General features: G+C 43.2%; 2 protein-coding genes across 9 annotated transcripts; one reads left to right on the forward strand and one right to left on the reverse strand.

The window, feature by feature from the left end:
• Positions 1 to 217: 217 nt before the first annotated feature.
• On the forward strand, positions 218 to 85,149 carry LOC138757180 (stabilizer of axonemal microtubules 2-like). 8 transcript variants are annotated; one of them, XM_069924096.1, is made up of 6 exons: positions 237 to 278; positions 1,349 to 1,391; positions 2,840 to 3,075; positions 73,176 to 73,355; positions 79,814 to 80,007; positions 83,869 to 85,149. In XM_069924096.1, the coding sequence occupies exons 3-6, from the start codon at positions 3,017 to 3,019 to the stop codon at positions 84,876 to 84,878; spliced, it is 1,443 nt and encodes a 480-aa protein (XP_069780197.1). In that variant the 5' UTR covers positions 237 to 278; positions 1,349 to 1,391; positions 2,840 to 3,016; the 3' UTR covers positions 84,879 to 85,149. The 8 variants fall into 8 exon arrangements, with proteins under 8 accessions (XP_069780230.1, XP_069780197.1, XP_069780209.1 ...); XM_069924108.1 differs by having other exon boundaries at positions 261 to 278; positions 2,819 to 3,075; XM_069924100.1 differs by lacking the exon at positions 237 to 278 and adding an exon at positions 306 to 452.
• An 8,517-nt stretch (positions 85,150 to 93,666) lies between these two features.
• LOC138757501 (ADAMTS-like protein 1) lies at positions 93,667 to 226,900 on the reverse strand. The gene is made up of 16 exons (XM_069925344.1): positions 226,609 to 226,900; positions 213,614 to 213,743; positions 194,541 to 194,751; positions 186,919 to 187,098; positions 184,116 to 184,269; positions 182,798 to 183,929; positions 144,038 to 144,165; positions 143,573 to 143,701; positions 135,156 to 135,338; positions 133,503 to 133,637; positions 111,204 to 111,413; positions 109,961 to 110,144; positions 104,264 to 104,471; positions 102,699 to 102,808; positions 99,416 to 99,636; positions 93,667 to 96,686 (listed from the first exon to the last, which is right to left on the reverse strand). The coding sequence occupies exons 1-16, from the start codon at positions 226,898 to 226,900 to the stop codon at positions 96,580 to 96,582; spliced, it is 3,714 nt and encodes a 1,237-aa protein (XP_069781445.1). The 3' UTR covers positions 93,667 to 96,579.
• Positions 226,901 to 239,247: the final 12,347 nt, after the last annotated feature.

Raw genomic sequence — 239,247 nt, forward strand, 5'->3', positions numbered from 1 at the left:
TTTAGCCGCGTGGTCTATTTAACACGGCTAAATGGGGGTCGCTTGAGTTTTAATATTAATTGGATTCATGAACTGCAGATGTCACATTTAGAAAGGATAAATTAAATGCCTGAAAATGTAAATATAAAGCCAAAGCAAATCATATAAAACATGTTAATGATGTACGGTGAGCAGTGAAACTGTGATGTAACGGGACATATAGAACATAAACCGTAACCATAGAAACATTTGCCTATCTGCTACTATTTTTGTGTTTCAAGTACAGCGACTGACACAGGGTAAGTATTCAAACGTCATGAAATTGATCAAAATCAGATCCAGGATATCTTAGCCCCTGCTGGTATAAAACCACCACACACAAAAAAATAAAGCAAACTCTTACCTGGGAACTGGCAGCCCCATCAGAACAGTTTACAATTTGATAACAGGCACCCCTTCCCCCTGGATTAAAGGTACTTTGAGAAAATGTATGTTATGTCAATCTTTGACCTGTCATGATGTTAGCTGTAAATCCATATATATGGTACAATAGATTTAATCTGAGGAGAGAGGGGGTGGCATTGATTACAGGCAGATCATTATGAAATGATTTGAAAGGGCGAATCAAAGGTGAACAGAGTGGTTGAAACTGCTTTTGGAAAAGGACAGCAATATTTGCAGTGAGACTAATATAAGGAGGGTTTTTTTGAAAATGACCTTCGAAAATGGTAACGTTTGTCGCCCTGTGCCTCTACGATTGGCTGCCAGCAGCGGGAAGACAGTAGCACCAACAATCACCATGTGCCTGTTTGAGACATTTTCTGTCTTTGAAACTTGCTAATTTTGGTACAACTTTTTTTTATTTTAAAACGTCACAAAAGGATTAACTGACTAAAACATCTCAGACTAGAGTTTTGCACAAATTTATTTTTTTTAAAGGATTGAGGTTTTTGTGTCAGCACGTCAAACTGAAATGACATTGAACTGGTGTATAATGGCTTCACAAAATAGAATTACAAGGAGAAAAAAGTAATTGAGCTCATTTTTCTATGCTGTCTCTTTGAACTATCCATTATTCCCAATTCTGAGCTCAGTTATCCCTTAAAATATTTTTTTCTGCTCCCATCTTCCCTTCAGGCATTTATTCGAGATCTTCATGTTATTTTTACTGATCATTCTTCATTTAGAGACCTTTGCTCATGCACACTTCAGACACAAATATTTTACTTAATTACTTTATCAAAGCCTCTATCAAACCTCCATTATCTCTGTACTGCAGAGAGTAACTGTAATTAATTCAGTCTCAGGAGGAATCTAGCCCTTCTACTGACAATTCTGCTTATAATTTTATATACCATCGCCCCCACAGCCTCCATTGCTCCAGGGAAAACTGTCAGCAGTTGACTTTTGAGGTGGGTGTTCAATATAAAAGTATTCTTCAGCACAAATATCAAGGCAACTCTTCAGTGAGAGACAGAAATGAGATGCACTTTGGGGAGGGAGAGGGGGGTCAGAGGGGGAGGGGGAATGGGAGAGAGGGGAGGAGGGAAGGGGAGTTAGAGGAGAGAGTGGTGAGGGTAAGGGAAGAGAGTGGTGAGGGTAAGGGAAGAGAGTGGAGGGTAAGGGAAGAGAGGGGAGGGTAAGGGAAGAGAGGGGAGGGTAAGGGAAGAGAGGGGAGGGTAAGGGAAGAGAGGGGAGGGTAAGGGAAGAGAGGGGAGGGTAAGGGAAGAGAGGGGAGGGTAAGGGAAGAGAGGGGAGGGTAAGGGAAGAGAGGGGAGGGTAAGGGAAGAGAGGGGAGGGTAAGGGAAGAGAGGGGAGGGTAAGGGAAGAGAGGGGAGGGTAAGGGAAGAGAGGGGAGGGTAAGGGAAGAGAGGGGAGGGTAAGGGAAGAGAGGGGAGGGTAAGGGAAGAGAGGGGAGGGTAAGGGAAGAGAGGGGAGGGTAAGGGAAGAGAGGGGAGGGTAAGGGAAGAGAGGGGAGGGTAAGGGAAGAGAGGGGAGGGTAAGGGAAGAGAGGGGAGGGTAAGGGAAGAGAGGGGAGGGTAAGGGAAGAGAGGGGAGGGTAAGGGAAGAGAGGGGAGGGTAAGGGAAGAGAGGGGAGGGTAAGGGAAGAGAGGGGAGGGTAAGGGAAGAGAGGGGAGGGTAAGGGAAGAGAGGGGAGGGTAAGGGAAGAGAGGGGAGGGTAAGGGAAGAGAGGGGAGGGTAAGGGAAGAGAGGGGAGGGTAAGGGAAGAGAGGGGAGGGTAAGGGAAGAGAGGGGAGGTTAAGGGAAGAGAGGGGAGGGTAAGGGAAGAGAGGGGAGGGTAAGGGAAGAGAGGGGAGGGTAAGGGAAGAGAGGGGAGGGTAAGGGAAGAGAGGGGAGGGTAAGGGAAGAGAGGGGAGGGTAAGGGAAGAGAGGGGAGGGTAAGGGAAGAGAGGGGAGGGTAAGGGAAGAGAGGGGAGGGTAAGGGAAGAGAGGGGAGGGTAAGGGAAGAGAGGGGAGGGTAAGGGAAGAGAGGGGAGGGTAAGGGAAGAGAGGGGAGGGTAAGGGAAGAGAGGGGAGGGTAAGGGAAGAGAGGGGAGGGTAAGGGAAGAGAGGGGAGGGTAAGGGAAGAGAGGGGAGGGTAAGGGAAGAGAGGGGAGGGTAAGGGAAGAGAGGGGAGGGTAAGGGAAGAGAGGGGAGGGTAAGGGAAGAGAGGGGAGGGTAAGGGAAGAGAGGGGAGGGTAAGGGAAGAGAGGGGAGGGTAAGGGAAGAGAGGGGAGGGTAAGGGAAGAGAGGGGAGGGTAAGGGAAGAGAGGGGAGGGTAAGGGAAGAGAGGGGGAGAGAGAGAGAGAGAGAGTCAATGCTGACTGAAGGAATGAAGATTTCCTCACTGAAAATTCAGACCTGGAGATGAGCTCACTTCACCACACAGCAGAGTTGGGAAGGTAATTTCTCACCGAAAAGAAGGACAAGACCAAAGGAACAGATGGTATTGCTGCCAAAGTGTTAAAACTCGGCTGAGAGAGCTTCAGTCACAACTTCATATCCTCATTATCAAAATCGAGGAGGAGAAATACGTATGAGGAAGCTTCATAAATGTTGTAATCAAGGCCATCTTCAAGAAAATGGAAAGTCCAGGTACAGTAACCACAGAAATATCACTCTAATGTCTACCATAGGAGCTTCCTCAACTGTCTCCATCCATTGGGCAAAGAACAGCTGTTTGAGTCACTGTGTGAATTCCATCCATTCAGAGCAACTGGGAAATGGTCTTTGTCACATGACAACTTGATAAAACATCCAGGGAGCAGCACCAGCAACCATACACAATCCTTTTTGACCTCACCAAAGGTTTTATCTCCAAAAATCTGGAGCACTTTATGCTCCATGTTACTTGTCCGGTGATCGCTCTGCTGGCGTAGACCTGAGGAGAGGACATACAGAGCTCCTCCACAGGGTTCTACTGACCAATCCAACAACTGACAGCTATGTACAGGCTTTCAACGGCCTGTTAAAGGAGCTGACAGTGGTTTATTTTAAAATATTGCGTCTGCAGAGTCTAAACCCAAGATGGCGGCACCTGTGTTTGGCAGCATCCTTGATGGGCTGTAGACTCTGGGTAGCAGAGATATAGCGTAGGCAGGTCTGTGAAAAGTTGGTAATACATCCAGGTCAGATGGGAAATGTTTATTAAGTATTTTTGTAATTAGTGCTAAATATATATGATTTGTCTAAGGGGTATGTAGAGGTAGTGTGTGACGTGTTGTGATGTGTGTGCATGGCGAGTGTTGTGGCAGCATTGAGAAGAGTGGGAAAAGATGTATTTTTATTTGTGTGTGTGTGGACACCACAAGATACATATAATAAATTTGGGACATAAGTTGGTTTTAGTTATCTGCCTTTATCTATATTTTATCTGTATTAATCTTTTATGAATATTAATATTCTTTAAAATATTAATATTTTGTGCTAAAGGATTCCCCTGTTACGAGCCTAGAGAACCCCAAAACTGAGCAGCAATAAATATTCACCAAGACAAATGGTTACTTAAGCAAAAGTTGCTTTTAATTATCTTTAAACGTGAAAAAAGAATCTTACTTTAACTTATCACTATTGACTTAACTAACCTAACTTAACCCCCTTCTAATACAAAGCACACGTGTATTTAATGAGTGTGTGTTAGTTTAGAAAAGTTCTTTGATTCACAGTCCAATCTCACTTCTCATTCCTCCAAGTTCATTGGTTGCAGGCAATTCTTATACTGTGCACAGAATTTAACATTTATAAAATTCACAGGCTTTAGTGCTTGAAAGGTAAATAGTTACCACTCAGGATGGTTCTTGTTGGTTTTCAGAGAGAGATTTGTTGTTTGCTGGACACCCACAACTGATTCCTTTTTAATCAACCACTTCAGTGTCTTGCCAAAGGAACTTGCCCACTCAGGACTCTCCAGATGATAATCTCTTTCTTTCAGGTAACCACAGAGTTCCTTCTTGTTTCTCTTATTCCAAGTGAAACATTAGACAGCCAGTCCTCTTCTCTTGCATGAACTACAGGGGTTTTGACCAGGCTGTCTTCCAAAAGGAGACTTTCCATAAGCTTGCTAGCTTGTCCTGTTCCAGTCCCAGCTACTGCTGCTGACTGTAAAACTGCAGAACTGATCTCTCTCTCTCTCTCTCTCTCTCTCTCTCTCTCTCTCTCTCTCTCTCTCTCTCTCTCTCTCTCTCTCTCTCTCTCTCTCTCTCTGAGAGAAAGCCTATTTGACTCTCTCTGCTTGCAAAACCACATGACTCTTAGAATAGCAAGTTCCACTCCAGACAGGCTGTGGCTCCGACAAGTTCTTTCATCTGTTGCCTTTTTATGAACAACAATCCATTAGTGAAGTCTCTTGGGAACTCTCCAAAGCTTTTGCAAAAGTTCTTGTCATCGACATGTCTAGCATGAGCAGAGGTCCAGTATTTTGAATAAGATCTATTTTAAAGTGTTTGTATATGACCCACTCTAAAAACCTGCCCCAAATGATCTCTCAAAAACATATCTATATACAATACAAACACAACATAATCTGTCACACCTCTCTGACACTCTTTACAATATCAATATACTTTACCAATGCAAAGGGTCCCCCCCCCTTGCCTTTAACAGGGGGAGTAGGTCCCCTTGAAATTGTAGGCCCATGTGAACTGCCCCCCCCCCCCATCCCCTCTGTTCTTGCCAAAGAGGGCGCCCATTTGAGAAGGAGAATCAGAGGAGATGACCCTATGGGATGGTGACCAAAGTGGTGGACTAGTAAGAGGCTCTGTGACTGAAGAACACACAGGTGAAGGGCTGTTAGTGACTCAAGGAGAGGAACCCATGTAGGTCGAGGGCTGCTGGCATCTTTGGTCAAAGGACTCGAACAGGCTGTGGACTGCTAATACTGGCTCAAGACTGGCTGAAGGGGTACTAGATATCAGAACCAGGATGCAAGAGCGTGCTGAGGGCTTCCTGATCATGTCAGTAGTTTGGATCTGGAGCTCAGGTTGCTAATGGTTTAGACTGAAGTCTGTGTGGTTGTGGAGGCTGCGAGAGCGCGAGAGGTGATCAACGGATACTCAATGACACTGGGAGTGCTCTGTCTTGCATCTCTTTCTCTGACTGTAAGGGGCTCTGGGAATTTTCTGCTGATGGCTAATCTTTTTCTGCATTATGGTAGACTGATGCAAATTTGGTGTAATATTACATCTGTTTTATTACATTGCGGTGGCCCACCATTGCGGAGATCGGACTGGCACATGGCGCGGCATTAGACGCGGACAGAGATCGCTAAAGCGTCTCCCAGGACAATGAACCGGTGGGGGTAGAAGCTGGGGCAGCATCAGACCAATTGCCCTAAAATGGCGTTGGTCAAGCTGCGTAGCTAACTCAGCAGAAACAGGTTGGGGAAGAAGGGCATTCATACGCATGGATGTTCCCACCCGCTATTGTTCTTCATATGGATGAACTTAGGTCAATCAGCAAAAACTGCGGGAACCTGAAAAGTATAAAAGCAGCAGCCTTTCCAGCCCTACTAAAGTTGTGGTGTGTGTGTGTGTGTGTGTGTGTGTGTGTGTGTGTGTGTGTGTGCGCGCGCGCACGCGTCCGTTTCTTTGTAGTGGTCAGCTACAACATGGCAATAAAGGAATCTTTAAATCACTCTGCTGGACTTGGCAACCCTGCGATCGTACATTGTTTCCAATTCAGCTCCTCAAAATTTCTTCCACCCTTATTCCCAAAATGTTTTTGGTTTAAAATTAGAGATTAAGTATATAAACTCTCAAGATGGTTCAGAAATATGAACAAATATGGTTGAATTTGTTACGATTTTGTGGTCCACTTAGTCCTTCCATATTGTGAAGGCTCCGTTTGTTTAAACTCACCAGGTGCACTGGTGTAATAATATTTCCATTGTCATTGACCTGCACCAGCAATGACATATGATGTTGCCCTAAGCCATTTCAGGCACTACATCTTTATAATGACTTTACTGACTGCAGCAATGGTAATGATCCTTTTAGAATCAGCAATATCAGGCTGGTTTGGATGGGAGACTGTCCTTTTGCACCAGACATATTATATGAGTGTATTGGCTATGTGTTGGTGGTAAGGACATTGGTGTGGGTGCATATCACACAAAAAAATTAAATCTATGTAAAGCTCACCCTGTTACACCAGTCTTGAGCAATAATTTTTCTTCATCTTAGGTTGGGAATGAATTCCACCTGCGATCTTTGATCACGACAGCAACAGATTATGAACCCAATATAGGAACTGCAGGCTCCTAAGCAGATGGGAAAGGAGGTTGCTGATGGAGCAGGTTATGTCAAGGTGTCGTGTGCTTTTTAATTTTTTTTAAATGTAGGCAGATGGCACAGTAACAGGCCCTCTGGCCTAGGAACCCATGCTGCCTTATTAACCTTAACCCCTGTATGTTTTGAAGGGGGAAGGAAAGTGGAGAACCCGGAGGAAATCCATGCAGACACGGGGAGAACGTACAAACTCCTTATGGACAGCAGTAGATTCGAACCCAGGTTGCTGGCACTGTGATAGCGTTGCTCTAACCACTACATTAACCATGCTCCTGTTGCATGAAATTGAGGATCCCAGTTCTGTCCAGAATGCTGCTTTGCTGCTTTTCCCAGGAATCAGTGGAGCTGTTGCATTTCTTCAAGCAGGCTTTGGAATTTGTCCTCTGTTTATCTGATAATTTTTATGACAGAGCTAAGAATTGTGTGCCTGTTTAATGGATTTCATATCACCTGTTTGAATGAATTGACCTGACCAACTTAATTGAGTGTAACAAAGGCCTTGGTGGTTTGGATGGTGGACGTGGATGTTGTGTTTGGAGGAGTATCGGGTTCAGTGGGTTCACAGGGAGATGAGTCTGGACACAAGTGTTACATTCACTGGAAACTTCAATAAACAGGGAGAATATCAAACGATACTCAGTTACTATATACTAAACAACTAAATAGACATTTACATCAGACCCAGGATGGACTCCGACACTAGTGGTCAACTATACATGCTTACATATATACGTACACACCCTACAGACAGGGAGTTTCACACACACTCCTGAAAAGGACGGGTGGCTTTGATGACGTGGGTGTTCTCCGGACGGAAGAAGTGAGGCTTGCAGTCAGCGCACACCGGGGAGGCTCGGGTCATGGAGCGAATCTCCTTGACCATGGAGGGCTGGTTGCGAGCTTTGACAAAGTGCGCGAACCTAGTGACCCCTAGACAACAGAGCTCCTCGTGGAGTTGTATGTTGGTGCAAGTTCCCCTGGAGAGCGCATCTGGCAGGTCGTTGAGTTTACCAGGCTGAGACAGTATGTCATAATTAAAGTTGGAGAGCTCGATTCTCCACCTGGCAATTTTGTCATTCTTGATCTTACCTTGCTGGGTATTGCTAAACATGAAGGAGACTGCACGTTGGTCGGTCAGCAGCGTAAAGCGCCTGCCAGTGAGGTAGTGTCCCAACGACGTACTGCTTCAACTATGGCCTGGGCCTCCTTCTCGACAGAGGTGTTTCAGCTCTCAGGACCCTGGAGGGTTCTGGAGAAGAAGGCTACTGGCCGGCCGGCCTGGTTCAAAGAGGCAGCCAGTGCAAAGTCAGACGCATCGCTCTTGACTTGGAACGGAATGGACTCATCGATGGTGTGCAGCGTTGCAGCAGGGATGTCCAATTTGATGTGGTCGAAGGCTGCTATGGCTTCGGTTGACAGGGGGAAGGACGTGGTCTTGATGAGTGGCCGTCCCTTGTTGGCATAGTAAGAGAAAAAACCCAGGCAGCGTCTGGGTGTGGTGGGGGGGGGGCAAGTCCATGAGGGGACACATGCAGTCAGGGTCCGGCATGACCACCCCGTTCTCCACCATACAACCTAGAATTGTGAACCGAGTGGTCCGGAAGACACACTTGTCAAAATTGTAGGTCAAGTGCAGCCGAAAAAAATTCTCAAGGTTGGCATCTTGATCCTCCGTGTCATGGCCACAGATGGTGACATTGTTGAGATACGGGAAAGTAGCAGTCAGCCCGTTCTGGTCCCACTGGAAGACCGCGACGCCATTTGTGACCCCAAAGGGTACCCTGAGGAATTGATACAGCTGCCCATTCGCTTCGAAGGCCGTGAAAGGTCGGTCTTCTAAGCGGATCGGGAGCTGATGATAGGCCGAACACAAGTCAATGGTGGAAAATACACGGTATTGGGCGATCTGATTCACCAAATCCGTGATTTGTGGAAGGGGGTACACATCCAGAAGCGTGAACCGGTTGATTGTCTGGCTGTAGACAACCACCATCCGCGGCTTCTCCCTGTTTTTAACAACCACCACCTGGGCCCTCCAGGTTCGATAATGTCCTTGTCCAGCAGTCTGCGCACCTCGCTTGTGATAAATTTCCAGTGTTCATAACAATATTGCCGGCTTTTGGTGGCCACAGGCTTCCAGTCAGGGGTGAGGTTTGCGAAAAGCGCTGGCAGAGCAAAAACTCGGAGGGTGGAGAGACTACAGGTGAGGGCGCGGGGGCGGGTGGCTCGGGCTGCCGCTGGGAGGAGGCTTCCGGGGTGGAGTGGTTACAGACAGAGAGTGGAGCGTGAGGCCCCCCAAAGTGCAGGGAAACAGTTTGAAACTGGCACTGAAAATCCAATCCCAGCTATGCAGGAGCACACATTTGGGGAAGAACTAATAGTTTGAAGTCTATGAACGTGATGCCCTGGACTTTCAGGGTTGCCACGCAGTACCCCTTTACCCCAGTCGAGTGCGATCTGGTCACCAATGAAATTCTCTGTGCAGTGGGAAGAATAGCCAGTCCGCAACGGTGGGCCAGGTCTGGGCGGATAAAACTGTCAGTTGACCCCAAGTCAAATAAGCAATTGGTATAGTGTCCATGCACTTTAATCAGATCCATTGCTTTTGTGAGGGGATGGGGGAAATCCTGGTCGAGGGTTATTGATGCAGAGACTTGTAATGGGGACAGTGGAGTCCTGCGTGATGACATCACACAACCTGTGGATGATGATGTCCCGCAAACAGTTGGGCCTGAAGAGACAGCGTCGAGGGGTTGGTGTTGCTGCCTGCAGCCTGCTGGGGATGTCGGCCAGCCAACGGTAAGTGTTGGAGGTCGCTGCTTGCTGTCGGTGGTGGGGCAGTCAGCAGCAGCGGGTCCCTGGTCGGCAGTGTCGGTTCCCCTTTTGGTAGTGTCATTAGGTACCGGGTCAGCAGCGTCAGTCGCGGCGGTGTGTCCAGCATCGTTGGGTAGCAGGTCGGTAGCGTTGGTCGCAGTTGTGGGTACCTGGACAGCTGCCTCGGTGGTGGCGGGTCCCCAGTCGGCAGTGGCAGTGGGTCCCTGATCGGCAGCAGCGGTGGCCGTTGAGGTCGGGGCTGGGGTCTGGTCAGACTTTGCTTCATGAGGTAGGGTGAATGTCATTGCGGCAAGGGTGGGTTGTACCTTCTGCGCTCGGTGTCTGCTGCATGACATCAGGCGTTGCCGCGTAGTGAAGCCCTCGCTCTCATTGGACGAGAGCTCTGAGGAAGGTGTTTGAAATGGAGGGTGGCGATTGGGCTTCACACGAGGCACTGTGTTTGGCAGTGGCCATTTTGGCGCGACAGACTACAGCAAAGTGGCTGTTTTTAAGGCACTTCTGGCACCCAGCTTTTCTCGCCGGGCACTGGGACCTGCTGTGCTTGTTCCTCCCACTGAAATAACACTTTAGGGTTGCATCGGACAGCGAAGCGGCAGTGGTAGGGTAGAGGGAGGGCATCCTACTCACATCCGAGTGTGGGGTGCAGCCCCAAGAGTATATGTCCATACTTAAGACCGCAGCCTCCATCGTCTCTGCGATCCAAATCATGTCTTCTAAGTTTTTTCCCCCGTGCTCTAGCAGGCGCTGCCTCACCTCATTGAATTGAACTCTGGCCACATAAGCATCCTAAATGAGATCATCTGTGGTCTCCACAGCAGTTCTGTCTATTTAGGCACAGTCCCTGCCCATTGCCCTTAGTGCCTGAATATAAGCTCTACAGGACTCACCGGGCTGTTGCCTCCTTATAGCAAGTTTGTACCGAGCATAGACCCTGTTCACTGGTCACTCGTAGAGCCCTTTCAGCACCTTCATGGCTGCGGCATAAGTGGTCATGTCCTAGACACTCTGGTAGACTCTCGGGGACACCATGGTCATCAATATTAGTAGTTGACGGCTGTCCTCTATCACGGCAGTGTCAAAGAGTTGTAAGTATGTTTCGAAGCATCTCACCCAATGCTTAAAGTCATTTGAGGCTGTAGCTGACTGTGGGTCAATGTTGAGGCATTTCAGCTGTAGCATAGGCTCCATCCCTTCAAAACTTTTTAGTTAATAAAATTGTAGAGCGCATCAAAAGAACCAAAGACTTGTTGATCCAAACCAAGGCTTTTATTAACTAAAAGACTGGAGCATATCGCAAGTAAGTCGACCAGTCCAGAATGACCTGGTCTGGCTGGGAGCAATCCTTTAAGACCTGCCAGTAGGTGTGACTACACTCTCAGACAATCACAGTCATCCTACACTACAATCTGTACATATACACATTGGTGATAGAATCTGTACTATCACAGGTTATAAATTAAAAATTACATCATTTAAATACTTATCAGTCCTCTTAGGAAATGTACATAATTAACATCGTAAAAAATCTCTAATCTGCAGATAATGAAAAAAATAAATATTTGGTACACTGTATTTAACTGAAAGTTGTTCAAAGGAAGTGAGACTCCCCTGTTACAAGCCCAGAGGACCCCCAAACCCAACAATAGATATTCACCAAGACAAATGATTACTTAAACAAAAATTGCTTTTAATTATCTTTAAACATGAAAAAAAAACACTTTAAATTTACTTAACTAACCTAACAACCCCCTTCTAATTCTAAGCGCACGTGTATGTAATGTGTGTGTAAGTTCAGAAAAATTATTTGGTTTACAGTCCAATCAGACTTTTCATTCCTTTACGTTCACTGAATGAAGGTAATTCTTATTCTGTGCACAGAATGTAACATTTATAAGGTTCACCAGGCTTTGGTGCTTGAAAGGTAAATCGTTACCACTCAGGAAGGTTCTTGTTGGTTTTCAGAGAGAGATTTGTTGTTCCAGGGCATCCACAACTGATGTACTTTCATCAAACACTTCAGTGCCTTACTGACAGACTTATCCCTTTAGCTTTCTCCAGATGATAACCTTTTTCTTTCAGATCACCATGGAGTTCCTTTTTGTGTTTCTAATTCCAAGTGAAACATTAGACAGCCAGTCCTCTCCTCTTGCGTGAACCACAAGGGCTTTGACCAGGCTGACTTCCAAATGGGGTTTTCACAAGCTTGCCAGCTTGTCCTGTTCTAGTCCCAGCTGCTTCTGCTGGCTGTAACACTGTAGAAGAGATCTCTGTGTGTGTGTGTCTCTCTCACACACACATGCAGAGAAAACCTGTTTGATTCTCTCTGCTTGCAAAACTACATGATCTCTTAGAACAGCAAACTGCCCTCAGAAAGGCAGTGGCTTTGAACCTAATCTTCCAAGTTCTTTCATTTGTTGCTTTTAGAAATAAGAATCCATGAGTGAAGTCTCTATAGACGCTCCCCAAAGCTTTTGCAAAGACACTTGGAGCAGGCCTGTCTTGCTTGAGTAGAGCTCCAGTATTTTAAATGAGATCTGTTTTGAAGCGTTTGTATGTGACCTACACTTTTTTAAAAAAAAACCTGCCACAATTTATCTCCTTTAAAACATATATATATATACCATATAAAATACAACATAATCTTTCACTAAGGCATATAATCAAATTCAATGACACCTCACCAACTTCTTCTTTGGCTTGGCTTCACGGACGAAGATTTATGGAGGGGGTAAAAGTCCACGTAGCTGCAGGCTCGTTTGTGGCTGACAAGTCCGATACGGGACAGGCAGACACGGTTGCAGCGGTTGCAGGGGAAAATTGGTTGGGTGTTGGGTTTTTCCTCCTTTGCCTTTTGTCAGTGAGGTGGGCTCTGTAGTCTTCTTCAAAGGAGGTTGCTGCCCACCGAACTGTGAGGCGCCAAGATGCACGGTTTGAGGCAATATCAGCCCACTGGCGGTGGTCAATGTGGCAGGCACCAAGAGATTTCTTTAGGCAATCCTTGTACCTCTTCTTTGGTGCACCTCTGTCACGGTGGCCAGTGGAGAGCTCGCCATATAACACAATCTTGGGAAGGTGAATGTCCTCCATTCTGGAGACGTGACCCACCCAGCGCAGCTGGATCTTCAGCAGCGTGGACTCGATGCTGTCGACCTCTGCCATCTCGAGTACTTCGACGTTAGGGATGAAAGCACTCCAATGAATGTTAAGGATGGAGCGGAGACAACGCTGGTGGAAGCGTTCTAGGAGCCGTAGGTGATGCCGGTAGAGGACCCATGATTCAGAGCCGAACAGGAGTGTGGGTATGACAATGGCTCTGTATACGCTTATCTTTGTGAGGTTTTTCAGTTGGTTGTTTTTCCAGACTCTTGTGTAGTCTTCCAAAGGTGCTATTTGCCTTGGCGAGTCTGTTGTCTATCTCGTTGTCGATCCTTGCATCTGATGAAATGGTGCAGCCGAGATAGGTAAACTGGTTGACCGTTTTGAGTTTTGTGTGCCCGATGGAGATGTGGGGGGGCTGGTAGTCATGGTGGGGAGCTGGCTGATGGAGGACCTCAGTTTTCTTCAGGCTGACTTCCAGGCCAAACATTTTGGCAGTTTCCCCAAAACAGGAAGTCAAGCGCTGAAGAGCTGGCTCTGAATGGGCAACTAAAGCGGCATCGTCTGTAAAGAGTAGTTCACAGACAAGTTTCTCTTGTGTCTTGGTGTGAGCTTGCAGGCGCCTCAGATTGAAGAGACTGCCATCCGTGCGGTACCGGATGTAAACAGCGTCTTCATTGTTGAGGTCTTTCATGGCTTGGTTCAGCATCATGCTGAAGAAGATTGAAAAGAGAGTTGGTGTGAGGAACACAGCCTTGCTTCACGCCATTGTTAATGGAGAAGGGTTCAGAGTGCTCATTGCTGTATCTGACCCGACCTTGTTGGTTTTCGTGCAGTTAGATAACCATGTTGAGGAACTTTGGGGGGCATCTGATGCGCTCTAGTATTTGCCAAAGCCCTTTCCTGCTCACGGAGTCGAAGGCTTTGGTGAGGTCAACAAAGGTGATGTAGAGTCCTTTGTTTTGTTCTCTGCACTTTTCTTGGAGCTATCTGAGGGCAAAGACCATGTCAGTAGTTCCTCTGTTTGCGTGAAAGCCGCACTGTGATTCTATCCCCTGACCAAATAGGGTTGTTGTGTTCCTGATGGAGCTGGTTCCTGTGGGAGCAGATTCCCAGTGTCAGAGTGGAGTGAAGAGAAAGAAAAGTGTCTGGTCACTGACTCACATGCCAGGTTTCTCTGATTCAGCTGGCAAATATGTGCACCTTTACCACCAACATCTATGAGAAGGCAGTGAAAAGTTATCCATGAGGTGCCAAACCCCTCTCTTGGCTTGCGCATCCCGCTCCTTGGCTTCACATTTGGGTGCCCACTAAGCACAGAGCCCAAATGCCCATTACCGTGCTATTCCTTGGTGAGGCACGGGACAGGCTGGAAGACATGCATCCAGGGTGTACCTGTATCTCCTGGGAATACCCTGTTTTTTCTGGGATGTCAACTGACACCAGGATGCCATCCCTACTCGCGTTCCCATTAAAAGGGTGCCACAAGTGACAGGAGGAGTCAAGACTGAAAGTCAGCCATATCAGTCAATTCAAATAAAAGCTCCTGAAGAGTTCACCCCATGAGTTATTTGTTTCTATTAACAAGAGGGCTAATGGGGACCCTGTCATTGTTGAGTGGAAACAAAATATAAACAATATTTCTTTGGAATTTGATCTGTAACACTGTATTTATAAACTGTAACAACGTAATAGTGATCTGTAACTTCAATTTCCTGAGTGTGCTGAGAGACATTATAACCAAAGCTGGGGGTGAGGGAGCAAAAGGTCCATTACAAAAGCTGCACTGAATGTGCATGACAAAAGATATGGTTTTTGTTGAGCTTGTGTGTCCAATCATGATGTTTCCATGGCAACAGCTGTATGCCTACTTGAAAGTACTGTGCATAATAAGTGACAACCGAACAGTGCGATGGCAGGAAAGCTTTGAAGGCCAGTGTGTGGAAGTGGACATAACGTTGAGTAGTCTTTGCCTTGCAGGGTGTGTGGGTGCAATGTCTTCACTCCCTCTTGGAGAGTTTGTTAGTGTGGTAACATTTTAATGCAGTTTCTCCCAGTCATGCAACCCGCTGAGTGCTTCCCGGTCCCCGAGCAACTACCTTCCCTTTCTGGGCGGCCCTGGGGCTGCTGCACCCATACCCTAATGGACTTCTCAGGGTCCTCAAGGTCAACCTCATCTAGCTTTTGCGGTGCTGATGTGACCAAATGTCTAGAAAGCGGGAGAGAGCCCCCTTTGTAGTGGGGTGTGAATTAAGATGGTCTACCGCTTCTTGCAGCATTCTGAGCCACCCCTTGAGCATGTAATTGGGTGTGGTCAGTGTGTGTATATTTTGTTTGAGGCGATCGTTCATTCGTTCTACTAATCCTGATGCTTGTGGGTGGTAGGGGATGTGCAACCGCTGCGAGATACAAGCCTCTGTTGCTCAGTTCTGTGTCTTAGCCCCTCTCCCCCAGTAAAATGAGAGCCCATATTGGACTGTACCTCCCGTGGTGTCCCATAAATGGAAGAGTGGTATTTCAGCCTCTGAATAGTGTTGTCTTGGTTGGCCCCTCTCACAGGGCACCACCACCAGGACACCAGAGTAGGTATTCACCATCGTCACTATGTAGGCTTTTTTGTTTTGGCATAAAGAGGCTAACAGTCTACTTGCCCGTTTTGGCCCACTCCTGTGCCATGGTGAATGCATCTCAGTGAGCCTGTCGGCCAGCCCTGCAGTTTAATATGCTGGCATGTGGGCAATTATCATCCGTGCCTGATCCTGGGTTAATGCCACCCCTAAACCCTCTGCCCACTGTTGTGATCTGCTCCTCCTATGGGCCCATGCTGCCAGGGCAACAGAATCTACCTCATTGCAGTGGGTGGAGGCTGTGCAGTTTTGAGCTGCGTGGTCCACAGCGGCATTGTGAATGGCCTCTGCTTCAGATAGGGGATTGTGACTCTCGGGGTGGGGGGGGGAACATGACTTTTTTGTGCATCCTGCTGACTCCTCCTGGTTCTGCCTCTGCCCGGTCTGCAATATACCACTGCCACTTCGCAATGGAGGAATGCTGCATGCATCCCTCCTTGTGAGTGGCATCAGAGGATTGGATCCACTGCATAATGGGTAGGTGAGGCCAGAGAATAATGGTCTGATTGGCTGTTTGGTGCTCCTTGCTGGGGAAAGCCAAATAGCCCACCAGGAACTGATGTTCGAAGGGGGAGGTGGGCTCGTGTAGGGTTTTCGTCCAGAAACCCAGTGGAACTCTGTGGCCATTGATTTTCTCTTGAGGCTCCTCTTGACTCTTTAGTTGGTGGCTGAGACCTGGAGTTCGAAAGGGAGGGGAGTGGCAACACCTATTCCACAGCTTGTTTTGCCATATTGAATGCTAGCTGCTGTTCAGGGCCCAAGTAAAATGTGGTCTTTTTCCTGGAGATGGTATTACAATGGGTGGAGCAGCATGGTGAGGTGGGGAATATGCTGCCACCAGTAGCTTAAAAGGCCGTTGAAAGTTTGTGTTTCAGCCTTGTTGGTGGGCTCTGCTGTATTCAAAATTTTATTTTTATGCTGCCTCTGGGATATCCCTCTGGCCTGAGTGCTTCTGGATTCCCAAGAAGAGGACTGATTGGTTGGGACCCTGTATTTTCTCCCGGTTGATAGCAAAGCCATGAACGTGGAGCGCAGAGATGAGGGAGTCCAGTGCCTGTGTTACTGTCTCCTCTGTGGGACCGTAGATGAGGATGTCATCAATGTAATGGCTTACATCGATGTCGGGGGGTGGGGAGGACAATATTTTCTAAATCAAGGGCTATTAACCCATAGCAGAGGGTGGGACTGTGGACGTACCCCTGGGGTAGGTGGCAAAAGGTCATTGCTTGCCACCCAGATGAAAGCAAATTGATCCTGGGAGTCAGGACTTAAGGGGTTAGAAAAGAATCCATTGGCGAGGTCCACCATGCATGCCAGGGTTTGTTGTCCCTGCCTGCAATATCCTCGACCGATGTGACTATGTGGGGAATAGCCCCAGCAAGGGAGGGGGTTTGGGGGGTGGGGAGGGAGTTTGTTCAATTTACGATAGTCAGTGGTCATGCACCACGTGCAGCTTTTCTTGTGGATGGGCCAGACTGGTGAGTTTGGCCCTACCACCCCCCCCCCATCCCGTGGAACACTACGAGTCTTATCACCCCCTCAAGGAAGAGGGCATCGATCGCTTCTTCAATCTCCTCATTGGCCCCAGCACCTGATATTGGTGGGTGAAGACTACCGGGGTGGGGGGAATAACAAGGGCTTTCCCGACGACAATGATTGCTCGAGTGACTCCAAATGTAAATTTTCCCTTCCTGGTTCACAGTGACTGCCAATTAAGTACATTCATTCCAAGAATACACTCGGGGGAGGCTGCTACTGGGATGAGGTGGGTGGCTCATCGGCGATGAAGATGTGGAGAGTGACGTCTCTGGTAGAAAGGATAGAGCCCCTTAACCCCTCGACTAACCTCGGGGCTCGGGCCCCCTCCACCCCTTTGTATTCCCAGGGAAAATTGTGTGCTCTGCCATGGTGTTGACCAATGCTGGGTGTTTCCCTTTTCCCAGTGGATAGCCATTGGGTTAAATGGCCTCAGGTCACCTGGGTGGGACAGAACCGCTGAATGGATCCGCCGAGGTCCCTGGTCTCCATTCTATGGGACAGGAACTGCATTGTTTCATGCAGCCGGGGGGGGGGGGGGGGGGTGGGTGGTGGGTGGTGGTGCGACAGGTGCCTTTGTTGGCTATTTCCTGTCACATGGAAATGATCTCAGCAGGGGCCATTTCAGGAGAGCAGGAGCAGAAGGATGTGAAGTGGGAGGTATGCTGGGCAGTGTGCTGGACAGTGCGGCCTTTTCCCTTAATAGTCCTGCCTCATGACAAACATGGTGGGGGTGGAGATGTCATGCAGGCACGGTCAACACCAGCAAATGTTAGGACGTAAAGGGAATGCGACCTTGCCATTCCTACCTTCACTATGCTTTGTCTCCACATGGCAAACCTGTGTGGGTACCCTCTTTGTATTCCAAATACTCTAGGCCCTTCAGAAGGGTAATGGCTTCCCAGACGGTTTTCCTGGTCCTATCAAGGACAAAACCACCCCTCTGAGGTCAGTTATAGTATTTAAATTGGACTCAGTAGGGATATCACTAGCCATGGGACTCCTCTACTACTCCCCCCCGGTCCTGGGAAAGCCCAATTATTCCATGAGGGAGACCATGCCATGCCTAATTTTCTCTCCTTTGGGGTCTAACCTGTTAACCCAGCTGACTGGCATGGCACCTGGGGATTTTGTATTCTGACCATAGGGTTCCTTCCTATTTATGGGTCAACTTCTGCTGCCCCCATTGGTGTGCAATTTTTCACACTCACACTCACACTCACTCCCACACAGTTAGTACTCCATGTATGTCTAGCCAAAACTTTTTGAACCCTGCTCATAGCGCCAATTGTGTGTTTTTGAAGCTATCCAGTGGGGCGGGAACAATCACAGGTAACTCTATAAATATGTAGATACAAATAGGGGAGAATGTCAAACAATATTCAATTACTATACACTAAACAACTAAATAGACATTCACATCGGACCAAGGTTGGACTCTGATACCAGAGGCCAACTATACATGCTCACGTGTGTGTACAGATAGAGTTTCACACACACTCCTGGTTCCCTGTACCAATGGAGGGTGGGGTTCTCTGCAAGCACTGATCTATTGCAGTGCTATGGCTCAGCTTAAGTGTAGTGCACCCCTTACCTGCATCACTCCCAGTGATGTTAACAGTAGCAACCTGGCATGGAGTGATGTCCTGAGCTTGGACCATGAGGCAGAGGGCAAGAATGTGTTGTGCTTTGATGTTGTAAACAGTTCTGATCTGGGCACCTAGCCAATATGACCCTAGGTAATTTAAATGAGCCAACAATAAGGTGTGCACTATTGAGTGGCTGGAGGTCATGTGGCCACCTGCAATCCACAATATTCCAGACAGGACACGGTGGGGGGGGGGGGCATGTGTTTCTCCACAATCCACATAAAACATTGGAAAACTATTCAGACATAGCTATTGGTTAATACCTTTAAACCCCATCCCTCGTTTCTCTTATGAAGATGGTGAGGTTCTGCCTCTTGAACTGCTCCAGTCCTTGTGTAGGATTGAGGATTTTGATGCTTGAAACTTTCTTTTATTTCCCATGTTCTTCAAATTTTTGCTGTGTGGATGTTGGGAAGATTTGTAGAATTTTGACCCTGTGGTGATATGAGAACAGATATACATGTTCATGTCAGGCAGGGTAAAATGTGGGGGAGGTGGTGTTCTTGTGCTGCTGTTGCCATTGTCTTTCTTGGCCGGCAAGGAGGTGGGTTTAGGAAATGCTATGAAAGAACCCTTGGCACATTGTTGCTGTGCACTTACTTAATAGGTAGTCCAATTACTTAATAAAGGGTCGCAACCTGAAATTTTGTCTGATCATTTCTATCCACGGATGCTGCCTGTTTGTTTGCTCAAGGTTTCAGCAACTTCCTGAAATCTTTTGACATTGAGGGTGAGGTTGTCCTGACAACATGCTATATATTTTCTGTGTCCTTCCTGTATCATCATGGCCTGCAATAGTGGAGTCTATCTGTAAGCTTGTAGATGGACATGAGTAGCTTGCTTCACTCCTCATCTTGTGATTTTAGCTATGTCTAAACTGCAGAACTCTACACTAAACATGAAAAAAATAAGCATTTAAGATTGTAGGTGTGAGATCCCAGTATTTCAGCACATTTATACCAATATATGCTATGTTTCAAAAAAAATATTCAGGGCTTGTAAGAAAATCCAACAAACATTTTGTAATCCAGGTTTAACCTCACTTTTTTCTGGGTTAAACTCCATCTGCCATCTTTCTGCCCATATCTATGATGTGTAATAGTAAAATAATGTTTGACAAGTGGCCTTGGGCACACTACTGTGAAGGCAGTTGAGTTGTCCTTGGAATTACAAGGCTAGTCTTTGTCTGAAGATTTGGCTGGTTTTCAGAAATAATTTGTTGTACTACCTGATGGGTCCAAATGCTGGCCTGATTAGACTTCAAGATTTTCTTTCGCAAAACCTGGGGAAATTCCAATGGTTTAATTTGATGGCCCAGCTTATTGACACTTATTGATGTTTTACCCACCTTGTATTCATTGTCAAGTTCTTGGAAACAGGGGAATCCTTTGGGAAAACAGAACAGAAATTATCAGATTTCCCAAGGATATTCATGGACATGCTTGAAGTTCAAAAGCATGTCTCTATACTTCTGATTGATTTAAAATGTCCTCCAACAACTTGATCTTAATCTGCTGGATCCTCATTCCCATATTTTCCTCAGTCAAAGATAAGACAGAGAAATGACAGATGGCATTTAATCCAGACAAAGTGTGAGGTGTGGCACTTTGAGAGATCAAATGCAAGGGTGTCTTTTAAAAGTATTGATGTGCAAGGGATCTAGTGGTCCAGGTCCACAGCTCATTGAAAGTGGCCACACGTCTATAGGACGATAAAGAGGGAGTACAGTATAGGTGTCTCCATTGGGCAGGGCATTAAATATAAAAGTAAGTAAGTCATGTTGCAGCTATATAAAAAAAATACTTTGGTTAGTCCACACTTGGAGTATTGATCACAATTCTTGTTGCCTCATTACAGGAAGAATATGGTGGATTTGGAAAGGATGCAGGAGGCTTACCAAAATATTACCTGGTTTAGAGGGGTTGAGTTCTGATTGGACAAACTTGGGTTATTTTCTCTGGAGCATAGGAGCCTGAGGGGGATCGAAGAGGCAAATTAAATCCTAGAGGTATTGATCAGAATATTTTCTGAGGGTAAAAACGTCACCTTTTATGTTTAAGGTGAAATGGAGGAATTTTAAGGGAGATGCACTGGGCAAATAATTTACACAGAGTGGTAGGTGCCTGGAACATGCTCCCAGGAGTGAAGCAGATACAATAATAACATTTAAGAGGCAGACACATGAATATGAAGTGGATGGAAGGATATCTATTAGGTGCAAGCTGCTGAGTTATAGTTTGATTTGGACATCATGTTTAGCACAGTGATCTAGGCTGAAGGGCCTGTTCCTGTGTTGTACTGTTCTCTGATTTATAATGGTAGTGGAAGAAGTAATGTAGCAATGAGATTCAGGGGAAGGATTTGGGAGTGAGCAAATTGGACCTGAGGGCATTAATGTTGGTGGTAGAAATATGGAGCAAACTACTGACAAAGACAATGTTCAAGAAAGGCATAATGCTATTTTGGACAAGGCTTGGCAGAAATTTGGAGATGATATTATGGAATTTTAATTTCAGCATGTAGTTATTTACTAAAAATTCCAATTTGGATGATAGTTGAATAAGAACTTGGTTGTTTTGTATAATATCAGTATGGGATTATCTTGCTCTCAACTAATTTCTCCCAACTTGGGCACCTGGACTGAACACATTGATCCTCTAGTACAGTGGTTATCAACATTTTTCTTTCCACTCACATATCACTTTAAGTAATTTCTATGCCTTCGGTGCTCTGTGATTAGTAATGGATTGCTTAAGGTGGTATGTGGGTGGGAAGGGAAGATTGAGAATCACTGCTTTAGACCAAATTGTTACTGAAGTATTTTGCTAGAGAAAAATTGTCATTGGCCCATTTCCTTTGGAGTTATGAAACCGTGCACATAATGAGTCAATTAGGTACTATTAAAACAGTGGTTTTCAAATTTTTCTTTCCATCCACATATCTCCTTAAGCAATCCCTTACTAATCACAGGGCATCTATGGCATAGGGAATACTTCAAGTGTTATGTGAGTGGAAAAAAAAAAGGTTGAGAACCACTGTTCTAGTAGATCAATGTGCTTTAGGGAAAATATTTATCCCAGAATCCCCTGTTGATACAAGAGGGCACGATTTCCTGTAGAATAGCAGGCATTGCAATTTTTCTGATGATCTCCATGCTAATGGAAACTTGAATTGGAGTGAAGCTTTCAGCAGGTATTTCTGGGAATTGTTGAATCCCTCTCATCGAAGACCACAATATGTATCTCTAACAATAAGCCCTGACACACCGAGCCCCACTCACACCTCCATTCTTATTTACCAAGTACAGTGTGAGCAGGTTAATTCAGTAGGTTGAATGTTGAGAGTTGCAAAGGGAACTAAGACATTAGTATTAAATTGATGAGGTTGCTGCAGGGAATTCTTTGTAAATTATTTGGTTTAATTTTGTTTCAACTTCTTGGCACACCAAAAATAAAATAACTGAGTGGAGGGAAAGAGGGTGAGAGTTTTGAATGTCCTGCATCAATAAAACAAATCAAATTCATCAAGCTACCCAGATGACAATTATGTGACATCCCAATCTCCACGATTACCTTTGGGAAATCTGATCATTTCTGTTCTCTTTTTCAATTTGGACGCAAACATTTTCCCATAACATAGAAGGAAACCATTTGACCCATTGAGTCTCTGCCATCTCTGCTATCAGTTCCATTCCCCCTATTTAATTTTTTGTAATCTATTCTCTCCCTTATTCTCAGCAATTGCCACTCTCCTGTATGCAGTGGCCAATTAGCCTATCAACCAGCATATATTTGGGGTGTGGCAGGAAACCTGAAAAACCCAAACAGACACATGGAAAACAAACTCAAGGTGAACTACATTGGAGGTCAGGATTGAACCTGAGTTGCTGGAGCTCTAGTTGCACCACTTTGACACCCACAATACTGTAATATTTTGGTTTCTGTGTTAAAATCCAAATTGTTCATTAATGGAACACAGATGCTTTAACTGGATTTCAATACCCGCAGAATAATACAAAATCATGCTGAATTACATACTACCACTAGGTGGTAGGATATATTTTCAAATGGTGCCAGCCACAGCAATATTGTTCAACATCTGGTTTCACATATTATGTGCATTGATTTACCTTTGGTGAAAATTCAGGACTTTTTTCTGCTGTTTGGATTCTGTTGACAGATGAATGAGTTCATTTATTGATGTACAAAATTTGCATGGAAGCAATCCAAGTTTGTACCCCACAAATGGTGAATGATTGGTCAGAACTCTGAGCTGTGATTGAAATGGTCTTTAAATCCCATGACCATTGTTGGCCAGTCACTGATCAGAGGGGGAAAGCCCCAGAAAGAGGAAATGTGAAGGATAGGGGTAAAACAGTTGTGATGATGTTATTCCATCTGAGAAAACATCTTAGCACCTACCTTTCAATGTGACCCCATTTAGCTCTCCAGCAGATGAAAGTGTCTCCAATTCAAAACATTTTTAACTTGAGCTCCCAGTGCACACTGGAAAATTCCGTAGAGGCTGGAGACCCATTAATCTTCAAGGCATTAAAACAGTGTTGTTGGTTTCTCGGCTCATTTTAAAAGCCCCCATCCAGTGATCATTGGGGAATCAGTGGAGAGGGTGAGCAAATTTAGGTTCTTGAGAGTCACTATCTTGAAGGATCTTTTCTGGATCCAATACAACAGTGAAATTGTGAAAAAAGCACGTCAAACCTCTACTTCCTCAAGAATTTGCGGAGGTTTGGTATGACACCAGAAACGCTGGTAAATTTCTACATATGTGTGGTGGAAAGTGTGCTGACTGGCTGCATCACAGTCTGGTATGGGGATACCAATGCCCCTGAGCATAAAGCCCTCCAAAAGGTAGTGGAAACAGCCCAGCATCACAGGCAAAACTCTCCCCACTGTTGAGTACATCTACAGGGAATGCTGCCATCAGAGAACAGCAGAAATCATCAAAGACCCACACCACCTAGCATGTGCTCTGTTCTCACTGCTTCCATCAGAAAAGGGGTATAGATGCCACAAAACTTGCACCACTAGGTTCAGGAACAGCTGCTACCCCTCCACCATTAGACTCCTCAACAACAATTTAATCAGATACTCATTTAAGGACTCTACTCGTGCACTTTATTGATTTTCCTATGTTGTCTCTGTATTGCACAGTCAGTTTGTTTACATTCATTATTTTATTTCATGTTCATGCTGTACGCAGTTTATTTTTTTCACTACCAGTTAGTGGTAATTCTGCCTTGCCTGCTGTACTCTGACAATAAACCTGAAATCTGGAAACCTTAATGTTATTTTGTGGACTTCATCATTTATCAGGTTTCCCTGTGTAATGTCACACTGTTGTCAGTTTCAGCATTGTGTTATTCTGTTAATAAAAGGGCAAGATTTTGGAAGATAGCATTAATTTTTAAAATTTGGTCATATAGCACGGTAACAGGCCATTTTGACCCATAAGTCTGTGCCGCCCAATTACACCCAATTAACTTACACTCCCGGTATGTTTTAAATGGTGGGAGGAAACCAGAGCTCCCAGGGAAGACCCACGCAGATACGAGGAGAACGTATAAACTCCTTACAGACAGCGTGGAATTCAAACTCTGGTCTCAATCGCTGATGCTGTAAAGGTATTGCGCTAACCGTGCCACCCGTTCCAAAATACCAAGAAGCCCTCTTTCAACCACTCTTTCAGTGTGGTTACTGAAAGAATAGATGGTACAGTGACTGAGAGAGGGATGAAAGCAGGGAGAATGTTCACAAGGTGCCTGGACAGGGTGGCAAAAATCTCTTTGTATGGAATAATACTGCACGAAAGCAGTCCATGAATTTCTGTATTTTGAGGAAACCTGTGTCCATCCAGGTAGAATTCCAGCATAAGCTATTAAGTGGCAAGTAACTATGAGTGGCAAGCAGGGCAGCATGGTTAGAATAGCAGTTAGCTCAACATTGTAACAGTGCCAGAGATTGGGCCCAAATCCGTCGAGGTCTGTAAGGAGTTTGTATGTTCTTCCTGTGTCTGAGTGGGTTTTCTCCAGTTTCCTCCCACCATTAAAAATGTACTGGGGGGAGGTATAAGTCAGTTAGGTGCAATTGCATCCAGAAGGGCCTGTTGTTATCGTGTTGTATGTCTAAATATATTTTTTAAAATTATGCCACTAAAGTGTTGTTTGTGATGGCAACAGTGGAGCGGGGATGGGGGGAAGGGGTGGCATTTAGGAGAATCCCATTGCAGCAGTAGCCACCCCCCCCATTCGCAGCAGCAGCAGTAGCCCCCCCCTCCCGTTCGCAGCAGTAGCCCCCCTCCCGTTCGCAGCAGTAGCCCCCCTCCCGTTCGCAGCAGTAGCCCCCCTCCCGTTCGCAGCAGTAGCCCCCCTCCCGTTCGCAGCAGTAGCCCCCCTCCCGTTCGCAGCAGTAGCCCCCCTCCCGTTCGCAGCAGTAGCCCCCCTCCCGTTCGCAGCAGTAGCCCCCCTCCCGTTCGCAGCAGTAGCCCCCCTCCCGTTCGCAGCAGTAGCCCCCCTCCCGTTCGCAGCAGTAGCCCCCCTCCCGTTCGCAGCAGTAGCCCCCCTCCCGTTCGCAGCAGTAGCCCCCCTCCCGTTCGCAGCAGTAGCCCCCCTCCCGTTCGCAGCAGTAGCCCCCCTCCCGTTCGCAGCAGTAGCCCCCCTCCCGTTCGCAGCAGTAGCCCCCCTCCCGTTCGCAGCAGTAGCCCCCCTCCCGTTCGCAGCAGTAGCCCCCCTCCCGTTCGCAGCAGTAGCCCCCCTCCCGTTCGCAGCAGTAGCCCCCCTCCCGTTCGCAGCAGTAGCCCCCCTCCCGTTCGCAGCAGTAGCCCCCCTCCCGTTCGCAGCAGTAGCCCCCCTCCCGTTCGCAGCAGTAGCCCCCCTCCCGTTCGCAGCAGTAGCCCCCCTCCCGTTCGCAGCAGTAGCCCCCCTCCCGTTCGCAGCAGTAGCCCCCCTCCCGTTCGCAGCAGTAGCCCCCCTCCCGTTCGCAGCAGTAGCCCCCCTCCCGTTCGCAGCAGTAGCCCCCCTCCCGTTCGCAGCAGTAGCCCCCCTCCCGTTCGCAGCAGTAGCCCCCCTCCCGTTCGCAGCATCAGCCACCTCTCCCCGCCCCCCTCACATTCACAGAATCAGCATGTCATGGCAGCACTGCGACAGCATCCAACATTGAGCCAGCCAGGGGTTCCCCTGTAACGCATTGACATCACCAGTGTAAATGGGTCGGCCATTTCCCCTTTCAAATGAGCAGAGCATAAAGTCTGGGTTAATTTGTATTGGGTTCCCTGACCACCTCTGAGGTAGGTCTGGGACCCAGTTGGGTTTTGATTGGGTTGACCCGATTGGACCCTTTCAAATTGCCATGCACCTGGGTTGTCAACTGAGCAAATTCCCCTGAACCCCATTTTACTGGCAATTTGAAAGGGCCTACTGAGAGCAAACAATGCTTCGGAGTACTGACGCTTTGAAAGGCACAGTTTAATAAAGCCTGCTTGTTCTGTGAATAAGTAACAACTGTTATTTTTCAGACCAGTGGGATTGACACACTTAAGGCTTTGCACCACTGTTACTGTCATTAGGGGGAGATTTATGCTGGATAGCAAACTGCTGTCAGAAACCAGAGGTGGAGTTTCCTGATAGGCACCAAGACATTCAGAAACAGGGACAATTTTGCTTTATCGCTGGTTCAACTAGTTTTCAGCTGCATAGACTTGTGTTCTTTGGAACCTAGAAGAGAGTCTACAAAACCAGCTCCTTAATTTCCTTTGGGTTCATCTCTTCCTGCCCCTGGAGAATTAGACCAGTATAAAAAGAATGTAGAGGATATTGAACATGCACCGTCAAGTTGTATTTTCACTTGATATTTATTTAATTTTCTAGTGATCCATAATGTATATATTAAAAAAACCTCACAAAATTGCTGGAAATGCTCGGCAGCATATTTGGAGAGGGTAATAGTCAACATCAGTGACCTTCATTGAAACTGGGAGCAGATCTTGGAAAGAAGGGGAACTTTGCTTATAGTCTGGAATTCTGAGGAGATTAAATAACATCATGAATAATATTATTGATGTGAAACAAGGTGATAAGAAGGTCCTAGCAGAGGTATAAATGATGAGAAATTATCTGAAATTACGAAATAAATTTGAAGTACCTCTTGGGCATCTGAAATAAAAATGGAGGAATGAAGACAATCTTAAAATGTTGAATTGTGTTGAATCCCAAAAGCTGTCATTTGTACAGTCAATTGTGAGATTTTGTTCCATGCACTTAGCTGAGCTTTATTGAGACAGTGTGGAAGTTCAAACCAGGCTTGTTTGCTGTAACACTTGCTATACAATTCAACAATTCCAATCATAATTTTAATTAACAACTATTTCATTCTTGCATTTAGAGAACACATGGATGAAGGAAAAGATTCTTTTGAGTTGTTGTAAACTGCACCATGAGGCATACCATGAGGCTGCAAGCCTCCATTACAGATCTTGCATTCTGTCTCTTGCTCTGTGCCAGCACCCTGCAGCCAGTCAAGTCTAATCAAACAGGAACTATAATCCAGGCCCTACAAACATGATCACTATTATTACATTCCCTTTCTTAAAACAAAAGTAGCTTACTTTTAACTATTTTTTTTGTATAACTGCAATTTTAACTTTAAAATCAGGAACTTACATTTTCATAATTATCAACATTTTTGTTAACATTTTTTCAACTAGTTTTGTGTGTTCATATTTACATAAACTAAAACTTGAAGAGCGAATAAGATAGTACTATATTCTATAACAGACATCTTTAAATGTGCTCAGTGAGTCTCTTAGGAGGATTCCTGTGTCTTGATCTCCTGATCAATTGGCCTTGAATCTGAGTTGTTGCCTCAAACAATGTCTTCTCAGCTGTGTATTCAGGTTGTTCAACAGTATTTGTCTTTCCATCTACTGTGGCTGGTCTCATTTGAAGATCTTGATGATTTATTCATAGAACAGGACCTTAATCTGTCTGAATGGTGTATGATCTTGGTTGGACTTTACCAAGGACAGTTCCCTTCTGAGTATAAGTTTGTTTTGTCTTTTAGCCTTACTTGGTCACCAGTGTGAAGTTCCGGTAGGTTTTTTGTTACTCTGTCAAAGTAATACTTCTGCTTTTCTTTCTGTTGTTCTTTGAACTTCCTCACTTTCTCCCCCTCTTTTGTTTTTAGGAGATTCTCCTGAATGGGTAGGTTTGATCTTAGCCTACATCCCATAAGGAGTTGTGCTGGTGAAATACCACACTCGAGAGGTGTTGTGCAGTATACTAGCATGCTCTGGTAGAAGACCGTTCCACTGTCTTTTGCCCTGTTCATTAGTCTTTTCACTGTCTGTACTGATTTTTCCACTAGACCATTGGACAGTGGAAAATGAGGACTCGATGTGGTGTGTACAAAGTTCCTTTCTTTGGCAAACTGTCAGAACTTTAAATTGCAAAACTGGAGTCCACTGTCTGTGAAGACTTTGCTTGGCACACTGTGTTTGGAGAATATGGCTTTCATACCTGTTATTACATCATCTGCAGTGGTGGTCAGTCTACACACCTCTGGATACAGGGAGTAATAGTCTGTGACTAGAAGATAGTCCTTCCCTTGACATTTGAATAGCTCAGCGCCTACCTTCTAGTAAGGTCTATGTGGTGCTGGATGTGGCTTTAGTGGTTCTGCAGGATTGCTTGCTTGATATTTCTGGCATATTGTACAGTTTGACACTTCATTTGTTATATCATTGTTGATTCTTGGCCAGTACATCACCTCTCGTGCTCTTACACTTTTCGATTCCGAGATATCCTCCATGGATCCTTTTTAGCATCTCTTTTCTCAGACTCTTTTGGATAAGGATTTTGCTTCCTTTGTAGATAATGTCTTCAACCGCTGATGGTTCCACCCTGCAGTTCCAGTACTCTGAAACATCAGGTGAGCAGTCCTGCTTCATGTTGGGCCATCTATCCAAGATGTTTTTTCTCAGACATCTCAGTGTTTCATTTTTGTTTGTCTCTGACTTTGAGCTCCATTTTTGCATCTGATATGGGCAGTGCACTTGTGATCATGTCCACTATGGCGTTCATGTCTTCAGCCATTTTGGTGTTTGTGGGCTCTCTCACATCAACAGCTGTAGACAACGTGTCTGCTGTGTACATTAGCTTACCCGGAGTGTATACCATATTCAGTATATAGCAGCCTAATCATCATTCTTTGTATTCTAAGTGGACATTTATTTAATGGTTTTTGGAACAATGCAATCAAGGGATTATGGTCAGTCTCTACACTGATTGCTTGTCCTGACACAAACTGATGAAATCTTTCACAGGCATATGTGATGCTGAGTAGCTCCTTTTCAATTTGAATATATCACATTTCCACATCTATCATTGAGTGTGATGCATATGCAATGAGTTGCCAGTCGTCATATTTTTGCAGAACAACTGCACCGAGCCCACTATGTGATGCAACTGATGATATCTTGATGGGTCTCGCTGAGTTGTAAAACCTCAGGACTGGTTCCTCTGTGAGCAATTTCTTTAGTTCTCTCCATGACTTCATGTTCATGATTCCACTCCCATTCAATGTTCTTTTCTGTTAGTCTTCTCAATGGAGCCGTCTTTTCTGAGAGGTTGGATGTGAATTTACCCATATAGTTGACCATTCCATTAAAGCTCTGTATGTCCATTTTGCATTGTGGCCTTGGCATGTTCCCAATGGTGGACACCTTTATGCAATCTGGTCTGATGCCCACACTGCCAATATCATCTCCTACATATGTTAGTTCTGTCACCCTGAGCTGGCATTTCACTCTATTCTGCTTCAGGTTTGCTTTCCTTGTTGCTTCCAGCACTTTCCTTAGTCTCTCATCATGCTCCATTCTCATGATTCCCCATACTATGATGTCATCCATTGACGTATCAACTCCATCCAGGTGTTCATAGACCATATGGATAGTTTTGTGATACAATTCAGGAACTGAGGCAATTCTGAATGGTGACCTTAGGAATCTGTATCTGCCAAATGCACTATTGAACTGTGCAGTCTTGAACTTGCTTCATCCAATTTCAACTGCCAAAATCCTGATGATGCATCTAATTTGCTGAAAAACTTTGCATTTGCAAACTGTGACATGATTTCTTCATGCATCAGAAGCTTAAAGTGCTCTCTTTTTATTGCTCTGTTTCGATCTCTTGGATCCAGGCAAATTTTAAGCTTTCCATTCTTTTTGTCCAAAACAACAAGTGAACTTACACACTCCGTTGGCTCATCTATCTTCTGAATCACATTCAGGCTTTCCATCCTATCCAATTCTACTTTTAGTTGCTTTTGAAGCACAAGTGGAACTTTTCTTCATGGATGTGTTATCAGTGGCACATGCTTATCTACTCTGATCCTGTGTTCTCCTGGAAGGAAGCCTAGACACTGAAATAGGTCATTGTACTCTTTCATGAGTTCATCATATACTGTCTCTCCTTCACTTTCCACAACGAGAACTCTTTTTACCAGGTTCAGTTTTTCACAGGCTGTTAAAGCTAGTATGGCCTCTACATCCTTTGGTACCATGATGAATGCTAGCATGTGCTCTTTGCCCCTGTGTTTCATTTTGACCATACATTCTCCTTGCACTGTTATATCGGTACCTGAATATCCTGTCAGCTTCACTTTTGTTCCATCTTTGGTCTCTGTCTAATCTTCTTAAAATCAGTCTCTGTTATTACATTAATTTGAGCTCGAGTATCCAATTTAATTGAAATGTATATGTCATTCACTTTCATTCTCACCATTCAGTCTCTGTTTTCTTTCTTGTTTTCAATTACAACATCTACATAGAATTCCTCTATCTCCCTTTCATCTGCTGCATGAACCTTGCTTTGCTGCACTTGGTTCCTACAGCAACAGACATAATGGTTGCTTTTGTTGCACATATAGCATGCTTCACCATATGCTGGACACTTTTTTAGTAGGTGTTGTGTACCGCATTGATGTCATGGCTTTCGATTGACCCTTTCATTTTTGTTCACTGGCCATGCCTCTCTTTGGCTCACTTTTTGTTAAATGGTTTATGTCTGTTCTTGCTCACTCCATCCACGTTGCAGCTAGTTTTACTGAACAGCTCTTTTGCCTGCGATTTTATAGTTTCTATAGCTCAACAGAGTGCTATGACTTTTTCCAGGTCTAGATTTTGCTCCCTTAGCAGTATTTTCCTTAGACTATTATTTGGAATACCACACACAAGTCTGTCTTTTATCAGTGAGTTGGTCAGTCCACCAAATTCACTCGTTTTGCTTCTGTTTCTCAATTCAGTCACATACTGATCAATACTTTCTTCCGTTTTCTGTACACATGTGAAAAATCTGTGCCTCTCAAATGTGACGTTACGTTTAGGTATGCAGTGTGCCTCAAACTGTTCCTATTTTTTCCCCAAATTTATCTCCTTCAGCAGCAAATGTGAAGTTATTATACACCTCCAGGGTTTCATCACCCACAACATGTAAAGAAAACTGACACTTCCACTTTATCACTTTTCTCGTCATGTCCGACTGCCACTAAATACAATCCAAAATGCTGTTTAAATCTGTTCCAATTTTCAGCCACATTACCTGTCAGCTGAAGTTTCGCTGGTGGGTGTAATACTTCAATTTTTTACTTTTTTTAGCTTCTCTTCACTGATCAGTTGCTGACTTTAGATTTTACCTTTTAAAGTATTTTGTTTTAATTTCCTTCATCCTACTTCTGACACCATGTTTCATCTTGTATTCATATGTGTGAGTTCTTACACAATACATGGATGAAGGAAAAGGTTCTTTAAAGTCGATGTAAACAAGACCATGAGGCACGCCATGAGGCTGCAAGCCACCATTACAGATCTTGCATACTGTCTCTTGCTCTGTGTCAGTCTCCTGCTGGCATCCAAATCTAATCAAACAGGAACTACAATCAAGGTCTTACTCGTGGCCATGCAAACATGATCACAATCATTACAGCAACTATTGGCAATGATTGTGTTTTGTGCAAGTGCAAGGCTTCATTTCCTCCAGTTTAATTGTATCACTTGGTATCTCACATTACTCAAAGTAATTGACACAGGTCAATATTCTAAGTTACAATTGGTATAAAATTTTCAGTTTTATAAAGCCAAGCTATTGGAGGAATTCAAGGGGCCAGCCTAGCATCCATGGAGGAGAATGGGCAGTCAGCATAGGATTTTGACATAAAAGCATTGACTGGTCATCTTCCTCCATGGATGCCACTTGACTATACTAGTGAGATCATGGCTGCCACGGTGGCACTGCCGGGCTATTTGGAGGACACATTGCATACCAATGAAGGCCGGACACCCCCCAAGCCATCAAGGTGACCCCCATGATTGGCCTGTTCAAATGACCAGGTACTGGGCTCCAGGCAACCTGCCTGGAGTTAGCCTTGACCTTCACCTAATTGGCCCAGGTAAATCACCTGACTGACCCCTGCTGAGCCTCTGCACTTGGCTTTGAGCCATTGGTCACAGCAGCAAATGAGGCCCAGCCTGCCCCCAAGTGATTGGCCTCCCAATACTTGCTGCAGGATTATAAAGGACCATGCTTTCCTTTGCTCTCTTCCATGATTCCTTGTGGCCTGTGAGTATCACCTTCGGTATTGGGTTGGGGTGAGTCCTTAGGCCAGTTAGTTCGAGCTGTGTCCGTACAGGTCAAGGGGTGGGGGCATGTAGCATTACCTTGATCTGATTGTTTACTATATGTGCATTTGTGCCATTCAAAGCTTTGTTGGTTTTCCTTCATTACCTGCAGTGCATATTCATCCCCTTGTGAACTGTGTGTTTAATTTAGTGTTTTGATTCCATTGTTTCCTCTGCATCTCTTGAGAATAAACTTGTGCTTTGTACCTCGACATCGGTCTGGTTCTTAAATTGTGGGACCCACACAAACCTTCACTGATAACACCTACTGAGTTCTGCTGGCCTTGTATTATTTTTTCACTCTGCAGTCTCTTGTTTCTCCAATTATTTGTTGTTATTTCTCTTCTATGTATTATTATTAAAATGGCCTTTAAATTTGTCCAATTTTAGAGAAAAGGCAAATGTATAGCTGTGAGCTTCCAGTGATCTTTCATTAATCCAGTGCCATAGTGTTGGGAGAGGAATTGTGTAAAAATAATATGGTAAGGACCGAGTATAACCATATAACCACTTACAGCACAGAACAGGCAGTTTGGCCCTACTAGTCCATGCCGTAACAAATCCCCACCCTCCTAGTCCCACTGACCAGCACCCGGTCCATACCCCTCCAGTCCTCTCCTCTCCATGTAACTATCCAGTCTATCCTTAAATGTAACCAATGATCCCGCCTCAATCATGTCTTCCGGAAGCTCATTCCACATCCCTACCACCCTTTGCGTAAAGAAATTTCCCCTCATGTTCCTCTTATAATTTTCCCCCTTTAATCTTAAACCATGCCCTCGAGTTTGAATCTCCCCCACTCTTAATTGAAAAAGCCTATCCACATATACTCTGTCTGTCCCTTTTAAAATCTTAAACACCTCTATCAAGTCCCCCCTTAATCTTCTACGCTCCAGAGAAAAAAGCCCTAGTCTCCACAACCTTTCCCTGTAACTCAAACCTTGAAATCCTGTCAACATTCTCGTGAACCTTCTCTGCACTCTCTCTATTTTGTTTATATCTTTCCTATAATTTGGTGACCAAAACTGTACTCCAAATTTGACCTCACCTATGCCTTGTACAATTTCATCATAACTTCCCTACTCTTGAATTCAATACTCCGATTTATGAAGGCCAACATTCCAAATGCCTTCTTCACCACACCATCTACCTGAGTATCAGCCTTGAGCGTACTATTTACCATCACTCCTAAATCCCTTTGTTGCTCTGCACATCTCAATAGCCTACCATTTAATGCATATGACCTATTTAGATATGCCTTTCCAAAATGTAACACCTCACACTTATCTGTATTAAATTCCATCAGCCATTTCTCAGCCCACAACCCCAGCCTTCCTAAATCAGCTTTTAATCTACGGTAATCTTCCTCACTGTCAACAACACCACCAATCTTTGTATCATCCACAGACTTGCTTATCCAATTCACCACCCCCACTTCCAGATCGTTAATATATATAACAAACAATAGTGGACCGAGGACCAATCCCTGAGGAACTCCACTAGTCACCGGCCTCCAATTGGACAAACAATTTTCTGCCACTACTCTCTGACACCTCCCATCCAACCATTGCTGAATCCATTTCACTACCTCCTTATTTATACCTAATGCCTCCACCTTTTTTCCTAACCTCCTGTGGGGAACTTTGTCAAAAGCTTTACTAAAGTCTAAATAGACAACATCCACAGCTTTCCCTTCATCAACCTTTTTTGTAAACCCCTCGAAAAACTCAATCAGGTTTGTCAAGCATGATCTACCCCTGACAAAACCATGCTGATTACTCCCTATCAATCCCTGTACCTTCAAATATTTGTAAATACCATCCCTCAGAACACTTTCCATCAACTTGCCCACCACAAACGACAGACTCACGGGCCTATAATTCCCAGGTTTACATTTGGACCCTTTCTTAAACAGCAGAACCACATGCGCAACCCTCCAATCCTTTGGCACTACCCCCATGGCCAGTGACATCCTAAATATCTCTGTTAATGGCCCCACTATCTGTCCACAAGCCTCCCTGAGTGTCCTTGGGAATATTTTGTCCGGTCCCGGAGATTTATCCACCTTTATCATTTTCAATACAGCCATCACTTCCTCCTTGGTTATCCTTATTTGCTTCATGACCTCCCCACTATTCTTCTTTACATCAACTGGTTCAATATTTTTTTCCCTAGTGAATACCGAGGCAAAGAAATCATTCAAAATTTCCCCCATTTCCTCTGACTTCTCACTCAGCCTACCCTCGCTATCTACAAGGGGTCCAATTTTATCCCTTACTAATCTTTTACTTTTAATGTACCTATAGAAACCCTTTGGATTTATTTTTACTCTGTCTGCCTTTTTTTGGCCTTTCTAATTTCTTTCTTAAGATTCCTTCTACACTCCTTGTAGTCCTCCTTCAAATTCTCAGCTCCTTGCTCTTTATACCTCTTGTACACCTCCCTTTTTCTCCTAACCATATTTCCAATATTCCTCGAAAACCAAGCCTCCCTATGACTTCCAGCCTTTTTTGATCCTCACTGGAACATATCTACTCTGTACCCTCAAAATTTCTTTTTTGCATATCTTCCATTTTTCATTTACATCCTTACCTGAAAATATCCTGTCCCACTCAATACTCCCCAAATCCCATCTTATTCCTTCGAAATATGCTCTTCTCCAATCCAGAACCTCAACTTTAGGCCCCTCCTTGCTCTTCCCTAAAATTACCCTAAAACTAACAGAGTTATGATCACTAGACGCAATTTGTTCTCCAACAATAATGTCCGATACCTGACCTAGCTCATTCCCTAACATGAGATCTAGTATTACACCGTCCCGAGTCGGTTCTTCTACTAATTGATTTAGAAAACAATCTTGAACACATTTAACGAACTCTAGCCCATCCAGCCCTCTAACTGTATGGGTATCCCAATCAATGAGAGGGAAGTTAAAATCTCCCATGATCGCTACCTTATGATTCTCACACATATACGTTATCTCCCTACAAATTTGTTCCTCTAATTTTCTTGGCCCATTTGGTGGTCTGTTTCAGAGAAGAATGTAACAAACCTTCCTTTTTTTTAAGTCTTGTATTTAGGAGTTGTAATTTATAACAGTTTTGCACCTGTAATGTACATTACTGCTGCAGCAAAACAAATTTTGTGACACATGTTCATGACAATAAACCATATATTGATTTAGACCTTTTCAACCAATGTGCAAAATCTGTTCAATAAATAATTCTGATCTTTTATTTACTGGTCAATAGGCCAATGTTTTTCAGTGTACCTTTAGAAAATCTTTTCATTGGTCTGGACTTCATGTGAAATGAAACCCCAGAGATCCTTCTCCTGGTTGTGAAACAGGCCTTTACTGAAATGGGTAAAGAATGAGCCTTTATCTCTGGGTCAATGTGGCATTTGTTACATTGGCCAAAGGCAGTATTTTGATCTTGTTACAACAACCTGAGAAAACAAAACCCACACAAAGAAATGGAAAATTAATCTTGTTATCATTATTGAGTAACACTGGTTCTGATAGCCAATTACTGTATTTGTTATCTGTTACATGAGGGGATTTAAACTGTGGGTGGTAGACTTGTTCATTACTAGCATCCCATACCACCACTATCTCTGTTCCCTCATTTTCAACTCCACTCCACCACTGTGACAGATAATGTTTTCTTTTCTGACTCCACTTACAAATGATGAACCTGCATTGCACAGATCAGGAGGCCGTTTGGTTCATTCCCAAATCCAAACTTGATGTTTCCTATTGTTCCCTCATTTTCAACTCCACTCCACCACTGTGACAGATAATGTTTTCTTTTCTGACTCCACTTACAAATGATGAACCTGCATTGCACAGATCAGGAGGCCGTTTGGTTCATTTCTAAATCCAAACCTGATGTTTCCTAAATCAGCAAAATCATCAGCTTTGGAAAGGACCACTGCTGAACACTTAACAGCACAGCTTAAGCTCCTGTACAGGACCACCCCAGGATACAGTACAGCCAAAGCACTAGAGACCCACTTTGAACAATGGGAGGAAACCGGAGCCCCTGGGGAAAACTTCACACATTAATGCAAAGAACATACAAACTCCTTATAGACAATGTGGGATTCAAACCCCATCCTGATTGCTTGCACAATAAAGGCTTTGCGCTAAACACAGCGCCAACCGCGCTGACCTTGGTTTGTGTTCTTCTGGTTTCCCTTCGTGAAGTTCACGATAAATTTGTTAGTGTTACTGATGTTGAGTGCAAGGTTGTTGTTGTGACACCATTCACAAGCTAAAATGTCTCATTCCTGTACTCTTCTTCATTGCTTTCTGTGATTCTGCTAACACCAGTGTTGTCATTGGTGTATTAGTAGATGGTATTTGATGACTCCACAAAATGCAGCATGTGCCTGGAGTCATAGAATCATGAAATTTGTTGTTTTGTGGCAGCATCTAGTCAAACATTTCTATAAACCACATTTCAAAATAAATAAAATAGTGCAAAAATAAAAGTAAGGCAGTGTCTTTGGCTCATTGATCATTCAAAGATCTGATGGCAGTGTGGAAGAAGAAGTCCTTGTGCTGTTGAGTGCTTGTCTTTAGGCTCCTATACCTTTTTTCCTAGTGGTAGGAGAGTGAAGATGGCATAGCCTGGATGGTCGTGATCCTTGAGGATAGAGGCTGCTTTTTTAAGACATCGCCTCTTGTAGATGTCATCAATGGAGTGAAGTCTGGTGCCTCTGATGTCGAAGGCTGACAACTCTCCAGGACAGACCATCGGAGATGTTGACACGAGGAATTGAAGATCTTGAGCCTCTCCCCTGCTGATCCCTTAATGAGGACTGATTCATGATCTCATGATTTCCTCCTGAAGTCTTCAATCAACTTCTTGGTTTTGCTAATGTTGAGTCCAAAGTTGTTGTGACACCACTCAACTAGCTGATCTATCTCCCTTCTGTACGCTACCTCATTGCTGTCTTTGATTCTGCTGAAGACTGTAGTGTCATCGGCATATTTGTAAATGGCATTTGAATTGTGCCTGGCCACACAATCATAGGTGTAGAGTAAGTAAAGTAGTCGACAAAGCACACATCCTTGAGATCTTATGTTTCTTGATTATGTTGGACTCTGGCTTTAATTTATTTACTCTTAATTTAGTCTATGTGTGAGCTGAGTCCAGCGCGTTCGTTGAATGAAGTGATAGGAGAAGGTATTCGGTTCAGCAGTCAGTTTATTACACCACACAGCAGAGCACAGCACAAGAATAAAACTTATCAGAGCTCTGGGTCAGTCTGTTAGTTCATAGGTCACCTGCCAGTGAGCTACTCCCCGAGACTGACCCCTATTGTCCAGTTGGCACAGTTTATATAGGTCAATCTTATCACACAGAACAAAAGTTGTTTTCCCTGCTAGATCTTTTTGCATAAGGGTTATCACAAGTCATCTCCTGTTTTGCAGATTTCTGGGGTGTAGCCTTCCCATGTTAATCCTCCAGGCCAGACTATCCTGTTGTTTAGATCTGAAATTAATTCATCCCCAGATATTTCTAATCACCATTTGGTCCCTGTCTGGCCAATTTCTGCTGTTCTCTTTAACACCTCCTCGTGCCTTAATCTTCCTCCTAGACTGGTTTTCCATTCCCTTTGATTCTTGCGGGCCATTCTTTGTTCTGATCTGGCCTGTGTCTCCTGTGCTACTTCCCACCTCCTTCATTTGAGCATTCCTCCTAAATCGTTTTATGCATATCCTCTCCCTGTATCTTGGGAGCGGCCAATTTCTGTTCAGCCAACTTTGCTCCATGCTGTGACAGCCACTTAGCCACATTCCTCTTTCCCTGACTCATGCAGTACAAATAAACTTATTAATTAATCATTTATTTCATAATGTTTTAACCCCTAGATTCCAACAGTCCCCCTTTTGGTCTCATGAAAATGAGACCAACCACCAGTTAACTTATTTAGATAGAGAAATCCGGGTTACATGCCAGGGTTGGCATTTCTGATCCCTTGTAATCATTACACTCTTGAGAGGGCAGTAGGGACAAATACATGCCTTGGGGTCTGGGGATGTCTCTATGTGACAGCGCTCGTTGAATGAGGCACTGGAGGCAGGGAAGGATGCATGGGATCAGAATCAACGCCAAAACCACAAATCCAGCAACTAGCACTATAGTATGTATCCATCCCCAGTCTCCAGAGAACAAATTTCCCAGCCATGCGCTGCCCAAGGGTCGCCAGGTCTGAACCGGGACGTGAGCTAATTTGCGAATACCTGAAGAAATCTCCTTTACTGCTTGCCCATTGTCATCGATTTTTAAACAACAATTAGTGAGATTTAATTTCCCACACACTCCCCCTTCAGTGGCTAACAAGTAGTCTAAGGCTAAACGGTTTTGAAACACAGTGGCTCTAATCTGTTGCTGCTCTTCTGCCAACAGATCAAGGGCAGTGGCAGTGTTATTGGTGATAATTTCCAAAATAGCTTGTAAGCGAATCAGACGGTTTAACATGTAAATTGGGGTTCGATATCCCCAGGACCCATCCTGGGCCCAAGTGGCAGGTCCATAATAAGAAATAATACGCTCTGGGGGCCAGTCCTCTCCCCACTCACCGATCTTTAACTCCCTTTTCTGGTGTAGCCCCTGATATACCTGTGTGGCTAACTGATGTGAGTCGTTCTGTGGTAACAGCACAAATTGTGATTGAATGATACCTATACAGCACGTTCCCCTCCAGTCTGGCTCCAAAAAAGTGTATGCCATATTCCCACACTTCCAGTGGCTCCCCGCTCCATGGCCATGACCCATCTCTTGTGGGTCCCCCACATACCCAACAGTTTTTTACCCCCAAGAGTTCTGCCGTAGTTTGGCAAAGGTCTACCCATCTATTGTCCCCTGCTCTGTGGGTGGCTGCCTGGCGTTTAGCGTTGGCATAGATATCCCCCTTATCTCTGTCCCATACATATGGTTGTTTCCCCGTTTGCCACATGGGTTCCCACTGTATCCTCTGAATGGGAATTGAGCCCCCTTTCTCCTTATCTTGGTCTCCCTCCGGGGCACAAAACCATGTTACTCCTTGGGGACAGCGGTCTCGATTTGATGTGAACTGTAAAGAGCCCTTATTGAATTTAACATCATACACTTGTCCATTATGCACACACTTACGCCCTGTGTGAGTCCCCACACAGTGTTCAGGAAAGTTAGTCCAATCAGTAAAGTACTGTTCTTTTTCGTTGTGCGACCCCCAGGCCGAGTGCACACACTTTGTACAGTGGTTTTCTACTCCAGCCCCTTCAAGGGCTCGGAATACCAGTACCCATAGTCCCCACATAGTATTCATCCCAGCTTCTTTCGTTGTTTTGATGCCAATAACTTGATTATGCCGTCAACCACTGATACACAGTCACTGTAGTCCAATAGTCTCTTTAAAAAAGGACTTTAAGTGTTCTTAGTCCGTGGTTGCTTCACAGGTTCTCAGTCACCTCCGTTCGAATCTGTTCCAGTGTCCGTGTCGGTGGGTCCGTTGCTGCACACTGACTCCAATGATACCACGTCTCGCCTTTTCCTTGTAGTCGAACCGCGTGGGACGTCCTCTCCACCACTCTGTAGGGTCCTGTCCACCTGGGCTCCGACCACTTTCTTTTGATGACCTTTAGCAGAACCCACTCCGCGACTGAAGGTATCGGTGTTTCCCCTTCTCTGTTGGGACTTGTGACCTGTTGTGAAAAATCTGACACCAGAGCCGTTAGTTTTTCATAATAAAGCTTGCATCCCATAGAGCTTACCTCATTCTTCGTTGTCTGAATTCCGGCTCCCGGTCCTGGAAACTGGTGCCCTGTTCGTAGTTCATATGGAGTAAATCCTGTCACAGAACTTACCGAACTCCTTACTGACATTAATGCCAGGGGCAACGCATCCATCCAATTTAGTTTGGTCCGTGCCTGTACTTTCCCGATCTTACTTTTTATTGTTTGGTTCATCCTCTCCACTTTCCCTTGGGATTGCGGATGGTACACCGTTCCAAAGGCATGTTTCAATCCCAACATTGCTTCTACCTCCTGTAGATTATTATTCTTAAAATGACTTCCATTGTCAGACCTGATTTTTCTAGGGAATCCGTGTCTCGGAATATACTGGTTGATCAGGAATTTACATACCGTCCTTGCATCTTCTCTTTTGGCAGGGATTGCCTCCGGCCACCCTGTGAACACATCTACTGCTACTAAGAGGTATCGATAGCCACTTACCCTCTCAATCATGTCCGTATAATCCAGTACGATTTCCTGCCCTGGTAACTTAGGTAGAGGGAACTGACCTTCATGTGGCTTTACAGTCGCCTTTACATTGAAAGCTATACATACATCACACTCTCTAATATGGTTCTCCATCATCGCCGGCAGGAAGGGGTGCCACCAATGTATCAAGTACCTTATCATCTGCTTCTTTCCACAGTGTGTTAGCCCATGCGCCTCCTCGAGGAGGGGTTTCATGAGTCCAGATGGTAAAACTGGCCTCCCGTCTATCGATCTCCATAGTCCTTGATCCTTGGTTGCCCCCCTTTCCTCCCATACCATCCTTTCCTGAGGTGATGCCTTTGCTTGTTCCTGTACTATTACTTCTACCCTACACGGTGGTAATAAGTCATGTGCTGTTCTGTCTGCCTGTATCATAATAAACTGAGGGCCGTATCCTGCTGCCCTTTTAGCGGCCATGTCCGCTTCCTGATTTCCCCGAGCCACCATCGTATCTGTTCTATCATGTCCTTTACATTTAAGAACTGCTAATGCCCTTGGTTTCAGGAGGGCCTCAGCCAGTTTCCTAACATCCTTCTCGTGTTTAATTGGGGTCCTTGCTGCTGTTAAAAACCCACTTCTAATCCATTGACTAAGTTCGACCTGAATTGTCCCTACCACATATGCCGAGTCTGTATATATATTGACCTCCTTCCCTTCTGCCCATTCTAATGCTGCTATCATTCCCTGTAGTTCTGCGAGTTGTGCTGACTCCTTTCCTCTCACTGTCCCTGTAATGATTTCTTCAAATCCTCCTGTAGTTTTTCGTACCACCGCATATGCAGCTTTCAATCCATCTGTGGGGTGTCTGTAACAGCACCCATCTGTAAACAAGGTTTCATCTGGTTCTCTTAAGGGTGTAGCCTGTAGGTCAGGTCTTATTTTAATATCCTTCACTACCCTCTTCTCACAACAGTGTGGTTCTCCCTCTCCCATATTGTCTGCCATGTTAATGCCTTCATGGGTAAATGTAACATTTGGAGCATTCAGGATCTTTTCTAGTCTCGTCTGCCTTAGTGAAGTCATTGTAAATGCTGTCGAGCTCACAAATGCTACAATGCTATGTGTTGTTAATACCGTCAGGCCATGTCCCATTACTATGTGTGCCACCTTTTGTAGAATCTTTGCTACTCCTGCTGCATGTCTTGTACATGGTGGGTGTCTGTCTTCCGTTGGGTCTAGTGTGATACTCACATACATGAGCACACATCCTCCACCCCCTTTTTTCTGAAAAAGAACACCATCAATTGTGTGTGCTTTTTCAGAAACATCCAAAAAGAAAGGTAGTTTATAATTTGGAATCGCCAAATCTATAGCTGTTGTAAGAGCTTGCTTCAATAGAATAAAACTCATCTCAGCCTGTGCAGTCCAATCCAGTGTAGCTCCCAGGTTCCTCATCCCCTGCTCATTCACCAAAGTTCGCAGTGGATGTGTCAATTCACCATACGATGGGATAAACTGCCTACTATAACCTGACAAACCCAAAAACGAAAGCATCTCTTTAACTGTCTTTGGTTTTGTATGATGTAGTATCGCTGTTTGATGTGCAGGGGAAATCCCTGTGCCTTTCGCTGAGACCATTCTCCCTAAAAAGGTGACCACCTGCCTGCAGCATTGCAGCTTTGAGCGAGAGACTTTAAAGCCTGCCTTAAACAGCTGCACTAGCAGGAGACAGGTGGCCTCCAAACAGGAAGCATGATCAGGTGCTGCTAATAGGATGTCATCTACATACTGGATCAGAACTACCCCACCTGGCAGTGCTAGCCCCCCCAGCTGTTCTTTCAACACCTGATTGAAAATCCCTGGAGATAAAATAAAGCCCTGTGGAAGCCTAGTATACCGCAACTTTCTACCTCTATACGTGAACGAAAACACATCTCTTAATGGTTCTGCCAGCGGCAAGCAGAAGAAAGCATTCGCTAAATCTATGCAAGAGAACCACTTGTGGTTGGGGGTTAAAGCAGTCATGGCAGTATATGGGTTAGGTACTGGAACTGTGGGTGTACTCACAATACCATTGATGCGCCTTAAGTCATGGGCCATCCGATATTTGCCCGTGTCTTGTTTAGGAACCGGTAAAATGGGTGTATTCCAACTAGAACGCGAATGTTCCAACACCCCTGAATACATAAGGCCATCAATGGTCTTTGCCAAACCTTCCTCAGCTTCAGGTTTGTGGGGATACTGCATCTGCCAAATAGGGGTGTAATCTGACAGTTCGAAGGTTATGGGATCAACCTGCTGACAAAAACCCACATCTGCTGGTCCCACTGACCACAGGTTCTCAGGGAGAGAATCTAGCATAGGGGCCGAGTCGGGGTGATCCATCTTCTCTCTACCATGAAAGCGTTCAATCTGTCTATGCTCAAGGAGGACTTGATCATGTGTCGGAGACAAAATTCTGTATGCCTGGCCAGATGAGGAGAACTGCACTGTCGGTATTTGGGTGTCAGACCAGTCCCTTAGGGACTTCAAGTTCCGACACATCGGTCCCAAATCTTTTGCCTGATGAGTAGTGCCAATTGCAAGGGTGACATGAGGAATGGCCTCACCTGCCATCTCATACCATTCCAGCTGCTCAGATGTCAGTGCCACCGCAGCGGCCACTCCCTCCTTTCCTATCACTATGTAGTCCGAATTAATTTCCCATTGCCTGCCCTCTACCTCTTCATAAAAGGCATGCTGATACATTTCATCCCCATCCCTATCGTAAAAGAGGGTCATATGGGGAGGGTCCGAGGGAGGGGTATACGGGTGTAACGTCTGAATCCACGGCTTCCATTGATTATACAACTTTAGCAGCCCTACCTTCTGTGGGTCCTCTGTTTCCAGCAGCCCCCAGTAAATGTCAGCCCATTGTCCCTCAGACACGGATCCTCCAGCTGCTGCCAACAACATTTGAGAACCGGAATGAAGTGTAGTTACTGAACAGTTCATAGAAAATCCATTTGGAAAGGTGACCTCTATTCCTTCGGGTCCACAAAGGATGGATGCTCCGCACTTGAACAACAAGTCTCTGCCCAAAAGATTGGTAGGGCACCTGGCTGACAAAATGTACTGATGTGTAAAAGTCTGTCCTGCCACAGAAGTGACTAGTGGTGTAGAAAACGGCAGATTTTCTGGTGTACCCGAGAACCCTATCAGCTGGACGCTAGAGGATGATGTTTTATCTTGAAACTCAGCGCCAGTGAGTGTTGAAAACCTGGCTCCTGTATCCACTAAAAACGATACTTTCATGTCCATGACTTTCATCTGCAGGAAAGGGTCTGCCAACCTAGCCTGCTCGTGGGTACTCGGGCTCCGTCACTGTGGGCAATATTGCTCCTCCTCTGTCAGCAAAGGGAATTGTCTCCTCGGAGCTAGAGCCGCATAGGGTGCCTGATGTACCGGGGGTGGCACTGACGATCTCTGGGGCTGGACCCAAGGCTCCTGTTGTGGTGGTCCATAGCCCCTTGCCCCCGGGTCCCGAGGCTCCCAAACTAGGGGACAGTCTCTCTTCAAGTGTCCTGGCTGACCGCATCCAAAACATACGGCTGGCTGCCTTCGTGGAGCACTCCGAACTCTCCCTCTTACTCGGAATCCCCCCATTGGACCTCCCATTCTGCCCCCATCGGTGGGACCCGGTGCCCAATATGGGGCCGGGTGCCAATTTGTATCATTCCCTTGTGGTGGCTGCGGTGGCTGCTGAATCATCTGGTTCGCACCCTTTGAGGAAATCTTTTTTTCCTCATTCGCCTTTTGCCTAGCCTCTGCTAATTGAAGCTTAAGGAGTTGCACTTGTGCCGACTCCGTAGTTTGTTTGTCCTCCTTTTGCTTAGCCCTGTAACGTTTCAGGTGATGGGTCAAATGTTTTTCCCATTGCTCATTCGAGCAGCCAGGAATATCAGGGTTATTATCTAACGTCTCCCTCACAACAGCTGGCAGTCCGCTTGTTACTGCCGCCCTAAAGAGAGTAGTCTGCAAGGGATCTGCGGCCGGGTGTACTCCTGCTTTATTGGTCCAATACTCCTTACACTGACTCAAAAAAGTAGAGATCTCCTCATCCTCCTTTATGGAAAAGGTCAGGGACTGCATGACACCGGGGGGAACGGGAAACGTATCCCGCATTGCCGTAGCATGGTTGGCAAATGGCTCAGCATCGAGGCACCTAGTGATTCCTGCGATCATTTCTACCTGCTGAATCTCCCACAGCCCAAGCTGTTTCCCCAATAATGCTCTCCAATCCCCTATGGCTATCTTATGTCCCATCGTAAGTTGGCAGAACTTTCCCATCCACGCTCCCCCTCCCTCAGTCGGAGGTGGCATTTTGTCCAAAATACAATTCATGTCAGTGAATGAGAAGGGTTGATACCTTTCCCAAATTTGCGGACCCTCATAAATTAGCGGCATCTGTCTATATCTTTCTGGAAGCCGTACTTCCCCCCTTTCCCGCAACGCATATCCCAAAGGGGAGCAAGGGTTCTCCTGACCCTGTCTTCTGTGTGTGATCATGCTTCCCCTGATCGTGACTGGCTGTTCCTCCTCTTCACTCTCAACACTCACACTAGCTATTTCAGTTTCCTCGTTCTGCTCTCTCTCCCGCTCCCATCTGACACTCGCTGGGTCATATCCCTTCCTATTCTCCTCTTCTTGTCCCAGCTCTCTCCCCGCTGTGTTTCCTAAGCACCTACTACATTCCCTTACTGCAGCTATCTCATTCTGTCCTTCGTGTACTTGCTCTCTCTCATTTGTTTTTTCCCATCGCATACTAGTCTCCCTTACTTTACATACATCATTCTGTATTTCCTTTGTTAACTCCTTCATGTCCTCCACCCTTTCCTGCATATCTCTTTTAAGTCTCTCCTTCGCCTCCTGGAGTTCGTGACATGCTAATTCAGTGACCTCCACTATTCCCTCATTTATCTGCATCACGGGCATTTGGGAAATAGGATAAGGTGGTGGCCATATCTCTGGTAACTTTGGATATAGCGGGGCTGACGGCTTAACCTCCCCCGTATTCTCCTTAGTGATATGGGATCCTTTTTTAATATCATGTAGAAGGTTCAGTTCCACAGCCATGCAAGCCAATGTCATATTGTGTAAATCTGCCCTTCTCTGTTCCTTCACTCCTTTCTGTTGTTTGAGCCTTCTTTTATTCCATAAAGACCCTTGTCTCTTTGCCTCATGTTCCTGTACCTCCTTGGCTGCTTCCCTCTCTGCTTCTCCTAAGTACAGTAACAGCCGGATTTTTTCAAACCCTCATGGTACCTTCCCCTGACTCTGCAGCTCTTTCCAAATCTGTTCGTACCGTGCCATAGCCTGTACCTCCTCTCCCTTCGGTAATCCTCCCAGTAATTGATTCCTTGTATTTTCCCACTGTCTGTCTACAGATGGGGGAACTCCTCTGTCTTCCCCGAACTTTTGCCCTACCTCCCTTATTACTCCTTCCATCTCTGTTCCGATTTTTTATCCCTTTAGACCTCGTACTCCCTGGCTCTCTCTCCTGGTAGGATTTTGACACCCTGCACTCTACTTCGCTCCTTTCCACGTTATATAACCACCAGATGACCAGCAGCTCCCTGAAAACAGGTGTTCCCCTTCAGGGATGATCAGAGAGAGAGAGCCAGCTGGGGGATTATGTGTCTCGTGGTTGTGTGAAGTGTCTATTGTTTGTTTTGCGGTTAGCTTGTTAGTTTCCCCCTTTGTGTGAAATGTACATTGTTTGTTTTGCGGTTAGTCTGTGTACACTGATGCCTCACTGTGTGACTGCCTATCCCCACTGTGTTTCCCTGATCCGTATTCTAAATACCTTGCCTCTATGCCCTCTCTACCCTGTAAAACAGTACAATCTGTAACCTCTGCTACCCCTTTTTCAGAAGTACTTAAAACATCGAGAGTAATACAGTGATATACACAGCAACAATACCAGCGTGCATGAGAAAACAGTTAAATGCCGAACACCTTATACAGATACTTATTACTATTATGGTACACGATTCTTAAACAAATACTTATTATACACTACTATGGTACACGATTCTTAAACAAATACTTATTACACACTATAGAAACAAATAACTATAACACAATACACCTTATACAGATACTTATTATACACTACTATGGTACCCGATTCTTAAACAAATACTTATTACACACTATAGAAACAAATAACTATAACACAATACACCTTATACAGATACTTATTATACACTACTATGGTACCCGATTCTTAAACAAATACTTATTACACACTATAGAAACAAATAACTATAACACAATACACCTTATACTACTTGGCCAAGTGTCTAAATCTACCTCTCGAGATTGCTACAAGGGGCTCCAACCCCGTTCTACTAGAGGGACCTCAACCTCCTTAGAGGGATTCCAACCGGACCTCAACCTCCTTAGAGGGATTCCAACCTTTTCCTAGAGGGACCTCAACCTCCGTAGAGGGATTCCAACCTCCTTTTCCTAGAGGGACCTCAACCTCCGTAGAGGGATTCCAACCGGACCTCAACCTCCTTAGAGGGATTCCAACCTTTTCCTAGAGGGACCTCAACCTCCGTAGAGGGATTCCAACCTCCTTTTCCTAGAGGGACCTCAACCTCCGTAGAGGGATTCCAACCTCCTTTTCCTAGAGGGACCTCAACCTCCGTAGAGGGATTCCAACCTCCTTTTCCTAGAGGGACCTCAACCTCCGTAGAGGGATTCCAACCTCCTTTTCCTAGAGGGACCTCAACCTCCGTAGAGGGATTCCAACCTCCTTTTCCTAGAGGGACCTCAACCTCCGTAGAGGGATTCCAACCTCCTTTTCCTAGAGGGACCTCAACCTCCGTAGAGGGATTCCAACCTCCTTTTGTTTTATTCTTGTCTTTAACTAGGTCTTTTGCAGAGTAGTGACAACACACAATTTTATCTTTGCCAATCGCAGAACTTCGTTTGAACAGGCGTCTGCTTACCTCACTCTGTTGAATGGTCACTTGTTGTTATCATCACCCCACAATCGACCGGTGTTTCGTATCTTTTCTTCCGTCACTTCTCCATCTTCATCACGTCGGGGTCACCAAATTGTTGGACTCTGGCTTTAATTTATTTACTCTTAATTTAGTCTATGTGTGAGCTGAGTCCAGCGCGTTCGTTGAATGAAGTGATAGGAGAAGGTATTCGGTTCAACAGTCAGTTTATTACACCACACAGCACAGCACAGCACAAGAATAAAACTTATCAGAGCTCTGGGTCAGTCTCGGGGAGTAGCTCACTGGCAGGTGACCTATGAACTAACAGACTGACCCAGAGCTCTGATAAGTTTTATTCTTGTGCTGTGCTGTGCTGTGTGGTGTAATAAACTGACTGTTGAACCGAATACCTTCTATCACTTCATTCAACGAACGCGCTGGACTCAGCTCACACATAGACTAAATTAAGAGTAAATAAATTAAAGCCAGAGTCCAACAATTAACATATTCACTTGCTTGCGGTGAAATGAGTGTTTCAGGAGGCTTATCAATTATTGGCTTTCACTGCATTGTTTTTCAGTACTTTGCAAATATAATGATTCAACACACATTTGGCACATCATTCCCATGCAACAAAGATGAAATACAATGCATTCCCACTTACGAAAATATTTGTCCAGTCATTTTGCAGACATGTAAGCACACTGCAATGAAAGGGAGACTCATTGGAGAATGTAACATCGGATGATATTATAAAGTATCTAGGAGGACTCCATTCCAGGGGACAAATTGTAACAACACAGAAGGAGGCCATTTGGCCCATTGCATTCTGGTGGCTTTATGCAAGAGCAATGCAGCCAGTCCCACCCACTCTCTGCTTCTACCCTGTTCTTTTCCTGCAACTTTGCAAAGACAAAACAAACTGAATGACTCAGAAGGGAACTGTCCTTAGTGAAGCCCAACTAAGATCAAACACTATTCAGACAGATGAAGGTGCTGTTCTGCGAAGAAATTGTTGAGACCTTCAAACTGGACCAGTCACAGTAGGTGGAAAGACGGGTATTGTTAAACAAACTGAATACACAGCTGAGAAGACATCGTCTGAGGCAACAACTTAGATTCAAGGACAATCAATCTGGAGATTGTCAAGACACATGAATCCTCCTAAAAGATTAATTGAAGAAATTGAAAGATTCTTGTTATAGAATGAAGTAGTGCTATCTTATTCGCTCTTCAAGTTTTAGTGTATGTAAATGTGAACACACAAAACAAGTTTAAAAAATGTTAACAATGTTGATAATAAGGAAATGTAAGTTCTTGGTGTTAAAGTTAAAATTGCAGAGTTACACAAAGAAATAAGTTACTTTTGTTTGAAGAAAGGGAGATGAAATGATTGTGATCATGGTTGCAATGCAACTATCAATACCTTACTGTTTGATTATACTTGGCTGCCAACAGGAGCTCACACAGTCATGGCATGCCTCATAGTGCTGTTTACAACAACATTTAAGTAAAGAACCTTTTCCTTCATCCATGTGTTGTCTTAAGAACTCACACATACGAATACAAGATGAAAAATCTTCCCTACCCATAATCCCCCATGCAGCTGGAACTGTGGGGGAAATGTGTTCTGGGAAACAGAGTGGTTCCAGCTGCATGGGGAATTATAGGTAGGGAAGACACCCATTGCTCTGCCCTGTATTTATGACAGGTGGTGCTAAGGCACCAGTTGCCCTGCCTACATCGGCTCCAGAGGGCGCTACAAGGCGTCGTTCAACATGAATGTGGCGCAGGAACAGCTTTTTAGGGCTGCTCTATGAAAGGTAAGTTTTATGTTTCCCCTCCGCACTTGTATCCGGCCTCCAGGTGGAGGCTTGGCATGAAAGGGCCTATTGACTCAGTTTCTGAGGCCTGATGGCTTTGTTACTGCTGCCTTTGAGGCTAGACCAAGGCTAATGGTACATGCATAATAATGTGATGTGTGAGAATTTGTTGTTCATTTGTGTTTCTGTGGGAAGTAACAATTAAATGGGTCTTGTGTTGCTGTTGGTGAACAATAAATAACAGGATGGCACCTTAAAGTAACCTTGAGTTCTTGTAAACCTAGTAATATTAGCTCTTATTTTATGGATTCACAATGTAGTTCATGCTATTAACGTACCTGTTAATTAATGAATATAGAGGTGTAACTAACATATGGAATTTTCCACTGTAATCTAACTGTGGAACCTTTCCCAAGTGATTTAATAGTTATGAATGTCTGTAATGTAACCGATATTCTGTCTGGCCAGAGAAATGCCAATCACAGCCTTGTCAACCACAAAACTGCAAGCACTGAAAAACCTTTTTGACTGTATGATTATATAGGTCACGTTTTATGCTAATCTTGAAAACCCCTTGGTATTCTTTTTAAGGATGTCTAGAATATTTGGAATGAACCAGGATTAAACCAGTCAACTTGGTATTTTTTTCCTGTAAGAGGTTTATGAACTGGGGAAGATCACCAACTTTCCTTAAGTGAGGATTCCAATGAGATTTGTGCACTGCTGCCTTGTCAAAACAAACACTTTAAGTCTGGAGCTTTAAACCAATCCACAGGGAGTGGTGCATTTCCCAGCAAACCAACAAGCAGAATTTACCCTCATAAAGTCCACCAGTTTGTCTCCAAATTGTGTACTTTCTCAGTGACCGGATAGTGGGATAAAAGAGAAAGGTTTTTTTTGGGGGGGGGGGAGGGAAATTACTGGAGCAACTTAAAAAGTAGTTTTTAGTGTAGTTTTATTCAGAGCGGTTGATTATCCCAATGTTAAATAGGGCAGTAATTACACTAAGAGCAGGGAGAGATGGAGAGGGTTAACTTGGCTGCAGGATAAATAGTCAGAGGGACAGACTGAAGGTTTTTGATCCTTTTTTTTAAAAAGTGGTTTGGGATGATTTTTAGGAATTGGGGTTCAGGTCTGAATTATTTATTTTAATGCAACCTAAAATTAACTAAATTTATTTTGATTAAAAAGAAAGAAATATGTAACCTTTGAGAAGATTATGATTTTAAATGGTGATTATTACTTCATGTTGGCAAATTAAAGGCTCTGGAATGTCAAGTTCAGGGATGCAGTAATTGAGGGCTCAGAGGCACTGAGCCTCCTGATTGAGGCTGCTGGTTTGCACAGATCTGCAAGAAACTGTTCACTTTCTAATCTGTTTGAAAGCATTTCACATTGGAATATATTCAGATTACATAATACTTTCAAATTAGATGATCCTTTGTTCTCGTGCAGGGGCATCGAGGTATATCTGTATTTGATTGGACCAAATTCCAGTATTCTGTACCAATTAGTGTTATAAATTAAGTGTAAGAGCCAACATTGGTTTACTTACCTTGTTAGGTTGGCATCCTGTTGGTCCCCGTGGGTGTCCAAAGTGTCCTGAGTGCATTTTGGCTGGGTGTGGCCATCTTTGTAGTTGTGAGCAGGGTCGGTCCTTGGAGCATGCACAGTGCGTTTGGTTGGAGCATGTATGGTAATGTATGACGTGCTAGGGCAGCTTCAGATAGAATATTATAAACATAGCAACGGAAAAGGGTGAGTGAAACGCTCATAACTTTCGTTAACTGTTAGCACTAATGTTACTTTGAAGTCATGGAATATCAGTGTAGATGTTATTTATGAATATTTAACATGTCAAGTTTCAAGTTAAATAAAAAATTAAAATACATCTGGACTTGTATTGAAACAAATTGAAAACGCATTATTAATAAGTGTCTTACTTAGCCTTCAAGTGACTACTTATTGGATCAAAGTGGCTATATTTAGTCAACTAAAGTTTATTGTTTGGAACAGAAAATTGAAGGTTAGGAGATAGAAAAGAAACTCTGTGCTTTGGATTGGTATTGAAAGTTATATGTCGGCCATCTTGGAAATGTCTCAAATTGGGGCAGTTTGTAATCACATCCATCCACTATGAGTATCAGCCAGAGAGGGATGTAAAGTCTTTAATCTAATAGCAAAGTGCTTTATAATCACGTTGGTGAAGCTTTTCTTGAAATTCAGCAATATTACTGAAAGATACTGCAGTGGAAACCCATTTGTTAAAAGCAGCACGTTATTGCCATTAGAAGCGGTAGTCTTAAGTCTGTGGACGCCTTCTGTGTATCTGTGGAAAGTTTGAAACCAGTTTGGATTTTGTCGCTGATTTTGGGAACTGTTGATTTGGTGTGTGCTTAAATGACGGTGGAACAAGACGAGTAAAAATGGATGCAGCAGCTGGTGACTTTGCTATTAAGGAGCAATGTATTAAAGACATGAACCGAGCCAACAGAAACTAAATACAAGTGGAAATAAAGGTGTTCTCATTGAAAGACTGAAGCTGGCAAGGGAAGAAGCCAAGGCTTTGGTTGTGGGGAATGAAGAAATTGCAAAATCACTACAGAAGACAACGATTGAATATGAAAACAGCAACATGGAATTGGCTGAAGATGTATCACCAAAAGGTGATAATCAAGAGGCTGAACATGCAACAGATCTACAATTCAAATTGGAGAAAAAGGTAAGTAAGAAGACAACATATGACCTGCAGGAAGAAATACAAGCAGGTGACAATGCATCAAATATTGAAAGCAAGAGAAGCAAATAAAGTTGTTCTAGTTCAAGCTCCCAAGGTTTCCAGTACAACATCTACATGCTCAAAGAATTTAAAACTGAAATGGCAGCTCTTCTTACACAACAAAAATTGCTTAAGGGTAAACATGACTTAAAAGAACAGGAGAAGCAGCTAAGGAAGAGAAAGGAGCAGAATGAGTTGGAAGCAAACATTGCTATTACTAGGGCTAGAATTGAGATCTGAATGCTCAATGATATCTAGTGGGCGAAGTAAATTATCTAAAGTGTATGATGGTATAGAATTATATTTTAAGAAAGATCCACCAAAAAAAAAATTAAGACAGATATCTTAGTACCACGAGTACAAGACATGATATACAAGAACAAATCCTTCCAGAGCATAATGTAGCCAAGCCACATGTACCAGTGGTAACATCCACTGACAGAGCTGTGGCTTGGATTCAGTCAGATGCTGCAGCTTCTTTGGCATTTGAGTAAAGCATCAGAAATATGGGCGAATCTACTCCAGTGAGGTTTTCAGATACAATATGCGCTACAAGAGGCGGCGAACAGGACCACAAACTATCATTCATGAGAAGAAACAATTAAATAGCTACATCATTTTTTTTTTTTTTTTTTAAATTTTTTTTTATTTTTCACACCATAAATCACATTAGCCATGATATACACAATTTCTTTTTCACACATATACAGTGACTTTTTCTCCCCCCCCCCCTTTCCTCCCAAACCACCCCCCCACCCCCCCTCTCATCCATTTTAGGTATACAATCTAGGTTGCATTAATCCAGTCAGACAATGTTGTCATTCAACAAAATTACACCAGAAATTCTACTGAGTCCATTCTTTTCTTTCCTTCTCCTTCCATCAACTTAGGTAATGTTTGTCCCCGGTAGGTTTTCGCTATTGTATTTAATGTAAGGCTCCTATACTTGTTCGAATATTTCAATATTATTTCTTAACCAATATGTTATTTTTTCTAATGGAATACATTTATTCATTTAAATTTGGTAGTTTATTCCTTTTAATTTGGTTATGTATTCCATTAATATTTAAAGACATATAGTTCAGCGTAGCCCTTTTATATTTTGTTTATCTTCTCTTTCCGTTTTTCCATCATTACCTTTCCTCCTTTTCCATTTCTGTTTTCTTATTTTCAACTCTTTATAAGACAACATTCCTACAACATCCAACATTTTCCTTATTCTCCTATTTCTATCTTATTTATTCCCAATCTCCCCTTCACCTCCTGAGTTGTCCTTTATCCCTTGTCGGACAACCACATCTCCCCTCTCCATTTGGATTTGCGAATCCACTCGCAAGCGTCAACTGATTTTGCCGTGACCGCTATTTCCCCCCACCCCGCCTCCCCAGAAAAGATTTCACTTTTCATATGTCACAAAGGTCACTCTTTTAATTCCCTCCTTATTCTCTCTATTCCATTACCTTCCCTTATTAATTCTTGTCTATACTATCTATATTTTCCTCTAAGTACAGATACATTCACGTATGCTCCTTGTCTCTATTCACTCTTTTACCTCTTTACCCGCATACATATCAATCGTGATCATTTTTACTCTCATTACCCGTCTTAATAGCTACATCATTGATCCAGTTACCATCTCTGTCTTCTTTGCCCAAGAAGGAGATTCAAACTTTTGATTGAAACCTATTTCAATACCAAGCATTTATGAGATCTTTTAGATGCAATATTGAAAACAAGTGTCAAGACCCTGAAGATTTGTCTTTATTATTTGGAAATGTACACAAAAGGACAGCCAAAGGAACTTGTAAAGAGTTGTCAACATATGTCTTCAGATAAAGGATTCGACAGAGCTAAGTATTTACGAGAGAAGAATTTTGGTAACAAGTATCGAATTGCTTTAGTTGATGTGGATAAAGCTCTTAAATGGTCATCAATAAAACTGAATGATTCAAAGGCTCTACAAGAGTACACCCTTCTTAAGAGAAACTTTGCAATGCCATGGAAGATGTCAATAACATTTGTGATCTTGAAGTGCTTGGTAATATGTGAATCATCTTAGATAATTTACCCTACCAGATATGGGATAGATGGAGAAGAATGGCTTGTGATTTCCAGGAAAAATATGATCAAAGACCTATTGGTGGATTACCTAGAAGGGCAGGTATTCCTTGAAATGGACCTAATATATGGAAATACTAGAGACACATCAATGGGGAACAAAAATGTAAGGAGGTCTAATTTGCAGTCTAATCTGAAATTGAAAAGGAATATTTTGCTACTACTGTCAGCTATAAATAAAGAAAAAGATAAAGTAACTAAGGAAAAGAGAGATTACCTACTGAAAAGAGTTGTTTGTTTATAAAGGTGGACATGCTTTAGAAATGTGTTTTTACAGATGGAAAAGAAGGACCAAAGAAAATGCTTTTTAAAAGGAAAATGGAATATGTTTTGGCTGTCTGTGTAAAGGGCACGTCAGAGAAAACTGCAAGAAGTGACTTAGTTGTAACATATGCAATTTTAAGCATCCTAAAATACTACATATTCATCGAAAGAACAGGAAAAGGAGCAAACAAGAAAAAGGAAACATCAGAAAACCGTATTATAGCCTCGCTTCAGACAAGTGGTCTTACTGGGGCCAGTGTGGATAACTGCCAACTCTCAGTAGTGCTTGTACAAGTCAAGAGCAAGAATGGGAATTCAACCATATGTACTTATGAATTTCTAGACCCAGACAGTACTGCATCTTTTTGCACAGTGAGACTGATAAACAAACTTAATCTTCAAGAAAGTTGAAGATTATGTTCAAAACCATGGGACAAGAAAAGGTCATTGAAACCAGCATTGTTTCAGGCTTAGAGGTTGCTGGATTACATGACAAAGATTTTTATGATCTTCCAACTTTATACCCTCAGAAGACTATCCCTGTGCATCAAAGAAATATTCCCCATATTGACGATATCCATCAGTTGTTTTATCTGTAGAAGTTTTATCTACTTGAAGTTAATTCTGAAGTAGAGATGCTGATTGGTTCAGATGTACCAAAGGCTTTGGAACCATTAGATGTAATACGAAGTAGGGGAGATGGACCTTGTACAGTTAAAACTAGGCTTGGATGAACAATTAATGGACCTTTAGGAGGAAATAATAATATTGTTCAGGAACAGTTAAAGTGTCAACAGGATTTTGGTTGTGCAAGTTGATGAGTTATGGGAACAGCAAAAGACAGTAAATAAGAAATTCACTTCTGAAGAAAAGAAAATAGATCAATGTGAAAATAAAGGTATCTAAAACAATATTGAAGGAATTATTTTCATCAGGAAAGGATGAAAATTAAGTACAGGTAATCTTCACCCACACATATGACCTAAAAAAAATTGCTTTCCAGACGGTGGCATTCTCCCTTTCAACCTGCCCATTGCCTCGCGGGTTGTAGCTACTGGCCACCGTACATGCCGTAGTCGAATCGATACCCTTCCAGGTAGAGAGTGATGCTTCCGATTTTGCACTGGCAGCCACTTTAAACAAGGCCGGCAGGTCTGTCGCCTTCTTTTCCAGGACTCTCCAGGGCCCAGAAAGCCAACACTCCTCTGTCGAGAAGGAGGCCCAGGCCTTTATGGAAGCCGTACGTCGTTGGAGACACTACCTTGCTGGCAGACGCTTTACACTGCTGACCAACCAATGCATGGTCTCATTCTTGTTTAGCAACAACCGGAGGGATAAGATCAAAAAGGACAAAATTGCCAGGTGGAGAATCGAACTTTCTACTTTTAACTATGACATCCTGTTCCGGCCTGGCAAACCTAATGACCCACCCGATGCCCTTCCCTGTGGGACATGCACCAGTGTACAACTGGACAGGCTGCAGAGATTCTATGAGGAACTCTGTCACCTGGGAGTCATCAGGTTCGCACATTTCGTAAAGGCCCACAACATGCCATAGACGGTCAAGGAGATCCGCTCCATGACCCGAGCCTGCCCCGTCTGCGCTGAGAGCAAGCCCAATTTCTTCCGGCCTGAGAAGACCCATGTCATAAAAGCCACCCGGCCCTTCGAACATCTCAGTGTGAACTTCAGTGGGCCCCTACCTTTGACAAACTGTAACGCCTATATTCTCACGGTAGTCGATGAGTTCTCCTGCTTCCCGTTTGCTATTCCCTGCCCAGACATAACCGCCTCCACAGTCATAAATGCACTGCACAGCATCTTCACCATTTTTGGGTACCCCAGTTATATCCACAGTGACTGGGGGTCCTCGTTTATGAGTGGTGAGCTGAGGCAGTATCTTCTGGAGTGCAGTATTACTTCAAGCAGGACCATTAGCTAAACCCATGTGGTAATGGGCAGGTCGAAAGGGAGAATACCACTGTCTGGAAAGTGATCATGCTTTCCCTCTGGTCTAAAGGCTTTCCCACCACTCGCTGGCAGGACGTACTCCCAAATGCCCCACACTCCATCAGGTCTCTGTTATTACTGCCACCAATGCTACCCTCCTTGGAAGTCGGAATTGGGGACGATCACACCGGCTTGGCTGACAGTTCCTGGACCTGTCCTGCTGAGACGTCATGTCCGGTACTCAAAAAATGACCCTTTAGTGGACCGGGTAATGCTGCTACACATGAACCTGCACTATGTTTATATCTAGTACCCAGATGGATGGGAGGACACGGTCTTGGTAAGGGACCTGGCCCAAGCTGGATCTATCATTCTCCAACCTTCTTCCAACCCTCCCCCAGGTAACATGCCGGGAGAACAGGAGCAGCAGCAGTATGCAGATGATAACGGCAGTAGATAGGACCAGCAGCAGCACACAGATAATGATGACTGTGGACTTGGGATCCCTGCATTGACCCTCAGAGTCTGCACCGCCCTCGTCAGCTACTCCAATTCCAGCGCCATGGCGATCATGTCGGATGATCAGGCCACCCGACTGTTACAGCCTGTAGCCCCTACATGCTATCCTCCCCATGTTTTGGAGTCCAAATAAAAGATGTACCATTGCTGTTCCCCTCCATACAGACTACGGACTATTAAGAACTCAGAAAAACCACCACTTGGTAATGAATCCCCCCCCCCTTTTTTTTAGCCACCCTGGGGTCAGTTCTCAAAGAAGGGGTGAATGTGATAGTATGGGATCCTATCACCTCTGAATATATTTGTATATAGTACTAATGATTGGCTGAGAGCCATAGCCACACCTACTGGCCAGGTCATAAGGTGCTGCGCCTAACCAGATCCAAGCCAGTCTGGACTGGTTGACCTCAATGTACATTGCTCCAGTCTTTTGGTAATAAAAGCCTTGGTTTGAATCTACAAGTCTTTGAGTAATTCAACACGCTACACCGATACAAATATTCTGCTGATGCTACTGGTCTGCTTAAAGCCATTATTCAGTTATCTGAAAAATCCAGTTAACTGAAAAATGTCTAGTCCCAAGCTTTTTGAATAACTGGAAATGTACTGTATATCATTTATTGTTTACCAGCAAATATTTTTGCCCAAAGGTTGTGTTAGTACCTGAATAAAAATCCCATAACAGCAATTTCTATCATTCTATTGTGTAAAGAAAAAGGCTGTACATGAACTCAGTTAAGTCTAAGACATATTTATTTGTCAGAGTTTCTCATGGGATGTAAAATGTAAGGAGACGTGATTGGCCATTTGGCAGCATTCCCTGAACAATTTATTGCTTGAGCATGTTGAGAGTTTGCTCCTGAAGTGATGGTAATGCCCCTCATAACATTTGTTCAGACGTTGTGCACGGGGAATAAAGGGCCTCCTTTTGGAATTTAAAACATAATTTCTGTTTAACTGATTTGAAACCATTGACATAGGCTTTAACAATGAAGTAGACCGTTCATATCTGCCAGCACAAGGTCCAAACCATATTTTCTCATCTTTTCTTATGACATAGAAGAAGGCCATTTGGGGCATTGAGTCTATGTCCTTTGTCGGCACAATCTTATCAATGCCAGAAGGGCTCGGGCCTGGAACATCAACCGCCTTTTGCTTTCCATGGGTGTTGCGTGACCTGCTGAGTTTCTCCAGCACTTTTGTGTGCTCCCCCATCAACTTCCCAAACTCCACTCTCACAAACTCCACTCTGATTTTCATAACATCCAGTTATGGTAGTTGATTTACGGTGGTCAATGTGGTCTACCGGCACAATATTGGGAGAAAACTGGAGCACCTGGAGAAAACCCAGTTGTTCCCAGAGAGAACTCGTAAGCTTCACACAGGTAGCACCCAGGGTGGCCCAGGTTCAATTCCCACCTGAGCTCTGTTGCAGCAGTACCAATTACTGAGACGCGATATTGGAATTGGATGACAAGAACCCTGGAGCAGCGCTTTGACTTTTACTTGAGGCTCACTGTTTAAACAGCATTCACCAGCAACCATCTGTAGAGCTCGTCGAAAGAACCAAAGACTTGTTGATCCAAACCAAGGCTTTTATTAGCAAAAGACAGGAGCTCTTCACAGGTGGCCGACCAGTCCGGAATGATCTGACCTGGCTAGGAACACAACCCTTTAAGGCCCAGACAGTAGGCGTGGCTAAGCTCTCAGCCAATTGCTGTAAGGACAGTCTAGATACTGTAACTATATACACTATATACATTGGTGATAGATCTGTACTATCACACCATCTTGAGTCTTAATTGCTGAATGGAAAAGTAACTACTGATCACATTTGTTTTGAGAGTGTTTGAATAACTCGTGCTGACTGAAGGATGGTTGAACTAAAGCAGAAACGCAGAGGATACTCAGAGGGCCTATCAGCATGAGCAAAGAGTAAAACAGAGTCAATGTCTCAGCCCTGCTGAGCATTTCCAGAAGTCATCTAATTTCAGTTTAGATTTCTAACATCTGCAGTCTGTAACTTGTCAATTAATCTAAATTGGTGGTGATGAGTGAACTGGCCTTTTCGATCTGTGAGGATGCTAAGCAGTTGAGGAACTTTAGAAAGTATTCCATGCCTTGTATCCATCACATTCTTCCCAAAACTGCAGCCTCTTCCTCTGGGAAGGACAAGGGCAGCAGGTGCAGGAGAACACCACCACCTGCAGCTTCCACTTCAGGCTGCACCCCTTCCTGACCTGGAAATGGAGCACTGTTCCTTCATCATTCCTGGACCTCCCTGCAGAAATGCATATGGGAGTACCTTCACTGCGGAGGAAACTGTGGTTCCAATTAATGGCTCTCCTCCACGTTCTCAAGGGCAGAATTAGGAATGGTCAATAAATGTTGGCCTTGACCACAAAGCAATGAAGTAAAGCAGAAAATAGATGACAGAGCAGGTATTGGCAAGAATGGGGAGTGAAAGGGTCTTTCAGTTTTGTCCAATCTTTTTCAAGGTATTTTCAGTCCTTGCTGAGGCAATGGAATGTTGAGCAGACAAAGCAAAAAATTAAGTTAATAATGATTAAACTGCTTTGAATAATACATGACCTGAGCAAAATGTAGAGAGGTGTCTGAATAAAATGGTGGTGGGGGGAGGGGCAGCAGGAGGAGGATAGACCCACAGCCAAGAGATAATAGGTGGATAAGGGAGGGAGGGCACAAAAGCAAACAAGGGAAGGGGAGATGGCTCTGTGAATGGAAAGGGAAGGAGACGGAGGGATAGGGAAAATGGGGAGGTGGTCCAGCAGCATTGAGCTGTGGGAGCTGGAAGGTTTGTAAATTTAAAAAAATGTCTTTAGTTTGTCTACTGAGATAGAGGCAGATAGATCAAGAAAGAGGAGAGGGTCTCTGGAGATGGACCAAGTGAATATGAAGTCGATGTGAAAGTCAGAAAAGTGAATAAAGTTGGCAAACTCATCATGGGTGTAAGAGGCAGCACCCATGTAGTCATCAGTGTAGCGGAGGAAGAGTTGAAGAGACTTGCCTGTGTAGGCTTGTAGCATGGATTACTCCACAAAGCCAACAAAAAGGCAGACGCAGCCGGGAAAGGCTGCTCTTTTGATTTGGAGAAAGTGGGATGAGTCAAATGAGATTATTGAGGGTGAGAACATGTTCTGCTCAATGGAGGAGAGTGGTGGTGGATGGAGCTGGTTTGGTCTGTTGTTAAGAAAGAAAGAAAAGGCTTTGAGAACTTCTGTATGAGAGATAGAGGTGCAGAGAGATTGGACATCCATGATGAAAATGAGGTGGTGAAGTATGGGGAATTGGAGGTTTTTGAAAAGATGGGGGGGGCATGTGAGATATTGGGCATGTGAGATATTGTGCATGTAGGTAGGGAGGGACTAGACCAAGGGAGAAAAAATGGAGTTGAGGTAAGATGATACTAGTTCAGTGGGGCAGGAACATATGGAAACAGTAGGTCTTCCTGGATAATTGGGTTTGTGTGTCTTGAGTCGGAGGTAGAACTGGGCAGTGCGGGGATGGATAATGAAGTTGGAGGCTGCAGGATGGAAATGATCAGAAATTGACAAGGTTAGAAATGGGGTGTGAGACAATAGTTTGATATTCTTTGGTAGGGTCCTGTTGAAGAGGTAAGAGCAGGTGTCTGAGAACTGTCGTTTGGCTTCAGCAAGGTAGAGGTCAATGGGCCAGACCATAACAGCAGTCCCCATTGTCTGCGGGTTTCATGATGAGGTTGGGATTTGTGCAGAAAGTGTGAAGGGCAGAGTGTTCCAAGGGAGTGAGATTAGAATAGAGAGGGGAGTTTTTGCGCAGGAATGAAAAAAAAAGGAAAAAAAAAAATAGAATAGAGAGGGGAGTGGTGAAGTTGAGACTGTTGATGTCCTGGTGGCAATTGGAAATGTAAAGGTCCAGAGCAGCAGCTGGTCAGGATGAGGCATCCAAGAGGAGGAAGAAGGCTTAAGGCGGGAGAATAATGATGGAAGAGTGGTCACAAAGATAACAGAAGAAGAATTCGCCATCGTGGTGTACATTGTGTGGGTGAAGGGGGATGAAAGTGAGGCCTCTACTGAGGACAGAACATTCCATTTCTGAGAGGGGAAGATCAGAGGGGATGATAAAGATCAAACAGGGTTTAGAGTAGAAGACAGTGTGATGGAGGGTGTTGGGGATGAGGTTTAGCGGGAAGTGGAGGATTGGGGGTCGGGGGGAGGTCGAGGGTTGGGGGAGTCAGAGGGTGAAGGTGGTAGGTAGGGGGTTCAGAGGGGTGTCACTGGAGAGTAGGTGGGAGATGAGAGGGTCTGAGGGTTGGGCGGTGGGAGGAAATGGGGAACTCAAAGGAGGAGATATTATTTTTTGTAGTTGGCAGGCTTGTAAAAAAAAATCTATATAAAATTTGTCTTTTTTTTTAAATGTTGTGCGAGTCAGTTGAAAAAACACACACAATTGGACTTCTCTCCCTACCCTCTGTGAATTTATAAGTCTGTCTTCTCACTTTTCCCATTTGGATGAAGGGACTTTATCCTGAAACCTTGACTCTGTTTCTCTTCCTGCAGATGGTGCCTGATCAGCCAAATGATTTCAGTAGGCTTTTCCTTTTTGAATTGAATTTCCAGCACCTTCAATTTTTTTGCTCTGATTGAAATTGAATTATGGTTTAAAGATTTTTCCATAATTGATGCAGCAGTTAAAATCTCCTTTGAAAAGGTGTGTGTGTGTGCATATTTAACTCCTTCACAGGTAAGGCCCTTTTGTTTGGCAGTTTGGGGTACAGGATTCTAACTAGAATACTGGAGCCTGTCTAATCCAACAAGCTTTAAGAAACTTCTGAAGGCAACAGCAGGAAAAGGTAAGGGTTAATACTAAAGTGCTAGTATCTACAAATGTGAATCTCAGTTGAGCACAGAAAAGTGGAATTGTAATAATGTATATCAGCATTTTAAACTAATGCAACTACACTGAAATCCCCATTCCCAGCACTCATGCATGAGGTTTAATCTGGAAGATCTCAATTTTCTTTGTTTTTATTGATATCCTATTGGGATTTTTTGGATCATTCACTGGCTGATATCTCTCATTCTGTGGATGATTTCCCTTTTCTCTTTCACTTATCTGGTCACAGCCCTTCACACACCTCTTGTTAAAATTCTCATTTTTCTAACAAACCTATTCAAAGTCTCTAATTTCTCCTCTTTTGTACTAATTGCCTCCAGCTTCAGAACTCTCTTTAAAAAAAAAAAATTCTGACATTTTAAAGCTCTGGAATTCACTCATTTCATTTCTGCCTTGGACTCTCTTCTTAGGCACAAGAACCTTTGGTCATTGTGTGATACTTTGATCAATAACACTCCTATTAGCCACCTGACTTAACATGTTTATGTCTATAGAGGTCATGTGCAAGGATGTTCAATAAAGAATATGATCTTCAATTATGGGACACACGGCCAGATTGTTATGATTGCTTTGATAATACCACAATGCCTTTCTTTCAGAGATGCATCCTCCATTATTGTAATTTCTCACAGCTGCTAGAGTTTCTGGTGCAATCTCCACAGCGAACTCTTGGGAGTGTGCTCAAACTTTAGAGGGATCCAAACAGGCTGGCATTTTTTTTTGTGATTGGGAGCCATTGACCGCCTCCCCAACCCTCTCCCATCCTTTTCATGGCTACAGCCAGGTGCAACTGTTTTCATTTGAGCCCCTGTTTCGACCTTGTTAAAATTGTGTCCATAGTACTGGGTTTGGAATTGTTTAACTGAAGCAATTAACATAATTTGTTCATTACTTAGTGAAAGTGGAAACTTGATTGGGAAGTTAGACCTTAACCCAGGGTGAATGGAAAATTCCTCACTGCACTTTGCACATGTTGATATCTCAAGATAGAATGATTTTGGGATTTGTTTGGTATGAGATTATTTACTGTTATGTTCATGATATTTTGACGGTTGTGATAAATGTTCTTCCATCCAATAATTTATACAGTGAATTTGTTCTGTATTCAGCACATTCCAAACATGTTCTTTGATCATCCATTTCAAGGCATATACAACAAATATGTGAAGAGATTTGGTTTAGTTTATTTTGAGAAAAAATCTATAAAGTATAACATTCCTTTTGTTATATTATTGTTTTAATGAAATTTATTGTTGAATACCAAAGTATCAGTACCTGGACTCTAATCAAGGGGTTTGTTCATGTGTCTTGCATCACAGCCGTGTCACTTTTGACCAACAATCTAGATCAAGGTTAAATCAGGGAGTTTCGTAGCAGTTTAACAACCTTAAGATTAATTGCCCTGTTTGGCTTATCACATGAATTGAATAAACTTTTATCGGCACCTCGAGAGAAAGTTTTAGCTTTTAGCACGTTGATAGCCAGACGAGCAGTTTTAATAAAGTGGAAAGATGAACTCTTAAGCACAGTGGCTACATGATGTAATGACATATTAAAGTTTAATATTAAAGATAAAAAGTTTCAGTTTGAGAAAGTATGGGACCCATTTATAGAATAGTATCATAATTGGTAGTTTTAGATGATTTGGGTTCTCTAGTGTTGATCCATCCGTCTTCTAGAGGTCACGACTTGATCCATCTTTGTATTTTTCTTGTAACCTTGATTAGAGGGAGGGGTTAGATTAGTATTAGTTTTAGGGGCTTTTTCTTTTAGATAAATGGACTTATGGGGTTTAATTGATTATCCTAGATGACATCTTTTTGAAAAAATACTATATTAAGGTATAATGAGGATTATTATATTATTGAACTGATCTACATGCATAATCATTTTAACAAACAATTCGGGATGAAATTTAAAATTTGTTGTATTGTGCATTTATTTTAATTATATGATAGATATATGTTATCATAATGCTTTGGTTTATCAACTTGTACATGGATTATTATGTTAAACTCAATAAAAATATTTTAAAAAGAAATTACATTGTGAGTAGATGGAGATAATGGATTTTAATTTTGTCCCTAGTGCTACTTATGTAGTTACAATGCACACAGGGGAATATTAAATAAATAAATCCAGATATCCAGGTGTGTAATCTGAGAAGTATTATTGGAATAATGCTCCAAAAGATTACAATCATGTTGCTAAAATAATGGATATTTTAAGTGGTGTTTAGTATGGGCCATTAACCACTAATTAACCAATTAATGATTTTAAAGGGTGGTTACCAAGCTACCCCTTAAAAGTTTGTATTTTAAAATATCTTAAAAGTTCTTGGGCTGACCAACTTGCCAATGTATTCATGGATATCTTCAACATCTCACTCTGGCAGGGTGAGGTATCCACCAGTTTCAAACAGGCATCTATCATACTGGTGACCAAGAAGAATTTGGTAACCTGCCAAAATTACTATCGACCAGTGGCACTCACATCAGTGATGATGAAATGTGTTGAAGCATATGAATTCCTGTCTGAGTGGTGACGTGGATCCTTTCCACTTCACCTATTGTAGCAACAGGTCTCCAGCAGATGCCATCGCACTGGCTCTACACAAAGCTCTGGTACACCTGGACAGCAAAGTGAATACAACAGGATGCTCTTTATTGACTACAGTTCACCATCATCCTCTCATAACTGAACAGCAAACTCTAAGACCTGGGACTCAACACCCCACTGTGTAATTGGATCCTTGATTTCCTCACCTCCGGACCACAATCAGTGAGGATTGGTAAGAACATTTTCTCCACAATCTCCAACAGTACCTGAGCTGTGTTCTTAGCTCCCTGCTCAAAATTAAGGAGCTAATTGTTGATTTAAGGAAGGGAAAATCAGAGGTGTATGATTCAGTGATCAATAGGGACCAGAGGTGGAGAGGGTGAGCAAATTTAAGTTCTTGGGTGTCACTATCTTGGAGAATTTTTCCAGGACTCAACACACAAATGGCATCATAAAGAAAACACATAGGTACATAGGAGTTTACAGAGATTCGGTATGACATTGGAAACCCTGACAAATTTCTACAGATGTGTGGTGGAAAGTGTGATGACTAGCTGCATCACAGTCTAGTATAGGGACATGAATGCCCTTGAGCAACACAGTCCTGGAGGTAAAACCCTCCGCACCATTAAGAAGATCTACAGGGAATGCTGCAGTCAGAGACCAACAGCAATCATCAAGGATCCACACCACCCAGCACCCATTCTCATCTCTCTGTTACCTTCATGAAAGAGGTAGCCACAAGACTCGCACCACCAGGTCAGGATCAGCTGGTCCCCTCTACTGTCAGACTTCTCAACAACTAATTCAATTAGGGACTCATTTAAGGACTCTTACTTTCGTAGTTTATTGACTTTTTTCCTTCTGTATTGCACAGCCAGTTGTTTAACATTTTGTTATTTGTTTATATGTTTACATTGAGTCAGTTATTTTTTTATATACTGAGAGAGGTAATTCTGCCTCACTCAGAAGAAAAAAGAATCTCAGGGTTATGTGTGATATCATGTATGTACTCTGACTATAAATCTAAATTTGTCATTTGTCTGAAGTACCCACACATAGCAATGTATATTGATCACCATAAATACTTAGTTCTGACATAAAAGAAAGGCCGACTTGAAGGCGTATTCCATATTTGTGAAGGCCTTGCAGCAGAATTTCAGAATGCCACCAAAACTATTGTTTTGTGCAAGTTCTTTGTCTGAGCCATGAGCTAATGTTAGAGCTATACAAGACCTTGGTTACACCTCACTTGGAATATTGTGTTCAGTTCTGGTCACCTCATATAGGAATTAGGTGGGCACTATGAGGAGATTTACAAAGATTTTGCCTGGATTGGAGAGCATGCTTTGAGGATAGGTTGAGAGAATTTGGTTTTTTTTTACCTTGGATCAACAGAGGATGAGGGGTGATCTGATAGAGATGTACAAGATGATGAGAGGCACTGATCCTATGGATTGCCTGAGGACTTTCCTCAAGGCTAAAATGGCTAACACGAAGGGGGCACAATTTTAAAGTGCTTGGGGGGGATGCAAGAGATAGGTTTTTCCACACAGAGTAGTGGGTGCATGGAACATACCACTGGCAATGGTGGTGAAGGCAGGTACAATAGGATTTCTTAAGAGACTTTGACGTAGGTACATAGAAGAGAGAAAAATTAACGGTTATGCAGTAGGGAAATTCTATGCAGTAGAGTTGGTTATGAGGTCGTCACAACACTGTAGGCCCAAGGGTCTGTACTGTAGATTTTTATGTTTTATAAAAGGTGGAAAAAATAACAGATGCTCGAGAGAGAAAAAGTTGTTTACTTTTAGGATTAAGTTGATGAGAGGCCTTTAATTTATTTCTCTGCATTTTTGATGTGAGTGTAGCTGGAAAATTTGCTGATCTGCCTTTTTCCTTTCCAGTCCACCTATGGTGCATGCTACCCTCTCCTTTTCAGGTCTTTGTCAACTAATTCCTCCTTCATTTTACAGCCAATGCTGGCACTTCATTTTAGAACTTATTCTTCATGCCTGATGTTGATGTCCTTTATGGTCCTCAGCTGCCCAAGTCCTCTCAAGTCCGAATGGGCATCACACTCCCATATTCCATATCTGCACATGTGCTGCACACTCCCTTTCATGTCCCTGAGGCACCACAATGCCATGTTATTTTAAAGTGTGCCATTCTGCACCCTGTCATTGTCCTTTAAAGTTTACTTGAATACCACACTCCCATATTCTTTTCAAGTGCACATATGCTGCAAGTTTCCCTTGTCATTCTGAGTATGCTTTAAAAAAAACATACAGCACTGTAAAAGGCCAATGTGGCCCTACAAGTCTGTGCCACCCAATTTACACCCAATTAATCCACACCCTGGTGCATTTTTAAAGGGTTGGAGAAAACCAGAACCCCCAGAGAAAATTCACATAGACACAGAGAGAATATACAAACTCTTTCCAGAGAGCACAGGATTCCAAACCTGGACTGATCCTGAATACTGGCACTGTAAGGGCATTGTGCTAACTGTTACACCAACAGTACTGCTTGAGCACTGCACCACACCCTGGTATTCTTTTGGATTAGGCCAATGGCTCTCAACCTTTTTTCTTTCCACTTGAACACCACTTTAAGTAATTCCTATGTCGTTGGTGCTCTGTGATTAGTAAGGGATTACTTAGGGTCGTATGTGAGTGGGAAGGGAAGGTTGAGAATCACTGCTCTGGACCCAATTGTTACTTAAATATTTTGCTTGAGAAAAATTGTCATTGTCGCATTTCCTATGGAATTATGAAACCGTAGGCATAACGAGTCAATTAGGTATGATTAAAACAGTGGTTTTCAAACTTTTTCTTTCCACTCATTTACCACCTTAGGCAATCCCTTACTAATCACAGAGCACCTCTGGTATAGGGATTACTTAAAGTGGCATGTGAGTGGAAAGAAAAAAGGTTGAGAACCACTGGATCAGGCATATGTTGTGTGCTGCCCTTACCATTTCAAGTCAGTTTGAGTACTGCTCCAATTCCTTCCAGGTCTGCTTGTGATGCATGCTCCTCTAAACCACAACTCCGTGTTATTGTCAAGTATTCATGTTTTGCGCACGGCCCTCACCCATTCAAGTCAACTGGAGCACCACACTCTGGCATTCACATTGACTTCTCTTGTTTCTGTTAGTCCTCACCCCTTCCCCCATCGTTTGCTGTTTCCTTTCCTCTAGCAGTTCCTCTCTCTTTCCCCTTTTCCATCTAATGCCACCAAAAACAGCACCCCTTCCCCAATCAATTCTCTCTCCTGTCCTCTTGCCATACCCAGTTGACACCTTTTGCCTGTTAGTTTGTATTTTCCCCCTGCCACCAGTTTTCATCAGTTACCCCAGCCTTTCTGTGTTTTCATTACAATCACAGTGGCTGGAGATTTTTGTATTTCACAGCACACTCCCGTGTTCGGGTCCGGACTTGAAAAGAATACGGGAGTGTATTGATTGAGCGGACATGAAAGAGCACAGCACAGCCGGACCGAGAAAGAAGTACTGCTGCCCAGGGAAACGACAGGGCTCAGCACAGGCGGACCTGGAAGGAATACGGGAGAGCAGTGCTCTGGTTGGCTGGAAAGGGCGAGGGCACATGCGCAGTTGAGAAGAGCACGGTGGCGTGCTCCAGAGGACCTGTGAGGGCAGCGTGAAGCACATGAGAAGAAGACGGGAGGACGGTAATTAGACGGACATGGAAGGGCGAGGACTGCGCTCAGCACAGGCGGACCTGGAAGGAGTGTGGTGCACTGGTCGACTTCCTTTCAAGTCAGGGCAGCCTTCATTTTAGGTCCGCCTGTCCTGCACACTGCCCTCGCCCTCTCATATCCGCTGGAGCATCTTTCCAGGTCCACGTCGTCTAAGTGCGCATGCGCCGGGCACTGATTTCGCCCTTTCAAGTCCGCCGGGGCATCGCACTCCCGTACCCCTTCCAGGTCCGCCTGCGCTGCACACTGGCCTTTCAAATCCGCTCGGCAGCTATTCTCAATCCGGGGGCCACAGCACATTGAAGTCAAAGCCCTGTTTTATCTTCACCTCGTGTAACGTAAACATATTTTATGTAGTCGTTTGAAGGAATCAGAACTTGACTGGCTTCACAGCCATAAACTTTGAGCAGAGTCCAAGGGGGAAGGGAGGGGGGTCATAGATGAAAGAAAGTTGAGAATGGCAGCTCTAGGGTACCACAATCCCATATTTTATTCTGGTCCTCTTGTGCTTTCAGGTCAGTGTGAGTACCACAATCCTGTACACTTTTCAGGTCCGCCTCAGCTGACTCGCCCTTCTACGTCTGTTTAGGCACCACAATTCCATTTTGTTTTCTGGTCTTCCTGTGCCTGCGCACCACCTTCGCCTTTTCAGGTCCGCCTGAGCACTACACTTCTGGATTCCTTCCAGGTCCACCTGTGCTGAGCGCAACCTTCACCCTTTCATGCCTGTTGAAAACCGTGCTCAATACGCATTAGCGTGCCGGATTTTTTTCAGGTCCGCTTGTGCTGTGCACTGCCGTCTCCTTTTTAGGTCCTTCCTCATATTACGCATGCTGGCTCTTCAGCTAATATCTCTTTGCATTACCTGGTTCATTTGCAAACTGTCTTTGTGACTGACCCTGCCCTCCATTGTGATTACAAACTTGTGGGTTAGTTCTTCCTGTATTCCTTTCAGGTCCTCATCTGGTGCATGCTGCCTTGGCTTTTCATGTCCGCTTGAGCACCACACTCCTGTGTTGGTTTTATAATTGCGAGGTCAGGTCTCTCAAATTTAATTGAGTTTTTTGAAGATATGACCAAGAAGGTTGACAAGAGCAGAGTTGTAGGCATTGCATTCAGCAAGCCATTTGATAAGGTTTTGCATAATAGGCTGCTCTGGAAGGTGAGATTGCATGGGATCCAAGATGAGATAAGCTGAATGGATAGCAAGTTGGCTTCATTGTAGAAAGCAGAGAGCAATGGTGGAAGGTTGTTTTTTAGACTGCAGGCCTGTGTCATCTCGTGTGCGATTGGGTTCAGTGCTGGTCCCATTGCTCTTTGTCATCCTTACCAATGATGTAAATGAAAAAAATAAAGGTAAAGGTTTCATTTTGGTCATTTAATACTACATTTAGAATATAACATGAAATTCTAACTTTTGTCTACTGGAAGGCAGATAGAGAGTTGCTATTGCCCCTCACAGAAACCTTCAGCACCTGGTGTTCCTAGGTGGTCCCCCTTCCAAGTACTGACCATGTGCATGGCATGATCAGCAAGTTCACAGATGACACTAAATTGTCTGGTTTTGTAGGTCGTGTAACAATATTAATATTTGGTGAGAATTTATAAGATTTAGAGTAGGTCACATATATACACACATTTTAAAACAGATCTTATTTGAAAGACTGAAGAATTCACATTGCAAGATCTCTGGAGAATGTAAGCACCTTTCGCAAGTAGGTGTTAATTGAACTGATGTCATAAAATGTTTGACCATTGTCTTACTGGAGTCATGCTGTCTATCAGTACCCTTTCTGCAAAGTGCTCACAGAAAGGTCAATTCTGGATTTTGTTTATCTAACAGCAGAAAGAACTCCTGTTGTTTTCTAGAGAAGGTGGGGGTTTTGCAAGACATGAGTCACATGCTCTCTTTGGAGTTTCAGTTGGAAGAGAGAGAGTTGAGTTAACTGCTCAGTCAGTGAGTGTGTGGGACACTGACAAGTAACTGAAAAGTGCAATCCAGGGAAAACTGTTTGAAACTGATGAAAGCAAGTTCCAAAGCAGTAGATGGTTGGAAGTGCTATCTGTCTGATATTTCTCTTGAAATAGAGGAAAAAATGGAACTCTGTGGTAGCTTGAAGAAAGGTTATCATCTAGAAGACCCTGATGGGGCAAGTTTCATCAGCGAGACCCTGAGGTGACTAGTGGTGGTACCTCAGTTGTGGAAATCCTGGAGCAACAAATATCTCTCTCTGCAAACCCTACAAGAACCTTCCTGAGCAATAAACATTTACCTTTCAAGCACCAAGCCTGGTGAACTTTATACATGTTAAATTCTGTGCACAGTATAAGAATTGCCTGCATCCAGAGAACTTGGAAGAAGGAGAAGTGAGATTGAACTGTGAACCAAAGAACATTTCTTAAATCCACACACATACATTAAATATACGTGTGCTTAGAATTAGAAGGGGGTTAATTTGGGTAAGTTAAGTATAGAGTTAAGTTAAATTTTGATTCTATTTTCATGTTTGAAGTTGATTAAAAGTAACTTTGGTTTTGAAAGCCACTTGTCTTGGTGAATGTCTATTGCTGCTGGGTTTTGGGGTCCTTTGGGCTCGTAACACTAGCACCCTGCAGGCTGTGTGGGTTCCTTGCCTCGAGTCATAACATCCTGCCGCCTGTGTGTTCTTCAGCTGCATAGCATCTCACTGATTAGTGGTCACCCTTCTGTAGGGTTGTCTCCTCTGCTTCTCTTTCTCAAATGGGGGTGGTCTCCCTGTTTTCTGGTGCCCTATGCCAGATGTCTGCTTCTCTGGAGTTTTCAGCCCCTTGACACTGCTGCTGAACATAGGCACTGCCATCTTTGGTCCAGACCCCGTGGTCACAGGATTTTAAAATAAACCGCCGTCAGCTCCTTTAACAAGCCATTTAAAGGCTGAACGGAGCCAGCTGAAGTTGGACCCTGAGGGGGAGTGCTATGTCTCCTCTCTTGGCTCTCCCCAGGTCTGCACCAGCAGCTCCAACAGACCATCGTTTTTTTTTTGTTGACCCAGCTAGTATCAACATCTTCACTCAGTAGGTAGCAAATCCTTGAAATTCTCTACACAAGAGGGACGGAGAGATTGCTCAGTATATTAAGTCAAAGCTGCATAGATTTTTGGATTTTAAAGAAACCAAGTGATATGGATTTAGTACAGAGAAATTATGCTGAACCTCAATCTTACTAAAATGACAGAGCAGGTGCCAGGTGCTAGAAATGTCTAAAATAGCAAGTTTAATGTTGTGGGGAGAGAGAGTCATGATGTCGGTTTTTTTAGGACAATGACATCTTGTCAGAACTGGTGATGTTTCTAAAACAAATGTGTATGCAATTGTGGAGAAGGGAATATCTGAGTTTGGATGGAATCTAAAGTAAGAGGGGTGGGACAGGTTTACACCAGCCATAAGAAAATGAAGAAGGCTTATGAATGGCAAGCAATCTGTCTGGAGGAAATGTGTTAGAAGGAAAAGAGCAAGGAGATCAAAAATCAAAATCAACTCTCCTTCACGGTCTCTCTCATTTCTTGCAGCTTCTTGCTCAGCCATCTTTATTTCTTCATTGCCACTGCTCTCTCCTTTTCTCTGCTTTATATATTCATCTATCCTTCCTCCTCAGTTAATCTCCTTCTTACTCTACTTGGCCTGTCTCTCTCTCTCCTCCTCTTCTGCACACAGAGATAGAAATGTTTACTTATTGCAAATGGCAATAACTTAACTGAATCTACACATTTTTTTTGTGAATTTGAAAATTTTCTTGGAAGGTTATCAATACGAAACATTGAGAAACTTCTCATTTGTCATATGCTGGCTGATATGCTGAATGTTTAGCCCTCTTTGGTCTCATTTGATTGAAAATTTGGGTATTATTCATTGATCAGCCATCAATTTCGAGAGTGGAATTAATGTTTTTTGTTCGCCCGTGCTATGAAAGTGTCCGTGCTGTAATAAAACAAACAGCCGAACATGCAAAACTAATGAGCTTACAACCAATTTTATTACTCTAGCAGGAGTGAGAATTACAAAGAATGAGTAAACAATGCAACTTGTTCTCTATACCTAACCTCACTCACTCATACAGCCTTTTGGTACATCTCATATAGTACTTGTTTCATGGGATACATGCAGTTTCAAATGTCAATTGTACAGATTAGTTGCAGCTGAATGAACCTTTACATTAACATCTGCCCTTGTGGTTTTTACAGATATGCAACTTATTTAACTTTAGACAGGTTAATGCTGTTCATTCTATTCTATATTAATTAAGTTGAAATCTCTTGGTGCCTGCCACATTGACCACCGCCAGTGGGCTGATATCGCCTCAAACCGTGCATCTTGGCGCCTCACAGTTCGGCGGGCAGCAACCTCCTTTGAAGAAGACCGCAGAGCCCACCTCACTGACAAAAGACAAAGGAGGAAAAACCCAACACCCAACCCCAACCAACCAATTTTCCCCTGCAACCGCTGCAACCTTGTCTGCCTGTCCCGCATCGGACTTGTCAGCCACAATCGAGCCTGCAGCTGACGTGGACTTTTACTCCCTCCATAAATCTTCGTCCACGAAGCCAAGCCAAAGAAGAAGAAAGAATTGAGCCCTGTCTTGTGGTTTTGTTATCGAACATATCCGAGTGGAACCTTGTTCCAGTCTATTGCCTCATTAGAATTTTTTATCTGTAAGGCTAACAAATAGACAGAGGAGGGCCCTTTCCTGTCATGTCTGACATCTTTGTTTAACGTTCTTTTACATATAACCAGGTCCTTTGGACCAATGCCGATGTGCAGTTTGATATATTTTTCACTAATTGACAATCTAATGTTTTGTTACTTCTGTCCTTCACATTTTCTATGATCAATCATCCTTTCTCTTTACCAGAGACATGCCATTACCTCATATTCCCAACTGTCTAAGGCTGCGATGTTTCTGCAACTGAGAACTGCTTGGCTCCATATTATACTAAAGCGTTAACTTTTTGTTAGCTTACTTACTACAGCAGAAGCCCCGTAATTATTTACAATTTGGCTTGAAAGGACTTAAAAGAAAGTGGAGATGATTAAGGAGAAAAGATTCTATTGCATAATGCTATTTTATGGAAAGTTTTTGACTTGTTGAACATTGTCTTTGTAAACAGGCGCCATCGCTGTCCACATCTTGCCACTGTGATCAATGAAAAGATCAATAAGCCATGCTTAATTACTGAGTATGTGGAGAAATTTGCACCATATGGAATTATACAGCCCAGGGATTCCTATAGACCACGAGAAGATTATCAGCGGCACCCAGGCAAGATGCAATCCATGACTACATTCAGGTACTATTTACTCCATTTCATGTAATAAATACTCATTAAAATGCACAGGATGTGAGAGGAAGAGATAAAATAATTAGAATATATTTAAATTAAAAATCAAATAATATTTGCCAGCTAACATTATCTTAAGGATCAGTGAGCTATGAAGTAATAGGAATTTAAGCATTTATAATTTGCTTCTGATTTTCATAACCTTCATTTAAATTGCAAGTTTGAATGTTATTGATTAACAATTGTTACTCCCTTATTACAGAATCAATATATTTACTGTTCTTCACTTGCTTTCATTTCAGTCCCCTCTCTATTGTCCAATTAAAACAGAGCAAAATCTGAATGGTTAACATCATATTATTTCTAATTATACTGTTATAGTAGAGACACAAGAGATTGCAGATGCTGGAATCTAGTCAGCAACTGTGGAGGCTGAGAATTGGTTGATGATTTAAGTTGAGATCCTCACCATGATAGAGAATGTGGAGGGAAGATGGTCTTTCTGAAGAGGGCGGGCAATGAGGCAAGAGGCTGATAGGTGACTAGTGGAACCTGATAAAGGAAAGATGATGAGCAGACTGAGCCAGATGGCAGAGAGGGCAGGAAAGGCAGGTCGAGAGAGGGGCAACTCAGGGATGGTCAGATGGAAGCAGGTGGTCATGGGAGAAGTTCTGATCACAGGAGTTAGAGTGGAAATGGAAAAGGTGAACAAAGGGAGAAAAAAACCCAATGGACTAGCACGGGTGGGCAAGGAAAACAGGTTGTGGGTTAACTGAAAATAGAGGAGAAGCTATCCTTCTGGAAAAGGAGGTGGCTCTTGGAATCAGTGAATTTATAGTAGGTGTCAGTGGATGATTTGTCCCCTGAGGTGTCTCCATCACGAGCCCACCTGCTTCCACCCTGCCTCTCATAATTGTGAAATATGGTTGAAGATGATTAAACTCGCACCATTCTGTGAAAAGGGATGGAATGTAAAGAATGTAGATGAGAGCTTGAAAACAGACAATACTAGCTAGTAGGCCTCTTCTCATCAGGAGCCCCAAGGATGCAAGGATCTGGTTCAGGCTGGTACAGTGACCTAAAGTAGTCTATAGGTAGTACTGCGCTTGCTTAATAGAGACATGAATATTAACTTAGACGCCCCTAAGGAGGGAATGAACTAATTAACATAACGTGCGATGTATGAAGAGAGAGGAACTGAGTGATACCTGTATTGATGGAAGGGAAAAGGAGAATGTTGTAATGTATTGGGATTCTGTTTGGAAGAAGGTAAATGAAGGTGGGGGATGTTGAGCGCAGGACTGTACAAAAGAGTGATGATTCTGAACCTCCGGTGTGTCTCCAGACCAGGGACACCCGACTCTGCAGACTCGAAATAAAGCTGAACCTGTTCTCCAAGACTTTGTCTCCAGAGAAGTAATTGTGAACACTTTATATTTCACAATAATGATGCCATGATTTTCCCTCACTTTTCCATTTCTGCCACACCTGTTCTCAAAAGGAGACATACTACACCAGGAACTCTAAAATCCTCTCCTTTTCTCAGGAAATGTGGCTTCTTTGCTGCCATAATTGATGAAATCCTTGGTTTCTCAATTCCCTTGCATGGCTGCTCTCGCACTACCCTCTCACCAGTCAGAATACAAATAATTCCCATAATCCTCGTCTCTCAGGATGGCATGGTTGGCATAGCATTAGCATAACGCCTTTACAGTGGCAGTGATTGGGACCTGAGTTCACATCCCACGCTTTCTGTAAGAAGTTTGTATGTTCTCCCCGTGTCTCTGTGGATTTTCTCTGGGGTCTCCGGTTTTCTCCCACCATTCAAAAATGTACTAGGTGTGTAGATTAATGGGGTGTAAATTAGGCAGCACACAGACACATGGGCTGAAATGGCCTGTTCCGTGCTGTTTGTCAAAATTTTAAATTTCATCCCACCAACTTCCGCATCTGGCACACAATCCTTTGCTATTTCTGTTGGGTGCTTATGGAACCCTCTGGCCCCCCCCCCCACCCCCACTTTCTGCTTTCTGCAGGGACAACTTTCTCCATGAATGCCTGAATCTGCTCATCCCTTCACAACCACCGTCCCCATTCCCTGGAATTTACTCTGCAACTGTAGGAGGTACAATGACCTTTCCCTCACCCCCTCCCTATCCAGGTACCCTAGTAACTTTTCTATGGGTATCAAACTAATATGCGTCTCCAACCTTGCCTATTGCATTTAGTGCTCTTGATATAGTCTCCTTCACATCAGTGAGGTGAAGTGTAGACTAGGTAACCACTTTATAGAACACTTGTGCTCTGTCCACAATGGCCAGCTTGGCCATCTGCTTTCCTGTCATTTCACCTCCCCTTCCTATTCCCAGATCAACCTGCCTTCCTTCAACCTTCTCTACTGCCAAGGTGTGGCAAAATGCAAACTTGAATAACATCACCTCCTATTCCACATATACGGCTTACAACCCATTGGCACGAGCATTGAATTTACCATTTTCAAGTAACCCACACCGTCAAGTTTCTTTCCAAATCCAACCAGTCCATCTGGTTTCTCTCCTTATTTCCATTTCCCCCCACTGCATCATCTGGATTTGTTACCCTCCCCCAACATTCACATACCTATCCTCAAGGGATTCTTCTCCCTCAGCCTATCTTTCCTTTCTCCTTTCCCATCTGGTCTCATCATCCCTTCCCTAACTGGTTCCGCTTCCAACCTCTATCTCTACCTTTCGTCTTCACTTGGCTCCATGTGACCATTTGTCTTTCATTATCTGTTTCCATTTATGAATAATAATTAGAAAACAAGCTATCCTTGTTCCCCTGAATCCACACATCTCTTCTAATGTTTAGGAATTGCCATTCTATCTACTCGGTGGACTGGCTTCTAATTCTTCCATTAAATTCAGTCTCAGAAAGTGGACAGCTCTGACAGCCTTACTATTTATTGCTCATCCTTGACTGTCCTATCAAAAAGAAATTTTAGATTATATCTCCATCAAAGACATTATAAACTGAAAAAATACTCCATCAGTACCCCTTGGTACCTTGGAAACTTCCCCTGAATCCACACATCCCTTCTAATGCCTAGGAATTGCCATTCTATCTACTCGGTGGACTGGCTTCTAATTCTTCCATTAAATTCAGTCTCAGAAAGTGGACAGCTCTGACAGCCTTACTATTTATTGTTCGTCCTTGACTGCCCTATCAAAAAGCAAAGCAAGCCAGGAGCTTCAAGGGAATTAAGAGCACTTGACATTTCTGTGGGTTTATAGAGATGTTTAGGCCAGAATGAGTAAAGATGACAGATTTCCTCCTCTGACATTCATTGGTAAGTTGGATATGAAGTTTAAATCCCGTCAGGACCCAGAGCTTATCCACCTTTATATGTCTCAAAGGTTCCAATACGCCCTCTATCCTAATCCCTACATTTTCCATAATTACCCCTTTTGCTTCTCTTATCCTACACAATTCTATATCCTTTTCTCTAGTGAATACCGAAGAGAAGAATTATTTCACTATCTCCCTCATCTCATTCGGCTCCACACACATTTGTTCGCTCTGATTCTCTAAGGGACCAATTTTATCCTTCATTCTCCTTTTGCTATTTACATATTTATAAAAACCCTTTGGATTTATTTTCACCCTGTTCGCTAAAGCCACCTCGTACCTTCTTTTCGCTTTCCTAATTTCTTTCTTAAGCTTTTTACAATCCATGTATTTTCCAAGCATCTTGTTTATACCTTGTTTCTCCTTTATTACCCTAATCTCCCTTGAAAACCATGGTTTTCTTGAACTTTTAGCCCTGCCTTTTATCCTAACAGGAACATAAAGATTCTGCACCCTCAAAATCTCACCTTTAAATGACCTCTAATTTTCCTCTACCTCCTTTCCATAAAATAAATCAGCCCAAAACACTCCTTGCAAATCTCTTCTCATTTCTTCAAATCTGGATTTCTCCCACTCAAAAACAATCTTTGGACCCGATCTATTCCTTTCCATAATTATATTGGAACTAATGGTACCATGATCACTGGATCCGAAGTGCTCCCCAACACAAGCCTCAGTCACCTGCCCTATCTCAATTCTCAAGAGTAGATCCAACACTGCCCCTTCTCTCATGGGTACTTCAACGTTTTGCTGCAAAAAAACTATCTTGCACACATTTTACAAATTCTAATCCATCCAGCCCCTTCACAGAATGTGTTTCCCAATCTATATTAGGAAAATTAAAATCCCTCACGAATACAACCCTGTGCTTATTACAAATCTCTGCTATTTCCTTACACATTTGCTCCTCTATTTCTCACTCCCCACTAGGTGGTCTATAATACACCCCTATAATTGTAACTTCTCCTTTTCCATTTTTTAATTCCACCTATACCGTCTCCCTTGAGGAGCCCTCCAATCTATCTCACATCAGCACTGCTGTAATATTTTCCCTGACAAGCAATGCTACACCACCCCCTCTTACCCCTCCAATTCTATCACACATAAAGCAATGAAATCCCGGAATATTTAGCTGCCAGTCACAACCCTCCTGCAACCACATCTCACTAATCGCTACCACATCATACTGCCAAGTGTCTATCCACACTTTCAGCTCGTCCACCTTCCTTACAATACTCCTAGCATTAAAGTAAATGCATTTCAGATATTTCTCACATCTTTCCCTCTGTTTGTCCCTATCTTTACAGTCAACTATTATGTATTACCATCATCCCCCCCTCCATCATTGCACTGATCATTCTTCTCGATCACGTGTCTTTCCACCCCCAAACTTTGTCTACAAACCTTCTCTATTTGCAGACTAACCTTCTCCCTGCTGTTCTCCTTTATTTGGACCCCTTCCCCCAACCATATTAGTTTAAATCCTCCTTAGTAGCCCCTAGCAAGTGCCCTGCCAGGATCCTTGTCCCTCTGGGATTCAGATGCAACCCATCCGTTCGGTACAGGTTCCACCTCCCCCAAAAAAGGTCCCAGTGATCCAAGAACTCGAATCTCTGCCCCTGTAGCCATGGATTCATCCTCCACCTGATACTATTCTTGCCCTCACTGTCGTGTGGCACAGGAAGTAATCCAGAGATTACCCCCTTTGTAGTCCTTCTTTTTAGCTCCCTACCTAACTCCCTATATTCATTTTTTAGTTTTAGGACCACTTCACTCTTCCTCCCTATGTCGTTGGTACCAACATGTACCACGACCCCTGGCTCATTTCCTTCCCCACTTAGGATGTCTTGGACATGAGAAGCTACAGGGAGGCAAACCACCATCCCGTTTTCTTTATTGTTTCCATTGAATCCCCTATAACTATTGCCCTCCTCTACCCTTCTGGGTCTCAGAGGCCGACCTTGCGCCAGAGGTACAACCACTGATGCTTTCCCCAGCTTGACTGCCCCCCCTGCAACAGTACTCATGGAGGAGTACCTAATGTTGAGGGCTATAGACACAGGGGCCCTCTCTTGTACCTGTCTCTTCCCTTTCCCTCTCCTAACTGTAACCCACTGATCCTCCTCCCGTGGGCCTGGTGTGACCACCTGGCTATAACTCTTGTCTATGACGGCCTCACTCTCTCTGACCAGAGCGAGGTCATCGAGCTGCACCTCCAGTTCCCTAACAAGGTCACTGAGATGCTACAGCTCAGTACACCTAGTGCAGACATGGACGTCCAGGAGGCTAGAAGACTCCAGGGCTTCCCACATCTAACACTGAAAACACCACATAACTGACGTTTAGGGCTTGAGCCCTTCATCAAGGCATGAGAGAATGCCGGCACCCAATGAACCAATACTCCGGTACATTTTGAATGGTGGGAGAAAACCGGAGCCCCAAGGAAAACCCACACAGACATGGGGAGGAGCGTACAAACTCCTTACAGACAGCAGGTCCAGATCGTTGGTGCTGTAAAGGCGTTGTGCTAGCCACAATGCTAACCATGGTGCCAAATTAGTGGAGAATTCCCCAAGAGATAGTAGCCTGCAATGTAAACTGACTGGAACCCATGCTTTGGAATTCCTCTCAGCTGCTCAGGTAGCTGATGGTTGGTGAGAGCTTGCACAGGAAGCTGATGGTGAATTGGTTTGAGATGAGGGTTTGCTGGAAACCCCAAGTCCCTTGGGTGTGGTGGAGTAAATATAAGGGCATAAATGTTTGAATTTTGGTCTCTATTTTACTGTCATTTTTTAATCTCTTGGGAAAGTATTCTACCCATCATAATTTTGTCTTTAATTAAGTGATTTGGGCTTATATGTGTTGTATGGATTAATCACACCAGAGAGATAGGGACTTCCTGCAGCTGCTGGCAAAGCATGCAGCCTCACCTTATGGAGAATGACCCTGGCTGTAGCTTCCCTGAGGTCCTGGATTTGCCAATACAGAAAAATTATGCTATTGTTGTTGCTCTGCAGAGTGGAGAAAATGCATCAATTTTATGCTTCAATAACTTTGAAAATATTTTCCACCATTCACAGGGCAGATTTTATTCCTCATGATATACAGCCTAGGCCAGGGATAGTACCTGAAAGGGAGCGGCGACCCCATGGAGCTATGAATTTGGACACCACTTACAAACAAAATTTTAATCTTCACCCAATCCAATCAGTAGCCCCAGTCTGGCCAAAGCACAGTCCCAGAGCAAAGATGTTGACAATTCCAACATACAAAGGTAGGCAATAGCTTTGTTATTTTGCAATTAAGGGTTCAGTACTGAAATTATTTCCTGTGTGTGACTGAAACAGCACATGAGTTGGTGACCGTTTGTTTGCCTATTCACCTGATTTTGTGAATATGCAGTTTATTGCAAGGGGTGTGGGCATCTACTTGTCGATGTGGATATGAGCACATATTGGCCTTGGTACACACAACTTTGAATGTGTTTCTGCATGTTTTGAAATGTATGCGAGTCTGGCAGCGCACATCGTGATGCAGGCGAAGGGGCCCTGTGTGTGATGGGCGTCCAAGATGGTGCCACTGGCTCCCTCGTGGCCAGAAGGACCGCGCGCATGCTCTCGGCTGCATTGTCACGTCACAGCCGACGCGAGGTCGGGACTTGACGACCGCCTTATAAGGCGCAGCGTGGGCTTTTTGAATTAAATTGGTTGGAAACAAAACTGACTCCAGCTTGTGGTTTCTGTTCTCGTTTCCCCTTCGTAGCTACCATTACAAGATCATGTTTTTGTCTTTGTATTTCTGTGTGCATGTCAACAGGAAGGTGCTTCTGTCTGCATATATACAATAGTCGAACATAAAATGTGTGATTCTGTGTCAGTGTTGCATTTGTGTGTCAGGAAATGAATATTTTCTGGATGTGTGGGCAAGTGTTTATCAGTGAGTTCGAGTGTCATACCTGTCTGATAACCTGTGTCACTATGGTTTGAGACTGTGAGGGTACACATGTGCTACTGTGTGTGACATTGTTTCTCTGCACCTGTGTCAAAGCTCACATCTGCATCTCTACATGTACATCTGTGTGTGTCTGCAAATGATAATGCAGAAAGTTATTTTCTATGTGTCATTGTTGCATGTACATTGTGAAGAAAGATATGGATGCTGGGGATCATAATCCCATGGGATTTAGCTACCTTTTCTGAACAAATCTATTATGGAGGAGCCTTGTGAATCCACATGATTGGCTTGATCAGAAACTTTGATCACTTAGGATTGAGGGTGATCTGATCAATTGGATTTAGAATTGCTTTGATGGTAGGAGACAGAAGGTGATGGCTGTGGATTGTTTTTCACACTGGAAATCTAGTGTGCTACAAGGATCAGAGCTGGGTTGAAGACACTTCTTTGAGACAAAGACACTTTTTTCCTTTATTTGACCCTGTGCTCCAGTTTTCGATTTGTAATCAAACCAAATTTTATTCAAGGTTATTTGTATACATTTTGGTTTGACTATGTAGAAATTACTGCACTTTTTAAAAAAATCCTTAATTCCCTCATTTCAGGGCACCATAAATATTTGTGGCATAGCAATGGTATTTTAAAGTAGTATTGTTTACTACTTTTTTGCACCGCTCTTGCATGCATTGACTGCTTGAAGTGTGTGATTCATAGGCATTGCCCGTATCTTCCCTGGTGATGCTCTGCCGGGTCTCCACTGCAGCCATCTTTGGCTCCTGCTTGTATTAGGGACTTGTCCCCTTCAGTTTTCTCTTCAGCATATGAAAGGCATGCTTAATTGAATTTACTTTTAAAATCTTTTTTTTAAGTGGTTTTTATAAGAAATACACACAATGAAGAAACGGGAAGAAAACTGAAAATACAGTATAAACTTCTAACAGCATAAACTTTCGACCCCCCCCCCCCCCCCCCGGCACTATAATGGGTGAAAAAAAATCAAAAGTGTCATTATAAAAAAACTAACAAAAACAACTGAGCAGCTTATCCTGATGGTTACATATATTTTGTAGTTTTTGGATCCGACTGTAAATCCAAAAAACTAAGGTAAGACTGTATCTCACTAGAAGAGTGAGTACATCTAATCACATTAAAAGCATTTACATCAAATGAAAATAATTCATAAAAGGTCACTACGCATCTTCAAATTTCACTGATGTATCAAATACATGATATCTATTTTTTTCTAAGCTTAGACAAGACATAATGAAAAAAACCATTGAAACACTAGGCTCTTTTAAACTGCAGCACCTGGGTAGCCCTCCTGAGACCCAGGTGAATTATTGAGGTAAAGGTACTGGAAGCACCTTTTAAACTGCAGAGCAATTTAAGGGGTATCCCACCCCATGATGATGCGGTAAGTGACGCATAATGCACTCACAGGAATTATCAGTAAGTCTCCTCCCCCCCACTGCCCGTCAGTCGCACCCCCATCAATCACCACCCTACCCCCGTCAATCGCCACCCCCACCGTTAATCGTGCCCCTCCCCCTCAGCAATGTCCCACTGCCATGAACGTTGAGTGGCATTCGCAGCAGCGACAGTTCACAGAGCCTCCCTCCCCCCCCATGTCAAAGACTTCTCTCCTGCTGATTGTGGGTCCCCCTCTACCATCCCAATGTGGCAGCAACCTCTCCCCCTCCCACCCACACCAGGCCCCGTGGCAGCGACTCCTCTCTTCCCCCCCCCACTTCCGATCGCAGCAGGCACTTCAGCCAGGGGATTCCCTGTGAGGTCAGTGCTTGGTTGCATGGTCACTGGAGTAACCAGGCCAGCCATTTTCCTGTTCAAGTTGGCAGTGGACACGACCTAGTTAAGTTTAACTGGGTTACCTGACTACCTCTGAGGTAGGTCAGGGACCCAGTTGGATTTGGACCTTAGTGACCGGGTTGGACCCATTCTAACTGCTGCGTGAATGGGGCGCTAACTGGACAAATTGCCTGGTTAACCCCATTTTACACAACAGCTTAAAAGTGCCTATTGTTGAAGGTCTGGGGTATTTCTTTTTGAATAGGAATAACTCTTCTAGCCAACAATGTAGAGAAGGCTACATGAACAAGTACAGAAAAACTCTCTGGGTCAATAACCATGAAAAGAGCAGTTATTGGATTGGGTCGTAGCTCCACTGGGATAAGGGTCAACCTTTGTCTGCAGTAAGGCAAACAAAGAGTCACCATGTGCATTGCCCAGTGCCCCTAACGCTGAGAAAGAGAGTCCCTTCAGAGACACTGAGTGCCCATGGTGTCGCCTCTAGGCCTCTTTCAGCCTCCACAACTGCACAGATTCCAGTGCAAACTATCAACAACCTGAGCTCCAGATCAAAACCATTGGGATGACCAGGGAGCCCTCAGCACCTGAGGCTTAAAGGGACACCTTCTTACTCTCAGCATACTCTTGAATCCCGGTTCTGATACCTTGGTTTCCATGTGTGACTTTACTGCAGCCCACAGCCTGTGTGGGCCCTTCAGTTACTGAGCCCCTACCCTTGCTGGTCCACTGCCATGGTCATATACCCCATAGGGACATCATCCATGCTTCTCCTTCTCAACCAGACTGTTTTCCCTGCTTCTGGTTACCTGTACTGGTCTGCTGCTCCCTTGATGACTGGAACCCCCAATGACTACAATCCCCTCATGGTACACTGCCCAGTACAGGCACTGCACAATCCTCTGTGGTTGCAGGATTTAAAAAAAATAAATACCATCAGCCTGACCACGTCAGGACCAGGCTGTAGGACCCTGCAGAGCAGTGCTGTGTCTCTGCTCCCTGCTCTCCCATTACAGGAATTCCAGCAGTCCCACCAGTTCTATTTAATTAAAAGACAGCCAGAGTCACTTTTCCTTCCTTCTATCCAGAAGAAGATTCACAAGTGTGTTCCATTGGATACAGGGACAATTTTTTTCCCCAGCCATTATCAGATTCCCTGAATGAACCTCACACAATTAAAATCATGTTGCATTTTGTCTGTTCCAAGTGATCTCTCTGTATCACTCTGCATTGTTTTAACAGCTGCACTGTCCATGACACACGAGACTGGTCACAAAACAATCCTTTGCACTTTATCTCGGTATAGGTGGCACTAAATTTGAACTTGGAAGGTAAAGCCCATTTCTTTTTGTTTCAGATCATTACAAACAATGGGAACTTTCAAAAAGAGAAACATTGAAACCAGAACATACGTTCAAAGTACCAACCATTAAATTTGGAAATCCAACCACTTCTGAAGATGACTATTCCTTCAAAATTCCAATTCCCAACCCAAGTTTTAAACCTCCAAATGCAGCAAAGCTATTGGATGTGCCTTTTGATGACAAGACTAATTATCGCCAGGATAACATGCCATACAAACAAGACCCCCCTAAAAGACATGAACCAGAACAATATAAGCCAAACAACAGGCCCTTTGATGGCCTTACTGTACACAGAAGAGATTTCAAGGGTCACCCTGAAAACCTTACAATGCTCAATCAGCCTCCATGCACCAAACTCAACTCCAGAAGCTGGACAATAGATCGACCTTTGGCCCACAAACCTGTGGAGCCCAATGTTCCTGAGGATAAAAAGCATCTCAGCACAACTACTCATACAGATTTTGTTAAGCATAAACTCCATCCTCTTTTACCTATTCGACATTTACCGGCGATGAGAGGGCACAATATTCCATTTGAGGGGAAATCCACCATGAAGACAGACTACAAGTACTGGGACATTACACGGGAACCTCTCATCAAACCCCGGCAGGAACTGGAGAAAGCAGCTGGTCCATTTGATGATATGACAACATTCAGGGCTCATTATATTCCTCACCAGATTAACTCCATGCACTCCTACAAACCCTGCAATTCTTACATTCCTCGCAAAATACCATTCAATAATGGAACCACATATCAAACCAGTTATAGATCAAAGAATGTGGAAGGGTGTCCAGCTTCATTCACAGTACCCCCAGGCTATGAATACGTGGAAACTGATGCTCAAGGTCATAAACTATATCAACCAGTAAACAAAGGAGAGAATCTTCACCCCACATTGGCAAATATGTCTATGAACATGGTTTCAAATACAGCAAGCCCTCAAAAAGCTTTAAATAATTTGAAAGAAAGTTTTCCAAATGATGCAATCAGTGCAGCTTAATGAAAAGGCAATTTTTTAAATCATAAAATGGATATAACTTTTTGTGGGGGTGTGGTGGAAGTGTTAATTAATATTAATTGCAGATGAGTTTCATTTTGATTTATATTGAAGCAGTAGTAAATAAATAAACCATTCATTTGGAAGATAGTGCTATCTAGGAACCAGGACCAACAGTGATTAGTTTGGCAACAGTGAATGTTCTATCCTTTCAACCCCTGCCCGACTGGATCTGCTCCCTGTAGCTCAGTCAATAAAACAAACCTGAAATCAACTCTACTATCATTAATATATACTACCATCTTGGCATAAGGAGAGGTGCTCAAAAATTGACCGATCTTTACCGGAGAATCTAGAACTCGGATACAATTTCATGATAAGGGTCAACCTTTAAGAAGTGAGTTGATGAGACTTCATTCAGGGTAATTCCCCAAAAATGAGTAGCTTGCTGGAACATTTCAAAGGTGAACTAAAGGTCACATTGTTATGGGTCTGGGGTCACCGTCTGTGATTTACCATCTGTGAAGGAAAAGAAATAAGATGATTGACCTGTGTAACAATTTGAAACACTAAATTGTTTCCAGTAGCTGAGGGTTGCAGTGAACTGGAATTAATTGTCTATGTATTGTTCAGATGGCTGCCTCCTCCTTTAGCTCGACTCTCACCTACCCCAATATAAACCCTGGTTTTCTTGCCTTACCTCAGATTCACCTGAGGACTATTGTGTCTACCGGCCATTGATTGTAAGTCTCTGAGTGTAATCAGTCGCGTTACATGGGTGGAGAATGAGCAGACATGTTTAAACAGAAAGGGATTCTGGCAAAGAGTAAAAAAAAAGAAATTCTTTTTCAGGGCTGGTGGATAAAAGAAATTGAGATAAATAGACTTGAGAACAGGTAAGGCACATAGGAAGAGAAGCCCATGGTGAGCAGTTTGCCCTGTATTTCAGGGATGTTCACTGTTCCATTACACTATTTGGCTGAGCCTGTTTACCCTATCCATCTTCAAACTCTGCCTGCCCACCACTTGAATTCTCCTGTAGCTAATGACTGCAGTCATAGCTTGCTTGAATTTTCCCTGCTGCCTTCCCATTTTCCAGCTTCAATATTTTTCATAGTGTCAAAATGGCCCTTCATCCTGCCAGGACTATGCTGTCTATCAGCCTGTCACATTTGTCCTTCAATAATCCCATTTTATTCTCCCCACATTTCCATCAACTACCCCAAGATTTAAAACTCTTATCCTATGTAAGATGAACAACTCTCTTCCCCTATGCCTAACTTTGACAGCTGTGCCTTTGACCTCCTAAATCTCACATTCTGTCTTGACAACTTTGCCTCCAACACCTGATAGAAAACCTACCATCTCTTGATCGAGTCTTTGATTGGCTTGACACTTAACGGAAGCCACATTTTCATTTCTCTGACTCAAGCCTACTCGGGCATTCTTCTTACAAATATAAGCAGGCAGGGCTGGGCTTTGTGCCTCAGGTCAAGTTCTAAACCTGAATATAATACACATCCCCAGTTGCAGGTACATGGAGTTAAAAGACTGAAAACTTCATTCAAATTGAAAAAAAAAATTTTTCTCTCTCTTTCCTTTATGCATGGAAATTGTCCCTGCATTCAATTTATCAATCCCTGTTAAGAATTTCATTGATTTCAATAAGATCTTGTTCTTCTAAAAGTCTACTCAATCTTCCTTCATTCAAAATACCCACAATCACAAAAACATTCAGATGAATCTTTGCTGCACAATCCTCTGTAGCACGTACATCTTTTTTAGATTTAAAAAAAACCAAACAGTACACAATACATCAGGTGCAATCTTATCAAGGCACAGTTGGCATAGCGGTTAGTGCAACACCTTTACAGCGCCAGTGATCATGACCAGTGCACCTATTTCACGCTGTCTATAAGGAGTTTGTACGTTCTCCCCATGTCTGCGTGGGATTTACCTGGAGGGTCCAGTTTCTTCCCACTGTTTGAAACACTCCGAGGGTGTAGGTTAATTAGGTGTAAATTGGGCGGCACGGACTCATGGTTCCAAATGGCCTGTTATTTGTTCTCATGCTGAATGTCTAAAGTTTAAAATTTAAAAAAAATAACAAAAAGATCTCCTTGCTCTCTGCTCAAATCTTAAGGCTAACATATGGTGACTTGGGTACATGAATAGTCAAAACACAGCAGAAACTCAGCAGATCAAAGAGTGTACTTTATATAGCAAAGAGAAAGATACATAACCAATGTTTCAGAATAGTCATGTTGCTTTGAACATCAACATTTCCTGACTTGTGTACATTTAAAAAATATCCTGTTTTTCTCTCTTGTATACCAATGTACATAACCAAATTATTGGCCGCGTTCACTCTCATTCATTCACCTTATCCCTTTACCTTCTCTTCCCTACCCACAAACCTGCCAAGCCCATCATTATAAGAAAATTTGGAGATATAATATTTGGATCCCTTTCGCTAAATTCTTGATATAGGTTGTGAATCATTTCTACAACTCTTTCAACTTGCTGAGATGAACTCAGCTTCAATGTGACTCAAGAGGATTAACACCATTCAGATTGCAGTGTGCGTGCGCGCATTTTCTAGAGCGACAAAGTGCACTGCAATTACTCACCCACGCTGCTCTGATATCATCTCCCAAATTAGTGATCTCTACCGTCAAGGACAATCGATTTAAAATGTTTTCCATTTTGACTAGTGCTTTCTGATAATAGTTTAAATTTTTTATAACTTTTAAATTTTGACATTATTACAAATTAATAACACCATAAAAATCTGCATGATTACCTTTTGCTTTGTACATGTATTGTTTATAACTATACATGGTACCAATTGTGTTATAGTACAATCATTCTATGTAAAAAATGGTGAGTAAATTAGTTATTTTAAATTAAAAAATGTCTTTGCTAAACATGTTACATAATGAATTAGACAAAGTATTTTAAAGCTTTTCAACATCTTTAGTAGATCTGATGTTAACAGTAGCTGAAGAACTCTGAACTCAGCACAATTTTTCACCATTCATATAATAATGTTATGTAAATGATCATTGCAACAAAGAGCTCAAGTGTAATCTCTTGTCAAAATATTTTTTCATAATTTTTCTCAGGAATGTTTGTACTGTTTCCATGTATTCTGCCGGCATTATGGCTGATTTTTAAAGATATATTTGTATGAACTTTTATTGTTTATTTGGAGACACACTTTGTTGACTAGTGTATATTCACTGCTGGGACATTGTTCAGTCTTGTGCCTTTTACAGATCTTGGTCTGAAGGTGGATATATAGTATTTCTTAGCTTCAGTGACATGTAAAACCTTGCCCAGCCTCCCTATGTGACATGGAGATGTGCTAATGTCATCAGTATAGGACAATGGTGAAATAAATAGTCTCAGTTTCTATATCTTTCATATTATAAATATTGAGTTTTGTTATGTGTGCTTTGAATCAATCTTTAACCAATATGAAAGTTTACTTTTTGCTGGTGATCCAATAAATTTATTATCATCAAACAAATGCCATGTTGTCAAGGCAATATTATGACACTCTCAACAGTTATAACTGCTGACTTCTAACTAGCAGTACACTTACATAGGTACAACAAATTAACAGGCTCTTCCAGCCCATGAATCAGTGCCGCCCAAATACCCAATTCACCTACAAACCTTTGCAGGGTGGGAGAAAACTGGAGCACTCAGAGGAAACCCTCATGGACACGTTGAGAATGTACAAACTCCTACAGACAACACCGGATTTAAACCCAGTTTGCTAACTCCTGCGCTAACCATGCTGCCCAACGTTACGGTAACCTACCACCACTTTGTGGAACCATTTGTAGTATCCTTATACTTCTTACTAAAAGAGTACCTCTGCAGTGACAGTGGGCATTAATGATGTTTCCTTCAATAGTTAATGGACAGAGTTTGGAGTTGAGCATTTCCTACTTTCATTTTAGCCTGATTTCCTATAATTATAAATATTCAAAATCCTCAAGCGTACAATAAAATAGGAGGAAGCAGGTAAAGAAGCTGTTCGTCATGCATGCCTTCATTGGCCAGGGAACCACATACAGAAGTTAAAATATGCTTCAGCTTTATTTACTGAGGTTGAATACAATGATTTAAGTCCAGTGGCACTCATCTTTAAACTGCATCTGGAATTCCATCAATACCTCGTCTGTTGTTTAGCCTAGTGAAACACAAGAACTGTGGCTGGAGGGACTTAGCGTGTGAAGCATTGCCCATGGCTAGAAGAAGTTAGTAAAAGGAGCAGTCCCTTTACTAACAGGGGAATAGAATGGGGGGGGGGGGGGTGGGGGGAGGAGGGTGAAGGAGGTTTGAGAGAAAAGTGAGAATGGGAGCAGATAAAAGGTCTGATGGAAACAGCAGAACCAGGTTGGGGTGGTGGGCTATTAAAAATTGGAAACTTCAAAGCCCATGTCCTTAAGTTTTTGGCTACCCAGGTGGAATATGGTATATTATTCCTCATGTTTACATTTGCCCTCACACTGGAAATGAACAAGGCCAAGGACCAACATGTTTGTGTGGAATGGTGAGGAGAATTGAAATGGCTGGCAACTGATGGTTCCAGCTTGCACCCAGGGATAAAGTTCCACTGCTCGGAGAACTGGTTGCCTAATCTGGATTTGATCTCACTGAGTGCATCAAATGCAGTAGATTGGAAAAGTGCATGTGAAATTATTCTATTTCACCTGAAAGTTGTGTTTATGGTCCTGGAGGGAGCTGAGGGGCGAGAGGTTGATGTAAAGTTTACATCTTCTACAGATGAAATGGGAAGTACCTAGGGGGTGGGAAGGGAAGAGTGAGCCAGGGAATTTCAGAGAAAATAATTCCTCTGGAAGGCAGAATGGGGTGGGGAGAGGATGTGGCTGGTGGAGGGACCATGTTGAAGTTGGCTGATGAAGTGAAATATGAGATTCAAGGGAACCATATTCTTGTTCTGTCTGGGGGAAAGGGTGGAGACGCAGATAAAAGTTTTATCAAAAACACCAGAGAGTAAGCCAGGCTTTTTGGAGAAAGAGGACATTTCAGATATCCTGGAGTGGTAGGCCTCATGCTTGAAAATGAAGTGGCCAAGGCAAAGAATCCAAGCTGATTCTACATTACTATTTACTGCTTCTAAATCACAATCTCTTTTCCCTGTTGGACTATTCTTTAGGAACATTGTATCACCTGAAATATTAAGCACCCAGTGCTTGTCATTCTGTCTCCATAATAATAACCATTAGATTAGTGGTTCTCAACCTGTTTGTTCCGCTCACATACCACTTTAAGTATTCCCTATTCCATAGGTGCTCTGTGATTAGTAAGGAATTGCTTAAGGTGGTATGTGGGTGGAAAGAAAAAGTTTGAAAACCACTGTTTTAATCATATCTAATTGACTCATTATGTGCCCGGTTTCATAACTGAAGGAAATGGGGTAATGGCAACGTTACTCAAGCAAAATATTTCAGTATCATTGGGTCTAGAGCAGTGATTCTCAACCTTTCCTTCTCACTCACATACCACCTTAAGCAATCCCTTACTAATCACAGAGCATGATGGCATAGGGAATACTTTTTTTAAAAAAATTTTTATTTTTCACACCATAAATCACATTAGCCATGATACACACTTTTTCTTTTTCACACATATACAGTGACATTTTCTCCCCCCCCCCCCCCTCCTCCCAAGCCACCCCCCCACCCCCCCCCCCTCCCATCCATTTTAGGTATACAATCTAGGTTACATTAAACCAGTCAGACAATGTTGTCATTCAACAAAAATACACCAGAAATTCTACTGAGTCCATTCTTTTCTTTCCTTCTCCTTCCATCAACTTAGGTAATGATTGTCCCCGGTAGGTTTTCGCTATTGTATTTAATGTAAGGCTCCCATATTTGTTCGAATATTTCAATATTATTTCTTAAACTATATGTAATTTTTTCTAATGGAATACATTTATTCATTTCTATATACCATTGTTGTATTTTCAGATTATCTTCCAATTTCCAGGTTGACATAATACATTTTTTTGCTACGGCTAGAGCTATCTTAACAAATCTTTTTTGTGCATCCTCCAAATCAATTCCAAATTCTTTGTTTTTTTATGTTACTTAGGAGAAAGATCTCTGGATTCTTTGGTATATTGTTTTCTGTTATTTTATTTAATATCTGATTGAGATCTTCCCAAAATTTTTCTACTTTCTCACATGTCCAGATTGCATGAATTGTTGTTCGCATAGGGAATACTTGAAGTGGTATGTGAGTGGAAAGAAATGGCTGAGAACCACTGTATTAGATCATACTCACATGTTGCTATCTGCGTCATCAATCATCCAACTTGTTGCAAATGCTACATGCATTTAATTACAGGGCATTAATCTCTGATTCTTTTACAGCTGTTACTAACTCTGGATTTGCAGAGCACCACATGCTTTTGTTTACAATTTTTGGCCCTCCCTATCACAATTTGCTTGTAAATTTCCCCCTTACTATCCTGTGCAGAGGTTTCTCAATTCCTCTTAATTTCTTTAAACATCTGTACTCGAAGCCCTTCCCTTTCTATCTGACTTACACAAAGGACAATGCTGATGACTTATGTCATATTCAACATGCAAGGAGTTAGACAAGATTATTTTCTCTCACCCTTCTATGATTTAAATATATTTGCTGTAATATAATGGATATATAATGGATATACTCTCTCCAGGGGACATGTTCAGCCTGGTTTCCTTCAATGGCTTGAATTAAACACTACCACTTGGTTAATAATTTGTTGATAGGAGGAGTTTGCCATCCGGATATAGTTGGCAAAAAGTCATAATTAAAAACTGCAGATACTTAATCATAACTGAGGACATTAATGAACTCCATGGTGCACCATCAATTATTTGAAAGACCATGATGAGAAGCCAATAGGCTTTTATTCACTTACGAACAACAGCAAATCCATACTTTTTTGACTGTCCTGCACTAAGTAGCCCCATTTAGAGAGGAGCATGTGGGGAGGGGCCACAGGTATAATCAGCCAATGGATGTGCCTGACCAGACAATCATGCATAACAGTAGCTTACCACCCTCCATGAAGTAATGGCACTCATTATTAAAGTTCTAGATAAAGGCCTTCCTCTCACCACATTTATGCTATCGATACCATTCATTCTCAACCTTTTTTTGGCTATGGCCTTCTAAGGACCCTGTTCAAAGTTTATGGCTCTCCTTCCTAGTGAAGCAGTCAAATTTAGTTGGTTTGTTCCATATTTCTCTCTTAGTGACAAAAAAAAATATTTAGGATTTAAATTCATGGCCCCCTGCCTACGCCATCTTAAATGTGCTGTGGTCCCTGATGAGAATGGCAAATCAATACTAATCCAAATGCCTGCATTAATTCTTCTATGACCTGCTCAGTCAAGTGCCTGTCCAGCTGCCTTTTTAAGTTATTGTTATCCACCCCCTCCAGCAGCTCAATTCACATTTCATTTGCATGAAAAAAATGTTACACAATAAATTTGCTACTCAGGACCCCTTTGAACTTCCTCCATCTCATTTTAAACCTATGCCTTTGTTGGAGAAGCCTGTGCCTGAAACACATGTTTTATTGCTCCTGCTTCCTTGCATTCTGCTCCCTCAGCACTTCCTTTCCTGGCCCTGTACTTCTTTTGGGGTGTCAGGGGCCTTAATGTTGACAGTGTTCTGGGTAGAACTATTCTGAAATTCCATCCCTTCCAATATGTTGAGTCCCATGAGCTAACACTCCAAATCAATGACTTGAAGCAACCTTTGGCGATGCATGTGTTATAGGGAATCCCACAGGGTCACACTGCCTAAATACTGACACACATGGTACACAACCATATTCGGTCTATATTGTATTTGTATACTTTTGGTCTGAATTAAAACTAACAGATTAAAAATATCTATTCATATTTACACCCACCTGATGGAGTTGTGCTCAGGCCAACTTCTCAGCTGTTGCCTTTCACATTCTCCTCCATTCTTTTAATCACCACACTGCTTTTGCAGACATGCTTAGTGTTGACTTTCCGTTGCTGCTCCGGTGCATTTGACATTGATGCTTGAGGGCTGCTCTGTTGGTTCTTCATACGAGACATTCCAGCCTGCTCTCCCATTCACTTTCTGGTGTTCCACGAACCCCTTGGTTCGTGCTCCGTATGCCCCCTGTGTGCTCCAACATGCTGTAATGCTGACCTATTCAACTTAATTGTGATGAGACTGTTGAATTTCCCTTGTCAGATTTCCCCGTTCTCTTAACCCTGACTTCGATGATCAGTTTAATGAGTCTCCCACTTTTTTTCTGTTATCCTCTTGTACTGTTTACACTCAATGTTTACTCTTCTCTGCAACCAGTGACTTACTTGTAAAAATATGGTAGTGTTTGTATTGTTAGATTCTGTTTACAAGTTACTTACCATCTCACCAAATCTGTCTTTGCCAACTTCAACTGCTGGCTTTATGAGGCCAGCTGAGATATGTCAGGAGCCAGGATTAACCTTTAAACAGGGTATGTCCGATGCTGTCAACGCAGAGTAACATTTAATATTTCAACCTGCTGCCTAGCAAGCAATCCCAGCCTCTTCTTCAGCTCCCTTATGCCTGAACTTGGGTCCACGGATGAAATGTTAACATTTTTAACCTCAGACTTAACCCCAGTCCAGCATTATGTTTTTGTTCTACATATGTGTGCTTTTTCTTTCATTTTAAGAATGAAAAGCTGATTAAACATATGTATTTAAAATTTTGTATTATGAAAAGAACAAAATGAAATATCTCAAGTAGATTGAGCATGAAGAAAACAACATAAATAGGCATTTGGTAGGTAATCTCAGACTTTATCCAGCAACATTGACATTAGAGAAGTGTCACTGGGTCCTTGTCACAGGATAGAACTAAAGTACATTCACAAGAAAGTCAATCAACTGACCTGGAAGCTGTAACTACACCTAGGACACACAGTTGAACTTAGACACCATTCTAACTGGGATACCTAATCCATGTTTTCTCTGATGTTAGTCACATAGCAAGACTTGCTCCGATGAAATCCAACATTAATTGGTCAAATGAACAAATTCTTAATAACTTCAAGGAATCTTCTTTCTTACAATTCTTACATAACATCAAGAAATGTTCTTTCCACATACTGTTTCTGATTTGTAAGTAGTTGCACTGGAGGAAACATGGCACGTTGTACAAAACAACAAGTCTGGCAAACCAGTTATCAACAGGAATGTAACTGGAAGAGTAACAGCCCAGCACATTGGGAATGCATTACATATTTCAAAAATCAAGGATGAAACTTCCAGTAGTGAAACATTGAACAAAGAGCAAAGAGCTATTAAAAGAAAAAAAAAGCAAATTCTGCAAAAAAAAAGTAACAATAAAAGCTTTGGTAATAAGAAAATAAAAGTTCCCCGCAAAATAGTATTTTCTGGACAATGTAATGTACAGTTAAAGTATATTGCACATTTTCAACAAGATTTTCTAATAAATAGGTAGAGAGCTTATTTTACAAAGGTCTGATCTTAAATTATACATAAATTTAGTGAACTAATTTAGTTAGACTCACTTAGCTGAAATAAAAGCTGCTCCTCAAGTGTGGAAAGGCTTAGCAATAATTGTTTTACACACTACAGTATCTAGCCTAGCACTTGAATGGAAGATAAAGCATTTTTAATGTCAATTGATATTCTCCTGCTGATCATCAAGATAATCTTATGATCAGCATTCACACCAATAAAAAAATGTTAAACTGCATGAGAATTAACTGATTCAATAAAGGGCAGAGTATTTTTAGAACATATTTGGAAAGGTCTACATTTTATAAGAAGAAAGAGCAGAACATGGAGTCAGGAATCATTCATCTGACACGATATTAATTGAGACACTTGATTATGCATAAAGACAGCAAATCTCCCTTATGAGGACAGGATATGAGGACAATGTGATTATAATGAAATGCACTTCATATCTCAATGAGATGGTGTCGAAATTATATTTTGACAATATTGAATTCCTATTTTGCAGCTAGATGATGAGTGAAAAGAAAAGACTTCCTCAGAGGGAATCAGGGACAACCTTCCTGGATCATTCTTAAATCAGAAATATCAGTACACATTCCTAGCTGAGGCAATATGCAGCTTGGGGAAATCTGTAGCAATGAGAAGAATATGCAAATATATTTATTTAATATTAAGCTTTGTTAGAAACTGGTGAATAACGTAGAACTTTGCAACTACTTTCCCTTAAGTATTTTTGCTGGTGAGATGGGGAGTTACATTTATTTAAAGTTTTGATATTAAAGCACAATGGTGCCCTGATTGTTGAGACAAGTTGTGCAATGCTCAGAGACAAGGGGCATCTGACTCAACCAGGAGCTATGATCAGACACTTTTGTCCTGTGAATGCCATCTGTTTGCAATCCCAGTTGGCTGAGAAATGGTCAGGCAATGAATAGCTTGGGAATGGGTGTTACTGGAGATAATATGCACTGATAAAGTCAGGCAGTATGAACAAGAGGGTTAGATAAATAATATGTAGTCATTTCAGTATCACAGTCCAAGGCAAACACCAAACCAATTGTGATAACACTCGTGCTCATATTATGATGTAGGGTATGCAAATTAAATAGAAAATATGTTAAAGCGAGAGGGAAATCAATTTTTGGACTTTTAACTTAATCAATGATGAAGTGCTATTTTGAAAGAACCCTGGGAAGAATGTGGTGTATTTCCAGAATGTGGTTCAATGTCAGAATGTTTCTCACCCTTTTCCATGAAGTGATAAAACATGCCATGTATTCTTTGAGGTGTAGGAACAGGAAGTTGATACCTTCCACATCATCTATTCCACTCACTTATATTTTGGTCATGAATTTTTAATTTTCAATTATTTTGATGATTATTGGTTTATGTTTAAATGTAGTATTTCTAATTTTCGGATGATCCCAAATGCTTTCCACTGTCGCATGTTACAGAGCTACATTACATCAGAAAGACTGCCTGTAATCCCAACTCTTAGGCAGATCAACCACCTCAATAAGAATTGTGGCGAATAATCAGTTGGAGTAAAAATAGGTGTAAAAAGAAAATCATAAGGCATTGATCTCTCTTTTTCTCTCCTTAATAATGGATTTCTTTTCCAAAGCAGCCCAACACCATTTGTTATGGTTTAGTCCATTTTCTTCTATTTATAGCACTGTGTCTAGCCAGTACCTCTCTGTAATAAATGTTTTTTTGCAATATTTCATAATGGTCTGTGCAGAAATTCCCACGAAACAGCAAAAGTAGAATGTATATACATTTTCCTTGGATTCTGACTGGAGGGTTAAGGAAGCATTCAAAGTCAAACTTGAATTGATACAGATGTTGTTGTCCAGCGTCATTGTCAGTGCAACAAAAGCACTCATCCAAAAGGCTGAAGCCCTCCTCTAAAGCACAAAGGCAATAAAGGAATGTACAGTGTGTCTAAATCTATTGTAACAGCTGTATTACAGCTGGAATGGCAGCTGGCAGATTCTTGTCTATTTAAATACAGACGCTGTCTTCAATAATCGTCTTTCAGAAAAAAGCATAGGTAGCACTTCTGAAATTTCAAAATAATGAGACAAATTGAAGTTTGTTCTCCCAATCATTTCAATGTTTCTGGGTGAATTATGGAGTATCTGCCATCTTCAGATCCCATTGCAGGATTCACAACAGCGCAGTTTGTACTGGGGTAAGACACAGAGTCTTAGTTGCTTTACCATTTCACAGTATCTAGTTGTGTCTCTGCAGTCCACTGTGAATGAGTGAAACCATAAATTATACACAATTACAAAAGCTCCATCTTAGCTCTATCTTATAAATCATTGTAACTGCCCAATAATAGATCATTCACAGAGAGTTTCCAAATAATTTAAATATTATTCTTAATGAAATTAATCAAATGTGAAGGTGGATATCTGTTCAATCTATGGAGACACAACAATGGGGGAAGGATAATAATAACGGAATTCATTTGCTATGCTCATCTAACAAGATCTATATTCTGTTTATGAATGAACGTTGAAGGCAGAACCAGATTGTGCTGCCAATTCTCCAATTTAAGATCAAACTTCACTACAGAAAAAGTATCAATAAGATTGAAAGAAAGAAAATTTACTAGAATGTAGCTGGGACTTCAGGAACTGAGTTCCACAGAAATATAAAACAGGTCAAGAGTTTATTCCCTGGAGCATAGAGGAACGAAAGGAGATTTGATAGAGGTATCCAAATTTATGATGGGGGATAGACAGAATAAATGCAACTAAACATTTCACACTGAGGTTAGGTGAGATACAAACCAAAGGGCATGGATTATGGATGAAAGGAGTAAAGTTTAGCGGGAACATTATGGCAAGCAGTAGGAGTGTGGAATGAGCTGTCAGCTAAAGTGGTAAATGCGGGCTCAATTTTAACATTTATGAAAAATTTGGACAGGTGCATGGATGCAGAGGAGTATGGAGGGCTATGGTCTGGGTGCAGGCAAGTGGGATTTGGCAGAATAATGATTTGGCACAGACTAGAAGGGCTGAAGTGCCTGTTTTCTGGGCCGCAATGTTTTATGGTTCAAATGTGTTTACGGAAGTAACAAATTCACCTTCCGTAATTCATGGCTTGCTGCTTTTACAAAGGATACTGCTACAATCAAGAAAATTTAATGAGAACCAGGGTAGACAATTCTAGGACTTAGGGTTCGACAGATCAAGGAAGAAATAAAAAGCCTTTATCTGGAAAATGGAACTGTAGGAAACCTGAACTCGGCATTCACTGTATCTGGAATAGGCAAGCTATTTCAACTCATAATTTTAAAACTCTAGATCAGTGGTTTTCAAACACCCCCCCCCCACCCCCCGCCCACCCTGCCAACTCACATTCTACCTTAAGCTATCCCTATGCCATAAGTGCTCTGTGATTAGTAAGGGATTGCTTAAGGTGGTATGTGTGTGGGAAAGGAAGGTTGAGAACCACTGCTCTACACCCAATTGTTACTGAAATATTTTGCTTGATAAACATTGCCATTGGCCCATTTCCTTTGGAGTTATGAAACCATGCACATAACGAGTTAATTAGGTACGATTAAAACAGTGGTTTTCAAACCTTTTTCTTTCCACTAACATACCATCTTAAGTAATCCCTTACTAATCACAGAGCACTTATGGCATAGGGAATACTTTAAAGTCGCATGTGTGTTTAGAGGGAAGTCTGAAAACCACTGCTCTCGATGTATGGTAACAGGTTTTATATTGAAGATGGAGTATGCAAGATGTACTTATGTTTAGACCTTTTGCCAATTTGACAAAAAAATAGTAAAAGAGTAACATCACAAGGTACAGACTTCAACGGGTGGTGAGGGCAGCAGAAAAGATAATTGGATGTCCCCTACCCTCCCTGAAGGATCTCAACACCTCTCGTTGCCTCAGTAGAGCACAAGCAATAATAAAGGATCCCACCCACCCTGCCCTGCATCTGTTTGACCTACTACCCTCTGGCAGACGCTACAGGTCAATCAAGACAAGAACAAACAGACTCAGAAACAGCTTTTTCCCCCAGGCTGTCACTACACTGAACACACATATCCACAAATTCCCCTCTCTGTCCTCCACATCTATTATACATACAGCCGACACCCCCCCTCCATTCACATAAAGGACATATACGGCACTGTAAATTAAATTTTTTATTTAACTTCTGTGGTGCTGCCTGTGGTTGTGTCGCTGCATTGGTAACCTTGTACTGCTGTCATAAATCTCGTTGTATAACTTGTACAATGACAATAAAAAGCTATTTGATTTGATTTGATTTGATAATTCAACACAACCCCATGATTCTAAAAGGTCTTCCCTTTTTTGACTACCACTGTGTCCCTGTGACCATGACGTTAACATCTCCAACTCCTTTTTCAACTACTTTTTTGGAACTGTTCTTTTAACCAATTTAATACTGCACTAGTACTATGGAGACATAGAAAATAAATACGACTAAATATATATGTTCCCATTACTAAGCACCACAAGGTGTCATTGCCTAGATGTGGCATTCCAAAACCTGACTTCCAAAAAAAATTTATAAGTATTACCAGAAATGTTGCTTCTAATTACACGTCACATCATTGCAGTTAAAGATGTGGTGAATGGGATTCTGACCCAAGTTTTACTGGTCAGTTTGTTGCTATATACAGTTATTTCCACGTTTCCCCTCCATACTATTGTTGAGGGTAGAGGTAGCAGGGTGAATTATACATATAAATGGTGTGTAGATTCTGCTCCTCTACCTCCACTTTTCTCTCTGTGTTAAGAAACATCAGACGGGAGCTTGAACTCCCTGGGAAGGTAAATTCTGCAGCAATGAAATTGCTGATCAATAAATCATCGCGCTATATTGATCAATTCCTGCTTATCACAGCAACTGTGATCAACACTTTCTAATTTACTCACAGTGCAAACAACAGAATAAATGCGTTTCCCTTGTTGCTAATTCAAGACTCACATTTTTCACATGGCATGATGTTGCATCGCTGCCAGTTCACTGGCCTCTGCTTCCACCAGCAGAATTGCTCTCTTGTCTGCCTGTTTGTGCGTCGATGCACACATTTGACCCGTCTGGACTGGAAGCCGTGATTTCCACAGGAAGATGTACATGGTGTCCAGGAACTACTCTGCCATTGGACTGTACAAACATCTGAGGTACAGTTTCGTGTGCTGATAGGCCTAAGTTCAACAAAAACTGTGAATGGGAATGTTAAAAGATAATGCATTTTCATCAACATTTTAGTGTCTGGCTCTCTTTGCAATCTCATCTGTCCTTCAGCATGGCTGTCAACTTGAACCATTGTTTAATATTTAATCCGGCCATTAAGACCCTGTCCTGCCCAATTACACACAAACAACCTACAACACTGGAGGTTGGGAGGAAACTGGAGTACCTGGGGAAAACCCATGTTGGTCATGATGAGAATGTACAAACTTCTTACAGACAGGGTAAGATTTGAACCTTGGTCACTGGCACTGTAATATTACAGTGCTGCCTATTATGGCTCAGTCCTCTGGAGTCCTGGAAATATGCCTGAATCATCTCCGGAGCAAGCACTACATCTTCCGTCCTGGTAGAGAGCACTGAACCATTGAACACTACAGCACAGGAAACAGGCCATTGACCCTTCTAGCCTGTGCTGAAACATCAGGTCCCTCTGACCTGTGCCAATTCCATAAATCAGACCTCTTCCATCCAATTTATTCTGAAAATTTAAGAGTGAGCCTGCATTTACCACAATAGATGGGAGTTAATTCCAGACTCCCACCACTCTCTGAGTGAAGTTCCCTCTAATGTTCCCCCCGAACCTTTCCCCTTTCACCCTGGAGCCAGACCCTCTCGTATTTATCTCTCCTAATCTAAGTAGAAAGAGCCAACTCGCATTTACTCTGTCTATACCCCTCATAATTTTGTAAACCTCTATCAAATCTCCCCTCATTCTTCTGCGATCCAAGGAATAAAGTCCTAACCTGTTTAATCTTTCCCTATAATTCAACTCCTGAAGACCCAGCAACACCCTAGTAAATCTTCTCTGCACTCTTTCAATCTCACTGGATGGACACTGCTCCATGGTCCTTCTGAAAAATCAAATGATTCCTTTCCAATTCTACTGAAAATGCATCTGGAATGGTACCCACCTTTCAGCTGATAATTAGCCTTCAAAGCACTTCCAAAATTTGCTGTTCTATTTTCAGATCCTTTTTCTATTTATTTTGGAGTTCTTTTTCTTCGCAATGGCTTTTATATTCTCAAGTGTTTTTTTTTCAAATACAAAGAGCATGGTCACAGTTTGATTCAAAGCAATGCAACTCCTGGGACCAGCACATCAGACACAGGTTGCATTTTAAACAGAAATCCCCAGGCAGAAGACCATCACTTCCATTTAAGTATCATCTCATCATGTTGAAATATTGCAAGAATATGACTCAAGGAATTACTCTGAAAGCGCATTGACGGGCAAATTACAGTGACACAAAATATAGGGATGCTAATAAAAATACATATTTCATCATGCACTTCAAAGTACATTACAGCCTCTACATCTTTTTTTCTGACAGTGCAGTGATCCCACTGTGCTGCCCTCTTTACAGTGCATTGGTCTCTCAGTACTGTTCCCAGGTAGCATGGGCCTCTCCCATTACTGTTTATTAGATGGTGCAGTGGTCCTTCAGTACCACCCACTGTGGCAGATTAACTACCACCCGAGTCCCTAGGCTGAGCTTTAGTAAGGCTCACCCTGTCCTTGTCCTCCTGCCTCATCCTTTGTTGAATAGAATAAAGTGATGTTAAGTTACATTAAATAACATATTAGGGGTCAATAAACACCTGGGGGGGGGGGGGGGAGAGTTGATTGAACTTTTGGGGTCGAAAGAATTGCCTGAATTCCCCACTTCTGCTGGGGGCCCAAGGTCCCCGCTCCTGCCCGGGAGCCCGACGTCCCTGCTCCTGCTGAGCCACCCTCCCTTCTGGGTCCCTAGCCTTAAGCCTACTCAGGCTAATGGTTAATCCGCCACTGACCACCCACCCCAAAGTACAGACTTTTTCAGAACCACCCTAAGAGTAGCTGTTGGGATTTTGTGCCATGAGATGGAACCGCACCTCCCTAGGCACACCACTGAGATTTGTCTGTCTGGTAAAGGCTGGGAGTCTTTTCCTTGCCAAATTATCTCCAAAAAATTAACTCAGTGAGAAAAAAATTAAATGTGGAGAGAAACTAGGCAAGTGAGAGGGAAGACAGGATTAAAAAAAAACCTTTAAAGATATTGCTCTTGGATTGCTAAATAAACACGCTAATGTCAAATTACTTGATGCTTCAGCGATATAAATAATTTAATGCAGGATATATTTCCCCAGACAATGGAGTTGGTTGCTATTTAACAATAAGAGATCACCCTTTTTTTCCTCTCATATTTTATCTCATCTGGTTGGAGGCTGGTGAGATGAAATACAAGGTCTTGTTACTCCAATTTGTGGGTAGCCTTGATTTGTTGCTCCTCCTTTCCTCCAACTACCCTTCCCTTTCCTATACAGAGCTATCCTTAGTGCTCTGCTGTCTCTCTTTCACTTTTCAGCTTCTAGCCTCCCACCTGTATCCACCTATTATCTTCGACCTGTTCACCTATGCTCCCCATCTCCTCCCTCCCTCCTCTCCTCCTCACCCCTCCCCAACCTTGTGCAGTGCAGTGGTTAGTGTAACACTGTTACAGTCCCAGTGATTGGGACTGGGGTTCGAATCCTGTGCTGTCTATAAGGAGTTTGTATGTTCTCCCCATGTCTGCGTGGTTTTCTCCCGGGGGTTCCTGTTTCCTCCCACCCTCTGAAAATGTACAGGGGTTGTAGGTGATTTGGGTGTAATTAGGTGGCATGGGCTCATAGACTAAAAGTGCTGTATGTCTAAATATAAATTTAAACTGTTGTGTCTTTGGAACTCTCTTCCTCAAAAGGAGATGAAAACAGACCCTTTTAAGTATTTATAATATAGAGGTGGTTAGATTGTTGAAAAGCATGAGGGATAAAGGTTACTGGGGTAGACAGGATGTGGAGTTGAGCTCACAATCAGACCTTAAATGGAGATGCAGGCCTAAGAGACCAAGTGGATTTTGTCTGCACTGTTATGTTGGAAATCAGCCACATTACATAATAATAAACATTGTTTTAGAACATTGCTGTTATTGAGTGAAACATAAATGCTGCTCTTAAATGTTTCAAAAATTTCATTACAAACAAAAAAGTATGATACCTTGTGCTACCACTGCATTGCGGAGAAGGTAATCTGGTCCCATTCTGTGCTTGGCAGACCACGTGGCGATGTTGTGTACCCAGCCTCATCCCCACACACAGGCCATTGCACTAAGGAGTGGAAGATTTTCCATCACAATTTCATTAGTCATTCCAATTATTAATTTCTTTATTGGACATTACAATTGTAAATTAGATTCTCAGTGAGTTCACCTTTCCCTAATTTATTTACTGACAGCATAGATGAAGCTAATTGATATATTAGTACCTGTTTTCACTTTCTTGCTTCCCTTAAATAGTACATTAAAGTTCCTTAATCAGGACCATTTGGGAAATTTTTATGATGTTGCCTTACCTGCTGAGGGTTTTCAACATTTTCTGTCTTCATGGAGCAAAATTTTCCATATCAAGGAGATGGAGGGGTGGGGAAAGAAAGACTGCAGGATCAGGGTGTTAACGGAAATTGAAGGTTGAGATTATCGACGTCTGGTTAGAGACAGCCAAGATGAAATATAAGGTGTTGTTACTCCATTTTGCGGGCAGCCTTGATTTGTTGTTTCTCCTTTCCTCCAGCTTCCCACCCCCTTTCTTTCCCTCTCCTATACAGAGCTAACCTTTGTGCTCTGCTCTGCCATCTCCCCTTTCATTTGTCAGCTTTTACTCTCCTGCCTGTATCCACATATTATCTCCAACCTGTTTGCCTACCCCCTTCTCCTTCCTCTCCTCCTCACCCTTCCCTGACCTTTTTATCCAGTACTATTTTCCAAATGTCTCAGGCCCGAAATGTTGCGCCACCTTGCACTTTCAATGGATGCTTAGTGACCTGCTGAGTTTCTCCACTGTAGCACTAGACCCCACTAGTCCTTGACTAAGGGCATAGATTTAAGATTAAGAGTGGTTAGATTTAACCCTTTGGACCCTGTGTCCATTTTCAGGTCCTACCAACAAGTGCATATACTCCGTGTTCTTATTTTCCGGGACTGATTTTATACCCAACCACCAGCTGGTGCAGACTGATTTTTAACCTTTCATACTGTAGTTTACCCATAGAACCTGTCCAGAATATACATATTATGAAAGGTTAAAAATGGTCAGAGTCTAAAGGGTTCTGAGGGTTTCTTCTTCACACAGAAGGTGCTTGGTCTTAGGTTAGAGCTACCAGAAGAGGTGGTAAAAGTGGTTATAATGGAAACATATGAAAGACATTTAGACATGTACATGGATAGGAAGAATTTAGAGGATATGGATCGAATGCAGGTCAATTGGATATACAACTTGATCAGCATTGACCATTTGGGCAGAAGGGTCTGTGTTCAATATTGTGCAACTCTCAGAAAAATCCATAAAAAGGTGAGAGTCTCAAAAATCACTGATTTTGCAGGAAGTAGCTTCAATGTAATGCAGCCTGTGAAGTAGCAGGGAATCCCTGGCAGCAACCTGTGGATTTCCACATGCAGGCATGACAGGCTACTGTTCAACTCGCGTTGTACTGATGACAAATGCTAATAGGACTATTGTCATTAAAATCACAAAACCAAATCCAATTTTTATTCAATTGGTACAGACCTGGCTCCAAATTGATGTAACCCATTGTGAACACAGTTGCTTTTCACAGGTCTGGGAATCCACTGGTTTCTTTCCTGACTGAGCACAGAAGCCAGGTGACAGATCAATAAGCATTCCGCCCGCTGTTACCTTCTGACAACTGACCAGCCGCTTCCGTATTCCTCTGCCACACAGCTGGGAACAAGGGGACCAGCTTGTCACAGTCCACCTAGAAAAGGATGTTGCATGAATGAGATTTCCTTCACATCCTCTTTGATTCTCTGATTCCTCCCCCAACTCTAGACCACTTCTCTCTTTGATCTTCTGTGCAGGCTCAGTTTAAGGTTAGGAAAAACCAAGTCAGTGAAAGATTTGTAACTTATTGCCTTCAGAGGAATCTTATTATTCATGTTGTTTGATAATTTCCAATTTAGGATGCAAAATGTTAATTTCTATGACTAAGCCGTGAAATTATGTTGAATTTATAATGAAGTAGGGTACATTTAAAAGATGCGTTTCACAGAAAAATTACAGGAAAATCCTCATGACTAAATTTAATAAAAGCTCCCAGTGAATGGTCATGTGAATAGACCCTTCAACCAGCCAGACCAGGGAATGATTAACTCTGGGCCAGTCTGAAACAAAATATAACTACATGTGGTAAACCACTGTTATGCCATGATTGGCTACTGCCGGCTGGACACGCCTCCTGAGACCAATCCTACCCATAGCCGCTTCAGCATGCTCCCCAACCCACTCTGCCTTGATCAGTCAATGAGGTTGATGGTTGTTCCAGTCTATAGTTAATAAAACCCTGATAGTTTCACAAGTCCAGTCTTTTGTGATTATTGATGGTACATCACTACAGATAGATGTTTAGAGCAGCTGTGTTAGCATTAGCAGTAATCCTAACTGATCATTTGCACTTCTCTCTATTCTCCAAATACTTTCTCAATCCTTTATACCTATCTCAATCTCTATCCTATGATCTAATTTTGATATAGAATGGCCTCAATTTTCACCTGAAGGAATGCCCCTAAAGACTCTGGCATATCATTCCAAAAAAAATGATCCTTACCATACTCTCACTCATTCAGTCACAATTATTCACTCAAACTCTTGTTGAATCACAGACCAACTCACTTACATTCTCAAACTCACTGCAGAGTGTGTGTGGGTATGTATACGCGCGCATTTTATTTATATGTGTGTGTGTGTGTGTGTGTGTGTGTGTGTGTGTGTGTGTGTGTGTGTGTGTGTGTGTGTGTGTATATATAGAGCAGCAGTGGCCCCGGCCCCGGTCCGGGCGAAGGGTAGACGGCGGCGGCCCCGATCCGGGCAGGAGCAAGGGGGAGACGGCGGCCCCAGTCCGGGCACAGGGAGAGCAGCAGCGGCCCCGGCCCCGGTCCGGGCGAAGGGTAAACGGCGGCGGCCCCGATACGGGCAGGAGCAAGGGGGAGACGGCGGCCCCAGTCCGGGCACAGGGAGAGTAGCAGCGGCCCCGGCCCCGGTCCAGGCGAAGGGTAGACGGCGGCGGCCCCGATACGGGCAGGAGCAAGGGGGAGGCGGCGGCCCCAGTCCGGGCACAGGGAGAGCAGCAGCGGCCCCGGCCCCGGTCCGGGCGAAGGATAGACGGCGGCGGCCCCGATACGGGCAGGAGCAAGGGGGAGACGGCGGCCCCGGCCTCGGTCGAGTGAGGCAGGCGGAGGCCCCGGTCCGGGCAGGGAGTGGGAGGCGGTGGCCCCAGTCCAGGCACAGGGTGAACTGCGGCGGCCTCGGCCCCGGTCCGGGCAGTATGGACCGACCTAGGAGGGGAGGCAGGCCCCTCCAGCCCGGGTAAGAAACCTGCATAGGAGAAGGCCACTCCGATATAAAACCTACGACCCAAGGACCTCGCTGCCACGTCCCAGCTTGCTTGGCCACGGCACACGAACCATGGGTGTAAAGGGTGGGGCCAGTACTGCGCGCACTGCACTCCACCTAAAAGCTCCTTTGCGCAGGCCCGAGGACAGGTCCACGTCCTCCCCCTCAACGTCCTCCCCCTCCACGTCCTCCCCCTCCACGTCCTCCCCCTCCACGTCCTCCCCCTCAAAAGATGCTCACAAACTCAAGCTAGCATGCTGGAACATCAGAACCATGCTAGACAAGACTGACAGCCACCGACCTGAACGTCGGTCTGCCCTCATTGCACATGAACTCCTCAGACTTGACATCGACATAGCCGCTCTCAGTGAAGTCCGCCTGGCAGATGTAGGCAGCCTCCAAGAACGCGGCGCGGGCTACACACTCTACTGGTCTGGCAAGCCTTCGGATGAACGACGCCTATCTGGTGTAGGCTTCATGGTCAAGAGCTTCATTGCCTCCAAACTCGAAAACCTTCCGACAGGCCTCTCGGACCGAATCATGTCCATGCGACTCCCACTTCAAAACAAGCGTCACATCACCCTCATCAGTGTCTATGCTCCAACCCTCCAGGCGGAACCAGCAGAAAAGAACAAGTTCTACACCGACCTGCGCAACCTCATCCAACGTACCCCTACAGCCGACAAGGTTGTCATCCTGGGCGACTTCAACGCTCGTGTCGGCAAAGACTCAGAAACCTGGCCAGGAATCCTGGGCAAGCATGGCGTCGGCAAGTGCAACGACAATGGGCGCCTCCTGTTGGAGCTCTGCGCAGAACAGCGGCTTGTCATTACAAACACCCTTTTTCAGCAGAGGGACAGCCTTAAGACCACCTGGATGCATCCCCGATCCAAACACTGGCACCTCCTGGACTACATCCTGGTGCGAGAAAGTGACAAACAAGATGTGCTCCACACCAGGGTCATGCCTAGCGCGGAATGCCACACTGACCACCGGCTGGTTCGCTGCAAGCTCAACCTTCACTTCAAGCCAAAGCCCAGGAACAATAAAGCCCCCAGAAAGAGGTTCAATGTTGGAAAACTGCAGTCAGACGAAGCGAGAGGAAACTTCCAGGCAAACCTCAAAGCAAAGCTCGACGTTGCAACCCGCCTCACGGACCCGTCCCCTGAAACCCTCTGGGATCAGTTGAAGGCTACCATACTGCAATCCACTGAAGAGGTACTGGGCTTCTCCTCCAGGAAAAACAAGGACTGGTTTGACGAAAACAGCCAGGAAATCCAGGAGCTGCTGGCAAAGAAGCGAGCTGCCCACCAGGCTCACCTTACAAAGCCGTCCTGTCCAGAGAAGAAACAAGCCTTCCGTCGCGCATGCAGCCATCTTCAGCGCAAACTCCGGGAGATCCAAAATGAGTGGTGGACTAGCCTCGCCAAACGAACACAGCTCAGCGCGGACATTGGCGACTTCAGGGGTTTCTACGAGGCTCTAAAGGCTGTGTACGGCCCCTCACCCCAAGTCCAAAGCCCGCTGCGCAGCTCAGACGGCAAAGTCCTCCTCAGCGACAAGATCTCCGTCCTCAACCGATGGTCAGAACACTTCCAATCTCTTTTCAGTACCAACCGCTCAGTCCAAGATTCCGCCCTGCTCCAGCTCCCTCAACAGCCCCTAAGGCTAGAGCTGGATGAGGTTCCCACCCTGGATGAGACATATAAGGCAATCGAACAACTGAAAAGTGGCAAAGCAGCAGGTATGGATGGAATCCCCCCAGAAGTCTGGAAGGCTGGCGGCAAAACTCTGCATGCCAAACTGCATGAGTTTTTCAAGCTTTGTTGGGACCAAGGTAAACTGCCTCAGGATCTTCGTGATGCCACCATCATCACCCTGTACAAAAACAAAGGCGAGAAATCAGACTGCTCAAACTACAGGGGAATCACGTTGCTCTCCATTGCAGGCAAAATCTTCGCTAGGATTCTACTAAATAGAATAATACCTAGTGTCGCTGAGAATATTCTCCCAGAATCACAGTGCGGCTTTCGCGCAAACAGAGGAACCACTGACATGGTCTTTGCCCTCAGACAGCTCCAAGAAAAGTGCAGAGAACAAAACAAAGGACTCTACATCACCTTTGTTGACCTCACCAAAGCCTTCGACACCGTGAGCAGGAAAGGGCTTTGGCAAATACTAGAGCGCATCGGATGTCCCCCAAAGTTCCTCAACATGATTATCCAACTGCACGAAAACCAACAAGGTCGGGTCAGATACAGCAATGAGCTCTCTGAACCCTTCTCCATTAACAATGGCGTGAAGCAAGGCTGTGTTCTCGCACCAACCCTCTTTTCAATCTTCTTCAGCATGATGCTGAACCAAGCCATGAAAGACCCCAACAATGAAGACGCTGTTTACATCCGGTACCGCACGGATGGCAGTCTCTTCAATCTGAGGCGCCTGCAAGCTCACACCAAGACACAAGAGAAACTTGTCCGTGAACTACTCTTTGCAGATGATGCCGCTTTAGTTGCCCATTCAGAGCCAGCTCTTCAGCGCTTGACGTCCTGCTTTGCGGAAACTGCCAAAATGTTTGGCCTGGAAGTCAGCCTGAAGAAAACTGAGGTCCTCCATCAGCCAGCTCCCCACCATGACTACCAGCCCCCCCACATCTCCATCGGGCACACAAAACTCAAAACGGTCAACCAGTTTACCTATCTCGGCTGCACCATTTCATCAGATGCAAGGATCGACAATGAGATAGACAACAGACTCGCCAAGGCAAATAGCGCCTTTGGAAGACTACACAAAAGAGTCTGGAAGAACAACCAACTGAAAAACCTCACAAAGATAAGCGTATACAGAGCCGTTGTCATACCCACACTCCTGTTCGGCTCCGAATCATGGGTCCTCTACCGGCACCACCTACGGCTCCTAGAACGCTTCCACCAGCGTTGTCTCCGCTCCATCCTCAACATCCATTGGAGCGCTCACACCCCTAACGTCGAGGTACTCGAGATGGCAGAGGTCGACAGCATCGAGTCCACGCTGCTGAAGATCCAGCTGCGCTGGATGGGTCACGTCTCCAGAATGGAGGACCATCGCCTTCCCAAGATCGTATTATATGGCGAGCTCTCCACTGGCCACCGTGACAGAGGTGCACCAAAGAAAAGGTACAAGGACTGCCTAAAGAAATCTCTTGGTGCCTGCCACATTGACCACCGCCAGTGGGCTGATAACGCCTCAAACCGTGCATCTTGGCGCCTCACAGTTTGGCGGGCAGCAGCCTCCTTTGAAGAAGACCGCAGAGCCCACCTCACTGACAAAAGGCAAAGGAGGAAAAACCCAACACCCAACCCCAACCAACCAATTTTCCCTTGCAACCGCTGCAATCGTGTCTGCCTGTCCCGCATCGGACTGGTCAGCCACAAACGAGCCTGCAGCTGACGTGGACTTTTTTACCCCCTCCATAAATCTTCGTCCGCGAAGCCAAGCCAAAGAAAGAAGATATATTTACATACACACACATACACACAAACATATATTAAAAATATATCTACACACACATACATATATATCTCCTGATATACACACACGCATATATGTGTGGGTGTAAGTTGAAAAACACATTTTTTTCTTTTTTTTTGTCTTCTGCTAGGTTATGCCCATTTCTGAACTGGCCTGCTACAATCTACATCAAAATAAACAAATTATTGCTCTCCAAAGATAATTTTTCAGATGTTGGATCAATTATTATATTTACAGTATTGGAATACACACATTAATAATGGAATTTTGATTATTTTTCACAATTTTATGAAAATAAGCACTGATAGTACTGTGATTTTTAGCTTTTTGCAATTAATGACTCACCTTGGAGGGCAATCTCTTACGTTACATTCAATGGGTTGAATATCTGGGTGAGTTTTGCCCTTGCAGTAATATTTGTCAACCTCAGTGCCATTGTCCCGCAGACACTTTAGCTTTGGAAACTTCAAGCCTTTATTCCCACATGGAGCTGAGCATGGTAAAAAGCCGCCAAACAACCACTCATACTCTTAACACAAAGACATGAGAAGTGACATGGTTAAAATAATGCAAAATAAATGGAACCCATTCAGAACCAATTCAGAATCAGATTCAAAATCAGATTTATTGTAATGAACATGTCACAAAATTTGTCATTTTGCAGCAACAATATTGTGCACGACAGGTGCAAAATTGCTATAAGTTACAGTTCCGTAAATACAATATTTAAATAATTAGTGGAAAAGAGAAAAAAAAAATGAGGTAGTGTCTCTAGGTTCATTGTCCATTCACAAATCAACTCAGTACTGGGTCTTGACATTTTATTCGTATTATGGGTAAGAATTTTCACTTTTAGTATTGCATAAGTGTATTGATCATTAACCGTACTCCCCTCAGATTTTTGGCAGCATTTATTTAAATGAAACAGAATGTTAACTGACAATATCCTCGCATATGTTTAATGTTGCTGAACAAAGGCAGACTTCACTCCCATAAGGAATTGCTAATATGACTCATGTTTCAAGATCTTACTGCTGTAACAGCAATACTGGACTAAATAATAAAATAACTCAAAAGAACACTTCTTTTGCATTCCCTTCTCTATTTTTATTACAGCAAAATTTGATTTGCAGTGCAGTTTTTGTATTGTAGTATGATAACTTTTATGTTCAGTGTTTTTTCTTTAACGTTTAGTTGCTCAGTTGTGATTCACATCTTCTTTGGTTATATGCTGATGGCGCATTCTCACCTAGTTAACTGTAAGGACTACCTCACCATTATCAAGGCGGTAATGTCAAGTATTTTGGTATGGATCCCATTGTCCCTTGTGCGAATGCAGGGTGATCCACAACAATTATTCTCCTTGTTACCAAGATGAAGGTGGAAACCAGCACATATCCTAAAGCACATTTTCTGGCCATTATAACTGATCACACATTTCCTGTCTTCCCTGCTGTATAGTATTTACAGTGTTTGTGAAGTTGGTCAAAGAGCAGAGGAGATTCTCTGCGTTAGATGAAGAACAAATAAAATTTGCCTCTTAGCTCTGGGAACACTGAACTCATTATCTTTTTATTTGGTAACATACCTGCTATCTCCACTGTCACCTTGAGTGTGAGGGTGCCAGCTTCATTCTGAGCGCGGCAGCTATAATCTCCTTGGAGTCCTTTAGTGATGTTTGGTATTTGAAGGATCTGTTGTAAAGCCAGGGCTTGGCCTGGACCTAACCCCATGCTTATGGGTTTTCCATTGTGTAACCAACTAATGCCAGGCTTGGGAAATCCTTTAACTGGACAACCTAAGACACAAAGCAAAACTTGTTTTATTTCTAGCGATGATGGTTTATATGATACTTTGTTCATACAATCACAGCTCAATGTTAATTACTGCTTTGATTCAGTCCATCATAATTCTGCACTTCCTAAAATTATTCCTTTTAAATTTTTATGAGAGTCCAACAAATCTACTCATAGGAAGTAAATTTGTTCCAATAGTTCAGAGCCATAAAAATGGATTCTCAAAAACAAACCATTTCATATGATGTGTTGAAATTCTATTGTACGCAAGTGGCAGGAATAAGTGAAAGAAAGTTTCCCATTTTAAGAGATTCAAACATTTTGCTGGGATACATAATTGTTCCGTAATTACTGGGCCATTCTATTAATAAAATAAACATAATTACGCTGGGGTTACACAATTCTTCACTCTGAGAACTAGGTTTCAATTTAGGAATCTGGGGGATCGTGATTTAGAAAGTCCTTTGATTCGTTGTGCATGTCAATCAAGGACTCTGCTAGTTTTCATGAACTCCCAGTCTTTCAGCTATGTACCCAATGATTGATAACTTATACTACCTTCTGCTGAGACAATATCTCAGTTTTAAACTTCTCATTACTGTGCTCATCACCCGTCAGTGGTTCAGCTGTTTCAACAAGCTCTAACACTCCCCACCTAAACCTCATTGTTTCTTCATATTGCTTTGTTTCAGGAAGTGCTTCATAGAACTCATCCACTGACCAAGCTTTGGACCCGTGGTTTCCACACCTTATTCGAAATGTATGCCTTTGGTTAAAGATTAGAAGTGATGTCTTCACTGAAGATCTGAATTTTGTACTGAAGAGTCTGCACAGTACATCTCTGACTGTGCATCTGTGATTTACAATTTGTAGACAGGCATGATATCAGTAATATAATTTTGATCATCAAATATATTCATACTTGGAATTACAGTTTAATTCACTATAATTACCTTGTAATTTAGAGCTGCAGTGATAGAAAGTAGTAAAGAAGCAATCTTTCGTCTTCTAAGTTATTGGGAAACAAGTTTAAACTGGTAAAGTTTATGTTGAAGCAATTCCTCTGCAACTGGATCCTTGAATTGCTCCTTAGCAGATCCCAATTAATGTGGAACTCCAACATCACCTCTTCCACACTGACCCTCAACCCAGTGGCTCCCTGAGGCTGTGTGCTTAGTCTCCTACTCTATTCCCAGTTCACTCAATGTATTCACGGCTATCTTCAACATCTCACCCTGGTAGCATGTGGTACCCGTTTCAAAAAGGCATCTATTTTACGAGGGCCCAAGAAGAGCGTGGAAACCTGCCTAAATGTCTCGACCAGTGGCACTCACATCAACAGTGATTAAGTGTTTTGAAAGGCTAGTGTTCAAGCATATCAGTTCCTGTCTGAGAGGTGATGAGGATCTGTTCCAGTTCGCCTATCATAGTCACATGTCTACGGCAGATGCCACTTCACTGGCTCTACACAAAGCCCTGGAACATCTGGACAGCAAAGTGCATACATCAGGATGCTCTTTAACGACTATAGTTCCTCATTTAACACCATCATCTCCTCAAAATTGATCATCAAACTCCAAGACCTGGGACTCAACAGCCCACATTCAGTGAGGACTGGTAAGAACATCTTCTCCATCAGTACTGGAGCACCACAGGGCTGTGTTCTTAGCCCCTTGTTCTACTCACTTTACCCCTACGGCTACGTGGATTGGTATGACAGTAACACCATCTACAAGTTCGCTGATGATACCAGGGAAGTGGGTTATATAAAAAGGGGTGATGAGTCAGTATACAGGAGGGAGAATGAATGCTTGGCTGAATGGTGTACAAATAACAACCTCTCACTCAATGTCACCAAAACCAAGGAATGAATGTTGACTTCAGGAAGGGAAAATCAGATATGTATGATCCAGTGACCATTAGTGGATCAGAGGTGGAGAGGGTGCGCATATTTAAGTTCTAGGGAATCATTATCTTAGAGTATTTTTCCTGGACCCAACACAATAATGGCATCATGAAAAAAGCATGTCAGCACCTCTAGTTCCTCAGGAATTTGTACAGGTTGGCATGAGATCAGAAACACCAGCAAATTTCTACAGATGTGTGGTGGAAACTGCACTGACCAGCTGCATCATGGTCTGGTTATGGGGACACCCATGCCCTGCAAAAGGTAGTTGACACAGCCCAGGACATTAAGGGTAAAACCCTCCCCACCTTTAAGAACATCTACAGGGAATACTGTTGTGGGAGAGCAGCAGCCATCAACAGGGATCCACACCACCCAGCACATGTTCTGTTCTCGCTGCTACCATCAGGAAAGAGGTTCAGGTGCCACAAGACTCACTTCACCAGGTTCAGGAACAGCTGAACAACAAACTCAATCAGGGACTTATTTAAGGTATCTTACTCTTGTACTGTATTGATTTTTTTCCCTGTATTTCACAGTCAGTTTGTTTCATTTCTATCTGTTTAAATGTAGATGCTGAGTCCGTTTTTAAAAACTTTGCACTGCCAATAAGTGGTAATTCTGCCTGGCCTGCAGGAAAAAGGATCTTAGAGTTGTATGTGATGTCATGTATGCACCCTGACAATAAATCTGAATCATGATTACACAGCCAAGTTCAATTCCAACTCAATCTATAAATTAGCTGACGACACTGGATATGTCAAAATACAGGATGAGGATCGAGAAACTAGTTGGATGGTCCAGGACAATATCTTACTCACATCATTGCAAGTTTTTCCAAATACCTGTTCACCTGCACGAAGTAGGAATTTCAGTTCATATGTATATTTGTAGTGAAGTATTCTATATTGAACTATGATGGACATTGGTGTACAAGTTGTGGAATTGCGGTACATGTTGTCAAGGAAGTCGATGTACACGCTGTGAAGTCTAGTGCAAGACTGACACCTCTAGGCTTACATGCTGGGCTTATATACATCACTGCTTGTCACATGGACTGGAAATGACATCATTAGCCCAGATAAAAACCTGTGTTGGATGCAGTTCAATTTTCCATGTTTTCCACTGCATGTTCACCATTTTTGGAGCTGGTTCACTTGCTGGTAAGTGGGTCACCATATGACCCCCACCCCAAAAACCAGAAACCCTGCTGCAGACCCCCAAAGTCTGTATATTTTTTTGTTTGTGAGGTGTTCCTTTCCGGAAAGGTGCCTGAACCCAGACTGCTCCGTCTAGATCCAGACAAGCAGGTTTGAGGTGGTCAATTACAAAAACTTCCTCTTTACCTCCGATGTCCAAAATGTATGAACCATTGCGACTTAGTACCTCAAAGGGACCCTCATAGGGACATTGGATTGACGTTTGGTGTGCTCCTTTCTGTACAAAAACATACTTGCAGTCCTGCAAGTTCTGGGATATATAGGACCTGGCCTGACTGTGTTGAGATGTCAGTATGGGCGCTAAAGAACCAAGCTACTCTTGGAGCTTGCTTAGGACTGCTGCGGGAATCTCCTTCCATTCTCGTGAGTCTGATACAAATTCTCCTGGAACCATCTGGGGCATAGACCAGGTCTCCTGATGAGGCACCTATATTGTCCTTAGGTGCCATTTGTATGCCCAAGACAACCCACAGCAATTCGTCAACCCAGTTAGGTCCCTGCAGACATGCCATAAGGGCCAATTTCAAATGCCTGTGGAACTTTTCTACTAGTCCATTGGATTGAGGGTAGTACACAGTTGTGTAGTGCAGCTTGATTCCAAGCATGGTAGCCATTGCTGACCACAGGCTTGACGTGAACTGGGCACTCCTGTCAGACGTGATGTGTGGTGGCAGACTGAAACATGCTATCCACGTGGAAATGAGGGCCCTGGCGCAGGTGTTGGTAGTTATGTCTGCCAGTAGAACTGCCTCTGGCCATCACATGGCCCGATCCACTATAGTGAGAAGAAAATGGGAACCATGTGACACCGGCAGAGGGCCTACAATGTCCATGTATACGTGGTCATACCTCCAATACATCGGCTCAAAAGAGTGTAGTGGGGGTTTCATGGTGCTCAACTTTGGATGTTTGGCAACAAGTGCACATCTTCACCCAATTACTGACCTTTTTTTGAAGCCCATGCCACACAAATCCATTGGCTACCATCTGGACAGTCGTTCTGATTGATGGATGTGCCAGCCCATGTACCGTGTCAAATACCTGTCGCCTCCAGGAATGATTGGGTGAGGACAACCTGTAGATACATCACCCAGGAGTTTGAGCTCCCCTGGGCCGACCAGAATTTCTTATAGTTTCAGGTTTGAGTTTCCTGTTCCGCAACACGGAATTCTTTGTCTTTTTGTAAGCGCAACATAGTCCACCCCTTGGGCTAAGGTCTGCATGGATTGTATGGCTGGGTGAGACCGCGCATCTGCCACCACGTTGGCCTTTCCTGAGATGTGTTTGATAGCCGTCGAGAACTCAGAAATATGATAAATGTCTCTGATGATGAACCGACTATGGATCTGATACCTTAGTGAAGGCAAAATGTAAACAGCTTGTGGTCTGTAAAACCTGTGAATTGCCTGCCTTCAAGAAAGTACCTGAAATGTCTAATAGCTAGGTACAGTGCCAACAATTCTTAATCAAAAGCACTGTGCTTGAGTTTTGGTGGTCTTGGGTGCTTGCTAAAGAAAGCCAGTGGTTTCCAATGCCCATTGATGAACTGTTACCTTACTGGACGCATCCACTAGGACTGTTGGAATATCCGTTCTTGGGTGGATTAGTAATGCAGCATTAGCCAGTGCTTCCTTGGCATTCTCGAATGCTACCGACGATTCTTTGTCCCAAGTGACATCCTTTGCCTTGCCTGACACCAGCACAAAGAGGGGGTGCATGTGGTGAGCTGCTGATGGTAGAAACTAGCGATAAAATTTCACCATTACAACAAACTCCTGGAGGACTTTAACTGTGGTGGACTTAGCAAATGCCTGGATCGCCTCAACCTTTGCCGGTAGTGGATTTGCTCTGTGTTTGTCAGTTCTATAGCCCAGAAAATCGATGGTTGCTAACCCAAATTGACACTTGGCCGGGTTGATGGGCAACTCAAACTCATTCAAATGAGTGAAAAGCTTGTGTAGGTGGGACAGATGTTCCTGATGACAGTGGCTAGTGATAAGTATGTTGTCTAGGTATATAGAGGTAAAGTCAAGATCACGTCTGTAAGGTAAAACATCATGAGATGGGAATGTGCAGGGCTGTAACAAGATGTGAATGCATCCTTGTACTTACAAGATAAGAGAGACATTGATGGATTGAGAGGCAGGAAGCTAGCAGGGAAAGGATAGCAACAGTTTTAGTCATTGGACAAGTAATGATATGATGATGTTCTAAGCACATATCCAAGGGTATAAAAAATCACCATTTTGCTGATAACGGTAGAATGCATTCTCCGACTAACATGGTTAGTCGCAAGTGTTACAATCCGGTAATAAAGAACAAAGAACCCTGATTTCGACTCAGTCTGGTGTTTGTCTCACTCATTCATGAACAAAGCAGACCTAACACGTCCCACTCTGCCCATAAAACATTGGAAAGGCATCCTTTTGAATTCGAAAAGGCCAAAGGGAGCAATAATAGCCATTTTTGGAATATCATCCGGGTGGTCCGGGATCTCATGATACCCCCAGACCAGGTCCACCTTGGAAAAGATGTGGACTCCCTGCACGTTGGACACAAAGTCCTATAAATGCAGTACCAGGTAGCGATTTAGTACGGTAACCTTGTTCAACCTGCGGTAATCACCACAGGATTTCCATCCACCTGCGGCCTTGGGCACCATGCGGAGCTGGGAGGCCCAGGAGCTATCAGACTGTTGTACAATACATATGTTCTCCATCATTTAAAACTCCTCTTTGGCCAAACAAAGTTTGGGAAGCTTGGGAATGTAGCGGTCATCCTTTGGAAGGTATGTGATGCTGCACCCTATCTTTCAGCATCACTGAGGTGAATTGTGGCATAATTATTGCAGTGCATTCTGCCAACCACCTGGGGAATTCATTCTCAGAAAGAGTCTAAATGTGGGGCTGGCAGCTTGGCCTCACCTAGGGTGAAGGTCTGGAAAGTGTTGGTATGAACGAGCCTTTATCCCTCGAGATCAACCAGCAGACCATGTGCCCTGAGAAAATCAGCTCCCAGTAGCGGATGTGAGACCATGGCCAATGTGAACTTCCACGTGAACTTAGTAGTCCTGAACTGAAGCAGCATCCTACGTGTGCCAAATGTCTAGATAGTACTGCAGTTTGTGGCTTTCAATGATGGCCCAGATTTTCTGTTATGTGTGTTATGCCCTGAAGGGGGAAGGCCAGCCTCCACAGCCATTAGCGACGGCTGGCCCTGTCATTATCCTGAAATGCACAGGGAGGTCAGCAGTGGTGAGCTTCTGCGCCCCGTCAATGATGGTAGAAACACCAATGGGTTTATCTTCAACCCATTGTCTCCTGGCCAATTGGCGGTCTGACAATGAATTTGATTGACTCTGCTGCCAGTCTAATGTTGGAATTGCACAGTCCAGCTGCTGTGAGAGGGATCTGGTGACCACTCCTATGGATGTCACGCTTTCTTGCTTAGCTCGCCATAGAATGCCAGCATGGGCTGCAACTCTCCATGGGTCACTGAAATCCTCATCGGCCAGCAGCATGTGGCTATCTTCTGGCAACTACTCCAAGAAAGTCCTGCTTGAACATGACGCAGGGCGTATGCCCTTCCGTTAGTGCCAGCATTTCATTCATGAATGCGGAAGGGGGCCTGTCTCCCAAGCCATCCAAGTGAAGTAAATGGGCCACTTGCTCATGTCATGAGATGCCAAAGGTATGGATGAGCAGACTCTTGAGCACCACATACTTGCCCTCCTCCGGAGGCTGCGACAGAAAATCAGAAACTCGGCATGCCATCTCTTGATCCAGGGCACTTACTACATAGTAGAACCACGTGGAATCAGATGTCATCTGCCTCAAATGAAATTGGGTTTTTGCTTAGTCAAACCGTATATGTGGTTGTGAATTCCAAAACGTTGGCAGTTTCAGAGCTACTGCACGCATTGAAGAAAAACTTTCCAGGTTGGGGTCCAAATATCGTTTGGACCATTGGGGTCACAAAGGTAGTAAAGTATTCTATACTGAGCTACTATATACATCAGTGTACACATTGTGGAATCATTGTACATGTTGTCGTGTTGATGTATACACTGGGAAGTCAATGTACATTTTGTGGAGCCTAGTGCAAGACTGACACCTCCAGGCTTGCATGCTGGGCTTCTATACATCACTGCTTCTGTCACATGCACTGGAACCGACATCATTAGCCCAGATAAAAACCTGTGTTGGATGCAGGTCGATTTTCCACGTTTTTCACAGCACGTCCATCATTTTGGGAGTTGGTTCGCTTGCTGGTAAGTGGGTCGCCACACATTGTTCAACGTGCATGAACAATAAAATCCTCACTGTTTAATTAAAGTGGCAGTACCACGAAAAATAAATCCATGAGTCCAGTTATGGTTGTCAAAAGTTAGAGACAGTATTAGGTCAAGGGAAAAAGTCATGTGATGATGTCAGAAAGAGCAGTGAACCTGGGAATTAGAGATGAAAAATCAGAATTCAGCAAGGAGGATAAAAGTCATGGGAAAGAAAGAGAAAGTGTGTCAGTGAGCTTTGAACACGCATAACTATATAAAAAGTAAAAGTTTAACCAACATTATTGTGAAACATAGAGACTTAGACAGGAACATTTTAAATTGGGGAATAATTAAAAAGCACAGTAATTAAACAACTATTTTATGATCATCTTCATGAGACAAAAAGATGTTGGAAGCAATGGAAGACTATAGCTCTAAAGTGGATGAGCAGCAAAAAGAATAAGCAAAGTGTGTTCTAAACAGAGTTTTATAGAGTTGCAGCATTACCACATGACTCTAGAACTCAATCCCCTGGCTAATGAAGGCCAGCATACCATAAGCCTTCTTATCTATCCTATCGACCTGGGCTGCAACCTTGAGAAATCAATGGTTCCTCTGTTCTTCCACACTGTTAAGAATCCTTCCATTAACCATGTTCTTTGCCTTCAGGTTTGACCTTCCAAAATGCTTCACTTCACTCTTATCCAGATTGAGCATCATCTGCCACATTTCCAACCAACTTTGCATCCTGTCTATATACTGTTGTAACCACCTATGACAACCTTTGACATTCTCCACAACATCTCCAACCTTCATATCATCTGTAAACTTCTTCGTCCAAGTAGTTTATAAAAAATTCACAGAGCAGAAGTCCAAGAACAGATCCATGTGGAATTTCACAAGTCACTGACCTCCAGGCAGAATAAATTCGACCTACTACCACCCTCTACTTTTTGCAGGAAAGCCCATTCTGAATGCACACAGTCAAGTTTCCATGGATCCCAAGCCTATTTCTGTATGAGTATACTGTGACAGAGTATATAGATATGTTTTTGGGAGATAAATTGGGAAAGGTTTGTTAGAGTTGGCCACATACAAACACTTTAAAACAGATCTTATTTAAAATACTGGAGCTCTGCCCCATGCTAGACATATCAGTTCCACAGCTTTTGCAAGAGTTTTGAAAAGTGCTCAAGACACCTCACTAATGGATTGTTGTTTACAAAAGGCAACAGATGAAAGATCTTGTTGGAGCCGCAGATTGTCTGGAAGAGAACTTGTTGTTCTAAGAGGGTCGTGTAGTTTTGCAAGCAGAGAGTGTCAAACAGGCTTTCTCTCAGAGAGAGAGAAAGTGACACACACAGAGATCACTTCTACAGTGTTACAGCCAGTAAAAGCAGCTGGGACTGGAACAGGACAAGTTGGCAAGCTTGTGAAAAGCAAATTTGGAAGATGGCCTGGTCAAAGCCCTTGTGGTTCATGCAAGCGGAGAGGACTGGCTGTCTAATATTTCACTTGGAATGTTAAACAAAAAGGAACTTTGCGGTGACCTGAAAGAAAGAGGTTATCATCTGGAGAACCTTGAAGTGGGAAGTTTTGTCAGCAAGAGACTGAAGTAGCTGATGGAAGTACATCAGTTGTGGATGTCCTGGAACAACAAATCTCTCTCTGAACTCTGAGTGGTAACTATTTACTTTTCAAGCACCAAAGCCTGGTGAACTTTATAAATATTAAATTCTGTGCAGAGTATAAGAATTGCCTGCAACCAGTGAAATTGGAAGAATGAGAAATTGGACTGTGAACCAAACAACTTTTCTGCACTTAGAATTAGAAGGGGGTTAAGTAAGGTTAAGTAAGTCAATAGTGATAAGTTAAAGTTTGATTTTGTTTTCATGTTTAAAGATAAGTAACCATTTGTCTTGGTGAATATCTATTGCTGCTGGGTTTTGGGGTCCCCTGGGCTCGTAACATTTTCACGAGGAACTTTGTCAGAAACCTTACTAAAATCCATATTCATCACATCTACCACCCTACCCCCATCAATCTCAATTAGGCTCATGAGGTATGACCAACCCTTCACAAAACCATGCTCACTATGAGGATGATTCTTCACTAAATGCTCGTAAATACTGTCCCTAAGAATCCTCTCCAATAGTTTGCCCACTATTGATGCAAGTCCCACTGGTTTGTAATTCCCAGGATTCTTAACAAGGGGACAATATTTGCCATTTTTCCAATCTTCTGGTACCTCCCCTGTGGCCAGGGGGGTTTTCAAATATCGTTGCCAATGCTCAGCAATCTCTTCCTTCACTTACCTCACCTGGGCTATATCTCACCTGGTCCCTGCGACTTAGCAATCTTAATGCTTTTAAGAAGATCCAGCATTTCCTCCTTCTTAACCTCAACATGCTCCAGCACGTGTTTGTTCTATAACTGTCCTCATGTTGACCAAGGCCCCTCTCTCTGGTGCACACTGAAGCAAAGTATTCATTTAAGAGCTCCTCCTCTGCCTCTAGGCACGTTGCCTCTTTTATCCTTAAGCAGCCGTACCTTCACTCTCATCATCTTTCTGTTCTTCATGTGTATTAAACTCCTAAGGGTTTCCTTAATCCTAATTGCCACGGACTTCTCATGCCCCCTTTTAGCTATCCTAAGTCCTTTCTTAACTTTTTTCCTGGCTACCATATAATTCTCACAACTTTCCTGTCTTTGGCTTCCTAAACCTTCTGGATGTTTCCTTCTTTGTTGTAACTAACTGTCTCCTTTTGTCAACCATATTCTACTCTCTTTTCCCTGTCTCAGTGGGATAAACCTATCCAGAACTCCATGCAAGTAGTCCCTAAACATCCTCTATATTACATCTGTGCTTTCTCACAAGAACATCTTTCCCAATTCACTCTCACAGATCCTACCTAATCCCACTGTAATTAGCCCTTCCCCAATTAAGCACTCTACTGCCATCTTTCTCCATAGGTATGCTAAAGGTCAGGGAGTTGAGATGACTTTCACCAAAATGTCTGTCATCTGACCAGGTTAATTTCCCATTACTGGATCTAGCACGGCCTCTTCTCTAGTCAGCTTGTTTACATATTGTGTCAGGAATCCTTCTTGAACACACCTGATAAATTCTGACCCATCTATCCCTCTTGCAGTAAGAAGGTGCTGGTCAATATTTGAGAAATTGAAGTCTCCCGTAACAACAACTCTGTTATTTCTTCACCATTCCAAAATATGCTAACTTATCTGCTGCTCAGTGTCCATCCAGCTATTTGGTGGGGCCTATAGATTAGTCCCAATTCAGTGATTTCTCCCTTCCTATTTCTGACTTCCATCCACATTGACTCAGTGAACACTCCTTCTACAGCAGTGGTTCCCAACCTTTTTCTTTCCACTCACAAACCACTTTAAGTATTCCCTATGCCATTGGTGCTCTGTGATTGGTAAGGGACTGCTTAAGGTGGGATGTGAGTGGGAAGGTTGAGAATCCCTGCTCTAGACCCTATTGTTACTGAAATATTTTGCTTAAGAAAAATTGTCATTGGCCCATTTCTTTTGGAGTTATGAAACCGTGCACATAACGAGTCAATTAGGGACGATTATAAAACAGTGGTTTTAAACCCCTGGAGCAGCACCTAGCAAACCTTCCCACATGGATATCATTTTCCCTGCCAGTACAGGTCCTGCCTCCCCTGGGAGAGGGGCCAATGATCCTGAAACCTGAAGCCCTCCCTCCTGCACCTCTTTAGCCATGTGTTAAGATACATTATCCTCCTATTTTTAACTTCACACCTCACTCCCTGAACTCTCTTTGCAGGACCTCATCACCCTTTGTCTCCAAATCATTGGTCCCTACATCTGGCTCCCTCTTGAGAACTTTGTGAACTTGATCTGAGATGTAACACCTGGGAGGCAACATCCCATTAAATGGTGAATGGTGGCAGCATGCATTTGTGCAGAAAGACTCAGGAGATTTGGTTCATGAATCACAAAAGGTTGGATTGCTAGTACATTCGGTAATCAAGAAGGCAAATGGGATGTTGACCTTCCTTGCCAGAGAGATTGAATTTAAGAGCAGTTGTGCTGCAACTATACATGACATTGCTGAGGCCACATCTGCAGTGAGAACTCTGATGTGAGTTCTGGTCTTCTTACTTGAGAAAGGAAACATTGATATTGGAAATGGTACTGATGAGGTTGATTCCTAAGTAGAGAGAATTTGAGTGGCCTGGGATTGTACTTGCTGGAAATTTAGAAGAATGAAAAGGGGTCTTTCAGTTGAGGATTAATTTTGACAGTAAAAATCGGTGGTGAGTGGTGTATAGCACATAAGAAACAGTCCTGCTTCCTTGCTTTTATCATGTACATGAGCAATCTGGATATGCAAGTTGGAAGTATGTTTAGTAAGTTTGTAGATGAGATGAAGGTTGATGATGTGGACAGAGAGGTAGGTAGTCTTTGACTACGGAATGTTGATCAGTTGGTAAAAGCTGCAGAAAAATGAAGATGAAGTTTGATGCATATTGGACGGATTCATGGCAAAGATGGGAAAATCTGAGGAACATAGGGGCATGTCTAAGGAACCTGAAAGGAGTGGTAAGTAAAATAACTCAAGGGGTGAAGAGAACAAAACTGCTCAGGGAGTGAGAGTGAAATCACTCAGGGAATGAGGGAGAGTGAAAGAGAAAGTGCTCTTGGGCTGTTATCCAAATGGTTGGCCACGAGTGAAGACCTGACTGATTTTGAGATACATTTGCATGTAATTTCCTTCAATCAAACCTGCACGGTAAATGAAGTCTTTAAATAAATTGTTCTGCTGTTGAATATCATTCACTTAGAACTATTTATATCTGTAATGTCAGTGATCAACTGGGCAGCACTTTTACAGTGTCAGTGATCAGGACCGAGGTTTGAATCCTGCATTCTGTGTAAGGAGTTTGTACATTCTCTCCATGTCAACGTGGGTTTTCCCCTGGGGCTCCAGTTTCCTCCCACCATTTGAAACATACCAGGGTGTAGGTTAATTGGGTGTAAATTGGGCGGCACGGGCACATGAGCTGAAATGGCCAGTTACTGTGCTGAATGTCTAAATTTAACATTTTTTTAAAAATTAAATAAATTTATAATTGCTATGCATTGAGTGCAAATATGGCCAGATAAATGTCTGCCAACATTAAGTATGTTAACATTGACATTTGGATACCAGATGTGGATGAGTGGAAGTTGGCAGGCCATGGTGTAAAACCTTTAACGCTAACACACTGGGTTTCATGTTCTTCTCAGCCAGTCCCTCAGGATAAAGGATAACTTGCTTCCACTTCAGTTTTATGGGCTTTGAATTGATTAGTGAGGCTACATTGGGAACAATTCCAGTGAATCAGTAACTGGGTTTATGGGTCAACAGATAGATATTTGTGGCGCACTCCTTCCACCATTTAGATTAAACCTCTGTGTGCTCCTCAAACATAGACTTGAGGTTTTCAATGCCATCCTCGATGCTCCTTCTCCACTCCATGTCTCTATGTGGTCAAGGAAGAAGGATTCATGAAAGTCAGCAGGGATATTTTTTTTTTAAGGAGACTTTTAGCAGGTCCTTGAATCTTTTCCTCTCTCAGCCAGATAATCACTTCCTGTGACAGTCCATCTAGAGCAACACTCTCCCTTTCATCGATCTCTCTGTCTCCATCTAAGGTGACAAACTCTTTAAAGTCATCTTCTACAAAACCCAACTCCCATACCTATCTCGACTACACCTCTTCCCACCCTGACCCCTGTAAGAATTCCATTTCATTCTCTCAATTCCTCCATCTCCATCACATCTCCACTCAGGATAAGTACCATGCCAGATCTTCAAACAATGTGACTTTCCCTCTACCACCATCAACTTGGCACTCACTTGCATATCCTCTATTACCCACAGATCTGCCCTGGCCCCCTCCACCCCCACACAACAAGGACAGGATTCTCCTTGTCCTTACATACCACACCAAAATGTTTGGCCTGGAAGTCAGCCTGAAGAAAACTGAGGTCCTCCATCAGCCAGCTCCCCACCATGACTACCAGCCCCCCCACATCTCCATCGGGCACACAAAACTCAAAACGGTCAACCAGTTTACCTATCTTGGCTGCACCATTTCATCAGATGCAAGGATCGACAATGAGATAGACAACAGACTCGCCAAGGCAAATAGCGCCTTTGGAAGACTACACAAAAGAGTCTGGAAAAACAACCAACTGAAAAACCTCACAAAGATAAGCGTATACAGAGCCGTTGTCATACCCACACTCCTGTTCGGCTCCGAATCATGGGTCCTCTACCGGCACCACCTACGGCTCCTAGAACGCTTCCACCAGCGTTGTCTCCGCTCCATCCTCAACATCCATTGGAGCGCTTACACCCCTAACGTCGAAGTACTCGAGATGGCAGAGGTCGACAGCATCGAGTCCACGCTGCTGAAGATCCAGCTGCGCTGGATGGGTCACGTCTCCAGAATGGAGGACCATCGCCTTCCCAAGATCGTGTTATATGGCGAGCTCTCCACTGGCCACCGTGACAGAGGTGCACCAAAGAAAAGGTACAAGGACTGCCTAAAGAAATCTCTTGGTGCCTGCCACATTGACCACCGCCAGTGGGCTGATAACGCCTCAAACCGTGCATCTTGGCGCCTCACAGTTTGGCGGGCAGCAACCTCCTTTGAAGGAGACCGCAGAGCCCACCTCACTGACAAAAGGCAAAGGAGGAAAAACCCAACACCCAACCCCAACCAACCAATTTTCCCTTGCAACCGCTGCAATCGTGTCTGCCTGTCCCGCATCGGACTTGTCAGCCACAAACGAGCCTGCAGCTGACGTGGACTTTTTACCCCCTCCATAAATCTTCGTCCGCGAAGCCAAGCCAAAGAAGACATACCACACCAGCCTCTGCATCCTCATCCACCATTTCTGCAACCTACCACGTGATCACACCATTAGACACATATTCCCCTCTCCTCCCCTCTCAACTTTCCACAGGGACCGCTCCCTCTGTGACTCCTTTGTCCACTACCCCCCTCCCTACCAATCGTCCCCTTGGGACATACCCCTGTGACTGCAGGAGATATTCCACGCGCCCACACATCTTCCTCACCACTATTTGGGGCCCAAAACAGTCTTTCCAAGTGAAGCAACATTTCACTTGTGAATCTGCAGGGGTCATCTACTACATCCAGTGCTCCCGCTGTGGTCTCCTCTACATCAGAAAGATTAGACACAGACTGAGAGATTGCTTTGTTGAGCACCTTGGCTCTGTCCATTGCGTGGATCTCCCAGTGGCCACCCATTTCAATTCCCCATTCCATTCCTTTGCCGGCATATCCGTCCATGACTTCATTTACTGCCAGACTGAGACCACTCGTAAATTGGAGGACAGCACTTCATCTTCCAACTGGGCACCCTCCAAGGAAGCAGTAGCGGCAGCTTTGTTAAATGGTCATACACATTATAAACGTACACGAGCATCGAAAATCGTACTTGTTGCAGCCGAACAGGAACATCGTGAAATAAACTACAACAGTGTACTTTAATTTTTAAAAAAATCAATAGAAAGCATGACTTAAGAAATAGATCAATGATTGAACAGTAGGGGAGTTATTGCTATGGGAAACAGCAGCTAAGTGGAGCTGAGTCAATGCCCCAGATCAACCATGATCTTATTGAATGGTGGAACAGACTGACAGACTAGATGGCCTACTCTGTTTCTATTTCTTATATTCTTATTAATTTTACAAAATGCAATAACTCCATTAAACATTTCTCAGTCCATTTACCAAGTTATGATCTTAGAATACAACAGCACAGGTCCTGTGGCCCACGATGTTGTGTCGATCTATGTAAACTTACTCTAAAACAATCTAATCCTTCCATTCCTCATACCCATAACCCTTTATTTTTCTTACATCCATGTACCTATTGTACCAGCTTCTACTACTATCCCCGGGAATGCATTCCAGACACCCAGCATTCTGTATGTCAAACACTTGGCTCTGATATCTCCCCTAAAGTTTCCTCCACCCAACATAAATAGATGTCCTCTGGTATTTGTTATTGATGACCCAGGAATAAGATGCTGGCTGTCCACCCCGAACAAGATCCTATTTTAGCCTTGCTAATATTATTCATTGTTCACTATTCCATCAACTTTAATACTATTAACTTATTAACCACACCAACATTCTCCAAAGCGTTAATATATATTACAAACAATGGGAATCCAGCACTCCTGCAGTATCATAGTGGTCACAGGCTTCCAATCTGAAAAACAGCCCTGCACTATCAATGGGTGATTTAAGGGGGATCCGCCCCCACGATGATCCGGTAAGTGATGCATCATGAACTCATGGGAACTATTAGTAAGTCTCCCCGGCCCCCCCCACCGGCCGTCAGTCGCCACTCCCATCAGTCGGCCCCCGTTAGTCACCACCCACTGTCAATCACTAACCACCCTATCAATTGAGCACCTGCCCCCTCAGCAACATCTCGCTGTCGCAAATGTTGAGCCGTCACTGTGAACCAGAGTGGTGTTCGCAGCAGCGGCAGTTTGTGGCCCCCCACTCTCCTCCAACCCTGTGGCAGTGACCTCTCTCCCACCAATCGTGGCAACCCCCCTGCAGCAGCGACCTTTCCCCCCATGGCAGCGACCTCTTTCTTTCCCCCCCCACCCACCCCGGGCTCCATGTTAGTGACCTCTTCCACTGCCCTCCCCACCCTAAGTCCCGTGGAAGTGACGCCTCCCCCCCAACCCTCCCCAACACCCCCACCCCGGGCCCAGCAGCAGCAACCCCTCTCTCTCCCTGATCACAGCAGGCACTTCAGCCAAGGGTTTCCCTTTCATGCCAGCGCACAAGTGCTGACGTCACCGGAGTAACCGGGTTGGCCATTTTCCTGTTCAAGTCACTGGTGGACGCGACCTAGTTAATTTTAACTGGGTTCTCTGACTACATTTGAGGAAGGTCAGGAACTCGGTTTGATTAGGTCCATGCTGACTAGGTCATACCCTTTCCAATTGCCGCGTGAGTGGGGCGCTAACTGGGCAAATTGAAAGGGCCTATGGAGAGTAGTGTCTTACAGCAAGGGCAGGATGGTATGTGGAGGACTTTTGTCTTGTGGATGTTGGGAGCAAGACCCTTAACTTGGATGCTTCAGTTAAAAACTTCTAATGTAACTCAATAATTAGGGAAAGGTGTACCAAAATTTAACAATGTTAACATTAATATTTTGGTACCAGATGTAGGAGAGAGTAAGTTTGAAGGTCACAAATGCAAAACCTTTAAAACAAAACAAACCCATTAACTCTCTCTCAGATACCGAAATGCTAATACACCATTTTTCTGTGAAGGAGATGGAACACGGTGAACATTTCAGCTGTGATGTAGATCAGTGATCTAAAGTGGAGCTACTGCAGTTCATTCATCACTTTGTATGTGACTCCATTCTTTCTCAGTCAGGTGGAAATCTGGGAGCAATGTTTGACTCCAATTATGCATCTGGCTTCTCTTACTTCCATTCTAATACCCTCTTCCTTGATTTCTTGGCATTGTCTTAAGTTTCATGTTATCTGTTCTCTGTTCCCAGATCTTAGTGTCGAATTTCCTACATTGAGTCATTCCCAGTAGATTCCCTGGGTCATTACTAATTACCCCACTGGTAATGAAAAACAATCTGCTGGAGGATCTATGTGGTCAAGCAGCATCAGTGGGAGAAAAATAGTTAAAATTTTAGATCAGAACCCTTTGTTCTATGCTCCAGATTCCAGCATTGCAGTCTCTTGTGTGTCTTCACCAGTTTGTTAATTCCTGTCACACTACAATCTTTTCATTTTCTACATTTACACCAAACTGTCTTTGAAAACTTCTCAACGATCCTTCTTCTGTTAAACAGAGAGCAGTCTGAGATGGGCAGAGTTAATGCACACAGTCAATCTGTAGATTGGGGTACGGCAGCCACGATGATTCTCTCCCCATTGACAGTTAAAATTCTCATAAAAAGATGACAGAATTCAGCTCACGGAACAATAGACCTCCTAATCCTTTAGAGATGACTAAAGTGAAACGTCCATCAGACCTGCCCTGTCCACTGCCTTTCCTCAGGGGTGCTCTTTCTTCGGGACCAGTGGGTTTGGAATGGTTTGTACCAATCCAGCGGTCAGGTCCTTCTCCACCCTGAGGACTGAAGATTTTCCCTGGGTCTAGGAAAGAGCCCACTATGACCAACAACATACATATTTTTTTTGGTACTGGGCATTCCCCCAAACATTTTCTCTTTAATTCCAAAAAACTAATTCTGCTGAGCTAGAAGCTCCTGGACACACTTGAAGAGGATGTGTGTTTGCCAAAATTTGTCAAAGCTCTCACAGTCTCTCAATGCTGCTGAATGGCTAACACATAAAACACAATTTTAACCAAGGAAACATCCTTGTGAATACATAAAACATAAAATAATTCTAACCAAGAAAAAAAGCATGAAAACACCGATCATTTGAAATAATTAAAATCATTGCCAAATGCAAACAATTAAATGGAATGCAATTTCTCCCTTTTCTTTCCAGCACTGCAATCCCCTCTCAGAGGTTTGCTGGGTCTGACTGCTGCAGGATCCAGAGCAGATCTCCCATTGTGAATTCTGGGGATTCTCAGCAAGCTCCTGTTCCACCACTGAAGAATTCCTATCAACTCTAACTGCAATGACCAGTTGCAAATCTGTTGATAGAGCTCGCCAATAAGTTCGGAGCTCCGGACACACAAGATCCCTGAAGCCCACTGACACTTCTGCACACTAATAAGACCATTTATTTCCATTTTCATCCTTTTCCCTTGATCTCATCCAGCTGTTTGCTCTGCAAACCAAGACCATGAACATTTCCAGCATATCAAAGGCCAGAATAAACCCTGAACCAGGAAAGGACATACCCTGTTGAAAGAACAATGACTTTCATCATTTTGCACTCATTTCCAGATTAATAAGTCATGAACTGAAAAAGGTTTATCTTAAAATTCCTTAAATGCAAGATTTAGACCAATATTTTGGCAATTGCAAGCAAGACTAATTAAAAAAAAATCTGCAGTGAACTAGAATGCCTACCTCATTTGGTTTGTCTTAAGATAGCACTGAGGAAACTAAAATTATATTTTCCTTGACAATTGTTCTTCAGGAATACTACACAGTAGTTTCAAGCACATATCACAGCACAAGGAACACATTACATGGAATACACTGAACAGGAATTTAACTATATATTGAATCCTTGCAATTAAAAAGATGGAGTGATTCAATTGGAAGTGATTTTTGTTTTCCATTTGCCCTTTTCTTCTACTTGAATTCTTAATATTTATCTTTCAGCTACAATATAGATAATAAAAAGTCACTAATGTTAAATGTTACTCATTGGGAGCACTACCTGACCAGCTGAGCATTCCCAGCATCCCTGCAGATTATCAGAGAGAATTGTATCAACTTAAAGGTGACAATCAGCATCAGTGAGAGAACAAGATCTGGGAGAGGATCTCTTCCTACCTGTTCTCTCTACAGGTTCTGACCAAGGTTTTCTAGTATTTTTCCATCTGCTTTACCATCACAAAGCTTTACAAGATTACTTAGCAACCTTGAGATTTCTTTCCCCAATGAAACGGAATGAAATAATTAATTTTGAGTTCAAATTTATTATCTTCCAATTGTACAAGTACAACCTGATGAAACAGTGTTCTCCAGTCTGTGCAAAAACAGCCTGTGCTTCTGTGGATTGACCTCCAATCCATATATAACCATATAACAGTTTATAGCATGGAAACAGGCCATCTCGGCCCTTCAAGTCCATGCCGGTTCCCTCAAACAACTCCGCAAGCTCCCCCCGCCTATTCTACGCCCATAACCCTCCAACCCCCACTTATCAATGTATATATCCAGCCTCCTCTTAAATGAAAGAATTGACTCTGCCTCAACTATTTCCACTGGAAGATTATTTCATTCAGCCATCACTCTCTGAGTGAAGAAGCATCGTCTAACGTTTCTCCTAAAATTTTGCCCCCTTACCCTCAACTTGTGCCTTCTTGAAAAGTGTATATCATGGCTATTGTGATTTATGGTGTGAAAAATAAAAAATTTAATAATAAAAAAAAAAAAAAAAAAACAAAAAAAAAAAAACTTGTGCCTTCTTGTTTCAACCTCCCCTGCTCTCAGGGGGAAGAGTCTACTTGCATCTAGTCTATCTGTTCCCTTCATAATTTTAAACACCTCTATCAAATCCTCTTTCAACCATCTACGTTCCAATGAATAAAGTCCTAACCTCTTCAATCTTTTTCTGTATGCTAGGTATTTGAAGCCAGGCAACATCTTGGTAAACCTTCTCTGCACCCTCTCCACCTTATCTATATCCTTCCTATAATTTGGAGACCAGAACTGAACACAATACTCCAAACCTGGCCTCACCAATGTCTTAAACAGTCACAGCATCACTTCCCAGCTCCTATACTCTACCCATTTCTCTGCAGCAACCATACCACATTGCCATGCAGCCGGTCAGGATAATCTTGATAGAGCTCCTATAGAAAGTTTATAGGATGGTGGCTGGTCGCCTTGCCCACTTCAGTCTTCTCAGGAAGTGCAGTCACTGTTGGGCCTTCCTGACAAGTGGGGAGATACTTTTTGTTTCTTTTTCTTTTTTCTCCCTTAATTTGGTTTATTTAGGAAGGGTAGGGAAGTGGGGGTTCTTTGGTGTTTTGTGTTCTGTATAATTGCTAAAAATAAGTTTGAAAATTAAAATAAAATATAATAAAAAATGTGAGGAGATGTTTTGTGTGTCCACGATAGGTCACTTTTTAAGTAGATTCTGAGGAGCTTGACGCTCTCTACCTTCTTCACTCCTGAGGGTAGTCATCCCACCTCCTCCTGAAGTCCACTATCATCTCCTTTATCTTGTCCACATTGAGACTCAGGTTGTTATTCTCGCACCATTTCACAAGATTTTCCACCTTTTCTCTGTAGTGTGATTCGTCATTGTTAGCGATGAGGCCGACTACTGATGTGTCATCTGCAAACTTGATGGATCTTGCATTGCTATCATGGGCCAGCAACGTGAACGGTGGGGGGGCTGAGTGCATGATGTTCTGCTACCAACCCAGACAGACTGTGGTCTTTCCGTTAAGAAGCCCTGAATTCAGATTTAGAAAGGGGTGTTGAGTCTCAGTGAGGAGTCAACCACTTTGCATTAAATGTAAAATTATTGTCCCAATCACATGATCAGTCATTTATGGAAATGAGTGGAGGATAGATTTCCTCTGTAAACTACTTCATATATCCAATGTACTAGGCAGCACAGGTTGGTACAAAAGGAATTTAGAGATGGTCTTCAGAAATAAACAGCTGTGTTCTATTTGAAAAGGTCACATACAGTCTTAGGAAGGGATATAACACCTTCCTAACAAAATATAACAGCCTTATTTGGAGCATATAGGCACCTCACTGGCACCACCATACTGTCTAGCCAGCAGACCTCTGTAAAGATCTTAACACTGTGCTATCATCATGTCTCTGTGTGTTCTACTGTATGGACTGACAATGGGAATTTTCTATTTCTTTTTCTTAGTTTTCTCCTTTTTTTCTGTTTAATTGAACATACAGAGGGGAGGGGGTGGAGGGATGGATTTTCTTGACGTTTTGTATTTTGAATGGTTGTTGATTGTTAAATATATTCAAAATGATAAAAAATATTACAAGAAAATGGAAGTTAGAATCAATGCAGAGAGAGGAGACTCCTATTGATATAAATAGCAGAATTGTCTTGCTGTAATGTTGAATTTGTTCCACTTGTCAATGCTGTAGGTTGTCTCCAGTTCTTGCAACACCATTTTAAGCTTTACTGTGCCATTCCTATGGTGTGGTGACCACAACTGACTGAATACTCCAAGTATGATCTAATCGGTGTTTTGTACAACTGTAACATGGTTTTCTAACCCTTGCCCACTTTCCCAGTTGCTCCATATCCTGTTGTATCTTCCCCAGCAATCTTGTCACCCCTGCTCCTGATATGGGCCCAGCTTTGACCTTTTCTGGAAAAATTCATCTGCCTTAATCAGCATTCACTATTTGTAATGATGTCAGGTCTTGTTGAAAAGGGTCGACATCAGTATCCCTACTGGCACTTCTTCAATTATATTGAACCAAGTCTTGCATCAGACTTGTGGGGTTATTCCAGACATACATTCCAGCATAAAATGGCGAGCAGAGTGGGAGAGGTGGCTTAGAAGGAAGGAGTTAAGCTCCGGATGGGATAACGATCCTATAGCAACGTTTGAGGCTTCCAGTCCCAACCAATATCTCTCTGTCACATAAAAGCAAATATGGGTGGGTGGTGTGAGAAAGTATTTGGAGATGTTTGCAAGGAAATGGAATTTATTGAAAAAATCTTTCAAAGATTCAATGCTGGTACAATGTACCAAATGGTCTGCTTCTGTGCTGTCACCCTGTCAAAATGAGATGCTATAATTTGTTGCATCAAATCATAGCTCTCTGTGAAGCACTTTGAAACATTTGCACTTTAAACACAACACTAATGCAAGGATCATTTTTCCAAGCCATTGGATCATCTTGAAATTCTATTTTTCTAACTTTTATTTGGCAGATCATGAACATTAAGAATCCAACACCATTAAAATGTGTCACTTACCAATCAGAACATTACTTCCTGTACTCAGCAACTCTTTGGTCCCAGGGCGAGAGGCAAGAACAGTATGAATGTCGTATCCAGTAACTGCCAACTTCAACATCAAGTTCTTAAATTCTGGAAAGGCTCTTGGGGGATCTGTAACAGATTGAATGTTGAACATAAAGTGTTTAACTGGAAGAAGTGGAGAAAATGGGACATGATATTTCTTGTGCAAAGGGTGCCTTGGCCATGAGAGCATTCAGTTACCCCAGTCAGAGATTAATGAAAGGCAATGGGCTGAACAGGGCTGACGTCAGGCTGAGCATGATGGATGTTGGGCAGAGATTGATGGCTGTTGGGAGTAATGGGATGGATGTCGGACAGGGAGTGATGGACATTGATCAGAGAGTGATGGATGTCATGAAATGAGTGATGCATATCAGGCAGAGAGTGAGAGACATTGGGCAGGGAGTGACAGATGACAGGCACAGAGTGACAGACATCTGGCAGAGAGTGACAAAAGTTGGGAGAGGGGGACAGATGGACGATAGGCAGAAAGTAACAGATTTTGCACAAAAAGATGGACATTGGACAGAGAGTGACGGACTTTGAGCAAAGACTGATAGAAGTCACAAAGAGAGTGATGGATGTCAGGCAAAGCATGAGAGTCATCAGATGTCAAGTAGTGAATGATGAATGTTGGACAGAGAGGAACAGATGTCGGGTAGAGAGGAATGGTTGTTGGGCAGAGAAACAGAGGTCAGATATAGAGATGTTGATGTCGGACAGAGAGGAATGGAGGGCAGATACAGAGGTGATGATGTCGGGCAGAGAAGAATGGAGGGCAGATTCAGAGGTGATGATATCAAGCAGAGAGGAACAGATGTTGGGCAGAGAGAAATGGAGGGTAGATACAGAGGCATTGGGCAGAGAGGGATGGATGTTGGGCAGAGAGGAAATGATATCGGGCAGAGAGGAATGGAGGTCGGACAGAGAGATGGTTAGACAATATAGCACCGAGGAAAGAGAGATGGAGTGATGCAGAGTACAGATCAGGCTATACTGACCAATGACTGACACAGAAGCAGAACTATCAGTGCGCGTCAGATGGCAGACCTTAAGACATTCAGTGTCATTTCAGTGGTACAGCATGTGAAAATATTGCCTCACAGCACCAGAGACGTGGGATCAATCCTGACATTCTCTATGACCCTGGGTTCTCTCATTTCTGCCCAAAGTTGTGTGTGTTGATTGGTTAATTGGCCACAGTAATTCACCCCTATGTATAGATGATTGGTAAAATCTGGGGAGAATTGATAAGGATAGGGGAGAATACAAGAAAGAGATCAGTGTAGAATGAGTGTAAACGGGTGGTTGATGAGGGAATAAAAACACAAAGCTGGAGAAACTCAGCAGGTCAGCGTCCTTTATATAGTAAAGGTCAAAATACATAACCAATGTTTCGGGTTTGTCCCCTTTATCAAGGTACGGGCTCAAGCCTGAAATACTGGTTATGAGCTAAGTGTGCTGTGGTTTGGGAGCAGGGAGAAAATGTGGCATAAAGCATTGAGAGTGCATCACTGGCCAACAGGCCATTGATCCCAACCATTAGAAATCCCTCAGAGATTGTTGATGACCTGGATGTGCATGATGTAATGAAGTCAGCACTCTTACCATGTAAGATTAGATTGGTTGCTGCTGTTGCTTGACCTTGAGCATTCAAAACGGAACAGGAATATAATCCCTGGTTGACTGGAGCAGCTTTGATTATCGAGAGAGATCCATCCTGGAGAAACTGAACATTTGAACCGAGTGGAGCCTGTTCTTTCGTCCAGGTGACTGAGGGCTTGGGAACACCTTGAAGACATCAAAATCATACAATTCAGCAGAAATATGACTTCCCTTTATATTTTTATGAAGGTAAATTGCACAATGCACAAAATATATTAGGAATGATAACATTTTTTAAAAAATTAAAATTTAGATACAGCATGGTGAATGGCCCTTCCAGCTGATGAGCCCATGCCACTCAAATACACCAATTAACCTACAACCCCAGTACGTTTCTGGAGGCTGGGAGAAAAGCAGAACACTCAGCTGAAACCCATGTAGAAAAGGGGGAACATATAAATTCCCTACCAGTGGCACTGGGTTTGAACCCAGGTCGCTGGTGCTGTTTAATAGTGTTGCATGAACTGGTTTATAGGTTTATATTTCTTCATTTGAAAGTAGATTATTTGGAAAACAGAATTCTCAGTTTGTTTATAATTGCTTAAATCTGAGGGGTCTTGACAAGGGGAATGTTTCTGCTCGGGTGGAATCTGGAACAACGAGAGAGGATTTCAGAATAAGCGGTTGCCTAATTCAGATAGAGATCAGGAAGAATAACTTCTCACAAAGGGTGGCTTGTCATTGTAATGCTCCACACTGGAGAACTGTGGAGGTGGAGCCATTGACAATACTCGAGATGGAAATTGACCTACTTTGGAGCATGGAAGGATCAAGGGTGGTAGGTTCAAAGCATGAAAATAGATTTGAAGCTGATGTTCAGATCAAGAATATCCTACTAAACAAAAGATCAAGCTTGATATGTGTAAAACCTGTTCTGGCTCACTTGGCATGGTGGTAAAGTAATTAGTGCTGTTGTCTCACAGCTCCAAGCACATGGGTTCAATCCTGGTTTCTAACGCTATCTGTGTGGATTTGGCAAAGCCACCTGGTGACCATGTGGGTTTCCTGAGGGTACTCAATTTCCTTTTTTATCTCAAAGATGAGTGCTCAAATTCAGTGGCACCTGTATTGGCACATTTCTTTAGTGTAGTTAAGTGGCAATAGAATTATAAAGGAATTAATGACAGTGAATCTGCATGGCGAAAGAAGGAGTGGGATGGAGATTTCTTCACTAGAAGCCAGCATAAATCCAATCGATTGAACAGCCTCTTTTGTCTCACAATAACCGAGTTATATTCTTTTATTTTTATGTTCTTATTAAAAATTGGTGAGACAAACACATGACAAGATTGAATTCAGATGGCGTGCAAATCTCTCCAATTTATTCATGAACATCCCCACAAATGCCATGTATTTTCAAAACAGGTCAAGCTGTTTATAACCCAACATTTATCACTGCCTCTGGAATTTTGTAGACCTGCAATACTTGGCCATCATATTCTTGACATCCATGAAACAAGGAAACTGATCTTTTGATCCCTGAAGATACATCACCAATGCTGAGGGAAAAAAAAACTACTTGATGAATGAGAGTTGCAAATATTTCAAGAACTGCTACAGTGCAAGTGTTTGTCAATTCTAGGAAGTGCATTTGCCTTTATCCATCAACCATCTCAAAAAGTACAATCACTAGTTATCTGAGCACTCCAAGAACATTTCTGTCACTGAAGAACAAAATTATTAAAAAAAGATTCAGGATGCTGTAAAACAATGAGCGCAAGAAATACATCACCTCTTTCCACTTGTTGGATTTGCCTGCATTTTCATGACCTGAGGATGTTTTCATTTCTTACAGCACATTACATGTCTAGTGACGGCTCTAAGATGGGAAGTACAGCAGCTAGAATATACAGTGTCCAGTACACAGGGGATGGAGCCAGAGCAAGAGTGCTCAGTCCAGAGGGTAATGCTCTAACCTCAGGATGTACAATGCCCAGTTGAGAGAGGGCCAAACTAGACTCAGAGTGAAGATTGCCCAATATAGAAAGGACAGAGTCAAACCCAGAATGTAGTTTCCACAGACAGAGGGGCTAGAGTTAGCTTCAGGGAGTACAGAGTACTGTACAGAGAGTAATGGTAACGTTCAGTGTACATGCACACGGGAACTTCTATAAATGGAGTTCTCAATTTATTTAAACAAGATCTTGACCTTTCAGAATCATATATTCTGAGAAATATCTTCTCGGTTTATCCTCTGTAAAATTTGAGGGCAACTTATTTCATGGGCGCAGGGGATACAGATACAATAGCTTTCACCATGCTGACATTTTCAGAACCTACTGGGATATAATTTTGCAGGGTTAGTTCGAATGTTGCCTCTTTCCCTCACTCAAGCCCCTTTCACTCACACCACCAGACAATTTCTTTAAGAATGTCCACATTACACAGCATATCGAACATTGTATGACTGAGGAAATTCTGCAAAATAAAAGCACCTTGTCTGAACTGCAACACCAATAAACAAAGCTTTCAAGAGTATGGATTTTGAAATTGTACTCTAACCAAATTAAATTGCATATTTGCTAAACAACCTAAACAACCGCTGATTTAATTTTAGAGTTGTTCTGTTCAATTTACTGACTCCATAGGAGGGCGCCAGAGTACAGATGAAATATGAAACAAGTTCCCTGCATTTAAATACAGGGATGGAAAATTGTAGCATAGACCGACACAAAAACATCCTGATACTCTAAATTCATAGAAACTGCTGTATGAGAATCGTGTAAAACTTCTCCAGTAGGAAATCATCTCAACAATGTTCTCCTCAGTGATTATCTGGACAAGTGCACAAACTCTTGTGCAGTCAATTCTCACTATTACCCTCAACTGTGAAAACAGAGACATCCTATATTTGATATGATACGGTAGAAGATGAATTCATGGAATATATTTGTGAGGGTTTTCTAGGTCAATATATTGAGGAAACAATGAGGGAAAAGGCTATTTGGATCTTGTTTAATGTTATAAAGAATGGTTGATTCTCCTCTGTATTTGCCATGGAGAAGGTCATGGAAACTGGTAAGTTCAGGGAAGGGAATAGTGATGTCCTGAAACATAGTGACATTACAAAAGAGGTGGTATTGGCAGTCACCAGGATTGTTAGGGCCAGAATATCTTCAGATAGCGTGGGAATCAAAGGAAGAAATTGCTGGGGTACTTTTTTTTTGTATTTTTGTATTTTCCTTAGCCATGAGTTAGGTACTGGAAGATAAGAGGATGGCTAATGTTGTGCCTTTATTTAAGACGGGCTGTAAGGACAAACTAGTGACTGACAGGCCAGTGAGCCTGACATCATTGGTGGGAAAGTTACTGGTGGGGATTCTGAAAGGATCTATCTGCATTTGGAAAAGCAAAGTCTGATTAGGAATAATCAGTGTATCTTTTTGTGTAGGAAATTGTGTCACATGAATTTGAGTTTTTTTGAAGAGATGACCAAGAGGATTGACAAGGGCAGGGCATGAGACATTGTCTGCATGGACTTTAGCAAAAACTTTGACAAGGCCCGATGTGGTGGGCTGGTCCAGACGTTAAATCACATAGGATCAAGGGTGAACTGGTCAGTTGGCTTGGTGAAAGGTGTCAAAGAATGGTTAGTTTACAGATCGGCGGCTTGTACGCATTGGTATACCATAGGGATCAGAGAGCTGGGTCGTCTGCAATTTGTCAGATATATTAACAATTTGGATGAGAATGTAAGGCAAAATGATTTATAAGGTTGTAGATGGACCCAAAATTGGTTGTGTAATGGACAGTGAAGAAGATTGTCTAAATTTACAACTGGATCTTGATTAACTGGGAAGAGGACAAAGGATTATTGGCAGATGGAATTTAATTCAGACAAGTGCAAAATGATGCATTGTGGAAAGTTAAACCAGGAAACATCATACAGAGTTAATGGCAGGGCCCTGGGGAGTGTTGCAAACAGGAAGGCCTCGGAATACAAGTAGATAGTTAATTGAAAATGGGAACATAGGTAGACAGGGCAGTGAGAAAGTTGCATGGTACACTTGTTTTAATTGGTTGCAGCCTTGAATACAATACTTGGGACAGCATATTCAAGATACAAGACTGTACAACTATAGTGTGCAATTCTTGTCACCATCCAATATGAAGGATGTGATGAAGCCAGAGAGGGAGCAGAACAGATTCTCAAGGCACTTGCCAGGACTGGAAGGCTTAAGTTACAGGAGGAGACTGGAGCAAAGAAATCTAAGGGGTAACCTTACAGATGCATATAAAATTCTGAGGGCATCGATGATGAAGATGGTCATTGTCTTTTTGCAAAAGTCTAAAACGAGAGGTCATTGGTTTAAAGTGAGAAGGGTATGTTTTTAAAGGGATCTGAGGGGCTAGTTTTTCCACACAGGAAGTGGTGGGTATATAGAATGAGCTGCCAAAGGAAGAGCTGGACAAGGGAACAATTACAATACTGCATTTATTGGATATTTGGACAGATAATGGCTCAGAGGGAATAAGGGCCAAATGCAGACAAATGGGATGATCTCAGGTAGTTTCTTTGGGTGATGGATTTGTTGGACTGTATAGTTTTATGACTCCATAACTCAATGATACTCTTGTTATCAAGGGGCATTTTGAGATAGAGGGAGAATAATATAATAGTATTTGACAATGAACTTGAAAATGATGTAGTTCATTGCACAACTAGAATCTAAATGTAAACAAAGATACTATAAAGGCTTGAGGAGAATGGCTGTGGTTCATTGGGAGAATATATTGAATGGTAAGACTGTGGACAGGCAAAGTTTAACATTTAAGGAAGTAATGCCAAGTTGCAACAATATGTTCCTTTTAGGTTAAAAAGAACCCAAAAGGAAAAGTGATACATTTGTGGCTGACCAGAGAAATTAAAGATAGTGTTAAATCCAAAGAGGAACTTCATTAAATTGCCAAAAATAGCAGTAGGTCTGAGGATTGGGAGCATTTTAGAACTCAGCGACGGACTCAGAAATTCAAAAAGAAAGGCATGAAAGAATTTGAGTATAGACTGGCAAGAAGCATTATAACAGACTGGAGAGTTTTTTTAGGAATGCCAAAAGGAAATGAATCGCAAAGGCAAATGTGGGCCCCTTGCAGAGGCAGGAGGATTTTAAAAGGGGGAAATAAAGAAATGGCATTAGAATTAAACAATTACTTTGTGTCTGTATTCATGGAAGAAGGCACATAGGGTCTGGCTGATATTTAAGAAGATCAGAGGTCCAGAGAGAAGGGGAGCTGCAGGAGCAATTAAAAAAAAAATTGCAGAGAAATTGATTAAGTTGAAAAGTGATCAACTTCACAGACCTGATGATCATATCATAGAATTTAGGATGTTTAGCGATAGTGGGTACTTTGGATGGTCCTCTGTGAATCTGCATGGGGTGGGGGGGGGGGGGGGAATTGTCACTCTGTGGGTCTGTTAGGAAGTGACACAGTCACTCGGGGTGTGGTATTCTAACTTTAAAAAGTAATGAGCAAATGCTTTTCCTGGGAATAGATGTAGCAGAGATTAACATTTGACATAATGTTGCTCTTGTACCACACAGTTCCCTTCACAAGCTGGAGCTGGGGTCCAACCAGTATCCTGGTACCGTCACTTCCGCATTGTCAGTTAGACAATCAGCCAATGAAATTCCTTCAGTGGGGTTTGGGAACATGAACTCCAAATGATCCAAGAATAATAACTCGCTTTGAAAATAATACATCAGTGATACTCATCACTGAAGGGAAAACCAAACAGAACAAGGAATATCGTCTCCTAATATCTGCTTTTAAAAGATCAAGAATGAATGACTTGATCTATTACAGTCTTTACATTTCTATTACATAAAAATGAGTTAAAAATGGGATACGATTTCTAAAGAATTCAAGATCAAAGAATAAACAAGAGTTAGGAAATATACTAAAATGTTGAAGAGTATTTAAGCAAATAACTTTATTTAAAGAATTGCCATTATCCACATTCAATCTGATCCAGTCAGGAGTGGCACACAAGTGGCAAGCTTTAATTAATCTCACTCCAGCGAGAATGCAATGATTAGATTTCCTCCATATGTTGGAACTACCATAACCAACCGCCTGTATCCTGGGTGTCAAAATTGCCTAGAAAATCAACTGAAGCATATAAATAGCATATTGCCAAGAACAGCGGTTCAGAGTCTAGGTATTCTGCAGTGACTGTTGCACCTCCTAACTCCACAGAGCTTTCCCACCTCCTATAAATCTCAATAAGAGTGTGACAGAACATTCTCGTTTACTTTATTGAATGTTCTCCATTTGTGCAGATGTCATTCAGAATGCACCAAGACAAATGCATTTTCCTAATTGCTGATCTGCTGTCTTTACCAATAAGTAAAGTGCCACCACCTATAGATCTTCACCACCCCACCCCCACCCCTTCCCCCCAGGTTGCATGTGATCCTGACTTGGAAATATATCACTGGTCCTTCATCTTCCTTGGGTTGAAATCCTGGAATTCCCAACAACACTGTGGTACCACCTTCAACAGAAGGTGAAGAAAGTGGTTTATTATCACCTTCTTAAGGTAACAGTTGCTCAGTCATGGACTTATTCTATTTTTAAAATGAAAAACTTGGTCATTACCGTGAAAACATGACCGTAATACCAGACTCACATCAAACTACAAACAATCAAATCATTATGCTAAACTGACATCATAATGTGGGCTCCCTCACTGAAGGCCTTCATGGATGTTCTAAGCCTGTGCTTTCAGTCATTCCTGATTGAAGAATGCCATGGCTAATATTTCCATGAGCTTAATTTAAGCCAGGTGCAATGCTGATGTAAATGGAAAATCTCCAGCAATTGACAGGCACTGAAGAGTCTCTGAGGTGGCCAAGATGGGGTCTTAAGCTTTCAGCATGAGACAAGTTTTTGGCAAGGAGCTCAAGCTTAAACTAGAAATATTCATCTGGATGATCATTAAGCATCTGATTGTGACTTAAATTGCTGGGCCTTGTTAAAAGGACAGATTTGCATTTTGGAGAATACGTCCTAACCCTCTCTTGTAACACTGGGAGTACAGCAACCATTGCAGGTGATTTCTAGTCCTCTTTAAGGGAAAAAAATCACCATTTATGGTTCATTTGCTGCTGGAAATTTGAACAGGAATTGTGGAATACATTAATCTGTGAAAATTTAACTAGCACTCCAGCAATAATTTTTGAGAAATTCTCTGAATGATCTCCCAAAGGAGTCTGTATGTAATGTTACTACACATTATTTTATGTTTACACGGATCTCTAAGTGAAAGGTCATCTAGCTGAGAGACCCTAAGTCCAGTGGAGGAATGAGGAGGAGAAAGAGAAAGGGATGAGTCTAGACAATAAAGTTCCCATTGTCTCAGAAGAGAGGAAAAAATGGTGAGGTGGGTTCCTTCCACCATCTGTTGCAAGACATCATTCCACTTCTGAACCTTCAGTGGTATACCTTATTTCTCAGTTCCTAAGCTATCCCAATTGCTGCTGTGTACCAGTTAGCATGTTTCAACCATTAGTGGAAATGTGTGAATAGCCCAAATGCACAGCTCTACAAAAATTGAGTTTGATCAGCAATGGAGGTTAATTAATTGGAGGTTGAATTCAGGAGTAGAGAGGTCATGTTACAACTCTACAAATCTTTGGTAAGACCACACTGAGAGTATTGTGTTCAATTCTGGTCACCTCATTATAGGAAGGATATGGAAGCTATGGAGAGGGTGCAGAGGAGATTTACCAGGATGTGGCCTGGGAAACAAGTCTTATGAGGCAAGATGAGCAAAGCTGGGACTTTTCTCTTTGGTGCATAGAAGGATGAGAGGAGACTTGATAGAGGTCTACAAGATTATGAGAGGCGTCAATAACGTGGACAGCCAAAACCTGTTTCCCAGGGAAGGATCAGCAAACACTAGAGGACATATGTACAAAGTAAAGGGAGGGAAGTTTAGGGGAGACATCAGGGGTAAGTTTTTTTTTACACAGAGTTATGGGTGCCTGGAATCCCTTGCTGGGGATGGTGGTGGAGGCTGAAATATTGGGAGCATTTAAGAGACTCAGATCCATGGATGAAAGAAAAATAGAGGGTTATGGGGTAGGGAGGGTTTAATACTCAGCAATTAGTCAACCAGCAATTAGGACTGGATTGAATGATTAAACTAGGCCTTCAAACTGATGGGATGAAGCACACTAGCCATTCAGCAACAATGTCACCAGACCGTGCTCTGACTACAGTCAGACAATTTCTTGTATCATACAAGATGAAAATAATCATTGCTCTTAAAAGTTTAAAATATATAAAACATAGATAAAATTATATATTTAATTGTCATTTGAAACAATGTGCATGAATTTTACATTCAGCCTTACCATTAACTTGGCATTTGATTGTAATATTGGCTCCTAGTCTTGCTATCACAACACTGCCCACATCCACACTGACAGATGTTGAATTAATATTCACCAAGTCATGTTTGGACATTCTAATTATTGGCTTCTCTGCGCAAAACGAAAGATTATGGTTACAGGATGTATAAGACATCTGGGAAACTTCAATTTTTTTCCCCAAATGAAACATTGGAAATTAGTGCAAATATTTCCTTGCTGTATTTACATTGTTGCATATAGGAACACTGTAATTTCATGCATTGATTTGCAATTTAATATACAGTTGACATTGACTGACAATTCAAATCGTTACCAAGGAATGTTTTGTTCCTGATGGACTGTGACAAAATGGCACTATACAAACTGTACAAGCTATATATTACTTCTGCAAACAAAGACAATTTCTTTTTTGGAAGGAACAGATGATTTATGCCAATAGTAGCAAACCTGTAACAGCAACATTTGTTGAGCGGGAATCCAAGCCAATAGGGCTGGTGGCAGTGCAATTGTAGACACCAACATCAGACTCATTTGGATCATATATTTTCAAGGCTTTGTCTGGAAGAATTTTAATTCTGCAGGGAATAAAAAAAAATCAAAAGCTTTAGCCTGAAAAGGTATATTCAGTTGATTTTTCCATCAGAAATTTGACTACATTTTTCAATCTGTGACTCCAATGCAAGGGTGAAATTGGTGTAAAGAAATTTGAACTTACATTCTTTAACTCAATTTCTGTGTATTGCAATACTACCTGCACTATATGGTGGAAACTGTTTACACAAGTCTTCCTTGGAACCACAAAACCTGATGAATGAAATCTTATTAAGAACTGCACATTGGAACCATCTATTTTGCTGCACTGTACATGAAATTTTTAGACTGTTTTCTTTTAAGGATGCGTGCTCAGCCCACTGGTCTACTCATTATACACCAATGACTGTAAGGAAAAGCACAATTCCAATGCCATCTACAAGTTTGCCGATAAAACCACAGTTGTCGGCAGAATCACAAACACAATGAGGAAGTGTACAGAAGGGAGATACTGGTAGATCAGCCTTTTGAATGGTGTAACGACAACAATCTTGCACTCAATGGAGATGATTGTGGACTTCAGGAGGAAGTCAGGGGAACATGACCCAGTCCTCATCGAGGCTCAGTAGTGGAGAGGGTTAAGAACTTCAAATTTCTTGGTGTCAATATCTCCGAGGATCTGTCCTGGAGCCTCCACATTGATGCAATCACAAAGAAGGCTCCCCAGCAACTATACTTTGTGAGGTGTCTGAGGAGATTCGGTATGTCACTGAAGACTCTCATAAACTTCTACAGGTGTACCGTGGAGAGCATTCTGGCTGTCACTGCCTCGTATAGAGGGGCTAACTTACAGGACAAGAATAAACTCCAGATGGTTGTTAACTTGGCCTGTGACATCACAGGCACCAGATTTCAATCCATCAAGGACATCCACATGAGGTGGTGTCTTGAAAAAGCAGTCTAGGGGGATCCAAGATGGTGGTAGAGGGTTGGTAGAGGTTTCTAGAGCTCCCCGGATAGTAAAGTATAAAAGACAAAAAAAAATTAGAAGATTCCCCCTAAAAATGATCAGGAAAGGATAAGAATAGCAAAAGAAGAAAGAAAAAGTTGAAGAAAATGGGAAAGAAGGCAATGACATCGATGTTAGAAAGAATGGAGAAAATGAAGGGAAGGACTCATCTCATGATAGAGAAGAAGAGGCCGACTGTGGGCCTTCCCAGAAGCCAACGACAGAGGCAGTGTTGGGATTGCAACATCATGACCCCCATTGGGATGAGAATTCACCTGGAGTGGTGAGTGAGGGCAGTCTTAGTGGAGCTGACCCAAGAGGATGTTAGCAGAAAGCCATGTGCTAGGTGGCAGGTGCACCATTGGGTGAGGACAAGGAAGCCTGTGGATGAAGAAAAAGAAACCTTACGGGCCACTAAGAAAATAAGAGACTTACCGAGGGCCATTTCACCCGGGGGTTGAAAGGAGGCTGAACTCAGAGCAATGCCGGGCATTCAAGGCATTAGGAGAGGCATTAGGCATTAGGAGAGGTGAGGCCAGAGAGTCAGAATCGGAGGGATGAAAGAAAGCTTGGGATACTCAATGTTGGAGAGTGAGAGGGAAGAAGAAGATGGAGAAGAGGAGGAAGAATGCAGGGGAAAGAGGGCATTGAACAGAAAAGAAAGGTAGAGGGCTTGAGACCCTCTATCAGGGATATAATGGCCACCATTGACCAGATAAAAAGAACCTTGAAAACACTGGTGGCAGGTCAGGGGGTGATTAAGGAGAGACTAGATAACTTCACAGAAAGAGTGACAGAAACAGAGGAAAGCATTGAGAGGGTGGAGGAAAGGTTGGACAAGAGGGAGAATGAAATGGATGTGTGGGTGAGGGAAAGAGAGAGAATGTGGGAAAAGATAGACTTGCTGTAGAATTACAGCAGAAGGAGTAATATCAAGATTGTGGGGGGTGGTATGGAAGGGAGAGAATCGGTGGGATTCTTTAAAAAATGGATCACAGAGGTGCTGGGGAGGGAATTAATTGGGGAAGATTTGGAAATAGAAGGAGCCCACTGGTCTCTTACCCCACCCAACTGAGTCCAAATCAATCACTCCGCTTGGTCCTGGTCAAATTCCTTCACTACTAGGACAGAGAGCGAATTTTATGGGCAGTAGCTTTGAAAGCGAAGGAAAGAAGAGTTCTGGCAGTACATGAAGGAGTGAAAATTCTCTATTTCTCAGACATTAGTGTGGTGCTATTAAGGCGCAGGACAGAATTCGATCTAGATAAAATAAAAATCTTAGGCAAAAAGGAACTGAGTATACCCTCTTTCACCCAGCAACTCTGAAGGTAATACGGGCAGGAGGGGAGAAAAATATATTTTTTAAATATGGACCCTTGGGAGGCAATGGGCCATGCAAATACCCTGTCACCATCTCAGGATTAAATATAAATAAGGGGAAAAAAGGGAATCAATGGAAGGACTGATTATATATACTGTAAGTGTTATGAATACAGAGGGGAATGTTTACTGTGTTATTGTTTAAATATGACTGTTCAAGTTAAATGAAGAATTAATATGGGGAGCTCAAAGAAAGAAGGGAAGGAATAGTGTAAGAGATAGATGGATACAATATACTGTCTCCAAAATGGCAGGGGAGCTGGCACCAATGTCTTGGCTGCTGGGAAGGGAAAGGGTAGATGGGGGGAGAAGAGAAGGGGGGGGGGGTTTATTTGGGTTATTTTTTAATGAATTGATGGTTTTAGTTTTTTTAAGCTTGTTTAGGTTTTGTTTGGAGCACGTTTGTCTGTTCCAGAGATCTACGGCAGATGAGCAGGATGGAGGGGATCAGGGGAAAAGAAGGGAGGAAAATGATGGCAGGGCTCTGGGGTAATAGATAAGACAATTAAATTTGTAAGTTTTGACATGAATGGCATGAACAGGTTGATAAAGAGAAAGAGACCTTTGGCACACCTTAAAAAATGCAAGCAGATATAGTATTTTTACAGGAAACCTACGTTACAATCAAGAACATGTAAAATTAAAGAGGGGTGGGTGGGCCAGGTGGTGTCATCTTCCTTTAATTCCAGAGCCAGGGGAGTGGCTATCCTGATACAGAAGAATGTTCTAGTGGTGGTGCAGAGCATGGTCAACAATCTGGCCAGAAGATTTGTGATGAATTGTGTCTGAATCATGGACACTTATAAATATATACACCCCAAATTTTGATGACGAACAATTTATACAAGATATATTCATGAAGGTAATAGAGGGGTGCAAGAAAGTAACAAGGGCCAAATTAGCTAAGTCTACCCTGGCCTTTATGAAAGAGCTGAATTTAATAGATGTCTGGAGAAGGCAGAATCTGAAAGGATTGTTGTTTTTACTTGAGGCAACATGATTCCTACACCAGAATTTTTGGCATCAGCCCAATTGGCAGGTAGGAGAGTGGCTTGTCTACTATCTGACCATTTACCCTTGACTGTCTACTGTCCCCAGCACTGTTCATACTGGCCACTGGCAGAAGCCATTCGATTCGATTCAGACATAAAAGGGTTCAAAGTTAGCCAGGAGGAACACAAAATCAATCTATTTGCCAATGATATGTTCGTATATTTGATGGACCCTGTACAGTCATTGACCAAGCTGAGGACCACACTGGAGGAGTATGGGAAGATCTCTGAGTATAAGATAAATCTGGACAAGAGTGAAATTATGCCTATGACGAAGGAAGATTGTAGAAAATACTAGCAGGGAAGTCAATTGAAATGGCCACAAGAAAGCATTAAATATCTGGGGATAAAAGTAGACATGGATTTATGCAACTAATACAAACTCAATTATCTCCTTTTAATTGAGGAGGACCTCTATAGATGGAGAACTCTACCCATAATTTGGTGGGCAGAGCAATTATGTTAAAATGAAGGTGATGCCAATGCTACAATATCTATTTCTGTCATTGTCTCAGGGCTTTTTTAAGATGCTGCCGGATGTGTCAGAAAGTTCCTGTGGAACAGTGAAGTGGCTATAATCTCCATGGAAAAGTTACTGTGTGGTCAAGGTGAGCCACCCCCCCCACCCCCCCCCACTCCTGGATACAAATTGGACTACATGCAGTAGGTAAAATGATAGCAGGAGAGTTTATATATAAATGGGACACCAAATTAATTTCAAAGAAAACAAATAACCCCATACTAAAGCATATACTTCAGACAAGGCAAAGAATAGATCAATGTACTGGACTGAAGGTGGGGATATTCCCAAAATGCCCTTGAAACAGAACAACTTAATATCCAAGATTCTGGACAAAAAGATCCTGGTCACCTGGTGCCAGGAAGGGATCAGGTGTATTGAGGATTGTTACAAGTGAGAGCAGCTCATGTCATTCGAGCAATTGAGGAATAAATATGATTTGTCTAATAGAATATTCTTCTGCTATCTGCAATTAAGATTATTTTAAAGTGAAATATTGGGATCATCTATGACCCATCCCATGTGTTGTAACATAACATAACATAACAATTACAGCACGGAAACAGGCCATTAGGCCCTTCTAGTCCGCACCGAACCAAACACCCCTTTCTAGTCCCACCTCCCTGCACAATGCCCATAACCCTCCATCTTCTTCTCATCCATATACCTGTCCAACCTTTTCTTAAATAATACAATTGACTCCGCCGCCACTATTTCTCCCGGAAGATCATTCCACACGGCTACCACTCTCTGAGTAAAGAAGTTCCCCCTCATGTTACCTCTAAACCTCTGCCCCTTAATTCTTAACTCATGTCCTCTTGTTTTAATCTTTCCTCCTCTTAACAGAAATAGTCTATCCACATCCACTCTGTCTATCCCTTTCATAATCTTAAATACTTCTATCAAATCCCCTCTCAACCTTCTACGCTCCAAAGAATAAAGACCTAATCTGTCCAATCTCTCCCTATACTCTAGATGCTTAAACCCAGGTAACATTCTGGTAAACCTTCTCTGCACTCTCTCCACTCTGTTTATATCCTTCCTATAATAGGCGACCAGAACTGCACACAGAACTCCAAATTAGGCCGCACCAACGTCTTATACAATCTCAACATCACCTCCCAACTCCTATATTCCATGCAATGATTGATAAAGGCCAGCATACTAAAAGCCTTCTTCACCACCCTATTCACGTGAGTTTCTACCTTCAGGGAACGATGTACCGTTACTCCTAAATCTTTCTGCTCTTCTGTATTCCTCAATGCTCTCCCATTTACCACGTATGTCCTATTCTGATTCTTCTTACCAAAATGAAGCACCTCACACTTATCAGCATTAAATTCCATCTGCCATTTTTCAGCCCACTTTTCTAAGCAGCCCAAATCCCTCTGCAATCCTTGAAAACCTTCTTCATTATCCACTATTCCACCTATCTTAGTATCGTCTGCATATTTACTAATCCAATTCACCACCCCATCATCTAGATCATTAATGTATATAACGAACAACAATGGGCCCAATACAGATCCTTGAGGCACACCACTGGTCACCGGCCTCCAAACTGACAGACAATTATCCACTACCACTCTCTGGCCTCTCCCTCTCAGCCAATGTTCAATCTATTTGACTATCTTAAAATTTATACCTAAAGACTGCACCTTCCTAACTAACCTTCCATGTGGTACCTTATCAAAGGCCTTACTGAAGTCCATATAGACAACATCCACTGCACTACCCTCATCCACATTCCTAGTCACCTCTTCAAAAAATTCAATCAGATTGGTCAAACATGACCTTCCTCCCACAAATCCATGTTGAGTGCTCCTGATCAGACCCTGTCTATCCAGATGTTTATAAGTACTATCTCTAAGAATTTTCTCCATTAATTTACCTACCACAGACGTCAAACTTACAGGCCGATAGTTGCCAGGCTTCCTCCTTGAACCCTTTTTAAATAACGGAACCACATGCGCAATGCGCCAATCCTCCGGCACTATCCCCATATCTAATGACATTTGGAAAATTACCGCCAGAGCCTCTGCTATTTCCTCCCTCACTTCTCTCAATGTCCTGGAGAAGATCCCGTCTGGTCCCGGAGACTTATCCACCTTTATATTCTTCAAAAGCCTTAAAACTACACCTTAAATCTGAAATGGATATTTGGGGGAATGTACATATGTTTATCTCTATAATGTATTTCGTATTCCAAAGTGAGAGCCCAAAGCCGGGCTTACACAGGTCAAGGGAAAGGTGGGAGTTGGACATAGGCACAACAATCCACAAGGAGTGGTGGTCAGACTTGTGTCTAGACAGCATGACAATAGTTACAGGTTGGTGCAATACAATTTCTTGCACCAGCTACATCTCACATTACAAAAATTACATAAATCTAAACCAGAAAGCTCGGAAATGTGCTTTAGGTGTGGTGTGGAGATTGGAACCTTTATCCATTCAACCTGGCAGTGTACAAAGATGATATCCTTCTGAGAGGACCTGGGGGACATTCTGAAAAACATTATAAAGGTGGATTTTCCACAGGATCCAGAAGTGTACCTTCTGGGAGACATTGGAGATGTGAGTTTAGACTGTCCAAATACCAAATTCAGTTCATGAAGGTAGCCTTGTCAATAGCCAGGAAATGTAGAGCGGTTACGTGGAAGTCGGATTCCCCACTAAAAGTTACTTGAAATTATATGGAAATTCAGAGTTGGAGAAAATCACGTACAATTTAAGGAAGAACTATGACACATTCGTTAGAGTGTGACAACCTTATCTGAAACACATAGGTACACAGGTATAATTTCACCCCTTCAGAATAAAATAAATGAAACAATTCGTCCCTGTATGGAAATGATTGGGATCAAAGAAGTGGGACGCCACGTGCTTCTGTTTTTTCAACCTGTACCCCTTTTTATTTACACACCTGGGTTTTTTTCAGTTTTTCGTAAGTGTTGTTGACCTCATTGTGCTTGTGTTTTTTTGTATTTGAATAATTTATATAACTTTATTCTTGGTTGTATTGGGGCATGGGGGGAAAATGGACTCTGTATGTTATAAGCATTGAAAGAAAGTTGTCTGAATCTATGAGTCTTTGAAAATCAAAAATAAAATATTCAGGAAAAAAGCAGCCTCTATTCTCAAAGACCCCACCACCCAGGCCATGCCCTCTTCATTCTGCTACCATCAGGGAAAAAGTACAGGAGTCTAAAGATGAGCACTCAGTGGCACAAGGACAGCTTCTTCCCCGCTGCCATCAGATTCCTGAATAATCAATGAACTTTTCATACCCTATTATTTTATTTTTAAAAATTTATGATAATGTAAGATGGTTATAATATGAATGTTTGAACTGTGATGCTGCCACAAAACACTGAATTTCATGACTTGTTTATGACAATACATTCTGATTCTGAGGATCTGCATTAAAGAAAGTGCCAAAGGATTTATCTGGAATGCAAGTGTATGATCAACTAAACCACGTTAATGTCATGTGCTCTCCTCTTGTGAGGGAGCCAAGTTCAATATGTATTGCAAAAGTGATGGGTTCTGCAAAATTATTCTTAACATCAGTCCTACAGTGGCTTCTGAACAGGTGATAAAAGGGAATGTTACCAACAGGCAAGAATGTCTAGTCATTATTGAAAAAGTACCAAACATATGCTCACTGATATAAATGAGCATTTTTGTGTCATATCCGAGTGTCTCCCAGGAATGGGAGTTAGAGCGAAAGAACATGCTTGTTTAAATTGGTGAGTAAAGCACTGATAAGTTCTTTATCAGCAAATGAGAGTTGGAGTGAGAGAGCAAGAGAAGAGAAGAGGCAACTTGAGGGTTATGTTGTTTCAGATGCGATAGAGCGGGAGAGACGAAAGGGGAACGACTAGCATTGCCAGGGAGAATATCATAGCTGTGATCGGACAGGACAGGACAAGACAGGACAGAGTAGAGGGCTCATCTACTGGAGTATGAAGTTGAGGAATGGGATAGGTATGATTATGTTAATAGGGTGCTATTATAGACTGCCCAATAGTCAGCAAGAGTTGGAGGAGCAAATTTGCAGGGAGATAGCAGACAGCTGCCGGAAACATAAAGTTGTGATGGTAGGTGATTTTGACTATTGACTGGGACTCCAATACTATAAAAAGGGGTAGATGGCTTAGAGTGCAATACTGGATCTCCTATTAAGGAATGAGACATGACAGGTGACTGAAGTGTATGGTTAGGGGAACACTTTGGGTCCAGTGATCATAATGCCATTAGTTTCAAGGCAATTATGGATAAGGATAGGTCTGTTTCTTGGGTTGAGATCCTAAATTGGAGAAAGGCCAATTTTGAGGAAATGAGAAAGGATCTAGAAAGTGTGGACTGGGCTAGATTGTTTTCTGGCAAGGATGTGCTCAGTAAGTGGAAGACCTTCAAAGATTAAATTTTAAGGGTACAGAGTTTGTATGTTCCTGTCAGGATGAAAGGCCAAGTTAGCAAACATAAGGAACCTAGGTTTTCAAGGGATATTGGGGATCTGGTAAAGAAGAGAGTGTATATAGCAGGTATGAGCAACAAGGAACAATGAGGTATGAGGAACATTAAAAATGCAGGAAAAACAAGAGAGATATCAGAAGAAGATTTGGCAGACAATGTGAATGAAAGTCCTAAGGGCTTCTACAGCTATATTAGGAAGAAAAGTATGTGACAATATTGGTCCTCTTGAAGATCACAGTGGTCAGTTATGTATGGAACTATATGAGATGGGGGAGATCTTCAATATTTTTCTTGCATATATTTACTCAAGAAACTGGCAGAGTCTAGGGAAGTGAGGCAAATAAGCAGTAAGGAAACAATTATGGAACCAATAGAGTTTAAAGAGGAGGTGATGCTTGCTGTCTTAAAACGACCAAAGACAAATATATCCCCAGGGCCTGACAAGATGTACTGCCTTGATCTTTGAGGGTGGCTAGTGCAGAAATTTCAGGGGCGCTGTTAGATATATTTAAAACATCTTTAGACACAGGTGAGGTGCTGGAGGTTTGGAGGGTAGCTCCTATTATTCCAAGGGCTCCAAAATTTAACTCAAGAAATTATAGACTAGTGGGCCTGACATCACGAAGTTACTGGAAGATGTTCTGAGAGATAAAATATACCTATGGGGATTGGTAGATCCCGGATAAGTGAATTTCTGATTGCTTGAGATTGTATGTTGTGTGGATTGGCAAGTTAATCGTGAAGCACACCAATTTTAAACTTCTGTACTTTTTACCCACTTATTTTCCACAATTTTTTTTCTGATTGCTTGTATTCTGGGTTGCTTGATGCTGCCAGTTGTTTGTATTTTGGAAAAGTTTTACGTACTTGGCTTGCCAGGAATTGATTAGGGACAGTCAACATGGCTGTGTATAACAAATTTTATCATTTTTTGAGGAGAATACCAGGAAAGTTGAAGAAGGCTGTAGATGTTGTCTACATGGAGGCCTTGACAAGGTCCCACATGGTAGGTTAGTCAGGAAGGTTCAGTCATTCAGTATTCATGGTGAGGTAGTAAACTGTATTTGACATTGGCTTTATGAAAGAAGCCAGAGAGTGATAGTGGACGATTGCCTCTCTTACTGGAGGCCTCTGACTAGTGGTGTGCCTCAAGGATCAGTGCTAGAACCATTGTTGTTTGTCATCTATGTCAATGGCAATGTGGTAAATTTTATCAGCACGTTTTCAATGACATGAACATTGCAGGTGTACTGGACAGCGAGGATGGCTTTCAAAGCTTGCAGGGGATCTGGATCAACTATGAAAATGGGCTGCAAAGTAGCAGATGGAATTTAATATAGACAAGTGTAAAGTATTGTATTTTAGAAGGATAAATCAAGGTTGGACATACATGGTAAACAATAGGGCACTGAGGAGTGCAGTAGAATAGAGAGATCAGGGAATACAGATACATAATCCCCTGAAGTGGGGTCACAGGTGGATAGGGTAGTAAAGAGATTCTTTGGTACATTGGCCTTCATAAATCAAAGTATCAGAGTTAGGATGTTATGGTAACATTGTTGTAATGGAGGATTAAAACCATGTACCCAGATGCTTTTTGCTTATGTGGAACTGACGACACTGGGTCCACACGCAGGTCACCTTACTTTCAGAACTAGCAGATGTAATTAAACTCAGCCATGGGGACTTATCTGAAGATACACTTTGAAATGGAATTCCACTATGAGGCCCAGGGAAAGCAGTTGTCAAATGCAACATTCTGAAATTGACAAATTGGTCACAACCTGTCTTGCTCGAGAAGTTTTAATAAGTCTTTGTATCTACGAGATAAACCAGGAAATTATAACATCCTGGTTCCATAATAATTAATCTTCTAAATTGTAGAATGTAATGTTCAGTTTTGATTTTGACGGACAAATATTAGAAGGAGTAGGCGCATGATTAATTGTTTTTGGGGTATATAAGCCTGTGGTCCTGCTGCTGAAGTTTAGATTCTCCGAGGGGTGGGAACACCCCTTGTCAAGAAGGAAGAACAGCCAGAGTCCAAGCAACGTCCCGGTCGGGGGAGGTGGAGAAGCTGCTACCAGCGCCCTGACAACCTACTACAAGTGTGCAGTCGTTGCCTCGCTTCGGCAGTTGGGACCAGTCCAAGCGTTGATAAGTATAGTTGGGAAGGGCTTGCATATTGTAGTGTGAAATCAGCTTTTGAATTAGTAATAAACATTTGTATAAACTGAACTGCTCTCGGTGTGTGTGTCTATTTTCTTTCGGTAGCTCAAACACTGTGACCAATCTAAAATGAACAAAATGAGAGGTATAAGTTTACCCAAGACAATTGTATAAGATATTGGTGATGCCAAATTTGGAGTTTTGTATATAGTTTTTGTCACCTAACTACAGGAATGATATCAATAAGATTGAAAGAGTGCAGAGAAGATTTATGAGGATGTTGCTGGGACTTGAGGAATTGAGTTACAAGGAAAGGCTAAACAGGGTAGGACTTTATTAACTGGAGCATAGAAGAATGAGCGAGATTTGATAGAGATGTACAAAATTAAGATGGGTAATGGATAAAGTAAATACAAATAGGCTTTTTAAACTGAGATTTTGTGTGATATAAACCAGAGGACATGGGTTAAGGGTGAAAGGGGAGAGATTTAGGGGGGAACATTAGGTAGAATTTCTCCACACAGAGAGTGGTGGGAGTATGGAAGGAACTGCCAGCTGAAGTGGTGAATGCGGACTCAAGGTTAACATTTTAGAAAAAAGAGAGAGATGGGCTGGGTGCAGGTGAGTGGGATGAGGCAGAAAAATAGTTCGACATAGACTAGAAGGGCTGAAGGGACTGTTTTCTGAGCTATAATGTATGATGTTCTAAGTCACTTGGGGAGTAGTAGTCCTCATTTACTGGAACCATTGACAGCCTTCCAGGTGGAGTGCCCTCAAAACACCCATAATGATTCTGGTAAATAATTGTACATCAGTTCTGAAGTTGCTTTGCTATTTGTTTTTCTCCACTAGGTTTTAAGGAGAAGCGTTCATGCCAGTTCTTTCTAATTTATTCCCAGCAGTCCTTAAAGAGCAAAAGTAATGAAATAATAAGCACGTTTATATGGGAACAAAATGATTTCTTCGCGGTTATTCTTGAAAAGCCATAAATTATACAAACACAGCAGGACTGAATTCAGGAACAGTTTCTTCAGAAATTTGGCTGAAAAGATGCTGCCAAGTATTTCCAATATTTTCTGTTCATATTTCAAATATCCAGAACTTTCCTGGTCCAAATCAAATGGATGCTAGATGAATCATTGCTTTCAAGATGGAAATTACTAGATTTAATTTACCTTTAAATTATAAAGCAATGCAGAACCAAAGTAGACAAATAGAGTTGTGCTGTAGTTATGAACCAGGATAGACTCATGGGACTCAATGTTATTATGAGCTTCTGTTTTAGTAAAATGGATAGTATAGACAGGAGGGAATGAATGGCCACAGTTAACATTTCACACAAGGACCATCACAAATCACAGCCCAGCAACAATTCGATACATTGGAAGAACTGAAGGAAGGTTTGTCACAGTCTGTTCCAGAATTCGATACATTGCAAAGATGCTGTGATTTTGCAATGGGAGAACCATTCTGACTGGTGAAGAGAAAACAGCTTTTTGAAGCAGCTCATGGCCAGCCATTTTGGTGGAATTCAGAGCAAAGCATGGTCTGTGAATGACTGGCCTTTTCGGTAGATTGACCTGTGCCAGGAGGGTCTTTTTGGGAAGCAAAGTGCCTAATTTTGATTGTGAAGGTCACTTGGAGAGACCAGTGCCAGGGTCTTGGAAGCTTTGTGGAGGCCACCCAGTTCGAGTCTTGCCTACAAAAAGGCAAGGAGTGTTATAACTACAGCTCCTTTGGATGGACATTTCTTCAAAGGCAATGCAAGAAGAATTTCTGAGCCTGTAGCAGTAACAACTCCAGTCTTCCTATCAGTTCATCATTAATTCTAGGCATCAAATTTCAAAGGCCTACACTTCAACACTGAATTTAAAAGACTGAACTTTGATGTAATTTTCTAGATTTTGTCTTGGTCTGTAATGGTTTGCGTATATCACTCTCTCTCTCACACACACACACACACACACACACACACACACACACACACACACACACACCACACACACACACACACACCTGCACATAGCTGGGAATAGATTTAGGGTTAAGGATGGTTTTAGAATTAAGACTATAGCTTAAGAGTAAGAAATAAGATTAGCATTTTAAAATTAAACACTGTCTGGTTCATTGTCTATTGCTGGTGGTTTGTAACAAAATCTTCAGCTTCATAAATTTTATGAACACGGTTATGAATATGGGAACAGTTAGTGCAATGCTATTACAGGACCAGTGACCTAGGTTGGGATCCAGTGGTGTCTCTATGGAGTTTGTAAATTCTCCGTGTGCCTGTGTGGGTTTCCTCCAGGTGCTCTGATTTCCCAACCCTCCAAAAAAAATGAGGTTTGTAGGTTAATTGGTATATTTGGGTGGTAAAGGCTCATGGGCTGGAACGGCCTGTTACTGTGCATTGTCTTTAAAGTTAAAAATTCTTAAACATAGGTCATATTGTTGTTTCCTGTGGACTTACTTTTTAAAATATTTTTATGAATTTAATAAAGAACTTATATAAACAAAAAAGGTACAATTCAGTAAGATCATATGGACAATTACACAAACTAAATAAGACATTCCGTATAATACTTACTGGTACATACATAAATTATGGACTTTTACCAGGTGCTTTAGTCCAGGCACATACTGGTATTTTCCATTAGCTCTTGCGTACTGGGGTTAAACCACGGGTTAATTCAACACATTTATCATCCATTTCATGGCCCTTTAAATTGTCTACAAGTGTCAAGGGAGATTTTTGAAAATCCCAACAAACTGCCTCTGTTCGATTTTCCTCCATCAGGAGCTTAGTTACCCTCTCAAAGAACTCTAGTGGGTTGTTAGACATGAGCCATTACTTCTCGTTACTCTTTCTGCTACTTCTGCTCTTCAGAGATTATTTTATAGTATCTCAGTTAATCATCTGAAGGATTTTGTTCACCATATATTTCCCATAACTGCCCTTTAATTGCTAGAATTGTGCCCTTTCCTAAATGTAATCTATGAAATATTCACCATGCTTTATTTGACATGTACGATGTCAGTCCTTGTAGAGTTCTTCAAAACAGCAATCCACTTCCTCCTTTTGAGGGCACTAACAACATTCAACTTGGCACTAAGTCATGAATATATTAACTTTTCCAATTTTTGGACAGCATTCATTACCAATTTACATAAACAATTAAATTCAAGTTGAATCTCTGCATTCATTCCTCTTGTTGGCTAGAATCCTAAAACTAGGAGGCTGTTCTGCCCTTTGTGCCCCTGTCAGCTCTTTGAAGGAGCTCTCCAACGAATATCTAAAGAGCTACCTATTCCTTTTTCCCAACAGTTCAGTAATTATTATCCTTTTCTCTTCTTATGTTTGATTGATACTGCTTCCAATGTTACTCAAATAGCACGTTTGACTAACAATTGTACTGTGAATTAAACTCTTTTCCTCCTCCCGTACACATCTGCCAACTGCAGGGAGGCACAGTTGACATAGCCCTTAGCGTATCACTGTTATCATGCCAGCGACTGGGGTTCGAATCCGGCATTGTCTGTAAGGAGTTTGTACATTTTCCCTTTGTCTGTGTGGTTTCCCTCCCACCCAAATGTAGTAGGTTTATAGGTCAATTGGGTGACCCACAGTAGAGGATTAACTGTCACCCGGGCCCTAGGCTGAGCTTTAGTAAGGCCCTCCTGACCATGTCCTGCCTTAGGCCCTGGTTACCCCCCCCCCCCACGACCCCTCGCTTCCAGGCCGCCACTGCTGACCCTCACTCCTCAGCGAGGGCCTGGTCACCCAGGCACCACTCGTTACTGGCCTCATATTTAGCAGTACTGGCCACGCGCAGCCCTCCCGCTATTCACTTACTGCAGGTCACAGGCTGGACACTGGTATTTTGTAGCTCATACACAATGCAAATCTTCATTCCACCGCCAGCTCCCAGAAACCACCACAAATGTCAGCCTGGCAACAGCACGATGCCTACTCGAGGCCATGGTCACTGACGAAATATCTCGGGCAGCTTGTGCCCCCTTACCCTTTTGTCCCATAGGCTTCAGTCTACTCAACCTAATAGTTAATCCGCCACTGATGGCACAGGCTCGTGGGCATAAAGGGCTTGTTTCTGTGATGTACATCTAAATTTAAAATTAATTCCGTGTCTCAGACTGCATCATTAATTTCTTTTCAAAAGTGCATTGCCTGGATAAAAAGAGTCCATTGCCATTTATGAAACTAATTTGAAGAGTCTATTCACATATATTTCCTTGTCCTCAGATTTCAGATTTATTGTCAGAGTACATGACATCACATACAACCCTGAGATTCTTTTTCTTGTGGGCAAGGCAGAATTATTGGTAGTGCAAAAAAAAATGTACACAATGTAGACATGTAAACAAATAAAGAAATGTAAACATACTGACTACTATACAGAGAGGAAAAAAAACACAAACAATAAAGTACAAAAGTAGGAGTCCTTAAATGAGTTCCTCATTGTGTTTATTGTTGAGGAGTCTGTTAGTGGAGGGGTAGCAGCTGTTCATGAACTTGGTGGAGCAAGTCTTGTGGCACCTACGCCTCTTTCCTGATGGTAGCAGCGAGAACTGAGAGTGGGCTGGGTGGTGTGGATCCTTGATAATTGCTGCTGCTCTCTAACAGCAGTGTTCCCTGTAGATGTTCTCAATGGTGGGGAGAGCTTTGCCTGTGATGTCCTGGGCTGTATCCACTACATTTTGCATGGCTTTATGCTCAGGGATATTGGTGTCCCCATATCAGACTGTGATGCAGTCAGTCAGCACACCTTCCACCTCACATCTGTAGAAATTTTCCAGGGTTTTCAATGTCACACAAATTTACAAACTCCTGAGGGAGTAGAGCCACTGACGAGCTTTCTTCATGATGCCCCAGGACAGATCCTCCAAGGCAGTAACTCCAAAGAACTTATCACCCTATCCACCTCTGATCCAAATGATTATTGGATCATAGATATCTGATTTTCCCTTCCAGAAGTCAACAATCAGCTCTTTGGTTTTGGTGACATTGAGAACAAGGTTATTGTTGATGAAAAATTCAGCCAAGATTTCAATCTTCCTCCTGTAAGCTGACTCATTGCCCCTTTTTATACAACACACTACTGTGGTATCGACAGCAAATTTGTAGATGGTGTTGCTGTCGAATTGAGCCATACAGTTATAGGTGTAAAGCAAGTAGAGCAGGGGGCTGAGAACTCAGCCCTGTGGTGCTCTGGCGCTGATGGAGATTGTGGAGAGATGCTCTTACCAATCCTCACTGATTGTGGTCTGTAGGTGAGGAAATCAAGGATCCAATTACACAATGGGGTGTTGAGTCCAAGTTCTTGGAATTTGCTGATCAATTTTTAGGAGATAATAGTGTTAAATGCTGAACTGTAGTCAATAAAGAGCATCCTGATATATGCACTTTGCTGCCCAGGTGTTCCAGGGCTTTGTGTAGAGCCAGTGAGATGGCACCTGGTATCTACGAAGGGCAAAGTGGAATGTATCCATGTTGCCGCTCAGACAGAAGCTGATATGCTTAAACATCTTCCTTTCAAAACACTTCATCACTGATGATGTGAGGGCCACTGGTCAATAGTCATTTAGGCAGGTTACCACACTTTTCTTGGGGAGTGGTACGATTGACGCCTACTTGAAACTGGTGGGTCCAAAGCCCTGCTGGATTGAGATGTTGAAGATATCTGTGAATATGTTGGTAAATTGGTCAACACAATTTTTAAAAACTCAGCCGAGTACTCTCCGCACCTAATGCTTTTCTTGGATTCATTCTCCTGAAGAAAGCCCACACAAACAGAAGAGATCATCTGTGGATGTGGGGGTACACAGTTGTGGTTCTTTCTTTTTCTTATGGTTGAATCAGGTATAGAAGGCATTGAGTTTGTCAGGGAGTGAAGCATTGCTGTCTTCTACTGTACCAGATTTTGTTTTGTAGCAGATTACATCATTTAGGCCCTGCCACAGCTGTCGGGAATCCCTTGTGATTTCCATTTTCATCCAGAAACTCCACCACCCAAAAGATGGCTTTCTGCAGGTCATACCTGCTCCTTCTGAGATGATCTGGATCTCTGGACTTAAATGCTTTTAATATGACCCTCAGCAGGTTCCAGATTTCATTATTCATCCAGGGCTTTTGGTTGGACATAACCCTTAATGATTTGGTGGGGATACACTTGTCCAAAGCTGTTTTGATGAAGCCTGTGACAGCCCTAGTACAATCATTCAGATCCTCAGGTGAGTTCTTGAACACCATCTAATCTGCTGAATCAAGCAAGTCCTGTAACCGTTCTTCAGCCTCCTGCAACCATGAACTAGCTGTCCTGATCTCTGGAGCCTCTTTTTTTGGGCTGTGTCTATATGAAGCCAGAAGGAGCACAGCCAGATGATCCAATTTTCCAAAATGCTGGTGATAGTTGGGCAGGGTTTTCTTGAGACAGGCCTGGTTATAAGTTTCCGACTAAGATTTGTAGTGTATCGGGCTGGGCTGTCTCTTGTTTACTGCCCACACCCTGCAGTTCTGCAAGTGCCTGTTTGTAATTAGCATTGGGAAAGATATAAACTCCAGTGAGAATCACTGATGAGTGATAGATAAAAAGGTCTGCATTTAATCGAGATTTGCTCTAAGGCAGTAGAGCAGGAGGTCAACAAAACCCTAATGTTCGTGCACCACCCAGTATTAACGAAAAAAACACATTTTGCGCCCTCTCCCTTTTCTAAAATCCGAGTTCCAATCCTGTCTATGAATGGTGAAACCATTTGGTCAGATAGTGGTGTCTGGTGTGTTTTCTGTTAGCCAAGTCTCGGAACAGCAAAAACTAAGATTTGTCTCACTTGTTTTTGATACAGCAGCCTTGCCCATAGGTCATCAATTTTATTCTCTAGTGACTGGACATTTGCCAGTAAGATGGATAGTAGGGGAGGTCTCAGTCCCCTGCACTCCAGTCTTGTTTGAATCCCAGCCCTCACGTTATGTTTCTGGCCTTGACCTTGCTGGTGGCCTGTCCCTTTAAGGCCTCTGCCTTCCCATCAGCCTGGTAGACTTTGATACATTATTTATCCTTAATGATCCCATCTTTACATACAGGAGGTGTGAATGCGAGCAAATAAATGAGGGTATATACCCAAAGGAAGTTCACAGCCCCGGTCTGGGACTGTTAAGCAATAGCATAATTCAAACAAGGCAATTCTGAGAAGGTACTAAAATGTGTATTTTGAGATCAAGAATGTTCTTTCCTATTTTCCAGCATTTTGTACACAATCTAGAGACTGCTGCTTTTAATGTATATGCAACCAGTGTCATTTATGGATTCATTTTTGCAATTATCATATGGTAGGCAGGAGGGGGAAAAAAAGTGGTGATTAACTGGCAAGGTGTGAATCTCCATGGCAGGATTGTTAGTCAATTTCTTTTTAACAGTTCAATAACTTGAAGGGCCGACATGGCCTGTTTCCATGCTGTAAACGGTTATATGGTTATAAGCTAGTTACATGATGCTTTATTTAACTGAACATTTGGAGAATTTCAATAGCCAAGTATTATGAACACGTGACTGATTGGCAGTCCTCCATGGAATTTAAGGTAAAACCCCAATGCTTTACAATATGGAATATTTGACATGTTTCCTTAAAGCCTTATTTTATTCTTTATTTAAATGTACAGTACAGAGAATTATTTTAGAAAGTTTGGGCTTTAGGTCGGAGTACTTTTGAATGAAGTACCTTTTGTCAATCAATTGAAACCTTCTGATCTACTTGGATGGTGAGTAATGTTAACAAACCACAAATCTTTGCAAACTGTATCAATCTACCATCAAACGCATTTTTCTTCTAAATGCATATGATAAAACTTGAAACCGTTAAAATTGGGAAGTAATTAAAGAAGCTATTATCATCAGTGGAATGGCAAAATTTTCTAAAAGCCAGGGAATTTTACAAGTTCCTGTGAGTTTAAGTCTTAAACAATCCTGAACAAGGCACAATGGTAAAAACCACATGATAATACTGCACCTTTTGTGGGCTGGACAGCAGTTACATTTAGAAAAAGTAACAAAGATTTTGCAATGCAGATACCTGCATTTTTAAAATCTTTATCAGAGTCTGTCTCTTTTCACAAACAGTGAAATAGCCACAATCACTCCAGGCCTATCAGAATATTAAAGATTATATTTTATGTTCTTTTTTCATAGCTCCAAATATGAACATTCCCACTCCTGTTTTGCAATTCTGCCAATATCAAGGGACGTTACAAATGGCACAGAAACAGGCCAGTCAGCCCAACTGTTCCATGTGAGTGTTTGTGTTCCACTTAAGCCTCCCCCAGTCTTTCACCCTCTACATCTTTAAGTGTAACCTCTTAATCCCTTTTCCCTTAAATACTTCGCCAAACCCATCCATTTCCCACCCTTAAATGCATGTAGAGACAACAAGAGACTGCAGAGGCTGGAATTTGGAGCATCAAACAATGCATCTATAGTGTTTGCTTCAAGAACACTCTGAAATCTTTGCTTGATTTCTTGGTGGCTATCTTGCATTGAATAATTAATGTTACACTCTTCCCCACAAATAGATATGTTCTATTTCTACATCCACTCTTTACAAACTTTTCATTATTTTAAAAGCCTATCAGCTTTAATTCAAGAGGTTGTAGCTGACTGCTGTAAAAAAACACACACACACAGTGTGGCAGGTTAAGCTCACTCCTTTATTAGGGCTGGAAAGGCTGCTTTTATACTGTTCAAATTCCCGCCATTTTTGCTGATTGACTGAGTCAGCCATATTAATTGCAATAGCGGGTAGCAACGTCCATGCATATGAATGCCCTTCTTCCCCAATCTCTTTCTGCTGAGTTAGCTGGGCAGCTTGACCAACGCCATCTTAGGGCTGCTGGTCTGATGCTGACCCAGCTTCTACCCCCTTGGGAGTCGCTTTAGCGATCTCTGTCCGCATCTGCTGCCGCCCGATGTGCCGGCCCGATCTCCGACCTCCTCCACAAGGTAAAAAAAAACAGAGCAGGCTATTCTTTTCTTGATTAGTTTTATTAATAGAATCACTGCAAAGCTCTAATACCCTCTAGAGGAGGGGTGTCAAACTCAAATTCAAGGAGGGCCAAAATTAAAAACTTGGACTAAGTCGAGGGCCGAATTAAATATTTATTGAAAATTTTCAACAACATCTGCATGTTTTCTCTTCTTTCAACATATGTAATGTTAAACTTTAGGATATAACTTTAGGAGGATAATGTTACAGGTCTGGAGTAGGTAGCTCAAGTTCATCCTTTGTTTTACCTGAGGGAAACATATTTGGTCCCTGTGGAGATGTAGTCAGCATTCACAGGTTGTGTCCATTTTGGCCCGCATCAGGACTCAGCATTTCCTGCTCACTCCTCAGGCTCTAGGCCTCTATTCACCCTCGACCCACCATCCCTCTACGTGACCAGTCCTTTACCCAACCTCTACTCACCCCTCACTCCACTCGCTCTGCCTCTACCCACCCCATCCTATACACACCTCTCTACTGCCTCTCCCCTCAACCTGTTCCTCCCTCTATCCGTCTCTCACCCTCTAATCACCCCTCCCCTACTCGCCCTGCCCCTCCCCTTTTACCTCTTCCCTATCCACCCCTCCTTCTACTCATCCCTCCCTCTAACTGCCCCTCGCACCACCATAACTTCCCCTGCCCTTACTCCTCACCTACACCCTCTGCCCACCCCTGCTTACCCACCCACTCAGGCCCAGCGCGCTGCTGATCAGCCTTTGCGGACAGCCACCATCTCTCTCTTCACGTGCAGGGCCGAACCAGCCGTCCCTGGGGTCCGCGCGGGTGCAAGCGCTGAAGGCCGTGGCGACCGGGAGAAGTGCGCTCGCGCTGTGGAAGGGCTGTCCGGTGCCAGTCGCGCGGGGCTCGCGCTGCCCGGGGGCCGTGCGCAGCCTGCCATTCCCGTCGCGCCGACAGGAAATCACAGGCGCTCGCCAATCCGCCGCACCACTCGACAGGTGAGAGAAGTGACTGGTTGTGCGGGGAGCCTTCCAACTGGCTTGCCGGCTGATGACATCGACAGACTTCTCGTGTTACAATTTCTCGTGTTACAATAGGGAAGGATGTGCAATGAAGGGGGAGGATGGTGGGGGTGACATTACCAAAAAACAGCATCGGCTCTCGCTGCAGGACGGGCCACCTCTAATACAGTTTTGAAATTATCTTGCGGGCCAAATATTATTATATCGCGGGCCAAATTTGGCCCGTGGGCCAGAGTTTGACATGTGTGCTCTAGAGAGTTACAGCAGATAAACAGGCTCTTTGGCCACTGAATCTGTGCAACTATCAACCACCCATTTACTCTCATCCTAGATAACCAATTTTTTAAAATCTCCCCACATTCTTAACTCCCTCTAGATTCTACCAAATACTAAGGACAATTTTGCAGTGGGATGTGGCAGGAAACTGACCCATTTGGAGGAAACCACACCAGTGCCTCCACATACCTTCTATATTATGGCAGCTCAAACTGTACACAATTGTCCAAGGGTAGTGTAACTAAATTTTGAAACAGGGTTAACATTTCATTACTTTTCATTTATATCCTTCTAAAAATAAACTTGAGGATTTGGTTTGTTTTCTTAATGGACTCGCAGGCCTATGGTGAATATTTAATGATCATTTGCAGGTGCTTGAAGCCCAAGCTCCAAACCACCTTCTATTTATTCAGCAAAGCATACAGAGAATAGGACTTACATACAACATCTGCAGGGCAAAGATCTTCCAGCAACCTGTCCCCTGCTACCACACTGTCCTCTGATCTTAAACATTACAGTGAGACACTACAAACTATGGACAACTTCTCATATCTTCAGCGACAACTTCTTGCAAAGATAAGCATCGATGATAAAATTAACTTCTATGTGTCTTTGGTCAACTAAAGAAAAGGATACTTGCATATAAATAACTCAGAACTTGGCAGAAAATTCATGACAGAGTGTACAGCAGTAATCCCTGCCCTCCTGGATTGGACTGCCAACAGTAAGAATCTCAAGGCAGTGGAAGGAGACCATCAACACTCTGCAAAAATCTTCCAAATATGCAGCAGGATAAGTGAACTGACAACATTGCTCCTTTCCAGGCTGACATCTCCAGCAGCAAGGTGCTAATGACACCTTGAGGGCTCTGTTGAGCCAGTCATGCCATTCACATTCCCAGCAAGACTTCTGGAATGAATGCTCTATTCCAAGCTATGCTTCGATTGGGGTTTACCAGGAAAGCAGAGAAAAAGATTCAAGGATGTTTTCAAATCCCCTTCAAAAAAATTGCAAAATCCCATTTTCTCTTGGTAATCTCTGACTCAATACCACTCACAGTAGAGAAGCTGCATTTAGGATGGTATTCAGAAACTTGAGTCCAGCTTTGGATGTACCTGAAAACCTTAGATAAGCAGATTATAGAATTATTGTCAGATACAACTCATACAACTCTGAGATTCTTTTTTCAGAGTTCTATATGATGTCATGTACTCTGACAATTGGAAGAACCAGTTCACAGTCACCCTCCTGATCTATTGAGTATCTGCGGCACATCTTTGAAAGAGCCCCATGGCCTTATCACTCATCTCAAAATCCACCAAAGTGCAGTGGAAACAAGTCATCCTCGGTACTGAGGGAAAGAACAGCCTAGCTCATGCCCCAGTCCACATCAACCGTGCTGAGATGGAGATAGTAGGTAGCTTTAACTTTTTAGGTGTAACCATCTTTGATGACTTGCCCTGCCCCACCCACATTGATGCAATGGCCAAGAAAGCACATCAGTGCCTTAATTTCTCCAGAAGCCTGAGGAAATTTGGCATGTCCTCTGTATCCCTTAACATTCGGCAGATGCACTATTGAAAGCATCCTGTCAGGATGCATCAATGTGTGGGACGGGAATTGCTTTGCCCGAGATCACACAAAGTGGTAGAGAATTAAGAATATGGCTCAGGCCATCACACAAACCCTTCTCCCCTTCAGTGACTCCATCTATAATTCTCACTGCCTTGGAAAAGCAGCCAAAATATTAAAATACCTCCAATCCCAGCCATAATCTTTTCACCCCCTTCCTGTCAGGAAGGAGATTCACGAGTGTAAGATCACAAAATATTTCAGGCTCCTGAATGAATATCAAAAGAATAAAATTATATTGCCTTTGGTCTGTACCAACTAATGTTTCTCTAACTCTGCACTTTTGCACAGTGTCTTGTTTTGCTATGTATGAGATAACTAGTCTGTTTGCAAATCAACCTCTATCATTGCATCTTAGTGTGTGACAATAAACTTGAACATGAACTTGAATACAAAGAGAGAGAGAGCAAATAGTGCACTGGTAGTTCAAGATTCCTTTGTTCCTCAATACCAATTACACTCACATGTCTAGTGACTTTGCTAATTTTTTCCATCAAAAAGTATTATCCCATACTTATTTGTACTGAATTTCATTTGCCAGACATTTGCCCATTCTGTAAGTTTGTTAATGCCCTTTCAATATTTTTCTACTTCCTGAATGTTCACTCTCCTCCGCAATTTTGTATTATCTGCAATTTTAGAAATTGTTATTTTGATTCTGGAGTTTAAATTGTTGTAAATTGTGAACAGCAATGGTCTCTTCCATTCCTGACTCTATTCTCTGACATTATTCATTCATTTATTAAGGGATATCTTGAAGAGGCTGACTGGAAATATGGGTAAATTACATCCTCTGCCTTAGCCATGTCTCCCTTCTCCATTACCTCTTCAAAAATTCAATAATGTTAGTCAAGCAAAGTATTCTCATTTGAAATATGAATATTCATGATTATACTTATCTCTATTTTCTCTTTTAGTAAGGGACTGCATGATTTTTTTATAACAATGATATTAAGTTGACTCTTCGAGATTTCTCTGGGGATGTTCCATCCTCCTTGCTACATATACTATATCTTTGGCTTGGCTTCATGGACGAAGATTTATGGAGGGGTATGTCCACGTTTGCTGCAGGCTCGGTGGTGACTGAGAAGTCCGATGCGGGACAGGCAGGCACAGTTGCAGGAGTTGCAAAGGAAAATTGGTTGGTTGGGGTTGGGTGTTGGGTTCTTCCTCCTTTGTCTTTTGTCAGTGAGGTGGGCTCTGCTGTCTTCTTCAAAGGAGGTTGCTGCCCGCCGAACTGTGAGGCGCCAAGATGCACGGTTGGAGGCGATATCAGCCCACTGGCGGTGGTCAATGTGGCAAGCACCAAGAGATTTCTTTAAGCAGTCCTTGTACCTCTTCTTTGATGCACCTCTGTCTCGGTGGCCAGTGGAGAGCTCGCCATAGAACACAATCTTGGGAAGGCGATGGTCCTCCATTCTGGAGACGTGACCCACCCAGCGCAGTTGGGTCTTCAGCAGCATGGATTCGATGCTTGCAGACTCTGCCAGCTCGAGTACTTCGATGTTGGTGATGAAGTCATTCCAATGAATGTTGAGGATGGAGCAGAGACAGCGCTGGTGGAAGCGTTCTAGGAGCCGTAGGTGATGGCGGTAGAGGACCCATGATTCAGAGCCGAACAGGAGCGTGGGTATGACAACGGCTCTGCACATGTAGTCTTCCAAAGGCGCTATTTGCCTTGGCGAGTCTGTTGTCTATCTCTTTGTCGATCCTTGCATCAGATTAAATGGTGCAGCCAAGGTAATATATATTAACTATTCACCATTCCTTTATTCAGTTTCCTAATTGACTTAAAGTTGCCACAAAAATATCGCTTTGAGTTGCCGATCCTCATCAATGGCCTTTGAAAACTCAATTTAATATGAGTACAAACATATAAAAAGGCCTACATGGATATTTTGAACATAATCATTAAAATGCCAATAAAATACAGGCTCAGTCTTTGAAGCATGAAAATTACAAATGTGTTCATTGCCTATATGCCCAACATGAGGCACCAGCTCAAAGAACATAGTTAAAATCTCATCATGCTTTTAGCCAAAAATGTACAGTAATGTAACAGCACTGGCATTTTCTTGCTGGTATAAAAAATGCCCAGGTATTCAGATGTAGTATCATGAAAGCATGAATTCGATCTTGTCATTTCTCATCACAATTTTTGCCTCAACACAATCATCCAAATACACAACCAAGAAGGGCAGTAGGTAAAACTCTGCCAACTTCTGTTTCCCCTCCAAATCACATACCATATTGAGTTGGAATGCATTATCATCCATTTTTCCTGACTAGGCCTAAATTTTGGAACTTTCTACCCAATAGCACTATGGGAATACCTTCAATGGTCGTGTGGGGTAAAACACAGAATTACGTTGACACCGTGTATAAGTGAAAAAACACACAACTGCTGGAGAAACTTAGCAGGTAAAACAGTGCCTTTATGTAGCAAAGGTGAAGATACATCACCAACGTTTCTGGCCTAAGCCCTTCATCAAGGTTTGGGGGAACATGACAGATGTCTGAACAAAAGGGGGAAGGAGGGGTGGTGAGGGTGAGGGATGATAGGTGGAGGGGGACACCGCGGTGGGGGAGGGGTGGGGCGGGAAGAGTCCAGGCTAGATGGCGAAAGAAAGGAATTAGGAACTGGAATAACTAGTTAAGGGGAGGGAGGGGGAAAGGCAAGCTGATTAGTGGAATGCAATGAACTCAATGTTCATCCCCTGGGAATGGAGGGTGCCCAGACGAAAAATGAGGTGTTGTTCTTCCAATGTGCGGTTGGGGTAGTGTGAAAGGCCATAGACAGACAAGTAAGCTTGAGAGGGTGACTTAGAATTGAAATGGTTGGCTACAGGGAGGTCGCTTTTGTGGCGGACAGAGGAGGTGCTGGGTGAAGCGATCTCCTAATCTGCGACCGGTCTCTCAGATGTAGAGAAGGCAACAGAAGGTGCACTGGATGCAGTAAATGAGTTCTTTGGAGGTACAGTAGTGTGGTGAACTGCTGTATTCCTGATTACCTGGTTCCGCCCTATTCTGGGACTGTACCTATGGCCCCTCCCTCTTTTGGCCTTGTATAAAGCCTCTAACACATTGACCCTTCCCCAGAGAGCCCAGGTCATGGCACAGGATGAGGTCCCTGTCCATTGTGACTAAAAGCCTGCAAATCAGTGACTCTGTCACAGCCTTTCGAGTTATTTACTCCGCATCAGGCAGGAGTTCAATAAAGCAGCTTGTCACTGTCTTCTCAAATGTAATTAACAGCCTTGCCACTGAGACCCTGATCTTCAAAATTGCATGTTAATAAAACTCTCAATAACACTGGACAATGAAGATTTTACTACCTGAACACTTTTGTGTGCATTTTATGGAGATTGGGCTGCTGATCATGAAAATCACCTTAAAATTTCCTATCACCTACCTTTTTTTTAAAGATATAACCTATTTTTATGATTCCTTTCATATTTTAAGACTACTTCATGCATACAAAACCATGAAGAGCAACGTGTCACTGAAAGTTAATTTTTTGCATTCGCACTTGCACTTTCTTCCCTGCTGGTCTTGGTGCAGCCACTAGGCCTTTTCATTCCGCATTGTAAAATGGAGATTCCCCAGGAAATTTTCCCAGACCACCCTCCCCCCTGCAGTGTGAAGAGCCAAACGGCCAAGCAGGGAAGCCTTGTGATGTCAGCACTTGTGTCCTGCATCACATGGGTGGTTACAATTAAAATTAAAAGATACTTATCGCCATAGATGTAATGGATAGATCCTGTTGGAATCTAGGGGTTAAAACAGTATGAAATAAATGATTAATTAATAAGTGTATATTTACTGCATGGTTCAGGGAAAAAGGAATGTGATTAAGTGGCAATCACAGCATGGAGCAAAGTTGGCTGAGCAAAATTGTCTGCTCCAAAATACAGGGAGAGGAAATGCATAAAACGATTTAGGAGGAATGCTCAAACTAAAGGAGGTGGTGAGTAGCACAGGAGACACAGGCCAGATCAGAACAAAGAATGGCCTGCAAGAAACAAAGGGAATGGAAAACCAGTCTAGGAGGAAGATTAAGGCAGGAGGAGGTGTTAAAGAGAACAGCAGAAATTGGCCGGACAAGAACAGAATGGTGATTAGAAATATCTGGGGATGAATTAATTTCTGATCAACACAACAGGATAGTCTGGCCTGGAGGATTAAGATGGGAGTGCTACACCCCAGATATCTGCAAAACAGGAGATGACTTGTGATAACCCTTATGCAAAAAGATCTAGCAAAGGAAGACAACTTTTGTTCTGTATGATAATGAAATCTAGTAAAGGAAGCCAACTTTTGTTCTGTATGATAAGGTTGACCTATATAAACTGAACCAACTGGACAATAGGGGTCAGTCTTGGGGAGTAGCTCACAGTGCAAGTGACCTATGAACTAATGAGTGACCCAGAGCTCTGTTAAGTTTTATTCTTGTGCTGTGTAATAAATTGACTGTTGAACCGAATACCTTCTCCTATCACTTCATTCAAAGAACACGCTGGACTCAGACTACACATAGACTAAATTAAGAGTAAGTTAAAGCCAGAGTCCGACAATTTGGTGACCCTGACGTGATGAAGATGGAGAAGTGACGGAAGAAAAAGATACGAAACACCGGTCGATTGTGGTGTGGTGATAACAACAAGTGACCATCCTACAAAGGGAGGTAAGCAGACGCTTGTTTTAACGAAGTTCTGCTATTGGCAAAGATAAATTGTGTGTTGTCACTACTCTGCAAAAGCCCTCGTTAAAGCCAAAGAATAAAACAAAAGGGGGTTGGAGTCCCCCTAGTAGAACGGGGTTGGAGTCCCCTGTAGTAGAAGGGGGTTGGAGTCCTCCTAGTAGAACGGGGTTGGAGTCCCCTGTAGTAGAAGGGGGTTGGAGTCCTCCTAGTAGAACAGGGTTGGAGTCCCCTGTAGTAAAAAGGGGGTTGGAGTCCTCCTAGTAGAAAGGGGGTTGGAGTCCTCCTAGTAGAACGGGGTTGGAGTCCCCTCGTAGAGATCTCGAGAGATAGGTTTAGACACTTGGCCAATTAGAATAAGGTGTATGGTGATGGTTATTTGCTTCTATAGTGTGTAATAAGTATTTGATTAAGGATCGTGTGCCATAGTAGTGTATAAGTATCTGTATAAGGTGCATTGTGATGGTTATTTGTTTTCATAGTGTGTAATAAGTATTTGATTAAGGATCGTGTACCATAGTAGTGTATAAGTATCTGTATAAGGTGCATTGTGATGGTTATTTGTTTTTATAGGGTGTAATAAGTATTTGATTAAGGATCGTATACCATAGTAGTGGATAATCAGTATCTGTATAAGGTGTATTGTTTTATAGTTATTTGCTTCTATAGTGGATAGGTATCTGTTTAGGAATCGTCTAGTGTATCATAATAGTTTATAATAAGTATTTGTTTAAGGATTGTGTACAGTGTGCTGCTGGTGTTCATAATAACGTGGGAAGGGACGAAGTAAATTGCAGGGTGTCAAAATCCTACCAGGGGAGAGACCCAGTGAAGTACGAAGTCTAAAGGGTTAAAGATCAGAACGGAGATGGAAGGAGTAAATAGGGATGTAGGGCAAGAGCTCGGGGGAGACAGAGGGGTTCCCCCATCTGTAAACCGACAGTGGGAGAAAACAAGGAATCAATTACTGGGAGGATTACCGAAGGGAGAGGAGGTACAGGCTATGGCACGGTACGAACAGATATGGAGAGAGCTGCAGAATCAGGGGAAAGTACCACGAGGGTTTGAAAAAATCCGGCTGGTACTGTACTTAGGAGAAGCAGAGAGGGAAGCAGCCAAGGAGGTACAGGAACATGAGGCAAAAGGACAAGGATCTATATGGAATAGAAGAAGGTTTAAACAACAGAGAGAAGTGAAGGAACAGAGAAGGGCAGATTTACACATTATGACATTGGCTTGCATGGCTGTGGAAGCGAACCTTCAACATGATATTAAACAGGGATCCCATAACACTAAGGAGAATATGGGGGAGGTGAAGCTGTCAGCCCCGTTATATCCAGAGTTACCGGAGACATTGCCACCACCTTATCCTATTCCCCAAATGCCAGCGATGCAGATAAGTGAGGGAATAGTGAAAGTCACTGAGTTAACAGGTCCAGAACTACATGAGGCGAAGGAGAGACTGAAGAGAGTTGCACAGGAGAGAGTGGAGGAAACAAAAGAGTGGGTGCACGAAGTACAGAACGATAGATGTGCAGTAAGGAAAAATAGTAGGGGCTTGGGAAGTACAGATGAGAGAGAGCTGGGACAAGAGGAGAATAGGAAGGGAAATGACCCAGCGAGTGTCAGATGGGAACGGGAGAGAGAGCAGAACGAGGATACTGATCTAGCTAGTGTGAGTGTTGAGAATGAAGAGGAGGAACAGCCAGTCACGATCAGGGGGAGCATGATCACACATAGAAGACAGAGTCAGGATTACCCTCGTTCCCCTTTGGGATATGCGTTGCGGGACAGGGAGGAAGTACGGCTTCCAGAAAGGTATAGACAGATGCCGCTAATTTATAAGGGTCCGCAAATTGGGGAGAGGTATCAACCCTTCTCATTCACTGACATGAATTGTATTTTGGATAAAATGCCACCTCCGACTGAGGGAGGTGGAGCGTGGATGGGAAAGTTCTGCCAATATACGATGGGACATAAGATAGCCATAGGGGATTGGAGAGCATTATTGGGTAAACAGCTTGGGCTGTGGGAGATACAGCAGGTAGAAATGATCGCAGGAATCACTAGGTGCCTCGATGCCGAGCCATTTGCCAACCATGCTACGGCAGTAGGAGGGGCAATGAGAGATAAGTTCCCCGTTCCCCCCGGTGTCATGCAGTCCCTGACCTTTTCCATAAAGGAGGATGAGGAGATCTCGACTTTTTTGAGTCAGTGTAGGGAGAGTTGGACTGATAAAGCAGGAGTACACCCAGCCACAGATCCCTTGCAGACTACACTCTTTAGGGCTGCAGTAACGAGTGGACTGCCAGCTGTAGTTAGGGAGGCATTAGATAATAACCCTGATATTCCTGGCTGCTCGAGTGAGCAATGGGAAAAACATTTGACCCATCACATGAAACGTTACAGGGCGAAGCAAAAGGAGGACAAACATACTATGGAGTCGGCACAAGTGCAACTCCTTAAGCTTCAATTGGAAGAGGCTAGAAAAAAGGCAAACGAGGCAAAAAAAGATTTCCTCAAAGGGTGCGAACCAGATGATTCAGCAGCCAACGCAACCACCACAAGGGAATAATATGAGTTGGCACCCGGCCCCATATTGGGCACCGGGTCCCACCTATGTAGCCAGAATGGGAGGTCCAATGGGGGGATTCCGAGTAAGAGGGAGAGGTCGGGGTGCTCCACGAATGCAACCAGCCGTATGTTTTGTATGCGGTCAGCCAGGACACTGGAAGAGAGACTGCCCCCTGGCTTGGGATCCTCGGGACACTGGGGGAAGGGGATATGGACCACCACAAAATGAGCATTGGGTCCAGTCCCAGAGATCGTCAGTGCCACCCCCGGTACATCAGGCACCCCATGCGGCTTTAGCTCCAAAGAGACAATTCCCTTTGCTGACAGAGGAGGAGCAATATTGCCCACAGTGACGGAGCCCGAGCACCCACGAGCAGGCTAGGTTGGCAGACCCTTTCCTGCAGATTAAAGTTATGGACATGGAAGTATCCTTTTTAGTGGATACGGGAGCCAGATTTTCAACACTCACTGGCACTGAATTTCAAGATAAAACATCATCCTCTAGCGTCCAGCTGATAGGGTTCTCGGGTACACCAGAAAATCTGCCGTTTTCTACACCACTAGTCACTTCTGTGGCGGGACAGACTTTTACACATCAATATATTTTGTCAGCCAGGTGCCCTACCAATCTCTTGGGCAGAGACCTGTTGGTCAAGTGCGGAGCATCGATCCTTTGTGGACCCAGCGGAATAGAGGTCACCTTTCCAAATGGATATTCTATGAACTGTTCATTAACTACACTGCATTCCAGTTCTCAGATGTTGTTGGCGGCAGCTGGAGGATCCGCGTCTGAGGGACAATGGGCTGACATTTACTGGGGGTTGTTGCAACCGGAGGACCCTCAGAAGGGAGGGCTGCTAAAACTTTATAATCAATGGAAGCCGTGGATCCAGACGTTACACCCGTATACCCCTCCCTCGGACCCTCCCCATATGACCCTCTTTTACGATAGGGATGGGGATGAAATGTATCAGCATGCCTTTTATGAAGAGGTAGAGGGCAGGCAATGGGAAATTAATTCGGACTACATAGTGGTAGGAAAGGAGGGAGTGGCCGCTGCAGTGGCACTGACATCTGAACAGCTGGAATGGTATGAGATGGCAGGTGAGGCCATTCCTCATGTCACCCTTGCAATTGGCACTACTCATCAGGCAAAAGATTTGGGACCGATGTGTCGGAACTTGAAGTCCCTAAGGGACTGGTCTGACACCCAAATACCGATAGTGCAGTTCTCCTCATCTGGTCAGGCATACAAAATTTTGTCTCCAACATATGATCAAGTCCTCCTTGAGCATAGACAGATTGAACGCTTTCATGGTAGAGAGAAGATGGATCACCCCGACTCGGCCCCTATGCTAGATTCTCTCCCTGAGAACCTGTGGTCAGTGGGACCAGCAGATGTGGGTTTTTGTCAGCAGGTTGATCCCATAACCTTCGAACTGTCAGATTACACCCCTATTTGGCAGATGCAGTATCCCCACAAACCTGAAGCTGAGGAAGGTTTGGCAAAGACCATTGATGGCCTTATGTATTCAGGGGTGTTGGAACATTCGCGTTCTAGTTGGAATACACCCATTTTACCGGTTCCTAAACAAGACACGGGCAAATATCGGATGGCCCATGACTTAAGGCGCATCAATGGTATTGTGAGAACACCCACAGTTCCAGTACCAAACCCATATACTGCCATGACTGCTTTAACCCCCAACCACAAGTGGTTCTCTTGCATAGATTTAGCGAATGCTTTCTTTTGCTTGCCGCTGGCAGAACCATTAAGAGATGTGTTTTCGTTCACGTACAGAGGTAGAAAGTTGCGGTATACTAGGCTTCCACAGGGCTTTATTTTATCTCCAGGGATTTTCAATCAGGTGTTGAAAGAACAGCTGGGGGGGCTAGCACTGCCAGGTGGGGTAGTTCTGATCCAGTATGTAGATGACATCCTATTAGCAGCACCTGATCATACTTCCTGTTTGGAGGCCACCTGTCTCCTGCTAGTGCAGCTGTTCAAGGCAGGCTTTAAAGTCTCTCGCTCAAAGCTGCAATGCTGCAGGCAGGTGGTCACCTTTTTAGGGAGAATGGTCTCAGCGAAAGGCACAGGGATTTCCCCTGCACATCGAACAGCGATACTACATCATACAAAACCAAAGACAGTTAAAGAGATGCTTTCGTTTTTGGGTTTGTCAGGTTATAGTAGGCAGTTTATCCCATCGTATGGTGAGTTGACACATCCACTGCGAACTTTGGTGAATGAGCAGGGGATGAGGAATCTGGGAGCTACACTTGATTGGACTGCACAGGCTGAGATGAGTTTTATTCTATTGAAGCAAGCTCTTACAACAGCTACAGATTTGGCGATTCCAAATTATAAACTGCCTTTCTTTTTGGATGTTTCTGAAAAAGCACACACAATTGATGGTGTTCTTTTTCAGAAAAAAGGGGGTGGAAGATGTGTGCTCATGTATGTGAGTATCACACTAGACCCAACGGAAGACAGACACCCACCATGTACGAGACATGCAGCGGGAGTAGCAAAGATTTTACAAAAGGTGGCACACATAGTAATGGGACATGGCCTGACGGTATTAACAACACATAGCATTGTAGCATTTGTGAGCTCGACAGCATTTACAATGACTTCACTAAGGCAGACGAGACTAGAAAAGATCCTGAATGCTCCAAATGTTACATTTACCCATGAAGGCATTAACATGGCAGACAATATGGGAGAGGGAGAACCACACTGTTGTGAGAAGAGGGTAGTGAAGGATATTAAAATAAGACCTGACTTACAGGCTACACCCTTAAGAGAACCAGATGAAACCTTGTTTACAGATGGGTGCTGTTACAGACACCCCACAGATGGATTGAAAGCTGCCTATGCGGTGGGACGATGGAAGATGTGTGCTCATGTATGTGAGTATCACACTAGACCCAGCGGAAGACAGACACCCACCATGTACGAGACATGCAGCGGGAGTAGCAAAGATTTTACAAAAGGTGGCACACATAGTAATGGGACATGGCCTGACGGTATTAACAACACATAGCATTGTAGCATTTGTGAGCTCGACAGCATTTACAATGACTTCACTAAGGCAGACGAGACTAGAAAAGATCCTGAATGCTCCAAATGTTACATTTACCCATGAAGGCATTAACATGGCAGACAATATGGGAGAGGGAGAACCACACTGTTGTGTGAAGAGGGTAGTGAAGGATATTAAAATAAGACCTGACCTACAGGCTACACCCTTAAGAGAACCAGATGAAACCTTGTTTACAGATGGGTGCTGTTACAGACACCCCACAGATGGATTGAAAGCTGCCTATGCGGTGGTACGAAAAACTACAGGAGGATTTGAAGAAATCATTACAGGGACAGTGAGAGGAAAGGAGTCAGCACAACTCGCAGAACTACAGGGAATGATAGCAGCATTAGAATGGGCAGAAGGGAAGGAGGTCAATATATATACAGACTCGGCATATGTGGTAGGGACAATATAGGTTGAACTTAGTCAATGGATTAGAAGTGGGTTTTTAACAGCAGCAATGACCCCAATTAAACACGAGAAGGATGTTAGGAAACTGGCTGAGGCCCTCCTGAAACCAAGGGCATTAGCAGTTCTTAAATGTAAAGGACATGATAGAACAGATACGATGGTGGCTCGGGGAAATCAGGAAGCGGACATGGCCGCTAAAAGGGCAGCAGGATACGGCCCTCAGTTTATTATGATACAGGCAGACAGAACAGCACATGACTTATTACCACCGTGTAGGGTAGAAGTAATAGTACAGGAACAAGCAAAGGCATCACCTCAGGGAAGGATGGTATGGGAGGAAAGGGGGGCAACCAAGGATCAAGGACTATGGAGATCGATAGACGGGAGGCCAGTTTTACCATCTGGACTCATGAAACCCCTCCTTGAGGAGGCGCATGGGCTAACACACTGTGGAAAGAAGCAGATGATAAGGTACTTGATACATTGGTGGCACCCCTTCCTGCCGGCGATGGTGGAGAACCATATTAGAGAGTGTGATGTATGTATAGCTTTCAATGTAAAGGCGACTGTAAAGCCACATGAAGGTCAGTTCCCTCTACCTAAGTTACCAGGGCAGGAAATCGTACTTGATTATACGGACATGATTGAGAGGGTAAGTGGCTATCGATACCTCTTAGTAGCAGTAGATGTGTTCACAGGGTGGCCGGAGGCAATCCCTGCCAAAAGAGAAGATGCAAGGACGGTATGTAAATTCCTGATCAACCAGTATATTCCGAGACACGGATTTCCTAGAAAAATCAGGTCTGATAATGGAAGTCATTTTAAGAATAATAATCTACAGGAGGTAGAAGCAATGTTGGGATTGAAACATGCCTTTGGAACGGTGTACCATCCGCAATCCCAAGGGAAAGTGGAGAGGATGAACCAAACAATAAAAAGTAAGATCGGGAAAGTACAGGCACGGACCAAACTAAATTGGGTGGATGCGTTGCCCCTGGCATTAATGTCAATAAGGAGTTCGGTAAGTTCTGTGACAGGATTTACTCCATATGAACTACAAACAGGGCACCAGTTTCCAGGACCGGGAGCCGGAATTCAGACTACGAAGAATGAGGTAATTTCAATGGGATGCAAGCTTTATTATGAAAAACTAACGGCTCTGGTGTCAGATTTTTCACAACAGGTCACAAGTCCCAACAGAGAAGGGGTAGCACCGATACCTTCAGTCGCGGAGTGGGTTCTGCTAAAGGTCATCAAAAGAAAGTGGTCGGAGCCCAGGTGGACAGGACCCTACAGAGTGGTGGAGAGGACGTCCCACGCGGTTCGACTACAAGGAAAAGGCGAGACGTGGTATCATTGGAGTCAGTGTGCAGCAACGGACCCACCGACACGGACACTGGAACAGATTCGAACGGAGGTGACTGAGAACCTGTGAAGCAACCACAGACTAAGAACACTTAACGTCCCTTTTTAAAGAGACTATTGGACTACGGTGACTGTGTATCAGTGGTTGACGGCATAATCGATTTATTGGCATCAAAACAATGAAGGGAGCTGTGATGGACACTATGTGGGGACTATGGGTGATGTTGTTCCTAGCTCTTAAAGCATCTGGAGAAGGAAACAACTGTACAAAGTGTTTGTGGTCAGCCTGGGAGGCCCATAACGAACCGAAACAGTACTTTGCGGATTGGACTGACATTCCTGAACACTGTGTTGGGGCCCCCACTGGACTGAAGTGTGTTCATAATGGCCAAGTTTGTAAGGTTAAGTTTAACAAGGGGTCGGAGATGCCGATCCTGGCAATAACTCCAGAGGTCTCGGCCGAATAAGTTAACTGGTGGTTGGTCTCATTTTCATGAGACCAAAAGGGGGACTGTTGGAATCTAGGGGTTAAAACAGTATGAAATAAATGATTAATTAATAAGTGTATATTTACTGCATGGTTCAGGGAAAAAGGAATGTGATTAAGTGGCAATCACAGCATGGAGCAAAGTTGGCTGAGCAAAATTGTCTGCTCCAAAATACAGGGAGAGGAAATGCATAAAACGATTTAGGAGGAATGCTCAAACTAAAGGAGGTGGTGAGTAGCACAGGAGACACAGGCCAGATCAGAACAAAGAATGGCCTGCAAGAAACAAAGGGAATGGAAAACCAGTCTAGGAGGAAGATTAAGGCAGGAGGAGGTGTTAAAGAGAACAGCAGAAATTGGCCGGACAAGAACAGAATGGTGATTAGAAATATCTGGGGATGAATTAATTTCTGATCAACACAACAGGATAGTCTGGCCTGGAGGATTAAGATGGGAGTGCTACACCCCAGATATCTGCAAAACAGGAGATGACTTGTGATAACCCTTATGCAAAAAGATCTAGCAAAGGAAGACAACTTTTGTTCTGTATGATAATGAAATCTAGTAAAGGAAGCCAACTTTTGTTCTGTATGATAAGGTTGACCTATATAAACTGAACCAACTGGACAATAGGGGTCAGTCTTGGGGAGTAGCTCACTGTGCAAGTGACCTATGAACTAATGAGTGACCCAGAGCTCTGTTAAGTTTTATTCTTGTGCTGTGTAATAAATTGACTGTTGAACCGAATACCTTCTCCTATCACTTCATTCAAAGAACACGCTGGACTCAGACTACACATAGACTAAATTAAGAGTAAGTTAAAGCCAGAGTCCGACAATCCTGGCCGTCAACTGGTGGTGCTGCCAGCCTTCTACTCGGTGGACACATCACATGCCAATCAAGGCCAGAGTCTCCCCAAACCATCAAGGTGACCCTCACGATTGGCCTGTTTAAATTATCAGGTACTGGATTCCAGGCAGCCTGCCTGGACTTAACTCTGTCCTTCATCTAAATGGCCCAGGTGAATCACCCGGGCTGACCCCTGCCGAGCCCCTGCACTTGGCTTTGAGCCATTGGTCACAGCAGCCAATGGGGCACAGACAGCCCCTGAGTGATTGGCCCCCCAATACCTGCTGCAGAGTTATAAAGGACCATGCTTTCCTTTGCTCTCTTTTTTTTTTGAATCCTCGTGGGCCATGAGTTACTGGGTTGGGATGAATCCCGAGGCCAGTTAGTCAGAGCCGTGTCCGTACAGGTCAAGGGGTGGGAGCACGTAATATCACCTTAATCTGATTGTTGATTGCATGTGTATTTGTATAATTTCCTAAGTTCTGTTGGTTACCCACAGTGTATATCCATCTTCTTGTGCATTGTGTGTTTAGGTTAATTTAGCATTTTGATTTTGATGTTCCTTCTGCATCACCTAAGAATAAACTTGTGCTTTGTACCTTGATCTTGGTCTGGTTCTTAACCTGTGGAACCCACATGAACCTTCACTCACAACAAGAGAATAGTGGGCTGCTTCGGGCAGCACAATGAGGGATGAATGGCTGTCCTCGTTAACCATAATCTCTCATGCAACTGTATTTCCCAGAGCTGTTCCAGCTGCGTAAAGGATTATGGGAAACAAAGTCGGCCATTCATTCTGCATTGTACCACCATCGCATTGTGACGAAGTGGCCCTGAAGTGTGGGGTGGGTTGTGGGGGCAAGTGGCTGATGGACAGTCGGGAGGAAGGAGGGAGGGGAGAGGGAGCAGGCAGGCGAGCGACCGATGGTCAGCTGGGGAGGGGGGGAGGGAGGGAGAGGGAGCAGGCAGGCGATCGACCGACCGACAGCCAGGGGAGATGGAGCAGGCAGGTGAGCAACTGACTGATGACTGGGAGGGAGGGAACAGGCCGACAAGTGACCGACTGACCGATGGACAGCCGGGAGGGAGTGAACTTACTCTTACTCCTGTGAGTGCATAACGTGTCATCAGATGGGGAGGTGGGACTCCCCTTAAATTGCTGGGGATGGCAAATTCCCAAGAATTTAGATCGTGGTGTGAAATCCCAGGAGGCCCTGAATTCCTCGAATTTCTCAGGGACAAAGTAGGGTCATCATTCACTTGTGGTGTGAAAATGGCTAATGACAAGCATGGTGAAAAGTTTCACCAAGACATGGAAAAGTGGTATCAAGGCAATTGCAATCTATCAATGCTGGCGAACTATTGTTGGACACTGACAGGAGAGGCATCAAATGCTGAGTACAAACAAAAATCAGTGGCAAAACATTTTTAGGTGAGTTGAACTAATGTCAGCATCATTATGCGATTAAACATGCAAAATTCAATAAAAATTAATTTAATGTTTTTCCATTTTCTACATGATTCAGCAAATCTGAAATTATCTTTGTGTTCAGCATTAAGTTATCTATCATAATCCGCAAATTTCTTTTTCAAGTAGCAAACCTTTTGAAAAAAACTGTTGTTCAGTATAAACACCAAATTTATTGAATGCGATCAAGGGGCACTTACTCTTCAATTACTGGGCTTACCAATACTCATGTTGGGTTTCACCAGGGTCACTTGGATCTACACCTCATTACAGCCTTGCTTCCACAGAGCTGAATTCCAGAGGTGAGGTGAGAGTTGACATTAAGGCAGCATTTGACAGAGAATAGCATCAAGAAGGCCTGATAAAACTGAAGTCAATGGATACAAAGGGAAACACTCCAGTGGTTGCAGTCCTGTCTTGTACAAAGGATAGTGCTTGGAGTTGTCAATCATCCCAGCCAGAGGGCGTCATTGCATGGGTTCCTCAGGGTAGTGACCTAGTTGCAACCAACTTTAGCTGCTTCATCAAAGACCTTCTATTGAGGGCACTCCCACAGTGCAATAACAGAAGTTCAAGGAAGTAGCACATCCCTATCTTCTCAAGGTTATTTAGGGATGTGAAATTTAGGAATTTCACATCTTGCAAAAATTAATTTAAAAAATAATAGCAAATAACTGGATAAAAATACTTGGCAAAAGATTGTTGCTTTAATTGTTAATATTGTAATAGTATTTTCAAGAATAATATCATGACTTTTCATGTAATATTACTAAAGCTCACTTGGAACATTTAAATAAGATTCCATTTGTAAAAGTTGAGGATGATTTAGCTTATCGGCAAGTGGGTCATCAACTGTTTTGAGAAAACAGAACCTAATGGAACTGTTGGTTTCTGAGGGTTGTAATGTAAGTAAAAGTTAAATACAGCAAAAGAGTTACTGATGACCAATGAACTAACAGTTGCAAATATTATGAATAAAACAGAAATGAAAACAGAAAATTATGGAAATGTTCAGCAAGTCAGGTAGGATCTGTGAAGAAAGAAAGGAAAATATTCCAGCTTGATGACCTGTCATCTGCTCCATTTCTTTCTGCACTGATGCAGCCTGACATGCTGAGTAATTTCAGCAAGACCTGCTTTTATTTCAGATTTTTTGCAGAACTTTGTTAATGAATAAAACCGATCATACCTCTTGCTGTATTTTAATGACTGGCCATTCTTTGTCCAGCTGATGAGTGGCTTTGGATTTCCTTCAGCTTCACATTTCAGTGTTAATGATCGAGTCCAGCTGGTAAGCAGTACTGTGCGACCTATTTCAGCAATGAGCTCTGTTGAAGAAACTAGTACCTTGCCATTGGTCTTCTGTCGTATTATTGGTGCCTTGAGTAGATCTGTAGATGTATGAATTGATTCCTTAGAACTGGTCAGTTTCACTGAGGATAACTTTGGTAATCTATGGTCATCAGTAGTAAGTTTATGGAAGGAAGACTCCACCGAACTGGTACTTTTGCTTTTCTCACTGAATTTCAATTTGGATTTATTGGCATCTGGTTGAACCTTGGAAATTTCAGCAATTAACTGGGAAATAACATGGGTAGCATAAATATCCTTAAGATCATCACTTTGCCTTGAAATGGCCCGAATGATTTCATCCAGCCTTTCCTGATCTATCACAAAGGTTTGTGGAACAATAGATTCCGCACTAGCATCCTCTACTGAGGCAGCGTCCTTTTCTCTGGACTCGTGTGACTCCCTGGAATCCAGATTCTCCTGAGACCAACCTTTTAGTTCAAGTATCTTAAGAATAATTCCATCATATTGAGCATTGGGGTAAATGAAGAATCGACTTTTATCTGTTTTATTCCACCTGACCCCAGGTGCATGTTTGTCTTTTGAGCTCAACGCTTCATTTGCAATTCCAATGCCCTCTTCTTGTCTGGATGATGAAGATTCTGCCAGCTTATTATTAAACCCAATGATCTTAATCACAAAATTGTCACGTGCAGGTCCTGCTACACATGTATAAGTCCCAACATTTATTGCCTTCAACTGGTTTATTTTGATATAACCAAAATGAGTAATTGTGACATGGGGAGAGCTTGATAAATGTTTTCCATCCTTCTCCCACATAATCATGGATTTTCTAAATCTTCTAACAGGACACCTGAGGAGCACAGCTGTTTTAGGAAGAAGATACGCCTGTCCACCAATGTTGAACTGGAGCTTCCTTTCTTTCCGCAGCTGGACATAGATTTTTCGAAGCCCCAGTATACGAGGTCCTTGCTGATAAAGTTTCTTCTCATTTCTTGTCACTCCTGGAGCTAACAACAGATTTCAAAATCATAATCAGAGGTGAGCAGGAAAACAATGTTTTTATTTAAAAAATGTAACAGAAAGCTATCAGGTTTAAAGCTTACATAATACATCAAGATGAAAAAAAAGCAAGTTGTTATTTCTGTTTATAAATGAAAAAAAAGCAAAGTAAATCATCAACTGATTGAACTCACTCGCACAGGGCATGGCGAAGCAAGGTTGGAGAAGAGGCGGACGAGAGAGACTGGAACAATCTGAAGCATTTAGAGTGATGGAAATCCCACCGTGGCCCATTTTCTTGCAAACCACATCACGTCTCTGTGTACCTTCCCCACAGGTAGAGGAACACTAATCACATTGAGAAAGGTATTCTCAGTTACATTATCAATAAATGTGATCTTACAAAACATTGCTTAGGTTGCAGGCAGGGCATTAAGGAGGAACTGAAAGATCAATTGTTCAATAAAAATTAATATTAAAATTAGAGATTTCAAGAGTTTGGAATCCTCAGGGTGATGATCATGATTAGTTATGTGGGCATGGGATCTACTGGCGTTCTTCAGTGTTCAACCTGCTAAAATGGCAAGGATCAATGAGAAGGCATCGATGTGGGGCATCTCCATACCTTTTTGTCTCACAGAGCTGTCTGTCTGTCATAGGATGGGCGGTACCCTTCCCCTCCAAAAGTCAAAGAATTTGGCCATCATTTTGATAAATAAGGGGAGCAAAGCTCTTTCCTTTACCAGTGCATAAAACTACTGGAGAAACTCAGCATGCAACATCCAGAGAAAGTACAACGTTGCAAATGCTGGATGCTGTGTGACCTGCTAAGCTTCTCCAGCACTTTTGCGTACTCTACTAGACTCCCACATGGGCAGATTTCTTGTTTATTTTCTTTCCTTTGTCATCCTTTCAGATGTTCACCTGAACTTGTGCAGGCTTTTCCCCAAAATTAACTCAAACTGTTTAGAACCATGTGAAGTGGCAAATATTCAAGAGCATTTATCAGTCTCTTGAGCAGGAGTAGATCATTTTTTTCTCTGTTGTGAGCTGCTCCCAAACTCTTCGAATTAAAATCATATTAAATATTTTACAGATCTCACCTAAAGAACATTCCTTCAAAAGCAGACAAAAATAAAATGACTTCTTCACAATGTCACTTTTCTGTTGCTTTTGTAGGTGCTTCAAATAAACAACACTAAATAGAATGAATGAGGCAATTATGGCATGGATGGTAGGGAATGTTCTGAGAGGCATTCAAAACATTCCATAGAAGGATAAAGACTAGCTGGAAAAATGGGCTAGAAAATGGCAGATGGAATTTGATGCAGACAAGTGTGAGGTGTTGCATTTTGGAAGGACAAACCAAGAAAAGATGAACACAGTAAATGGTAGGGCTTTGAGGAGTGCGGTAGAGGGATCTTGGAATACAGATACATAATTCCCTAAAAGTGGCATCTCAGGTGGATAGGGTTGTAAAGAGAGCTTTTGGCATACTGGCCTTCATAAATCAAAATATTGATTATAGGAATTGGGATGTTATGTTAAAGTTGTATAAGACATTGTTGAGGCCAAATTTGGAGTATTTTGGTCACCCAACTACAGGAAAGATATCAATAAGATAGAAAGCATGCAGAGAAGATCTCGGATGTTGCCTGGACTAAAGGAACTGAGTTATGGGGAAAGGTTAAAAAGGTTAGGACTTTATTCCTTGAGCATAGAAGACTGAGGGGAGATATGATAGAGGTATTTAAAATTATGAGGGGGATGGACAGAGTAAATGTAGATAGGCTTTTTCCACTGAGGGTAGGTGAGATACAAACCAGAGGGCATGGGTTAAAAGTGAAAGGAGAAAGATTTAGGGGGAATATGAGGGAGAACTTCACACAGAGTGTTGGGAGTGTGGAATGATCTACCAGCTGAGGTGGTGAATATAGGCTCAATTGTAGAATTAAGAAGAATTTGGGCAGGTACATGGATGGGAGAGGTATGGAGAGCTATGGACTGGGTGCCCGTCAGTGGGACGAGGCAAATTAAATGGTTCAGCACAGATTAGATGGGTCAAAGGGCCTGTATCTCTGCTATAGTGTTCTATGTCCTGATATGAGAACAAATAGTGCCTTCTTTTTCAATGCCCTGGTTCATCTGCCTCCTTTCATGATGCTGACCTCACTCGTACTAGTTCTTTACACTTGTGTCAGTTGTTTCTCTTGTACCAGCATCAACAACTCTCAATGCATGAGCCATCTCTAGAGGCTTGAGCACAATCTTTATAGGCAAGATTCCATGGGCTATTGAGGGAATGCAGTAATGCAGGAATTATTCTCTTTCAGATGAAAGATTCTTCAAGGCTTTACCTTCATCCTCTCAGATGAAGATGAAAGAACTCCTGCCACCATATGACAAACAGGATGGGAGGCCAATATATATTCTTCAACACCATTAAACCAAATGCTTGCCATGCTGCCATAGGGCACCAGTATCTACTTCAATCTTCTTCCTTCATTCGGGTTCATAAACTTCTTTTAAAGTAGCCTTACTAAAAGCTCATTTAGGATACTGGCAGGTCACACAGGACTAATTATGTGCACATTCCTAGTATTTGGTGCTCAAATATTTAATATTTCACTCTTTTTTAATACTATCCATGCATTGACATCCAACCCAGTGTTGGCGTCATGGGGCAAGGGTGGGCATTCGCAGAACATGCCTCCCCAAATGAGTTATTTTACCCCCCTCAACCGAACATGGATGGCTCACGAAAATGCCACATGATTGGCAGTTTGCGTCCCTTGCACCCCCCAGCAGTTACCCTTATGCCCCCTGATTAGATTTGTTTTGACGCCGACTCTGATCCAACCTTTCTCAATCTTTTCTTTGATTTTCTTCTGGGTGGGAAACTTGTTTGCTTTTGTTTATTACAGTAAGTGAATAATTCTAAATCTGAAGCTCAATGTCAGCCTAATAGCTGCGTGAGCGAGGCTGCGATGGGCCTACCTGTGACCATTTGGAAGGTAGCCACTGAGTTGGGCAGTCTATGCTCACACACAACTGCCGACTATCTGGCTTAGGAGTAAGGCAGAACTCCTCAGGCTGGTATCTGAAACTCCCGTCAGCCATTCTCTGTTTGCAGGAAATCCATCGGATCTGCACACCACGGCCACAGCTCTGTGAACACTTACACACACACAAAAAAAAACCCAAAATCGTGTTAGATGCATTGGAACAGATTTTAACATTTCCTGAGATTCTGGGGAACTCAGTTTAACCCATCATTACCTGCTTAAGCAGTGAGACACCAAAGATGTCCATGATGGAAGAGAAGGTGCTAAAAGATCAGGTTGTGCTGGTGGCTAAGGTACTTTTCTCTGATAAATTACAGGCAGAGAAAGTGGGTGGAGAAAACTGAATCAAAATTGTCAATCCATTAAATGTATAAATAGACACATATAAAGAGCTGGCATAATATATGGGTCAGTTGGCTCCTTTTGGAATGTAACAACTCCTGAACATACCTTCAAAGCCTCAAACAACACTTTGGATGCCTGTATCCATTCCTCACACTTTCCACCTACAAACTGATGAATGACTCTATCAGATTATATGACTTGAAGATGCAATTGAATTACATGTGTGTAACCTGGTTTAATGACTCTTAACCTAATTTTATCTGAATATTACATTTCATTGGAATATCCCTGGAAAAGGAAATCAAAATACATAAAATAAGGGAAGAAGTTCACTCTTTAATTGAAATAGCAATGCACTTGTGAACATGAATTGACCCAATTTCTGAAACATTGCACAGCCTTCATCAGTAGCAATATTGCATAATATGTACAGACAGCAGAGACCTATTTTTCACACCCTGTGTACAACTGCAGATGCTGAATATCTGAAATAAAAATAGGCTATGTGGAATTACTCAGTAGGTCAGGAAAATAGTTCAGCTGTTCTTTCTCCACAGCTGCTGCCTGAAATATTGAGTATTCCGGTCAGGTATGGCTACTTGAAGTCTGGTTGAGCATTTGGGTTGTGAAGCACTCTGTTAGTTTCACTATCTCAATTGAGGACAGACTTGTTTATTACATTATGAGAATTACTTGTATAACCCATCCCTAAGTACCCATATCAGCTAATGGTAACCTGCTGGAGTCGATCAGTTTCAATGCAATGTCTTTTACTTTTGTTTTTTTGTAAATCTAATTACCTTGGTAGGTCATTCCAGAGTCCATTTAAGAGTTAGCCACATTTAGGTCAATAGTCACATGTAGGTCAGAATGGGTAAGGATGACATATTTCCTCTCCTGAAGAATGCTAGGAAACCAGGTGAGTGTTATAACAATCCATTAGTTTCATGTGACTAGTTTTTAAAATAGTAACCTCCTGCTAGAACTTCCTCTGGCAGTTCATTCCAGATGCAGACTACCTTCTGTGTAAAAGGTTTTCCCCTCGGGTCCCCTTGTCTCACCTTAAATGTACAGCTTCCAGAATCGTCTACCCTGGGCAATATTCACATGCTTCATGGCCCTCATGAGGTCACCCACCAGGGAATAAAGATTCAGCTTGTCTTGTCTCACCCCATGACTCAAGCCCTCCAATTTTGGAAAAATCTTTGTGAATCTCTTCCTCACCCTTTCTAACTTGCTGACATCTTTCTTCTAGCTGGGCAACCAAAACGACACATAGTACTTCAAAGTGTTATCTCACCAGTGCCAATATACAGTGCACCATGCTGTCCAACCTTTGTACCCAATAGAGGCAAGCATGTCAAATGCCTTCTTTACCATCCTGCCCACCTGAGTTGCACCTTTCAGGTATCTGTGCACCTGCACTCTTAGGTTTCTCTCTTCTAAAACATTCTCCAAGGCTCTACCATTTACTGTGCAAGTCTTGGTTTGTCTCGCTGTCCCCTTGAAATAATGGTTTGGCTTATCCAGTGCAACATCTCTCATTTGCTTGAATTAAATTCCATTTGCCACTCATTGGCTCACCTTCCTAACCAATCTAGATCCTGTTGTAAATTTAGGTATCCTCCTCACTGATTACTAGACTCAGCAATTTCAATGCCATCTGCAAATTTACTAATCATATTAACTATATTGCCATCTAAATGGTTAACTTAGTAAACAAACAACAGAGGACAACAGAGGTCACATGCCTCTGATCAGTAAAACAACACTCCACTACTACTGTCTCCTTCCACCAAGCTATTTTTACTCTAATTGGGCAGCTGGCTTTGATCATGTCCACGTGATCTAACCTTGCAGGCTAACCTACCATTTGAAACCTTGTCAAAGGCCTGCTAAAACCCATATACTGTAGCCAACATCCAGCACACTGCCCTCATCGATCCTCTTGATCATCTCTTCAAAAAGCAGATTTATGAGACATGATTTCCCATAGACAAAGCCATGCTGATGACCTCTAATCAGTTCATGCCTATTAAAATGCTGGGAGATCCTGTCTATCTGAACCCTCTCCAGCAACTTTCCAACAACTGATGTCTGCTCACTGACCTGCAGTCAATACAATATTAGCCATTCTTCCAGCACTTCACCCACAATCAAGAATTATACAAATTATACAAGGGCTTTCAGAATTTCTTCCCTAACTTCTTACAAAGTCTAAGGATCAGGTCCTGAGGATTTATTGGCCTGAATGTGCTCCAAGGCAACTGTCAAATCCTTCCTGGTAGTTCCTATCTGGTACAGGAAATCACAATTTATTTCCTCAATCTTATTCACAGTAAAAATTTCATCTATTGCCTGTAGCTCCACATAAAGACAGTCATGTTGATCATTAATGGGACTAAATCTCTCCCCAGTCACCATTTTTCTCTTAATAAACATGTGGAATTTCTTGGGATTTTCCTTTACCCTGTCTGCTAGATACATCTTTTTTGCCTTTTGATTTCCCTCTGAAGTACATTCCTGTACCTCATACTCTCCAAGGGATTTGCTGGATCCAGACTGCTTAAATCTGACATACGACTCCTTCTGCTTTCCTTAATAATCTAAAAGTTCCTTGGTCTTAGTTTTGAACTTGCTCAGTAACAGAATCTCTCAGGTAGGGAATTCCAATGATTCACCACTTCTAGGTGAAGAAACATTCTCATCTCATTCCCAAATGGATGTCCATGAAACTATGACCCCCCCCCCCCCTCCCACCCTCTAGCCAGGAAAAGATCCTTGCAGCTACCTTATCAATCTTTTAGAATTTTGAGTGTTTCAATTAGATCTCTTCTCATTCTTCTAATAAATGCAAGCTTGGCATTACAGGGACTATTTCAGTGAACCTTTGCTGCATTTCATCTATCCCAAGTAAATTATTCCTTGAGGGGGAAGGCCATCTCTGTACACATTATTCTAAATGTGCTCTCACCAGGGCCCTGTACAATTGCAGCAAAACACCTCTACCCTTGTATTGAAATCCTCTTGCAATAATGCCTTCTTAATCACTTGCTGAGCTTGCATGTCATGCTCAGGAGCACACAGTTCCACCTTAATAAAAACAGCACTCAATCTCTCCTCATTTATAAAATACTCCATCCTTACTTTGTTCTGCTAGTGTGGACAATCTCACATTTTCATCCTCACATTCCATCCATATCAAATCATCTCTTCATTCTTTCTCTCTGCTTTCTTTCCATGAAGAAATTCTCAGACCACCCCTGGTGTATTACTCAAATCTTATATGCTCAAATTTTGTTTTATTGGCGTCTAATCAAACGTAAGACTTGAAGCAAGTACATGCAGGAATCCTCCAGTGTACCCTGATATTCATATAATCATGATTGACCTGCACCAGGCCTTACCTCCTCCACTTGTGTCTCTACTCCCAGTGACCCAGCTTCCACATTCTCTGGGGTAGAGAATTCTAGATATTCATCAACTTTGTGAGAAGTTCCTACACACCTTAATTTAAAATGACTACCCACTGATCTGGTAAACGTGCACCTTTGAAATTCTCCCACCAGTGTAAACATTTCAACATCTGCCATTTCATGCCACCTCAGGATCTTATATGTTTCAATTAGATCACCCTTCATTCCTCAAAGCTGCAATGAATATAGATCTAATGCATTTAGCTGCTGTCAACAAGACAAGCTTCCAGTGCCAGGAATTAAACTACTTAATTTCTATTGCCAGTATACATTTTGCCAAGAAGGGGACCAAAATAACATTTTTTAACTCGATAATTTCTAAATCACCTGGATGCTAAATATTGCAGTATCTGCCCCAGAACTATACATCTCTCTCTGTAGTAAAAACACAATTCTGGAGAAACTCAGCAGGTCAAACAGTGTCCTTTAGTAGTAAAGGTAAAAATACATAATTGACGTTTTGAGTTAATACATTGATGAAGGGCTCAAGCACAAAACATTGGTTCTGTATCTTTACCTTTGCTATATAAAGGACGCTGCTTGACCTACTGTGTTTCTCCAGCTTTGTGTTTTTACTTCAACCACGGTGTCGACAGATTTTGATGTTTTACTTCCATACATCTCTCTGTATTCTGCTCATCTACAATCTTTCTTCATTTAAATAAGTCTGCTTTTAGTGTTCTTTCACCTCATACTTTTCCACATTCAATTTTCACCCACTCACTCAATCTATTTCTATCTGGTTGTAGAACCCCAAATCCTACGTTTGCGTCAAAAGCAAACCTAGATAATTAACAGTCTGTGCCTACTCCATATTATTAAAGTAAGTTGCAAATAAGTGAGGAAGAACTGATCCTTGGAGCAATTCAATTGTTATATTTTTCCAACTTGGAACAAAAAATGTTAATTCTAACTCTTCTTTGCAATAGCCAATCTTGAATCCGTGCTGATACATTTCCTAATACCAATAACTTTTATTATTAGGGAACCAATCTTTTACATGTCACCTTGTCAAATGTATTCTGAAAATCCAAGTACAGTACATCTACAAGGTTTCCTCCATCAACTCTGCTTGAAGAACTCATGCAAATTTGGGAAACATGCTTTACCTTTCATAAGGCTACGCTGATTTGGTTTGATTACATTTAGCTTCCCAAAATATTTAGCTATTTCTTGATTATAGATGCAAGTATATTACTAATGAGTGTTAAGCTTAGAGGCTTATAATGACTCACTTTTTGTCCTAAATTTTGACCTGAAATGTTGATTCTGTTATTTTTCCACAGATGCATTGTTGAAATATCACTATGTAGCGGCTGTGTAGCGGGCCGAGTGGCGCTCAGCGCGGTAATGCGAACCGCCACCGTCAGTGCAGTGCACGGACTTACCTAAGGGCTGGCATGCTAGCGGTACTGAGTGCTGAGGGATGGCACGTTGATCAGCTGGGTCCCCTGCTGAAAGGCACGGGACGTTAACAAGTCTCAATTTAAAACTGCTGGTCCCGTGGACCAGCAGCTGTCCCTTAACAAGGTCCCACCTTGTCCTGTGGACCCCGGGACAGGCAGGGAATAAAAGCTGCTTGTAAAGCTTCAATAAACCAGTCTTGAGTTGACTACTCTGGTGTGTGTTTGTATTTCTTTAGCAGCTCTACCGTAGTAGCTGCTATAACTACCCTATTGAAACATCAGGTTTTTCTTGTTCCAGCTAAACATGTATTTCTCTCTCCTTTTATATTTATGATATCTTGGGTTATTGTTGTAATTTAATTTGCACTATTTGCAGTTAGTGCATCTTGGAACCTGGGTGCCTGCAGTAAGAAATAATTTGGGCCTATTTATAAATTGTACTTGTGGATATAAAACAATAAACTCTCAGCACCATAAGCAAAAGCGACAACAGTAGCAGCGTCACTGCAGAATATTCACAGCATTTTCAGTTTTCATTTCAGATTTCCAATATCAGCAGTTGTTTTCATTTTTATAAATTTAATTTCCCTGTTATTATTTTCCCAGTCACACTCTCAAGGGGTCTCACACATCTTCTAGCTACCCTCTTCCATTCCAAATTTCCTTAAAAACCCTTGCGGTTCTTTGGGGAATACCTGTTAGTTTTCTCTCATAATAAAATGGGAGAAAAATCGATCAACCTTTTAATCTCTTGCTGCGAACTCTTGGTATTATTGTATAGGCCAGATTTTGACTTGTATTTTCCTGGAACTTCTTTGCTGATCATTTTTAAAAAAAATCCATGACTTTCCAAGTCGCCCATCAGTTTTTTTTTTCTCTGTTGAGTTGTTGTCAGCCTAGATTTTCCATCTCATTTACAATCAATCATTGTATAAACCATAACGACAGCAAAGTGGAAAACTGAGAACTTGGTAAAAATAGACAGATGCCATATTGAAATGAAAAACTGTATACCTTTATAAAAAAATCGCATATAGTTTAAGGAATCAAATTTGAAACTTTTATAAAATTTGGAAACCACATATGGATTTTATGACTAAAAGTCCATCCACATTGCCCACCCTTCTCAGTTAGTAATTATAAAAAATAGCCAATAAATATTATATGTGTTAATAATATTATATATGTAGAGGTAGGTGTTCTTCCCTTTTCATTTTTTATTCTTCTTTCTTTTGTGGAGGAGGGGGGTTGGGGAGAAAATTAAAAATATATTGTATCATTTTGTATGGTTTATTAAACTACTATATTACTGAATTTATACTTTGCATTGATACAAATGATGAATAAAATAAAAAAACCCATTGTATAAACAATGCAGGGCCAGAGTGACTACCAATAGCAACCCCCTCCGCCCCCCTCCCCCCAAAGCTCAAACATCTAGTGGCTTCACAGCTCTTGTACATGCTCTGGGCAAACCAATCATTAGATGTGTATGGTGACATGAAATAATGATACCGCATCTGCAACTGGATCAAAAATGTTAGGCCTGCTCTGGTGGAACCTCAAGAACTGCTGACTGAGCAGGTCCCATGATATTAGTCTCCTGACTGTGGTGGCTGAACTCAGGTGTCCTTCAAGTACCCGAGGCTGTGACTTTCTCTTTGACCCCTGTCTTCGCTCAGACTTGACTCTAAAGCCCACCAGTCCCCACTCTCTGATTTGCTGCACATGATCCATTTGTGCATGCAAATCAAAATGGCTCCATTTTACCTGCACTAACCATTCTCATGTATTCATTATGTAGATGGGAGAGGTGTGCTTCTCTAAAACACACACATTTCTCCATACTGTGATCATTAGTCCCAGTGGAAAATACAGAAAACTGGACTTCAGGAAGAGTGTGGAAAAGATTTACAAGAATGGTCCAAGATTTTTAGGTCATGTGGTAAGACTGGAATATTTCTCCCAAGAGTAGAGGAAATAAAAACAGTTCATCCATAGTATGGTACAACTATTTTCACTAATATCAACAGAGCACATGGAGAGAAGCTGTCTCTTCTGGTAATTGGGTCATCAATTCAAGGTAGTTGGCATGAGAACTGGAGTGAAATGTGAAGTTTCTCCATGCAGGCAATTGCTATGATCTGGAAAAGACCTGAGAGGGAAGATAATAAACTTAATTTCAAACCTTCAAAAGACTGATGCAAATCATTTGCAGAACAAAACTCTATTAATTAGTGGCCTAAAGTGAGGAGCTTATTCAAAGGCACACACACAAAGGAGTGGAACTGGTATAAGTTTGTTGTTCGGATAGCTTAGAGTGGTACCTGTTGCCACTCCTCAGAATGCCAGTCTGGGGGGCAATTGATATGATTGCAAGCTTGGACGTTGCCTGGTTTTGACCATGGACAGTTCTTATCCTCAAGGGTTGCAGTCTCGTTAGTTTCATGAGACAGGAGGTTCATACAGAAGACATCCCTGGTCTGTAAACCAACCCCACAACTGGACGAACAGGCGCTCCACTTTCCAATTTCCCACCTGCAGAAAAGGAAAAGAAAATGTCATCCATCTGCTTCAAATTAGAAATTTAACTGTGGTGGGCATTTTTCACATTTCTATGCAAGTTTTACAAGAAAATCTGCATAAAGTTGACGCCTGCAGGTCCAAGGTTCCATGACTAATCGTAAGTATAAACATCTGTGGCAGAATGTATTCCCTGAGCTTGTAAAACACTGTCATGCCAGTCAGCAAGACAACTTGTAACAAATGATTTTCAAGGTACTGCACTCATTCATATGCAGTGAATGATGATCTCATGCATTGATCCATTCTTTAAGGCTTCCCAAACCATGCAAAACTCAATTGAATTCAATTTATTGTCATTTACACAAGATATTAGAAGAGCTTTCCTTTGATTTCCCTGCAAAGACAAATAAAGAGTCATCAAGTAATCTGGTGCCATGACTGAAACAAGAAAGAGAGCAAAAGAGACTCCCTTCAGAAAAATCGAGTGGCCATGAATCTCACTGCCTCCACCTCTGTAGCTGCAAAGCTCATTGTCCAGCAGTGAACCCAAGGTTCAAGGTCCCATATAAATATCGCATCTCCTCAATCGTTGGTTCTGAGTCCTGAAGCGCTAGGAAACCATGGGCACTCAAGGACTGTCAGGATGCCCATTCGCCAGTGCACCCTAATGAATTCTGGATCCCATTCCTGGTTTCCTGAAGCTGGTTGTCATCAGTCTGTGGCCTAGCGTGAGGACATTGGGTGCCCAGCGTGAACCTCAACTGCTGAAGCTGCTGCTTGTGCTCCACACGGCAACCTGGTGTGTTGGCCGATGAAGACTTTGCAGACCCCTGTGCAGTAGCTGCCCACGCAGATGTTCTGTGGTGCGCGAAGCAGCAGGACTGGCTCCAGTGAAATTAATGCTGCATTATGCCCAAAGGAGGTCCATGCTCCACACGCACCAGTGACAAGGACACACACAACCCCGAATAAAGAAGTCACCGAAACAGACTCTTGGTGTTTTTATCACCAATGATGGGGTTCTGGAGCACGCTGTTGCCATCCACCATATACGTTTCTGGGAAAGGCCAGGGCCAGTCGTCGCTAATGGATACAGTGGCTGGCCAATATAACAGCCTGCTTTATGCATGGGATGAACTCTCTGGGCACGTTTCTGTTCAACACAGGAGCTGAAGTGAATGTCCTTCCCTTGACTGGCTATGATACCTGTACTAGGAGTACAGGCTCAGTTCTCACGGCAGTTAGCAAAAATATGATCAGCACGTATGGCAAACGAACCATACCCTTGCAGTTTGGTGGCAACAAATTCTCCTGGAGGTTCACACTGGTTGCGCTCTCTCAGCTGTTGCTTGGAGCGGACGTTCTCAGAGCTCACTCGCTGCTGGTAGATACAAAAAACTTTTCAAACTTTTCATCTCGGGAAACCCAAATGACCCACCCTACAATTGGGCTCAGTGGTGTACTCCACTAATAAATTTTTCAAGGATCTTGCAGAGTTCCTGGACATTGTTGTGCCACAGTTCTCCATGGCTACACCCAAACATGACATCGCATATCATATCCTGATGAATGTATCTCCTCTTTACCCCCGAGTCTGTCGACTACTGCCCAACAAGCTGCGTCTGGCCAAACAAGAATTTCTCAAGATGAAGGAAATGTGGTCGCGTGCAGGTCTGACAGCCCGTGGGCTTCCCCACTCCACATGGTGCCCAAGGCTACAGGAGACTGGAGGCTGTGTGGGATTACAGGTGGCACAATGATGCCACCCTCGCAGACTGCTAACCTGTGCCTCATATACAGGACTTTACCGGAAATCTCCAAGGGGCCAGGAAGATTGATTTGGTCTGAGGGTATCATCAGATCCTGGTGAGTTTCTGCGTATGTCATTTGGCCTTAAGAATGCTGTGCAGACATTCCAACGGCTTATGGACATGGTGGTTCAAGGAATGGTCTTTCTCTTTGTGTACTTGGACAACATTCTCACCACCAGCCACTCCCATAAAGAGGACCTTTAGCCCCTGAGTTTACTCTGCTACCACCTACAAGACTTCAGTCTAACAATAAACCCCCGAAGTGCAAATTCAGGCTGTCCTCAATTGACTTTTTGGGACATGAAATCAGCAGGCCAGGGTGTCATCCCATTATCAGCTAAAGTGAAAGGCATCCTCAAATTCGCAAAAACGCTCACAGTTAAAGGCCTACAGGAGTTTGTAGGAAGGGTCAATTTCTACCGTCGCTTTCTGCCATCTGCAGCCCAGATCATGAAGCCCCTGTTCGACCTCATGACCATAAAAGCCAAGGACCTGGAATGGACAGAGGAGGTGATGACAGCGTTCGAGAACACAAAAAGCGCCCTGGCAAAGGCAACCCTGCTGGTCCACCCACGAATGGATGTGGTGACTATATTAATGGTAGACGCATTGGATTCAGCAGTGAGCAGAGTATTGGAACTGAGCATCAATGGATACTGAAAGCCTCTTGTGTTCTTTAGCAGGTACCTACGTCCTCTGGAGACCAAATATAGTGCTTTTGATAGGGAGCTACTGGCCCTGTACCCGGCAGTTCAACATTTCTGCTATTTCCTGGAGAGCAGGGACTTCACGGTATTCACGGACCACAAGCCACTAACATTTGCAAAAGTGTTGGATCTGTGGTCAGCCCGACAGCAGCGCCATCTCTCCTATATTTCTGAGTTCACCATGAGGATTAAGCACATCTCTGGTAAAAGTAATGTGGTAGCGGGCATAGCGATGCCCATCTCTGGGGATTGACTATATGGCGCTTGCTGAAACACACAACAAGACAAAGAGATTCCAGCATACCGAACTGTAGTCACTAGTCTGCGCCTTGAGGATATCACCTTTGGACCTAAAGGATCAACTCTCCTTTGCGATGTGTCCACAGGTCAGCCTCGCCCAATCGTCCCAGCTGCATTTTCGACCCACATCACGGATTGGCATCCCTCAATTTGCACAAAAGTCCACCTGGTTTTCGACAAATGCATCTGACATTGACTCTTGAAGCAGGTCGCTTACTGAGCTAAGATGTGCAAGGACTGCCAGACAGTTAAGGTGCAGCGACACGGAAGGTGCTGCTTCAACCTTTCAAGCTGCCGCAACGAAGGTTCGAACACGAGCACGTCGTCATCGTCGCCCACTCCCAGTGTCGTGTGGGTCAAAATACCATTGTGGACAGGTTCACCAGGTGGCCAGAAGTGGTCCCATGGTTGAATTGGTATATGGGGCTCCACTCGTTGTGTCTGAAGATCTTGTACCAGCAACCCGAGTACAGGAAGAGCCACCCTCTGAAGTCCTAAATAAATTCCGCGAGCGGCTCGGCAAACTGGCCCCAGTTCCCACGTTATGACATGGAATCACACAACTTTGGTCCCGAGAGAGTTAAAAAGCTGCCACCGAACTGCAAGGGTACGGTTCGCGTACCATACGTGCTGATCGTACTTTTGCTAACTGTGTTTGTATGTAGACCACCCCTGCAAGGGCGTTATGAAGGACCAATAAAAGTGCTGCAGCATAATGGCACAACCTGTGTACTGGACATAGGTGAGAGATCAGAGACATTCACAACTGATCACCTTAAACCTGCACACCTAGACCTGGACAAGCTTGAAGCAATACCACCAGTGAGTAAACGAGGGAGACCACCCAAGCACAGCAGGAAGGCAGAAACAGAAACACTGGTATTAGTGCCTCCAAAAGCCAGTTCTGAAGGTGGGGGGGGGGGGGGCGTGGGGGCTCATGGCGGCTTGCCTGCCATGAAATTGAACCAGCTTGGGATGCCATCTTCAGCAATGGTGGCGTGCGGGTGGATGGGAGCACGGGGATTTAAAAAAGTGTGCGGTCCAACAGTAAACTATTGTTTTCCATTTGAACTCAACTCAACTCAATTACGACTCTTCATTTTGATCCACGATACAGCGACCACACTTGTATCTTAGATTTGTTTGCTGTAGAATTATTGGAAGAAACTTCCATGATGATTTTCCCATAAAAATTCAAATATTGCACCAACACTTGTTCAAAGGCAATGTGCCAACTCCAACTGGCCTTCAAATCCACTACAATCATTCTAAGTTTCAATGCATTTTACAGGGCCTTTGTTAGAGCACACTTTATGCAATAGTCTCTTTATCTGAGAAGAGGTTTCTGATATGAAGGGGTACAATGAAAGTTCACAGACCAATCCCTGGGATGACAAGACTGATGTTTGAGGAGAGATTGGGTTGATAAGGCTTTAATTCACTGCTCTTTTGAGCAATGAGAGGAGATCTCATAGAATATTCAAATAAGACAGTCTCTCTCTTGTTTACCTCTGGAAGATAACCTAGACTCCAACAGCTATGTAAACATGTCAAGATTATTTCCTGTTCAAAGATGAACTTTCACAGTCCATGTCATATATTGAAATTTAAAGCCTTAATATGATATTGATTTGATTTGTGTTACTTTGTGGCTGTGAACGGGCTGGAATATGACAATCGGCAGGCGGATGGAATGGAATTAATGACTGTTTTGTCATCAGTAAAATTTCAATTCAGCTTTGGGATTATAGCTGATCAGAATCAAAGAGTTTTAGATTTCAGTATAAGGTTCCAGTTAAACATGGATAGGCATTTAACACTGGTTGACAGATTAGTTCAGATGAAAGCACGATACTGTAACAAAATTGAGGTTTTAAATGGTGAGAGACTGGAAGGTGGTGTTATTCAGAGGGAATCATATGTCCTTGTAGATAAATCACTGAAAATTACAGTCAAGCAGTTGGAAAAGGCAAGCACTATGTTAGCCTTTATTGAAGGGATATTTGAGAACAAGATTAGAGATGTTTTGCTTCCAATTATATAGGGTCAAAAAGCATAAAGGGACGTGGAAATCTGAAATAAATGCAGCCACGCATCAGTCACTTTCTACCCGATCTATGACATTGCCTTTGCTTCCTCCACAAGCCCCCTCCTTTGTCTAAAGTGGGTATGTCTCCAGTGTTATCAAACAACCTGAACCATGTGCAGTGCACACCTTATCTACATAAGGTGCCACAGTCTGGTGTGGTGGTGCTGAGTGAGTATTCTAAGGCTCCCACAGCACTGATCAGCGTGGGCTGGAAAAGGAGCAGCTTGAAGGGTAGTCTTTGCTTGTTGGTTGGTGGAGAGGGATAGTGATGGGGGAAGAAGAGGGGTGGTTGGGGAGAACCCACTCGCATCTGGTGAATTGGTTGGTGTGAAAACATGAGTTAGGGCCCACATCTTCTGGTGCAGGAGTGCAGGATAGGATGGTTTGGGTCGGATTGGGCAGTGCAATTGGAAGCTCCACCCTTATGTGGCTTTCCCTACAATGCTCTTTCCAGAGAGCACTTTGTCTCTTTGAGTCACCTTCAGGGTGGCATTGTTGAACTTTGTTTCAGCCCTACAAACAGGAGCGGGTGCTAATCCATCCAGGAGGGCAATGGCTTCCCAGACCCCAGTCCCATGAGGGGTAAGACCACCCCTCTAAAGTTGGGCCATGCTGTGATGACTAAATAGCCCCCCAAGGCAACAATCATCTTTGTGTTCTTGGTGAGTAGCATTCATGGGTGCCCCTGTAGATGCCCGATTATTGCCCACTCCCTGATAACATACATCTCCTCCCTAGGTCCTATTCTAGAAGGGCAGGGAACTTGATCCCCACCGCAGTCACCATCCATAGGGTGGTGCCATCACCAGCCCCTTTAGGCTGCGCCTGCAAAGTGTTGTTAATCACCTGTGTTCAGACAGACTGTCTAGTGCTTGCTATCTGATGAGAGATGCAGACATTGGGGGCTCCATCATCCCACAGCAGCAGCAGCCACTCAGCTACACATTCAACTGACCGCTAGCCTGGTTAGCTCCTTGGTGGAGTAGACACGGATCTCTGTAATTGCACAGTGACCACATGTGTGCCCACTTAAAGTCTCCCCAATTTTGGCTACTTCCCCGTTTTGAAGGATTGATGAGGTGCCTTTGTGGTGGGTCTGGGACTGTATGGTCACTGGTCAGGGTTCCATTCACACATCCCCATCCCCCGACCATATGGCAACATGTTCCCCCCACAAAGCACAACGGCTCGGACTTTGACTGAGTTGAGCTGCACTTTAATCAGTTGCAAGCTGTCGCTAGACCTTTCATCACTAGGTTGGTCACTCAGACTTAGGCAGTCTACACTGCTTCCTGCAGTGCACAACAGTGAAACTTGAGGGATTCTATCTCCCTACCTTTCTGGGCACCCTGTTAGCCTAATTCTCCTATAATTTCCTGACGGTGTCTCAGGAGAGATTCCACAAACCGAAGAGCTTATGACTCCTCTTGTCTTGGGAAATCCAGACATCTCAAGGAGGGATGCCATGTGGTGTCCAACCTTCTCCCCTCGTGGGTCCAAACTGTCAGCCCTGACTAATGGTCTGCTGTAGTCAGCTTGTAAACTAGTTAAACCCTGCACTATCATTAGACCACCTGGGAATTCTACTCTCTTGTCCTGAGGCTCCCTTCCTAGCTATGGGACCCTTCCTGCCAGTCTTGTTCGCAAGAAAGCATGCCATAACATATGCACACACACACACAAATATGTTCAAATATCGCGACTGCGTGCGTGTGCAGCCGAGATTCCTTGAACTCCAGGTGCAGTGCCAATTGTTGTGCAGGAAGGGAATAGTTTAATGGGTTCAAAGAGCAATGAGTCTGGACACAGGCTGAACACAGGAAGGATCCTTATTAAAACAAACATAAGGGGACTGCAACAGAGATAACACACACTAATACTCTCAATCACAAAACACAATATAATCAGTCACATCCGACTAAACTTTATCAATACTAGCAACTGTGTACTGACGTATAATAACCAAGGAATACAATGTGCTACCCGCCATTCCTTGTCTAATATGAGTACAGTTCCAATGCTATCTAACAGTTCCAATCCCTATGTAGTCCACACCTTACCAACGACTCCTCCAGTGTGTCCACAATCACAAACTGGAGTGGAGAGCAAAGAGCAAGTGCTACTTCATGTGGTGGACTTCATAGAACAGTAAGCTGGAGGGTCTGGGTCAGATAATCATTAGTTGAATAAAAGGACCAATGGACAAGTGTGCACTAATGGATGGGTGGAGTACAACCTTGATTGACAGGTGAGCCAACTCCTGACTAGGTTGCAGTCAGAGTGGTCACGTGACCTTCCACAATCCATAATCCCACCAGATTCCAGACATAGAGACCACATGATTCTCCACAATGCCACCTGGTTCCAAATGTAGAGGTCACATGACCTTCCACAATCCGACACAGGTGCCAGATATCAGGGATTTTACTGTACTATGTATGAGTTGTCTTGAGCTTAATTCGTAAAACAACCTCTTTTACTGTCACTTCATTTTTGGTACACATGACAGTAAACTTGAACTTAATGTAATGTGAAATGCTATAACTTACAATATACCCACTGTAGATTGCTGGTAGATTAAATAAAATGGTAGCAGAGTCTTTCAAGTGCAAGTTCCTTGAGAAAAAATGGATCAAGATGTCATCATCCCTGCCAATGAAGGCACCTAATTTGCCCCATGGTATTACTGCATTGAACTTTTTTGATGTCCGTTTTTTTCTTCTTTATCGCATTTCAGTCAGAATCTTAACCAAAATATGTGTCCACTGGAATAATGAGGGCTTTGTTAACATTAACACTGTACTTCATTCCCCAGATATTTATGAATAATATATTTTTTCACAGGGTTTGGAAATTTTAATCTTTTAATGCATACTCTGACTCAATGGATTATATTTGCTGATAGATTGACAGAAAGGCTAGACAAACAGAGACAGACTCTGCTTGTAATAAACCAAAGTCTTCCCATAATGTCAACTAAGATAAATATCCCTTTGGTTCACTCATTTTTTTCTGTGTAAAGAGTCAGAAATATGGTCTTTAGGCAAAGATTTGCTCCGGTAGAAAGATATCGAAGATCATGACATCCATTTTACCAGGGAAATTCAGTTTTTTTTACAACTCAGCATTGACATTGAGGTCAATTATTTCCCAAATTGTGGTGCCAAATACAAAAATTTTCAGTTTGAAATGACCTTCATTACCACCATTTTTAAAAGAAAGTTCGGAAGCAGAGGCCTCCAGAGGCTGTATTATCCAAATCTGACATCCTTTCTATGCTCTTATGGCACTGCCTGGAATAAACAGAAGCAATAAATCAACCAAATTTTTTGGACTAACTTCTTTACATTCATGATTGATATTTGTAATAGAACTGGTGACAGCTAAGATGGAGGATTAATTGAAGAATTAACATGGGTCCAATGGGCCAAATAGTCTTGCTGTGTATTTCTTAGAAGTCTGAAAGCTTAGCAAACAGATATCCTTAAATTACTACTGCTGGAGTGTTTGCTGGCAATCCAAAGGCAAAGACTACAGACCAGAAAAATGAAATAGAAACAGAACATGTTAACAATAGTTAACATTCTGACAGGGCTTAGCAGGCAATACAGGGAGAATGTTTCTCTGGCTGGGGAGACTAGAACCAAGGGGCTAGGGGAGTGGTTCTCAACCATTTTCTTTCCACTCACTTACCACTTTAAGTATTCCCTATGCCATAGGTGCTCTGCGATGAGTAAGGGATTGCTTAAGGTGGTATGTGGGTGGATAGAAAAGGTTGAAAACTGTTTTAATCGTACCCTATTGACTCGTTATGTGAACGGTTTCATAACTCCAAAGGAAATGGACCAATGACAATTTTTCTCAAGCAAAATATTTTAGTAACAATTGGGTCTAGAGCAGAGATTCGCAACCTTCCCATCTCACTCACATACCACCTTAAGCAATCCCTTACTCATCACAGAGCACCGATGGCATAGGGATTACTTAAAATAGTATGTGAGTGGAAAGAAAAAAGGTTGAGAACCACTGGGTTAGGGTCTCAGGATTCGTCCTGTATCTTCTTTCTTTGGCTTGGCTTCGCGGACGAAGATTTATGGAGGGGGTAAAAAGTCCACGTCAGCTGCAGGCTCGTTTGTGGCTGACCAGTCCGATGCGGGACAGGCAGACACGATTGCAGCGGTTGCAAGGGAAAATTGGTTGGTTGGGGTTGGGTGTTGGGTTTTTCCTCCTTTGCCTTTTGTCAGTGAGGTGGGCTCTGCGGTCTTCTTCAAAGGAGGCTGCTGCCCGCCAAACTGTGAGGCGCCAAGATGCACGGTTTGAGGCGTTATCAGCCCACTGGCGGTGGTCAATGTGGCAGGCACCAAGAGATTTCTTTAGGCAGTCCTTGTACCTTTTCTTTGGTGCACCTCTGTCACGGTGGCCAGTGGAGAGCTCGCCATATAATACGATCTTGGGAAGGCGATGGTCCTCCATTCTGGAGACGTGACCCATCCAGCGCAGCTGGATCTTCAGCAGCGTGGACTCGATGCTGTCGACCTCTGCCATCTCGAGTACCTCGACGTTAGGGGTGTGAGCGCTCCAATGGATGTTGAGGATGGAGCGGAGACAACGCTGGTGGAAGCGTTCTAGGAGCCGTAGGTGGTGCCGGTAGAGGACCCATGATTCGGAGCCGAACAGGAGTGTGGGTATGACAACGGCTCTGTATACGCTTATCTTTGTGAGGTTTTTCAGTTGGTTGTTTTTCCAGACTCTTTTGTGTAGTCTTCCAAAGGCGCTATTTGCCTTGGCGAGTCTGTTGTCTATCTCATTGTCGATCCTTGCATCTGATGAAATGGTGCAGCCGAGATAGGTAAACTGGTTGACCGTTTTGAGTTTTGTGTGCCCGATGGAGATGTGGGGGGGCTGGTAGTCATGGTGGGGAGCTGGCTGATGGAGGACCTCAGTTTTCTTCAGGCTGACTTCCAGGCCAAACATTTTGGCAGTTTCCGCAAAGCAGGACATCAAGCGCTGAAGAGCTGGCTCTGAATGGGCAACTAAAGCGGCATCATCTGCAAAGAGTAGTTCACGGACAAGTTTCTCTTGTGTCTTGGTGTGAGCTTGCAGGCGCCTCAGATTGAAGAGACTGCCATCCGTGCGGTACCGGATGTAAACAGCGTCTTCATTGTTGGGGTCTTTCATGGCTTGGTTCAGCATCATGCTGAAGAAGATTGAAAAGAGGGTTGGTGCGAGAACACAGCCTTGCTTCACGCCATTGTTAATGGAGAAGGGTTCAGAGAGCTCATTGCTGTATCTGACCCGACCTTGTTGGTTTTCGTGCAGTTGGATAATCATGTTGAGGAACTTTGGGGGACATCCGATGCGCTCTAGTATTTGCCAAAGCCCTTTCCTGCTCACGGTGTCGAAGGCTTTGGTGAGGTCAACAAAGGTGATGTAGAGTCCTTTGTTTTGTTCTCTGCACTTTTCTTGGAGCTGTCTGAGGGCAAAGACCATGTCAGTGGTTCCTCTGTTTGCGCGAAAGCCGCACTGTGATTCTGGGAGAATATTCTCAGCGACACTAGGTATTATTCTATTTAGTAGAATCCTAGCGAAGATTTTGCCTGCAATGGAGAGCAACGTGATTCCCCTGTAGTTTGAGCAGTCTGATTTCTCGCCTTTGTTTTTGTACAGGGTGATGATGGTGGCATCACGAAGATCCTGAGGCAGTTTACCTTGGTCCCAACAAAGCTTGAAAAACTCATGCAGTTTGGCATGCAGAGTTTTGCCGCCAGCCTTCCAGACTTCTGGGGGGATTCCATCCATACCTGCTGCTTTGCCACTTTTCAGTTGTTCGATTGCCTTATATGTCTCATCCAGGGTGGGAACCTCATCCAGCTCTAGCCTTAGGGGCTGTTGAGGGAGCTGGAGCAGGGCGGAATCTTGGACTGAGCGGTTGGTACTGAAAAGAGATTGGAAGTGTTCTGACCATCGGTTGAGGATGGAGATCTTGTCGCTGAGGAGGACTTTGCCGTCTGAGCTGCGCAGCGGGCTTTGGACTTGGGGTGAGGGGCCATACACAGCCTTTAGAGCCTCGTAGAAACCCCTGAAGTCGCCAATGTCCGCGCTGAGCTGTGTTCGTTTGGCGAGGCTAGTCCACCACTCATTTTGGATCTCCCGGAGTTTGCGCTGAAGATGGCTGCATGCGCGACGGAAGGCTTGTTTCTTCTCTGGACAGGACGGCTTTGTAAGGTGAGCCTGGTGGGCAGCTCGCTTCTTTGCCAGCAGCTCCTGGATTTCCTGGCTGTTTTCGTCAAACCAGTCCTTGTTTTTCCTGGAGGAGAAGCCCAGTACCTCTTCAGTGGATTGCAGTATGGTAGCCTTCAACTGATCCCAGAGGGTTTCAGGGGACGGGTCCGTGAGGCGGGTTGCAACGTCGAGCTTTGCTTTGAGGTTTGCCTGGAAGTTTCCTCTCGCTTCGTCTGACTGCAGTTTTCCAACATTGAACCTCTTTCTGGGGGCTTTATTGTTCCTGGGCTTTGGCTTGAAGTGAAGGTTGAGCTTGCAGCGAACCAGCCGGTGGTCAGTGTGGCATTCCGCGCTAGGCATGACCCTGGTGTGGAGCACATCTTGTTTGTCACTTTCTCGCACCAGGATGTAGTCCAGGAGGTGCCAGTGTTTGGATCGGGGATGCATCCAGGTGGTCTTAAGGCTGTCCCTCTGCTGAAAAAGGGTGTTTGTAATGACAAGCCGCTGTTCTGCGCAGAGCTCCAACAGGAGGCGCCCATTGTCGTTGCACTTGCCGACGCCATGCTTGCCCAGGATTCCTGGCCAGGTTTCTGAGTCTTTGCCGACACGAGCGTTGAAGTCGCCCAGGATGACAACCTTGTCGGCTGTAGGGGTACGTTGGATGAGGTTGCGCAGGTCGGTGTAGAACTTGTTCTTTTCTGCTGGTTCCGCCTGGAGGGTTGGAGCATAGACACTGATGAGGGTGATGTGACGCTTGTTTTGAAGTGGGAGTCGCATGGACATGATTCGGTCCGAGAGGCCTGTCGGAAGGTTTTCGAGTTTGGAGGCAATGAAGCTCTTGACCATGAAGCCTACACCAGATAGGCGTCGTTCATCCGAAGGCTTGCCAGACCAGTAGAGTGTGTAGCCCGCGCCGCGTTCTTGGAGGCTGCCTACATCTGCCAGGCGGACTTCACTGAGAGCGGCTATGTCGATGTCAAGTCTGAGGAGTTCATGTGCAATGAGGGCAGACCGACGTTCAGGTCGGTGGCTGTCAGTCTTGTCTAGCATGGTTCTGATGTTCCAGCATGCTAGCTTGAGTTTGTGAGCATCTTTTGAGGGGGAGGACGTGGAGGGGGAGGACGTGGAGGGGGAGGACGTGGAGGGGGAGGACGTGGAGGGGGAGGACGTGGAGGGGGAGGACGTGGACCTGTCCTCGGGCCTGCGCAAAGGAGCTTTTAGGTGGAGTGCAGTGCGCGCAGTACTGGCCCCACCCTTTACACCCATGGTTCGTGTGCCGTGGCCAAGCAAGCTGGGACGTGGCAGCGAGGTCCTTGGGTCGTAGGTTTTATATCGGAGTGGCCTTCTCCTATGCAGGTTTCTTACCCGGGCTGGAGGGGCCTGCCTCCCCTCCTAGGTCGGTCCATACTGCCCGGACCGGGGCCGAGGCCGCCGCAGTTCACCCTGTGCCTGGACTGGGGCCACCGCCTCCCACTCCCTGCCCGGACCGGGGCCTCCGCCTGCCTCACTCGACCGAGGCCGGGGCCGCCGTCTCCCCCTTGCTCCTGCCCGTATCGGGGCCGCCGCCGTCCTGTATAATCTAAAGGTTAACCACCAGGTTGGATCGGCAGTAAAAAATAAAGTGAATGTTGGCATTTGTTTCGAGGGGAATAGTGTATAAGAGTAAAGAGGTGTTGATAAGACTCTATGGGGCACTGCTGAGACCTCATTTGGAGAATTGTGTGCAGTTTTGGGCCCCTTAAAGGATGTAATAATGTTGGAGAGAGTCCAGAGAAGATTCCAGGAATGCAAGGGCAAGCATATGATGAATGGTTAGCGGCAATTGGACTCTGTTTATTGGAGAATAGAAGAATGAGAGGGGATCTCATCAAAACATTTCAAATGCTGAAAGGATTGGAGAGAGTAAATGTGAATAAGATGTTGTAGCAAACAAAGACACAGTAATTGGTGTGAGTCAGTTTAACTAATTTTACTGGAACTCCCATGTGAGCTTATAAGCACAACCCCCATGATACTTTGCTGCTCCCGGGACCATTGTGATGTCAGCCTGGAGGGCTGGCAACGCTCCCAGTGTCTAAGGGCTCAGCTCCTTGTGAGCCTGCACCTCCATGATCTGGTTCGCTTGAGGATCGGCGCAGCCTGCTACGTGCCCCCCCGACCCCCCGAACCGGTGTCAGGAGGTGATGAGTCCATTTGTTGTATAAAGTTCTTTCATTTTTGGATCTCTTCTCCATGGGCATGCTACTGGCACCTACTGCTCCAGGTCGATGTGTGCCAGCTTGAGGCGGACAATAGTGAATGCTTCTTCACTGCCTCTGATGTTCAGTACACACTTCGTTCCATTGAATAGGAGCACTTTGCAAGGACCCTCGTACGTTGGCTGAAGTGCAGTTTGATGCATCCCCCTGTGCACAAACATGTATTAGCAGTCCTTGAGCTCCCTTGGGACATAGGAAGCAGTCAGACCATGGCTTGAGGGTGGGACAGGTGCCAGGGTGGCAACTTTTTCCTGAAGTCGCGTCAGGAGAGCTGAGGGCTGCTCTTGTCCTCGGGCCAGTGGTATGAATTCACCCAGGACAGTATGTGGGGCTTCATACATGAGTTTGGCGGAGGATGAGGCCAGATCTTCTTTCGGTGCCATTTGGATTCCCAGTAGCACTCATGCCAATTTGTCAGTCCAACCTGGGGCCATTGAGCTGAGGCATCAGGGTAGTTTTCAGTTTGCGGTGAAACCTCTTGATGAGGCCATTGGACTGCGGGTGGTAGGCTGCATTGCGATGTAATTGGGTGCCAAGGAGCTGTGATAGCACTGACCACAGTCTTGAGGTGAACTGTGCCCCCCTCTCCCAAGTTATGTCCATTGGCAGCCCTAAATGGGCTATCCAATGTGATGAGGGCCCTGGCACAGAAAGTCGTGGATGTGTCCGAGAGTGGTACCATCTCTGGCCATCTGTTAAACCTGTCAAATATAGTGAGCAGGTACATGGCGCATCTTGAGATTGGCAGGAGACCAACGATGTCGATGTGCAAGCGGTTGAAACGCCTGTCTGTTGGGGGAAAACACTGGAACGGGGCTTTGACGTGTCTCTGAATCTTGAAGGTCTGGCAGCATACACAATTTCTGGTCCAGTGGCCGACCTGTTTCCACAGGCCTTGTCACATAAACTTGTCGGCGACCAGCTGCATCGTAGCATGTATGGATGGGTATGCTAAGCCATGAATGGTGTCAAACACACAACACCTCCAATCCATCAGTATGATGGATCTTGGCTGTACGGTGGAAACGTCACAGAGAAGTGTAGATCCGGAAGGTCCAAACCTCATGTCCTCCAGTTTGAGCTCCGAAACATTGGTACAGTAGGGCAGTATCTCAGCTTCCTGTAGTTGCGCTGCTGCCAGAGCAGTGTTGTCGATCCCTAGACCAAAAGAGCTGATTGATTGAATGGACATATGGGAGAGTGCATCTGCCACAAGATTGCCCTTGTGCCTGATAGCAGTGGTATAGATGTAGGAGAGATGCCTCTGTTGTCTTGCGGACCAAGGATCTGACCTCTTAGCAAAGGCGAATGTCAGGGGCTTGTGATCTGTGAAAACAGTGAAATCCCTTCCTTCCAGGAAGTACCAGAAATAGTGAATGGCAAGGTAAAGGGCCAAGAGTTCTCAGTCAAATGCACTGTATTTCTGGCCCAGTGGCCTCAATTGCCAACTGAAAAAGGCAAGTGGCTTCCAACTCCTGTTGAACAGTTGCTCCAGGATGCCTCCTATGGCTGGTTTAATGCATGGACTGTGAGGGCCGTGGCCACATGACTCATGGGTGCAAGAGCATGGTGGCATTAGTCAACACATCTTTCACTTTGCCAAAAGCTGCAGTCACCTCCTCGTTCCACTCCAGATCCTTGGACTGGCCAGAAAGTAGTTTGAAGAGCGGCTGCATGATCCTGGCTGCCGCTGATAGAAAACAATGGTAGAAATTTACCATGCTTACAAATTTCTGCAGCCCTTTAACTGTGGAAGGCCGGACGAACCTGTGTATAGTTTCCACCTTGGAAGGAATCAGCAGTGCCCCCTGCTGGTCAATGTGGTGCCCGAGGAAATCGATGGTTGTAAGCCCAAACTGGCATCTGGCAGGAGTGAGAACCAGGCCGTATTTTCTAAGACGCTGGTAAAGCTGGCGAAGGTACGTGCTGTGCTCCTGATGGGAGTGGCTGGCAGTAAGAATATCATCGAGAACAAAACACCGTCTAAGCTGTGTCCTACCAAGTCCATTACCCTCTTGAAGGTTTGTGCCACATACTTTAACACAAAAAGCATATACAGGAACTTGAACAGCCCAAAAGGAGTGATGAGTGCCATTTTTGGGATGTCGTTGGTGCACCGGGATCTGATGGTATCCCCTAACCAGATCGGTTTTGAAAAGGTCTTCACGCTGTAAAGATTGGCGGTGAAATCCTAGATATGGGAACCAGGTATCTGTCCGCCGTCGTGATATTATTGAACTGGCAATAATCACCACAAAGTCTCCAGTGACCAGATGCCTTGGGTACCATGTGCAGAGGTGGGATGCCTGTGGACTGTCCCCATTTCCTCCATCTGGTGGAACTCTTCCTTGGCAAGCTGCGGGCCTGGATGTGTATACATGGTCCCTCTGTGGGGATGCAATGCTGGATGTGTACACGTGGTCCCTCTGTGGGGATGCAATGCTGGATGCCATGCTTCGGCATGGCTGAGGAGGATTGGGGATTGACTATGATCAGAAACTCTGCTAAGATCTTGGTGTAAGCATTGTGAGAGAAAGTCACCGAGTTGAGGTGAGGTGCCAGTAGGGTGACCTGGCATAGGGCAAGGGACTGGAAGGTCTTAGTGTTCACTAAGTGGTGCGCTTTCAGGCCCATGAGGAGACACTGAGCTTGAAGGAAGTCTGCACCCAGCAGGGGTTGTGATACATCTGCCAGTGTGAAGGTCCATTTAAACCAGCAGGGGCTGAATTCCAGGGGGATGGTCAGCATGCCGTATGTTCAAATATTGCTGTTGTTAGCCTTAGTGAGGCAATGCCAGGTCTTTCCGGGATGAGTGCCCCGGCTCGTTGGAGGCAATACGCTGATCTCTGTTCCCATGTCGACCAGGAAACACTGACTGGAATGCCAGTCTAAAGTTAGAGCAGGCTGACTCTGTGACTGACTGTCATAGCCATCAACAATGGCCGGATGCAAGCAAAGTGGTTGGCAGCAGAACCCCAGTGCTGATGGTAGTAGCACCATTGTTCATTCTCCAAGCTGTCCCCAGTTGTGTTAGGCTTTTTCTTTGGGACTGGAACAGAACAAGCACCCTGGCGTCCTGCAGCAACCCGGTCGATGGCTGCTCTGCCCTATTGATTGGCCTGTGACGTAGCAAACTAGGCCACAGCTTAGACAGTGTTTTGTTCTAGATTATATTCTTACTGCCAGCCACTCCCATCAGGAGCACAGCATGTCATGTTGCTTAACCTGCCTTAGGGCATTGGCTTGGGCAGCCAATCTGAGAGGGTTGCAGAAGTCTAGGAATATCTGCTCAAACAGTAGGCAGGGTCTGTGACTGTCCATCAGCGCCAGCATGTCACTCATGAGGGCGGATAGTGTGCTGTTGCCCAGGCCGCCCATATGCAGTAGCCTTGCTACTCACTCGCGGCAGGAGATTAAAAAAGTGTGTATGAGGAGCACTTTGAGTGCCTCATTCCTGTCTTTGGTGGGGGGCTGCTGCAGGAAATCGACAATCCTGCTGCCAGTTCCTGATGTCGAGAACTGACCATGTAATAGTATTTTGTGGCATCAGCGGTGATTTGCCTAATATAAAACTGAGCCTCAGCCTGCTGGAACCAGACAACAGGGCTGTGAGGTCCAGAATGATGGCAGTTTCAAGGAGACTGTGTTAACGTCATTCATCGTGGGGTCCAAATTTGCTGATTTGGGCCATTGGGGTCACCAAAAGTAGCGAACAAAGACACAGTAGTCAGTGTGAATTGGTTTAACTAATTTTACTGGAACTCCTGTGAGGTTATAAGCACAACCCCCATGATATTTTGCTGCCCCCAAGACCATTGTGATGTCAGCCTGGAGGGATGGCAACGCTCCCAGTGTCTCATGGCTCTCGGCCCCACGCGAGCCTCCACCTCCATGATGCGGTTCGCTTGCAGATTGGCATAGCCCATTACAACATTTCTCTTGGTGGATGAATCGAAGACTAGAGGGCCCAGTCTTAGAATTAGAAGAAACCCATTTCAAACAGAGATGAGGAAAAATTTCTTTAGCCAGAGGGCCGTGGATTTGTGGAATTCATTGGCACATACACCTGTTAAGACCAGATCATTGGGGGAGTTTAAGAGGGAGATTGATAGGTATCTAATTAGTCAAGGCATCAAGGGATACGGGGAAAAAGCCAGAATCTGAAACTAGATGTGAGAACAGTTTAGCTCAGGGTGGAATTGCAGAGAAGACTCAATGGGCCGAAAGGTCTACTTCAGTTCCTTTTTCCTGTGATCTTGTGATATGGGTTGATATTTAGGACTGAGGTGAGGAGAAATTTCTTTACTCACTAAGTGCTGAACCTGTGGATTTCATCCTGAAAGCCATGGAGGCTGTCACCAAATATATCCAAGAAAAATAGATTACTAGTTACAAGGAGGCTAGGAATATGGTATTGAGGATCAGTCATAATTATATGGAATGCTGGATCTAATTTAAAGGTCAAATGGGCTATTCCTACTTGTATTTTACTAATGGCAGGAATGTATTAATGAACAATTATCTCTGACTTCAGTTTGCTCCATTAGCAAAGCAAGACAATGCATCCAAAAAGGATATGAATGGAATAACATTACCAGTGTTATCAGATGGATAAAAATTAGAAAATGTAGAACTAAAGAACACAGATCCAGTGACAACAAATTAAACTTGAAATTGACACTTTAACTTCACTGATCCTCTCAAACTATATTCCGGTACAAATACACAAATTAAATGAATATTTCGAATTTTAAACTGTGCAGCATAATGATGAGATGCCGAGATAGCTCTGCTCATGAGCTGCTAGATCGTACTGTATAGGGGAATTTCACTGCCAGAATTAATGTTACAGGCACATGGTAAAATCTGTCTCACTGGGACTCAGGTTGTCAGCTGTAACAACTAAATGACAATTGAAAGGCTGCTTCAAAATTATGAATAATTTTTTTATTCAAAACATTTCTCAATGTTCATTTTTCCCAATCAATGTAGCTTTTCTCTTTAACTTAAATGAGAACAAATTATATTTTAAATCCAATATTAAATGATCTTAATGAATATCTGGTTTAAGCATTATAGCATAGAGCACTGCATTCCCAAGAGTGGCAGTGATTTCATCGATGGCTTCAAGAACCATCGGGACACGAGAACAAATGCAATTATTCTCCTTGACTGCAGGCACTGATTCATCTTACTTACTCTCTCATTCCATATACATATCCACACTTCTGCTGTGAACCTGGATGGGTGCCATCAGGCACAACCTGAATTGAAGCCCAGATCTGTGCAGTTTCTCTTGCCACTGATTCTTTTCAGCAGAAACCTTAACTTATTCCTTAAGTGTGGTCCAGGATCATGTAGTAGCAAATTTACTATGAAACCAAGGTTGCCATTAGCTTGGACAGGTGAACTACCCAGCACAGGAACTATTTGCATTTGTGATAATTGTGAAATAAAACACAAGCACTCTGAAGAAGGTGGAGTTACCTGGGAGGACAGGGAGTCAGCTTACAGACTTTAACCAGTTGCGGGGGGCGGGCCTGGAGGCTGCAGAGACTTTCGTCTGTTCTCTCTCTTGTCTGTTTATTCAGACACACCACTATTGCTTCTTGAACACCTAGGCACAAATCATAAAATCAAACACCTTTCAGAAATGACAGCACCAAAACTTGAGAGCTTCAATGACATTGGCGAGTCTGGGTGGTATTTGGCGGAAATTGCGAAGAATAATATGTTGGATGCAGAGGCTGGTGGGGGTGGTAGGTAAGTTAAGGAGAGCCCTGTTGTTTTACTACTTGTGGGGGGGGGGGGGCAGATGAGTGAGGAATGAAGTGGGTGAATGCTGCATTGATGAGAGCAGGGAGGAAGCCATATTTTAATGGCAATGGTAAATGTTTTAGTCAAAGATCAGTGATCTTCCAATGAAACTTTCTTTCACATCATGTTATTATCCCTTGAATATTACATTTTCAGCATGACTTTCTGAACAAATCCCTTCATCTGATAATCTTATCTGCACTCTGCTTTGTCATCTCTTTGCCTTCCTTGTTAAATAGTCAAACCAAAGTAAAATACTTACCCCCAAAGTCAGCTGAAATTTTCTTGAAATTGACTCTTTTACTTCACTGATCCTCTCAAACTATATTCTGGTACAAATACACACATTAAATGAATATTTCAAATTTGAAACTGTGCACAGGAACAACCGTGATTATCTATAATCAATCTTTTCCTGTTCAGGTACTAGATGCAATCGTTATATCATCCAGGTAATGCATCACATTGGGTTGGGTTCTAGTTATTCATTGTAGTCTTCAGTTTTCCTTAATGAATTTACCATATATATGAAGGAAGATTATGCTTTTGTTACTAATTTTTTGTAGTTGCAGTTGATATTTATGAAGCCTAGAATTTTACCCTAGATTCAAAAATGTACTGGGGGTGTAGGCCAATTGGTGTAATTGGGTGGCACGTATTGGTGGTCTGAAAAGGCCTGTTACTGTGCTATATGTCTAAGTTTTAATAAAAGATGGATTCTAAAGGGGAGGGAATTGCTGTAAAGAGGAATGAAGAATGAGAATTAGCACACCGTTCTCTGTTGGAGATTGGGTTTCCATTCTTAATTTGCATGTCAGTAATTCACCAGAAATGGAAGTGAACATATAAGGCAATGTTTGTTTCCCTTGGAGAAGAGAAGGCAGAGGGGGAACTGTTAAAGATGCACAAAATTATGAGAGGCATAGATAAATTAGGATAATGAGAAACTTCTCTTCCTTAGCAAATTTTTCTTTGAGTAGAGGGTGTAGGTTTCAGGAAAGAGATAGGAATTTGGAGGAGATTTAAAAACAAGTTCTCCCATAGGCATTCAAATTGGGAACGAACTGCCTAAAAGGGTGGTGGAGGCAAAAACTGACACCATTGAAGAGGAATCTGGATGACCACTCCAAATGTGAGGGCATAGAAGAGTGCTGGAAAGAGGGTTTACTATAGAGAGATATTCGATGATTGGCACTGAGACAATGAGCTGAAGGATCTGTTTCAGTGCTGTATAATTCCATGACTACTTGAAACAATATTTTTTAAACAAATTTAGACATAAGGAATGGTAACAGGCGATTTTGGCCCACGAGTCAGTGCAGCCCATTTTACACCCAATTATATTTTGAACAGGGGGAGGAAACTAGAGGCCCTGGGGAAAACCCTCACAGACACAGACACACAGGCACAGACGCACGCACGCACACAAAATGTACAAACTCCTTACAGACAGCGCAGTTAGAACCCCGGTCCCGACCACTGGTGCTGTAAAGGCGTTGCACTAACTGCTACGCCAAGCATGCCACCCATATTTTGAGCTGAAACAAGAAATTAAACAAGTGTTTTGTATTTTTTCTCACAAAAAACAGGAGCAGGATTTAAAAATTCACGGGTATTTTTGGAGCATTGGGAGAGAGCAGGAATATGGCATTGAGATAGGTGATTAGCCAGCATAATGGGAACACGCTCAAAGACCCAAATTCCTATTCCTGCTTGCTTTTTGTGTTTCTATGAGGAAAAATACAAAATAATTGCTTAATTTTTGTGATATTTTCTTATTCCTGATTATAATTTATCCTGTCTCAGCCTTTGAACAACCCACATTAACTTTAGTAAATCTTTCCCATTTTAATATATCAATAAGAAGGTGCAGATGTCTGCTGTTATCTTCTCCCTAGGTTATCTTATCCCACTTGCCTTTTCCTCACCAATATATTTGTGGTCTATTGCTGAATTCTGAAATTAGCAGGCTTATTGTTGGCTTTTGCCTCTAATCTATTGTTAGCTTTAACTTCATATTCAACACTTGGACCATTGTGGAATCAAAGATTACAGGGAACAGGCAGGAAACTAAATGGTTTAAAGGATTATAATATGAATGTTTGACTATAAGATAAATGTTTGCACGATGATATGCTGCCTCCAACACCGAAATTTATGACTGGTTCTGATTGGACCTTATTTGAAATACTATTTACTATCCATCTCTAATTATACCCTGAAATGAGGAGGAAGGTAAGGATTAATAATCATAATAATCTGGAGTCCTCACTGGTTTCAAAAGATCACAGGAACCAGGGCCCCAGCCTGTAAAAGCAAACATGGGAATCAGGGCTCCACATTAAAGGGAGTGTAGGAATTAGACCCCAGTGTGTTAAATGGAGCAGGGAAACCTTGACTCTGAAGGAAGGGAAGAAGCTAGGGCCCAGATGTGCATAAAAGGAGAGTAGCAGCTGAAGCTGTTGTCTTAAAGATAGTGCAGGAACCAGGACCATGGTGTGTTAAAGGCAGACAAGGAACTAAGAATACAGGAAATGTGGCACCAATGTGTTAAAGGAAACGTAGGAACAGTGGCATCAGTGTGTTAAAGCCCAGGAACTGGGGAAGCAAAGTGTTAAAGGGAACAGAGGAAGCAGGATACTCTTGTGTTAAAGGGAGCACATGAACTGCTTCCCTGATGTTAAAGGGAGCAAAGGAACTGCAGCCCTGGATATTAAAGGAAATGGGGACCCAGTATGTTAATGGTGTGCAGCAACTGGGGCCCTAATATGTTAATGGGAATGCAGACAAAGGGGCCTTGGGGTGTTTAAGGGAACATAGGAACTGGCACCTGGTGATCTGAAAATTCATATTTTAGAATAGCTGGAGTGTTTTTAAAAATATTTTATTTATAAATTTTCAAACTCCAGCAATTTCCAGTAATCAATAATATACAAGATTCACTTTTGAGTCCGAGCCATTCTCCCCACCTCCTCACACATGACAGAATGCAATTACATACAACATTCAAGACACCTACAACAAAGGTTGGAAACACATCAGGGATTTGTCACGGCCCGACAGCCGGCACCCAGGCGGTTACATTTTCCTACACTTAACTTGATTGGGCTGGAATTGACCCCCCATCCCCCATCCCCGCCTCTCCCTCAGTAGAAGGATAGACAGGGAAGGCAGGTTGCAAAGCACACAGATCCACACTATAATTGTGTTCCTACAAAATTTAAACATGGTTGCCAAATTTTTAGAAAACGTTATATTTTTTCCTTTAATCATAGGCAATTTTCTCCAAGGGAACACAGCTCTGCATTTCCGCATTCCAACCTGCAGTGCCCAAGTGAGAGTCAGATTTGCAGGTAATCGCTATCGGCCATTACGATCATTACGAATTGGATTTGGAATTTGGTCAGCTTCATCTTAAGCCTTATGTCCATCTATTTCCCAATAAGAACAGCTTTGGGTCCTGTGGGAATTTTTTTAACTATGATTTTTTTCTAGGACTTGGTCTAATTCTGCCCAGAAGGGTCTTTCCTTGGTACATATCCAGGTTGCATATTCTTGTCACAATGCCACATGTAAAGCATTGGTCTGAAATTTCTGGTTTAGCCTTATTCAATTTTTGTGGTGTCAAATATAGCTAGTGGAGAAAGTTATACTGCACCAGTCTATACTGTGCATTAATAATTGTGGCCATGCTATTCTGACACAGATCTGACCAGTATCGCTCATCAATCTTTGTTCCCAAGTCTGACTCCTACCTTTGCCTGGTTTAGGGCCTTCTGCTTGGAGTAAGAAATACCTCGCCCAGATGAACTTCCCTGTATTCCCCTTTTGAATCAGGGTCTCTATGTAACTGCACATCAGTAAAGTCATGGATGGACCTAATTTGTCCTTCAAAAAAGATCTTATCTGAAGGTTGTAGAGGAACATCTTATTTGAAGGCTAGATTTACTTCTGAGTTGCTCAAATGATATTAACTGCCCCCACTCATAACAGTCCTCGATACACCTGATCCCCTTTTGGCACCAGGTGTCCAGGATCTTGTTATCTATCGTCAATGTGACTAATCTATTCGGAGTCAGGGGTGTTTTTGGGGACAGCCCCACTTTAGACTGTACATATTGATTAATTTGGTTCTTTATAAAAATTATGTGTTTCAATATGTGTCCCACTTCTAAATAAAGTCTCCTGCTACCTTTTCACCCACCGTGAGCAGAATAATTTGTGCCCAGGATGGTACACCTCCTCCCTCAAATAGTGAGGTGATATACTTTGACTGGGGGCTGCCCAGTAATATTTCTTAAAGTCTGGTAACCTTAAGATGCCAAAACTGAAGTTCCAGGTTAGTTTTTCCATAGAGACCTGGCTACTTTGCTATTCCACAAAAACCTTCTAACGTGTGAATGTAAGTTCTGAAAAAACCCCGGGGCAGCACTGGCAAAGTTTGGAAGCGGTACTGAAGCCTCTGCGATACATTCATTTTAACACAGTTGACCCTGCCTACCACCTGTTTAAGTCTTCCTCAATTATCTTGAGCAAGAGGGTGTAGTTTAGCTTATATAAATTATTTAGATTATTGTCCATCCTAACTTCTAGATATTTGATCCCATTTTACGGCCACTTAAAATGACTATTCTCTTGATATTGACTATAGTGATATAACTTTGCTCTTATCCAAATTGATCTTAAACCTAGAGACCTCTCTATAGTCTTCCAAAGTTGAGTGCAGCCTGGCCAGCGAGTTTACTGGGTCTGTCAGATATATCAGCTCATCATCAGCAAATAGATTGATTTTATGTTCCTCCTGGCCTACCCTAAATCAGTTGATGTCTGGATTCTAGTGAATGGCCTCAGCCAATAGCTCCATAGTTATTACATATAGAGCTGGAGATAATGGACATCCTTATCTACTGACTCTTGACAGTGGGAAGGCTGAAGAAATTTTCCCATTGGTCAAAACTTTAACTTTGGGCGCATGGTACAACGTGCTTATACAATTTATAAAAGTTGGCCCTAGCCCCAATTTTTCCATCACCTTGAACAAGAAGTTCCATTCCAGTCTGTCAAATGCATTCTCTGCATCCAGGGCTACAGCTATGCTTCTTTCATCCTTTGACTGTGCCAGATGCATTGTACTCAGCAGCCTGTCCACTGTCTGCCTGTTTTGCACAAAGCCCACCTGATCCTTATTTATTAGTTTTGGCAAATATTTCACCAATCTACTCACCAGGGCTTTGGCAGTTATCTTATAATTTGCATTTAATAATGAGATTGGTCTATAAAAGGATGGTTTCAATGGATCCCTGTCTTTTTTGAGAATTACTATAATAATTCTGTCAAAAAGGATTCTGGGAGGGTATGGGTCTCAATTACCTGATCTACCATCTCCATAAAAAGAGGTATCAATAAATCTCTAAATTCCTTGTAGCACTCAGATGGGAACCCATGCTCCACTGGAGTTTTGTTAGTCTGTAATGAACTCAATGCCTTTCTCATTTCTTCTTCTGTGAAGGGGAGATCTAACCCTTCCTGTTCTTCTAGGTTTAAATTTAGTAGTTCCAATTTTGACAAGAACTCGTTGATTTTATCTGGCCCTCGCCAATTCTGACATATAGATTTTCATAAAATTGCCTAAAGGTCTCATTAATTTCTCTTGGCTTATACAAGATCCTGTCATTCCCATTTTGTATTGCATTGATAGTCCTTGAGGCCTGTTCTGCCCTCAACTGTCAAGAGAGGACTTTATTGGCTCTCTTACCCAATTCGCAATATTTTTGTTTTGACCTCATTATGGTCTTTTTTTATACTACATGTTTGAAGCATATTGTATTTCAGTTTTTTCTTTGTTAGAGCCCTATATTGTTCTTCAGAGCCAAATTTTTGAAAGTCCCTCTCTAAACATGTAATTTCCTGTTCCAACTTTTGCACCTCCCTCATGATTTCCTTTTTGACTGCTTTAGAGCATCCAATTATTTTACATCTCAATATCCAATAGGATATATTTATCTAGAGTAGAGGTGCAGTTGGTCTCACAGAATGTGTCTGTGTTCTAACAAAATTCTGGCCTCTTTAACAGCAGCATATTAAGACACCATTTATACACTGTCTCTTGCTTATCCTGCATTTCTATAGTTAAAGTCAAAGTTGAATGGTCTGACAGAAGCCTCACTGTGTACTCGGTCTCCATGATCCTACCCTCTATATGGGATGAAGCCACAAATAAATCTATCCTGGAGTAGGAGTCATGTTGCCTCGAATAGAAGGAATAATCCCTCTCCTTGGGTGTTTTCACCTCCATACATCTATCAAATTCAGCTTGTTCATAAAATCAATTGAAGCCCTTGCTGTCTTTGTTTTTTTTTGTTGACTTGTCCCGGACAGGATCCAGACAAAAAATGAAGTCCCCCCCCACCCCCCCACCCAACCAAAATATTTTCTCTTTCCTCTGCCAATTTCAGAAAAGTATCTTGAATTAATTTTTCATCATCAAAATTGAGAGAGTAATACATCCACTAGGACCAACACTCTGAATATATTTGACAGTGCATCATAACAAAACTTGAACTTGGCATTGCCATCCTGGGCTCCACAAGGTGGGCTGGATCGGATGCTGACCATTCCTCCTACCTTGCTGGCTGGCTGGCATTTTTCTTTCCCATTATTTTCAGGTAGTGACTTTTATTTATCTATTCTTACTGCTTTTAGCATTTATTATTTAGTTTTAAACTGTTTTAGACTTTCTTGGTCTGGGAGCTCTAGGGATCAGCGTCCTACTACTCCCCCTTTATCACATGACCTCCAAACGCTGCCAATAGTTGGAGTGTTTTATTGCACTTGCTACCAAAGGAGTGCAGTAAAGATTTATCACTCTAGTTGCTGGGATAAAGGCAACAATTTCTTTTTCAATTCCTTCCACTTTCCACAGATCGAAGGGGAAGCCACAGGGACTCAAATGGGCCCCAGTTACATGAGTACTTGTTGACTATGGAAAAGTCCATATTCCAAGCCTATTCCAGCAGCACCCCATCCCTCCCCCCCATCCCAACTCTTTCTCTGCTAAAATGACCAGACACAGATGGTGATGCATTCTACATTTGTGCAGAACTTGTTAATTTTATCACCTTTGCCTCCAATACATCCACCCTGTCCTCAAAGTTACCTGGACTACCTTCTATTTTCTCTATCTCTTGCCTCCATCTCAAGTCACTGACATCTTTAATAAACCCACTGACTCCCAAGGCTACATCTCCTCCCTCCCCACCTCCTGTAAAGATGTAATTCTCAATTTCTCTGTCTCTGCTGCATCTAGAACTTCTGAAATATTTTCTTCCTTCCAAAAAAATGTGGTTTCTCCTCTGCCATAGTGAACAAAGAAGTGGAGGATTCCACAGCAGCATCCGTGGAAAGAAGTGGTCAGTCAATATTCCAATTAGAACCTTTTATTCATTCTTGATAAAGGGCCCTGACCTGAAATGTTAACTGATCATTACCCTCCATGGATGATTGCGGACGTGATTCGTCCAGCTTCTCTTTGTTCATTCAAGATCCAACATCCGTAGATTTTGTGTTGCACTGATGTTCCACTCACATTTGTTGATGAAGCCTACAATCATGTTTCCTCCATTTCTTACACATCTGCTCTCACCTCCTCAGCACCCAGAAAAATAAGAGTTCTCACCTTTCACCCCACTTTCTCACTCTCACACCACCCCCAACTTCCTGATTTATACAGGGACCACCCTTTTCGTGTCTCCCTGGTCTGCTCATTGCTTCCAAGCCAACCCTCCAAGTCGCCTGGTATCAATTTTTTTCCTTCACCTCCTCCCTCATCACCTATCCAGGGACCTAAACATTTTTTTCAAGTGAGACAGAGTTCGCCTACACCTCTTCCAATCTGGTCTGTTGTATTCAATGTTCACCTTATGGCCTGGTCCATTTGGTGACACCAAAAAAAGTGGCTTGCACTTTTTACCTTCACAGATGCTGCTTGACCACTGTGTTCTTGTGGCATTACATTTCTTGGCCCCTAGAATGACAGGGCTCTCCTGTGAGGAGATATTATGCAAGCTATGCCTGTATTCTCTAGCTTTAAGAAGTTTGAGGTAAGAACTCAATGAGATGTGCAAGTTCTTGGAGAACTCATCATGGTAGATGGAGGGAGGATGCATTGTTGACCAAGGAGTCCAGGACTAGCAGTCAAAGATCTCAAGCAAAAACAACCTGCTGGAGGAACTCAGAGGGCCGAGAGCATCAGTGAGAGCAAAAGAGTTGTCGACATTTTTGTTTGGAAACTTTCATCAAGATTGAGAGTGCAGGGGGGAAATAGACAATATAATGAAGAAAGAGGCAAGTGGGCAATTAAACCAGGAAGGGTTGAAGGATGACGGTTAGATGAGGAGATTGAAGCAGTTGATTGTCAGGTGCTAGACAAGTGGAGAGAGAGGAAAGGCAAAGGTGGGGGGGCAGTTGGGAGAAGGAAAATAACTCATGGAAATGGCTGCAGTGGGTAAGCGGTGGTACATGGAGACAAAGGCTACCAGTGGTAGAATCTGATAAGAAGAAAAGGGGCCAATATTGATATATTAGAAGCTGTCAGGGAAGAGGTGAAGGACAGATGGGACCAGGTGCAACCAAAGTTGGGAGGGGGGGGCATTGGAATTCTTGTGGATGGGTAGATAGAAGAGGGGGGTGAAATTCTTGTGGATGAGCCGATAGAAAAGGGGGGTGGAATTCTTGTGGATGGGTGGATAGAAGAGGGGGGAGGAGAAAAGAGAATGGCTGGGGATCTGCGTAGGGATAGGTGAGAATGGGCACAAAAATAGAGGGAGGTGGAATGGAAGCAGCGCAGAAGAAATGAGAGGGGACTCATTATTCACAAATTGGGTTGTCACATGAAAAAACAAAGAAGTCTAGGGCAGATTTGCTTTATCTAAGCAATGCTAACTATTGTTATATTAATTTTTTGATGTTCCCTTCAGACATTTTGCCTAATATCAGATTAATTATTATACACGTTTGCAATCAAGGGCCTATAGTTGCCAATGTTTGCACCTTGACCTTTTATGAATGTGGCCCCACAGTAACTTGCTCCCACTCTCTTGCTTTTCCAGTGCCTGGTGGATCCTTGACTATGGGCACTAGAGCCTCATAAATCTACTCACTATTCCCTGTCACATGCTGATATTAATATTATTTAATATGAGAGATTTTATTTGTTTTAAACTCTTTTTAGCTTCCCCATTAATGTCTTAAATTAATATCTTAAGCAATGATACAGAATACTTATTACATTTTGCTCACTGCCAGCCGAGAACCATTTTTAAAACAATTACGTCTTTTTAAAAAAATTAAAATGTAGACCTACAGCATAATAACACGCCATTTTGGTCCATGAGTCCGTGCCACCCAATCAACCTGCACCCTCGTTATGTTTTGAATGGTGGGAGGAAACCAGAGTCCCCGGGGAAAACTCACACAGAAAGGTAGAACATATAAATTCCTTACAGAGTGCACAGGATTCAAACACTGGTCCTGCCACTGACCACTACATCAATTGTGCCACCTCAGTCAGCTTTTTTGTTAATGCAGTATTGAATCAGTGTTTTGCCTTTGCATGTGAGCATTGCTCTTACAAAGGTCCTAAATTGGTGTCGTTTATTAAAACTACAGTTGTGGGCTTCTGAAATATAAACAGAAAATGCTGGAGATACTGCGAGAGGTGAAAGTGACTGCTATGTCTATACTGTCATGCTCATGTGGCAAATATAACCTCAGCCACTTTCCAACTGGAGTAACGTACCAGACCCTAATGGTTATTTTTGCTTCTGCCTGCTTCATATCTGCAGATTATTTAGATTTCTAGTCCATCCACTTTGGATCTCAGTGCAATATGTGCTTCCTCAGTACACGCCAGGCTGATTGAAGTCACCCAATTAGTCTCTCTCACGTAAAGGGCCTTGTCCTGACTTTGAGGTCTGAGCTTGGAATTCTGCGCAGGTTAATTCTTCATGTAGTTTACTTCCCCTTCAGGATCATATGTTCCTCAGCTGCCCTGACATTTCTGACCACCACCATTTCCTGTTCTTCACCAATACTGCACATTCATTTCAACTCATTCCTTCTGTTTAACCACCTTTCCGATGTTTCCTCCACATTGTAAGTAATTATTGCCGCAGCTTCCTGCCACATTGTTTCTCATGCTTCCAACAGGCTCACGTCCTTTCAGAATGCCTCTTAGGACCACCTTATTCCAAGGGAGTTGCACACTTCAGTGCTATTGGCTTCTTGGCTAATCGTTGGGCATATTGTTTCTTGATCAGAATCTTCACAGAGGTCTGGGAGGAGACTGATGGGAGCAGTAACATTTGCTGTGCTCTGGGGGTGGCTCTGGGGGTGGTTTTCATATTCCTCAGCAGACAATAAAGTCTGTTGCCCTGACTGACCTTGGCAGGGGAAGCATAAATGTTGGGCTTCAGAATCTGTAGTCCACCAGCAGGGACTTTGCTATGATCAATGATCCAATGGAAAAGTAACAAATCACAGGAAAAGGAGCAGTATCAGTTGCAGACTCCATAGCTTCAAGCAGATCCTGCCATTTTTTGGGTTATTTGCATCATAAAGAACTGCACATTTACAGAAATAATGCCATTTGTTCTACGAAAGGGCCAGTAGTATTTAAGTAAATTTCCAGTGTAAACATTGTACCTTTGGGATGCTAACGATCACAGGCTCATTCCCTCTTTCAAGAGGGACTACAAACATCTGTGGTCTTCATGACAAAAAACTTTAATTGTTTTGGACACGTGATGAAATTGAAGTGATTCTAAACCCCAGTGGATGCCAAGTGAATGATCTGTACACTCTGAAGGTCAGAGATTGCTTATTTGGTTTCAGTGTCTGTCTCTGGAGATTCTGTAAGTACAAACTTGCAGTGTAATGTATGTGCTAATGTCATGTCCCAAAGAAAGTTTACCCGACTAATAACTAAAATGAGGATATTGCCCCATGAGGAAACTTCAGCTGCTGGAATTTAAACGAGTGAGAGGTGACTTAATTGAAATATACAAGTTACTAAGGGGTCTCAACAAAGGAGAGAATGCTTCCTCTAGAACATGGGGGTCAACGTTTGAAGGCAGAGATTAAGCATTTTTTTTATTCTCAGAGGGCTGTGAGTCTTTGCAGCTCTCTCAAAGGATCGCAGAAGCGAGTCTCGTAATAGTTTTGAGGTGGAATCATGAAGTTGTACAGCACAGAAATTAGCCCTTTAATCCACCACACCTATATAAACCTTTTGCCAATCTACACTGATCCCATTTGTTCACATTAGGTCCATATCTTTCAGTCCCTTGCTGATTCAAGTGGCTTTCCGAAAGCCTCTTAAAAGTAGTGGTTGTATCTGCTTCTTCCACCTTCTCTGGCAGTGATATCACCCATTCTCTCTTTAAAATAAAATCCTTTCACACAGCTTAAACATATACCATCTTATTTTTGATATATTTACTGTTATGTCTCTGAGTCACTTGGAGGCTTCTTGAATAACGTAGAGATGCAAGATTCAAATAACAGAAGAGACTTTACTTACTGATGCCTTCCACCATCTCAGGAAACTTCACACACACACACACACACACACACACACACACACACACACACACACACTCACACACACACACACGTACATATGCCACACAGTGGTGCACTACAGTTACTACAGTGAGAAGGGTGTATTCTTATACAGTTACAAAATAGTTCACAATTATCCTGACTATGTGACACTTACCAAGAGAAAATAATTATGTCCATCTTTCTTACCATATCTTTCATAATTTTATTCATGTCTAGCAGCTCATGCCTCAGCCTCCTTTACTTCAGGAAGAGTCAGCTCATTCTATCCAATCTCTCCCCAGAACTGAAGTGCTCCAATCCAGGCAACATCCTGGTGAAGCTCCTCTGCACTCTCTCCAGCACAATCACATCCTATCGTATGGCTATAGATTCTCATTGTGACCTGCTGATAAATGGGAATATGGTGTTGAAGTTAAGGCCAGATCATGAAAATGTTTGAGGTGCTTAAACTCTCAGCAGAGTATTCCAAAACCTAAATGGAAAGATTATATGGTGAAACATTCTGAGATTGCTGAGTGAATAAATTGTGCAATAGAGGCAGGTGTTCTGCTTCTTAACAAGAAAAGAACTGCGCTAACTGCTGCTGTTAAATTCTTCATTAATACTTTTGGTATAATTTCAAACTCTTCAGAAAATGTGTTTCATGTTCATTTGAGATAAAGCTACAGTGATTATGGAGCCCAACTTACCATCTCTCCTCAGTAAATGAACTTCAGTGGATTTGCACAAAGTATTCTGTTCCACGTAGCTGGCACACAAACACCAACACCTGTATTTGATAGTTAATTCTGTGTAGGACTGACATAAAGCAAAGAAGTACAGCCACCTGTCTTAAGTCTAAACTTCACTTCCAAATGGATCCGATGAGCAACTCATGCAGTAAACTGGGGTGAATTAAGTTGCATGCAACAGTCCTGATAGGCAATAATGGTTGAGGTGTCAGGAGTTGATACATAATCAGCATCACATTCTTGTAAGAGGATGGATAGATCGACCTTGTTTAGTAAGACTGAGAAGAGTAGGTTAAACTGGCGGATTCTTACCCCCTGCACATGACTCCGAGCACTCGGTGAAGCCCTTGTACTCCCAGGCATGCAGCTCATTGAGATTCTCTGCACGGTCATAGTCCCCCATTTCACTGTTGCAGGGTCCTGAGTAGCAGCCTTGTTCGGTTTGTGGTTTGGTACCTTCACATTCATCATCAGGTAGGTCTTCCACCGACTGCGAGAAGGACAGCAGAACCTGGCATTTGACCTTCCGAATCTGGGTACCAGCCCCACATGTTGCGCTGCACAGAGACCAGGGTCCTGGAATAAATCTGGGCACAGACGGCATTGAATGTAATGGCAGATGTAGAAATAATCAAATCTTTTATAGAACAAAGAATTATAATTAGACCTTTCAATATAAAAAAAAAATAACAATATAAAATATAACAATTACAGCATGGAAACAGGCCATTAGGCCCTTCTAGTCCGCACCGAACCAAACACCCCTTTCTAGTCCCACCTCCCTGCACAATGCCCATAACCCTCCATCTTCTTCTCATCCATATACCTGTCCAACCTTTTCTTAAATAATACAATTGACTCCGCCGCCACTATTTCTCCCGGAAGATCATTCAACACGGCTACCACTCTCTGAGTAAAGAAGTTCCCCCTCATGTTACCTCTAAACCTCTGCCCCTTAATTCTTAACTCATGTCCTCTTGTTTTAATCTTTCCTCCTCTTAACGGAAATAGTCTATCCACATCCATTCTGTCTATCCCTTTCATAATCTTAAATACTTCTATCAAATCCCCTCTCAACCTTCTACGCTCCAAAGAATAAAGACCCAATCTGTCCAATCTCTCCCCATACTCCAGATGCTTAAACCCAGGCAACATTCTGGTAAACCTTCTCTGCACTCTCTCCACTCTGTTTATATCCTTCCTATAATTAGGCGACCAGAACTGCACACAGAACTCCAAATTAGGCCGCACCAACGTCTTATACAATCTCAAAATCACCTCCCAACTCCTATATTCCATGCAATGATTGATAAAGGCCAGCATACTAAAAGCCTTCTTCACCACCCTATTCACGTGAGTTTCTACCTTCAGGGAACGATGTACCGTTACTCCTAAATCTTTATCTCAAATATCTAAATTAAACTTATCTTGTGTATAGAGAAGTTAAGCATTAGAGTAATGGAGTCATATTACCTGGAGGGCCCTTTAGTCCATCTTCTCCATACCAATTGCAATGCCGATCTAGGCCCTGCAGATTAGGCCCTGATCGCTCTATTCCAGTGATATGTGAGTGGGAAGGGAAGGTTGAGAATCACTGCCCTAGACCCAAATGTTACTGAAATATTTTGCTTGAGAAAAATTGTCATTGGCCCATTTCCTTTGGAGTATGAAACCATGCACATAATGAGTCAATTAGGTATAATTAAAACAGTGGTTTTCAAACTCTTTCCACCCACATTCAACCTTAAGCAATCCCTCGCTAATCACAGAGCCCCTATGGCATAGGGAATACTTAAAGTGGTACGTGGGTAGAAAGAAAAAGGTTGAGAACCACTGCTCCACTCCTTTCCTATCCGTACTTGTCCAAATGTTTTTTTTTAAACTCTGCAATTATATTTCCTTCTATCACTTCCTCCAACAACCTTCGATGTGAAAAATATAGCTCTCACATATTCTTTGAATTTCTCCCCTTAAATCTGTGTCCTCTAGTTTTAAACTCCCCCATCCAAGTAAAAAGACTCAGGCATAGCTATGGTTATATAATTATACCCCTCATAACTATATAAACCTCCATAAGATTACACCTCAGCTTTCCAATGTTCCAGTTAGAATAAAATTTGTCTATATAATCGCTCCTTACATGTTGAGCACTCAATTCCAAACAATATTCTCGACAATCTCTTCTATTGCTACCACAACCTTCCTGTAGTGTGTAAACCAGGAATATATACAATGCTCCTATCTTCTGGTGCCTCACTAATGAAATGCAATTGTCTCCATTAGAGTCCTAGGATTTTCCTCCCTTGCTTTGTAGCATCCAGAGGTTGATCTCCTCAGGCTCCTGGGCTTTATCTACCTTAAAGTATGCCATTATCTTGAACATCTCCCCTCCATGGCACAGTAAGTCCCCGAATATCAGCACACCCCTCTCCTAACACTCCATTCTTCACACCCTGGTCACAATGAGAATTATTTATTTAGGATCCTGCTCATATCCATTAGCTCCACATTTAAATGTCTCCTTTGATCTTTTAGAAGACCTACTCTTCAGCTGCTCTGTTATTTCTAATATGCTTTTAAAAAGCTTGGGATTTTCTTTGTTGCTATTTTGTAAGGCCATTTCATGATCTCTTTTTGCCTTTCTAATGTTTTTCTTTAAGTTCTCTCCTATATACCTCAAAGGACTTGTTCTAAATCAAAGGACTTGATCTAAATCAAAGGACTTGATCTAAATCAAAGGACTTGATCTAAATCAAATGTCTATACCTCAAAGCCACAAACAATCTTTTGGCACAGCTCAGGGTCAAGCAACATCAAGAAGAGAAAAAAATGTCAATGTTTCAGGCTGGAACCCTTCATTGCAACTGGGAGTGAAGAGAAGATATATCCAGTATAACGAGGTCAGGGGCCAATGGAGCATGGGTGAATGAGTGAGGAGTGAAATTTGACAGAAGGATGTCCTACAATAGGTCTTCTTTACTTTTATATTGATTAAATCTTCAATTTCTCATATAAATCAAAGTTTTACCATCTTTGCTATTTACCCTTATGGGGACATGTTGATGGTGAGCTCTAAATATCTCACCTTCAAACGTCTCCAATTATTGTCGGATGTTGTTTTTTTGTCTGACTGCTTCTCCAAATCTAGTTTCACCAGGTCCTGACATATACTGGTGAAATCCACCCTTACCTTCCAATCTTATCTTTTTCCATGATCACATTTCTTTTTTGAAACCTTTATTTTTGATTTTACAGACTCATGGTTTATGAACAATATGGGAGATCAATCTTCCCCTTTTACAAAGCACTTTGTATTGAGTCGTCTTTCCCTCCCCTTCCCACCCCAAATTTTCAAAATATAAACATTCATTAATTACTGAGAATAATAATATAAATACCTTAAAACAAGAAAAAAAGAGAGACAGAAAAAAAATGGGGAGGGGGTGCCGACCGGCCCTCAAAGATATTTCTTTAATCTTGGCATTCCGGGACTGGTGTGAGCCAACTGTCCACTTTTAAAGAAAGGCATTGGGAAGGTTAATCACACCCTCGTTCTAATGTGCCACAAGTATGGTTGCCACACCTTAACGAATGTGTTGTATTTCCTCCTCAGATTATAGATGATTTTCCCCAGGGAAATACAGCTCAGCATCTCCATGTTCCATCGTGCGGTGCTTAGCTGGGTGTCAGATTTCCATGTAATCACTATACATTTTCTGGCCACCGTCAAGGCTACTTTTACAAATTGAATTGGGAGGAATGAGACTCCTAACTTCAAAAGATATTATTGGGCAACCCAATCGAGGTTTATCGCCTGATTCTTTAAGGAGGCAATATTCCCTTTTTGGCACAAAGTGGTCTACACACGGTAGTGGAGAAGATAGCAGGAGAGATTATATATAAATGGGATACTAAATTAACAACAGTAAAAATGGACAACCCATATTAAAACATATAGTTCAAACATGGCAAAAGATAAACCCGATTATTGGGTTAAAAGCAAGGTTTATTCTGCATTAGGTGTGTTTTGGGGGACAACTCTCTGTCTACTCTGCCATGGACTGGCTGGTTTTATATTCCATTTACAATTCTGTTTCCCCACATGCTGCACGGTCATTCTGGGCCTCACCCCCTGCCTCACTGGTTTAAACTTTTCTGAAGAGCACCCTGCAAAGATATTGGTTCTGCAATTGGTCTTTCTTCACAGGTCGCACATGCCCCAGGACAGATCCCAATAATCTAAATACCTGAAGGCCTCCTCCCATGAATGAAAAGGTTAGGACTCTTGCCTAATTTCTCCTCCAGGGATGAGGAGGAGATTGAGATGTGATTTTTTAAAATCTTCTTGTCCAGGTCAAGGGAAGAAATGAGTGAATTAATCCACAGAAATGTGTTAATCAGAAGCAGTGCCATCGGACAGATGAGCAAATTACCCACTTGCTGGGCAAGAATACGAGCATTGAAGGAATGATACAGCCACTGAATCTAATTGTATCATCCGCTTCTACCATAGAGGAAAACAGATAACTGATCTGGAGATCTTGCTGCTCAGTATCACTCCTCACCTCGCAGTTACTCACTAGGAGGTGGAAGAAACTGCGCTTGGAAATAATGGCGTTCGACACCAGCCTGACAACTTACTCTCGATCTTTACTGACCACAAATTCACCACACTTTTTATATTGTTCAATGCATGCAGCTTTTAGAGCATCTCTTCAACCTATGAGATAAGTTAATATCCAGTGAAACTTCATTATACCATGAAAAAACTCAACCACACACCATTGCCTGTGAACTGACTCCAGTTCTGCACAGTTACAAGGCCAGACTGGAAGCATTTCAAACCCCTTTAAGAAGCCGCTGTGAGCAATGTGTTCTTTCTACTCTGCTTTCCATTGACAGTCTACCTCCTAGAGTGAGCAGTAACAAAATAAGACCACAAATATTTATAGTAGTTCTGAGACCAACTCCAGAACATTCCAGCAAAGCTGGTGGTGCATATTGCAGCTCATACCACATGAATTCTCCCCTCAAGGACGTAATTGCTACAGCATCAGAACAAGACCACTCCAATTATGATGTGAACACGGCAGTGATCTTCAGATTAGCTCCTGCAGAAATCAGCTCACTCTCTGGAGAAGTAACACAACTCTATCCATTGAAAATCTAGTTTCAACCACAGATTCATGGGTGTGAAATGCCTTCGTGGCGTGTGTGTGTGTATGCGTGCAAGCGTGCTTATCGCTCCTTGATATTGGACTGAAAGTGAGAAAGAAACTCTCCATTGGTTCTGTCTCAATGTGAATACTTGAATGAGAAGGTAATAAGAATTAATTAATTATGCATTTGTGACCAGCTGATATTATTAAGAGGGAGGCCTCTGATATAATTTCAAAATTGATTGAAATATTTGTTAAATTAATGTTGTTTAGTTGTTTATCAGTCACGAGGTTATTCAGCAATGTAACATGCTGATAATGAAAGAGCCGAACAAGCTCTTAAACAAGGTTTAATGAGATGAACTATATTTTTAAGAAATTTAATGGAACTATGTGTTTTTATCGAGTATTTTTGATTGGACTTTTCTTTAACACCTGTTTTTTGATCTAAATATGGAAAATTGCTTTGCCTGATTATGGTGCCCAATCACTAACAATCACATTGCAATGTAATTCTCAAAAGATGTAATAATTACATTTCCTACTCAATGTAGCAGTCATTGAGCCAACATGAGTATTCCCTGTTGAAATTGGATGCATGTTGCAGTCAATACTCCATAACACAGCATGAAATGGAACAAGGAACTATGGAAACAAAAACCCATCAGGCTTCTTGGAAAATAATGCAAAATATTTCAATGAGGAGAACATAAAATAAACAATAACATAAACAATAAAAACACAAGATACTAGAAGCATAAACACGAAGACCAGCCATAACATATCACCCTTTTCCTGCCAAACAATAGAACGCTACAGCATAGAAAGAGGCCCTTTGGCCCTTCTAGTCTGTGCTGAACTATTATTCTGGCTAGTTCCACGGACCTGCATCTGGACTACATCGCTTCATACCCCTCTCATCCATGTTTCTGTCCAAATTTTTCTTAAATGTCAAATTGAGCCTGCATCAACCACTTCAGCTGGCAGCTCTTTCCACACTCTCACTACTCTCTGTGTGAAGACGTTCTCCCCTGATATTCCCTTTAAACATTTCCCCTTTCTCCCTTAACCCATGTCCTCTAGTTTTTATCTCACCTAATCTCAGTGGAAAAAAGCCTGATTTTATTTACTCTATCTACACCTATCATAATTTTGTAAACCTCTATCAAATTTCCTCTCATTCTTCTATGGTCTAAGAAATAGTCTGGTAACATCCTAATAAATCTTCTCTTCACTCTTTCTATATATATCTTTCCTGTAGTAACTTTACCAAAAGTGTTATGCAATTCACCATAACATCCCAACTCCTATACATAGTACTCTGATTTATGAAGGTCAATGTGCCAAAAGTTCTCTTTATGACCCTATCTACATGACACCAATTTCAGGGAATTCTGTGTCTGCATTTCAAGATCCTCTGTTCTATCACACTTCTCAGTGTCTTTCCATTTGCCATGCGTATCCTACCTTGGTTTGTCCTTCTAAAGTGCAACACCTTATATTTGTCTGCATTAAATTCCATCTGCCATTTTTCAACCCATTTTTCCAGCTGGGCCAAATCCCTCATGGCACGGCTGGTGTAGCGATTAGCGCCACACCTTTACAGTGCTAGCAATCAGGACCAGAGTTCGAATCCCATGCTCTATGTAAGGAGTTAGTACATTTTCCCCGTGTCTGTGTGGGTTTTCCCCAGGGCTCCAGTTTCGTCCCATCATTCAAAACATACTGGGGTGTAGGTTAATTGGGTGTAAATTGTGCAGCATGGACTCATGGGTTGAAATGGCCTGTTACCACGTTGTATGTCTGAATTTTTTAAAAAGTAAATTTAAATTTAAAGCTTTGATGGAACACAGTAGAGTGTACCTCCCAAAGTCTTTGAAGCAGAATTGGCATCAGAAGAGATCTAATTGGGGGGTGTTTGGGTAACTGCGGTGGGGGGGGGGGCACAAACTGCCGTTCGAGAACTCGCTCAGTGGGGAGCGGGTGCCATACCTGCCATGGAACTCCTCCATCTACCGCGCCTCACTCTGGTGTTTCAGATAAACCCCATCTGATGGTGTCATTGAGGATTTTGGAGTAGTGTCTTTGAAATGATTTATTGATGAGTATTTTCATTAGAATTATTTTTCAAAATGACCATTACATCTTCACATTGTAATCTGATATTATATGCCATTTACACCTGTCATCAAATTAAAGACAAGAATTGAATCTGACACAGTGCAACTGTCTTGTAGGATACCAAACTGCTCACTGTGACAGGTGATTCAAAAGAAATACAAATAAAGTCTGAGAATCATTCCACGTGCTGTGTTTGGGATGCAGATACAAACAAAATAATTTATGGAAAAATAAGTCATAAGTCATGTTAGTATTCAGAGCTCACCAGCCCTTTGGCTTTATGAGAATGTCACAGAATCATTTTGTTTTCATTTAAGGTACTCTGTCCATTATATGACTATATTTATACACAATACTATATAAAGCATTTCTAAAGAGAAGTTACAATCTGATTAGCTGACCAGCTCAAAGCAACAAGCTGGTAATTATTGGCATTCTTCATGAAGAGTTATGACTCATTTGACAGTGGTATTTGTTCAATTCACTTTTCAGGATGTGGGTGACACTGACATACATGGCTCATATTTGTCTATCTTTGGCTTGGCTTCACGGACGAAGATTTATGGAGGGGTAATGTCCACGTCAGCTGCAGGCTCGTTTGTGGCTGACAAGTCCGATGCAGGACAGGCAGACACGGTTGCAGCGGTTGCAAGGGAAAATTGGTTGGTTGGGGTTGGGTGTTGGATTTTTCCTCCTTTGTCTTTTGTCAGTGAGGTGGGCTCTGCGGTCTTCTTCAAAGGAGGTTGCTGCCCGCCGAACTGTGAGGCGCCAAGATGCACGGTTTGAGGCGATATCAGCCCACTGGCGGTGGTCAATGTGGCAGGCACCAAGAGATTTCTTTAGGCAGTCCTTGTACCTCTTCTTTGGTGCACCTCTGTCTCGGTGGCCAGTGGAGAGCTCGCCATATAACACGATCTTGGGAAGGCGATGGTCCTCCATTCTGGAGACGTGACCTACCCAGCGCAGTTGGATCTTCAGCAGCGTGGATTCGATGCTGTCGGCCTCTGCCATCTCGAGTACTTCGATGTTGGTAATGAAGTCGCTCCAATCAATGTTGAGGATGGAGCGGAGACAACGCTGGTGGAAGCGTTCTAGGAGCCGTAGGTGATGCCGGTAGAGGACCCATGATTCGGAGCCGGACAGGAGTGTGGGTATGACAACGGCTCTCTATACGCTAATCTTTGTGAGGTTTTTCAGTTGGTTGTTTTTCCAGACTCTTTTGTGTAGTCTTCCATAGGTGCTATTTGCCTTGGCGAGTCTGTTGTCTATCTCGTTGTCGATCCTTGCATCCAATGAAATGGTGCAGCCGAGATAGGTAAACTGGTTGACAGTTTTGAGTTTTGTGTGCTCGATGGAGATGTGGGGGTCTGGTAGTCATGGTGGGGAGCTGGCTGATGGAGGACCTCAGTTTTCTTCAGGCTGACTTCCAGTCCAAACATTTTGGCAGTTTCCGCAAAACAGGACATCAAGCGCTGAAGAGCTGGCTCTGAATGGGCAACTAAAGCGGCATCGTCTGCAAAGAGTAGTTCACGGACATGTTGCTCTTGTGTCTTGGTGTGAGCTTGCAGGCGCCTCAGATTGAAGAGACTGCCATCCGTGCAGTACCAGATGTAAACAGCATCTTCATTGTTGAGGTCTTTAATGGCTTGTTTCAGCATCATGCTGAAGAAGATTGAAAAGAGGGTTGGTGCGAGAACGCAGCCTTGCTTCACGCCATTGTTAATGGAGAAGGGTTCAGAGAGATCATTGCTGTATCTGACCCGACCTTGTTGGTTTTCGTGCAGTTGGATAACCATGTTGAGGAACTTTGGGGGGCATCCGAGGCGCTCTAGTATTTGCCAAAGCCTTTTCCTACTCACGGTGTTGAAGGCTTTGATGAGGTCAACAAAGGTGATGTAGAGTCCTTTGTTTTGTTCTCTGCACTTTTCTTGGAGCTATCTGAGGGCACCTCTGTTTGCACGAAAGCCGCACTGTGATTCTGGAAGAACATTTTCGGCGACACTAGGTATTATTCTATTTAGGAGAATCCTATTGAAGATTTTGCCTGCAATGGAGAGCAGCGTGATTCCCCTGTAGTTTGAGCAGTCTGATTTCTCGCCTTTGTTTTTGTACAGGGTAATGATGATGATCACGAAGGTCCTGAGGCAGCTTTCCTTGGTCCCAGCAGAGCTTGAAAAACTCATGCAGTTTGGCATGCAGAGTTTTGCCGCCAGCCTTCCAGACCTCTGGGGGGATTCCATCCATACTTGCTGCTTTGCCACTTTTCAGTTGTTCAATTGCCTTATATGTCTCTTCCTGGGTGAGGACCTCATCAAGCTCTAGCCTTAAGGGCTGTTGAGGGAGCTGGAGCAGGACAGATTCTTGGACTGAGCGTTTGGCACTGAAAAGAGATTGGAAGTGTCCTGACCATCGGTTGAGGATGGAGATCTTGTCGCTGAGGAGGACTTTGCCATCTGAGCTGCGCAGCGGGCTTTGGACTTGGGGTGAGGGGCCGTACACAGCCTTTAGAGCCTTGCAAAAACCCCTGAAGTCGCCAATGTCCGCGCTGAGTTGGGTTCGTTTGGCGAGTCTAGTCCACCACTCATTTTGGATCTCCTGGAGTTTGCGCTGAAGATGGCTGCATGCGCGACGGAAGGCTTGTTTCTTCTCTGGCCAGGATGGCTTTGCAAGGTGAGCCTGGTGGGCAGCTCGCTTCTTTGCTAGCAGCTCCTGGATTACCTGGTTGTTTTCATCAAACCAGTCCTTGTTTTTCCTGGAGGAGAAGCCCAGTATCTCTTTAATGGATTGCAGTATGGCAGTCTTCAGCTGATCCTAGAGGGTTTCAGGGGACGAGTCAGTGAGGCGGATTGCATCCTCGAGCTTTGTTTTGATATTTGCCTGGAAGTTTCCTCTCACTTCGTCTGACTGCAAGTTTCCAACATTGAACCTCTTTCTGGGGGCTTTACTGCTCCTGGACTTTGGCTTGAAGTGAAGGTTGAGCTGCAGCGAACAAGCTGGTGGTCAGTGTGGCATTCCGCGCTGGGCATGACCCTGTTGTGGAGCACATCTCGTTTGTCTCTTTCTCGCACCAGGACATAGTCCAGGAGGTGCCAGTGTTTGGATTGGGGATGCATCCAGGTAGTCTTCAGGCTGCCCCTCTGCTGAAAAAGGGTGTTTGTAATGACAAGCCGCTGTTCTGCGCAGAGCTCCAACAGGAGGCGCCCGTTGTTGGTGCACTTGTCGACACCATGCTTCCCCAGGATTCCTGGCCAGGTTCCTGAGTCTTTGCCGACGCGAGCGTTGAAGTCGCCAAGGATGACAACCTTGTCGGCTGTGGGGGTGCGTTGAATGAGGTTGCGCAGATCAGTGTAGAACTTGTTCTTTTCTGCTGGTTCCGCCTGGAGGGTTGGAGCATAGACACTGATGAGGGTGATGCGACGCTTGTTTTGAAGGGGGAGTCGCATGGACATGATCTGGTCCGAGTGGCCTGTCGGGAGGTTTTCGAGTTTGGAGGCAATGGAGTTCTTGACCATGAAGCCTACACCAGACAGGCGTCGTTCATCCATAGGCTTGCCAGTCCAGTAGAGTGTGTAGCCCGCGCCGTGTTCTTGGAGGCTGCCTACATCTGCAAGGCGGACTTCACTGAGAGCGGCTATGTTGATGTCGTCTGAGGAGTTCATGTGCGATGAGGGCAGACCGACGTTCAGGTCAGTGGTTGTCAGCCTTGTCTAGCATGGTTCTGATGTCCAGCATGCTAGCTTGAGTTTGTGAGCATCTTTTGAGGGGGAGGACATGGGCCTGCGCAAAGGAGCTTTTTGGTGGAGTGCACTGTGTTCAGTACTGGCCCCACCCTTTACACCCATGGTTCGTGTGCTGAGGTCAAGCAAGCTGGGACGTGGCAGCGAGGATCTTGGGTCGTAGGTTTTATATCGGAGTGGCCTTCTCCTTTGCAGGTTTCTTACCCGGGCTGGAGGGGCCTGACTCTCCTCCTAGGTCGGACCATACCTGGTCACAATCCAATCTGTCAATGGTGGTTAGGGCCTCCGAACGCCATAATCACGCTCCTAAACTGACTCTGAAAGTCAAGGCCTGGGAGGATCGGCGCGCAGAGGCCATGCATAATTAATAACACTATATATATCATTATTTGTCTAGTGATTTGTCTAGTAGCTATGCTGCCTCATTGAGCGGCGGCGGCCCCGGACCGGGCAGAGGGTAGGCGGCGGCGGCCCCGGCCCCAGTCCGAGCAGAAGGTAGGCGGCGGCAGCCCTGATCCGGGCAAAAGCGAGGGGGAGGCGGTGGCCCCGGCCTCAGTAGAGTGAGGCAGGCGGAGGCCCCGGTCCGGGCAGAAGCGAGGGGGAGGCGGTGGCCCCGGCCTTAGCAGAGCGAAGCAGGCGGAGGCACCGGTCCGGGCAGAAAGAAGGAGGCAGCGGCCCCGGTCCGGGCACAGGGAAGGCAGTGGCAGCCCCGGCCCCAGTCCGAGCGGAAGGTAGGCGGCGGCGGCCCCGATCGGGGCACAAGCTCCCCACTAATAAGCTGCTAAATGCTGTCCTTTTGTCTTGCTTGCCTGCCTGTGGTCAGGATTCCATTGCATTAATGATTGTATTAACACACATCTTTGTTATTGAGTTGATTGAATACCCAACAGCTTGTTTTTCATTGGCCATTGTAATGCTCATCTAAAACCCTTGCCTGGGTTTGTGAAATCATCATGGGGGAAATCATATGTTCTAAAACCTCCACTCAAGAGGAGGAAAACAACTAACAAGAATTTCTTGGCTCATATTTATTGACCACACAAATGGACATTGAGAAGCTGATAGTAGGCCCTCTTTTAATCTGATGCAATCATCTGCTTTTAGTTCACTCACAATGCTGTTGAAGGTGAATACTCTGGATCGAGATCCAGCAATAAAGAAGGAATTGACAGCAGGAATTAATTACCAGGTCTGGAGGTGAATCTGGAAATGGTGATTTTCCTATGAAGTTCTGGTTTAGAAGATGCTAAGAAAGTAACTGAGGCAAATTTAATTTTGGAGATGGTACACATTGAAGTTGTGGGAGTATTTTTTTGATTAGGATGGTAAATAGAATGGTAATTGTGTGCTCTGCTTTATCCTAAAGATTGTCAATCATATTTTTTAATCGGAGGTTGTTATTGGGCTAAATGATGGTCATTCTATTAACAGTTTTGATATCCCCATTTTTTGGCACCCAAGAGCGACTCAATTAACCAGCCATTGACGTTTATGTGACTGGCCAAGTTAAGTGTTGGAGGTCAATGGGTTGCCAAGATCTGTGGAGTGTCATCCATTTGAAAGAAAAAGCAGGAAGAGCAATCGTTCTTTTCCCTTTTGTTTGTCACACGTGGATCAATCCCGCGCTGATTTGCTCGCCAGGTTTGAATTATAAACGAGTATCCATGACACATGCTGTTTCACTTCATGTCAGCGGAAAATAATAAGACGAGAAAGATAATCAAACTTCTAATTTATAGTAAAACAACATGCAAAACTTTCAAATGTCTATTTTGCTAAATGGCCTGGCACCAATGCAGGTGGGAACCAAATAAGTTCACTCACAAGTTCTGAAATGGGGAACCATCAGTGAGCAAGAGAATTGCCACAGTATTTGCAATGCAGCCCTTTGTGTCAAAATAGCCTGCAATATCACGAGGCCCAACTCCCTTGAT

Source organism: Narcine bancroftii, chromosome 1, assembly GCF_036971445.1.
Source record: "Narcine bancroftii isolate sNarBan1 chromosome 1, sNarBan1.hap1, whole genome shotgun sequence".
Taxonomy (NCBI): domain Eukaryota; kingdom Metazoa; phylum Chordata; class Chondrichthyes; order Torpediniformes; family Narcinidae; genus Narcine; species Narcine bancroftii.

What these genes read in the sequence shown, in the direction of transcription:
- LOC138757180 (XM_069924096.1), top strand. Translation starts at nt 3,017, where the DNA reads ATGAGGAAGCTTCATAAATGTTGTAATCAAGGCCATCTTCAAGAAAAT. An exon ending in CAATCCATGACTACATTCAG is followed by an intron (nt 73,356 to 79,813) that starts GTACTATTTACT and finishes CACCATTCACAG; the next exon opens with GGCAGATTTTATTCCTCATG. An exon ending in GACAATTCCAACATACAAAG is followed by an intron (nt 80,008 to 83,868) that starts GTAGGCAATAGC and finishes TTTTTGTTTCAG; the next exon opens with ATCATTACAAACAATGGGAA.
- LOC138757501 (XM_069925344.1), bottom strand. Translation starts at nt 226,900, where the DNA reads ATGCCGTCTGTGCCCAGATTTATTCCAGGACCCTGGTCTCTGTGCAGC. An exon ending in TACCTTCCAAATGGTCACAG is followed by an intron (nt 184,270 to 186,918) that starts GTAGGCCCATCG and finishes CAATGTGATTAG; the next exon opens with TGTTCCTCTACCTGTGGGGA. An exon ending in GTAAGAGATTGCCCTCCAAG is followed by an intron (nt 104,472 to 109,960) that starts GTGAGTCATTAA and finishes ATCCTTTTCTAG; the next exon opens with GTGGACTGTGACAAGCTGGT.